General features: G+C 36.9%; 11 protein-coding genes across 15 annotated transcripts; 7 read left to right on the top strand and 4 right to left on the bottom strand.

Annotated features, from left to right (window-relative positions):
- The first annotated feature begins 33398 nt into the window (after positions 1–33398).
- LOC137386906 (condensin-2 complex subunit D3-L-like) lies at positions 33399–44712 on the top strand. Its single transcript, XM_068073129.1, has 6 exons — positions 33399–33550; positions 33795–33880; positions 34839–35001; positions 43657–43841; positions 44324–44497; positions 44659–44712. The coding sequence occupies exons 2-6, from the start codon at positions 33809–33811 to the stop codon at positions 44710–44712; spliced, it is 648 nt and encodes a 215-aa protein (XP_067929230.1). The 5' UTR covers positions 33399–33550; positions 33795–33808.
- A 901-nt stretch (positions 44713–45613) lies between these two features.
- On the bottom strand, positions 45614–47394 carry LOC137386904 (PAX-interacting protein 1-like). The gene is made up of 2 exons (XM_068073114.1): positions 47338–47394; positions 45614–46681 (listed from the first exon to the last, which is right to left on the bottom strand). The coding sequence occupies exons 1-2, from the start codon at positions 47392–47394 to the stop codon at positions 45614–45616; spliced, it is 1125 nt and encodes a 374-aa protein (XP_067929215.1).
- Positions 47395–48924: 1530 nt separating this feature from the next.
- On the top strand, positions 48925–122802 carry LOC137404834 (condensin-2 complex subunit D3-L-like). Of its 3 annotated transcripts, XM_068091072.1 has the most exons (30): positions 48925–48949; positions 50086–50201; positions 52033–52144; positions 52895–52981; positions 56988–57060; positions 59791–59884; positions 60406–60557; positions 61259–61444; positions 61679–61812; positions 63504–63619; positions 63991–64098; positions 65891–66059; positions 67295–67561; positions 71342–71438; positions 76637–76771; positions 77191–77196; positions 81079–81177; positions 86836–86965; positions 87815–88008; positions 90144–90248; positions 90752–90999; positions 93803–93970; positions 95067–95151; positions 98484–98606; positions 98801–98984; positions 108440–108542; positions 112272–112416; positions 115388–115465; positions 119474–119568; positions 122583–122802. In XM_068091072.1, the coding sequence occupies exons 1-30, from the start codon at positions 48938–48940 to the stop codon at positions 122727–122729; spliced, it is 3768 nt and encodes a 1255-aa protein (XP_067947173.1). In that variant the 5' UTR covers positions 48925–48937; the 3' UTR covers positions 122730–122802. The 3 variants fall into 3 exon arrangements, with proteins under 3 accessions (XP_067947173.1, XP_067947168.1, XP_067947164.1); XM_068091067.1 differs by lacking the exon at positions 77191–77196 and having other exon boundaries at positions 63513–63619; positions 76637–76768; positions 81091–81177; XM_068091063.1 differs by lacking the exon at positions 77191–77196 and having other exon boundaries at positions 76637–76768; positions 81091–81177.
- Positions 122803–123217: 415 nt separating this feature from the next.
- On the top strand, positions 123218–131012 carry LOC137386884 (centromere-associated protein E-like). Its single transcript, XM_068073078.1, has 4 exons — positions 123218–123233; positions 123983–124271; positions 124817–125501; positions 127065–131012. The coding sequence occupies exons 1-4, from the start codon at positions 123218–123220 to the stop codon at positions 131010–131012; spliced, it is 4938 nt and encodes a 1645-aa protein (XP_067929179.1).
- Positions 131013–131020: 8 nt separating this feature from the next.
- LOC137409387 (peroxisomal leader peptide-processing protease-like) lies at positions 131021–142964 on the bottom strand. The gene is made up of 2 exons (XM_068095559.1): positions 142876–142964; positions 131021–132561 (listed from the first exon to the last, which is right to left on the bottom strand). The coding sequence occupies exon 2, from the start codon at positions 132548–132550 to the stop codon at positions 131096–131098; it is 1455 nt and encodes a 484-aa protein (XP_067951660.1). The 5' UTR covers positions 132551–132561; positions 142876–142964; the 3' UTR covers positions 131021–131095.
- Positions 142965–154267: 11303 nt separating this feature from the next.
- LOC137392100 (palmitoyl-protein thioesterase 1-like) lies at positions 154268–167366 on the bottom strand. Its single transcript, XM_068078728.1, has 7 exons — positions 167242–167366; positions 166239–166348; positions 164719–164917; positions 164108–164210; positions 162839–162929; positions 161360–161458; positions 154268–154792 (listed from the first exon to the last, which is right to left on the bottom strand). Exons 1-7 carry the CDS (start codon positions 167336–167338, stop codon positions 154595–154597), a joined length of 897 nt encoding a protein of 298 aa, XP_067934829.1. The 5' UTR covers positions 167339–167366; the 3' UTR covers positions 154268–154594.
- A 291-nt stretch (positions 167367–167657) lies between these two features.
- Positions 167658–236200, top strand: LOC137385349 (adhesion G protein-coupled receptor L3-like). 2 transcript variants are annotated; one of them, XM_068071799.1, is made up of 20 exons: positions 167658–167710; positions 180680–180780; positions 189466–189667; positions 190372–190496; positions 190822–190938; positions 194494–194958; positions 210051–210268; positions 215712–215882; positions 218658–218823; positions 220661–220786; positions 225790–226012; positions 226921–227127; positions 227647–227755; positions 230527–230747; positions 231225–231291; positions 231844–231947; positions 232292–232460; positions 232723–232845; positions 234556–234727; positions 236065–236200. In XM_068071799.1, exons 2-20 carry the CDS (start codon positions 180723–180725, stop codon positions 236124–236126), a joined length of 3105 nt encoding a protein of 1034 aa, XP_067927900.1. In that variant the 5' UTR covers positions 167658–167710; positions 180680–180722; the 3' UTR covers positions 236127–236200. The 2 variants fall into 2 exon arrangements, with proteins under 2 accessions (XP_067927900.1, XP_067927901.1); XM_068071800.1 differs by lacking the exon at positions 194494–194958.
- Positions 236201–236317: 117 nt separating this feature from the next.
- Positions 236318–252357, bottom strand: LOC137385350 (V-type proton ATPase catalytic subunit A-like). The gene is made up of 13 exons (XM_068071801.1): positions 252218–252357; positions 251190–251283; positions 248900–249028; positions 247002–247213; positions 245623–245760; positions 245121–245272; positions 244205–244367; positions 243420–243528; positions 240198–240435; positions 239609–239816; positions 238085–238239; positions 237604–237775; positions 236318–236833 (listed from the first exon to the last, which is right to left on the bottom strand). Exons 1-13 carry the CDS (start codon positions 252218–252220, stop codon positions 236741–236743), a joined length of 1866 nt encoding a protein of 621 aa, XP_067927902.1. The 5' UTR covers positions 252221–252357; the 3' UTR covers positions 236318–236740.
- A 361-nt stretch (positions 252358–252718) lies between these two features.
- LOC137392025 (ribonucleoside-diphosphate reductase subunit M2 B-like) lies at positions 252719–264391 on the top strand. The gene is made up of 7 exons (XM_068078614.1): positions 252719–252981; positions 253085–253138; positions 256122–256385; positions 257282–257415; positions 257515–257743; positions 259356–259574; positions 263909–264391. The coding sequence occupies exons 1-7, from the start codon at positions 252892–252894 to the stop codon at positions 264071–264073; spliced, it is 1155 nt and encodes a 384-aa protein (XP_067934715.1). The 5' UTR covers positions 252719–252891; the 3' UTR covers positions 264074–264391.
- A 158-nt stretch (positions 264392–264549) lies between these two features.
- On the top strand, positions 264550–277594 carry LOC137409985 (CD151 antigen-like). 2 transcript variants are annotated; one of them, XM_068095614.1, is made up of 8 exons: positions 264550–264576; positions 267806–267929; positions 269773–269997; positions 270439–270513; positions 271754–271861; positions 272688–272870; positions 275359–275442; positions 277283–277594. In XM_068095614.1, exons 2-8 carry the CDS (start codon positions 267864–267866, stop codon positions 277349–277351), a joined length of 810 nt encoding a protein of 269 aa, XP_067951715.1. In that variant the 5' UTR covers positions 264550–264576; positions 267806–267863; the 3' UTR covers positions 277352–277594. The 2 variants fall into 2 exon arrangements, with proteins under 2 accessions (XP_067951715.1, XP_067951721.1); XM_068095620.1 differs by lacking the exon at positions 264550–264576.
- A 5433-nt stretch (positions 277595–283027) lies between these two features.
- LOC137386873 (uncharacterized) lies at positions 283028–283957 on the top strand. The gene has a single exon (XM_068073066.1). It carries the CDS (start codon positions 283028–283030, stop codon positions 283955–283957), a length of 930 nt encoding a protein of 309 aa, XP_067929167.1.
- Positions 283958–288358: the final 4401 nt, after the last annotated feature.

Genomic DNA, 288358 nt, shown 5'->3' with positions numbered 1-288358 from the left:
TCATACATTGGGTGACTGTTCATACATTGGGTCACTGTTTATCTATTGGGTGACTGTTCATCTATTGGGTGACTGTTCATCTATTGGGTGACTGTTCATCTATTGGGTGACTGTTCATCCATTGGGTGACTGTTCATCTATTGGGCGACTGTTCATCTATTGGGTGACTGTTCATACATTGGGTGACTGTTCATACATTGGGTGACTGTTCATCTATTGGGTGACCGTTCATCTATTGGGTGACTGTTCATCTATTGGGTGACTGTTCATCCATTGGGTGACTGTTCATCTATTGGGTGACTGTTCATCCATTGGGTGACTGTTCATCTATTGGGTGACTGTTCATACATTGGGTGACTGTTCATACATTGGGTGACTGTTCATACATTGGGTGACTGTTCATCTATTGGGTGACTGTTCATCTATTGGGTGACTGTTCATCCATTGGGTGACTGTTCATCTATTGGGTGACTGTTTATCTATTGGGTGACTGCTCATCCATTGGGTGACTGTTCATCTATTGGGTGACTGATCATCCATTGGGTGACTGTTCATCCATTGGGTGACTGTTCATCTATTGGGTGACTGCTCATCCATTGGGTGACTGTTCATACATTGGGTGACTGTTCATACATTGGGTGACTGTTCATACATTGGGTGACTGTTCATCTATTGGGTGACTATTCATCTATTGGGTGACTGTTCATCTATTGGGTGACTGTTCATCCATTGGGTGACTGTTCATCTATTGGGTGACTGTTCATACATTGGGTGACTGTTCATCTATTGGGTGATTGGTCGTCCATTGGGAGACTGTTCATCCATTGGGTGACTGTTCATCCATTGAGTGACTGTTCATCTATTGGGTGACTGTTCATACATTGGGTGACTGTTCATCTATTGGGTCATTGTTCATCCATTGGGAGACTGTTCATCCATTGGGTGACTGTTCATCCATTGGGTGACTGTTCATACATTGGGTGACTGTTCATCTATTGGGTTACTGTTCATACATTGGGTGACTGTTCATCTATTGGGTGACTGTTCATCTATTGGGTGACTGTTCATCTATTGGGTGACTGTTCATCCATTGGGTGACTGTTCATCTATTGGGTGACTGTTCATACATTGGGTGACTGTTCATACATTGGGTGACTGTTCATACATTGGGTGACTGTTCATCTATTGGGTGACTGTTCATCTATTGGGTGACTGTTCATCTATTGGGTGACTGTTCATCCATTGGGTGACTGTTCATCTATTGGGTGACTGTTCATCCATTGGGTAACTGTTCATCTATTGGGTGAGTGTTCATACATTGGGAGACTGTTCATACATTGGGTGACTGTTCATCCATTGGGTGACTGTTCATCCATTGGGTGACTGTTCATACATTGGGTGACTGTTCATCTATTGGGTTACTGTTCATCCATTGGGTGACTGTTCATCTATTGGGTGACTGTTCATACATTGGGTGACTGTTCATACATTGGGTGACTGTTCATACATTGGGTGACTGTTCATCTATTGGGTGACTGCTCATCCATGGGGTGACTGTTCATCCATTGGGTGACTGTTCATCCATTGGGTGACTGTTCATCTATTGGGTGACTGTTCATCCATTGGGTGACTGTTCATCTATTGGGTGACTGTTCATCCATTGGGTGACTGTTCATCTATTGGGTGACTGTTCATACATTGGGTGACTGTTCATACATTGGGGGACTGTTCATACATTGTGTGACTGTTCATCTATTGGGTGACTGTTCATCTATTGGGTGACTGTTCACCCATTGGGTGACTGTTCATCTATTGGGTGACTGTTCATACATTGGGTGACTGTTCATACATTGGGTGACTGTTCATACATTGGGTGACTGTTCATCTATTGGGTGACTGTTCATCTATTGGGTGACTGTTCTTCTATTGGGTGACTGTTCATCCATTGGGTGACTGTTCATCCATTGGGTGACTGTTCATCTATTGGGTGACTGCTCATCCATTGGGTGACTGTTCATCAATTGGGTTACTGTTCATCCATTGGGTGACTGTTCATCTATTGGGTGACTGTTCATACATTGGGTGACTGTTCATACACTGGGTGACTGTTCATACATTGGGTGACTGTTCATCTATTGGGTGACTGTTCATCTATTGGGTGACTGTTCATCCATTGGGTGACTGTTCATCTATTGGGTGACTGTTCATACATTGGGTGACTGTTCATACATTGGGTGACTGTTCATACATTGGGTGACTGTTCATCTATTGGGTGACTGTTCATCTATTGGGTGACTGTTCTTCTATTGGGTGACTGTTCATCCATTGGGTGACTGTTCATCCATTGGGTGACTGTTCATCTATTGGGTGACTGTTCATACATTGGGTGACTGTTCATACATTGGGTGACTGTTCATCTATTGGGTGATTGTTCATCCATTGGGAGACTGTTCATCCATTGGGTGACTGTTCATCCATTGGGTGACTGTTCATCCATTGGGTGACTATTCAAACATTAGGTGACTGTTCATACATTGGGTGACTGTTCATACATTGGGTCACTGTTTATCTATTGGGTGACTGTTCATCTATTGGGTGACTGTTCATCTATTGGGTGACTGTTCATCTATTGGGTGACTGTTCATCCATTGGGTGACTGTTCATCTATTGGGCGACTGTTCATCTATTGGGTGACTGTTCATACATTGGGTGACTGTTCATACATTGGGTGACTGTTCATCTATTGGGTGACCGTTCATCTATTGGGTGACTGTTCATCTATTGGGTGACTGTTCATCCATTGGGTGACTGTTCATCTATTGGGTGACTGTTCATCCATTGGGTGACTGTTCATCTATTGGGTGACTGTTCATACATTGGGTGACTGTTCATACATTGGGTGACTGTTCATACATTGGGTGACTGTTCATCTATTGGGTGACTGTTCATCTATTGGGTGACTGTTCATCCATTGGGTGACTGTTCATCTATTGGGTGACTGTTTATCTATTGGGTGACTGCTCATCCATTGGGTGACTGTTCATCTATTGGGTGACTGATCATCCATTGGGTGACTGTTCATCCATTGGGTGACTGTTCATCTATTGGGTGACTGCTCATCCATTGGGTGACTGTTCATACATTGGGTGACTGTTCATACATTGGGTGACTGTTCATACATTGGGTGACTGTTCATCTATTGGGTGACTATTCATCTATTGGGTGACTGTTCATCTATTGGGTGACTGTTCATCCATTGGGTGACTGTTCATCTATTGGGTGACTGTTCATACATTGGGTGACTGTTCATCTATTGGGTGATTGGTCGTCCATTGGGAGACTGTTCATCCATTGGGTGACTGTTCATCCATTGAGTGACTGTTCATCTATTGGGTGACTGTTCATACATTGGGTGACTGTTCATCTATTGGGTCATTGTTCATCCATTGGGAGACTGTTCATCCATTGGGTGACTGTTCATCCATTGGGTGACTGTTCATACATTGGGTGACTGTTCATCTATTGGGTTACTGTTCATACATTGGGTGACTGTTCATCTATTGGGTGACTGTTCATCTATTGGGTGACTGTTCATCTATTGGGTGACTGTTCATCCATTGGGTGACTGTTCATCTATTGGGTGACTGTTCATACATTGGGTGACTGTTCATACATTGGGTGACTGTTCATACATTGGGTGACTGTTCATCTATTGGGTGACTGTTCATCTATTGGGTGACTGTTCATCTATTGGGTGACTGTTCATCCATTGGGTGACTGTTCATCTATTGGGTGACTGTTCATCCATTGGGTAACTGTTCATCTATTGGGTGAGTGTTCATACATTGGGAGACTGTTCATACATTGGGTGACTGTTCATCCATTGGGTGACTGTTCATCCATTGGGTGACTGTTCATACATTGGGTGACTGTTCATCTATTGGGTTACTGTTCATCCATTGGGTGACTGTTCATCTATTGGGTGACTGTTCATACATTGGGTGACTGTTCATACATTGGGTGACTGTTCATACATTGGGTGACTGTTCATCTATTGGGTGACTGCTCATCCATGGGGTGACTGTTCATCCATTGGGTGACTGTTCATCCATTGGGTGACTGTTCATCTATTGGGTGACTGTTCATCCATTGGGTGACTGTTCATCTATTGGGTGACTGTTCATCCATTGGGTGACTGTTCATCTATTGGGTGACTGTTCATACATTGGGTGACTGTTCATACATTGGGGGACTGTTCATACATTGTGTGACTGTTCATCTATTGGGTGACTGTTCATCTATTGGGTGACTGTTCACCCATTGGGTGACTGTTCATCTATTGGGTGACTGTTCATACATTGGGTGACTGTTCATACATTGGGTGACTGTTCATACATTGGGTGACTGTTCATCTATTGGGTGACTGTTCATCTATTGGGTGACTGTTCTTCTATTGGGTGACTGTTCATCCATTGGGTGACTGTTCATCCATTGGGTGACTGTTCATCTATTGGGTGACTGCTCATCCATTGGGTGACTGTTCATCAATTGGGTTACTGTTCATCCATTGGGTGACTGTTCATCTATTGGGTGACTGTTCATACATTGGGTGACTGTTCATACACTGGGTGACTGTTCATACATTGGGTGACTGTTCATCTATTGGGTGACTGTTCATCTATTGGGTGACTGTTCATCCATTGGGTGACTGTTCATCTATTGGGTGACTGTTCATACATTGGGTGACTGTTCATACATTGGGTGACTGTTCATACATTGGGTGACTGTTCATCTATTGGGTGACTGTTCATCTATTGGGTGACTGTTCTTCTATTGGGTGACTGTTCATCCATTGGGTGACTGTTCATCCATTGGGTGACTGTTCATCTATTGGGTGACTGTTCATACATTGGGTGACTGTTCATACATTGGGTGACTGTTCATACATTGGGTGACTGTTCATCTATTGGGTGACTGTTCATCTATTGGGTGACTGTTCATCCATTGGGTGACTGTTCATCTATTGGGTGACTGTTCATACATTGGGTGACTGTTCATACATTGGGTGACTGTTCATACATTGGGTGACTGTTCATCTATTGGGTGACTGTTCATCTATTGGGTGACTGTTCTTCTATTGGGTGACTGTTCATCCATAGGGTGACTGTTCATCCATTGGGTGACTGTTCATCTATTGGGTGACTGCTCATCCATTGGGTGACTGTTCATCTATTGGGTGACTGTTCATCTATTGGGTGACTGTTCATCCATTGGGTGACTGTTCATCTATTGGGTGACTGTTCATACATTGGGTGACTGTTCATACATTGGGTGACTGTTCATCCATTGGGTGACTGTTCATCTATTGGGTGACTGTTCATACATTGGGTGACTGTTCATACATTGGGTGACTGTTCATACATTGGGTGACTGTTCATCTATTGGGTGACTGTTCATCTATTGGGTGACTGTTCATCTATTGGGTGACTGTTCATCCATTGGGTGACTGTTCATCTATTGGGTGATTGTTCATCCATTGGGAGACTGTTCATACATTGGGTGATTGTTCATCCATTGGGAGACTGTTCATACATTGGGTGACTGTTCATCCATTGGGAGACTGTTCATCCATTGGGTGAATGTTCATCTATTGGGTGACTGTTCATCCATTGGGTGACTGTTCATCTATTGGGTGATTGTTCATCCATTGGGTCACTGTTCATCCATTGGGTGACTGTTCATCTATTGGGTGACTGTTCATCCATTGAGTGACTGTTCATCTATTGGGTGATTGTTCATCCATTGGGAGACTGTTCATCCATTGGGTGACTGTTTATCTATTGGGTGACTGTTCATCTATTGGGTGACTGTTCATCTATTGGGTGACTGTTCATCCATTGGGTGACTGTTCATCTATTGGGTGACTGTTCATCCATTGGGTGACTGTTCATCTATTGGGTGACTGTTCATACATTGGGAGACTGTTCATACATTGGGTGACTGTTCATCCATTGGGTGACTGTTCATCCATTGGGTGACTGTTCATACATTGGGTGACTGTTCATCTATTGGGTTACTGTTCATCCATTGGGTGACTGTTCATCTATTGGGTGACTGTTCATACATTGGGTGACTGTTCATACATTGGGTGACTGTTCATACATTGGGTGACTGTTCATCTATTGGGTGACTGCTCATCCATGGGGTGACTGTTCATCCATTGGGTGACTGTTCATCCATTGGGTGACTGTTCATCTATTGGGTGACTGTTCATCCATTGGGTGACTGTTCATCTATTGGGTGACTGTTCATCCATTGGGTGACTGTTCATCTATTGGGTGACTGTTCATACATTGGGTGACTGTTCATACATTGGGTGACTGTTCATACATTGGGTGACTGTTCATCTATTGGGTGACTGTTCATCTATTGGGTGACTGTTCATCCATTGGGTGACTGTTCATCTATTGGGTGACTGTTCATACATTGGGTGACTGTTCATACATTGGGTGACTGTTCATACATTGGGTGACTGTTCATCTATTGGGTGACTGTTCATCTATTGGGTGACTGTTCTTCTATTGGGTGACTGTTCATCCATTGGGTGACTGTTCATCCATTGGGTGACTGTTTATCTATTGGGTGACTGCTCATCCATTGGGTGACTGTTCATCAATTGGGTTACTGTTCATCCATTGGGTGACTGTTCATCTATTGGGTGACTGTTCATACATTGGGTGACTGTTCATACATTGGGTGACTGTTCATACATTGGGTGACTGTTCATCTATTGGGTGACTGTTCATCTATTGGGTGACTGTTCATCCATTGGGTGACTGTTCATCTATTGGGTGACTGTTCATACATTGGGTGACTGTTCATACATTGGGTGACTGTTCATACATTGGGTGACTGTTCATCTATTCGGTGACTGTTCATCCATTGGGAGACTGTTCATCCATTGGGTGACTGTTTATCTATTGGGTGACTGTGGTCTAGACGTTTCAAGGGATTGTTGGTATCAAAAAGTCATCTGGTTTCAGATCTACCCTAAATATACAGCTATTATTATCAACTTGGCAAATACTCGTAGATCATCTATTATACAAAGAATTTTATGCATTCGAAACATGTTTTGTTTCATAGCACTTTGAGCATTGGAACTGCTCACAACGCTATAAAACAAAACATGTTGCAAATGCTGCTAAGCCTGACAAAGCTGTGACGCTACTAATTGACCTATGGGGGGGGGGGGCAATAATTACACAACTACAAATGATTAATGGCTTAGCTTTGGAACTCTATTTCTTTAGTTATTCCTATGTAACATGAGTTCCATTCTCTTGTGGTATACGCGCTTTGGGACACATAATTGTATTCTTTTTTGCTAAAAATATGTTGCAAAGCATGAAGAACTTTGGTAAAGCGTCCACTATTACTTATTGACAGTAATATTTTTATTAATGCATCATAAATAGTTTGCAATATGACGCTACTGCTAGACTATGATTCTCGCTTTACCTTTGGCATTAGACTTTTGCCCTACTATTAGCCTGCGGTGCTCACCTTATTCTTAGCCTGCATCTCTCGCTTTCCTCTTAGATTGTGATTCTCACTCTTTTTCAAGTGAGAATCACATATGTTTAAAACTGACAGAAGCATTAACACTTGTCTATAATAGTAAGTATTACTAGAGGGTACAATCTTATCTAGCCTAGTAAAAACATGTTCACAGGCTTTATGTTGTCTGAAATCTATTACTGTTTCGGTCAAAAATTCTTGGGAACTATCGATAAGAAAGTAACTGTACAGACATGAATGAGATGTTTCGGATGAAATATGTTTTAACAGTCTGTAACAGCTCAGCTTAGCCTTTAGCTCTCACAATCGATGAACAGCAAAGGCGTTTGACCAAAGATTTAGCTGTAGGATTTTCATCCTGGAGGTTGGTTATGTAAATCACGGATGGAAAATTAACCAATCAGATGCATTATATAGTGTTCTTTATTTTTTATTGGTCAATTGTTTTATAATAATCACACTGTTATGGTTATTCTATGCCCTATACTTTACGACATGTAATAGCAAAAACATTAGCAGACAAATATCTCACCATTGCACAGCTCATCTATTATTATTTACAACCACAACATCCTTAAATTCCTAAAGTCATTAAATCCAAATTAATTAAATGATAGCATTCATGGAGCTAGTAAGACATAAAGATAGCATTCATAGAGCTACCATATACAGTAGAGCTAGCATTCCTAGAACTAGCAGTTCATAGAGCTAGCATTCATAGAGCTAGCATATATAGTAGAACTAGCATTCATAGAGCTAGCATTTCGTAGAGCTAGCATTAGTAGAGCTAGCATTTATAGTGGAGCTAGGATTCATAGAGCTAGCGTATATAGTAGAGCTAGCATTCATAGAGCTAGCATATATAATAGAGCTAGCATTCATAGAGCTGGCAATTCATAGAGCTAGCATTCATAGTGCTAGCATATATAGTAGAGCTTGCATTCATAGAGCTAGCGTTCGTAGAGCTAAGTTGAATGGTAAAGAAGTTAGAAGGTTAAATTGTAATGCAAGTCCTTGCAAGCAAAACACTCTAAGACATACTTTCAGTGAAGTTCTCTCTGGCTTAGGAAGGATGAGAAATTATCTGTAATTAAGATAATATCAAGATAATTTTCATATGCTGGTTTTGTAATATAACAATGAACACCTTCTCAATGCATATAATAATGTCTTATGTGACTATTTAGGTCTTTAACAGCTTTCATCAATAGATAAAAATGTGAGGAGAAAGTTTGTTATAACAAAAAATGAGGAAAATTTGTCATAAAGCCCAATGGTTTTCTAATTGTCCCAGTTATTGCCCTTTAAGCGTCTAGTCAAGCATGATTATATATGAGACTATTTCACTCAGTTTCAGTATGCATGATTCACCATATTGGAACTCTCTGTATTTATTGATTTAAGATGACATTGTTATTGCTTTTGGAGTTATCAGCCCATGCTTCTTTTTAAGGATAAATACCCGTATTTCACTCCAGCATATCCTACTACATCATTATTCTACATGTCCTACTACCACATACTTCACTACCACATACTGTAAATACATTTTACCTGTAAAAATTAATGCTGCAGGTTGAACTGAAGATTTATATACTTATAAAGAATAAACAACTGTAACTCCTAAATACTATTGAGAGTATAAATGATGAGGTTGTATTGTCTGTATGAGACAACATTTCTCATTCTCATAGATTCTCTATGCTGAACAACGCGTTGATAAATGCAAACACTGAAAAAATAAGTGTGAACCAGGCAACTCTTTAATGCGTCTTTCTTTGATGACGCTTTTACAATTCTTTACAATAATTTTATGTAATTATTAGCTAAATTCCCGGCGTTGCACGGGCAATAAAAGACTCCTTATAAACAGTGGCAGGTGATGAAGCTGCCATTGTATAAAATTCTTTACCAATGAATTTGCGTAACTTAAGCTAGTAACTTAAGCTAGTCTAAAGCTTTACTATAGTAAGAGTCGTTTCAGAAGTCAGCTTAATAAACGTTGTACTACGCATAATGATCTCTCACCCAATCATGATCTTCAAGAGTGTTAGTAGTAACCATTAGTATTTTTGCAAGCGCTGTAAGCACATGTATTATACCTGGTGCAATACGTATGTAAACAATTATTCCATAGTATGGCAGTGGCAGCAAAGTGTAGTAGTTAGCTCGCTGGTTTGCAAAACTGGAGGTTCCGAGTTCAACTTCAGTGCAGAGAAGAAATTTTGTTCCTAAATGTTAATCGCTATAACTGGGCACAGGAATGACAGATGACAGACAAACACTGGAACCTACCTATATAGAAGAAATATGGCTAGTTTCTTATGTACTAAGACTATTAATGGCCTGTACTATCAAACACTTACATACAAAGTTCATTCATTTTGAGATCTGCTTCGAATGCTGAAACCATCATATGTTGAAGCCGATATTCTTATGAGAATAGATCATATTATTAATATGCTACACGCTACAAAACTCTACGATAACTCTCTAGTATATATACTACAGGAAATAAATTACACATAGTATTAAAGCAAATGCTTTATATAAAACAATGTAAACGATAAATAGGAAAAGACTAAATTGTGTGTACCTTAAATAGAATAAATAAATAATTATTAAAAAGAGTTTTTTCTTGTTACTTCAGAGACACGCGGGTAGAAGTTTAGACTAGACAAGGTGAAGGACGAAAGGCAGATATGATGAGAGAGGTGAGCAGCGTAACTTATCCTTAGACGAAGTAAGACTACTTTTTAACATAGTTTGGCATTTTGCATTTCATATTCAATTTTTACCAGTCTCTTCGTTTACGAAATTGAAGTTTTTTGAAACTCTTTAAATGCCATATTGTCGGCAAATATGTTGATAATAATAATAATAATAATGTTGATAATAATAATGTTGATCAAATATGAGTATTTGTTCTCAGAGTTTACACGCCATGTCAGACTATTGGTTTGTTCAAGTGATTAGAAGTAGTGTATTGACTGTGTTACACCAGCAGAGCCATCGCACCTGCGCAGTACAATGACGCGGAGTGCAAATAGTACAGAAATAGACTCCAACTCACACGAACTCTCACAACAACACTTGTGAAACTAAAAGATCATCTGAATACGTGTTGATAAGAGGATTATGGAGTGGAGGCTTACTGATCACAGCAAGAAATGCTGCAATCACACGACTAGCCTCCGCTTTTGTTCCGTCAATTGTAATCCTTAACTGATGGATGACAGCTTTTGAATGAGGTTCAGGAAATCACTATACCTTATAATTGAAATAAGAATACATCCGGCAAAACAATGTCTATGTTATTGAAGGATTTAATTGCATCGAAATGCATGATATCTCAGTAGCTGATGAACTAATATTAAGTGCTTCGTCTAAAACGTCACATACACACATCAAAATCTTTGTTTCATATTTTATCTAAAGTCACTCTCTATTTACTTGTTCAACTGACAGCATCTGTCCCCCTCGTCATATTGTAAGGAAGTTATTTATTAGTCTTACTCCATCTTGGATAGAAGACATGGTGACAACTGCTTTCGCTGCTGCTCGCTCCGCTGCTGTGGCGGCTGTTGTCGCTCATCTCATGTTGCGCTCTAGCTCATGTTGTGCTCATCTCATCGCTACTCCTATTATCCCTTATATAAACTATGCCCATTTATGTTTACCACATAATAGAATACACGCTTACGTCTTTTTATCATTCCTAATGATTAGTTCTACAAGTTTCACATGCCAACCTCAAAGTAGACCAGCTGTTATGATTTCATATTATTAAATCGCTGTGTTGAATCAAACAATTGTATATTTTAATAGATTTGAAGTGTGACACTGTGAGTAAGATATCTGCAGCAATAACTGTGAGTAAGATATCTGCAGCAATAACTGTGAGTAAGATATCTGCAGCAATAACTGTGAGTAAGATATCTGCAGCAATAACTGTGAGTAAGATATCTGCAGCAATAACTGTGAGTAAGATATCTGCAGCAATAACTGTGAGTAAGATATCTGCAGCAATAACTGTGAGTAAGATATCTGCAGCAATAACTGTGAGTAAGATATCTGCAGCAATAACTGTGAGTAAGATATCTGCAGCAATAACTGTGAGTAAGATATCTGCAGCAATAACTGTGAGTAAGATATCTGCAGCAATAAAAGTTCGGTCATCATTTTAATTTGTGGATATGCTTCTTTGGCTCAGTTTCATAGATGTGCTAAAGCATGTTCATCCCTGAAGCACAACTGTACGCCACAAGGAAATAATGGATGTATGTTATATGATAGAAGTACATGTATGTTATATGATGTATGTATGTTATACGATGGATGTACATGTATGTTATATAATGTATGTTATATGATGGAGGTACATGTATGTTATACGATGTATGTATGTTATATGATGAATGTACATGTATGTTATATGATGTATGTATGTTATACGATGAATGCATGTTATATGATAGATGTATGTTATATGATGGATATATGTTATATGATGGATGTATGTTATATGATAGATGTACATGTATGTTATATGATGTATGCATGTTATACGATAGGTGTACATATATGTATATGATGTATGTATGTTATACGATGAATGCATGTTATATGATGGATGTATGCTATATGATGGATGTATGTTATATGATGGATGTATGTTATATGATGGATGTATGTTATATGATGGATATATGTTACACGCTGGATGTATGTTATATGATGGATGTATGTTATATGATGGATATATGTTATACGCTGGATGCATGTTATATGATGGATGTATGTTATATGATGGATGTATGTTATATGATGGATATATGTTATACGCTGGATGCATGTTATATGATGGATGTATGTTATATGATGGATGTATGTTATATGATGGAGATATGTTATACGCTGGATGTATGTTATATGATGGATGATGGGATTATATGGTAATTATTATGATTTGTTTTGACGGTTAACTGGAAAAAGCCAAAAACTAGTTCTGATAATTAAAAAGCATTTTGCTTTGTATCTCCACAAGGTTACATTCAGAACACGACTACTAATATAAAAATTTTATGGTTGGTTTTTACTTCGAATTTTTTTGCTTGAACGATTCAAGTGCATGTAGATAGATATTCAGACTTTGAATACAAGCTTGTACAAACGCATCAAAATAATAGCCTGATCTATGCTTGTTATGACGGAGATTCGCTTAGATAAGCTAAGAATAAATGCATAAATGATTGCACTGGTTCACCTTCCATGAATTGCTGTTATGAAATTGATGGACTCAAGTATTATAGCATTGAACCCGTTACACAGATTTACGGATAATAGTATGTTATACTATGAGACTCCATCAAACAACCTCTATAGTTGTCTAGTATTTAAGACAATTATCACAATTAAAGCAAAAATATAGGTAGTTGATTCTAAACTAGAGGCAAATAAAATAGGATGGATGGTAAGTACTTCAACTTATCAGATACTACCGTATAGAGAGTAAGTCACCATCATTAGATAGAGAGTAAGTCACCATCATTAGATAGAGAGTAAGTCACCATCATTAGATAGAGAGTAAGTCACCATCATTAGATAGAGAGTAAGTCACCATCATTAGATAGAGAGTAAGTCACCATCATTAGATAGAGAGTAAGTCACCATCATTAGATAGAGAGTAAGTCACCATCATTAGATAGAGAGTAAGTCACCATCATTAGATAAAGAGTAAGTCACCATCATTAGATAGAGAGTAAGTCACCTTCATTAGATAGAGAGTAAGTCACCATCATTAGATAGAGAGTAAGTCACCATCATTAGATAGAGAGTAAGTCACCATCATTAGATAGAGAGTAAGTCACCATCATTAGATAGAGAGTAAGTCACCATCATTAGATAGAGAGTAAGTCACCATCAAGGTATTGAGCTTAGTACTCTCTTCTTTTTCTAAACAGGCCTGAATGCAATGCAAAGCAAACTGAATAAACAATCCTTCTGGCTTTTTTCAATGACACATTTACAACCTTTTCAATAGTTTTATGAAATTATTAGCTAAATGCCCACATTTACACGGGTAATGAAAACAGCTTCCCTAGTAAGAATATATTCACTCAGTTTATCTATTGAGAATATATTTAGTAAGGCTGTTTAATATGTTATATTCAGTAAGGTTATTTAATATGTTATATTTAGTAAGGTTATTTGATATGTTATATTCAGTAAGGTTATTTAATATGTTATATTCGGTAAGGTTATTTAATATGTTATATTGTGAGGGCAATGCATCGGGAGCAGAGCCAGTGCTGGCGTGACGGCCAAGTGACAGGCCGGGTCAGGCCTTCCCCTTTTGCCCGGAGGCTGAGCTGGCGATAAGGCCGAGTGACGTGGGTCACGTAGCCACCAAACATACGGCGAGAAGCGAAACCACAAGTGGGCGGAGCCAACAAGAATTAAGCAGATAAAAGAACAGACGCGATGAAGCGGCAGGCAGAGTAGCGCAGCTCCCTGCATACGAGAGAAACTTTATCCTTATACTGTGTAATATTTATGTATGCATGACGTTGTTATATTAATGCAACTATATTTATTATGTAAATGTACATTGTATGCTCAGATAACAACTCGGTCTTCGTGATTACTGGGCTTGTGGGAAACCGTGAGAGTGGCATGGTAAAATCTACCACACTGGCGGCAGCAGTGGGATACTACCGGCAGTACGTGCCCGACTTCGCTGACACAGCCCGTCCGTTGAACCGACTCACCAGCAAGGGGGAGGCCTGGTCTTGGGGCCAAAAGGAACACGAGGCCTTCGACAAGCTCAAGGAGGAGCTGTTCTCAGCTCTCGTATTGGGTTACCCATACCCAACGCAGCCGTATATACTGGACACGGACGCTAGTAATTGCGGAGTCGGTGCAGTGTTGTCCCAGGTACAAGGGGGAGTTGAGACACTGAATCCAGCGGCGCGAAGTTACTGTGTGACTCGAAGGGAACTGCTCGTCGTGGTGAGGGCCGTAAAGCACTTCCCGCCTTACCTTTATGGGCACCAGTTCCTCCTCTGTACAGATCACCTACCCCTCCAATGCCTGTGTCAACACAAGGAGCCTTCCAACCAGGTGGCCAGATGGTTGGAGATCCTTGCCGAATTCCAGTTTATCATGGAACACAGGGCCGGCCTCCAACACAGCAACGCAGATTGGCTCAGCCGACAGACCTGCGAAGATTTTCGACAGTGCGAGCTGATTGAGAAATGAGATGGAGGACCGACCCACAGGGAGTTGGCCCTGGAGAACCAACCAGGAAAGAACCCGAGTCTTGACCCGAGATATGCCGGGACCGCGCGCAAGACAGTCGGTCGTTCGAGCCCACCTCTGCCCCTAAAAGCATCAACGTCCAGCTCGAGGCCGGCCGAGGCCACCCCGGGACTATGTAGGACGGCTCGGATAAGCACCAGAGAAACCGCCACAGGAGTGTTGGCATGCATGCAGGCTGCTGAACGTGGACCAGTGGCCTCCATGTATCTCTCTATACAGCAGGCGACGGAATTAACCCCCAAGCAATTGGAATTGGAGGGATTCGAGCTGCAGCAGCTACACCACATTTGCCCATTCCTCCGGCTGCAGAACGGGGTACTGGAGGCACATACTGCTCCACACGGCTAGCCAAGGTGGTGCTCGGTCTGCCCCCTACCGTTCCGAGAAACAGCCGTTTGGCAGACTCTCGCCCTGGTCCACTCTGGGGTGGGAAGAATGGTCAGCCGGCTCCGATTGACCTGGTATTGGCCAGGTATAATGGACATGGTGAGAAGAATCGTCAGGTGCTGTGAGGTCTGCCAGGCGACTAAGCACGGTGGCAACAAGGGAGCAGGTAGTCGGCATAAGTTATATACAGGTCGCCCCTGGCAAAAGGTGGCAGTGGACCTGGTTGGACCAATGCCGAAGACACCGAGAGGAAACCAGGGGATCCTGGTGCTAACAGACTATTTCATTCGGTGGCAAAATGTACTGGCTCTCCTGGATGCCACAGCGCCTGTAGTTGCCAATGCATGGAACAAGTGAGTATTTTGCTACATGGGCTTGTTGGAGCAAATACATACGTACCAGGGGGGCACAGTTTGAGAGCCAACTGATGGAAAAACTGTGTCTGCTATGGCGAGTGGAAAAAATGTGCACTGCACCATACCACCCTCAGGCTAATGACATTGTGGAGAGAAACAACCGGCAACTGGGAGACTCGCTACGGGCGCTTCTGCTAACACAAGGACAAGAGGAGTGGGACAGACTGCTACCCCAGCTGATGCGGGCCTACAGGGGTACGCCATACTCTATTACTTGCGAAACAGCAAACCTGCTGATGTCGAGAGTTACGCCTCCCTGACCTGTTGGAAATCAGCATACCTCCGCTAGAGGAGCGGCCTTCTCACCAGTACGTACAGGAAACACAGAAAAGGTTAGAAGCAGCTCACGAGATACTGAGGGAGAACCAACAGGTGGTGAGACAGGAGGACCAGGAAGAGCTACCCCTATATGCGCCAGAAGAGTGGGTGTGGCTTTGGAACAAGCGCCGGCAAAGGTGAGAAAACCCCAAATTACAGGCAAAATGTGTGGGCCCTTTTAAAATCATAAAGGCTTGGGCAAGCCATACCTATTTGATTAAGAGACAGGGCCAGTCCTCTATCCAAAATGAGGGCTGACTCAAGCCTTACTATGTCTGCGAGGAAAAGCTAGGCCAAGCACCAGCTACACTAGAGCCGCGAAGCGGCCCAAACATCAAAGGGGCCCACACAAAAAGGCAGGAAAGGGACTGCCAGCTTGAGTTGGAGCTGGCAAGAAAGCAAGCAGAAGAAATCGCACAGCGAAGGACAATAGGCAGTGAAAAGGAAAGCCAGTCAGAGTTGGCTCGGAAGCAGGCGGAGCGGCTACTCCAATCCAATCAAGGGATAATAGCTGATGCTAACTCAGAACAAAGGGAGTCGACCACAAAAGAGTCGATTAGTGAGGAGTTAGCAGATCTGCCAATCAACCCAGCTTGGACTGTGAGCCCTTTCCCAGCTCACCATGAGGAGGAGTCTAGGGAGCCCGTACGATATAACCCCCAGCCGGCATGAGCTACTGGGCCACCGGACAGGTATGGCGAGTTAGCGTGGAGGCAACGATTAGTAGCCAATCTGAGTCTACCTTCAGACAGCAAACAGGTGTGTAGAGGAGCCGGGAAGGGGGTAAAACAGGAGTCACTTACGCTTACACCCTGCAGCTACACAGACAGTCTCCAAGATCTCTGCACTGCTACTACTACGAACACTCTTATCGACATGATTAAAACAGGCGAGCTCGCTAGTTTGCTATTTACCGAGCCTTACCTGTCCGAACCCATGGAAAGTGACAAGGAAGCGAGGCTGGCGAAATTGCTGGACCCAGAGGAGGACGAGTTTGTACTCTCGAGCCAAACTGCCTCTGACAAGCTGGTAGGTGTCACCAGTGACCGAGTGACAGCGTGCTCTGGCCAGGCTGCCTCCTTTAGTTCTGCTCGAGTTGAGTCGCGGCTGGTTGACACTCTGTCAGTCATCAGCCAGTCTCAACTTGCAGAAATAATTAGTTTCAAATCTATCTCCAATGGTTGGGATGACACCGGTAACTCGGCCACGACCGACTCGACAGAATCTACTAAGGAAGTGCTAGAGATACACGAGAGGCTGGATTGGGTGGCCGAGATTGAGGCGGCCAAGACGGCTGAGGCGGCTCGGGTCTCTTACATTTTAAAGACCAAGTCTAATCAGTCGCCAGCATCTCCCAAGCCCAGCAAGAAGCCAATCATAAAGACCAAACGTTTCGTGGACGGGACCACTTAGGAGAAGACACAGGCCGCTATGTCGGCACCCAGGACCTGTAACCTCTGCCAGGTTGAGACAAGCACGCGGAGGATCCGGCAGCATGTCATGCAACACTTCACTGTCTTTGTGTGCCCCTGCCCATGTCAGCACGTGTCACGCGACCAGCTGATGTCACACAGGAGGACCTTCGGAGGCAGTGAATGCGGAAGCACCATCTACCTGGTGGACCGACCACGCTGGCAGTCTTTCTTGCGCCTCCGGGGATAGCCGGCAGACCTGCCCATGCGGGAGTGTTAGCCCACACTCACCCCACTCGAGAGGTCGACCAGGGCTTTGACCATTCGAGCAGAAAACAACCACCTCCGGCAGGAGCCACGACGAGAGAAGCCAAGACGAAAGCGGCTCGCACGTAGGGAAGAGCACATAGGGAAGAGAAGGTTGGACCCGCAGACAGACGGCCTTCTTGCCCCTATAAAAAAAAGGAGAACTCTCCGCCGGTGCCAACTCACTCATCAGAGCGGACCGACTTCGGAACCTGTTGGGAGAGCAGTTCGGGGAGGAGGAGCTCCGCGACTGCGAGAGGGCCACTGCGACCGGTTACAAGTGGATGGTCGCCGTTGGCATCGGATGGCCATCCGGGCTCGAGGATTCGTCGTAGGGGAGCCCGACATCGAGGCCAGGATGCACTGTTCCTGGAGGACACGATCTCTCAGTGGGAAAAGGAGGCTCGACAGCACCGGCCCTGGACCCAAATGTTCTCTCTCCCCGACGTCGGTCGGATGGCCCCCATGGCCAGTCCAGGGGGGAGAGTGTGAGGGAAACGCATCACGAGCAGAGCCGGTGACGGCCGAGTGACAGGCCAGACCAAACCTTCCCCTCTTGCCTGGAGGCTGGGCCGGCGATAAGGCAGAGTGTCGCAGGTCACGTAGCCACCAAACATACGGCGAGAAGCGAAACCACAAGTGGGCGGAGCCAACAAGAACAAAGCAAATAAAAGAACAGACGCGATGGAGAGGCAGGCAGAGCAGCGCAGCTCCCTGCATACGAGAGACACTTTATCCTTATACTGTCTAATCTTTATGTATGCATGATGTTGTTATATTAATACAACTATATTTATCATGTAAATATACATCGTATGCTCAGATAACAACTCGGTCTTTGTGATTACTCGGCTTGTGGGAAACCGTGAAAGTGGCATGGTAAAATCCACCACAATATTCAGTAAGGTTTTTTAATATGTTATATTCAGTAAGGCTATTTAATACGTTATATTCAGTAAGTCTATTTAATACGTTATATTTAGTAAAGTTATTTAATGTTATATTCGGTAAGGTTATTTAATATGCTATATTCAGTAAGGTTATTTAATATGCTATATTCAGTAAGGTTGTTTAATATGCTATATTCAGTAAGGTTATTTAATATGCTATATTCAGTAAGGTTATTTAATATGTTATATTCAGTAAGGTTATTTAATACGTTATATTCAGTAAGTCTATTTAATACGTTATATTTAGTAAAGTTATTTAATGTTATATTCAGTAAGGTTGTTTAATATGTTATATTCAGTAAGGTTGTTTAATATGTTATATTCAGTAAGGTTGTTTAATATGTTATATTCAGTAAGGTTATTTAATATGTTATATTCGGTAAGGTTATTTAATATGTTATATTCAGTAAGGTTATTTAATATGTTATATTCAGTAAGGTTATTTAATATGTTATATTCAGTAAGGTTATTTAATATGTTATATTCAGTAAGGTTGTTTAATATGTTATATTCAGTAAGGTTGTTTAATATGTTATATTCAGTAAGGTTATTTAATATGTTATATTCAGTAAGGTTGTTTAATATGTTATATTCAGTAAGGTTGTTTAATATGTTATATTCAGTAAGGTTGTTTAATATGTTATATTCAGTAAGGTTATTTAATATGTTATATTCGGTAAGGTTATTTAATATGTTATATTCAGTAAGGTTATTTAATATGTTATATTCAGTAAGGTTATTTAATATGTTATATTCAGTAAGGTTATTTAATATGTTATATTCAGTAAGGTTGTTTAATATGTTATATTCAGTAAGGTTGTTTAATATGTTATATTCAGTAAGGTTGTTTAATATGTTATATTCAGTAAGGTTGTTTAATATGTTATATTCAGTAAGGTTGTTTAATATGTTATATTCGGTAAGGTTATTTAATATGTTATATTCGGTAAGGTTATTTAATATGTTATATTCGGTAAGGTTATTTAATATGTTATATTCAGTAAGGTTATTTAATATGTTATATTCAGTAAGGTTGTTTAATATGTTATATTCAGTAAGGTTGTTTAATATGTTATATTCAGTAAGGTTGTTTAATATGTTATATTCAGTAAGGTTGTTTAATATGTTATATTCAGTAAGGTTGTTTAATATGTTATATTCGGTAAGGTTATTTAATATGTTATATTCGGTAAGGTTATTTAATATGTTATATTCGGTAAGGTTATTTAATATGTTATATTCGGTAAGGTTATTTAATATGTTATATTCAGTAAGGTTATTTAATATGTTATATTCAGTAAGGTTGTTTAATATGTTATATTCAGTAAGGTTATTTAATATGTTATATTCAGTAAGGTTGTTTAATATGTTATATTCAGTAAGGTTGTTTAATATGTTATATTCAGTAAGGTTATTTAATATGTTATATTCGGTAAGGTTATTTAATATGTTATATTCAGTAAGGTTATTTAATATGTTATATTCAGTAAGGTTATTTAATATGTTATATTCGGTAAGGTTATTTAATATGTTATATTCAGTAAGGTTATTTAATATGTTATATTCAGTAAGGTTATTTAATATGTTATATTCAGTAAGGTTATTTAATATGTTATATTCAGTAAGGTTGTTTAATATGTTATATTCAGTAAGGTTGTTTAATATGTTATATTCAGTAAGGTTATTTAATATGTTATATTCAGTAAGGTTGTTTAATATGTTATATTCAGTAAGGTTGTTTAATATGTTATATTCAGTAAGGTTGTTTAATATGTTATATTCAGTAAGGTTATTTAATATGTTATATTCGGTAAGGTTATTTAATATGTTATATTCAGTAAGGTTATTTAATATGTTATATTCAGTAAGGTTGTTTAATATGTTATATTCAGTAAGGTTATTTAATATGTTATATTCAGTAAGGTTGTTTAATATGTTATATTCAGTAAGGTTGTTTAATATGTTATATTCAGTAAGGTTGTTTAATATGTTATATTCAGTAAGGTTGTTTAATATGTTATATTTAGTAAGGTTATTTAATATGTTATATTCAGTAAGGTTGTTTAATATGTTATATTCAGTAAGGTTGTTTAATATGTTATATTCAGTAAGGTTATTTAATATGTTATATTCAGTAAGGTTATTTAATATGTTATATTCAGTAAGGTTGTTTAATATGTTATATTCAGTAAGGTTGTTTAATATGTTATATTCAGTAAGGTTGTTTAATATGTTATATTCAGTAAGGTTGTTTAATATGTTATATTTAGTAAGGTTATTTAATATGTTATATTCAGTAAGGTTGTTTAATATGTTATATTCAGTAAGGTTGTTTAATATGTTATATTCAGTAAGGTTATTTAATATGTTATATTCAGTAAGGTTATTTAATATGTTATATTCAGTAAGGTTATTTAATATGTTATATTCAGTAAGGTTATTTAATATGTTATATTCAGTAAGGTTATTTAATATGTTATATTCAGTAAGGTTATTTAATATGTTATATTCAGTAAGGTTATTTAATATGTTATATTCAGTAAGGTTGTTTAATATGTTATATTCAGTAAACCGTTAAGTTTTCTAATAATCATAGCTAAACCAATCATTCAACTTATCCATCAGCAACTGGAGTAAAATGAAATTACATTTTGTTGCCCAGCTTTTTACATATTACTGTGGCTATTGCTTGTAATAGCCACAGTAATATGGCCATAGCCAATTTAATGTGGTTTTTCTATTACTAGCGCAACTATACCAGGCTTCGACGATACACCTGATTTACTAAATATTCATCATAGCGCTTTGATCAAACCTAATGCATTGAAGAGCATAGTACTAAAAAACTCTATAAACATTCTGCATATAAACATTCGCAGCATTCATAACAAGTTTTCTGAATTTGAACTTTTTTTGGCTCATCTGAATGTTAACTTTTCTCTTATCGTTATATCAGAATCTTGGCTTGGTGAACATTCATATATTAACAAATTTATTTTAAAAAATTATCGATTGCTTTGCAGTTCACGGCCAAATGAAGGAGGTGGAGGAGTTTGCGTGTATGTGGCAGATGGTTTTGAGGCTAGAGTTTTGGCGGCTACACTGGCTGGGGCGGAAGCGGTGTTCGCGTCGGTGCATTCTTCGGGGCGCCGGATTTTCTCGGTGTTGGCAGTCTACAGGGCGCCCTCGGGCGCTCTGCCGTCTTTTCTGGAGGATCTCGGAGCTTTGATCCCCACATTACCACCGGACACAATAATTGTAGGTGACATTAATATCGATCTCGGTCCCGAAAATATTCTTGACATAAACTCATTCAATTATGAAAACTTGTTAACATCATATGGTTTTTGCAACACAATTTTAACTGCGACAAGACTAGGTAGTACCAAAAATAGCCTTATAGACCACATAGCAACTAACCGGGTTGACTCTAACATAAACTCTGCAACAATAGATTTTAATATTTCTGACCATCAACCAGTTTTTGCATCAATTGAGTTTAAAATCAAAATTCCCAAGCGTTCAAATTTATCCATTTTCATTATTGACTATGATCAGCTAGCAATCAAGCTTGCTGAACAAGATTGGCGGGCGATAATGGATTGCTCTGATGTTAACAAAAGCTTTGAATCCTTTTCTTTGTCGTTCCAAAATTTAATAAAAATAGCTGGGAAGAAAAAATTAATTTCCACAAATCAGAAAAAGCTCAACTTTTTAAAACCTTGGATGAATCACCATCTACTTAAACAGATAAACAAGCGAAGAAAATTGCACATTAAATGCAAAAAAGAACCTTTCAATACTTCGCTCCACACCTCTTACCACAGTTTCAGAAATTTAGTCACAAATGAAATTAAAACTGCGAAGACTAAATTCTATAAAAAAGAATTTGATAAATGTAAAAATAATCAAAACGAAAAGTGGAAATTCATAAACAGATTGTTAAATAGAGACTCTAAAAATTCAGATAGCCCAACGAGCATAAACAAAGATGGAAAACTCCTAACAGACTCGCAAGATATAGCTGAGACCTTAAATGATCATTTCGTAAATGTTGGTAATAAACTGGCCAATGAGTTGCCACTTTCCGATATTCACTTTTCTAAATTTATGGACAACTGTGTAAATGATATTGATTTTAGCTTCCAGATAATTGACCCCTACCAAACACTGCAAATAATTGATTCTTTCAGTCTTCCTAAAGCAACCGGCTATGATAGGATTTCTCTCCGTGCAATAAAAGAAAATAAACTAGTCCTAATTCCAGTTTTAACACATCTTATAAATCTTGTTATACAACAATCTAATTTCCCAAATTGTTTAAAAATAGCTCGCGTGACTCCATTATTTAAAAAAGGAAATAGAACAGATCCATTTAATTACCGGCCCATTTCCATTCTTCCTGCTTTATCAAAAATTTTAGAGAAATGTTTGTCTTTGCAAATACGGGATTTTTTAGAAACCAATAACATCTTGTCGCCTAAACAATTTGGTTTTAGAAAAGGTAAAAGCACCACTACAGCAATAAACAGTCTAATGGAATTTTTATATACTAATTTAGATCAAAGTAATATAACTCAGGGCGTATTTTTGGATTTTTCAAAGGCATTCGATACGATTAATCACAAAATTTTAATTGACAAACTTTTTTACTACAATTTTAGTGTAAAGTCTTCCTCTCTTATTCAAAGTTATCTCCAAAATAGATTTCAATTTACCAAAACAGATACTGATTGTTCGCAAATGAGGGCAATTACGATTGGTGTCCCACAAGGATCAATTTTAGGACCCCTCTTATTTTTAATTTTTATAAATGACTTAGTAAATGCTGCACCTGCTTTGGATTGTATTTTATTCGCAGATGACACCAATATATTTTCAACAGATAATTCTAAACTCCAAGAGGAATTAAATATTATTAATGAATGGTGCCTATCAAACAGACTCATTTTAAACAACAGTAAAACATTTCAAGTAGTTTTCAAAAATCCGTTTAAAAACACTCAAAATTATAATCTAAGCCTTTCTTTAAACAATTCTCAACTACAAATCAAAGATTCGACTCAATTTTTAGGTATCACGTTAGACAACAACTTGACTTTTAAAAAACACATCCAAAGTCTCATCAAAAATCTTAATTACATATTACTAATATTTCGTTTCATTCGCCCCTACCTAGACAAATCAACCATGATCAATTTGTACTACAGTTTTTTCTATTCTCTTTTAATTTATGGAATCGAGTTTTGGGGCCACGGCAACAAAACTGATTTAAACAAACTTTTAATCATGCAAAAAAAGGCAATCAGAATAATACTCAATTTTAAACCAAATCAAACAGTTTCCAAAAATTTTAAAATTTTAAAAATAATGCCAATTGAAATTTTATTCCAGTATCGCCTGCTAATGTTTTTAACAAATTCTTTCCCCATGGAAGAGTTGCAAGATTTTATGATAGATCATTGTCAAGATACCCGTTTAAAAAGTAAAAATCAATTAAAGTTGAAAAAGTGTTTGTCTTCTAAGGGACAGAGATCGATATTTTTTAGTGCAATGAAATTATATAATAAATTTTTGAGTGATTGTGCGGGCTCTGCTCCGGGTCAGCTGAAGGCGAAGTTGGTAGAGCGCCTGTGGGCGTCCTGGGACTGTCCTTCCTGACTCTGGTGCTCCGGAGTGTGCGCTTATCGCTGATTCTGTTTCTTTTCCTACTGCTTGCTGGGGCTGCCTTGACTCTAGCCTCTGGCTATCTGGCATGTCCTATTGCTACTCTGTGTATTTTTTTACTCATATTGTCATGTTATTATTACGCAATAAAAATCAAATCAAAATCAAATCAAATATAGCAGTTTTTACATAGGTCTTGATAGTTTAATGATAGTATGGGGTAAACACTTACTCGCAACTACATTTATTGCATTTGTAAAGCAGGCAAGTTCCTAGTCATGGACTGGCAAGTACGAAATATTGCTGAAGTTATGATTGATGATACTTTAAACATTCTATGGAGCACTTCCCAGGATAATTCTACTTCGGCGGCTTGGTTAATCTCCTCGCTAAGTATTTTTACAAAGAGATGGTAGCTGGATGAAATGGATTGCCAAGCTTTCATGTGGCACTGACGAGCTTTCTAGTTATCTATTGTTCTCGCTGACAGGTGGCCCTCACACTCGCAAACAAAGGTTTTTGCATAATTTCTAGTTTATTTGTCCGTCGATATCTTAACACGCCAATTTATCTATCAGTTATTATTGCAAAATTATTGTATATTTCAAGTCAAACTGGTCATTTTTATCCAAAGTCATTACTGACGTGTTGAATATATAGAATAAAGGTATTCACCATCGGACGAAGTGTTTTCGACAGTATTAGTGTGCTCTTGTTAGGTTAGAGGCTAGCGATCTTAGCGCGTGATCAGTTTTCAAAAAAACCTTTCGGGTGTCACTAAAAGTGTCCAAACCTAAATGCTAAGGAGGTATAGCTCTTCCGAGCAGAAATTTGCACCTATGTATGTAAAACTTTAGTGTCATATTTTTCCTAGTTGCCGGTTCATCTCTTCTTCGGTATTAATATTTTGCAAATTAATTAAAGAGATATTTTAATGGAGGATACTTTCTCATTTCATACACGAGTTCAGAACTCTTCAAAATATTTAAAGACATCATGTTGGATGGGTCTTTGTCTTTTGCAATACCTCAACTCTACTTTGCAGCGGAATACAACCAAAACTTTAGTGCCTTCCCATGCCATACACACTACACAGCTAATCTAGACTTTTCTCTACCATTGTCAGCCTAGTTCTCAAGACATCTATTATTCCTAAAAGTTTCCTCCTGTTTTGCCGTCAGAAGAAAAAGTACCTCAAATGAATTATAGAACTCAAGAAGGATGCTTTTATGATAATAATTAAACTTCGCCTGTGACAAAAATGTCACAGGTTATGATATTACAAAATGTCTCGGGTCATGTCACAAAACGTCAACTGCATTTCTTGGAACCCGCAATAGGCTTGGCGGTCACACCTAAAAACTTCTTGCCAATATTTTATGACTACTTTAAAAGTTACAACCTGTTTAAAGAAGATATCGCATAAACACCAGCACAAGAATAAATAATGGCAGGATTTTTGTTTTAAGAGCATTCCGGTTACTCAATTAATATTAGATTTATTGTGCATATCCACTTTTAACCTGAGTTTCTGAACCACTTGTTGTTGGTAGTAACCGTAACTAATATAGCTTTTGTTTCAAAGAGAAGTTATCTTTTTTGGATAGGAGAGCAAAGTTACTATGAGCCAAGACATACCTAAGTGATATAAATCAGGCTTAAAATTATGGGAGAAAGTACTTAAACTAAGTAAGCCATTTCACAAGATCTTGAGTTACTCTGCGATCCTGATGATAGAATTTCATTCTTCTGATTACAGTGTGTCATCCTGAAGATTATCTCTACCGGATATATTCTAGATTATCTCTACCGGATATTGGCAAATTGATTCTTTCATAAAAATGCATCAACTAAACCAACAAGCAAATAATAAATATGAGTAAATATTCCATAGCTGTCCTAACCGGCAATACTTGTCTTGGTCAACGTTTTTTTTGTCATGAAACTAACTCTTTTTACATATCCTGAAAAAGAGAAAGGTACAATGTTTCTAATATTACATATGCTTCATGAATAAGTTTCAGACAAACCTCAATTAAAAACGCAACATAGTTGCTTATGACATCATCATGAATAAAACACGTAAAGCAGCACCAATTCCTAGGATTAATAATAATGGTTGCTAGTTAGAGTAGCTGAGCGCATTGAACTGGTATGGCGCCATCATCCTTGAGTTTATTAATTGATCCAATCTACAGTATGTTGTCTCAAAAAACTTCACTCACCACACTTATAAAAGCCTTTTCTGTTATCTTCATTTTTTTTAATTACTCCTGGTTTTGTTTTCCATTCTTAGAAATTGTCGGCTCTTCTTCCACTCCTCACATTCATGTATGACTGACTTATTACACAACTTCCATATGATAATGGCTGTAAATTAGTCCTTTGTTATAGAAGTGCGCAACTATGACATCTTATTCCCAAAGGTTTGACACCATTGTGGATTTCTAACTTTGTGGATATTTCTGCTATTAAATATTACAAAGTTGTTTATCCTTCGCCGCTTCACAGCTTTCTCACCTCTATTCATTATTAATGCTAAATGAGTGGTTTACTGTCATGGTACAGCTCCTTCAAGTTGTTAGAGCGGACAACTTACACATCCTTCCGCGCTACCAAATATCTATTTCCAATTTGGCACTATTGAAAACAATGTCATGTAACAAGATGCAACCTAACAATTGTTATGAACTTGGAGTGTGCCAAAAAACTTTGAACATAGAATGCAAAGAGTTGTATAACGGATTATGTATCTGCATACCTGCATAATTTAAGCCAAACACATCATAGTTTTGATAATTGAAGAGGATGCCAGACTTATAGACATGAGTTGGTCGTTTTGTTCATGGATGTTTGGAATTGTTCCAACAGGGCACCAGGGCTTAACCAAAAGCTTCGCGTGAGAGACTTTCACATGCCTATTGCGCTAGTATGCTAATCTGTCAAATAGTGATTAAAAATTAATGTTTGGACACCTGTAGAGCTTGCCAGCACCCATGACATATGCAAACCACCTTTTGCATTCAGACACTGATGAAACGCAGCTCTACTTCACTATTCATTTATAAAAGCACAAGTGCAATGCACAGCTCTTTCATCAAGTAATTACAGCTGTATCCAACAGCTGCTTCACACAGGAAGTACATAAATATTTTAAAAACTTAAGAGAGATAACCGTATGCCCAACAACTGGTCTTAGTTTTTATGTAACATCTTTAAATTAAGTTTTCTTTTGAAAACAACTGAATAATACATTTGTTAGAAGTAAATGTTTAAACTGACAACTAATGAAAATGAAATTAGTTATAATCAGAATTGATGATTTGTTATTTTCCTAAAGTTATGTTGAAAAGCAGTTGATAATAATAGAACTAGCAATGTGCATGTAGTTATTAAAGGGGTTTTGTTGGCTCTGGTGGAATCACTATTTGATATTTGAATTGCTTTTACCAATCAATAATTTGAGTCTTGCAGACAATTCCTTTGTGAAAAATGATCCCTTAAGAAATGTTGCCATGCAAACTCTAGCCGATTGGAAACGTTGCTAAGTAATTTTGCTTACTCAAAATGTGCTAATGTGCCAACCTTTGCTGACTCATTCAATCAGAGCTTTAGGATATTTTGCATAAAATCTATGGGAAGAGTAAATTCAATCAATTTTTTTTCTAAATCTTAGTGACCTCATTTACAAGTCACCTTCATTAGCTGCAGCCTTGTTTACGAGTCACCATGGTTATCTGTAGCCTGTTTACAAGTCACCATAATTATCTGTAGCTTTGTTTACGAGTCACCATGGTTATCTGTAGCCTGTTTACAAGTCACCATAATTATCTGTAGCTGTGTTTACAAGTCACCATAATTATCTGTAGCTTCGTTTACCAGTCACCATGGTTATCTGTAGCTGTGTTTACAAGTCACCATAATTATCTGTAGCTTCGTTTACCAGTCACCATGGTTATCTGTAGCTTTGTGTACGAGTCACCATGGTCATATGTCACCTTGTTTACTTGTACCTGACCCCTTCATTTTTAAAAGTGTTCACAAAGTTTACTGATGATGTATCTATGTTTGTCTACATTAAATACGTGTTTCAATTGCTGTCAGCATTGATAGCCTGAACAAGATTCTCCTCAATGAATGCAGTCATCTATATAAGCACAAAACCAGAAATATATTTTATATCTCTGAGATCTACTAGTCTATTGATTTTTAAAGAAGGAACAGAGTGTGCATAGAGTGTGCATAGAGAACATATCCTAGTTCATCAACATGAAGAGTAGAGCAATGTCAGTGTGAACAGATAGCGATGTCAGTGTGAACAGATAGCGATGTCAGTGTGAACAGATAGCGATGTCAGAGTGAACAGATAGCAATGTCAGTGTGAACAGATAGCAATGTCAGTGTGAACAGATAGCAGTGTCAGTGTGAACAGATAGCAGTGTCAGTGTGAACAGATAGCAATATCAGTGTGAACAGATAGCAATGTCAGTGTGAACTGGTTACAAACAGCTAACACAGCAATAAAACATACACTAAAGAAAAAGCTAGATTTTTTGGCTACAAGTATCCATGATATTGCCTTGGCCTAATAAATAAAGCCGTTATACTTGAATTGCACTAGCATATGAAAGTGAGTGAGACCATCAGCATAAGGATGTAAATGGTTCCGCAAATGGCCCAGTGCATTTACTTATCAGAAGGTGATTAACTTAATTTCAGTTTAAGAATTTTTATCTGACAGTAAAATTATGTGTTATTACCAGCCCAGCCCTCACCAGTCAGCTATAACCTATTTAATGGAAATATTGGCTCCTTATACCTGTATTTAATGCGCAATCATTGCGATTTATTATATATTTATATATTTATTATATATATTGCTTGGCACCTGGTTGTAAAAATTTTAAAATATGTTTTACCTAATTATGTATAAAAATGTTAAAAATTGACTTATGTTCTCATAAGCATTTTAATAAGAGGTTGCTGGAACATGTGGGAGAAATGTGGGTCAAGGATGAGTAGATATTACAGTTGAGCCGTTTGGTGTCACTGACTTCATGTCTCTTATATTGCATTAAGCGATGGAGACAAACAGACCGGTAAAGATTCAATTTACTTAGAGAAGCTAAAAATTACTTTGTGAGTCTTGAGATAAAAAGAATGGATCAGTTGCAATTTGATAAGTAACTTGAAAAGTCTGACACCGCAGATAAAAAACAAGGAATATTTATGAGAGGCTGATACAAATATTAGTTGGCATATTTACCTGAAGGCATATTTCATTTAAATATTTTGATTCTGTAATAGCGCATTATTTCAACTCCGCTATTCTAAGGGAGGCTTTTCCTAGTAGCCCCCTTTGTTGTATTGATTTGCTGCTGTAGTAATACGAGACAAGGTTCAAACTCACAGAGTCTATTTGCTATAATGTCACACACAGACGAGGCAAGTAAAAAAACTGACTGAAATGACTGACACATATGAAAGAGTATCATTTTCTTATATAGGCAAGCTATGTATGACATGAGCCAAACACAAGATACAAAAAGAAACAATAACATTACAAAACTAATTTTTGTTCCAGACACACAGAGACAAAGGCAACGAGCAAGCAAAGATAAATGTCTTTTGTATAAACAGGTTTTGCTATTAGAGCTGACATGTTATGATGTCAAATGTGTTGTTGGCATCAAATAATTATATATTTAGTGTTTGTCAATGTTGTCTAATGTGATTCGTATATATAAAATAATAAAGTTCACTAGAATTAATGTAGGTTGGAATTACTGTCATTTAGCTTTGACGTGAGAGCGGAAGGATGCTGGTATGCACAATGTAGAGGTCATGGTTTGGTAGGGATGGCGTGACTATCGGTTGTCGCCGAGATATACTTGTCTCACAATTCTGTTAAAACTTAAGATTCTCAACGCAGCCACGAATACATTGGCATCACTTCAACAGTCATCGGTGTTATCCATGGCGCAAAACAATTGTTAAGTTTTCACTAATTTGCATACGGAGAAGCATTGGCATGAGATTTAACTGATTTTTGTGGCCTTTATAGATAGACTGTAAACAAAACATATGCAGTTGATGTATTGTCTCTGAATTAATTTGCATTAATTTTGTCAAACTGCATGGTTTTGCTGAATATAAAGCGTGCATGACATTATTTGGAAAAAGCGGGCACAAATGTTTAGTGTTTAATGTGCTCAAAGATAACCTTCTAAAGATATATTAAACGTATATCAGCTTTTCTCAACACCTAGTTGGAGTCTTTGTGTTTTCATTGCAGCTGGAAATTACTACATATACCGGTATTTTAATCTTGAATATAGGCTAGGGTTGAAGTACTGCTAAACAAACTGTAAGTTTGCTTTAATTTTATTTTAAATGTTTAGAAAAAAACATTTACCACAATTAGTTAACAGTTAAATGTTTACACAAAGGTCATTGTCAGCAGTTCAAACAGTGGTATAACCAGTGTTCGAAATGGGGGGATACGCAGGGGTACGGCGTACCCCTAAGAAGAATTAGTGGGGGTACTCCCTAGGACGCGTACCCCCTCATATAAGGTTGCTCATCTACTATATATTTCTCAAAGTATGTTGTCGGGAAAACAGTCCCAACATCGACAAGTCCGAACCTAGACAAGTCCCAATCTCGACAGAGGTTGGTCCGAATCTAGACAAAGGTTGGTCCGAACATCGACAAAAGCTGATGCAGTTTTACAATAATTTAATCTTCAACAAATAATAAATGTCTTTTTGCAGTTCTATCCTCACTTCAAAAAATAACAATCAAAGCTACTCACTGAAGTTTAGATTTCAAATAAAACATTTTGCTAGCATAACAGTCAACCATATTTATGATTGTTACTTGTTTTAGCATCCGTTCTATATTTAGGTTGGGCAAAATATTGTTAGGCCTACAAAAGCTAGGGAGTGCTGCATCAAATGGATCACAAGATATTTTTGGGCAAATAAATCTTTTACATATAAATCGCTCATTTATTATGAAAATAGTAGATGGTAAAATAGTAAAACTGCTGTCAAGATTGGACCAACCGTTGTCGATATTCAAACTCGTCGAGTTTCAAACCAGTCGAGGTTCGGACTATAAACCATGTTGTCGTATCGTATACCGGTATATGTTGGTTATTCAGCTAAAGATCTTAAAATCTTGAAGCTCATTTTCCGTACCGAAGTGGATTCGATCTCGGACCAAGCCATTCACAAGTCCTACACCTAGCCCACTGGAACATGGAAGCTAAATTGCTGGCTTACCAATATAAGACATTATATCAGAGCTATACCTAACTGCTTTACGTGTGACGCGGGTTATAGCATAACGTCACGATAAGCTGTTCGTTCACCTGTTCGCTCGCTGCCTAATAGCAAAACTCTCACTACTTCTCATTGTTTATAAGACAAAAAACTTTTCTCGTGATATGTACCACTGTATCAAAAACTTCTCATGATATGGTAGTTTGAAAGTTAGAATGGCAAATGTTGTAATATGTTAAATACAAATCAATTTTCTGTCCAAACACTCTTCTAATACACGGGCAACACCAGGTGGCACAGCTAGTATCTTATTAAATGCGGTAAAACCCGGAATGAAGTGAAATATTCACTTTTTTTGTCCTTTTCTTCCTGAATTTATATTAGCTCGAGTTCGTTACACTGAAAACAGTGCGCGTGTTTGGGATGAGAGAATTACGCTACTGATCTTAAATTTCTTCAGTCAGTTTTTTGCTATTATAGCCGATCAACTAGATTGTTTTATTAAAAACCTGAGAACCGATCAGTTTTCTATCAATTCATAATGAAACAGCATGGGCCAATAGATAACTTCTTTAAAGGTGAGTAAGAATTAGTGACTGTCATGAATTTAGAGTCTGTATTTAAAAAAATTGTGAGTGACTGAGCTTATCATATAATAATATTCATGGTGGCTTGGAGATGGAACTGTCTTGTGTCTGGGGTCTGTGTAGACTGTCCATAGGGTTTTTTGACTCACTCACATCACAACCTGGAGTCTCCATAGTCATAGAGCACACGGGTTGTGCAGCTAAGCCCACTTTTAAGACAGAGAGTACCCCCAAGAATCTCTCTCCACTTCAGACACTGGGTATAACCAAATCACAAACACTGATAAAATGTTCTTAAATTACTGAAAGTTTAAGTTTCTGAATTGGTTGCCTTTGTGAAGTAGCTTTCTTAACATAAGTTTTATTTGTAGAGTCTTGCAAAAGTTTGTTCTAAAGCATTTCATTTTAATTTTTGGATTTATCCTCAGTACGTAAACTTTGCATGCTGAGGGTAACTTGGAAAAATGGAGTTGTCTGTCCCTGAAGTTTCGTATTTCCGTCGCAAGCGTATACAATACAACACGTGTACTGTACCGTACTTTAGCGCCCGTGTCACTAGCGCTTATGCTAGCCTCGCTACAATAGATCGATAACTTTCGGAAGTGCGATGCTCGCGTAGTTGTGAGGCCCGTACAGAATTTAGGAAACTTGTGGCGCACAAATTAGATTTATTTGTAAATGCGAGTGCAGTGTTATTAATTAAAGAAATGGTTACAGAGCCTATTTGTATTAATGTAGACTTTTTCACAAGTGCAACATTTAATGAAGGTAAGCCTACATTATGATTAGTTTATTGTGCAACACTTTCCGTTTCTGTAACATTTTTGTAACAAAATATTGCAATAACACGCTGATATTTTTAATACTCGGAGCCCTGTTTACCTTATTAAAGCGATCGATGCTTTGCATTGTATATAGATGGTGTGGTTTGGCGGCTGTAGCATATGCTAAAATGTTGCAAGAGTTCATAGCCCATCTGAATTTGAAGCTACTTCAAAGCATATATTAAAAATGTGTGTTCTAGTTGCTATTTACGATGTTGTAGTTTGACGAAACCTGAATATTCCATGAAAAGCTTTTAATATTTTTAGAATACTGGTCATAAAAAGAACAATGTTTTCATACACCATTAATGCATTTTATAATGTGTTTTATTAGAGCTGTTAGAAGCAATCTGGCAAGGAGGATTCTTTGACTACGATGTGGAGCAAGAAACAGTTGATCTATTGAACGACAATTTGTTCTACGTTGATTCTCTCCTTCATTTGAGAAATCAGTTAATATTACAGAGTCAAACGTTGCCTGCTGAACAATGGAATCGTAAGAGTAAAACTTATTGAACATCACTATGTCTGCTATACTAGGCTTCTCCAATCACAGCATAGGCCTATTTTGTGTTTCTCAATAATTGTAGATGCCTTTTTCTCAAGGTTATCAGATTGCTGTTTATATTTTATGTTTTATATCTGATTTTCAGTGTTAAGCTGTTACCACAAAGAGTCTTGAACAGTTACTACGATTAGTGTTTATTTTTGATATGTCATTTACATACACCATTTTTTAGCATTTTGGAAAGCAATGGCAGCTACAGAAGAGGCTGGCCGAAGAATCTTAGCCATTCTGACATGCTTAGTTGAGAGTTCAAAGCATGTGAGTCAGAAAATTTTAGTCTGCGAACTCATCCTATAGAAATAGAGAATATTCTAACTTCTCAAAGGCACATCTGAATTTTTGTTTACATACTTGGCAATAACGGCTTTACTTAGGTCATCCTTTTCAGGCATTTTGTAACAAAACATTGAATTTATGTGAAACACAGTAAAGAGGCTGTTGAATTTATATTTAAATACGCCAAAAACTACTTGTTGGTTAATTTATGAATGAAATTGGTGATCAAGTTTGTTATTCTCTAGAACATCCAAATAAAATTCAATTGAAAACTATTTATTCTCATTTAAGTCTTTAGATGATAAGTGTTACATGTGACATTGCGGAAAATTTTGAATATCCTTTTATTGAATCCACTCACAGTCTGTAGTTTGTGTTCTTTCATGGTTATTAAAACAATTGGAGATAATATTATTTTGGTTTTAGATGGCTTAAACAGCTTTAGCTGTGAAAAACAGACTGGTGTTTAATTACTAGAAAAAGCACTGTTGGTGGCAGGAGAGCCTCGATCTGCTTAAACATGCTCCATCTGCCAAACCAAAAATTCAAATTTAGTTTGTAGTCTGACACCTAACTGAAATTTGGTAACAAATCAACAAAACTGGACTGGTTTTTAGCAAATGAGCTGTCATAACCTTTACTCTACCAACAGTCTCCAACTAGCAGTCTATATATAAAGATATCATACCTCTTCAACTAGTAGTCTATATATAAAGATATTATACTTCTTCAACTAGTAGTCTATATATAAATATATTATACCTCTTCAACTAGTAGTCTATATATAAAGATATTATACCTTTTCAACTAGTAGTCTATATATAAAGATATTATACCTCTTCAACTCAAGTGCGATGATTTGCCCTAACTACATGTAGTGACATTTAGTATGCTGTCTCTATTATTATGTTTTTGTTTCTTCATTTATTATTTTTGGTAGACTGAATCCTCCATTCATGCAACACACGCTTCCATACTCTCAGCAACTGTTTACCTAACATTAGCAAGAATCCCAGGTTGTTCGGCTTTTCAATTCTTCCATCCAGTCATTTTCCAGAAGTCCATTGACGTACTTAAGAAGTTTGAGAGTCTTTGTCGAGCGGGTAGGTCATGCTAAAGGTGGAAAAATTTCCAGTAATTTCCAATTCACAGCATTTTATGTCTCTCAAAACTGTCCAGTTTAAGAAAACTTGTGAAGTTTTGTTGGTGAAAATGAAGAAGCCCAACGGGCAAATTGCGGATTAAACATTTAACAAACCTCGAAAGTAATATCAAATAGGTAAGAATACATCTGTACCTAATCTTGTAGTGGTCTCCTGCTGCTGGATTCAGAATCATGTCGTCACCTGATTATTGACAGTTAGATATTTTAGAAACCTACAGTAGTAGACAACTACAAGAATGTCAGATACAAACAGTCGTACTCTGAACTACCTGATAATGCTCAGTAGAATATAGAGCACTATATTGTAGTATGTTAAGAATAATAAAAATATATAAGTTAGATTTAGATAGTTCAAACTATATATAGTGTTAGTGTCAGATAGGCTGCTTGTTCGGCTATTTTTACTCGGTATCCATTGCTGACCTTAAATTTTTATTCATGTCTCTAAAGGCTGGCTCAGTGTCGGAATTGTCCTCTCGGTATCCATTGTTGACGATATGCACTGTGAACTGATAGCATCAACGAAACAATGCTGATCCATTGGGAATGTTTGCAGCTGTCAAACTTTTTAAATATTTCACCGAGCATCGATGATAGCCTGTATAATGTGCACCATTTCAGCGATGGTAATTCGCTGTTGCGGATAGCGTGATTTATTTACCTTTGTTTATGCTAGTTGCTGTAGGACTAGTATTTGATTTGAGCGAGTGTAAACAAAGAGGTTCCTTTGAGAAAAGTTGAAAAGCAAAATAAAACGCTATGTCACGGAGTATTCACTGATGTGAATGCCGATAGGTTTGTGATAGTGTGAACATTGTTATCATCGACAATAACCGAAGTATTGTGGCATCAACGCCGAAATACGGTGATATAGTCTGAACCAGTCTTGAAGATGTGATTGTACCATTGAAGTCATTCAAATGAAATTAAGACCAATATAAGGCTAAAACCTCAGCTAAAATTTGATGTCATTTTTGTTTTTGTAGACTGGCCCTGTCCAGAGATATATCTCTGGACAGGGCCATTTGAGTATCATTTTTTTGAAACGCTCAGATTCAAGCGGGTGTTTTATTCGTGACATTTATATTGAGTGTATAAAAAGAATCCATGAGAGATAAAAATGCAATCTCTTCTTTAGCCAATCAACAGCACAAAATTTTTATTTAGGTCATAATAAATGTTATCACTAGTAAAACGCATTGTTCGTGATACCGAAGATTCTCGTCGTTCGGAATTTAATTGAATTACTAGATCGCTCATGCTGCGCCAACTCGTTTTATTGATGGACAACGAATTTTAACAATGCTTCCAGTTCCATCGAAGGTGACTCAGAGTTTTTTCAGCATCAGGTGGTTAAAGATTGGGGCAGACAGCCTATGGTTGGAGCTGGACAGGCGTCAGCAACGTTATGCTGCAGAGGAAGATAGGAGAATGGAGGTAACTCTATCTTAAACTTTGTGTCTCCTATATATATACCAAACTAAAGGTAATAATTTAACTACTCATGAATATATTTACTAGTTAATAAAATTATAACTATTTGGTATCCCCAATCATCACTTCACAACTTTTAATCATTTCGCCTACATGTAGCTATAATATTTGCTTTAAATTTTATTTGGCAGTTTTAACTAGTAAATTAGATTTATGATTAGAATTTATGTTCACATGTAGAAAGTGAGGAAAATGGATTATCAATGCTAATCTAATGTGGCAATCAGTTTTTCAGACCAGTCTCAAATGTGTTGCAGAAGTGCAGAAGATTGCAGACCTTATAAAACCAGGTCCATTGAGAGTGGCCTTTCATAACTACCTACACTAACATGGTAAGTATTGTAGCTTATTGTATTTTTATTGCTGATAATTTTACTAGATGTTCATATCCCTTCCAAGCGACATTCAATATGTTATCCAAAGATAATAGATGTTTAATATTTTGTTAGTACCCAAGTATCCAGATGAGGAGTGTCTGAAACCATCTGAAAGGCTTACTGAGAAAATCATGCCCCTACATACATGTATCATTGGTATTTTAGACATACCCAGGACTTATAAGAGCAAAGTTGTAATCACTACCAACCTGCGCATACGACATAGTGAGAGCTACATATCTTAGGACTAAAGATGAAGAGGAATATCCAGATATAATACATAGTTTGAGTTTACTGCAGTAGAGTAATTTGTCCTATTTTATGAACTGAAACTATGTGAGTGGCCATGGCTTGGATGGATGTTTTTAATGAAAACTTTTTGCTGAAATGAAATCTTTTGGCTTGTAAAATGATATAATAAAATAATAATGTTAAAGATAATGCAAAACTTGATTTGCAGAACATATTGAATACATCACAGCCACGTTGCCACCTGTGCCAAAATCTTGTCTGGTAGTTAGATTTATGAAGTGTAATCAGAGCTGTATTGATAGGTACTTTTGCATAGCTCGAGACTCAATTCTAACGGACCCAATATTAAGAGCTGCTCAAGAAGTTTCATGCGCCACACTGCTAAGTGCAAACAGGTGAGTTCACTCCACAAACCACCAACCAGGTGAAAGAATGGCTTTATTAATCCTTTGCCAGAACCGGTGGATTAATTTATTTCAAAGAAATTGACATTGTTTTGCATTCACTACTTGGGTCAACTCAAAAAACCATTTTTTTGTACTTGAGTCAAATGTGATCAGTAAATTTTTTTTTATTAGTTGACACTAATAATGACTAAATAGTGTAGACTATACATGACTTTTTAGGTAGGCAGTTGGTTTCGCCACATGTTCGAACGTATTCTTTTCAAAAATGCGGCTTGCTTATTCTATCTAGTAGTTAGTTTCCGGTGTGGGTAGCAACTGAGAATTTTGCTGATACAGAGGCCGTGATGAAATAAGTTAACTCGACAACCTATTTACCGTAGACTGGCAGAATCGTAGTCAGTACTCACATGTTTACACAGCATTTAGTAGTCAGTACTCACATGTTTACACAGCATTTAGTAGTCAGTACTCACATGTTTACACAGCATTTAGTAGTCAGTACTCACATGTTTACACAGCATTTAGAAGAAACTAATGTGACAAATTTTTTCTTACTCTTATTTTAGGCGTTTCAGACATTTATAATAATGTATCTGTAGTTAAATTAAAAATTTAATTCTAGCAATGATGAGCAAATACAAAATAAAATATATGCCAATAGAGCCATGTAGGACTAAACTTTTATTGCAACAGCCGAAATAAACACGAGAGATAAAGACAGGCTGTCTTTATCTCTTATTAAAAAAAGATGGAACATCTTTTTTTAATAAGCGTTTTTACCGCGATCAATTTTGTCGATTTTAAGCTTCAAATATCTTGACAGTGAGATCGCCTAAAACAGCAAGCAACATCTCAAATGATAAAAAACATCGATAATTTCTCCTAAAATCAACTACAATTTGGTGCAATCACATCTTTATTGTAAAGTATAATAAAAATCTCTTTCCATTGAGTATGATCAGTTGATTCTTGTGTTGAAACTGTTGTATGTTGAAGCAAATGTTTTTATAAGAATATATTGTATTACACATAATTTTTTTCCACCATGCAAAAACTTTATATAAGTAAATCAGGTAATAGCACATTGCTTTATACCAGATGTGTTATATAAAATAATGTTGATAAATCAATATGAATCCTAACTTATTTCCCCAAAAAACTACATTAGTAGAATACTAGTTAATAGAAAGAGGTTTTTATCGCTACTCTACTTCAGAGACATATTAATGGAAGTGTAGTGAGCAATCAGTATGTTCAAAGGTAGAGTGAGTTATAGGGTTGTTATAGGGTTATATAACATAACTTTATCTTAGACAAGACAAACTTTAAATTAACATGAAACATCGATGTTTTAATGGTTTTACAATGTTTTTTAGTAATTTTCACAAGCTTCTTTACTTTTGCAAAATTATGTTTTAAAAAATTGTTGGGCATCAAGTGTTGGCAATTACTTCTCATGTCATAACACATACTTACACATTCATATTTTAATGGATCGCAATTCTTGGTCAAGAAAGGGATTATAGAAAATTAAGCCTGAAATGAGTGAAGGTAGAGTGGCTAGCCGTGATAATTAGAACAATATCAAATATAAAAACAAAAATATATGAAAAAGTTTAGTCAATTTACAATTGAATTAGTCTAACATTAACATGTTTCTATGGCGACCTCTTTCTATGTTCTATTTGCTCCTTGTATTGCCAAGGCTTCACCTGAATGACTATTTTTAATCTAAATGCAGTAATATCACAATAAAAACCTTTTTATTGATTATTGCTTCATTTATCTATCTTTTTACTTGTAATTAAGTTTTTACTTGGTGCTATAGAATACATTTATTCTAACGTTATGTGGAACTACCCAAAATATTTATCATCAAGTTTTGACCTCTCAAACAAATTAAGCAAAGCACTATGTATCCTTAAAAGAATACTTGCTCCACCATTTAATGGTTTCAACCATAGAGTTATCTCCCCCTAGAGTGATAACTACCCTAACGTTTCCGGTGCCATCAAGGAGCGTTTAGGCCACGCCCATTTTTTGTGCTAGTCACTCGTGGTGATTGACAGAACAATAACATCAGCCATGAGAATGATCATTAATTTGCACAGTTAAGATAGTAATTAATGCTCATATTAAAGAAATGATGATTATAGTTTATTACTCTGATATATGCTTATTATTTAAAGCAATTCAATATCTACCAGGGATCGCTAAACATATTATGGAAATGTTTACTTTTTCCTATCCATTTCCATCAATGATATGCGACCCCCCCCACAGCCCCATACAGCAATGATATACAGCCAATGATATACAGCCCCCTGTATATCATTGTTTCCATAAACATAAATATTTCCATAATTTTAAGGAGATGGATATGGAAATTTTATTTAAGAAATATGGAAATTTTATTTTAGAAATATGGAAATTTTATTTTAGAAATATGGAAATGTTATTGAAATGGAAATAATATGGAAATGTTATTGAAATGGAAGTAATATGGAAATGGAAATAATATAGAAATGAAGTAGGGAAATGTTATGGAAATGGAAATAATATGGAAATGAATAATGGAAATGTTATGGAAATGGAATTATATGGAAATGAATTATGGAAATTTTATGGAAATGGAAATAATATGAAAATAAATTATGGAAATTTTATGAAAATGGCAATACTATGGAAATGAAATAGGGAAATCTTAAGGAAATGGAAATAATAAGTAAATGAATTATGAAAATGTTATGGAAATGGAAATAATATGGAAATGAATTAAATGAATTATGGAAATGGAAATTGTAACATACACGTAATCCCTGATATCTACTAGACTTGCAAAGGCACTGAATAGATAGTGTTAAGAAAGTGAGTTAATGCAATCAGTTACTCATAGATGAGATAGATAGCCATACTGAGGTTGTATTGCATTGGTGTGATGGGAAGCTAATCGACTGCCATCAACTATGAGCTGTACTACCCGAGTTGCCCGAGTAATAAAAAAGTCTGGACAGAAAATTTATTTTTATATAACATTTACCATTCTAACTTTTAAATTTCATATCATGAGAAAATATTTTTAAGCAGTTCAAATGAATTAAGAGTAAAAAGAAAACAACTGTAAAGGTTTTCAAGCTTTTTCAAACAACTACAACTTTTAAATTTCATATCATGAAAGAAGTGTTTTGTTGAAATAAATTAGGAAAAAAACTGTAAATGTGTTTAAATGTAAAATAATTAGCAAGTAATGGCTAAATATAATCTGTTTAGCTATGATTACAATGAAAAATTATTTAATAAATAAGGTAATAAAAAAGTCTATTTTATTTTTATATAATTATAATTTAGTATAATTAAGTACGTTATAATTTATTTTTATTTAACATATAACAACATTTGCCACTTTAACTTTCAAACTACATATTATGAGAAGTGTTTTGTGTAGTTGAAATAAATGAAGAGAAAAGACGGAATAAGAACAACTGTAAATGTTTTCAAGCTTTTTCAAACAACTACAACTTTTAAATTTCATATCATGAAAGAAGTTATTTGTTGACATGAATTAGGAAGAAAAATGAAACTGCAAATGTGTTTAAATGTAAATGTGAAATAATTAGCAAGTGATGGCTAAATATAATCTGTTTAGCTATGATTACAATAAAAAATTATTTAATAAATAAAGTAATAAAAAGTCTTTTTTATTTTTAAATAATTACAATTTAGTATGATTAGGTATAATTTATTTTTATTTAACATATAGCAACATTTGCCATTCTAACTTTCAAACTTTTTGCTTGCTTACATCAAGCAAAGATGTCCACTAACTAGTGGACATCTTTGCTTTAAGCTAGTCTATGTATTTGATTGATGATATGTATTGAAATCTAATCTTACATGCAAGGGCTGTTTGTGAACTGTGGTGTCAATGAATCACTCTATCACCATACAATGTCAATACTTTCAGTTGATGGCAGTTGATTAGCTTCCCATCACACCCATGTAATACAACCCCAGTATGATTATCTATCTTATCTATGAGTAACCAATGATATACAGCCCCCCATGTGGGGGGGGGGCTGTATATCATTGGAGTAACTGATTGCATTAACTCACTTAACACTATCTATTCAGTGCCTTTGCAATGCATGTAGGTATTGAATTGCTTTAAATAATAAGCATATATTAGAGTAATAAACTATAATCAACATTTCTTTAATAAGAGCAATAATTACTATCTTAACTGTGGAAATTCATGATCATTCTCATGGCTGATGTTATCGTTTTGTCAATCACTGCGAGTGACTAGCACAAAAAAGGGGCGTGGCCTAAACGCTCCTTGTTGGCACCGGAAACGCTCGTGTTGTTGATGGCACAGTTATCACTCTAGGGGGAGATAACTCTATGGTTTCAACATACAAAGCAAATATCTAAACTGATTAATGTTGTTTGTCAAAAATTGACCCTGGTCATGTTCCTCGCACAATGAGATAGAGTCATAATGTAAAGGTCTCATAGGTCCATGTGGTTTATATCTGGAGGTCTTTTGAAAGCACACTTTTGCCACAATAGGGCTAAATGTGGCCTTTTGCTACATTTGAATATTGTAGCAATAAATAAATGAACACTGTTTTGATTACATAACATAATCTATATAAATCTCATAGTTTGAGTGCCTTCGAATCAGTATGTTCAGTTATTATAATGAAGCGAGCTTTTCAATCTAAGATTATAATAGCTATTAAAGTCTTAGATTGAAAAGCTCGCTTCGTGCTGAATTTGAACTCACGGTGAACAACCACAAGTTTCTAACCACGCATTTAACCACTGAGCTACACAGTCTTTAGAATTCTATTGCTCTTTTCATATACCCTCTTCTCGATTGCACACGCTAAATGACATTAATTGATACATTGCCCCCATGGGTTACGATGCCCCTGTTATAAAATATATTTCGCTTGCTTCTATGAAACACGGTGCTTTTTCGTCTTCGCCATACTAGGGCGAATTTGTTTTCCGCCATACGATATTAACAATAATTTCTCTTGAAATCAAACTTTGGCGATTGTTATGCATTATCTGTTTGCGAATCTGTTATGGTAAAATCGGATTCGCAAACAGATAAGTGATGAAATTTTAGTTAAAAGTTCACTAAAATACATTCTCAAAAGTATGTTTGTAGAAAGCTAAATTCATTTAAAATAGATTCAACGTTTATGTTACACATTTGTCTCAAAGGTCAGAACTCTCCACGTTGTACATTGTAATGTTACATTTTTTTGCAGTCATAATCACAAAATGCACTAAAGTTATTGTAGGCAACTATAGTTACTAAGGTTAACATATTGTTTTGTTACTATTTTTTAATGATGATGATTTTGATGACTTTTACTAGGAGGCGATTGCATGAGATAATTATATGGGTTTCTATATGTCTATACGATATTTTCACCTTATGATGCCTGAACACTGAAACGAACTAGAATCTTATATGAATGTATTTATTATTCTACGAAATAATTTTCTTTTGTAACCATAGTAACCGTAATAAAGTTTTAAAAAGTTTCAAACCTTTGTAATTAATTTCTTTTTTCTTATAATTCATTTGAACTGCATAAAAAAGAATTTTCTCACGATAGGAAGTTCAAAAGTTAAAATGGCAAATGTTGTATATGTTAAATTAAAATTAATTTTCTGTCCAAAGACTTTTTTATTACCCGGGGAACGCCGGGCATTCACCTAGTACACACTATATATGTATTTTACATTGTTTTTGAAGCATAAAATATCTCCTTTTTTGGCTCAAACTTCTTTCCTTGAACACTATTTGATGAGTTAATAACTATTTCCTAGAACACTATTTGATAAGTTAATAACTATTTCCCAGAACACATGTTTGATCAAATCTTTCATCCTACAAGCTCATTTTATAATTATGTTAGCTGTTCTTTGTCCTTGAGGTAAACCTATGCTTGACTTTATTTCTCACTATAAACTTTTTTCTAAAACAGTTTCTTTCATGCAGAAGCACTGCCTACGTTTGAAGGTTTTGTCTGACTCTCTTAGGGGGAAAACGGAGGGTGAGGAGCAAAGGCTCAGTCGGTTCAACAACATCTCAAAAAAGTCAAAGTCAACGTCGAAGGAAAATCAGCCAGGAATCGGAGTGCCTTTTTGAAGAGAGTAATGCTGGTCTGGAGTTATCTGATCATGACTGTCTCAGATTACAGCAGCACCTAACAGTTTTATTACAGGTTAATAGTCAGTGAATAATCTAACCAGTCAGAAGGTTTTCGATGTCTTGTTGTTTTGATTAATAAGTTTTAGAATGCTGTAACTACCGTTATAAAATTTTCAGTTAGTCTCGGATTGTACTTTAGTCATAAAGATTTCAAAGGATCTTGTTATACAAGAGCTTAGCGATGAATGGTTTGTTGCTGCAGTCTTCGTGGCAAGAAGAGATTTTCAATCCTATCGCTATTCTTGCATTATGACTGGTATTTATTGCTCCTATTTACATAGTTACAAATGTTTGTCGACCCTTGCGTATATGTTAGTCCATGATCGTCTGTCTGGATTTTAGTCCAAGACCATCTGTCTAGATGTTTATTAATTTACAGAGTTCAGTATATATGATTACCTATAGTCCATATCTTTATGACTTTCACCATAAACGCTTGCAATGCATGTTTCTGTGACATGCGGAACATCACTTTCTGTTGTTGGTCTCCTTCAGTCACTGGTTGCATACCTAGAATATGACTCTCTTAAGAAGGATCCACATCTCTCCGAAACAGTCATGAACTTGCTCGCTTGGTTGACCCGCATTGATCCAACATCTTTTGCTGCTGGATTTAACAAAGAGGAACAGCCGTGGAACGTCAAGAGCACTTGCCATCTATCCTATATGGTAAGTTTTGTGTTCGGAATACTTCATGCTTTGATACAGACAAATGTTGACATACGCAGTTAATCCATTTCGTTCCGAGATTTGCTTCGTACATAAAAAACCCATATGTTGGAGCATATATTCCTATATGAGTATATTGTATTTTGTTTAATTTGTTCCAGAGCTCGAAAAACAATGATCAATACTTTGACGAAGTTAATATACATGTACAATAGAACAAAGGCATTATATAAAGTTATGTAAAATCTCAAATTTGTGGTTTAAATTGTATGTAAAAGCTAAATCAATAAATTAATAATCAATAAAAAGAGGTTTTTGTTATATTACCTCAGAGACACGTGAACTAAAATGTAGATTTGGCGATAGAGTGATATTGCCTCAGAGACACGTGAACTAAAGTGTAGATTTGGCGATAGAGTGATATTACCTCAGAGACACGTGAACTAAAGTGTAGATTTGGCGATAGAGTGATATTGCCTCAGAGACACGTGAACTAAAGTGTAGATTTGGCGATAGAGTTATATTACCTCAGAGACACGTGAACTAAAGTGTAGATTTGGCGGTAGAGTGATATTACCTCAGAGACACTCGAACTAAAGTGTAGATTTGGCGATAGAGTGATATTGCCTTAGAGCGATATAGTGATAGAAATACGCAGCGTAACTTTCTCTAACTTACACTAGATATAGTTTAAATTAATTTATACTTTAAAAAAAATATGTTAGCAGTTTGCCTTTGATTTTTACCAGTTTATTTTCACTTTCTTAAAAAAATGCAATGTTTCATAACATTTAAGACATCACATGTCGAAAGATTCAGATATAGGTTTTTTATAGATATATTCGGATATAGGTGTGAAGGATATATATGGATATTCAGATATGGGGTCCCAACTGAAAATTTAACTGATGTCTGCTATCCAGAGTATTTCATCTAGTAACACGAGTTAATGATGAAAACATACCAGTACATCGTCTTGTTGGAATCTGATGCTCTATTATTAGTCCCAAACGAATTCATCATTCATAATTTACTCATAAAGCCATAAAATCTACACTCAGACTGCAGCTGCATATATATTAAAGGAGACGTATGTGCTTCTGAATAGTTCACCTGTTAGGATTGTTGGTAGCTCCGAGGATGTATACTCTGAGGGTGTATACACTGAGGATATATACTCTGAGGGTGTATACTCTGAGGGTGTATACTCTGAGGGTGTATGCTCTGAGGATGTATACTCTGAGGATGTATACTCTGAGGGTGTATACTCTGAGGATGTATACTCTGGGGATATATACTCTGAGGATGTATATTCTGAGGATGTATACTCTGAGGGTGTATACTCTGAGGATGTATACTCTGAGGGTGTATACTCTGAGGATATATACTCTGAGGATGTATACTCTGAGGATGTATACTCTGAGGATGTATACTCTGAGGATGTATACTCTGAGGATGTATACTCTGAGGATGTATACTCGGAGGGCGTATACTCTGAGGATGTATACTCTGAGGGTGTATATTCCGAGTGTGTATACTCTGAGGGTGTATACTCTGAGGATGTATACTCTGAGGATGTATACTCTGAGGGTGTATATTCCGAGTGTGTATACTCTGAGGGTGTATACTCTGAGGATGTATACTCTGAGGATGTATACTCTGAGGGTGTATACTCGGAGGGCGTATACTCTGAGGATGTATACTCTGAGGGTGTATATTCCCAGTGTGTATACTCTGAGGGTGTATACTCTGAGGATGTATACTCTGAGGATGTATACTCTGAGGGTGTATACTCTGAGGATATATACTCTGAGGATGTATACTCTGAGGATGTATACTCTCAGGATGTATACTCTGAGGATGTATACTCTGAGCGTGTATACTCTGAGGATGTATACTCTGAGGATGTATACTCGGAGGGCGTATACTCTGAGGATGTATACTCTGAGGGTGTATATTCCGAGTGTGTATACTCTGAGGGTGTATACTCTGAGGATGTATACTCTGAGGATGTATACTCTGAGGGTGTATATTCCGAGTGTGTATACTCTGAGGGTGTATACTCTGAGGATGTATTCTCTGAGGGTGTATACTCTGAGGATGTATACTCTGGGGATATATACTCTGAGGATGTATATTCTGAGGATGTATACTCTGAGGGTGTATACTCTGAGGATGTATACTCTGAGGGTGTATACTCTGAGGATATATACTCTGAGGATGTATACTCTGAGGATGTATACTCTCAGGATGTATACTCTGAGGGCGTATACTCTGAGGATGTATACTCTGAGGGTGTATATTCCGAGTGTGTATACTCTGAGGGTGTATACTCTGAGGATGTATACTCTGAGGATGTATACTCTGAGGGTGTATATTCCGAGTGTGTATACTCTGAGGGTGTATACTCTGAGGATGTATACTCTGAGGATGTATACTCTGAGGGTGTATACTCGGAGGGCGTATACTCTGAGGATGTATACTCTGAGGGTGTATATTCCGAGTGTGTATACTCTGAGGGTGTATACTCTGAGGATGTATACTCTGAGGATGTATACTCTGAGGGTGTATATTCCGAGTGTGTTTACTCTGAGGGTGTATACTCTGAGGATGTATACTCTGAGGATGTATACTCTGAGGATGTATACTCTGAGGGTGTATACTCTGAGGATGTATACTCTGAGGGTGTATACTCTGAGGATGTATACTCTGAGGATGTATACACTGAGGGTGTATACTCTGAGGGTGTATACTCTGAGGGTGTATACTCTGAGGGTGTATACTGCATGACAATCTAGCTATTTTCAAAGGTTTTGATTATAAACAAATTACAGTCATACCTCAATATACCGACCTCGTATGTCAATTTTCTTGTATCTCAAATCAATTTTTTCCATATAAAATAACTAAACACAAATTAATCTGTTTCCACCTCTTAAAAAGGCATCTAAAACAGGATATGACAATGAAAAATTGTGTTTTTAGTTGTACTAATTCACCACTTACACTCACACTCACAAAGTAACGAATACCTATCTAATGGTTATGGTTAGAGATGCCCCGATTCTAAATTCACCAGCCGATTTAGATACCGATCCGATATACCGATCCTAATTGAAAAATAATCCGATTCAGATACCGATTCAGATCTTTTGTGTTGCATAGATAGTAGCTCAATTTATTATGCAAATACAAACATAATGCAAAGAAAACATGAATATTATTGTATTTAATTGTTTGCATTTATGGAAAAAATATATACATATTCACATACTGACATACCGTGCATGTAGTAACAAAACAGTCCATGTTTCTTGTAATTTGTAAATAAAGGTAATTACTGTTAGTGGTACAGTTCTATCTGTGATAACGAAGTCCCTCTTCTATTGTTGGATGAACTGCTGTGCCTGTACAAGTTTAGAGCAAATTAATGTTTCTTTTAAAAACCGTTAGTGATTCAATTATCTCAGTAAGACGTCTCTTTTCTTCCATCATTATCAATGTAGCCAAGCGTACTGAAGGGGGGATTCCCTTGCAACAGATGTTGGAGGACAGGCTACATACCGATACGCCACTGGGGTTACCGTTTTTTGTACAATACAAACGATTCATTGTATCGTCAGGATCAAGAGAGTAATAGATAACTTTATGCGTTGAATGTTTAAATTACTTTCGTAATGCTAGTAAATAGAAATATTACACTGCGTTCTTGTTTCCCATTTTTGTGATCTTGTTCGTGATTGCTTGCAATAAAACCTATCGCTGTAATTGGGAAATACCACACTTTTTGTTTACGTTCTGGCTAAAAGGTTTCCTTCGCTGTGTTGATCAGGCTATAGACATGAAATAAATTGTGTGGCAGGCCTGAAATTCATTAAGTAAAAGTAAGAAGCTTACAGCTGATGATTTTTTATTAGTATAGCAGGCTAAAATACAGTTTTCTGCTAAATGGTTGATCTGTAAAAAGTATCGAAAGGTTCAGATTTTTTAAGAAAAGAACGGCCGATACCGATTCAGATACTTGACACTCATATCGATACCGATACCATAAATAAGTTTTAATCCACCAAACTTATTTATGTCTTCGTTTTCTTTTTATTATCTTCTTCCGGCGCTTTTTGCCCGGCTTTCACCTTCACTTTTCACCGACTTTTTAAAAACTCTTTCAAACTTATCCAATGAAAAAGACCGAATGATGCTGTTCACGTAAGCAGCCTCTCGCATACTCGGCCACCTAGCAGCCGCATCACCAGCAGTCTCGTATGCTCATATCTCAAATTTGTCTCATATTTTAAGAGAAAGTTTTGCTTGGAATTTTCCTCGTATGCTGAGGTATGGCTGTATTACAATTTGTTTTGTAATGCAGTTTACATCCGTGTCTGCGATCTGTTTTAGGGAATTGCTATACTTTGTAAGCGGCGGGAAGGCATATCTGTGGCTATGATCAAGGAGGTAAATCGTTACTATTGTAAATAATATGTATATGCATATATGTTTGCTTATAAGTATGTAATCTACTGAAAAAGTGAATTTATGAAGGCAATGATAAGGTTACCATATAAACATCCCTTTCAATTTTTGGAAATGATTTGAGTATGTAATTATGTAGACGAGAATGTTTCCAGCTAGTTGTTTGAGTGTAAGTGTTGAGAGATGCTTGTGATTGTTCACATCTCAAAGCGCAGCTTGAGTGTGGTGTTGGGTTAATATAGGCCTTTCTCCCTCGTAACCTCATCTCCTAGTAGTCAATCTATCACTACTAGTTTGTATATTAATTGTTGGTGAAATGGAGGGGATACACTATTTTGGTGTGCTAATCTTTGCAGTTTAGTATTTTCAAATCCAAGAACTTCTATTTTAATCTTGCTAGACATTGAAGTCCAATTATTAGTAATGAGTCGCAACTTATCTCAGACAACATGATTCATTCGCGGGCTATACATGTAGGTTCCTTACTAGAGGGTTCAGTTTCCTTCACATTCGTGATTGTCTGATTAGATTATGTCTAGTAAACTGTTTTACACGAGTTGGAGAATGCATATAGATTCTTTGCCTTGGCTCATGCTACATTAATTCCCATTTTTGGAAACATGAAAATATTATTTAGTAATTTTTGAAAATCAGTCTCTCGATACTGCAGGAATGTCTGTTTTTATTAATATATATTCTTAATAATGGTTCTCTTTTTCTATCTCTCCGCGTCCTCACAACTCTTTTGTTAGTACTCCTTGCCAATACATCCTCTCCAGATCTCACTTGACGCCCCTGCTGAATCGTGTCAAGGTCACAACCTTTATTTGCCGCACGCTAGGCCTATGTAGCATTATTAAAATTCACTTTTGGATTCCAAATGATCGCCATCATCGCATCACTTTGGTTGAGTCGTTTGCTACGTATTTCGACACCATCAGCAGTTGCGCTGTCTTTAAAGCTGTATATTGTAAAGAAGACACCATCAGCAGTTGCGCTGTCTTTAAAGCTGTATATTGTAAAGAAGACACCATCAGCAGTTGCGCTGTCTTTAAAGCTGTATATTGTAAAGAAATATACAGTCTTCAACTCATCACCACTTTTTTTATTGCCTGTAGGCTTTCTCAAGTCTTCAACAGAATCTCCTCATGCTTGTTGGCTTGAGGAAAGAAAGTCTCTCTACAATCCCGCGAGAAACAGTCATGGTTAAAGACCAAGCTCTGGATTTTGTTTTGTAAGAGCCTTTAATAACATTCTTCTCCTTGCCTGCTAAAAAGGTTATGGCCATAACGTCACCACTCATACCTCTGCACCTCTCATCACCACTCATACCTCTGCACCTCTCATCACTACTCATACCTCTGCACCTCTCATCACCACTCATACCTCTGCACCTCTCATCACCACTCATACCTCTGCACCTCTCATCACCACTCATACCTCTGCACCTCTCATCACTACTCATACCTCTGCACCTCTCATGACTACTCAAACCTCTGCACCTCTCATCACTACTCATACCTCTGCACCTCTCATCACTACTCATACCTCTGCACCTCTCATCACTACTCATACCTCTGCACCTCTCATCACCACTCCTACCTCTGCACCTCTCATCACCACTCCTACCTCTGCACCTCCTCCATGCAACTAACTACATATTTCATCACCACTCCTACCTCTGTACTTCCTCCATATAACTAACTACATATCTCATCACCACTCCTACCTCTGCACCTCCTCCATACAACTAACTACATATCTCATCACCACTCCTACCTCTGCACCTCCTCCCTACAACTAACTACATATCTCATCACCACTCCTACCTCTGCACCTCCTCCATGCAACTAACTACATATCTCATCACCACTCCTACCTCTGCACTTCCTTCATACAACTAACTACATATCTCATCACCACTCATACCTCTGCACTTCCTCCATGCAACTAACTACATATCTCATCACCACTCCTACCTCTGCACCTCCTCCATACAACTAACTACATATCTCATCACCACTCCTACCTCTGCACCTCCTCCCTACAACTAACTACATATCTCATCACCACTCCTACCTCTGCACTTCCTCCATACAACTAATTACATATCTCATCACCACTCCTACCTCTACACTTCCTCCATACAACTAACTACATATCTCATCACCACTCCTACCTCTGCACCTCCTCCATGCAACTAACTACATATCTCATCACCACTCCTACCTCTGCACCTCCTCCATACAACTAACTACATATCTCATCACCACTCCTACCTCTGCACCTCCTCCCTACAACTAACTACATATCTCATCACCACTCCTACCTCTGCACTTCCTTCATACAACTAACTACATATCTCATCACCACTCCTACCTCTGCACCTCCTCCATACAACTAACTACATATCTCATCACCACTCCTACCTCTGCACCTCCTCCATACAACTAACTACATATCTCATCACCACTCATACCTCTGCACCTCCTCCATGCAACTAACTACATATCTCATCACCACTCCTACCTCTGCACCTCCTCCATACAACTAACTACATACATGTATCTCATCACCACTCCTACCTCTGCACCTCCTCCATGCAACTAACTACATATCTCATCACCACTCCTACCTCTGCACCTCCTCCATACAACTAACTACATATCTCATCACCACTCCTACCTCTGCACTTCCTCCATACAACTAACTACATATCTCATCACCACTCATACCTCTGCACTTCCTCCATACAACTAACTACATATCTCATCACCACTCCTACCTCTGCACCTCCTCCATACAACTAACTACATATCTCATCACCATTCCTACCTCTGCACCTCCTCCATGCAACTAACTACATATATCATCACCACTCCTACCTCTGCACTTCCTCCATACAACTAACTACATATCTCATCACCACTCTTACCTCTGCACCTCCTCCCTAACGATTGTTGATGGATTGTTGAAAATTCATCAAGCCCCTATTGTGCACTTCCTTACGATACTTTTATTAGAAGATCTTTGCAACCTAGCCTCTTTTTACTCTGTGACTGCAGACACATGATGCAGGCAGGAGGAGATAACATCAGAATCCCGTTGCACAGGCTCGTCAGATCTACCATATTGTCTACTCCTGATCGTAGCGAGTACAGGGTGAAGGTCTCTCAGGTAAAGCTTATAGCCTCTGTTCCTATAGTTATTGTCAATCGTTGATGTTTCGCTATTATCGTGTTCCTCAATCAACATTTCAAGGCCTAGTCATTTCCAAGGAAAAATAGTAGGCTACTTCAATTACGCATAGTCCATTTTGTTAGACTATCTGAGCGAGGAAATTACCTTCTTTCGTCACGATGACACAATATTTTTGTGCGTTAGTTCCATATTATAGAAATAACATATGATGTGATGATTTGTAACCCACAACTCTAACCTTGGCCACAAAGTAGGATTTTACTGTACCGCCCACGGTACAACACGTTGTTCATTTAAAGAGGCTCAGGCTTATCGACGAAAATACAGAGATATTGAGGATCGTCACCTTCTCATTGTGTGTGTTTGATTGCCTTTCAATGTGTTTGACAAGAGTTTTTGTTAATAGTTTGATAAATTGTTCAATCAGATTGCTCAATGATAAACTGATATGCTTTGCAATGCTGTAGAAATATAGATAAAAGCACTCATAATATTCTTCAGTAATGTTTGTTCTCCTACAAACTATTTAAGGTTACTACTTTGCTGGTTTAAAGGTTATCGACGCTAGTGGGCTGTTAGTCGTCTAAGCTGGTTGTGTTAGTCTCTAAATCTCACAAGGAGTCACCCGCTTCAAGCGTTTGATGTCAGCATCCACGCGTGTAGTTATTGCGGTCCACATGAGTTGAGTTGATGGTAGGAAATGCAATATCTATGTCTTTTTGCTAGGCTGTGTTACGCATCATGGAAAAAATGAGCTCTCTTCTATATTCTGAAACGTGTAAATGGATCTTTGAGCTCTCCAAGTACAAAAAGGTATGGTTATGGTATGGTTATGGCATGGTATGGTTATGGTATGGTTATGGTATGGTTATGGCATGGTATGGTTATGGCATGATTCAGAGGGCACACTAATTGGTCTAAAAATAAAGTTGCTAATAATAGTGGTATCTAACAAATTGTTGAGGTCTTCCAATTCAATCGCACCCAGACAACTAAATGCAAGCACACAATAATATTAAGTCAATTTCAAATAGTTTTCTAATATGCATAATTTAACTGGTGCACTAACAAAGATATATAAAACGATTTCTGAAGTTATTGTAATATTACAAAAATTTCATGCCAACTCAACTAGAGTTTGTACTTACCATCACTGACTCTCTCCTCTATACTTACCATCACTGACTGTCTCAATACTTACCATCACTGACTGTCTCAATGCTTACCATCACTGACTGTTTTTATACATACCATCACTGACTGTCTCCTCTACACTTACCATCACTGACTCTCTCCTCTATACTTACCATTACTGGCTGTCTCTACACTTACCATCACTGACTGTCTCCTCTACACTTACCATCACTGACTCTCTCCTCTACACTTACCATCACTGACTGTCTCTACACTTACCATCACTGACTGTCTCCTCTACACTTACCATCACTGACTCTCTCCTGTATACTTACCATCACTGACTGTCTCAATACTTACCATCACTGACTGTCTCAATACTTACCATCACTGACTGTCTTTATACTTACCATCACTGACTGTCTCCTCTACACTTACCATCACTGACTCTCTCCTCTATACTTACCATTACTGGCTGTCTCTACACTTACCATCACTGACTGTCTCCTCTACACTTACCATCACTGACTCTCTCCTCTACACTTACCATCACTGACTGTCTCAATACTTACCATCACTGACTGTCTCAATACTTACCATCACTGACTGTCTTTATACTTACCATCACTGACTGTCTCCTCTATACTTACCATCACTGACTGTCTCAATACTTACCATCACTGACTGTCTTTATACTTACCATCACTGACTGTCTTTATACTTACCATCACTGACTGTCTCCTCTACACTTACCAACACTGACTGTCTCCTCTATACTTACCGTCACTGACTGTTTCCTCTATACTTACCATCACTGACTCTCTCCTCTACACTTACCATCACTGTTTTCTCTATACTTACCATCACTGACTGTTTCCTCTACATTTACCATCTCTGACTGTTTCCTCTATACTTACCAGCACTGACTGTTTCCTCTTTTCTTACCATCACTGACTGTCGTTATACTTACCATCACTGACTGTCTCCTTTATACTTACCATCACTGACTGTCTCAATACTTACCATTACTGACTGTCTCTACACTTACCATCACTGACTGTCTCCCCTACACTTACCAACACTGACTGTCTCCTCTATACTTACCATCACTGACTGTCTCCTCTATACTTACCATCACTGACTGTCTCTATACTTACCATCACTGACTGTCTGCTCTATACTTACCATCACTGACTGTCTCCTCTATACTTACCATCACTGACTGTTTCCTTTATACTTACCAGCACTGACTGTCTTCTCTATACTTACCATTTCTGACTGTTTCCTTTATACTTACCATTACTGACTGTCTCCTCTATACTTACCATCACTGACTGTCTCCCCTACACTTACCAACACTGACTGTCTCCTCTATACTTACCATCACTGACTGTCTCCTCTATACTTACCATCACTGACTGTCTCCTCTATACTTACCATCACTGATTGTCTCTATACTTACCATCACTGACTGTCTGCTCTATACTTACCATCACTGACTGTCTCCTCTATACTTACCATCACTGACTGTTTCCTTTATACTTACCAGCACTGACTGTCTTCTCTATACTTACCATTTCTGACTGTTTCCTTTATACTTACCATTACTGACTGTCTCCTCTATACTTACCATCACTGACTGTCTCCCCTACATTTACCAACACTGACTGTCTCCTCTATACTTACCATCACTGACTGTCTCCTCTATACTTACCATCACTGACTGTCTCTATACTTACCATCACTGACTGTCTGCTCTCTACTTACCATCACTGACTGTCTCCTCTATACTTACCATCACTGACTGTTTCCTTTATACTTAGCAGCACTGACTGTCTTCTCTATACTTACCATTTCTGACTGTTTCCTTTATACTTACCATTACTGACTGTCTTCTCTATACCTACCATTTCTGACTGTTTCCTTTATACTTACCATTACTGACTGTCTCCTCTATACTTACCATCACTGACTGTCTCCCCTACACTTACCAACACTGACTGTCTCCTCTATACTTACCATCACTGACTGTCTTCTCTATACTTACCATTTCTGACTGTTTCCTTTATACTTACCATTACTGACTGTCTCCTCTATACTTACCATCACTGACTGTCTGCTCTATACTATTTTGGTTGTTCCTATCTTTTCACACGAGAACTCATAAGATTATTACTGACAGGAATAGAGGTTTTTAACTGTTTTTTTAATGAAATTATTTTGGTAATTATTTTAAAGATGTTTCACTCTCATGTTCTTCATCTATGGAAATATGTTTATGTATTTTCATTAAAAGTTGGTTTTTAAAAACCTATCAAATTATCTAATGGTGAATATCTAACGCAAACACCTAATAAAAATCATTAAAATTTTATATATGTACTGTACATATTAAAATTTAGTAACAAAATAATATGTTAACCTTAGTAACTATAGTTATCTACAGTAACTTTATTGTATTCAGTGGTTATGATTTGCAATAAAATGTAACATTACGATGTACTATGTGCAGTATGTACTATAGGGAGCTCTTACTTCCGAGGCAGATGCATAAAATAAGTATTGAATTTAACTTACCGTAAAACCTCTATTTGAACACCATGGCGCTCTATTATGCAATTCTTTCTCTATAGTAGTGGTCAAATAGAAGCTGGCGTTGTATTTTTCAAATGGCTTGCCAGAATTTCGAGAAGATAACTTTAACCCTTTTACCGGTGAAGCGAATGTCACTTATATTTTGCCCTCTTCGTCAGGTGGAGTGACATTATATACCCCGCTTTGAGTTACAATGTCCTTATTATACAGTTTTTGCTTTACGATGTGAAACACGATGTTTTTTTCTCCCTGCCATACCACATCAACAAAAATTTCTCTCAGATAGGTGATAAAATCTTAGACATTGACAAAGTTGAAGTTCAGTAAAATACATACTAATAACATAGCTTCAAGTGTGTGTTTAATTACATGAAGTCATTCAAGTTAAATTCTAAGTTTGTTTCATACGTCTGTCTCCAAGGTAAGAACTCCTCGCGGTATGTACTGTGCATAGTGCATTGTAACATACATTTGCTGCAGATCATAACCACTGAATACACTAAAGTTACTGTAGGTAACTATAGATACCAAGGTAAAAATACTATTTTGTTACTAATCTTTAATATGTACAATACATATATAAAACTTTGATGTTTTCTACCAGGGGGTGTTTGCATTAGATAGTTGCTATAGGTTTCTATAACCCTCTATAATATTTTTTCGCCTTACGATGCCAACACCAGAACGAATTAATATCGTATGATGGGGGTCCACTGTACTAGGCTCTTACAACTAACCTCGTATAAAGAGTTTAACTCTTTTTATATTCCTACTGCTGTGGACGCTCAGGTAACTCTCATGCAATCAAATACTTCGAATGATCCACAATGATTAGAGCAAACATCTAACTGCCTGTAGAAACAGAAGAACAAGCAAAATGCTGTTTTTCTGATATCAGAATTTTAAAGTTTACAGACATTCGAGTTGCCCTCTTCATTTAATGGCAAACACAAAAATAGCCAAAAAAACATAAGATCGGTTTGACCTAGCAGTTGCTAAAGCTGAGCCCTTGTCGTACTCTAAAGCTATTCTGTCTTAAAGGAGCTCACCGTTTCTCTTATATTGCAGCTATGTCTATTTGTATACTCAGGTAGCCGGAAGAATGTTGGCTGTCGAAATAATTGGGCCCCTGCTGATCTCCTCAGATTTCAGAATAATAGAAGGTAGTTGGTCCGCTATCATACCTACTCCTTTTTACTTTAAGAATATTGTCACATGATCTACTGTTTTATTTGCACGAGCTCTTTCACACCAGTTCTCTATGCTTATTAGGCTAGTGAATAAAATTGTTTTTGGACAACTTTATTAGAAGTCCTAGTTTCAGGTTGATTACTAGAGGCTTTGTGACTAGGTGCTTGATAGAGTACTAAAATTGTGGTGACTGATTTCTATAGTCTTGTTGAGAGAGTACTAGAGTTGTGGTGACTGATTTCTATAGTCTTGTTGAGAGAGTACTAGAGTTGTGGTGACTGATTTCTAGAGTCTTGGTGAGAGAGTACTAGAGTTGTGGTGACTGATTTCTAGAGTCCTGTTGAGAGAGTACTAGAGTTGTGGTGACTGATTTCTAGAGTCCTGTTGAGAGAGTACTAAAGTTGTGGTGACTGATTTCTATAGTCTTGTCGAGAGAGTACTAGAGTTGTGGTGACTGATTTCTATAGTCTTGTTGAGAGAGTACTAGAGTTGTGGTGACTGATTTCTAGAGTCTTGGTGAGAGAGTACTAGAGTTGTGGTGACTGATTTCTAGAGTCCTGTTGAGAGAGTACTAGAGTTGTGGTGACTGATTTCTAGAGTCCTGTTGAGAGAGTACTAAAGTTGTGGTGACTGATTTCTATAGTCTTGTCGAGAGAGTACTAGAGTTGTGGTGACTGATTTCTATAGTCTTGTTGAGAGAGTACTAGAGTTGTGGTGACTGATTTCTAGAGTCTTTGTGAGAGAGTACTAGAGTTGTGGTGACTGATTTCTAGAGTCCTGTTGAGAGAGTACTAGAGTTGTGGTGACTGATTTCTAGAGTCCTGTTGAGAGAGTACTAAAGTTGTGGTGACTGATTTCTATAGTCTTGTCGAGAGAGTACTAGAGTTGTGGTGACTGATTTCTAGAGTCCTGTTGAGAGAGTACTAGAGTTGTGGTGACTGATTTCTAGAGTCTTGTTGAGAGAGTACTAGAGTTGTGGTGACTGATTTCTATAGTCTTGTTGAGAGAGTACTAGAGTTGTGGTGAGTGATTTCTATAGTCTTGTCGAGAGAGTACTAGAGTTGTGGTGAGTGATTTCTATAGTCTTGTCGAGAGAGTACTAGAGTTGTGGGGACTGATTTCTATAGTCTTGTTGAGAGAGTACTAGAGTTGTGGTGAGTGATTTCTATAGTCTTGTCGAGAGAGTACTAGAGTTGTGGTGAGTGATTTCTATAGTCTTGTCGAGAGAGTACTAGAGTTGTGGTGAGTGATTTCTATAGTCTTGTCGAGAGAGTACTAGAGTTGTGGTGAGTGATTTCTATAGTCTTGTCGAGAGAGTACTAGAGTTGTGGTGACTGATTTCTATAGTCTTGTTGAGAGAGTACTAGAGTTGTGGTGACTGATTTCTATAGTCTTGTTGAGAGAGTACTAGAGTTGTGGTGAGTGATTTCTATAGTCTTGTCGAGAGAGTACTAGAGTTGTGGTGAGTGATTTCTATAGTCTTGTCGAGAGAGTACTAGAGTTGTGGGGACTGATTTCTATAGTCTTGTTGAGAGAGTACTAGAGTTGTGGGGACTGATTTCTATAGTCTTGTTGAGAGAGTACTAGAGTTGTAGTGACTGATTTCTATAGTCTTGTTGAGAGAGTACTAGAGTTGTGGTGACTGATTTCTATAGTCTTGTTGAGAGAGTACTAGAGTTGTGGTGAGTGATTTCTATAGTCTTGTCGAGAGAGTACTAGAGTTGTGGTGAGTGATTTCTATAGTCTTGTCGAGAGAGTACTAGAGTTGTGGTGAGTGATTTCTATAGTCTTGTCGAGAGAGTACTAGAGTTGTGGTGAGTGATTTCTATAGTCTTGTCGAGAGAGTACTAGAGTTGTGGTGACTGATTTCTATAGTCTTGTTGAGAGAGTACTAGAGTTGTGGTGACTGATTTCTATAGTCTTGTTGAGAGAGTACTAGAGTTGTGGTGAGTGATTTCTATAGTCTTGTCGAGAGAGTACTAGAGTTGTGGTGAGTGATTTCTATAGTCTTGTTGAGAGAGTACTAGAGTTGTAGTGACTGATTTCTATAGTCTTGTTGAGAGAGTACTAGAGTTGTGGTGAGTGATTTCTATAGTCTTGTTGAGAGAGTACTAGAGTTGTGGTGAGTGATTTCTATAGTCTTGTCGAGAGAGTACTAGAGTTGTGGTGAGTGATTTCTATAGTCTTGTCGAGAGAGTACTAGAGTTGTGGTGAGTGATTTCTATAGTCTTGTCGAGAGAGTACTAGAGTTGTGGTGAGTGATTTCTATAGTCTTGTCGAGAGAGTACTAGAGTTGTGGGGACTGATTTCTATAGTCTTGTTGAGAGAGTACTAGAGTTGTGGTGACTGATTTCTATAGTCTTGTTGAGAGAGTACTAGAGTTGTGGTGAGTGATTTCTATAGTCTTGTCGAGAGAGTACTAGAGTTGTGGTGAGTGATTTCTATAGTCTTGTCGAGAGAGTACTAGAGTTGTGGGGACTGATTTCTATAGTCTTGTTGAGAGAGTACTAGAGTTGTGGGGACTGATTTCTATAGTCTTGTTGAGAGAGTACTAGAGTTGTAGTGACTGATTTCTAGAGTCTTGTCGAGAGAGTACTAGAGTTGTGGTGACTGATTTCTAGAGCAAGTGTGGCGGAGTGCTAGGGTCTTGGTGACAGTGATATTTAGTAGATATGTGATGTTCCCTGTTTTCTATAACGCAGAGACACCAGCCTTAGGCACAGAACTCATCCATTACACCAGCAGACCTGTTCTTCTACAGGCCTTGCTCATGCGCTGCTCTGATAAGGCTGTCAGGTAAATATCTGCCGTCGTTAGCCCTTTCTTATCCTCATATCTCAGGAGTTCTCCAACTAGGCATGGCAAATCACTTTTTTAATTATTGTAAATATAATATCATAACAGCCATCTTTTCTCATCTCTGTTCATAACTGTCATACTCGCCTTAGTATTGCGCTATTAACTCTAGTGCTTGACATTGTCTTAACGCTATTGCGCTACCATCTGTTCTGCTTAATGTAGTTGTATGTTAGTGGCTTTAACATGCAATTACATGTAAGCAGCTATCGTGCTGTTAACTCGATTATGTGTTTGTGTTAGCAACTCTCGTGTGCTGTTAACTCGATTATACATGTATATTTGCTTTAAGAATTCTACTGCATTGGAAATTTTATTGTACAACAGTTTCTTAATAACTTTATTGGCTTGCTAACTCTATTGTCCTGCTAACTCTACTTTCCTGCTAACTCTATTGTCCTGCCAACTCTATTGTCCTGCTAACTATGATATAATAAACAAGTTTCCATCTTTAATGGCAGTGTGATGGCTAAAGCTCTCTCAATGGTCGCTCTCTGTTTAAATTGTAATGATGGACCAGCCAGCAATGAAATACGGTGTTTCATCACTCGCTATTCAAGTAATCCACTGATTGGTGTAAGAAGAATTCAGTCTAATATTACTGCAGTTACAGGTAAATAAAAATAAGGTTTTTGCATATATCTTAACCTAGTCGTGGCATCCACACACAGTCTCCATATCATGTCCACTTGACCAAAAAACTGATGTCCACCTCTGACCTCTATCGGCTGATAAACCTGACTATTATTATTATTATTATAACTATTGTTACGTAGTAAGCTGCTATTCGGCCAAAGTGCTGTTTTGGTTTAGGCAAATAATTGCTTCACCATTTTTAAATTTTGAATGACCTAATCAGAGAGATATTGTGTTCTGGAATCTATTTTAAGCGTGGTGTTGTTGTCTTGATTTACAAGCGATACTTGTGATGTAATAAGGTGCCATATTATACTTTATGCTTTTCTAAATAAAATACTGTTAGCGTTGTAATTATCGTAAGTGTTGTCAAGAACGTAGCACGGTGTGAAGAGTCAATAAAAAAGGCAAATCTAAGTTGAATTTTGAGATGAATCAAAATATGAAAATATCGTTACTGTTAAGTTTGGGAACCTGTCACAACCTGTCACATAGCATTTTCTTTATTTAATCAGGCCGGAGTTTTAGTCAATCATTACGTGGAGATTATCCGCTATTGAATTCAGAATGCCTGTCGAATATCCATGTCTAAAAGTAATGGCTATGTTGGTGTGTCATGAGTTAAAAGTATCTTTTGAGAGATAATACAAACGCTAACTCAAGGTTTGCTTGCTCTAGAAAACCCTGAGCGAGCCTCAATTGACAGTCGTAATGCGAGAGGAGAGTCTAACAATACTATAGAAACAGTAGCCACAGCGAGCTGTTCAGAAGTGCGAGTATCCAACTTTACTCGCTACGAGTTCGCTCGCAGCAGTAATCCAACTTCCTGTGCGACATTTTATTTGACCCGAGGCTTTGATATCAGTAAGTTACAGCTTATAGCAATGCTAACACTATAGAGATTTTTGAACAATTATTACTTGTATGTATGTTTATAAAATCGATGGCAATCTTTTATAGTTACTCAGTGATTGCATCAGTTTATATCTTTCTGAGCTGAATAGGGTCACAACCAATCTCTTGGAATGGGTTCATCTTTTATCGGTAACTATACCAAGATAAGATGTGAGTTCTGTATTGCCATATTTTCTCCTTTAGCCTTGACGGATAGCGAAGGTCTCATCTCCCTTATTAAAAGACGACTACATCTCCCAAAGGCTATAGTTAGGAAAGCTGCCCTGCAAGCATTGGAGAATGTTATCATATATAACGAAGGCATTGGCATGTCAAAGGTCGGTCTTTAAACCTTGTTAACTTTTTTAAAAATCCAGGAGAACCCAGCACAGGTTAAAGGTTAAAGCAAGCTAAATTTAAAGTTTTGCTGTAGTTGTTGAATGATTTGGTGTTTCGTTGTTGAGTTTAGGCGTCTGATTTGGGCGTACGATTTTGCATAAAGTTTTGACAGTCGTATTTATGTTGGTCATTCGCTTTTATACGTCTTATTGCTGTCTCTGCTGCTAATTGGTCATTAGTTTTAAGCTTGTTGATAAATCCAACAGTTGAACTGTTCAGCCTAGAGAAGTTAGTGAACAGGATAGTTTGGGTAAGAGATAGAAGCAAACTAAAATTGTTTTGGATACTCATGTACCGCAATCAAAGGTGATTATCAATGATTATTCAAGGTAATCATGAGATACCATGACCCTGAAAGCACTGCGCTTGCGCATTCAGAAGGTAATCATGAGATACCATGAACTTGGAAGCACTGCGCTTGCGCATTCAGAAGGTAATCATGAGATACCATGAACTTGGAAGCACTGCGCTTGCGCATTCAGTAGGCAATCATGAGATACCATGAACCTGGAAGCACTGCGCTTGCGCATTCAGAAGGTAATCATGAGATACCATGAACTTGGAAGCACTGCGCTTGCGCATTCAGAAAGTAATCATGAGATACCATGAACTTGGAAGCACTGCGTTTGCGCATTCAGAAGGTAATCATGAGATACCATGAACATGGAAGCACTGCGCTTGCGCATTCAGAAGGTAATCATGAGATACCATGAACCTGGAAGCACTGCGCTTGCGCATTCAGAAGGTAATCATGAGATACCATGAACCTGGAAGCACTGCGCTTGCGCATTCAGAAGGTAATCATGAGATACCATGAACCTGGAAGCACTGCGCTTGCGAATTCAGCTGTTTGTGGCGTCTTCACTAGGTTCACAATAGAAGAAATTTTAGTAGAGTTTTGGGCTCTATGGATATTAATTGACAATTTAGCTGAAAATTTGGTATCTATGGTTAAATGGTATTTTTATATTTTAGGTTGTGTCCAAAATAACACATACTGTATATATGAATATATATATATATGAAGATATATATACATATATATATATATTCTTATTAATCGTTTGCATTATTATAGCTTATTTTCTCATGTTGAATAGCTCTTCTCCTTTTATTTTTCTCAAACATGCCTGGAAAAGGCATTAGGAAACATGGTTTATTATTATTGTTTATCAGTGTTGTTTATTAATATTGTTTATGTGTTAGTGTTAAATATCTCTCTAACAATTATGCTGTGAAGTACCATAATTCTCTGTTGATACTAGTCGGGAGGCTATAAAAATGTTTGGCAAAGTCAGTAAATATAACACTTTGCTCTTCAATTCATAAAAAAAAACAATTGTGTACTTCAAACAGTTTTTTTTAAAAAGCGATAGAAATTGTCAAAAAATAATCTGGCCCCTCTGGAGTCTCTTTTAGATCTGAGGCAGTGTTTACTTACTCGCAGCTAAACTTATGAATTATAATAACTTCTTAATGATTCACTTTTAAAGTTCCCTAAGTTTTCTCTGTTTGTTACACTCTTGCAAGAGAAGTAGAAAAAGGCGCTGTGATGGCAGATCCTTTGTAACCGCATGCTCTCATATCGAACAAAAACAAAAATTTCATGAGTAACATCTGTGTTTGAAAGGAATTGCAGGTGCTGCAGGAACACTGCAGAGATGTGGCTGTACCAAACCGGAAGCAGGCTATGCAGTCTCTTACCAGAATCTTGCAGTTATATCCTGCCAATCCTGATGCTCAAATGTAAGCATTTACATGGCTCTATCACTAGATTTCTATGAAATGATATTACGTTGACAGATAGTTTAATCGGCACTTGGAAGAGCTAGTCGGACGAAATCTTGAGGTGCATCAAATAACTAGGTTGACCAACGCGTCGTCAAAGATAGCGTAACAAAATGATCTCCACAGGCTTAGCTCTATATGATCATTATTTCCTGCTGCTAAATAAGGAATGAAATTAATTACGATGTACTTTATTTCAGGCTATGCAGCATATGCTCTTAGGCTAGTCTTCAAGGGCACTAGTCTACATTTTCTAGGTAGTTTTTCCGGTGTGTCGAATATTTTAATTTTGCTTTAGCTTCTTCTACTGTACTTCATAATAATTTTAGGGCTTGGCTTACGGGGATCCTGTCAGCTCATGATGACAGCGAAGCATCAGTGCAGGAGAAATGCTGTGATTTTGTCAAGTCTATTGTGTGGGATCCTATACATTTAGGGTAGGGAAACTGACTCCTTACTTCTCTAGACGTATTTGCTTCTCTTCACGTTATTTGTTCAACCAATAAAAATTGTTTATACCTAGCTGCAAGATTAGAGTTGTTTTCTCTTCCATCTAAAGGAATTATAAAAAAGAGCTAACAACTTTCAGTATCACAAAGTTGCATGTCTTAGTGTTCGCCAAACTTGTGGAACTTTTGTATAATTACTTATGCTCTCACTCTGTGAAAGTAAATAGCGATCTAACTAATGAAATCATCTAAATTGAGGAAGGGTGGTAAGGCAGACATTTGATTGCTTGTGTTAACTGCTGCTAGGGCTACAAATGGGCCACAATCTATGACCTTGTTGGCCGGTGAAGCATTTTAACAAACTCAGTATAATATCATTAAAACCTGGTTTGCATGCCATTACAGTCATCCTTCGACTTACGAGCTTAATGCGTTCCGAAACTGAGCTCATATGTCAATTTACTCGCATGTTGGTACAATCTATATATATATATATATATATATAGAACAATTAAATATATATTGATTGGTTTCCATACTCTAAAAAATGCAAATAAAACACTCAAAACAAGATTATGTAACAGGAAGAATATGTTGGTTATTGTCCTAACTTACCACATGCTTTTAAAAAGCAACTAATAAAAAATAATGCAAGGAAATGTGATTAATTAAAATGTAAAATTAAATAAATACAATAGCAGCTGAAGCTAGCATTTGCCAGAGAGAGGGAGAGAGATATATATGTAAGTTATCCTTCATTACAACAGTTGACTTTGATAAATTTGGATTTTATCAAAGCCTTAAAAGACAAACTTAAAAGCCAACCTAAAAGCAAACTTTCGTTTTCAATTTGACGTAATTGAAATTTCTTCGGCGTTCATAGTTTGAAGTTTCTCGCTGGCTAGTTAATTTTTCCTTTGTTTCGCTTTCACGACTAGCCGGCCGTTTTAAGATAAACGGCCCGGTAATCGTGAAAGGTGCTATCTAAGGACGTTTGCCTTTGGCACCATTTCAACATGTTGCGATTAGGACGAACACTGACAGGTGTCATCACAAAGGGTTAATGCACGACCACTAGCCAACTTGTCCGAATGTCTATTTTTATAGTTTTGATAGATGGCACCGGCTTTTTCACATAGCATCGTTTCAGTTACGCTGTCACTGGCCAATTGTTTATCTTTTATCCAATGCCTGAGCGGTCTCTCCATCAGCGGTCGTAAAGATCGCTGCGCCGTTTAAAAACTATGGTTAGTCTTTTTTGCGAGCTAAATGCCCTGAATATAATCCTTCTGTTTGATAATTGTGGATGTATTTATCCTATTGCTGAGCTAGCTCAATCATGCATACACATTTCGCATATTTTTCAATAATTTTCCGTTTAATATCAATTGTTATAATTTGCTATTTTTTGCATTGTCTTTTATTTCACTGGCAAACTTTCGGTCTACGCACAGTACTTTCAATTCACATAATTCTGCACTGAAAATCACGCACAAAACACGGTTCAAAAGTATAACCGAGCAGTTGAAAAATACAGAGTGATGCTGTTCTCATAAAACACCTCCGGCATACTTGGCAGCTGACTCACGTGCTCGTATCTCAAACATGGCTCGTATGCTAGTGCTAAAACTTGCTTAAAAGGTGGCTCGTACCTCAAGTTTCTCGTACGTTGGAGCACTCGTAAGTTGAAGTATTACTGTACAAGCTTACCAGCTAGATTTGCACGTTATTCCCCCATGACGTGTGTCACACATTCTTGTGAGACTATTTTACATATTAGAAAGGATATGGAACTGGCGTGGCAGCTCTGCAGCAATATGCTGAAGGAGAAGAGGTTATTTCCACCTCGAATGCTGCACTCCATATGCGTGCAGCTTCATAAGAGGGAAGACCTTCCAGATGAGCTCATTGACATTCTTACTAGGTTCATATCTTCAGAATATGGCAAGGTACTCGATTCCTTGCTCTCCTCACTGCGCTGTGCTTAGATTATCTTATCTTGATGTTAGTAGAACTTTTAGTGTTTCCTGTGTCTCATTTGAACATAAAATTATTTAGAAGAATTGCTTATCTTTGGGCAAAGCTTGGCAGTTTGTCATTGGTGACTGTTACATTCATAGAGTACATATATTTTACTTGGTACAAGGGGCTGGAGATCATATAAGCTTTTTGTTAACATCATAACATGATTGTTAAACGGCCAAATTCAACATTACAGTTATTTGGTATCAAAAGATTCACCATGTCTTACTCTGCTGTGTTGTAAGTGCAAAATATGTGGAAATGTGATTACAAGCTTTTAAAAGCTAAAAAACGAACAGGTAATTGCAGCCATCACGATAACGCTGTAGATTAGAATCTCTTTATTTCGACGACGTCGTCAAACATTGTGGTTATTGTTTTTGATCACGTGAAATTAAAGGACAATAAAAAGCTCAATCCACAACGTCTTGTAGCACTAGTTTATGACAAAGACTGGGTTCTACCAAAAATTCCGTATCAAGTATAGATGCTCGCTACGTTACAGTTTTGTTTCGGCTTGTTATGGTCTAATCATCTAGTTGTAATTTGTTCATGTGACCCATACTTCCTGCCAAATAGCGCAAACAATTTCTGCAGTATTTTTTGACTATTACAGGTGACCAACATGCTTGTCATGTTTATCAGATGATGATATGCACTGCTTCGAGTTGAGGTTAAAAAATTGAACAAATTTTCGCGGTAGGTTTTGAGATATCAGTGCTCAAAGGGACAGCATTACAATGATGATGAAATAGACACATAAAGACAATAGACATGGTTTTATTGAATGCGTGGAGTATATGTGTTAAAATATTTCGAGGAATGATGTTGCATGAAAGTGTAAACAGAAGCCGTTCTGTTCAACTACGTCTCATTTGAGCCGTTTTGGAAAGGGATTCCAGTCTACGGCGTCTTCATGATGGCTGCGATTAACTGTTGGTTTTTAGCTTTTAAGAGCGTGTAATCACATTTCCACATATTTTGCACCTATGACACAGCAGAGTAAGACGGGGTGAATCCTTTGATACCAAATAATTGTAATGTGAATTTTGTTGCAAATCAACCTTTAACATCATAACTAGTTAGTTTTTGTGTCAATTAGGCTATTATCTGCATGACTGCGCACTAATTATTTTCCATGTTTGCTTTCTTACTCTGACAGGAAGCTTGGCTTTTGCTCTCCATTGTTTGCTCCATCACCTCTATTAAGCACGGGAAGATGGCTGATTTTCTGGCCAATCAGTGGTTGGAAGGCTTCAGCGCTATGAGCGAGTCAGTTGTACAACACGCTCTGACGACGTTGTCTGTTCTGGCAGCGCAAATTTGCTCACTCAAAAGACAGCGCCTAATTGCAGACCTGCTCTGCAGACTGAAGAGTTTTTCTTCGCCCATAAAGTTCATCAAGCCCATGGTGGTGGCTCTGTCTCAGGTGGTTTACCTATTCGTGTTTACAGGTTCAAGTGGTTATGCATCTATAATCGGAACATGGCAGGCATTTGTGTGAAATGTCTGTAAATACTCATGAAGTATTGGCAGAGAGAGCGGGCAATACATTTTAAACAGGTTTTCCTGAATGGTGCTATAGCAAATGCTTGGGGCGCCAATCATAATCTGGCTCCAAATTTCGTTCCAGAAAGTTTCAAAGTTGAACTCATTATTAGAATACTAGGCGACGTGATTGGCCTTTTGTTTCTTCGGTTATAGTACATTTTAAAAAACCCATGAGAATTATGAGGTCTCATATGGTCTCATCTGTTGTCAAATGACTCTAGTGATGTATAATGTTATTAAATTTCCTACAGGACAATATGTATAGTTAACAAAGTTATATTCCGTGATGGTTGTCTTTTCATGCACTTTCTTGGCCTATTTTATTCGCGGAGGACCACATATGTGGATAAATTAATCTGTTAACCCAGCTAGCAATAGAGTGAAAGACCTTCACACGCTTATAGCATGTGTTTAACTTTCTATTTGGCTTTTTTATTTAATATGTAAACGTATCGGCAAATCATCTACATACCTCAATGTTTAAATCAAAATCATCAACTACAGTATAAGAAGTTGTTGAAGGTTATTTCACAGAAAAAAATTGCAAGAGCGGCTTTTGATGGTGACATGCTGAATTCTGAAGAAATTGTGACAACTTTGAATGGTTTGGTGAAGAATTGCGATGCATTGGCAATGGGCACAACTTTACCCACGACGATAAATACCAAAAATTTGAAACTCAATTATGTTTACTGACTAAGCCTGGCGTGTAGTTTGTAATTTCGTGTAGTAGTTATTCTCCCTTTTTCTTTTTAAAGGTTGACATGCAACAAAATTCACATTACAGGTATTTGGTATCATAAGATTCGCTATGTCTTACTCTGTTGTGTTGTAGGTGCAAAATATATGGAAATGTGATTACAAGCTCTTAAAAGCTCAAAAAGGAACAGTTAATCGCAGCAACAAGAGACCGCCCGTAGCTTGGATTCGCTTTTCAATACGGCTCAAATGGGACGTAGTTGTTACAGGATGGTTTTTGTTTACACTTTCATGCAACCTCATTCGTCGGAATATTTTCACAAACATACTTCACGCACTCAATAAAACCATGTCTATTGTTTTTACGCGTCTGCTTTATCGTCATTGTAATGCTGTCACTTTTAGCACTGATATCTTATAACTTAACATAAAAAATCATTAAACTTTTTAATCTTACCTCGAAGGAGTATATATCATTTTCTGATAATCATGACGAGCCTGTTGGTTACCTGTGATAATCGAAAAGAGCTGCAAAAATTATTTGCGAAGTATTGGGTCACGTGATCAGATTACGACTTGACGATTGAATAATGCCGAAAGAAAACTGTAACGTAGCGAGCATCAATATTTGATACGGGCTCTTCGGTAAAACCCGAAGTGTTTGTCATAAACTAGTGCTACGATAAGTTTTATATTGAGCTTTTTATTGGCCTTTCAATTCACGTGAGAACATACATGACAAGACAATAACCAAACTGGAATGACTACGTCAGATAAATAAAGAGATTCCAATCTACGGCGGCTTTTCGTTTTTGAGCTTTTAAGAGCTGGTAATCACATTTCTACGTATTTGGCATCTACAACACAACAGAGTAAGACATGGTGAATCTTTTGATACCAAATAATTGTAATGTGAATTTTGTTGCAAGTCAACCTTTAAGACAAGAGCCAGCAACTCTATTCGCTGGTTTTAATCATTTGTGGAATTGTCTGTCATCAATTTTTTAAATTCAACGAATAATATAATCTTGTAGGGTATCAGGCTTGTTAAATCCATCGAATGATATCATCCTGTAGGGTATCATGTCTGTTGAATCCATCGAATGATATCATCCTGTAGGGTATCATGTCTGTTGAATCTGTCGAATGATATCATCCTTATAGGGTATCATGTTTATAATATCATCCTTATAGGGTATCATGTTTATAATATCATCCTGTAAGGTATCATGTTTATAATATCATCATGTAGGGTATCATGTTTATAATATCATCCTGTAAGGTATCATCTTTATAATATCATTATTATAGGGTATCATGTTTATAATATCATCCTGTAGGGTATCATGTTTATAATATCATCATGTAGGGTATCATGTTTATAATATCATCCTTATAGGGTATCATGTTTATAATATCATCCTGTAGGGTATCATGTTTATAATATCATCCTTATAGGGTATCATGTTTATAATATCATCCTGTAAGGTATCATGTTTATAATATCATCATGTAGGGTATCATGTTTATAATATCATCCTGTAAGGTATCATCTTTATAATATCATCCTGTAGGGTATCATGTTTATAATATCATCATGTAGGGTATCATGTTTATAATATCATCCTTATAGGGTATCATGTTTATAATATCATCCTGTAGGGTATCATGTTTATAATATCATCCTTATAGGGTATCATGTTTATAATGTCATCATGTAGGGTATCATGTTTATAATATCATCATGTAGGGTATCATGTTTATAATATCATCCTGTAGGGTATCATGTTTATAATATCATCCTGTAAGGTATCATCTTTATAATATCATCATGTAGGGTATCATGTTTATAATATCATCCTGTAGGGTATCATGTTTATAATATCATCCTTATAGGGTATCATGTTTATAATATCATCCTGTAGGGTATCATGTTTATAATATCATCATGTAGGGTATCATGTTTATAATATCATCCTTATAGGGTATCATGTTTATAATATCATCCTGTAGGGTATCATGTTTATAATATCATCCTTATAGGGTATCATGTTTATAATATCATCCTGTAGGGTATCATGTTTATAATATCATCATGTAGGGTATCATGTTTATAATATCATCATGTAGGGTATAATGTTTGTTAAATTTACAGTCAAACTTCGCTTACAAGTAGGTATGTGAAAACCAGTATACAAGTAGATATATAAAACAAAAAATACTTAAAAATGTTATGTTAATTTAAGTTCAATTATCTTACGAAACCCGGTTCTATTTTCATCACCTCTCCCTATTCGCCTCTCCCTTTTCGCCTCTACCTACTCACCTCTACCTACACACCTCTACCTACTCACCTCTACCTACTCACCTCTATCTACTCACCTCCACCTACTCAACTCTACCTACTCACCTCTACCTACTCGCCTCTACCTACTCGCCTCTACCTACTCGCCTTTACCTACTCACTTCTACCTACCCTACTCTACCGACTCAACTCTACCTACTCACCTCTACCTACTCACCTCTACCTACTCACCTCTACCTACACACCTCTACCTACTCACCTCTACCTACTCACCTCTACCTACTCACCTCTACCTACACACCTCTACCTACTCGCCTCTACCTACTCGCCTCTACTTACTCGCCTCTACCTACTCGCCTTTACCTACTCACCTCTACCTACTCACCTCTCCTTACTCGCCTTTACCTACTCGCCTCTACCTACTCACCTCTACCTACTTGCCTCTACCTACTCGCCTCTACCTACTCACGTCTACCTACTCGCGTCTGCCTACTCGCCTCTACCTACTCGCCTCTACCTACTCGCCTCTACCTACTCGCCTCTACCTACTCACGTCTACCTACTCACGTCTACCTACTCACCACTACCTACTCACCTCTACCTACTCACTACTACCTACTCATTTGTACTTTTGCACAAGTGTCAATCTTGCAGCTGGTAAAGGCTGATGGAGCAGGGAATGACTGGGTAAAAGAGATAGTAGACCTCACAGAGCACTTTCTATCTGGAATAATATATGCTGACGGATATGGTATGTCATTGCATACCCTCTGTCACACCGTATCTCATCAATGTATAGTAGAGTGTAATACACGAGCTATTATAGAATACAACAATTGATAAAATGAATATGGCTTTTTTGAGCCAAAATGAATAACTAATTGGTAGAAACTTTTTTAATGGGTTAATTTCCTTGCCCTATTAAAATGATGTTTTAAACAGGTATTTGGCTCTGCACTCAAAGTAATTTCCAGCGTATGATCCTCGAAGTTTCTCGAAACTTTTTAGTTTTTAAAATGTTCATAAAAAGACTTAAAAAATTTTAAAATGTAGCTTGAAAAATATGAAAGTAATTGAAAAACTAAATGAAAAGAAAACAAAATTTTATTTTACGTAAACTAAATTAATAAAAATAATGCTCAGTAAAACGAGTTTTTTTTATTGCGGCTTTACCTTAGAGACGAGCTTAACTGTAGGGTTCTTGATGCATTTGCTGTGAGGCAGAGAAGCTAGAGATGTGTATTGTAACTTTAAGGTAACTTGGACTTGGTGTTGAACTTACTCAGCTTAGTTTGAAACTCGCCTAGCCTAAGTTAAAGCTTGTTTACAGAAATTAATAGTAAATTTGGAAAAATACAAAACAATTGAAGTCTGGTATGCTAATTTAATTTACACTTTTCAACTTTAACTTTTTTAATTTTAAGTTAGTGAGTTATCCTACGCTATGTTTAAGACCAGAAATGTTTACAAGGCTTTGAAAAATGACTGGATTCGTTTCAATTCTCATCAAAAAATTGACAATTCAATTCCCAATTCCTTTGCATCATTTGTCGTGTAAGAATTGATACCACGCACGATTCATTGCAAAAGCATCACAATTCATTTCCCAATTCCTTTGCATCATTTGTCGTGTAAGAATTAATACCACGCACGATTCATTGCAAAAGCATCACAATTCAATTCTCAATTTTTTAGCTATTCTAACTTCAATGACTCAATTCAATTCAGTTCTCTCAAATAAATAAAATTCTCTATCGATTATTAAAATAGTTGACCTATAACAGAATATCAAAGTAATGATAACCCACAATCGCTTATTTAGCTACATGCATTAGCTCAGTCTATTGACTGTTTGCATAGTGAATATCAACTGCGTATTTCACTGGGGACTTCATTGTTTTTTCAGGTGGAATTAAGACATGCCGACCATTTGTTGCTAACATACACTCAGTATTTTTGCTGTAAAAGCAGAGTTTCTTCCATACAACTTCAATTTGAAGTTTTTAGAATCGGCAAAAAAATTTGCTCTTTAAAAAAAATCTTAAAAAAAAGAATCTTTAATATTTTGGTAGTTTAGTGAAACAGGCTGCAAAAAGAAAATGCTATCGTTTCCGCAGTTTGACCAAAATGCAAACACACATTATTTAATATAAAATGTAGTAGTCAAAAATATCATTCGTCCAGTGTTGAAGGATTTACTAGCAGAAATATGTTTCGGTCGCTATTTACAATATTTCATTCATCCTTAACCGGAAATTAAAAAAATTAAAACTACGATTCTATGCTGTGTTTCATGAGTAAAGGAAAAACTGCAACTGATTCATTTTTGGCACAATAATAACCTAACTTCCTAAATTTATTGTGGCAAAGTTTTGGGTAGATCTAATAACACTGCGATCCGTGATCGTTTTTTTTGTATAGGTACAAAGGCAAGTCGTTAAAAAGGTTTTTCCGTAGAATGAACAATATTCATGAGCAGCTATAAAGCCTATAAATAATCTTATTGTCACTGCGCAGGTAAACCATAAATCTCGTGTGTAGTACATATTATTTACTAAGAAAATAGATGCAGTGATATCAAAGTATTTAAAAAATGTGTGCGGGTGGCAACATGGGACTGCACCGACATCTTCGCCTTGGCGTACATCAAGTAACAGATTGTGTCACTTAGTACATCACTGTCCATGGTGGATTTTCCGTCAACGCAGTAATTATAATAGAAAGAATTGGTGCATTCTGACTTGAGTCGTTTTGCTGATTAAAAATAGAGATCAAGTAAATTTCTCTATGGTGACAGTAAAGTCTCAATTTAATGCTTACTGAAGTCAATACAATTCTACAGTAAGCAAAAGATACCAGAGAATCGATTCTTTAAAATTAATTTGTGAAGTGAGCCTTAAAACTTGCTCTAGCAAGCGTGTTAACTCGAGTGCCTATTTCTGTCTATGACCTCTATCTCTACCTTTAACATATATGTGTACAAATATTTGAACACACTTAGGGGCTTGTTTGAAGTTCAAGGATGACTAAATCTCGAAATTGTAGTTATCTATAACAGTGCCAATAGTGCTTCGTCATTCTTCTACAATTAATTTGTTACTGATAAAATGGCAAACTTAATTTGGATACAAAATATTTTGTGAAGAAAGCGCTGTACTCTGATACATGTGGAAATTTTTAGGGCAAAATTGCACTACATTTGGCTGGCATATACATGGGCAGATGATAGATATAGCTTCTGATGATCACCTGTTTTATTGCCGTATGACACGTTCACAAGCCAATTCCTCCTTTATGTAAAAAACAGCCACTCATGAAACTCGTTTGTTTCCACCACTCTAATACTTACATGTAAATAGCGCTGCTGTTTCCAGCTGGTATTTTAAAAACACTGTGAATTTCAGTTAATTTTTCCGACTTTCAAATCTTGCCCTTCAAATAGGAACAAACTAAATTTAACTTGTTAATTTAATGACTGCACAGTACCTGCGGTACACAGTACCTGCGGTATTATTGGTTTGTATCGACAACTTGTCTCTTTTTTCCTTATCACTTTCGTTTGGTTTAGAACTCATGATTAAGGTTTATTTCACATTAAGGGAACACACATTCAATGTCGATGCACATCGATTATATTCTTACTTTTCATTAGACAGCAAGGTTTATAGTGAAGAGAAAAAAGAAATTATATATGTCTAATGTAAAACGAAAAAGATTTTGCACAAAAAATAATGGCTAGATAAAGTCGGTTTTGTTACAATGATAACAATAAAAAGTGATACCGATACAATCAATACGAAATGAGAAAACAGAATAAAACCATGAATATGTGAAATTAATAGTAATGAGCACAGGACTGTGCTCATTACTATATACACTGGTATAAAACCAGGTTACTGTTCCAGTTATCCATCAAAATTTTGGTATTTCTCAATACTTGGACTAACATAAAAATGAGGTATAGAAATTAAATACATCAGTGAAGCAGACAAGTACTTTGTCTGCCCGAACAAAGAGAGAATGCAGAGGCAATTCCGACTCGAAAATGTCCATTTGAATGTTTTTTAGTTTTGCAATGTCTAGCGATTGCCCTTTCTAAGAACCTGGAATTGAAGAATGAAAATGTGCCATTGCAGTTGCACTTTAATGGAACATTTTAAGTTGAAACAGCACATTTAAAAATTACAAATTCACAAAATAGTCGATGGATTTTGAAATGATTTTTAAAACGAAAAACAAACGCAAAAGGTAATATTAGTTGATAATAAAAAGTACATATCATTTAGCTTAATGCAATCGCAATAAGAATACCGTAGATAACATAGTTACGACGATGAGAATGGCTTAGCCTTGTGGCTAGGTGCGCGTGTTTGCAAACTTGCGATTGCAATCGTCGCGAATTCAATAAACATAAGACAAACTTTAAATATTTATGAATAATTATGCAGTTATTTATTCTCTTTGCTTTATCGACACTCCTGACAATCTCTCATAGCATGCTAGACTGAGGGTATGAACACATATTTATAATAGATATACCCATATTCGTCATTTTCTCTTCCAAGTGCAGCGAAGGAAAAAATGATATTTTTAAGGATATGGGACTCTTGTTATTCAAATCAAGTTGGAGAACATGCACCGTATTGGCACTTTACCTTATAGAATTTACTACATTATAGAAAAAAACTACATCAATTCTTTACGTTATATGTTTACATTATAGGAGTGTCTACTGTACCTTGGATATAAAGATTTAGAATGTAGCAGTACATCACTGATTACATTTGTCATTAGCATATGTCCCAGCTCATGTTCATACACAAACAGTAATTCTGCAAGAAAATGACTTCTAATTTAAACAAAGTTGTCTGTCCGCAATTGTCTGCAGTTTGATAAACAATTGGTAGCTACCATATAAGAGGTAGTTAACATATAGCTGGTAGTTAACATATAGCTGGTAATTAATATATCATTGATAGTTAATATATAACTGGTAGTTAACATATACCAAGTAGTTAATATCTAACAGATAGTTAACATATAAATGGTAGTTAACATATAACTGGTAGTTAACATATAGCTTGTAGTCAATATTATCATATAGCTGGTAGTTAATATATAACTGATAGTTAACATATAACAGGTAGTTAACATATTACTGTTAGATAACATATATCTGGCAATTTAAGCTCTGTAGTTTTAAATATTCACTTGTTTGAGCAGTAATTCTTTTGCTGCCATCAATCATAATATGCTGTCATGTCTGCTGCTTCGCTGACTTTGGACTGGTTCACAACATACTTATAGATTTTAGATTTTTTCAATCAAGCAAGTGCCTTCTTTGATTTTTTGACTAACCTTATAGTTTTTCTGATAATAGACATGGTGGAGAGTTTTTAATAGTCATAACTCACTGAGTTATTGCCAATTGTGACTATAGATAAGGGGGGTATAGTAGCCTTATTGGCATCCTCCGCATATCACCATTTGAGTTTTCTTTGCTGAGGCATAGCAAGGATAAATTGAGGAATTAATGAACTGTTCATGAGAAGATTGGTAGAATTATTATCTCGGGCTAGCAATTGAATAAGACTGGCAAGTGGTAGTAGAATATGACTGTGCAATATCCAAAGTTGTCTGCTCTTTTTTAATGTTGGATCAGATAAAAGAGAAGATGATTTTAAAATACATAGATAGTCATAGGCATTGTTTAGTACACAGTATATCTATGTTCCACTCACCAATTACCTGAATTTATTACAAAGGTGATTACTAAGTGTTATATGACCCGCTTGGGAATTTCTATCGTATTGCTGCAGGTAATTTGGCACCATTTTTAGGTCTCTTACCGAATGCTTATCTTCTTAGACCATGACTCTTACGACATTTGCTGCTCGACCGACATTGCTGCATTTGTTCTGTTGTGCTGCAGTTTACGCGTTATTTCAGACTCGAAGGCTGTTGAGCGCATGCCCTGCTACCTCATCACCCTTGGAGAGGCTTGTTTATACTGCCCACAGATTCTCTCTCAATCAATCATCCAGCTTGTTCAGAGTCTACTAGTACTTCCTAAGATCTCAGGTAGTACATATGCTCTTATCATAGATATAGTAAACCCTGGATATGCCAATAATCAAAATAAGTGAGGCCTATAAATAGCATGATGCAACGTCATGGTGATGTGTAGAGTGAATCAGCTGATCTATGAATTCCTATTGACTTGACACTAAAACTGCTCAATTATTCCATATTTTGTGCATCTGAGACTGCATATTTTATTGATAATGTATAAAACTGACTTTGGATGAGAAAGGCAAGAATCTTACGCACATGGTAATGGATAATAACAATGATTTAGAAGCTTCTATATCATTGATAATACAAAGAGTGACCAAATAGAATTTAAACTAATGTAAAGGAATGTGCCGGCCTTCACTTAGCACGATCTAGATTATTACATAAAGAGAAGAGAATGTGTGTAGTTTCTTTCAATTTTATTATAGAAGGAAATTACACTAGCCAAGGAGCGTACGGCTATTTGCTCTACCTAACTGAGTGAGCGCGCTCGTTTATATACAATAAACTCACCCGTTCCAGCTAACGGAGCCGAGTAAAAACCGTATTACATTAGCAATAAACTTAATTGTTAATCCGTTGGCATGGTTATAATACAGCGATAAACTAAGACATAATAGTGATATAGTATATGGACAACTTAATAACGATATAATAAAAAAACACCACGGCATGCAAGATATAACATATAAAAATATTTACATGAATTGCTGAGTCATGGCTCGGCGTCCACCACACTAATAACAAACTAATGAATCAAATGAGATTTAGAAGCAGTTAAGCGGGATCACTGTATTAAACACCCATTAGACATGACTGAAAATAACTAGACGAGATAGTTTTTGTCTAAGGTTGGTTGAACTAGATTCATGCTTTGAAGCGGCATAGTGTATTCAGATTTTAATATAGCAATTACATCCAGATCAATACAGTTAGCATTAGGACTCAGTGTGATATCTGCTTTTATGAGCAGTGCTCGAAGTGCAGATCTAAAGCACTGCACGTCCGAGTTATTGTTATAGCCATCCTTAGATGTATCTCGGAAAACAGAGTCTCAATGTGATCCTGTTTGATCTTAAAGGTTAGGAAGTAGTTGATGTGAGGGTCGTTGCTGAAAAGATATTGAGCAATGCCATGTACAGATTTGGCTGCTGACTCAAAACCAATGAAGCAGCTTTTCACTTGGTGTCTTTAATTGGCATAGATAGCTTATGAAATTGTTGAGAACTTCTTGTTTTGAGTTCAAGTTCTGTCCTGTTATGGGCAATTTAGGATATACCTGGGGTGTTGTAGTCTCCCCTGATGACATTTCACTAAAAATTTGGTCTTATTGTTACGTTTATGACTTAAAAACTAGCATGATAAGCATGCTTTCACTACTAAACTTATTGCTCAGCTGAAGGCTCTGTTGTCGTGATGCACATCACAGCGACGTAACGTCGTGAAAACAACAGCCAATTATGTGCCTCACTTTTGCTCCATTGTAATGATAGCTATTCGCCAATCTAGGGTTTACTCTATGGGTGTTATGGAGTATTTAAGATAGTGCGCCGTGTTATGGGGTATTTACAGTAGTGCGCTATGTTATGGAGTATTTAAGGTAGTGCACCGTGTTATGGAGTATTTAAGGTAGTGCACCATGTTATGGGGTATTTAAGGCAGTGCACCGTGTTATGGAGTATTTAAGGTAGTACGCCGTGTTATGGAGTATTCAAGGTAGTACGCCGTGTTATGGAGTATTTAAGGTAGTGCACCGTGTTATGGAATATTTAAGGTAGTGCACCGTGTTATAGAGTATTTAAGGTAGTGCACCGTGTTATGGGGTATTTAAGGTAGTGCACCGTGTTATGGGGTATTTAAGGTAGTGCACCGTGTTATGGAGTATTTAAGGTAGTACGCCGTGTTATAGAGTATTTAAGGTAGTGCACCGTGTTATGGAGTATTTAAGGTAGTGCACCGTGTTATGGGGTATTTAAGGTAGTGCACCGTGTTATAGAGTATTTAAGGTAGTACGCCGTGTTATGGAGTATTTAAGGTAGTGCACCGTGTTATGGAGTATTTAAGGTAGTGCACTGTGTTATGGAGTATTTAAGGTAGTGCACCGTGTTATGGAGTATTTAAGGTAGTGCGCCGTGTTATAGAGTATTTAAGGTACATCCAAGCCTGGTCATAGACCTTTTATTTTATAATAGATGCTAACTGAGATGTGGAATACATATGAGATACATAAACATGCTGCTGTCTGTTTTGGATGAGCTGAGCAGTTTATGGTGTGCTGACGGTTGTCAGGAAAAACTTGAGTCATAAAGTACTTTTCTGTTTTGAAGCCACATAGTATAAATAGCGAGTTCTTTTTATCCTATGGTTCTGAGGCTTTTTTGTTTTGACCAAGCTGCTGAATCACTTATTTTCTCTTTGTGATGGCGATGAAAATTATTTGCAGATTTTAGTTTTCAGTCGAACTTCTGGTGACCTGTAAACTTACACTACTGTTGCACTAATGGTCTTTAAGGTTTCAACAGATGATATTGCACAGTTTTAGTGGTTTTTGGTGTAAGATGTTTTAACATAAACAAGGGTGCATCTCACATACCCATAAACAAGGGTGCATCTCACATACCCATAAACAAGGGTGCATCTCACATACCCATAAACAAGGGTGTAACTCACATACCCATAAACAAGGGTGTATCTCACATACCCATAAGCAAGGGTGCATCTCACATACCCATAAACAAGGGTGCATCTCACATACCTATAAACAAGGGTGCATCTCACATACCTATAAACAAGGGTGCATCTCACATACCCATAAACAAGGGTGTATCTCACATACCCATAAGCAAGGGTGCATCTCACATACCCATAAACAAGGGTGCATCTCACATACCTATAAACAAGGGTGCATCTCACATACCTATAAACAAGGGTGCATCTCACATACCCATAAACAAGGGTGCATCTCACATACCCATAAACAAGGGTGTATCTCACATACCCATAAACAAGGGTGCATTTCACATACCCATAAACAAGGGTGCATCTCGCATACCCATAAACAGATACCTTTATAAAAGTTTACCCAGGCTACATTGCAGGGCTGCAGTGGTAATGTTACTCTCAATTTTGTTAAAAGTGGTAAAAGAAGCCAGCAAAAGATTTTAGTGTGCAATTGACTGTTGGAAGTGCAATTGACTGTTGAAAAGAGTGTTATAGTCTTATCATTTTATTTTATCGTAAAGGAGAGACAATCTTGGTTGGCAATATCTTTAAATATCTTTAAAAAAATGTTGGTTGTAGAATTGGATGGAAATATTGCTTAAAGGTTGACTTGCAACAAAATTCACATTACAGTTATTTGGTATCAAAAGATTCACCATGTCTTACTCTGCTGTGTTGTAGGTGCCAATTATGTGGAAATGTGATTACAAGCTCTTAAAAGCTCAAAAACGAAAAGCCGCTGTAGATTGGAATCCATTTATTTTTCTGACGTAGTCATTACATTTGTTTATTGTCTTGTCACGTGTTGTTCTCACATGAATTGGAAGGCCAATAAAAAGCTCAATATAAAACTTCTCGTAGCACTAGTTTATGATAAACACTTCAGGTTTTACAGAAGACCCCGTATCAAATATAGATGCTCGCTACTTTACAGTTTTGTTTCAGCTTGATCTAATCGTCAAGTCGTAATTTGATCATGTGACCCAATGCTTTGCAAATAATTTCTGCAGCACTTTTCGATTATCACAAGTGACCAACAGGCTCGTCATTATTATCAGACAATGATATGTACTCCTTCAAGGTAAGGTTAAAAAATTAAATGAATTTTTACGGTAAGTTATAAGATATCAATGCTAAAAGTGACAGCATTACAATGACGATAAAACAGACGCGTAAGAACAATAGACATGGTTTTATTGAATGCGTGAAGTATGTTTGTGAAAATATTTTGACGAATGAGGTTGCATGAAAGTGTAAACAGAAACCATTTTGTAACAACTACGTTCCATTTGAGCCGTTTTGGAAAGAGAATCCAAACTACGGCAGTCTCGTGTGGCTGCGATTAACTGTTCGTTTTTTAGCTTTTAAGAGCTTGTAATCACATTTCCACATATTTTGCACCTACAACACAACAGAGTAAGACATGGTGAATATTTTGATACCAAATAACTGTAATGTGAATTTTGTTGCAAGTCAATCTTTAAGGCTCTTAAAAGTCATCTGCATAACTTGGTCAAGTCATTAGTGGCAGGCGAGCATTAGTATTGTTATTAACATTGTTATTAACATTGTTATTAATGTTGTTATGAATATTGCTGGTATTGTAGGGGAGCAGAAAAGGCTGGGCTTGCTAGCTGATATGGCGAGTGGACTGCTTCCCTCCTCCATTAGATCTGCTGCGCTTTTGTGTCTTGGTAAGAGATGTTCTGTTTATCTAGTTGGGGTCACCATTATTTTCGATCAAAATTTGTTTTTTTTAGAACATTCTTACTGCATTCTTATATGAAATAGCGCATTTCAATTACAAAGCTATTCTCTTGTAATCTGTTCATTGATTTTTTTCCATCGCTAGGAACTTTTAGAGATACTCATAACAAAAGAGAAGTCTTCTCTTTGTTTTATGTCAGTCATCACGACTCCTTGACCATACAGTAATGTAGTAGTTGCGAACACGAATAATATACATATTCGTGGCAGTCAACTGGCTCTAGTCTTTCTTAAGCTTTATCTCCCTTTTTATCCAAAACTGTGAGCCAATCTCTTTTGACTTTAGGTCAAGTCTGTATGATTTACTGCTTACCGCTTGATAGTAATAATACACAGTGCACTCTCAAGATACGATTTTAATCCATTCCAAGGTTGGCACCGTATGGAGAAAAAATCGTATAGAGCGATATAGAAACCATAGTAATTATACAATGCATACATCCCCCGGTGAAATCACCAAAGTTTAATATAAGTACTGTACATGCATGTTAAAGATTAGTAATAAAATAGTATGTTAACCTCAGTAACTATAGTTACCTACAGTAACTTTAGTGTATTTATTGGTTATGATCTGCAGCAAATGTATGTTACAATGTGCTATGTGCAGTACGTAATTAAGGGAGTTCTTAGCTTCGAGACAGACAAAGATGTATGTTTGTATGTATAACATAAACTTTGAATTTAACTTAAATGAATGTAGCTTACTAAACACATACTTGAACCTAAGTTTTAGTATGTATTTTCAATTATTTTACTGAAATTCAACTTTTTATCATTAAAATTTTATCACCTATCGGTTTCCAGCTTCATTTTCACTATAGTTTTTAGCCGACCTCATTAAAACCTCTTTCACCCTAATTTGCTAAAAAAGCCCGAGCGGTGCTGTTGTCGGAAATGTTTTGTTTCATACGTAATGAAATGGATTTTTTGTTAGCAAGTTAAAAGAAGTTGTTTGACCACTGACATTCTGTTTGAAGAGATGCAACTCCAACTTTGCTACTGGCTTTATAAGAAAATAATACTGTTTTTCACCTGGGTAATGCTAAACTGAGAGAAATCCATAGATATAGTAAACCCTGGATATGCGAATAATCAAAACAAGTGAGGCCTATAATTAGCTTGACGCAACGTCATGGTGATGTGCAAAGCGAATCAGCTGATCTATTAACTCCTATTGACTTAGCACAAAAAACTGCTCAATTTTTCTATAGTTTGTGCATCTGAGACTGCATATTTTATTGAAAATATGTAAAACTTATATCCAGTAATATTTCAACTTACGAGTGCCCTAACGTACGAGAAACTTGAGGTACGAGCCAGCTTTTAAGCAAGTTTTAGCACTAACATATGAGCCATGTTTGAGATACGAGCACATGAGTCAGTTGCCAAGTATGTCGGGGGTGTTTTATGAGAACAGCATCACTCTGTATTTTTCAACTGCTCAGATTATACTTTTGTACCATGTTTTTTGTGCGCGATTTTCAGTGCTGAATTATGTGAATTAAAAGTACCGTGCGTAGACCGAAAGTTTGCCAGTAAAAGGATAGGTAATGCAGAGAAAAAGCGAATGATAACAATTGATATTAAACGGAAAATTATTAAAAAATATGCAAAATATGTATGCGTGATTGAGCTAGCTTAGCAAAATGACAGAAATACATCCACAATTATCAAACACAAGGATTATATTCAAGGCATTTAGTTTACAAAAGGACTAACCATAGTTTCTAAACGGCGTAGCGATCTTCACGACCACTGATGGAGAGACTGCTCAGGCTTTAGATAAAAGACAAACACTTGGCCGGTGACTGCGTAACTGAAACGATGCTACGTAAAAAGGCCGGTGCTATCTATCAAGACTATAAAAAATAGACATTCGGACAAGTTGGCTAGTGGTCGTGCATTAACCCTTGGTGACGACACCTGTGTTCGTCCTGATTGCAACATGTTGAAAGGGCGACAAAGACAAACGTCCTTAGATAGGTTTCTCTTAAAACGGCCGGCTGGTCGTGAGAGCGAAACAAAAGAAACATTAGCTAACGAGCGAGAAACTTAAAACTATGAACACCGAAAAAACTTTAATTACGTTAAGTTAAAGATTAAAGTTTGCTTTTAGGTTTGCTTTTAAGTTTGTCTTTTAAGACTTGGATAAAATCCAAACTTATTAAAGTCAACTGTTGTAATGAAGGATAACTTATCTCTCCCTCTCTGGCAAATGCTAGAGTTAGCTGCTATTGTATGCATTTAATTTTACATTTTAATTAATCACATTTCCTTGCATTCTTTTTTATTTGTTGCTTTTTGAAAGCATGTGGTAAGTTAGGACAATAACCAACATATTCTTCCTGTTACATAATCTTGTTTTGAGTGTTTTATTTGCATTTTTTAGAGTATGGAAACCAATCAATATATATTTAATTGTTCTATATATAAATAAATTGCACCAACATGCGAGTAAATTGACATACGAGCTCAGTCTCTGAACGCATTAAGCTCGTAAGTCGAAGTATGACTGTAATGACTTTGGATGAGAAAGGCAAGAATCTTACACACATGGTAATGAATAATACCAATGATTTAGAAGCTTCTATATCATTGATAATACAAAGAGTGACCAAATAGAAATTAAACTAATAACAAACTAATGAATCAAATGAGATTTAGAAGCAAATACGCTGGACCACTGTATTAAACACCCATTAGACATGACTGAAAATAACTAGACGAGATAGTTTTTGTCTAAGGTTGGTTGAACTAGATTCCTGCTTTGAAGCGGCATAGTGTATTCTGATTTTAGTATAGTGATTTACTATAGTTTTGAGTAGACTGTTGGCATGGACTGTACATGTAAAACCTTGATTGAGGTTATGTAATAAGACATATATGTTATTGTCTGTGATGTTACTTGTTTAAAAGCTATCTGTGTGATACCATAGCTCTCCATGCGTGAACGTAGGCACTTTTCTGCAGCAATACATATTCGGCCTATCAATCTGGTCACCAATCCTCCTCTGGTTTTAATTGAGATTAGGGTTATGTCATCACTAGTTCTACTTCCCACTACTTCTACATCAGTCAAGAACCTGATACACTCATCACATTTCAGTTAGAAAACAATCCTCATCACCAAACTCCTCATCTTCACCTTCTTCAGCTTTTTTCTCTTCCTTTTTCTTTCTAGCCAGAGAGTGTAGCAGGAGTTGGCCAGTTTTTTAGCCCTGCTCACATCCAGATCAATACAGTTAACATTGGGACTCGATGTGATATCTGCTTTTATGAGCAGTGCTCGAATTGCAGATCTAAAGCACTGCACATCCAGATTATTGTTATAGCCACCCTTAGATCGTATTGTGGAAAACAGAATCTCAATGTGATCCTGGTTGATCTTAAAGGTTAGGAAGTAGTTGATGTAAGGGTAGTTGCTGAAAAGATATTGAGCAATGCCATGTACAGATTTGGCTGCTGACTCAAAACCAATGACGAAATGAGGATGATTTTCCTATTATTTTCCACTAGCAGCTTTCAGCTTGGTGTCTTTAATCGGCATAGATAGCTTATGATATTGTTGAGAACTTCTTGTTTTGAGTTGAAGTTCTGTCTTGTTATGGGCAATTTAGGATATACCTGGGGTGTTGTGATCTCTTCTGATGACATTTCACTAAGAATTTGGTCTTATTGTTACGTTTATGACTTAAAAACTAGCATGCCAAGCGTGCTTCCACTACTAAACTTATTGCGCAATTGAAGGCTTTGATGCTGTGATGCACATCGACGTAACGTCGTAAAAACAACAGCCAATTATAGGCCTCGCTTTTGCTCCATTGTAATAATAGCTATTCGCCAATCTAGGGTTTACTATATCTATGGAGAAATCAGTCATCGTGTTTCTTTTAGACGTTGTGATAATGTTGTGATAGTGATAATACCCTTATAGCAATAAGTGTACTAATAGTACTCATGGGGTAGTAATAATACTGCTATATATAGGGTAGGAAGGGCGTTATACCTCAATATGCTCTCTCCGCCTAATCAGATAAAGTACCAGGAATGTAGAATTATACTAGACATCTCTGTTCAATGATGTTTTACTTACTGTAGGTCTAATTAGACGCTACTTTTCTTAGGATAGGTATGTATACGTATGGGACATATCTGTATTTGACCCGCTGTACATAGGCAGATTTGGATACAGTCCAGCTACTATATATGAAGTGGATCAGTTCTGTGATCTGTTTCGTATGTTGAAAGCATTGCATGTTCGAGCCAATATTCTAATGAGAATACAGCAGTTTGTTGATAAGCTACACAGTTCAAAATTCTACAGTTACTCCTTAGTATACACTGCAGGAAATTAATTACACATAATATTAAAACATGTATTATATAAAACTATCATAAAACATTGTAAAACAAAATTAATTGTAAGAAAAGTCAAGAAGCAATAATCCTTGGAACATTCTAACACGTGCACCAATAGTTTCAGCAACAGAGTTGATGGTAGAGATACACAGCGTAGCTTGCTCTACCTTGAACTTTACCTTGAACTGGGTAAATATTAGATGGATTTTATATTTCTTTACTTTGTTCTATCACGATCTTCATATTTGCTTGCGAAAATTCACTGCTTACGCAAACTTTGAATGTTGTATGTTAAAAATCACTTCCCGTGTATTTTCAATTATTTACTTGAACTTTTTTTGTGTGTAGAAAAAATTGTATGCGAAGGCAACTCACTGATGATAAGTCTGATATGTATACATGACTAAATTTAGGGCAGGTCTGTATTTATTACTATATAACACAGATCTGTGTACATGGCTACATACCCTACAGGATGAAACTATTCGATGGATTTAATAATTTGAGGGTTTGCGTACAGTCAAATCCGCGAATTATTAAAATCTGCGACTAATTAGTTTTATTGTTAACACAGGGGAGAATAACTACTAACTCAAATTAAAAACTAGTCGCTGGGCAGAGTTAATAAACGTAGCTGAGTTCCAAACTCTTTGAAAATAATCATCCGGGCCTTGAGTAAAGCCCATTGCAAATGCATCACACTTCTTTACACAAATTTTCTTCAAGGTTGTCATAAGATATTCGAAATTCGGCACGGCATCGAAAAAATCTTACTTGCAGTTCTTTACGTTGAAAAAACTCATAACTTACCACAAGTTGTGGTTCACCAAAGGCCTCCAAATCGATGAACATTCATGAAAACCTCGAGATGCAGTCCAAAATTTATAGCTTAGCATGATCGACATTAATTTCTCAGCTAAATAGAAACCTAAACAAGTGGTATACGCATGTAAAGGTTTTACTCTATTGCTAGCTGCTTTCATGGATTAATTTATTCGCGGATGTGTTAATCCGCGAATATGTATGAAAAGACAATTTTCGCGAACTTCAACTCCACGAATAATTTCATCCTGTAGAGTATAGGGCAGGTCTGTATTCAACACTATAATACAGATCTGCACACACAACTACATATACGGCAAGCCTGCTTTCAACGCTATGTAGGACTGGTCCATACAGCATTATGGCATATAGGACAGGTCTGTATTCAACTCTATTGCGTACAGGGCAGATCTCCATACAACACGAGGCTGTTGCTAAGCGGAATATTCCCACGCTGGCTGCAGAGCTTGAAACTTCAAATGATGCTGCATTTAGTAAAGCTGTTGTCATCATCCTCTGTGACCTCTGCAGGCTGTGAGTCGCTGACTATCTAGAATACAGTCAATATCTGTGATTGGTTATTTTATGTATCTATTAATGACCAGCCAAGTTCTATTATTGGCTGATTTATCTTTGTTACCGACACCTTTTGTTCTATTATTTCTTAACTTATATGGCTACTAGCTCGGGTTAATTTTTTATTTATATGTATTTTTTTATATTTATGTTGGGTATATTTACACACGCATACATGCATTTGCAAATTACTATCGTCTCACGTTTTTTTATTTAATAACAATAACAATTATTTAATAACAATATAACCGACACAAAGATTAAAAATTTATGTTCAAGAATAATGCTGAAGCATGAATACTTTAGTCGAATTTAGTTTGGGACTCGTTTAGAACTGTCACTTCAATGATTATTTGCTGGGCATAGATTTGTGGCTACACTCCTATTCTCTACCTAATATACTTCAATGGTTAACTCTATGTTGTTGGTGACTTTCTATCTAGTAAGACTAGTAGTGGTTTTTTTTGCTTATTTTAGAATTTTTTGTTCATGAAGTAATTGGTTTACTGCGCTTACAAGTGTCTCTAACATTGCTTTAGAGGAGTACTTTATCACTGATATAAAATATGGCTCTATGACATAATCACATTAATGTAATTAAGGGTTATTTAAGACAGGGTGTGTCTAAGAATTAATTTGTATATTCATGCTTATTTCTAAAGGATAACTATTAACGTTCATTTACCTACTACTGCCTTTTACCTCCTTATACTGCGACACCTTAGAGGAACGTGTGTAGGTACAACTGTATGTGGGTTGATAACCTGTCACTCAACATAAAATGTAATGCTTCAACTTATTCCACAGGTACACCAATGCTGTCGGCCCATACACGAGCAGCATTTCATCATCGTTGCGGCATCGCGATGCTGAGGTGAGACAGAACACATTCGTAAGCATGACAAGGTTGCTTCAAGAGGACTTTCTCAAGTGGAGCGGACCTCTTTTCTATCGGTTTATTTCCTGTATTGTTGATGATAACGCAGCCATAGCCGAGCTAGGTAAGATCCATCGCCATTCTCAGTGGTCTTATCATCGCATCTCGGCTGTATGGCTGTAACATTTCCAATTACTTTCTAAGCTGTTGAGTTTTTGACTATTGAGTAAGTTTGTCTGAAGGTGTGCTTACTGTGTACACAACTAATACTCTGCAAGTATACTTATTGTGTACACAACTAATACTCTGCAAGTATACTTATTGTGTACACAACTAATACTCTGCAGGTATACTTATTGTGTACACAACTAATACTCGGCAGGTATACTTATTGTGTACACAACTAATACTCTGCAGGTGTACTTATTGTGTGCTCAACTAATACTCTGCAGGTATACTTATTGTGTACACAACTAATACTCTGCAGGTGTACTTATTGTGTACACAACTAATACTCTGCAGGTATACTTATTGTGTACACAATTAATACTCTGCAGGTACACTTATTGTGTACACAACTAATACTCTGCAGGTATACTTATTGTATACACAACTAATACTCTGTATGTATACTTATTGTGTACACAACTCATACTCTGCAGGTACACTTACTGTGTACACAACTAATACTCTGCAAGTATACTTATTGTGTACACAACTAATACTCTGCAGGTATACTTATTGTGTACACAACTAATACTCTGCAGGTGTACTTATTGTGTACACAACTAATGCTCTGCAGGTATACTTATTGTGTACACAACTAATACTCTGCAGGTATACTTATTGTGTACACAACTAATACTCTGCAGGTATAATTATTGTGTACACAACTAATACTCTGCAGGTATACTTATTGTGTACACAACTAATACTCTGCAGGTATACTTATTGTGTACACAACTAATACTCTGCAGGTATACTTATTGTGTACACAACTAATACTCTGCAGGTATACTTATTGTGTACACAACTAATACTCTGCAGGTATACTTATTGTGTACACAACTAATACTCTGCCGGTGTACTTATTGTGTGCTCAACTAATACTCTGCAGGTATACTTATTGTGTACACAACTGATACTCTGCAGGTATACTTATTGTGTACACAATTAATACTCTGCAGGTACACTTATTGTGTACACAACTAATACTCTGCAAGTATACTTATTGTGTACACAACTAATACTCTGCAGGTGTACTTATTGTGTACACAACTAATACTCTGCAGGTATACTTATTGTGTACACAACTAATACTCTGCAGGTATATTTATTGTGTACACAACTAATACTCTGCAGGTATACTTATTATGTACACAACTAATACTCTGCAGGTATACTTATTGTATACACAACTAATATTCTGTATGTATACTTATTGTGTACACAACTAATACTCTGCAGGTATACTTATTGTGTACACAACTAATACTCTGCAAGTATACTTATTGTGTACACAACTAATACTCTGCAGGTATACTTATTGTATACACAACTAATACTCTGCAGGTATACTTATTGTGTACACAACTAATACTTTGTATGTATACTTATTGTGTACACAACTAATACTCTGCAGGTATACTTATTGTGTACACAACTAATACTCTGCAGGTATACTTATTATGTACACAACTAATACTCTGCAGGTATACTTATTGTGTACACAACTAATACTCTGCAGGTATGCTTATTGTGTACACAACTAATACTCTGCAGGTATACTTATTGTGTACACAATTAATACTCTGCAGGTACACTTATTGTGCACACAACTAATACTCTGCAGGTATACTTATTGTGTGCACAACTAATATGCAGGTATATTTATTATGTACACTACTAATACTATGCAGGCATACTTATTGTGTACACAACTAATACTCTGCAGATAAGCTTATTCTGTACACAACTAGTCTTCTGAAAGTGAACTTCAGAAGATGACAGTACATGTACATAATGACATTATGTACATAATGACAGTACATATTGGTAGTGCATAATGGCAGTGCATAATGGCAGTGCATAATCACAGGACACAATCACAGTACATAATCACAGTACATAATTACAGTACATAATCACAGTACATAATCACAGTACATAATTGCAGTTGATCATCTAGGGGGACTAATGATTCTCATCTGACAGTAAACAATTGTCAGACTTTGTCATTAAAATTATTTCCTGTTACAGCCAAACAGACATTTATCTATGAGCTCTCCAAGCGAAACAAGTCCATGTACTTGCAACACTTTGTTGAGTGCCTCTTCTTTTTCAACAATTACACTACCCATGAAAGTAAGTGATTTCTTACCTTTATTTCTCAGGTCTTTTAGCGCAGGTATTTATGCAATCGCTATTGCAGTGTTTTGCTATGCTTGTGAATTTGTGTTGGAAACAGCTGTTTCTGTTTCAAGGTTCCTGTACACACTGCGTGTACTGTACAATGTACTCTGTGTTTCAACTGAGTAGATTTACAATCCATTCAAACCCCTACTTTCGCTCAAATTAAATTTTCCAATGTTTTCACAATGGACCTTGACCAAAATTGTTTGGCCATTCTTGGCTTTGAATTTCACTCAACTTGTAACTCATCACAGTAAATATATGTATTTTTTGTAAATATAGTTTCGTTGTAGTCTAAAAAAATCTTCATTTTAGTAACTTTGGTTTTATGCGTCTATTGTCTTATCATGTGACTTTAGTATTCTGAGCCAACCGACATAACAAATTATTTCTTACTTTCTACTCTATTCATCACATAGTTAACCTACATGTATATAACCCTCCAATCTTGACAGGGTATAACAAGTTTCCACAAACGAATGCGGAGAGGGCGTTGTTCTCATTGTCACAAGAGGCCAATGCATCTAAGAGGCAGCGAATATATAACTTCATGCTTGATCACATGAGCGATTTGCATAAGTTTAACGCGACACAGCGACTCTGCCAAGACATAGTCTCAGCAACTATCGAAAAGGAGTTGGCTCTGAAGACGAATGAAGGAGCAGCGGTGCTTGTTGATGCCTTGTCCATACTACAAGGAAAGGTAAAGGATTTTGTTCAAGCACTCCTATTGCTGGCATATGTAAGTATTTATCATTGCTATCAGCAGCAGGACAGTCCAGAGTATATTTACTTGCAGGTAACTAAAGACTTTATTAAGTAGAGTAGTCGTGGCCGGTGAGCAGTGAAACACTTCTACTCAATGAAAATTTTACAAACTGTTTCTGAAGAAAACACACATTTTTTTTCTGGTTTGAACTCACTTTTTTACAATGCCTAGTTTTTTTAATTTGTCAGCGTTATCTTACGCTGCCGCGCGAGTTTGCACTGTTATGAATGGGGACAGTGATGTATCGTATTTCCACATTAAATACAAATATTTTGGTTTTTAAGATATTAGTGTGTCGACTTGTGTAAGTTCCTCTGATCAGGTCTGCTGTATTCTATTTTTTTATATTCCATTTTTTTTATCAATTTGGTTGGAGTGTTAGTTAATGAATGGCTGTCCGCGAATATATATACTCTCGTTTATCAGATAGTCTGCTGTTAGTAGATGAATAACTACTAGCTTAGCGCTGTAAATATAAATTTGTAGATCTTATGACCTGCTTTAGAGTTTTGTGCTCATTAACAAAGGCTGATTATTCGAAATCAAATTGTTTTCATTGAGTTCATATTTTTAACAGGTTCTACAGTACAATCATATAACACTTTGTTAAAATAATAAATTGATATGATATGCACAAGTCAATATACAGCGTGTCTTCTGTGCTCACAATATAAGGAGCATAGACAACCTCTTACCTTAGAATAATATACAGTGAGACATGGATAACTCGCCCACGAATAGCTCGAACACATGGTTAATTCGAAAGGTTTCTTTGGTCCGTTCCAACGTAATGATAAATTGCTATAGATAACTCGAACCCAACACTGTTAACTCGAACTGCTTTTTCCCAACGGCTACCGAAACGGTTGTTATCGCTTTAGAAAATCACTTTATTCCAAGCCATAGAGGTAAACCTCAACTTTTCGTAATTCATAAGCGTCGTTATTACCACCATCGGCAAAATATTTTTGTCTACGACTTTTTTAAAGGTTTGGTGAAATTTGATTTATACCAAACATCCGCTTATATTAGCGATATTATATTAGCGATCGCCCTTCGAAAGCAAGGTAAAGCGAGGTAATCTTTGCATAAACTTCAAGAAAAATCGGCAAAATTGATTGTTGGTAAAACGCTCAAAAAAAAAGATATCTTTTCTTTTGAGCATTTCAACAACGATCAAGTTTTGCCAATGTCAATCTAAAAAATGTCCCGGCAATAACATCACCTCAAACAACAAACCAATCTCAAGTGATAAAAAAATCTGTATACTTTTTGATAAAAATGTTTTAAACTTTACATTAGAAGCATTTAATTTGAAACAAGCAATTTGTGCTTTTGATTTATATTATAGTTTGTATATGTACATGTATTTACTAATAAATAAGTAAATACATGGACTTGTGACAGTGCTCTGATAACTTGAGCACTCTGATAATTCAAACACTTTCGCTCGGTCCCATCAAGTTCGAGTTATTCATGTTTGACTGTATATATATTTCTCAAAGTTTGTCATCTGTCCTTCGGTATGTCCAGCTATAGTTATTAAAATCTTGGAATTAAAATTCCGAGTTCTGATGGATTTGAACTCACGAAGATTGCAATTGCAAGTTTTCATTCATGTGCTCTACCACTGAGCTATGCGAGGGGTATTGGGTATGGGTATTGATTACAGACATTATATACCGTATAGCGTTTTCACAGACTCAATGACGCATTGTTTGAAATTCTATGAATTCTAATAACTCTATCAAACACTATGTTTTTTCACTTTTATGTGAACTTTTATTTCCTGTTTTTCGTAAGGTTCAATTGCTACATCCGAGGTCAAGGTCAATACTTTTCACGCCGACAGTTGTATTATATCGAGTAGGAATAGCCTCTACATTCACTCTCTATTCGGTCAGACAAAGAAAGTCCGATATCCCATTTTTACATTTGTACCAGTATCGAGAGGTACCAGTATCGAGAGGTACCAGTATCGAGAGGTACCAGTATCGAGAGGTACCAGTATCGAGAGGTACCAGTATCGAGAGCTACCAGTATCGAGAGGTACCAGTATCAAGAGGTACCAGTATCGAGAGGTACCTGTTTCGAGAGGTACCACTATCGTCGTATTCAATGTTAGGATGGATAGCTTTTGCTGGAACATTAACCTTTCTTATACACACACTTCTATGCAAGAATTGTTATTATTAGTTCTACATATTCAGGATTTTTATTTTGTTTTATCAGTTCGTATTAATTGTATCATTACCAAATCATCTTTTATTGTAATCGTAGCAAAACAGACTTAATTTATCTATTACTTGACAATTGTTTCACATTTACATTTGAACCCTTTTATAACTGTTTTATTTTTTAAACTGTTTAAACTGTTTAAACTGTTTATTTATTAAACCTGCACAAAACATCGTCTTCATGATATGAAGTTGGAAAGTTAAGTTGTTTGCCAAAGTTTGAAAATCTTCACAGTTGTTTTCATTTTCTTTCTTAAATTATTTCAACTACGCAAAACACGTTTCTCATGATATGTACTTTGAAAGTTAGAATGGCAAGTGTTATGTTAAATACAAATCAATTTTTTGTCCAACGACTTTTTTATTACCCGGGCAACGCCGGGTAGTACAGTTAGTATCATTTAAAAAGCTACTTGCATGAAATATTTGCTAGGAGTGGACAACTTTACAGAGATTTGTAATCCGCATAAAATGTTTGGCTAATGTTTCGCTTGTTACAGAACATAAAGTTGTCCGTAACCAGAGCACCCTCCTCAGGTGCCCCTATGGACGAGGATTTGACACCTAGTCAAGGCTCCTCTAAGGCTACAGTCGCTGTTGTTACCAAAATCGTAAGGAAGAACTTTGTGGAGAACATCATTCCTGATATAATATCATTGAAGGCTGTGGTAAGGAAAGTGTTGTAAACTTGAAGACTAGATCCGGCTTGGTCCGTTGGTACCCGCATTATTGGGGAAACATGATGGCATTAGTCTGTGCGAATAAATGTGAGAATTGCTAAACAAATCGTCCATATGGAGCCTTTTGTTTTGCATATGGATACCGTATATAAATGTACCATTTTGTACTTTATTTTGTTTATTTATTTTATTTGTTTCAGCTGCTGGCAGTTTCGTTCAGGCATTTTCAGCAGGCTGTAGTGTTGAGTTGAACCATCTTGAGAAACCTAATGAGCGCGAATGTATGAAACTGCCAGCTAACAAACTACTTTCGTTCATCTTCATTCCTCAGGCTGTGGTGTTGTACTTAACTAGTGCTTGCGTGCTCATATGCTTATATGTGAGGTGTGTGCATATGTTCATATGTTTACGTGTGCGGTGTGTACTTAAGTTCAAATGTTTACGCGTGTGGTGTGTGCATATTTTTGTATGCATATGTGTGTGTATGCATATAAACGTGTGTGTATGTACATTTGTGTGTGTATGCACATGTGTACGCGTGCTTGTGTCTGTGAGTGCGTGTACGCGTGCATGTGCTTGTGTGGGTGTGTGCATGTGCATTTGTGTGTGTGTTTATGTGTGTGTTTGTGTTTGGGCGAGTTAGATTGTAATATAAAGCTATAATGTCGAAAAAAAGGAGTTCTTTCACAAACTGAATCATAAATAAGCAGGCAGTTATCTTATCACTCTCAGATGTTTGATTATAATGATTTGGTGTCAGATCTTTTTAACAAAAGCTTCTCATGTAATTCTTTCTGACTATCAACCGAGTAAAAAGAAAACAATATGTCTGCTCTCACTAGATACTTGCTATCACTACTGTATTTGCTGTATGACTGACTTGGAGACTCCTATTGCCCTGTTTCCTATATGACTGACTTGGAGACTCCTATTGCCCTGTTTCCTATAGGACCGACTTGGAGACTCATATTACCCTGTTTCCTATATGACTGGTTTGGAGTCTCCTCTTGCCCTGTTTCCTATATGACTGGCTTGGAAACTCATACTGCCCTGTTTGTGTAGATTGTGTCTCTGTGTATTTTAGCTGGAGGCAAATCACTCTCCCATCATGAAACATCTTATGCTGTTTCTCATAGAAATCACCAAGGATTACAAAGCGGAGTTAGCGGGTGAGTGTGATTGCTAATTTTACTAATGTATGGATTGCTTGTTCAGCAGTGATGCAATTTGTAAATGGTCTTCATGCAAACTGCTGGGTATGGGCTTTTGGCCTTTGTGAGCCAACAGTGAAGGTTAAAATTTTCTTTGGCTACGAAGCAAATAACAAAAATTGACACTGGATATTCTGCTAACTCGGTGTGCGAGTCAAACTCCTATTAACAATCATCTTGGTGTACAAGTCAAGCTTCTAACAGCAATCACCTAGTGTACAAGTCAAACTTCTAACAGCAATCACCTTAGTGTACAAGTCAAACTTCTAACAGCAATCACCTTAGTGTACGAGTCAACCTTTTAACAGCAATCACCTTAGTGTACAAGTCAAACTTCTAACAGCAATCACCTTAGTGTACAAGTCAAACTTCTAACAGCAAACACCTTAGTGTACAAGTCAAACTTCTAACAGCAATCACCTTAGTGTACAAGTCAAACTTCTAACAGCAAACACCTTAGTGTACAAGTCAAACTTCTAACAGCAAACACCTTAGTGTACAAGCCAAACTTCTAACAGCAATCACCTTAGTGTACATGTCAAACTTCTCACAGCAATCACCTTAGTGTACGAGTCAACCTTCTAACAGCAAACACCTTAGTGTACAAGCCAAACTTCTAACAGCAAACACCTTAGTGTACATGTCAAACTTCTCACAGCAATCACCTTAGTGTATGAGTCAACCTTCTAACAGCAATCACCTTAGTGTACAAGTCAAACCTTTAACAGCAATCACCTTAGTGTACAAGTCAAACTTCTAACAGCAATCACCTTAGTGTACAAGTCAAACTTCTAACAGCAAACACCTTAGTGTACAAGTCAAACTTCTAACAGCAATCACCTTAGTGTACAATTCAAACTTCTAACAGCAAACACCTTAGTGTACAAGTCAAACTTCTAACAGCAAACACCTTAGTGTACAAGCCAAACTTCTAACAGCAATCACCTTAGTGTACATGTCAAACTTCTCACAGCAATCACCTTAGTGTACGAGTCAACCTTCTAACAGCAAACACCTTAGTGTACAAGTCAAACTTCTAACAGCAATCACCTTAGTGTACAAATCAAACTTCTAACAGCAATCACCTTAGTGTACAAGTCAAACTTCTACTAACAGCAATCACCTAGTGTACTAGTCAAACTTCTAACAGCAATCATCTTAGTGTTCAAGTTTTTTTAATGAATGATGTAAATTTTAACAAATAGTTGACGCTGCGTGTAAAGTATGTTGCAACATGCCAAGCGTGAAACATTGTGCTGTCATTAGAGAACATGAATAAAAGGGGATATGGGAAAGGAGATATGTATGTGAAAGGGGATATGGGAAAGGGGATATGGGAAAGGAGATATGTGAAAGGGGTTATGTGAAAGGGATATGTGAAGGGGGATATGGGAAAGGAGATATGTGAAGGGGATATGGGGAAGGAGATATGTGAAAGGGGATGTGTGAAAGGAGGTATGGGAAAGGAAATATTTGAAAGGGGATATGGGAAAGGAGATATGTGAAAGAGGATATGGGAAAGGAGATATGTGAAAGGGGATATGGGAAAGGAGATATTGGAAAGGGGATATGGGAAAGGAGATATGTGAAAAGGGATATGGGAAAGGAGATATGTGAAAGGGTATATGGGAAAGGAGATATGTGAAAGGGTATATGGGAAAGGGGATATGTGAAAGGAGATATGGGAAAAGGGATATGGGAAAGGAGATATGTGAAAGGGGATATGGGAAAGGAGATATGTGAAAGGGGATATGGGAAAGGAGATATGGGAAAGGAGATGTGTGAAAAGGGATATGGGAAAGGAGATATGTGAAAGGGTATATGGGAAAGGGGATATGTGAAAGGGTATATGGGAAAAGGGATATGGGAAAGGGGATATATGAAGGGGGATATGGGAAAGAGGATATAGGAAAGGAGGATGATATCACAAGTTAGGTAAGCTAATTCAGTTTAAACTTGACCTAGTGTAAGTTAGAATATTTTGAGCCTAATATCTCTCTCTGCGTCATGTGCTATGCATTACCCAACCTATGCTTCTCTTGGTGTGCTCTGAGCTAAAATACCAAGTAACAATAATGTAGTGATCAATATTCTTTTATCAATTATAATTTGTCTTTGTTCCACTTGTTTCAGTTTTTACACTTAAATTTTGAAATAGTTCTATATAATGCATTTGTTTGTAGTATTATGTGTAATTAATTTACTGCCATATACATTAAAGAGGTTTGGCATTGCGGGTTGCTGCACGAATTACACACATTACATCTTATCGCTCTCACGATATCTGCTCAAACATGCAACAATTTTAACATGCACGCAGATTTCATAATAAATTAACTTTGTATTAAATTAGGAGAGTTAATTTTAACTTTGCGTGTAGAGTTTTCACTGTAATTTTGTACGTTTAGTTTATATATAACCTTATATGTTTTACTGAAATTTGAAGAGCGTCAGCCAATAAAATTTTATATCGATTGCTGTCAACACGCTTTCATTTTGCTGACAACATATATACGGCATACTGCTATGCTTTACAGCAAATCATAGACACATTACAACATATCTACTGTAAACCATAGACACATTACAACATATCTACTGTAAACCATAGACACATTACAACATATCTACTATAAATCATAGACACATTACAACATATCTACTGTAAACCATAGACACATTACATCATATCTACTGTAAACCATAGACACATTACAACATATCTACTGTGAACCATAGACACATTACAACGTATCTACTGTAAACCATAGACACATTACAACATATCTACTGTTAACCATAGACACATTACAACATGTCTACTGTAAACCATAGACACATTACAACATATCTACTGTAAACCATAGACGCATTACAACATATCTACTGTAAACCATAGACACATTACAACATATCTACTGTAAACCATAGACACATTACAACATGTCTACTGTAAACCATAGACACATTACAACATATCTACTGTAAACCATAGACACATTACAACATATCTACTGTTAACCATAGACACATTACAACATATCTACTGTAAACCATAGACACATTACAACATATCTACTGTTAACCATAGACACATTACAACATATCTACTGTAAACCATAGACACATTACAACATATCTACTATAAACCATAGACATGTCACTATATAGAGTATTTATGGCTTGCTTGCTGCCTATCCACATGCAGACTATGCCATTAAGTGCCCTCGACTCTAATGTAACTTTAATGTGTCGATGGTAGATACAAAACACACCTTCACTATCTGTAGATGCACTGGCAGGAAATGAGCAACTGGCTGCTGAGCTCGCTTTTGACATAAGGAAGTTTGAGGAGAAAGCACTTCTAGAGGAGGAGGAAGCATCCGAGGAGCCCATAGAAGCTCAGGCTACAGGTTTGTGTTAATATCATATAGTATACATTAGTACATTTGATACCACCAATTGTTCATGTTGATTAATATTATCTCTGCCTCAGTATACATTAGTTTATCTGATACAGCCAATTGTCCATATTGATTTCATACTGCACGCTGACTCTCATTGTCATCGCGTGCTTCAGTTGTTTTTTGTTTTTATTACCACGCAGTTGTAAACACTCCAGCTATGAGGACACCAGTAATGCCAGCAACAGTCAGCGACAAGAGAACACCTTTGAATTGTTCGCTCAGCACCCCCACTAATCAAGTAGCACGAAGCATCCCCAGGCCTCAGTCAGCCAGTGTAACGCCTGCCATGCCTCCTCCTCCTCCACTCAGATCTGCTCTTAAAAAGTGAGCCTCGTTGATTATTGTGCTTCTAAGATAGTACATAGATAGCTACAGTGATTGCACAGCAGCGCAGTATTAGAGAAAATCTTGTCATCCTTAAAGTTCCTTGAATAATTAATTTGTGCTTCAGGCCTTCTAGAAATGCAAAGTTTGTAATCAAACTTTGACATATGATTGTCTCAAGATACAACTTTTTCAGCAAACCACATAAATATTAGTCTTGGCACACTACGTCATTTCCAGTACACAACATTCATATTTTTTCAAAACATTGCAGTGTTTTAAATAAGTACATATGTATGCACATGGTTTAGTTCTACGGGTTTAGTTTACGTAATGTGAGTTGGACTTGTTTCCTATACCAAACACCACCTCTAGCAACACTTTCATTTTCTGTAACCGTAAAGTTAAAGTGACAACAACATCCTGTGATAATTGATTACTTGCAGTAACCCTGACGATGCCCGAGATTTTCATTTTGAATCAGATCCTCCGCAGAAACTCCAAGTGTTTACACGTGTTAACATACACGTGTTAACATACACGTGTTAACATACACGAGAATAATAACAATATGAGATTTATTAACATAGTTTATTATTATTTTGCAAAGCTGGAAGGCTGTCGATTATTTATGCTTATAAAACTCTGATTGTTTTGTACTCTTGCTTGAAAAGTAGTAATATCTAATTATAACATGGAAAGAAGTAATCTCTCTCCTCTCTTCTCGCTCTCCTCCCCCCCCCCCCTCCCTCTTTCCCCCACCCCCCTCTCTCTCCTCCACTATCTCTCTCTCCCATTCTCTCTCTTTCCCCTCTTTCTCTCCCCCTCTCTCTCCCCCTTCCCTCTCCTCCCTCGCTCTCCCCCTTCTTTCTTCCTCCCTTTCCCCCTCTCTCTCACCCTCTTCCGCTTTTCAGCTCTCTCTCTTGAGGTGATGATAGCAGATCTCCAATCAGCTCGATTACGAGCAGTTGTCTGCCATGAGTTTGTATTGATATGCTTCTGTTTTATATTCCTCTTATTTACATCTTTGCAGAGGAGCCTAAACCTTCTTTGATTCCGCTTATCATCACATAGTAGTGAGTATAATAGTTGATGTAGAAGCCGGTCTTGTTCTATTCTCTGTACATGGCCAAACCTGATATCTTAAACTTTTTTCAATCAGATTATCAGCCAATGATGATAGACCTGCCCATTTCAAAATTTGTATGTTTCTGTCACTTGATATTCATGATATCCCACGAGTATCTCGTCATCACAGCATGTAGTTTTTTTATTTAAGCTTGATTAACCATCCAGGTTTTTTCACTGCATAAGAGAGTCGACAAAACCACTGCTCGATACTCTTTACACTTAACCCTGACTGTGACATGCTTGTTCTTCCAGATTCTCGGCTGAAGTTTGCCGAAGGTAGCAATGGCATTGCCAATCCTTGTTCGGAGATTCATTTCAATTCTTTAGTGTTATACGCAGTGTTTCCAAGGTAGGCGAAGTGTACCGTTTTACCCAGTGGTTTTTGGTTGAAGATGTTTTCGGCTTCAGCAGGGTGAAAGAGGAGTTTGGTTGGTACATACACTTGTGTATTTTGGATATTAATCTTTAAGTTGCATAGAGATGCAGCACTGGCGAAGATGTCTAGGAGCAGCTGCATGTCAGAGGCAGATTGAGCTACTAATCTGCTGTCATCAGCAAATAGCATCTTTTGAACCAAGTGTTTGGTGGTACGAGATTTGGCTTTAAAATGAGAGATGTTGAAAAGGTCTGTGTTATGTTTTGTCTGTATGTACATCTTCAAAGTCTATCCCTGATGTACATTTTTGAAGGCTACATGAAGCATAGCAGTCAGGTAGAGGAGTGCTTATTGGAGTGTCTCTGCCTTTTTTTCCCACTCCTAAGATTTCATTTTACTGGTGTACTGTTGCAACCAGTTTCTCACTTTTGCTAGAACGACGGTGTTCGGGTAGGTTTTACGTTGTAGTCCATGGGCTATCACGGTGTCAAGTTTACTATCATATTCATCAAACTAATCCTAATGTTCTCGCATCGGTTCACCCAAAAGCTTGTATGCTGTTTCATAGGCTACTGTCTTCAACATCTCCCATCTCTCTTCTATGTTGATCTTTTCACTGCAAGAGTAATCTAGCTTCTCATCCATTTTATGAATATCCTGACAGCACTCTGGGCTTGTCAACTTGTTCACATTTATTTTAGTCATTGGCTTTCCTTTGTTTTTTCTCTCTTCAGGATCGTACATTGACCACACAAGCTTTGTACGCCTCATGTTGTGATCTGTGGTACAATCAGCACCTGTCATGACTTCGGTGTCAAACACATCATTTACATGCAGATCTGATTGTCTGATAATAATGTAGTCAAGGAGGTGTCAGTGCTTTGACCTTGGGTACGTTCAGGTAGTTCAATAATGTTCTTAATGCTTGAAAACAGTGTTTGTTGTAGTTCCCATCGTATTATGTAATGTATTATGGTAACACCCCCTTTGTCATGTAGCTAGAACTAATCCTTCAAGCCAGCATTGGTAAAAATACATGCATAGTGTCAAGTTGTGAATTTGTGATTGCTCTAATAAACCACAAGCTATTTTGGCTCTAAACTACAGTAGAAATGTCAGTGAAAGTAACCGAGCTCATCAAGGCATATGAGGATGATGAAAGTGGGGACTTCAATGTCTGGGGGGACAAGCTAGAGTTGGTGGCCAAGCTTCAAAAAGTGGACGATCTCACAACATTCTTACCACTATTCTTGTCAGGAGCAGCATTTGCCGTTTATAAACATTTAGAAGATCATATCAAGAAAGACTATCCTAAACAAAAGGCAGCTTTGTTGACAGCTTATAGTGTAGACAGGTTCAGTGCTTATATTCAGCTGCAAAACTGAGCTTTAAGAGATGGTGAAGCTGTAGATGTATATCTGGCAAATCTCAAACATTTAACAACTTTGATGGGACAATCAGAACCTGACCCATTGCTTAAATGTGCATTCATGGCAGGATTACCTACAGAGTGGCTACACAACTAAAATCTATTGCTTCTGTAGAAGACATGGCTCTCTCGGAATTAGTGAACAGGACCCGCGTGATGATAACTGCGGGAAATGGCGAAACTACCTCATGTGCTGCTGGGAAAAGGAGGCAGGATTGGCAGCGCCGTGAGGTCAGGTGCTACCAGTGTAATAAACTTGGTCACATCCAGAGAAACTGTTTTCAGATGCAGGGAAATGCCGGTGGGGAAGTGTATGCACCGGCTCTTCCCCCAATGTAAAAAACTCGGTGCTACCATTTGTTTATGTATGGGTAAAAGGCACAAAGATAAAAGCATTGGTGGATAGCGGTTGTGAGCAATCAATTATACAACAACGGTGGGCACAGCGGTTAGGATTGCTGCCGAAAGGTCCTCAGCCACAAATAATGATGTTAAATGGACATATCACTACGTGCAAGGGTGAGGCAACTCTTGACATAGAACTGGATCACTCTTGTAAAATTACGGTTCAGTGTATGATTGCTCCGAAGCTAGTAAGTGGTTGCCAGATAATACTGGGAATGGATGGCATTGCAAAGCTAGGCAGGGCATCTATAGATAAAAATAGAGGTGTACTCTTTGGAGCAAGACAGTTAAGAACAGTTGGCGTGATTCTATGTAACAAAGCTAGTCCTGTCAGTCATAATGATGACCAGCAGCCGCCGATAATTATAGATAATAGAGACTTTAAAGCACAATTTGATGGTCACAAGTGGGCAGTTGCTTGGAAATGGTTAAATAGAGAGCCTATATTGTCTAATACATGTGGAGAATACGCTATAAATGATATCGTCAGAGAAGAATATAAAAAACAGGTTATGCAATGGATAGACAATGGATGGCTGCAGTCACACCGAGAAGCGCTTCATGGACCTGTAACTGGCATTATTCCATTGTTGGCAGCTACACAACTTAACAAAGAGACAAAGGTTCGACCTGTAATGGATTATAGCAGAGAACTGAATGGGTATTTCAGCAGTCATCCTGGTTTGAACACTGCAGTATGCCAAGACAAACTCCGCAAGTGGCGCAAGTTATTCAGGGATGCTTGCATGTTAGACTTACAAAAAGCATATTTACAACTGCATGTTGATGCTAGTTTACAGAGATTTCAAGCTGTTATGTTCAATGGAACATTGTATGTCATGACTAGACTAGGTTTTGGTTTCAATGTAGCACCTAAGATTATGTCAAAAATATTATCAACAGTGTTGTCACTTGATCCTATGGTTGCTGCTGGTACTGATCATTATATTGATGATATTTCGGTAAAAAATGTCAGTAGTGCCAGTCGAAGTTGTGTGCAGCCATTTGTTAAAGTTTGGTCTAGTCACAAAAGAGCCTGTCGATTTACGTGAAGCGCATGTTCTCGGGCTTCACGTGACAATCAGTAAAAAAGGAATATGTACATGGCAACGCGACTCAGCTGTGCCAACAGTAGAAAGCATTCGTACAAAAAGAGTTTTGTTTTCTGTGTGTGGTAAACTGATTGGTCACTACCCAGTAGCTGGCTGGCTACGAGTCGCATATAGCTACATGAAGCGGTGTGCTGCTGATGGCAAGTGGGATGATGCAATAGCAAAAGAAGTGCTGCAGATGATAGATGAAACACTAAATAGAGTAACGAGACATGACCCAGTGCAAGGCAAATGATCTGTGAATAGAGATGATTGTTGCAAGGTCTGGTGTTATGCGAGTTCTATAGCTATTGGTGTGTGCATAGAAATGGAAGGTAGCATTGTAGAAGATGCATCATGGCTAAGGAAAATTGATGACAGTATGCATATAAATGTAGCTGAACTTAAGCAGTACTTAAAGGATTAAATCTTGCAATAAAGTGGGGAGTAAAACAAGCTACGATTGTCACAGACTCATTATCAGTGTATAACTGGGTTAATTCCATTATCACAGAAAGCCATCGCCCCAAAGTCAGTGGATTTTCAGAAATAATAGTCAGAAGGCGGCTTGGGATTATTGCGCAATTAGTAGAAGAATATGGTATCACTCTACAAATGTCCTTGGTCAAGTCAGCGGACAATCGTGCTGATGTTTTAACGGGGGTGAACCAAAGGTGGCTGAAACCACTAGTATTGTGTGTGTAGCAGCAGAGAAAGTTTCAAGCATTGATGAAGAAATATTTAGCATGCATCAAGTTCACCATTTAGGAGTTGACAAGATGAGTTACTTAGCTAATCAGAGGTTTGGTGACAGAGCCTCAAAAGATATGATTGAAAAGGTTGTGAAAGAGTGTCAAATCTGCAAACAAATCGATCCTTCACCTGTGAAATGGGAGAGAGGAAATTTGGAAGTCGGAAAGGTGTGGCATAGACTTGCTGTTGACATCACATATGTGGGCCGAACACCTTATTTGACCATCTTGGATTGCTGTCCTAGCAGATTTGCAATATGGTTAAGACTGAGAGATGACACAGCCAACTCTGTAATAGCACATTTGGTACGCATATTTGAGATGTGGGGTCCCCCACAAGAGTTGCTTTCTGACAACAGTCCATGCTTCAAAAGTGCGCAGTTGTCTAGCATCCTAAAGACATGGAACGTAAATCATTTGATAAGTTGCGCTTACAGGCCATCCGGTAATGGCATTGTCGAACGTAACCATAGGACAATTAAAAGAATGGCTGCACGTTCAGGCAACGATGTTAACAGGATGGTGTTTTGGTACAACAATACCCCAAACAGGCAAAGTATTGTACCTTCGCAAATGCTATACTCCCACGCAGTAAGAAATCCTGACATTGTTGCAGAGCCACAAAAATTTTTACGTGGAGTTTTATGAAACCCGTACAAAGTTGGTGACACAGTATGTGTTAAGCCAGTGCATGCTAAATGTACTACTGCATGGGCAAAAGGTAACTGCGTTGGTATCTGATGTAGTCTTAGAGGTTGATAGCACAAACAGGCACATTGCAGAAATACGCTTAGCTGATTGTAATAGCGAGGATACCAGCAGTGATAGGGTGTCGAGTGACAATGCTGTGGAGGTTGAATTTGATTTTGATAATCTCAACATCTGTAAAAATGACAATAGTTCTGCAGACTCAGATACTAAGAGTGACAGTGATAATGACAATGAAAATACTGCAGTGGGCAATACCAGGCCAATTAGAGACAGGTGACCTCCAGAGAGATATGGAGAATTTTATGAACGCTAGAGCCGTGTTTGTGTTGGGACGATTTATATTTTTAGTTCAGATATACATGTCTGTTATGCTAGTATGTAATCTATTAATATTTTCTGATTACCCTGGTTGTGATTTATAAATCAAGGGGTGATGTAGTTTGCATCGTATTATGTAATGTATTATGTAACACCCCTTTGTCATGTAGCTAGAACTAATCCTTCAAGCCAGCATTGGTGAAAATACATGCATAGTGTCAAGTTGTGAATTTGTGATCGCTCTAATAAACCACATTTGTGATGACCAGTCCATATTCTGGTATTCGTATTCCTGCCTTCCACTTTCAAAGATAGTGTATCTATTGTCTACCGTACTTTCATGCTTAAACAGATGGGTTTCACATGTCTATGTTGTATCAACCGAGCTCCTTCGCAATGAGTGCTGTCTGGCATATGGGTCTTTTTGAGCGCTCTTTTCTGTTAATGTCTTGACATTCTACTCAGCTAGATTCAGTAATTTCTGGTTTGTAAATTTCTGCTTACCATTCTTTTCACGGAGTGCCGGAGAGGGAGTGACCCAGCGCGAACCCTGTTAGCTTGGGCAATGTTTGAGTCAATATTAGAAATTGTTACATTTGCCATTTATTCCATAGAGCTGCACGTGAATGCTTAAGTAATTTCTGGTTTTCACTTGACCAAAGTCACTCACTCAGCAAGAAAGAAATTGTATCCAGTAATGTAGGCAATAATTCAAGTGCTTCAAAAAGATTGCTTTGTACAAAACACAGATTGACACACTATTACCTTCACTAAACACCCTTCTCTCCTCCAGTTTACTTTTGGGATAGCAGTAAGTTGGGCAGTGCCCGGGTTTGTTTTCATTATCAATCAGATAGTCTGCAGGTCGGTGTTTAAGTTGGCTGGTTCTCAGGATCCAGATGGAGTTTTAGGTCAAATATTTTTATCGACCTGGCAGAAGGTGTGGAGTATATGCGCGTGAAGTCTGGATGAGATCGACTAAAGTGTGGAAATGCATAGCGGTTACACAGACTAACACATGCACACTATGCATAGCGGTTACACAGACTAACACATGCACACTGCATAGCGGTTACACAGACTAACACATGCACACTATGCATAGCGGTTACACAGGCTAACACATGAACACTATGCATAGCGGTTACACAGACTAACACATGCACACTACGCATAGCGGTTACACAGACTAACACGTGCACACTATGCATAGCGGTTACACAGACTAACACATGCACACCATGCATGGCGGTTACACAGACTAACACATGCACACTATGCATAGCGGTTACACAGACTAACACATGCACACCATGTATGGCGGTTACACAGACTAACACATGCACACTATGCATAGCGGTTACACAGACTAACACGTGCACACTATGCATAGCGGTTACACAGACTAACACATGCACACCATGCATGGCGGTTACACAGACTAACACATGCACACTATGCATAGCGGTTACACAGACTAACACATGCACACTACGCATAGCGGTTACACAGACTAACATGTGCACACTATGCTTAGCGGTTACACAGACTAACACATGCACACTATGCATGGCGGTTACACAGACTAACACATGCACACTATGCATAGCGGTTACACAGACTAACACATGCACACTATGCATGGCGGTTACACAGACTAACACATGCACACTATGCATGGCGGTTACACAGACTAACACATGCACACTATGCATGGTGGTTACACAGACTAACACTTGCACACTATGCATAGCGGTGACACAGACTAACACATGCACACTACCATGACTATTATTGATTTGCATCGACAACTTTTTCCTTTTTTGTGATCAATTTCACTGGATTTATAGACCGTAGTTGCGGTAATTTTACAATTATCACAATCATAGTAGGTTGATGAGAGCACACATCTTCGATGTTCATTTACAATGATTTGTTTATTTTGTTTAAACAGCAAAGTCTATCCTCCAAAATAAAACTAATAACAAATATTTTACAAAAAAAGTATTTTTACTATAAAAAGAGCGGTTCTACCTGATCATCGTTTATCTGTATCCAGAAGGGGTCATGGTTAGGATAGAAGATCACTTTTGACGATACTCTAACTCGTGACATTCAGATTGGTAGACAGACACTGTAACACCTGCACCAATCGATCATCTTCAAGTATTTATTAACATTTGCGCAGCCACATGTTCTCTGTTTTGTTGATACATTTGATGATCTATCACGGCAAACTAGAATGCCATGGAAATTGTATATATAATAGATATAACGGCTATACGCGTGTCATTTTTTTCTTGCATTAGCGGCGAGATATGTTACCATTTGAATCGATTTTGAGAACTTGCCCTTACTCGACACTTTACGTTATATGGATTTTTTATGTTGTACGAAGCAAGGCTTCGTATAAATTCTTTATGTTATCTGGAATTGAAATCATAGGAGGTATACGTTATAGGAGCGCCTACTGTAACTTGATAGAAGACATGTGTATTCTTTACAAGTAAAACATTCACTGTCAGACCATTACTTATGAAGTTGCTTCATACATTAATAGCATTGAATTTTGGATCAAGTCTGTGAGAGTTTACTCTATTTCATTTTATTCATTTTGTAGCTAGAAAGCTTTATAATAAAAGCTTCAGAGAATGAATTATATATAGCATTTTAGAAATACAAATATTATATATTTTATAAAATATATGCAAACGGCTAAATCGTGTGCAAAATAAAAACCTTGAAGAGAAAGAGGCTCCTATTGCTGCTTTTATCACAAAAAGTACAATTGTATAAGCTCTGCAATGTATGGTTTAGGAGGAAGAAGTGGGAAGTAAGGTACAGTGGCTAATTGTCGCTACGTTAAATCTATTGCACTTTGAACTAACTTAGCTTCTGTATGTGTGTTAATTCTATGTTGTGTTAGGAATTATTGTTCAACAGTTTTTGCTTTCATCTCCAAAACTGCTGTTTCAAGATGGTTCGAAAGTCATATTTTGGAAATTAATCAAGTCCTGTATAAAGTCAAATACTGGGGGAAGTTTCACATGGTTTGTTGAAAAATTCTTATGTGGGGTAATCATAGGTAACTCCATCCAGTTGATTAATTATTTCATTGATTGCTTCTATTTTTATCATAATCTATACCTTTGAATTGGTGTTTGCTCATAGTACAACTACAATTTAGTTATAATTTAGCATGTTCAGTTGGTGCTCCATAAAGCAGTATTGGTTATGCGTAGGCCGACATCCACAGTCCGACAACTGAGTGTCTCTGTAAAGAAATTGGCACAAGTTGCTAGTCAGTCAACATCTTCTGGCTCCGGAGGGCATCTAGCCAAACGCGTGAGTATTTACCAAAGCAACCCGTTTCTACTCATTTCCTTCTGGTTTCCCTCGTTAAGTTGGTAGTTTAACAAATGCACTCAATAATAGCCCATAGTTTTGAGTGTGAGTTTAAAAGGTTGCTTTTGCACCATATTTAGCAAAAGTACAAAGAGCGCATACATATCTTCTACCGGTAAGCGAGTGGACATGTGTACCGCATGTGTACAGTTAGCATACACAAGCGAGTCGGTTATTGCCTGTTCATGTTTCGAGATGCGAGTTTTAGAAAATTTTCATAAAAACCAAGCGGTGTCTCTTTTGGTGATTCCATCGAGTTACAGTATTCAGAGGACCTTACTAATTAATCAATACACCCACGGAGAGCAAAAATCAATGAAACATCAACTAATTTTACCGGTCTGTGTGTTTTGTTAGCAAGTACCATGTAATCTATTAGCAAGTACCATGTAATCTGTTAGCAAGTACCGTGTAATCTGTTAGCAGGTACCATGTAGTCTATTAGCAAGTACCATGTAATCTATTAGCAAGTACCATGTAATCTGTTAGCAAGTACCATGTAATCTGTTAGCAAGCACCGTGTAATGTAATTATAGAATACTCACATTTTATAGACTACTAGCTGTGCTACCCGGCGTTGCCCGGGTAGTAAAAAAGTCTTTGGACAGAAAATTGATTTGTATTCAACATATAACAACATTTGCCATTCTAGCTTTCAAACTACATATCATGAGAGAAGTGTTTTGTGTAGTTGAAATAAATTAAGAGAGAAAATAAAACAACTGTAAAGGTTTTCAAACAACTATAACTTTCAAACTTCATATCATGAGGAAAAGGTTTTGTGCAGGACAACTGATTTAAAAATAAATAAAACAGCTGTAAAGGTTTTTAAACCAATGTAAATTTAAAATTTCATAACTTTCAGCGACCTATATCTTTTCATAACGTATAGTGGACCCTCGTTTCTTGAACATATTCCGTTTCATAAGGTTGTTCGAAAACCAAGTTGTTCGAGATCCGAAATAATTTTTCCCATTAAAATAAAATTTCGTAAATTTAATCTGCTCTAAGGCGAGAAAACAACTTCGGTAAAGTATTTCTTCAACATTTTACACCATAAGCTGTACTTACTAAGCCTGTAGTTGCTATTTTACACCATTAGCTGCACTTGTAGCCAGGCGTTGCCCGGGTAATAAAAAAGTTTATACACAGAAAATTTATTTGTATTTAACATATATAACAACATTTGCCATTCTAACTTTCAAACTACCTATCATGAGAGAAGTGTTTTGTGTAGTTGAAATCAATTAAGAGAAAAAATAATACAACTGTAAAGGTTTTCAAACTTTGTCAAACAACTTTTAAACTTCATATCATGAGAAAAATGTTTTGTGCAGGATAAATATATTAAAAAAATAAAACAACTAAAAAAAGGTTTAGATGTAACAGTGAAATAATTAGCAAGTAATAGCTAAATTGAGTCGGTTTTGCTACGATTACAATAAGAGATGATTCGGTAATGATACAATTAATACGAACTGTTTAAAACAAATTAAAAATTCTGAATATGTTGAATTAATAATATCAATTCTTGCATAGAAGTGTGTGTATAAAAAGGTTACTGTTCCACCAGCAGCTATCCATCAAAACTCTGAATACCACAATACTGGTACGACGATATGTAATGTAAAAATGAGATATTGCAGTGTCTTTGTCTGATCGAAGGTGAGATAATCTAGATTCTAGAAGCTATTCCTACTTGAGATAATACAATTGTTCGTGTGAAAAGTACTAACTTTCACGGCGATTTAGCAATTGAATCTTTAAAAAAGCCGGAAATATAGGTTCACAAAAATGCAAAAAGGCATCGTGTTTCATAGAGTTGATAGAATTTCATCGCCAAATTCTAATATCGAGAGAGTCTATTGTCGATATCGTTTGCCGAAAACAAATTAGCCCTAATACGGCAAGGACAAAAAAGCGTCGCGTGTCATAGAGCTAAAATAGTTCATATAGTTGTAATTATGTTAACGATGAATAGGCTATGTATATAGGGGCACTAACCGGAGAGTCCTGTGAATAGGCTATGTATATAAGGGCACTAACCGGAGATTCCTGTTAATAGGCTATGTATATAGGGGCACTAACCGGAGAGTCCTGTGAATAGGCTATGTATATAGGGGCACTAACCGGAGAGTCCTGTGAATAGGCTATGTATATAGGGGCACTAACCGGAGAGTCCTGTGAATAGGCTATGTATATAGGGGCACTAACCGGAGAGTCCTGTGAATAGGCTATGTATATAGGGGCACTAACCGGAGAGTCCTGTGAATAGGCTATGTATATAGGGGCACTAACCGGAAATTCCTGTTAATAGGCCATGTATATAGGGGCACTAACCGGAGATTCCTGTTAATAGGCTATGTATATAGGGGCACTAACCAGAGATTCCTGTTAATAGGCTATGTATATAGGGGCACTAACCGGAGATTCCTGTTAATAGGCTATGTATATAGGGGCACTAACCAGAGATTCCTGTTAATAGGCTATGTATATAGGGGCACTAACCGGAGATTCCTGTTAATAGGCTATGTATATAGGGGCACTAACCAGAGATTCCTGTTAATAGGCTATGTATATAGGGGCACTAACCGGAGATTCAGGTTAATAGGCTATGTATATAGGGGCACTAACCGGAGATTCAGGTTAATAGGCTATGTATATAGGGGCACTAACCGGAGATTCAGGTTAATAGGCTATGTATATAGGGGCACTAACCGGAGATTCAGGTTAATAGGCTATGTATATAGGGGCACTAACCGGAGATTCCTGTTAATAGGCTATGTATATAGGGGCACTAACCGGAGATTCCGGTTAATAAGCTATGTATATAGGGGCATTAACCGGAGATTCCTGTTAATAGGCTATGTATATAGGGGCATTAACCGGAGATTCCTGTTAATAGGCTATGTATATAGGGGCATTAACCAGAGATTCCTGTTAATAGGCTATGTATATAGGGGCACTAACCGGAGATTCCTGTTAATAGGCTATGTATATAGGGGCACTAACCGGAGATTCCTGTTAATAGGCTATGTATATAGGGGCACTAACCGGAGATTCAGGTTAATAGGCTATGTATATAGGGGCACTAACCGGAGATTCCTGTTAATAGGCTATGTATATAGGGGCACTAACCAGAGATTCCTGTTAATAGGCTATGTATATAGGGGCACTAACCAGAGATTCAGGTTAATAGGCTATGTATATAGGGGCACTAACCGGAGATTCCGGTTAATAGGCTATGTATATAGGGGCACTAACCGGAGATTCCTGTTAATAGGCTATGTATATAGGGGCACTAACCGGAGATTCCGGTTAATAGGCTATGTATATAGGCGCATTAACCGGAGATTCCGGTTAATGCGCCCTAGCGGTGAAAGAAAAGACCACAGAATAGCCGCACCCTTATATAAGCCGCATAGCTCAAACAATCAGAAAAAAGTAGCGGCTAATAGTCCGAAAAGTACGGTGCTCATATTAATTCAGTTCGCTTCGTACGACCGAAATTCGTACGACAAAAAAAGGAAAGACTACTCTATAAGGTGGACAAACATGCATACACACACACACACCACACACACACACACCACACACACACAAATATACAGACAGATTTTTTGCCGTTTATATAGTAGATTTAGCTGATTGGTTGCCTTATTACTGCAGGTCAATTTTGATGATGACGGCGAAAATGAAGCGAATCAGCCAGAAGTTACAAGCACTCGTGATTTGCCAAACCGGTTGTCACGAACACCACTGCGAGTTATAGTATCAGCTGCTGTTGGAGCTCGAGCCATCAGCACTCCAGATGGTTAGCTATATCACTCTTCATGGGCATTCAATAATTCTACTTGTTGTTTTGTTCGCTGTTGTCTTCACTTCAGTAATAATAGTTTTAAATAGGAATTCGCATGTCATACACAGGTGATTTTGGTATTGTTACACTATAAGTAAGTGAACTCAATATTGTTACAATTTTCATGTAGATAGGCTTATTATTGCGACTACTACATTGACAGTCTGTATGCAGGTAGACTTAGTACTTTGCCAGTTTATATGCAGGTAGACTTAGTACTTTGACAGTTTATATGCAAACAGACTTAGTAATTTGGCAGTTTATATGCAGGCAGACTTAGTAATTTGACAGTTTATATGCAGGTAGACTTAGTACTTTGACAGTTTATATGCAGGTAGACTTAGTACTTTGACAGTTTATATTCAGGTAGACTTAGTACTTTGACAGTTTATATGCAGGTAGACTTAGTAATTTGACAGTTTATATGCAGGTAGACTTAGTAATTTGATAGTTTATATGCAGGTAGACTTAGTACTTTGGCAGTTTATATGTAGGTAGACTTAGTACTTTGACAGTTTATATGCAGGTAGACTTAGTACTTTGACAGTTTATATGCAGGTAGGCTTAGTACTTTGGCAGTTTATATGTAGGTAGATTTAGTACTTTGACAGTTTATATGTAGAAAGACATAGTTTGACATGCTCTTGGTTTAACTAGTAGATGACTAATTGAATCCATGTGTCTTATCTATTTACCTTATGTGCATGCTTACTTGTATATTTATGGTGGCTAATATATATACTCCTTTATATTGCTTTCCAATTCTGTTTCTCTTAGAGTCTTTAGAGTTTCTTTTCTCTTTCAGTCTAAAATTTCCAGATTTCAATCTCCATGTAATTTAAACCATAACTGTCACGTACAACTTTTATCGTAGTTTCTAGGTAAATCAGCCACGCTGATTCCGATTTTGTACTCAAAATAAAGATTGGTCCACTAACCTTCAAAGTCATTTAAGCATTTTTAAAGCGTTTTAATATCCGTTTCGAAAACAACACAATCGGCATTACAAGCTCCGCCCATAAATATGTGACGAAACCTAGCTTTTTCAGGAATGGAAATTAGGAATGTTTAGTCCAATTTAGAAGAATAGAGATGGGTGTCTTAAAACTCATTATTATCTAAATCCAGCCTGTAAAATAATCGCAGTCATTTATGAAAGGTATATAAACTGTTTAAAATTGCTCGTAGCTTGTTACATGATGTTTAAATAGGCTGGATGCCGAGAAACATGAGCTCAAAAAGCGCGGTTTTATCACAAGCTGACGTTGTTATCACGCTTTTTTAAATATGCAATGTTAAATACTCTAGGACACTTTTATTTCGCTAGTATTTAGTTTCGTGAGTAGCACACAGAGTAAAATTTTGCTGCAACTTAATTTCGCGGCTCTGATGAGTGCGAAAATATATTGATGTGAAAATAAATGCAGTGGAAAAAACAGATTACATTCCTCAGGTCCAGTTTGCTAATAAGAAACAAAATTGAATTTGGGACTAGTTCGTATATGTAAACCGCAGGTTGAAATGTGTGGGTGAGATCGATAATTCAATTTGATCACTTGCTGCCATTTGTTTCTTGGACTATCAATGACGTCTAGGTCCCTCCCGCCGTGACTTTCACACTCGAATTCCAAGAAGAAGAAAATAGATAGGTAACAACCAACTTCACAATCAAAACTGTATAACCCTTTCGCTGCCATAAACGCATTTATGCGTTTTCTAGGGGTCACTGCCATAAACGGATTTTGGGACTTTCAGCAATTGCGTGGTAACCTGATTTTACTATTCATTGATTACATAACCCACGGTCTTTGAGAGTTTTATGAAATTGACTGTGTTGTCCGAAGATTTCTCTATAATATCAGCCTATAACAACGAAGCAATTTCAAATTTTTGTTTGAGAATTTCTAATCTAAAAACGAACATTTTTCCGTGAGTTCATTAACTACCACGCGCAAGTCATAAAACAGGTAATTAGTTGTTGATGACATTATAGCCAACCAATATTTAGATTTTTGTGATTATACAGATAATTAAAGTAGCAGCACTGTCTTTAATGTGTCTGTTCACAACCAAAACTGTATAATGTAGTTGGACCTGGTGAGGGTTGATATTTTTTTTGGTTGGTAATAAAATTCATCACTACAATAATTATTCTTCAATTTTATGACTTCACCTACCAGACTTTCATCCTCATCAGTTACAAATTCGGTGACTAAACTGATATCTTAATTTGCTTTGCCATGCTGCTCAGTCGATGTATTAGCTATAATGAGTTTACCAGAAATTTCCCATTGAGTCCAACCACAGACGAAAATTGCCTGCATTTCTAATATGAAGATTTCATTGTGGATATCAATGAACAAAGCTATTTAATTTCGCGTTTTCGCTCGTTCGTTATGATAGTTTAGTTTCGCTCATGAAATTTTCGCGAGAGGATGACACCGCGAAAGTTAGATTACGCGAATACATAAGTGTCCTAGGGTAGCTAATCAACCTTTCAGAAAAGACTGAGATTATTTTTAAGGCTGAATTTAGATATTAATGGATTTTAAAACACCCATCTCTATTATTTTAAATTGGTCTAAACATCCCTACGTAACTTCTGTTCCTAAAAAGCTAGGTTACATCACGTATTTATGGGCGGAGCTTGTTGTGCCGATCGTGTTGTTTCCGAGACCGACATTAAAATGCTGTAAAAAAGCCTTCATTACTCTGAAAGTTAGTGGACTAATCTTTATTTTGAGTACAAAATCGGAATCACCGTGTCTGACTTACCTAGTAAATACAATAAAAGTTGTATGTGACAGTTATGGTTTTAAAAGTTTGCTAGTTACACTACTCGTAGACTCCAAAGTATTCATGACTTAAACGGATGCAGTAGTAGCGCTTAATCAAGGAGCCCGCTAGTTCTCATGTTCTATTGTAGGTAATTTGGCTGATCTAACATTCGCCGGCAACACATCTAAATTCCTGACACCGATCATGGCTGTCAGCAGACTTGAAGGTAATTCAAATATTTTTTTAATTATGTGAATCACAAAAAGGAGTTATCCGTTCCCATTTATACAAACCTCTGTCGTTCATCTGTCTAGTTTTAACGACAAAGCCATTAGTAACGAAAAATATGCTACTTCGTTCCTTCGAAATCGAAATCCGTTTTTTAACTTCAAAGCTTGTTGGTTTTTTGGTTAAAAATTGAAAAGCAGCACCATAGAAATAATAAATAACTGTATCAGGCTAATAGTAGTTCCTTGTTTAACACGGTCTTGATACTTCTACGTATGTGAAAAGCGGTTTACATTTATGATGGTATACAGTGCACATTCGGGATACGATTTTAATCCGCTTCAGCGTTGGCATCGTATGGTGAAAAAAATCATATGAAGGAGTATAGAAGCCATAGTAATTTTATAATGCAAACATTCCTTGGTGAAAATCATCAAAATTTTATATAAGTACTGTACATATTAAAAATTAGTCACAAAATAATATGTTAACCTTACTAACTATAGTTACCTACAGTAACTTTGGTGTGTTTGGTGTATTTATTGGTTATGATCTGCATTAAAATGCAACGTTACGATGTGCTATGTGCAGTACGTACCGTAGAGAGTAGTTATCTTCAAGATAGACATGCGTATAACATAAACTTTGAATTCACCTTAAATAGGTTTAGCTTACTGAACACACACTTGAAGCTAAGTTTTAGTATGTATTTTTAACTGTTTTACTGAATTTTAACTTTATATCACTAAAATTTTATCACTTTTCAGTTTTTGGCTTCGTTTTTACCATAATTTAAGCTGACATCTTAAAACCTTTTTCAACCTAATTCGGCAAAATATCCCAAATGATGCTGTTTTCGTAATGAAAGGGTATTTTATTAGCAGGGTAAAAAAAGTTATCTGATCTCTGACCCTCTGTTCAAAGGGATCATAACTTTGCAAATAGTTTCGAAGGGAAGTACTACGCACCACGTTTCACATAAAGAATACCATACTGAGAAAAATCAGTCGTCGTCTCCCTTTCAAGCATTTTGAGAAAGTTTTTGGCGGACAGAATATCGGCATCTTTGTTATTTCGGTGTACGTAATAAGCACACCGACTGCCAAATGTGAACATGTGCGAAAATTTTATTAAACTCATATGGTGAAATAAGATTCGTATGGCGAGGTGAAAAATCATCATCGTAAGGTGACAAAATCATAAAACAGGGTCATCGTACCCCAAGGGGGCACTGTATAAATGACTAACTTAAGGCTAAAAGTTGTCCTTAGCGCCCATCCAGCTACAACTCTATCATTATTGGTGTGAAACGCAACGTGTAAAAGTTTTGCTCTGCAAAACACATTGTTTGGACGATAATATCAACTAGTTCAGCAGTGCAGAAGAAAGGTTGAGGCCAGAAGACATTGTGAAAGGTATTGAACAGTTGAGGTCAGAAGACATTGTGAAAGGTATTGAACAGTTGAGGTCAGAAGACATTGTAGAAGGTATTGAACAGTTGAGGTGAGAAGACATTGTGAAAGGTATTGAACGGTTGAGGTCAGAAGACATTGTGAAATGTATCGAACAGTTGAGGTGAGAAGACATTGGGGAATGTATTGAACAGTTGAGGTCAGAAGACATTGTGAAAGGTATTGAACAGCCAGAAGATGTTCGATAGAATGCAACAATCAGGACGCATCTAGCCGAGCAGACGATGCAAATATTTTTGTTGGAAATTTGTTGTTTTTATTCTGCATGTAATATATAGTATCGGTAGTATGGTTCGTTTATGTAACTTGTTCTTGAATATATATTAATAGCATTTGATAGATTATTATTATGCAGCAGGCGCTCCTACAATGTAAATACGTATAATATGTTCCAGGAACGTTTATGTTACAGGGATTTTACATTATAAGAACATTGAAATACATATAAATTGCCTAATTCATTCCAAGATTTGTCCAAACTCACCCCTTTGGCCATAAAAAATGGAAAAACTGGACTTAGCTTTTTCAATGTTGTAAACTGTACTGTAACTATACTATTATTGGTCTGTATAGACAACTTTTCTTCTTTTTCTGATAAATCTCACTGGTGTTATAGACCATGTTTTATAGGTAAATTTAAAATGAGTAAATGAGGACTGCACATCTTCGACATTCATTTACAATGATTTGCTTCATTTCTAAATGGCAGAGTCTATTCCGGATAGTAAACTAATAAGAAATTTTTTACATTTCTACAATAAAGCAAAACAACGGTATTTTTATTGTAAAAAACGGTACGACCTGTTCGTTGTTATCTATATCCAGGGGTCAAGGTTAGGATAAAAGAAAACTTTTGACTATACTCGTAATATTAAAATTGGTGAACCAACACTGTACGACCTGCACCATTCGATCGCCTTGAGGTATTTATCAACAATTGCGCAGCTATCTATAAATAGCTATACCAGCTATCGTCACAGCTATCATAAATATAATTCTATACGCATGTCGCTTTTTCTCTCGCAAGTGCTACGAGATAGATTACCATTCAAATCGATATTGAAAACTCACCCGACTTGGCACTTGACTTTATATGGAATCTTTTACGTAGTACAAAGCAAAACTTCACAAAAATTCTTTACATTATCTGGAATTTACGTTATAGCTCTTTGTTATGGGAGCTCTTCGTTATAGGAGTGTCTACTGTATAACTCATAAATTTGCAGATTTATAGCATATTACTTGATAGCATCTTTGCATTTATCTTAACTCGATTTACAATGGATCGACACTCATAACTCCTCTTCTATTGCACATGAAAATTCAGTTTTGAAAAACTATTAAAGATATCGTTAAGTGCAATGAGTTTTTATGCAACGTTGTTAAATATAGTTGAACAATAAAAATACACCTTCAAAATAAAAATGAAATAAAAGATTCGAAGCTCTGACAAATAGCAAAGCAGGGCACAGGCTATAATGTCATTGCACAGTAATTGAAAGCAATTATAGATATCAACTGATATTTCTCAGCTTCCCAACGCATATTTGTTTAAAGAATCTTTGACAAGTTGGAGGTAAGTTATCAGATTTATTGCATCCAGAAGGTTTAATGTCACTGATGGAGAGTGTAAAATATAAGCAACATTCTCTTCGTCCGTAAAAGGGTTAAATTCAGCTTCTAAAAATTCTGACGAGTTATGTGAAAAATACAACGCCAGCCTCTATTTGAATGTCACCTCCATATGACCGCCCATTATAGGGAAAGAGCTGAAAAATAGAGTGCCATGGCGTTCAAATAGAGCTTTTATGGTAAGTGCGCGAATATCGTTATGCCGAACATCAATTTATTGTTTATTGATGGCTTCGACATCATCAAGTATTATATGTGTGATAGGATTTTCTCAGTTTGCAACAAAATACTGCAAGATATGCTTTAGCAATACTTGTAGGTGAAGTGTTGCGATGCAAATGTTATTGCTACAATTTAGCAATGCATTTCTCATATAATGGCATACCATACAGAATATACACATGGCTGCGTATCATAAAATTTTCATGCGATTGTATTGCCATTTATTCACTTTCCTTATTGTAATGTATCAGCAATACGGTGCAGTAATGCTGCAATGTCGGTGTATTTCAATGTAACTAAATTGTAACGTGTCTGTTTTATAGAACAGTAATATTGCAATTCTGCTGTATTTAAATACAATTTAATTGCATTGCTGCATTATAATGCAGCAATTGTGCAATCATGCAGTACTGTCATGTAATTAATTTGCATTGCATCAGCACTAGAGTACAGTAATTACCCAATACCACTGCATTGCAATTCAGTTAAATGTAATCTATCAGCATTGTATGTTGTACACTAGTGGTGCAATGTTTCGGTATTGCAATGTAATTAACTTGTAATGTATCTGCATTATAATGCATTAATCCTTCTGTATTGCAATGTAATCAATTGCAAAGCATCTTTTGTAATTCTCTATTATTGTAATGGAATTGTAATATAATAAATTATCTTTAAAGATGAGAGAAAAAGTGGTCATTTGCAAAATAAGTTCAACTCAAACCTCCCATTGGATCCATTAGTGCAGATGTGGAACATAAAGTCTCCTTTGCAGGTTAGTAGGGACTTGTCACATGCTGTGGCAGACGCTGAGAGATAGGCTGCTGTATTTTTCTGTTCTATAATGATCTAGTTCTTTACAGCCTTTATGTTTATCTATGTGCCCCTAGCGGGTGTTGATCTAATTTTTGAGCTGCTTCCAGATATTGTTATGGTATATAGGTTTAGAGATATGCTTTGTGTGACATATATATATACATATATAATTAACTAGAGTGTGGAATAGGTTAATTTTACTTATCTTTATTCCAGATTGATGTTTTATTCTGGGGTCACGACAGGTCTGTTTCGTGCTGGTGCACTCTTCAGGTGACTTGTGTTGAATGGCGGGTGGAATTGCCTCTCCTGATGTTGTTGGTGGTGTCTGTAGCTACAGACACCACCAACAACATCAGGAGAGGCAATTCCACCCGCCATTCAACACAAGTCACCTGAAGAGTGCACCAGCACGAAACAGACCTGTCGTGACCCCAGAATAAAACATCAATCTGGAATAAAGATAAGTAAAATTAACCTATTCCACACTCTAGTTAGTTATAACACTTCGCACTTTTTAGAGCGTAGAGTGCTGTTAGCAGTAGGCCTGACCACTTATCTATTATATACATATATATGTATATGCTAGCTGTGCTACCCGGCATTGCCCGAGTATTAAAAATCGGCTTATAAACAATGAGAAGTAATGAGAGTTGCCTGCCACTTGCTATTAGCCTAGCAGATTGCCAATAAAAAAATTTTAGTAAGTTTACTAATGACAATCACTTACTTATGCAATCACCCTGCATGGTATGCAAAGCCATTGAGTATGTGCTCTCATATAGTGACTTATATCGGTAAGCTAACAACTCATTCTCTGTGGCCTATTGGGTAGGGCGTCGGACTGGCGAATGGCAGGGTCTGCGATCAAATCTTCTTTGGTATAGATTCTTTATTCCAAGATTTTAGCTATAGCTAAGACAATAGCTATAGCCGGAATGCATACATACGGACATACTTTGAGAAATATATAGACTAGCTATACTACCCGGCATTGCCCGTGTAATGAAAAAGTCTTCGGACAGAAAATGGATTTGTATTTAACATATAACAACATTTGCCATTCTAACTTTCAAACTACAAATCATGAGAGAAGTGTTTCGTGTAGTAGAAATACATTAAGAGAAAAAATAAAGACGACTGTAAAGGTTTTCAAATTTTGTCAAACAACTGTAACTTTCAAACTTCATATCATGAGGAAAGAAGTTTTGTGCAGGACAACTGAACTAAAAATAAATAAAATAACTGTAAAGGTTTTTTAAACAACTGTAAATTTAACATTTCATAACTTGAAAGAATTGTTTCGTTAAAATAAATTAGAAGGCAAAATGTAAAGGTTTTTTCAAATGGAATTGTGAATGTGAAATCATTAGCTAGTAATAGCAGAATATAGTCTATTTTGCTACGAATACAATCCAAAATTATTTCGTATACAATTATATGATTTCAGTTCATTTTAGTGTTGGCATGCAAAAATTGACAAGTAGGCTAATATCGTAGGCTATAGGTACAAATCATCATCATTAAAAATAGTGCCAACATACTATGTTAACCTTAGTAACTATAGGTACCTACAATGACTTTAGTGAATTTTGTGGTTATGATCTGCGTGCCCAAGATAATATAACATTGCAATGTACTATGTGGAGTTTTTACCTTCAAGACAGACATGTAACATAAACGCTGAATCTAACTTAAATGAATTTAGTTTACTAAGCACATACTTGAAAGAAGTTTTAGTATTGATTTTAGTGAACTTTAAACTTTTAACATTAGTTTTATCATTGCGAAACATTTTTATTTTAACGGATACCGGATATACTGTATAACGGATACAAATAATTTGCAATGGCAAGTTCAGCGACATATATCTTTTAATAACGTATATAATCAGTACACAAATCGCCAAATTTTAAGTTCAAGATAAATTATTGTCGATATCGTGAGGCCGAATAAATCAGCCTTAACAAAAAAAGACGAATAAGCATCGCATTGCACATACTTATGTAGGTACCAAAATATTTCTGAATAGAAGCATCATAACTCGTCGAGGCTAAAGGCTAAAATAATTAGCACGCGCATGTGTCCGTTATATTAAAATGTCTCTGACTACTATGGCGTTCTAGCTCAGTGGTAGAGTCTCCGGAGTAAGCAATCTGTCAATGAATTCGTCGTAAGTTCAAATCCATCAAAATGCAGAATTTAAATGTCAAGATTTTAAGATCTATAACCGGAATGCAGACAGATGACATACTTTGAGAAATATGCTCCTCAGTATAGTATAAGTAATGCCTCAGTGTTGCATAAGTAATGCCTCAGTGTTGTATAAGTAATGCCTCAGTGCTGTAAAAGTAATGCCTCAGTGCTGTATAAGTAATGCCTCTGTGTTGTATAAGTAATGCCTCAGTGTTGTATAAGTAATGCCTCAGTGTTGTATAAGTAATGCCTCAGTGTTGTGTAAGTAATGCCTCAGTGTTGTATAAGTAATGCCTCAGTGTTGTATAAGTAATGCCCCAGTGTCGTATAAGTAATGCCTCAGTGTTGTATAAGTAATGCCTCAGTGTTGTATAAGTAATGCCTCAGTGCTGTATAAGTAATGCCTCAGTGTTGTATAAGTAATGCCTCTCTGTTGTATAAGTAATGCCTCAGTGCTGTATAAGTAATGCCTCAGTGTCGTATAAGTAATGCCTCAGTGTCGTATAAGTAATGCCTCAGTGTTGTGTAAGTAATGCCTCAGTGTCGTATAAGTAATGCCTCAGTGTTGTATAAGTAATGCCTAAAGATATGCTTTTAGTGATTATCAAATTGAATGTTGAGGCTTAAGACTGACATGTATAATTCATCAACTATGAAATGTCTAGCATCAGACTTTACAGTGAATCAGCATGCTGAGAGCCAGTTGCTGAGAGCCAGTTGTGTAAACATTTTGATTTGTTTAAGAAAATTAGTTTTAAAAAAGTTTTTTTTGTTTAGAAAAAGAAACGTCCAAAATCCAAGGCTCTAATTTCTCGGGATAGCACAAGTGAACTTGAACTCACGTCCGATCCTCTGATAACCTTGAATCTGGATGGAAAGAACAAGTCACGGCGAAGAAAAGCCGGCAAGAAGTTCAAGAAATAGACGATTTCTATGAATAAACGTCTATCTATCCATTAGCTACTAAATCTTGATTGCTCTCCAAATATGTATTGTTTTGATACTATGAGTATTATTATTGCTTTCAGCAATAATCTCTTATCAATATTGAGAATAAATTGATACTATTTAGATTGCCTCCCCATTGTTAGACACCACGCTGGTCGCTAGGCTAGTATAACAAAGCCTTCTACCTTCTGCTAGTATCATCTCTGTGCAAGGTTATCTCCTTGCAGTCAATCTTCTGATGTAGTGCCCAGAAATGCAACCATGTAAGCAACACAGTTGATGGCTACCGACCAAGGTAAGCACATGGCCTAAGTAGTTACTAGCTACCAAGCAAGGTAAGTACATGGCCTAGTAGTTACTAGCTACTAACAAAGGTATGTACATGACCTTATAATTACTGGCTACCAACCATGGTATATACATGACCTAGTAGCTACTAGCCAAGGTAAGTACATAACCTAGTAATGACTACCAACCAAGGTAAGTACATGGCCAAATAGTTACTGGCTACCAACCAATGTAAGCACATGACCTAGTAGTTCATGGCTACCAACCAAGGTAAGTACATGACCTAGCAGTTACTGGCTACTAACCAAAGTAAGCCCATGATCTAGTACTTCTATTTCATGATAGAAAAAATTAAGAAAAATATTTATTATCGAATCATATTATGTCAGAAATCACTATATTCGTCCTGGCTTCATTTCTGTATAACATGCTTAGTTTACTATTGGTTGGATGACGTTATAGACCAGCAGTACTGAGCCTTTTCAGTTGAAGTAAAAGCAAGTTTTTATTGTTTAGCAGTGAAATTCTACTGTTTTTACATTCAACACAAACGTAACATTGCTGTAGCATTTCACTCGGTGCCTTAAATGTAACAACTGTCCTAGTTTGAAAGACTCTTGAACCGATAGCTGAGTGTCATGCGGGTTGTAGAAAATAGAAACTTAATTGAGTGGAATTCATAATAACAAATTTTTCATCGGTTTTTCAGCCTGTTGGATTTATTAGCTTCGAAGGTATATCTGCTTCCCTATAAGCTCGCTTACATACAGCTTTGTATAATATAATTGTAATGAAGAGTTTGGTCGGGATTTTTTGTTTTCGAAACTCTTAATAATACCAATAATTATAAAAAAATTATCTCAAACTAATACATGTTTTTGAAAGTTATGCCCAGCATCTATGTTCTGTGCCTTCGTCATACCACATTGACTACTTGACAGATTTATGGAAAACTGAATGCAGACATGATGATGCGTGCAGCAGCGACAGTGATTCCAATGTCAAGGCTACTCAAATCACCAGCACTGACTTGTCAGATGCAGCGAGTAGCGCAGACTTGGTATCAGATGAAGACTTAGACCAAGCCAATGCTCAAAAAAATGATCCTCATCGGCAGCGAATGCTGTCAACTTTATCTATTGATGGATTTGGCCGCATTTTACCCCAAAACCGCCAAGGGGTAGCTTGTCAATCAACTGCAATGTCCTTCTCAGCACCCACCCGCCATAGGTACGACAACTCCAAGGCTTCCATCACTAATATTTTAGTTAATAAAACTAAAAGGTGATATCTTAAATTTGCACGATATTTATCTGATGAATCTGATATGCTATTGAACGAGAATGGTAAAACTAAACAATGGTCGTATTTATGAACAATTGCTATATAATAGCAGGCAAGCAATTCTATGTGTGATGAGCATGATGGAACTAATAACCGTGCTCTCTCTAACTTAATGTTTGCCAAACATGCTATAAAATTATCTAAGCACTATCAGCAAGTAGGCCTACATGTATGTGTAATATTAAATGCTCATTTTGCACCTGGTATGAACTGGGATGCCAGTTGCTACCAAAATAGTTACCTACAGAAAGGTGTTACAAATCCTGCTGGCAGTCACAGGTAATAATTAAGTTTTCCAAATTTCTTTTGTCATGCTGAAAATTCTGACATACAAACTGATAATGTGGATTTTGAGATGCTGTGGATTTCTAACATATTATTTAAACATGTTACCCGTTACTTTTCATGTTTACAGGTATTTATGCTTACAGGTACATGGTTGATACATCGGTGTCCCAGACTCCAAACAGCTATAGATTCTCAAGAACGAGTAACCCCGACACAACTATTAGCATTGTACCAAAAGTCATTTTCAACCCTCATAAGAATGCGATTGATAAGGAAGCAATTGAATCATTATTAAACGATGTACAAGAAAGGTGTCAGAACAGTAATGAAATCAATCAACAACTTGAACGAAAGCTGCATCAAAAAAATCAGCAACTTTCTCAAAATTGTTTACTATTAGCCCAATCAAACGAGAGTATTAGCAAGCTTCAAAGCCAATTGGATGATGAAAGACGAGAGAAAAATGATTTGAGAGTAAAGTTGAAGGTCATCATGCAGGAAAAAAATGAGCTGGAAGTGGTGCGAGAAGAGACAAGAGCTGAACAAGAAAACCTACAATGTGAGATAAAACGGATACAGGAGCAGCTAAGTGAGAAGAGATTGCTGACAACTTCACTGCAACAAGATATAGAAGAGCTGAAATCCAATAAACATATGGCTCTAGAGGAGTCTGAACTTACGATAAAACAACTTCAAAGCGAAGCGAAAACCTCAAATGAGGTGATTGATAATCTAAAAGCTGAGCTCTCAGGGAAAAGCGAACTTATAAAAAAGCTACAGGAAGCCTGCGGAAAGGAAGAGAAATCGAGGAAGCAGATTGAAAAAGAAGTGAGTAATATAAGACTATGCATACGTATTGCAGTCACACTGCAACACGTATGATTTATATTGTAACTTATGTTGCCAGATAACCTCTTCACTATGGCTACAAATAAATATTTTGTACCAATGAATGTGGTGACTACATTAAACAGAACACTCATCAATTTTGTTTCCCCTTCAGTCTCGGCATCACATTTGTGTTGATTGGAATTCATATTGTTACTGAACAACCTCAGTGTTGTGTTGCGAGATTTATTATACTAGAAAATAACTTTATCATTAACACATTTTGGATTGTCAGTAAAAAACTGTAATTTAAATTCAATCGCAATAAGCGGAAGCCTTCGAGATGCATGGCTTAACCCAAATAGTGAGTAAATGTGAAGAGGCTGGTAAGATTCAAAAATATAATGTATGAAAATAATAAACTATGTAATATGTCAAGTCATTGTAAAGTTCACCTGGTTTATGTTGGAGTAAGTTACACTGAGCATTTTTATCAACATCATTTCTAACCTTCAATCTAATGAGGCTACAAATTTTTTTCGTGTGTCTAATTTAAAAAAGCAAAAAAACTCTTTTTAATAATGAGTACTTTATTAACTTGGATTTACAGATATAATTTAGTTGTTTATATATTGTTTTATGTAATGAATTTGTTTCAATACTGTGTGTGATTACTCAGAGTATTTACTAGGAATTATCCTAGCAATTTGGGCTGTAAAATAAATGAAATAAATTACAGGTTATTTTCTTGGCGGAATATCTGTTTAAACAGCAATGGCTTTAATGTACATATGTACATAGCATATTAAGCTTGTGCAAGTTTCATATGTACAAGTTTGACTGTTTAGTGTATTTGAACATTTTTTCTTTACATGTCAATAGATTTTACAGTTATTTTTTACGTTTTTCAGGGAAATGGTCTTTTTACGGCAAGGGAGAATGAAAATAGAATTCTTTAGGTCAGATATAATTAATCAGTGGAAATAATCAAACATTTTGCAACTGAGATGTACCATAAATTGCTTCTCATATTTAATTTGCGAATAATTTCCTTCAGCAAAATATAATAATACTGTAGTTACATACTATGATCTAATAGATTCAATTTTACAAAAAAGTGATATACGAGAAGTAGACCTATTCATCAGTTGTTGTTATCTTTGAATGTTTACTATTGCTGCATCAAATGAAGACATGCTCTTAAAGATATTTGTTTTAGTGCAATTGCAAGTCTCAGTTCAAAATACAGTATAGGTGCTAAATGCCTATTTTCTGAATGTATTATTGCAGGATATCAGCCGCAACGGTTTACTGTGAAACCTAAATATTTACTACTAAAAGTCATCAGTGAAGTTATGTAATTTGATTGGTCAATTGTGATTCCCTAACGTTACATCATTATAAATAGGTTGCAAGATTAACCACCCCTCATTTTTTAGCCTTTGTTCTCATAGTTTTGTTAATACCAAAAGTGTTGCTTACAGGTTTTTACATGAATATTTTGTACAGGGGTAAAGGTTTTTTAGCAAAAATGCCTAACCGAAAAATAACTTCTATGTTTAGGTTGAACTAGTGACACAACAAGGCCAAAGTTTACTGGAACAGCAATCTGTAATGAGAACTCAGTACCAAGAAGATCTGGTGGCACATCAGACTAGGATAACAGTCTTAGAAGAACTATTGACAAACAATGAGATCCAGCGCAAAGGTGCCAAAGAAGAGCTTCATTCGCAAGAACAGAACACTCTCAGAATAGAAAGTCTCTTGAAGGAAAATGAAAAGCTCCATGAACAGCAAATCAACAAAATGCATAGTGAGCTACAAGAAGTCCAACAACAAGTCGAGGAAGAAAAATTCAAAAATCAAAAATTGCAACAACAAGTTCAGCTGTTAAAAGAAGAAAGTTGCAAGACTGAGCAAGAGTTGATGCTGGAGAAAAGAAGGCTTACATCAGCGAGTGAGCAGCACGCAGAGCAGATCACAACCTTACAAAAGGAGCATGCTCATGACATCAATGAAAAGCAGCAAAAGATAGATGAAGCCATTGAATCCGAGAAAAAGTCATTTGATATGTTAAAGAACAGTTTTGATAAAGAGAGCATAAATCTTAAATGCAGAATAGCAGAGTTGGAAGACAAGCTTGAACAGCGAACAAAGGCATTATCTAAAGTAAAGGACAAACTAAACGAGCATGCAAAATCTGAGGAAGAGGCTCACTCACAAGTAACAAAACTTCAGTTAACCCTTGAAGAGTTAAAAGCGACGAACGAAGTGAAGATTAAACTAAAAGAGCAAGAAATAAAAAGGCTAGAAGAACAAATAAGCGATTTGCGAAAAAACATTGCTGAACAAGAAAATGAGATGATTACAGAAGAACAGCTGAGATGCACTATCAACCAGCTGACAAAGGAGAACAGTGAGCTAAATCAGCAGGTCTTAGCAGGACGAGAAATAATTTCCTCTCTTCAAAACGAATATGCTGCTACACGACAATCTGCTAACGAGATATCCGGCATCATGAGAGCCAAGATATCGAAGAAGGAAAGTAGTAAAGCCATACTAGTAGCGGAACATCAACGATTAGAGCGACAGTACTCACTGGCTCTTTCTCAGAAGGCTGAAGAACTCCTAGATTTGGAGCATGAGGTAAAAACATTGCAACAGCAAAATGCGGCTTTGATGCAAATGAGAGAAAGCACTGTGAGTACAGGCAATGAATCAGTATTGAAAAGTCTAGCGCTCATAGCAAAAAAGCACAGCAGTAACCAAATACTAGCTGCGGAGAATGCAAAAATAAAAGATGACTTGAGATCTGCAAATACTTGGTGGAATCGAGATGTTCATGAGCTACAGAGGCGACATGCAGCACAAACAAATGTGTTAGGAGAGATAGAGAGAAAAATGACAGCTTTGGAAATAGAAAATAGTCAACTCAAACAGTGCACAAACAATGTGGATGAGCAAGCAAGCTCGATTTTAACAGAAACCTCCAGAGAAAGTTTCAAGGATCAACACTTACCGAAATGTGAAAACTTGCTAGATCATTGTAAATATGAGCTGAACAACAAGGAAAGCACGATCAACAAATTGGAAGCATCTATGCTATCTGCTAAAGGTGAAACTAATGCTGCTTTGTCGAAATTAGAAGCTGCATCAGAGCGAGAACAAATAATGAAGAATGGATTAGAAGGAAAACTAAGTCAAAATGAGATGGATGTTGAAAAAATTCATTTAGATCTAACTGCAGCTGAGGTGTTACTTGCCAAAAATGACCAAGAGGGAGCGGAGAGTATTATTAAAAGATCCAATGTCGAAATGCAAGTGTTACTAGAAAACATTAAGAGTGCTAATCAATCAGCAACAGGTACTATGAGATTGGCTTCTGAAACGCATTCAAGCCTTATTGAGTTACATAACCAGTTTTCTGTCACCCTTGACTGTGTACGTCGTGATGCAGAATCTGCAAGTTTACGCCAAAAACATGATATAGAGGCGATGGAAAAAAAGCATGAGCAGCAACTCGACAAGCTCTATGATAACATACAAAAACAAGCAACTGAGTACACTTTGCAGTCTCAAAAATTGTTAAGTATCGAAACGGAAAAAATAAAAGCAGAGGCTAAGTTGCAGAGAGCAGAAGAGAATTTACGGGCTATAAATATTGAGGTAGCCAATGTAAAACAAGCGTTGGAGGTGGCGGAAGCGAGGAAAGATATGGCCGACAACTATGTGAGTGAATTAGAAGAAAAACTGGAGAAATCTCGCGCAAGGATAAGCAAATTGGAGGGGAGTGTTCGAGTAATGAAAACAGATGATAGCATTATCAAAGAGCGGGAGCTCGCAGAACTTAGAGCTAAACATGAAGGTAGTATGGCAACAGTTGAAGACATTCACAGGCAGACAATAGATGAGCTCAATGCACGACTCAGAAATTCAGAAAAAGAGAACATCAAACATCTTACTGAAATAAATTCATTGCATGAGAAGTTTGATAAAGAGTCAAAAAATAGAGAAGAAATCTACGCGCTACATGCTGAAATCCAGAAACTCACAATAGAAAAAACAGAATTGCAAGATCGTTTTAAAGAGGGGTTGTCGACATTAAGATCAGACCAAGAACTCCTTTTGCAAGAGTGTAGGAATGAGAAGGAATGTCTTCAATGTCAATTATCAGAGCTTAAAGCCAAGTATGAGGCAATATATGAGCAATACGAGAAATACAAAGCACAAGCCTTGACTCTAGAGGCTGACCTTCAGTCTATAAAAGCCCAAAATGCAGAAGAAGTTCATAAATTAAAATTATTACTTCAAAACAGTGAGCAAAAAGTTGCTAATTTAACAGAATCAGCCGAAATGGAAAAACAACATTTAGCAAAAACTCTTGAAAACACAACAAGATTGGAAATAGAAGCAGTAAAACTCAAGAATACTATTGAAAAAGAGGTTCGACAACGACAAGAATTATCAACTGCGCACAACAGTGAGAAGCAACAGATTCAGCAGTCACTCAAGGAAAAAGCGTCAGAGAACAAGCAGTTGCTTGCTGATAAAAAGTGCCTCAGACTATCTATAAAGTCACTGGGAGCTGAAATACAGCTGTTGGAAGAGCAAGGAGCTATGGCTAAACAAGATCTAGAGCATGCGAAGTCTGTTTGCCAACTTTACAGAAATAAGATTGAGGCGGTACGCAGAGATTCTGAACCACTTTTAAATAACGAAAATATATCAAAGTTGAGTCAAGCTAGCATATCGCCCGTGAGGCATTCTGTCTCTAGTTACACCAAACATACAAGTCGAATGTTGGAGACTGACGGCGACCTGGGTGTTAGAACAGCCGAGCTTACAAACAAAGTTGGTGAACTAGAACATGCAAACAAACTTTTGCGAAGGAAACTTGAGTTAGCTGAAGAACAACAAATAGAAAGCGCCAAAATAAGTATAAAGCATAAATCATCACTGAACACAGTTGTAAGCCAGCGGGATTTTCACATGAACGCTTACAATGCGCTTAACCAGGAACACATGCGACTTCAGTTAGACCTTAAAGCCCAGCAGATGGAGCAAGAATCAACAGAGGAACAATTGTTTAGACTTAAATCGGCCAAAGATTCCATACAAAAAGAAAATGATGTTTTAACAAGGCAAATAAAAGAACAGAAATTGAAAGACCTCGAGAATGACAATAAAACTTCAAAGGAGACAGAGCAACTAAGGAACTATAACAAACTAATCACCAAGATGAGTGAAGAAAGGAAAGCTTCTCTTGAGCTGGAAGAAACTCAGCATTTACAGGCAATGAAACTTCAAAAGGAGATTAACATTATGAAGGAACAGCTTGAAGAAGCATATGATGCAAATAGAAGCCTAGAAAAATATATTAAGAACCTCAAAAAATCTTTCATTCAACTCTTTGAATACGAGGAAGCAACAGTTGTGAGCAGACAAAACAGTAGAACGCTAAGACGCAGCACATGTATGACTTCAAGTAAAGTAAAACCAGATAAAGAATAACAACCTGATTTGTATTTACAATTTCATGGACAATATATCATAAGTTACAACAGTGTTTTTGTAAACCACTTGGTAAGATAAGATTATAGCTTTGATTGCAGTGCACCATTTACAACTAACTTGTCGAATCCCTTCTCAAGGCACTTGAAATAGCTTGCACTGTCAGTTTTGTACAATTTGCTGATAGCGGGATACAAAGTATAGAATGAAATCGCTAGACTAATATTGTTATATTCTGTTTGATTAGTATAATCATACATGTTTGCTATGATCATAGCTACAATTCTACCATACTTGTCCATTACTGGTCCACCACTTGCGCCGGCATGTACCCTGCATGTAGTGACCAGATTGCATGAGTAAGCCTCGACAGTGTAGACTTTAGCGATGACTCCAGAAGAAATAATAGGTGTGGTTCCACAGGAAAACAGACCATAACCTTCAGCAACTACTGCCATACCTGCAGTAGCCTGTTGAACAGAAGATATGACTTTGATTCCATCTAAGCAAGTAGAAAGTTTTAGGATAGCAACATCAAAATTCTCAATATTATCACTTTTATAAACTAGAGTAGCGGTTAGTTGTTTGTTGTGGCATTCGACCAGTAGAATATTCATAGAGATGTCATTTACAACATGGCTGCACGTTAGAACATAGGCATTTGAGAGCAAGATGCCAGATCCCCAAAGGTTGTTAGTTCGGATTCTTACTGTCCTTGAATGCGCGTTGCTGGGTGCCACCAAAGAGGAAACTGTGTTAGTAACTAGATTGGTGATTTGTGGATAGGTGATATTCACTTCTATAAGGTGAGCTTGTAGAGAGTTTACAACTGCTGATAGGCCTGCAATTATGGAAAGGCCAGTCGATGAGCCAAGCCTCCATACAGCTGGGTATATAACGATACCCACAGGTACCATCATGTCCTCTAGATATGCTAAACCTCCCTGTCCTCCGGGTACACAGGCTACATCTGATAGAAATGCTACACCTTGCCCTATATCTTTTGACACGATGCCACAATTCCAAGAGTTGTAAAAGCATTTTATATTGCCATGGCTACCAAATGGTGTAGAACAGGTCAGCAGCTGTGCGTAAGAACGCACTTTACCAACTTCCTTGAGGCATAAAAAACGTGGTGACCTATATTTCTCAGGAACTTGCAACAGCAGGAACTTAGAAATAAGATCTATGGCCAATGTTTCTTCGCTCGGTGTATCAAAAAGATCAAGCTGTATGTCATTCGAAAATAGCTTGTCAACAACAGTAGCGAGCTCCAAACACTTCCATGATGTAATGTGGTCTGCTTCAGCGGTGATCAGAGTTCCTTCATCGCTGCATATGAGAAGTTGAAACTTGAAATGCGATCCTATATCTGAAGCAAGAATCTCTGAATCTGATGTTTGTAGAATACAGGCAGGTGCTAGGACTAACAGTGGAGATATGAATATAGCTGAACTAGTCCAAACATCCGCAGACGCTTTGTGTTGACATGACACGACGCAAGTTACTTCATATTCACAGAGGCTTTTGTGAGGCATATCGCACAACTCTGCAACAGAGAAAGTCTTTGCTAACATATAGATAAATAGAAAGCATTAAGACTACATACATGAAAATGCTTTGCATTCAAATCCTATTCCATCAAACATGAAGAATATTTGCTGGAATAGGAGCTTTGTTTGAGAAGTCCAAATCAACTTATCAAACAAGAGCAAATCATTCTGCGTAATATCAAAAACTGGGCTCAACAAAGCTTTGGTAAAAGCGGATACAGAGTCTAATCTTTTAGGGCTAAGATTGGCCTGTAGTTGTACCGATCAATTGCCTCATGCACTCATCAGTGGCTAAAAAAGGATTGGCTTGTGATAGAACAATGATACACCATAAAAGCCTGAAAAAGATTTAGCTTTAGACTTTAAACTATGTGTTGTATGGCATATTCCATTATGTTCCTAATCCTTCTATGACAATGTTCAGCAAGTGAATGACAGTTTATTTTTTTAAATACTTAATGAATTATGCATGGTTTTCACTTGTTAATGTGAACACTGAGAAATACAAGGAAACTCAACTTCACGAAAATGTGACTTTCATTAGGTGTCATGTTAAAATAAACCATAAACAATGTGTTCAACATCATACCCAGTACAAGCCTTGAAATTAAGTGCTGGTCCCATCTGCAATCTACTTACATTACTTTGACCTGAGTTGATGACCTTTGCATTATCAAATACATCAGCAAAATCGTTACAAGAAATTTTTATGAAGGCTTTTTCAAGTTGTTACACTTCATATAAAAAGTAATTATTATAGTTCTTGTTATTTCACATTAAATATTCATTCAGCTATATATATCTGTAATTACATATTTTGAAATGCTTAGTTGTATTCACATAATTATAAAACCAGCCAGAGCATTTTGTTATTCACATGTCATGAATGAGAACTTCCTAATATAATTTAGGCTGCTTACTCAAGGAGTGCATAGTTTTTCATTTCTTGATATGTGAATTCACTTACTCTTCTCGTGTTCTCATAAGTTTTACCCATTATATCTGAAGTGTAGGTTTAAACCAGCTTTATAACATCACTGTGAAGCAAGCGCAACTAATCAAATATCAGCACACCAGATAAAGGAACCAACAGTAATAAGACGATTTAAAAGACCAATAAATATCATATATATATATAATCTATAAGCAGTTGATATGGGCAAAAATAGAGCGCCATCCTTCAATTCAACGCCCCCTCAACTTGACTACCACTTTGACATTCTTTGATCATTACGAACCCATAATAGCAAATGATTGGTGGAAAGGTGTCTACAAAATGGTGCTAGTAATGACTTGGTGACAAAATTAACAATTAATTCTTTCATGGTTGCTGTTTGTATCGCAGTCCATTTTCTAACTCCAAAACTTTACAAGCAACACCATAGAAAGCAACACCATAGAAAGCAACACCATAGAAAGCAACACCATAGAAAGCAACACCATAAAAAGCAACACCATAAAAAGCAACACCATAGAAAGCAACACCATAGAAAGCAACACCATAGAAAGCAACACCATAGAAAGCAACACCATAGAAAGCAACACCACAGAAAGGAACACCATAGAAAACAACACCATAGAAAACAATACCATAGAAAACAATACCATAGAAATAATAAATAACTGTATCAAGATAATTGTTCCTTGTAGTTCCTTGTTTATGCGGTCTTGATACATCGACGTTTATAAAAAATGCTTTACAATCACGATGGAATTTGTACTAATATTTACAAACTATAACTTGTGATTAGCCCGCATGCGGCTAAAAGTTTATCATTATTTGTGGGAAAGGTTTTTCAAATAGCAAAAAAAATATAAAATAGACTAAAAAAATTTTGGTGGCTGATATCGACCATTCAAAATTGCAGAAAAAAGGTTAAGGTCCGCAAACACTATGGACAGTAATGAACAGCCAAAAGACGAAAGGGTTCCATACAAAAGCAACAATCAGAACGCAACCTGCCGTCAAACAATGCAAACACTTCCGTTTCAAAAATTTTAATTTTTGTTTCTGCATGTATTACAATTATGGGTTGTTTAAGTTATTTGTTTTTGAATATATATTTGTAAAATTTAATAGATTATCATTACACAACTTAAAAATTTTCAGGTTTATAGCATATTATTTGATAGCATCATTACGATTATTTTAAGTCGGCTTACTATGAAACGGCGCTCATAATTCTTCTTTCGCACATAAAAAGCTGGTTTGGGCTGCAAACTATAGCAGCCAAAACCGGATTGGTCAATTCAAATGAGTGCAATGAGCTTTTATGCAACATTGTTAAATCTATATATATATATAAATCTCAAAGTTTGCCGTCGTCTGTTGTCATTCGGTCTGTCCAGCTATAGCAGTTAGTATCTAGCAATGAAGAATATGTATCACAGAAGATTTGATCTCGGAATCTCCCACTCACGAGGTGATAAACTAACCCATTGAACCACGCGAGATGCAACAGATTCATTGGGTGATATGCGTCGTTTCCTAGGTTAAAATACGCATAGCACTTTGCAGTACGCAACGTCACTAAAGCTTGCTCTCACGGCTGTTATTGGTAAGTTTAGCAATACAGATAGTAGCGTACACAAATTAGTCATTGCCAACGTGCCAGGCTAATAGCAACTACATTACCTGCCACTGTTTATGAGCTATTTTGAATACCCATGCAACACCGAGCATTCGGCTAGTATAGTTATAAAATAAGAATACACGTATGCCTTCAAATTGAGAATAAAATGGAAAATTGGAACCTCAATTGTAACTCAGACTATAAGATCGTCATAGGTGAGTCGCAAGCAATAGATATGAACTGGTAGAGATACACTGTATTTCTCAGCTTCCCAACGCATACTTATTTAGAGATCGTTGACGAGTTTGAAGTGAATTACAGCAAATTTATTGCATCCGCAAGGATTAATGTCGTTCTGCCCACAAGAGAAAGAAAAATATAGGCGACGTTCGGTTCCCCTGTGAAAGGGTTAAATTTAGCTTTCAATAATTCTCGAATTCCAATAATTCCAACGTCACCTTTAATAAAATGCCACTACAGGGAAACGATTGAAAAATAGAGCGCCATGGCGTTCAAATGGAGGCTTTTTGGTGTATGTAGACTTGGTTGCAGCGAGTACAACAATACGTTTTACAAGTTCTGCCGAAACTGATTTCAACTCATTTTCACATCTGAGACAGGGGGCCTCTTAACTCATAAGACTGAGAAAGTGCCATGAAATTTATGACTTCTGAGTGTTGAATGTAACTAAGGATTCACTGATAAGAAACCTAGATTAATCATACCACAACAGCAGGAAGTCGTTGAGACACTATTGAGTGTATTGGAGTGTGTGCCTTGCTGAAGGCTATTACAAGTGATAAAAATAGACAACTTTAGTACTGCAACTATTCTCTTGATTGAGCTAAAAAATACTATATCCGACCCTTGGGTGACGGATCCAAAAGCAATTTGAGTCTATTCAAAATCTATTTAACACTACAAAATAATAGATATTCTACATAAAAAGCTCAGCAGTACGTTCCAACAGCACTGTCCTACGCGGTGTGACGTAAACCTACAAAATTGCGAATATTAACTCTAGCAAGTAAACTCGTAAACAAGTGATGGTTTTGACAAGGGTCACGGGGGCGCAACACCACGGGCATTCATTTTCAATAGACTGCTGAGGGAATGAGGCGGCCGAGTCGCTATATCTATATATGTAAATCTCAAAGCTGGCGTGTGATTATTTGTTTGCAGCTATAGCTATTAAAATCTTGGAATGAAGAACCCGTATAGACGGATATTTCATCGCGAAACCTCCTGTTTCCCAAAACGACATGCTAAACCATTGAGCTACGTGAGATTGATAATATCATTGGGCGATATATGTCTCTAATGTGGGTGAAAATACGCGTACCGCGCTGTGTTACCAAGTCATTAAAGCTTGCTCTCACGGCTTTTATTAGTAGGTTTACTAATAAGTTTACTAACTAGCTTACTCAAATTAGCCTTTGGCAATGTGCCAGGCTAATGGCAAGTGGCAGGCAACGATATTACCTGTCATTGTTTATAAGCTGATTTTTAATACCTGTGCAACGCCGAACATCCCGCAAGTACAATATATATATATACATATATATATATATATATTGTACTTGCGGGATGTTCGGCAAGTACAATAAAATAGTGGATTAATCTTCAAAATAGTGGACAATCTTCAACAATAAAATTGTTGAAGATTGTCAATTGTGTAAAAGTGTCTATAAATTACAGCAAATGGCATCCCTTAGCTTTTCTATTTAAATTTTGATCCCTAAAGTCTTTCGTATATATATACATATATATATATGTATATATATACATATATATATATACATATATATATGTATATATATACGAAAGACTTTAGGGATCAAAATTTAAATAGAAAAGCTAAGGGATGCCATTTGCTGTAATTTATAGACACTTTTACACAATTGACAATCTTCAACAATTTTATTTCTACTGGTCACATGTTAGTAAAGTTTATTTATGTTCATGGTTGCATGTCAGAATAGACTAAGTAGCTGTTCCAATTAGTAACTAGTAATTAAAATTCTTCTAAGTAGTACGTTTCCATTTTGTTTATACTTTTCCTCGCGACTGCATTTTGTATTTATTGCTTTGTATCCGCAGAATTTGTCTTTCTATTACGTGAGAGTGCTGTTCACAACAGGTTGTATGTAATTTCTCATGAGATTTTTGTTAGTTCCCAGGTTATTTCACCATAGTGGTTAGTTGCAGCACAATAATGTTTTATTGTTTCGTATGTGGAAATTTTGCAAAGATAGCTTATAGCAAAGTAACGTGATTGGTCAGTTTGAACAATAATTGTTAAGCTCTAGTCCGCTTTCTTACGCAATAAAAATACCGCTGCAATTTTTTAAGCAGCTCAGCTTGTGTTTTGTTCCTGAGAGACACATGGATATGTTACGTCAATAAAATTGTGTAATAAAAAAAGTTGGCGATAATTATGATGCGGAGTTCCAACCATTGTCATCACGAAACAGAACTTTTGAGGCGGAAATGGTGGCCCTGAAAAGGCCTGAGATGGGAAAGGGAAATGAATTAAGTGACTATCAGTTCGCACCCGTATTTATAGGCTATAAGCGTGCGTAGTAAAGTTGGTGATGTGTTCTCTAGATAAGTCTATAACTTGACAGCTCCAAATTGCTGACACAGGCAATCACATCACATTGCTCCAATCACATCCCATACAATGTACCTATATTACGTTGTATGTGATGTGGTTTATCGCTGTTTACTCAAATTTGAATAGTTAATTACAACGCGCTCGCTTAACACATGTCTGGTGAAGTATAGATGTACGTTTTATAATAGCAAATTTTTATGTTAACCATTTATTACCATACTGTTTTAAGACTGGCGCGCTACTGTATAAATACTCAAAATATTGTTAATACTCGTATTACATGATTAGTTAGCGACAAATATTACCGTTTTTGTGTGCAAAATATTTTACTAGGGCAACAGTTAGCCTAACTATTGTGACGCCAATCAACTGTGGATTCTCCCTTAGTTTGCTATTACCCTTGAGTTTTTCCATTGCTGACTGTGCTACATCAATTTATTCTGCTATAACTTATTGCAGAAGTAAGTAGACTAACAGTAGGTCGAGCTCAATTCAGCATTCATAAATAATTGTTGAATTATTAGCGAACGCATTATCTTGTTGTATGGAAGTATGAACGAATCCAGATAGCAAGCAATAAAGAACATGACACCTAATACATTAGAGAACAAGCAATGAAGACAGTCATCATATATTCATTTACAAACAGCTATAGTACCAATAAAAATACTACCCAAGGAATAGTAATCAAATTCTTGTCACCCTTTCTGACTGTACCATTGTGATAACAGTCAGCGAATCATAGCTGCATTCACTATAAGTTTTATCGATTAAACATCAACAATTATTGCGATTGGCTTACCGATTGGCACCCAAGAGCTGATTTATCACTCATTATCGAGTCTGTTTATCGGCTCGCCTTCGAGTCTGTTTATCGGCTCACCCTCAAGTCCTTTTATTGGCTCGCCCTTGACTGTCTATCGGTTAGTCCTCGAGTCTGTTGTCAGCTCGCCCTTGAGTTCGAAATTGTCTACCCTGGCCTAGCAGGGTTCACTTCAATTGTTCATTTGTTGGAGAAACGTTATCAAGTTTATTGATTGATTATTGATTGTCAGTTAAATAACTGACAGCGAGCTCGAAGAAGTTGTAATGATGATAAGACTGAAGAGTTATTGTTTTTAGAGAGTTTAGTTCCTTACTATTGGTTTCAGCGGGTTAGATTTTAGGTAGCGTTGAGTTCAGTGCACTGTTTGGTTGCATTTTAGAAAGCGTCGGGTTCAGCTCATTCTGTCGGTTTCAGCAGAGCACAAGTGTGTTAGTCTCAAGAACGTATTATACATTCACAAGTGAGAGTTGTCTCCACCCCACTCCAACGAGTTTGCTTCATGTGTCACAGCCTTATACAATCGGCCTTCATAAACAATAATCAATTTATTCTGCTATAACTTATTGCAGAAGTAAGTAGACTAACGGTAGGTCGAGCTCAATTCAGCATTCGTAAATAATTGTTGAATTATTAGCGAACGCATTATCTTGTTGTATGGAAGTATGAACGAATCCAGATAGCAAGCAATAAAGAACATGACACCTAATACATTAGAGAACAAGCAATAAAGACGGTCATCATATATTCATTTACAAACAGCTTAGAAACCTCTCGTAGAAGTAGCTCATGAGGAAAAAGCCATCAATCGATATGACAGAAAACCATTAAAAGATATCAGACTTGTACCAGATACGACCAGGGTAAAGTCACAGTATTTCCGTTATCATACAAGGGACATCCTGAAGCACTTAAACTAGAATTGTGCTTTGAGTTTTTGGATTTTGGTAAACAATTTTCTCATGCTGAAGCAGTTCAGTAGGATGAACAGTTTAAGACAAAAAACTTTAAAATTGCTTAAGTCAATCCATAATTATAAGGTAATTAAGGCCCATCATACAAGGGACGCAGAAAAATCGCTAAAAACGAAACTTCAATTTTAGGCTGAAAACTCTGTGAAGTATATGATCACATTTTAAATTCCTTTTAGCTGATGTTTGCTATGTATGTTTCAATGTTCAGTGTGAAAGAACTAACAGATTCCATTAATGGTTCTCATTAAACCACAGATTATTTACCACTAAGTTTGATCATACAAGGGACATCATACAAGGGACATTTCGGATCACTTGATTTTTCCACATATTTTATTGATAGACAGTAAAGTATCTAGCTAAAAGAAACTACAACCATTTTAATGGAATACTACATCTAAAACTAGCATGCACTGAAACCAAAACTAAAACTATAGAGCTAAAAAATGTTGAGTTTACAGTAAGTGACCAGACATGTCAAAAAACGATAAATAATTAATATCTTAGATAAATATTGGAAATTAGATAAAGAAATGACAAATAAGATCACAAGGACATGCACCTTGCAAATTTACATGTATTTACGTTTATATTGACTGTAAGCAGCTTTGACTGCCTCAGCATTCAGCAGCCAATAGGCTCGACAATTGTCGTCGCATGGAATGAGCTCTGGGTTAATATCGAGGATAAAGTTAGAGTGGGTGACTTCGATATTTCTTGGGGTGGGCCACATCCATTTCTCTCCATTTCTATTTCTACAGAACTATTGCTCGCTTAGTAGGGGATTTTGGCAATGTCTTCTGTACCTTCCGTGATGCTTTTCCTGTAAAAAATTAGAGCACTTGGTTATTAACCTTTGATACTTGTACTTGCTACAAAGTGATCGAAGTCAAAATTTTATAACACAATTCTTATTAATTAACACCAATGCAATTGAACTGATTGATTTTGTTATAACTTACCAAATGCTTGAGTAGTTGTGTATCCTGGTGTTGACTGATTACTGGTGCTTGCTTTCAGCTCACGAGCCTTCTGACACTGAGCAGCCTTCTTGAGCCGTTCCTTCTCTCTTCGAGTAGCCCTTTGCTCCTCTGTAAGGCTGGCTGTTACTTTTGCCCATGCCTCGCGTACTTGTTGCGAATGCTTAGCCTTGTACAGCTCTGGATTTTCCGATTTCTTTTTAGCTATATATTTCCTTTGCGCGGCACAATGAGTTGCAGGCCTGTCTTTGACAACCTTTACCGTCGACATTCTGGTTGAGACTGGCAGCTTGTGAAAAGTAATTGTTCTATTGCATTGACCAGCAGCAGTGTCTTGACGGGATTATTTATTAAGGTAGCCAGTCAGGCAATCACAAGCCGACAATGCTTTGAGAAAATATTTAGAGACAGCCACATTATTATGTCATGAATATTCATGACATAATAGTAGCATTGCAAAGATGGCCATGTTATTTTAGACAATTTTCATGAGGTATAGTAAGGGAATGAAAGAGTAGATGCCCCTTGTATGATAAAATTGTCCCTTGTTTGATAATTTATTTTCTTAATTTTTCTCAAGTAATTAAATTATTTTAAAAAACTAAACATGCCATCATGAACCTCTCATGGTACTATCGGAAAATCCTAACTAGAAATTTTTTCACATGATTTGTTTTCAAAAAAACCAAAAAATGGTGCCCAAATTATCATACAAGGGACACGCATGTATTTGGAACGCCTCTTAAGCAAGATTTATTAAGGTTAGAACTTTGGAAACTTTTCCAGTCATAGAAACTTAATTGGATTAAGAGGTTCCTGGTGACACAATTTGCAATTTAAAATATGCATCTAAAAAAATCCAAAAAAATCAATGTCCCCTGTATGATCACATAATCGTCTCTTGCTGCTTAATTTTCTCAATTTCATAGAAATCGTTCATTATTTTTAAAAATCATTATTAATTATGGAAAGTTTGGACTTTTAGTTTTCCAATGATGTGTAAAACTTGGTTCTATGATAAAATTTAAAAATCACATCTTTGGTTTCACAATACTGTGATTTGACCCACCAAGACAATTGGAGTTAATCATCATTTCCAATCATTACAACCCCATGACGTACTTAAGACAAGTTTACTCAACTGCTAACCCTGTGCAACATAATTGAACACAACCTGAGCTCCTAAACACCTTCTCACAGGCTAACATGACATCTATAAAAGAGAACAGCTCCAATGACTCTCTCTCGTTCTCTATCTGCAGTTGATCTATTTCTCCTTCCTGAAGGACCAGCTGAGGCTCCTTCAGCCTGCTGAGGCACGTTCCTTTTCTACCTGGAGCCTCCGTCTCTCTTCCCTCTGTCTCTGGAGCCTCTATCCTGTCTCCACCTATGGAGCTTCCTTCCCCATCATCAGTTGATCCGCTTCTACTTCCCTATCTCATTTACCGAGCCTCTATACATAAGAACTGCTATGACTTTCGTCTGACTATCGTCTGACTATCGAAACTCACAGCCGTACAGGACCAAGCAAGCAAACATGGACGACTGTTTGAGTAATGGGAAACTTTTAATAGCTATTTTACCTTTTGTCATTAATATTATTGTTTAGAATTTTCTTAAGTTGTGTATTTTAGTTGTTGAACTTATAAATTCTTTATAAGAATAAAGAATTAACTTTTACTGGTAAATATCAGTATTGCTTACAACAACTTAACACCTTCACTTGTACCCAAACCAGTAATAATCAAATTAGTTTCCACATGACAAAGCAAAGTTCACAAACTGAACATAGTCAAAATAGAATGAAATGACAAAGCAAATTCAACACTGATCAGACCTGCCAACCCAAGAGTGGGGCAATGCGTGAGATTTGGTTTTGGGGCAATTGATGTATCAATGATTATTTATATAAAATTGTGGAAATTAGGGCAAAAATCTCACGCATTTCCATTTTTTCTTTAGGGTAATTGCATGTGTCTCACGCCCAATGAGTGAGAGTTGGCAGGTATGACACTGATGTTGTGTGTGTGGGTTTAGACAATGATATACAGCCCCCATGGGGGCTGTATATCATTGGTTTAAATTAGTTATGCATAACATGATTTCTCCACATTCACCCATAACAATCTCATGACTTTCGAAAAATAATAAAGTTGCCTTTGGAAAAATTGCATAATCTGGAGCCTTTGCAGATTCCTAATTTTTGCTTTTATACTAGCCACTACTTCTTTTATACATTACAACCAAAGTTCTACCAAGCCTAATCGACCTTATGCTCGTTTCTTTATAGCTAACTTGCCGTCTGGAAGCTCTATACGTCTTTATTTTTATTCATACACTGACCTTTATTACAACCAAAGCGTTATCAAACTTATTAGGAGTGTACCGATGTACCTACAACGAAGCTTACGGAAGACGGAAGGCTACCCATCTCATGACAACTGATGTATGAAAGTCGCGTGACTGAAACCGGAAACAGATTTGCCAGTGCCCGAATCAGAAGGCAACGCTCACTACTTGCATAAAATCTCAAATAGAGAGACCATAATTATAGTCTGGTAACCACAGGGCATTATCATGTCAACAGGTGGCAGAATATGGGGTCTGCAGTAGCCTAATACTTTTTAGCATTTTTCTAACCTAGTCGTTAATAATCTGGTCTACTACCGCTATTTTAGTTAATAAGCTAAAAGCAGGGCCGTATCCTCCTATACTGCAGCTACTGTCATGGCAGTACCATTTTTTGAGGCTTAAAATTTTGGAATTCACGTCATTTTTGCTTGATTTTAACACTTGGGCTGGGTAAATGACCATAATGTCGTTTATCGGTTGCGTGGGAAACGGCATTTATGCCGCTCTAGGTAGACGTTTATAAACGCTGCCCTCTCACAACGTTAAACAAAGGATATAAATGCTAGTAAGTTTTAAATAACATCAACAAAATATTAGTCGATAAATTAATATATGAAACGATTGTCCAAAAGGCGTTGCTTTGTGCTAAAGAAATCGCGCCTCCTTGGAAAAGAATAAAAACTGGAAATACCAGTCAACATCGGCTCGACTTTCAAAACGGTAAAATAAAATATTATTTGATCCTCCGACCGTAAATGATTTTTTTGTGTAGTTAGAATAACAATAATTCAGATGATAGAAGTGATTTAAACTTTTTAGACTTTTATTATACTTGAAATATACAGAGAAAAACGATCGTTATGGTAGCTCGCACAGCAACGTTATAGCGTTGGACTCTACCGTAAGGAATGCTTCCAAGCATTTCATACAGAGACAATTGTACATGGTTGTATTTTTTTGTAGTAGTAGTAGTAGATATGTAAATGAATGCTTATGCACAAAAGATTTTGTTCATAGAAATAAATTTAAGTTTGAGCTATGCATAGCTCCAACTTAAATCTACTACCAATGATATAGAGCCCCCCGGGGCTGTATATCATTGCTACTACTACTTGCTCAGTATTATAGACTATAGTATAAGTGCATTATTTTTAACATGGTGCTCTAATAGTTTTACTTTTTAACTTATTTTAACAATATTATTTAATTAAATTATTTCATAGGAGACTACTCGTTTCCTACACCGGATACAATGAGCATTGTACCCGGTGATAATTCTACCTCATGCTAGCTGTGGCCAACCCCTTTAGCAGCTCTCATTCACATTATATTTTTAATAAGCGCTGTTAAAGACAATCTCAATAAACAGTTTTATATTTAGAAAACTGGATTATAATGTCAAATTTGCTGTTAGAACATGTGCCCCATCAGGCGCCAAGTGTGCTAGATTTGCACCATTTTGACTAGTTATACTAAAAATTTTTTCGATGGAGAACCCCCGGACCACACAAGTCTTTTGCACAAGTCCATGTGGCTGTGTAGACTGCAGTAATAAAACGACCGGCGAGATTGAGGATGGTAATCAAATAGACAGTGATGATGAGCTTAAAGATTATAATGATGTAATAGTTTTATTAAATACTTTGCAATATGCTTTCTAGAATCAATTGAAAGTTTTTGATGTATCATGATAAACAGACTGTGTACTTTGTAAACATGCTATATAATATAATAAATACAATGTACCAAGATACACATACAAAGTCCTCTGATATTAATTAATCATCCAAAAAGTTAGTTGTCATCGAACATACTGGACCAATATTGTTTTAACACGCTACCAGTACAATAAATCTAAAACTAAGCAAGAGATTTCGCATATAAATGTCAGTTAAATAAAAAAGAAACAGCATGTACCAATGGAAAGTACTAAGAGAAGCATAATAAATACTTTATGCTTGTCACGTGTTGCCCAGCAATATAATAATTTCATTTAAAAGTTTAAGCATTAGATTCGTTAGTTAGTCTGTGTCACAACTAGTGTACCCGATAAGGTATACAGTTTAGCTTGTCAATCAGTAGTTGTACCAGTCCCTTTTTAAACAGTATGACGAGGGTTTCTGGCAGACCAGTGGGTAAGATGATGGTGAGAAATATCTGTCATATTGAGTACCTGGCGGACAAATACAAAGTAAAGAACTACATCCATTGCAGACAATGGGTTCAAAATACGAAATGGTCATATAGACATATAAGAGCTTACGTTTATGGGGCAATAGTTATTGATCATAACCTATCAGAAAAGAAGATCTTTCAAATCTTGTAGCTATAAATTTAAAACTTGAAAATAGGAAGAGGTACAGGACTGATTTGAATGTGTACGCAATGTGCATAACCCTACTTGAAAGAAATAGATGTACACCCTGTAGCTCTTGCCACAACAATACTTAGTTGACTCATACATCGCATACTTCTGTAAGGTTTTAAAACCTTACAATTATCTCACACCATACTCCAGAAGGTTTAAGATAATTGATATGTGAGCACTATAGCAATATAACTCAGTAGATTTAAAATTTAATGAAATATGTATTAATATATAATATCGCACAACATAAGGCAACATATAAATCCTATAACGCAATTCAATACAACGCGGTTCAATACAACGCGGTTCAATACAATACAACATAATACAGTTATTATAATACAATACTTTAAAATATAGTGTAATAGCACAATAATACAGTACTTATAAGTTCTGCCTGACACAATATAATAACTTAAAACTAACCAAGCCATCCTGGTAAATGATAACCATACAGTTGCTTGAAGGTACTACACTTTGTGTTGATATTGGTTTGACGTTTTAAAGAGCAATACAGTCTCCAATTTTGCAAATAGGCGAGCTAAGTCTTAATAATGATCAGCGGAGGCATGCTTTATACCAAATGGTCCAATATTACTGGTTAATAAAAAAAATACACAATAGGTATTCTATTTATGAAGCCCAATAATATAAGTAGCTAATAATGTGATGTAGTGCTACCATTTTAGCCTAAAAAATTAAACAAATTGAATTGAGCCATTGAGTGTATGAAACACTGATTGTCTAAAGACACAGCAACAATACCTGTGACAGAAAGTAGTTTATTGTATAGTTTATAATCAATATGTAAATTATGGATTGAGAAGTTTGACAATGTTTCATTATAATCAACACCTATCACTCATTGATCCAGCTGACTACAGTAAAGAAATGAAGGAAACACAAGATTTTCAATGAAGCAATGCATTTAATATTTGATTGATAAACCGTTTGATTATTTATCGAAGTAATAAGTAAATCACTATGTTTCCATGGTGCGCAGTACTGCGATGCAGCCCCCTTTGAAGTCGAGCGGATTGTACGCTTCCATGCTGCACAGTGGTTTTCAGCAAATTAGCCAGAGAAGAGAAATTGTATAAATCGAATCGCCTGATGCAGAAATTGAATCGATCATGGATACCGAATGTCAGAAACGGCCTTTTTATGCTTCTGTCATCATTTTACTTTTATTTACAATACACATTCACAAGGTTTTACAAACCTTAACGCAATTTTGACAAAGTAATATATTTTTAATAAGTATTTTTAAGTAATATATTATTTAAACGTTAATTTAGGACTTGCCACCTATTTTTCGAAAAGTGTTGGCATCGATAACAAAGTCTAGGAAAGTAATTACCTCATCATCCTCGAGGGTGCAGACCATAATTAAATTTAGGTGAAAGAAGATCGGAAGAATAGAAAAAACAAGATTAGCAGGATAACATTTGCACTAGTTTATGGCCCTCAAAAAATCCGTCTCCATGGCATGAGAGCTATGTTTGATCAGACTTGAGTTTATGAAAAAGTTTTAGAAGCTGTAGGAGGTGAACATAAAGGAAACTTTGGACGCTCCTGGCAGAGCAGGTAAAACTTTTTTGCTTAATCTTTTGCTTGCTAAAATCTGATCTAACGGACAGGTTGCTTTGGCAGTCGCACCTTCAGGTATAGCTTCTAGGTTGCTGAAAGGTAGAAAAACACCTAATTTCATGTTTAAATTACCATTGGATATAGGACGCTTGGAGACTCCTGTTTGCAACATCCGTAAAGGTACTGTATTAGTTAATTATTACAGACCATTAAAGAGACAAAGACCTTTATAACACTGACAAACCTATGGGTGGTGTATGTGTACTTCTTGCTGGTGATTTTCGTCAAACTCTTTTGGTCATACCTAAAGGGACTCGAGCTGATGAACTTGCTTAAAGGATCCTTATATGTAGCAGGGATTACGTGTTTGTCACAATTTCCATTTCCATAATTCATTTCCATATTATTTCCATAGCATTTCCATAATTTATTTCCATAACATTACCATAATTCATTTCCATATTATTTCCATTTCCATAATTCATTTCCATATTATTTCCATTTCCATAACATTTCCATAATTTATTTCCATATTATTTCCAGAACATTTCCATAATTCATTTCCATAGTTTTTCCATTTCCATAATTTATTTCCATATTATTTCCATTTCTATAACATTGCCATAATTTATTTTTATATTATTTCCATTTCCATAATATTTCCGTAATTCATTTCCATATTATTTCCATTTCCATAACATTTCCATAATTCATTTCCATATTTTTTCCATTTCCATAACATTTCCATAATTCACTTCCATATTATTTCCATTTTCATAACATTTCCATATTTCTAAAATAAAATTTCCATTTCCATAAAATTATGGAAATATTTATGTTTATGGAAATGGATATGGAAAAGTAAACATTTCCATAATATGTTTAGCGATCCCTGGTGTGTACGTATGTGTGCCCGCTTGCGTGTCAAAAGAGCGTGTGTGTGCAATCGTCAACTCTTTCCAAACATGTGATTAAATTATACATAATATGAATATGATATTTGCTTGCTAATATACTTTATTTAGGGTCCAGGCAACATCAAAGCTGTATGCTACTATTGCCTATAACTAAGCCAGAGACGATTTGAGATAGTTTCTTTCAGACTCCCTTAATAGTTTCTGTAATACCACTGATGTTAGCTGGGTTTGTGAGTTACCATTGTCTGTACATGAGCCAAGTCCAGGGACAATTTGAGTTAATTTCTTCCAGACCCCTTTAATAGTTTCTGTAATACCACGAATGTTAGCTGGGTTTGTGTGTTACCATTGTCTATACATGTAGCCGAGCAAAAGACAATTTGAGTTATTTTCTTCTAGACCCCTTTAAAAGTTTCTGTAATACCACTGATGTTAGCTGTTTGTGTATTACCATTGTCAATTCATGTAGCCTAGTCTATACAATATAACTCCCCTTTGTTTATATCTTGGATTACGTGTATGTTACAATTTCCATAATTCATTTCTATAATATTTCCATTTCCATAAAATTTCCATAATTCATTTCCATAGTTTCCATATTATTTCCATTTCCATGCCCTTTCCATAATTTATTTCCATATTATTTCCATTTCCATAATTCATTTCCATTTCCATAATTCATTTCCATATTATTTCCATTTCCATAATTCATTTCCATATTTTTTTCCATTTCCATAACATTTCCATAATTTGTTTCCATATTATTTCCATAACATTTCCATAATTCATTTTCATAGTTTTTTCTATTTCCATAACATTTCCATAATTTATTTCCATATTATTTCCATTTCCATAATTTATTTCCATATTATTTCCATTTCCATAATTCATTTCCATATTTTTTCCATTTCCATAAATCATTTCCATATTATTTACATTTCCATAACATTTCCATATTTTTAAAATAAAATTTCCATATCCATTTCCATAAAATTATGGAAAGATTTATGTTCATGGAAATGGATATGGAAAAATAAACATTTCCATAATATGTTTAGCGATCCCTGATATGTAGCACTGTGTAGCGGTGTGTAAACTAACAACAAATATGGGAGTGCATTTGCAAGGGAATGATGCTTCAGAAGAGTTTTCTGCACAACTGCACACAGTGATGGAAAGGGACCAGTGAATAATGAGCTAACCTGTCTTCGAGAAAATTGTTAATTTTTTGTAAGCACAGAAGACGATTTACTACAAAAGTCTACCCCAATATTTGGGAAAACCATCTTCAGCACCAATGGTTGAAAGAAAGGGTAATTCTAGCACCTAAAAATGATACTGTGGATCACGTAGATCAACTACTTGAAAAAATTCTCGAGACTACGATTTCCTCCTCAGTATAGACAGTATTTTTAAAGAAAATGACTGTCAACTATCCTAAATAAATTTTTAAACTCTTCATAGCCTGCCAGTATGCCTCCTCATAATCTTCAATTACGCGTTGGTGCCCCAGTTATGCTTCTTCGAAATGTGGATTTACCTAGACTTAGTAATGGATCAAAAATGATGATCAAAAATCTATCATCAATTATTATTTGTGCTACAGCGCTTACTGGGGCCGCAATGGGTGAAAAGGTTTTTATTCCTAGAATACTGCTAGTTTTCACAATGTGACGTTTCAATTTATATGCATTCAATTTCCTGTTCGATTTTCATTTGTATTGACTATCAACAAATCCCAAGGTCAATCACTTAAAACTATCGGCATTTACCTCCTAACACCTTGCTTTTCCCATATACAGCTGTAGGCCTATGTTGGGCTATAACAATTATCCCAATTTTTTGTGATATTAGTGTTTTTTTAAATAATAAAATGAAGCATTTCCCCATGACTCCAGACAGTAACTAATTTTCAAGTTAATACACGCGTTGTATATTAGTTTCATAACACTTCTGGGTAAAAATTTAGAACATGTACTAATCAGGCCTGACATAGATCCTACCTGCATGTTCAGCTTATTGATGTGTGTTCCCATATCAGGTGACTGTCCAAATGAATTCCTAAGAATTTGATCGAAAAGGTCTCCTTTAGCTCCAAATCACGCAATTTATTGATTTTTTAAAATTTAGTTTTCCTTTGAGGATTTTTTATTACAATGTACATTATTTTGTCCATGTTTATAGTTAATTTATTTGTATTACACTATTGTTCAATGTTGTGAAGTTCACTATTAACTATATCAATGTCATTATTTAAATAGTAAAACTCAAAAAATAAATTTGTATCGTTAGCATATGCATGTAGCGTAGGTTTTAAATGATTAGTAGATGACACAAGATCATTAATATATATTAAGAATAAGGTTGGACTCAGGATAGAACCTTGAGAAACGCCACAATTTATACTTGAAAATTTAGATTTATAGTTTTCTATAAAAATTACCTGTCTTTTATATTCCAAGTAGTTTTTTATCCAGTGAATAGAAGACGATGAAAAGTGCATTTATTTTAATTTGTGAATGAGTATGTTGTAGTCAATATTGTCAAAAGTCTTACTAAAATCAAGAAATATCCCTAATACTGCTCTGCCATGGTTCATTGCAGATAAAACTTTATTTGTGAGCTCAATTAATGCTTGGCTAGTGTTTCAATTTTTTCTGAAACCAAATTGTTGGGTGGTAAGAATGCTGTTACATTATAAATATTTGCGTATCAGCAACTTTCTCAATAGATATATATATATTTATATATCTAAGCTTTCCATCTCATTCTCATCTCATATGGATATTTATATATCTATATAGATATTGGTCTATAATTTAATAAAAGCTTTGGTGAACCTTTCGTAAACAAAGGTTTAGCTTTTGCTATTTTAAGGCTATCAGGAACTATACCTAACTAGCTGCATTACCCGTCTACAGGAATAGATTCACGCGCAGCATAAGGTTTATTGAGAGTTGTCTTTCATACAGTAAAACAACTCCAAATATGCAGTTACATCTCCCTCTCTCCATCTCTCCCTCTTTCCCCTCTCTCCCCTCTCTCTCCCTCCCTCTTTCTCTCCTTTTTGCTCCCCCCCCCCCTCTCCTCCTCGCTCTCCCTCTCTCTCTCCTTCTCTCCCTCTTTCCCCTCTCTCCGTCTCTCCCCTCTCCCTCCCTCTTCCCCCTCTCCCTCTCTCTCCCCCCTCTCTCCGTCTCTCCCCTCTCTCTCTCTCCCCTCTCTCTCCCCCCCCCTCCTCCTCGCTCTCCCTCTCTCTCTCCTTATCTCCCTCTCTCCATCTCTCCCTCTCTCCCCTCTCCCTCCCTCTTCCCCCTCTCTCCCTCTTTCTCTCCCTCTCTCTCTCCCCCTCTCTTCTCCTCGCTCTCCCTCTCCCCCCTCTCTCTCTCCCCCCTCTCCTCCTCGCTCTCCTTCTCTCTCTCTCCCTTTCTCTCTCTCTCTCCCTTAGTTCAACGCAACACATGCAGATAGACAACATTTTTGGTTTTTCTGTCGGGCGTATGAAGAAACAGTTTTCGGCGTGTGCCTACTTTTGAGCAGGCGACGTATAGCTGGTCATGGCTGATGCAGGGTGACAGTAAGTCGATAGCAGCTGCTCTCTTTCTTTTCACAATAGCGTATCACAACGCTCGGAGTACTCGTGAAAGCTCTGTAATAGTAAGTTACAGTAGGCCTACTCGTAGCTGGAAAAAAATTAGTAACTCGGCTGCTGAAGGAAATGAACATGACCCACTATCACGAACAGCGGCAAATCCAACGTTATTAAGTAGTGGAGATGTGGCAATGCAGTTTTTGATGTGGAAATTTAGTAGGTGAGAAATGCGTTTTTCCAGTGGCTCCAAGAAACAAATGTTTATGTGACCTTCTCGGTACACGTTGGCAGTAAATATTAATTGCATGTAAATAACTACTCGTTAATTTATTTTATTTAATGAATAGTACAGTTGTATAGCTGTATAGACACCTTTGTATAGGCCGCAGAACTCAGGAAAGGTGCTTTTAAACACGGCAGAAAATTTGCCGTTTAAAAAGCGTGCTAACCGGGGATTTCGGTTAATGCGCTCGAGCGGTGAAAGAAAAACAACAGAATCGCCACACCTTTATATAGGTAAGCCGCTTGGCTCAAATCGTCAAAGAAAAGTAGCGGCTAATAGTCCATATTACGAAATTATGATATTACGATAATTAGTACTCATATTAACTCGGTTGGCTTCGTTCGACCGGATGGAAAAAGAAAGACCGCTCTATAATTTATTTACCGTTACTACACATATTACCTAATTCAGTTTGCTTCGTACGACTGAAATTCGTACGACGATAAAAGGAAAGACCGCTCTATAAGGCGGACAATCAATCAGATAGACAACGATTGCCGTTTATATAGTAGATAGAGAACAGCGTTTTTCTAGTGGTTGCAAGAAACAAATGTTCACATGACCTTTCCGGTACACGTTGGCAGTAAATATTAATTAGATGTAATTTACTACTCATTAATTTATTTAAAGAGTAGTAAATTTTATTTAATTCACTACTAATATTTACTACTAATTTAATTTTACTACTTACTCATATTAATTAAGTTTGCTTCGTACGATCGAATCTGTTACAATCTTGCCACAATCAATACTCATAGAGGATCTATTCTTCAGCCCTGAACCCTTGTATATAGTACATATCAATCAATTTATCTTTGTATAAGCTATCCTGCATTATTTATTAGAAGTCATCCTCTCATGTAAATTTTCTTTTAACTTTTACACAAATAATCTCAAACTAAATATGAATTGTTCACTACTATCTTGCATTCAGGATTCTTCTACAGTTTCCGTTTTATTGGATAATATGTCTGCAAATAGAGGCTTTTTGTTATTTTGTTATCAGCAAAATAAAAGATTACTAACTAACGATCGAATCGAAAAAAAAGACCGCCATATACGGTAATTTATTTATACTGCTCATATTTGGGAGTTATCGGTGACTCAATATATCGAAAAGACAACTCATACTATTAGCATATCAGTATTTATCGTCCATCCCCACGATGATTAGCAGGTTACGCATTATAATAGAGGCGTGTACTAACCGGAGATTCCCGTTAATGCGCCCTAACGGTGAAAAAAAACACAGAATAGACACGCCCTTATATAAAAGTAGCGGCTAATAGTCCGAAAAGTACGGTACTCTCTAAAGCGGACAGACAGATACACAGATAGATAGATAGACAGACAGACAACGATTGCCGTTTATATAGTAGATTGTAAGGCTGTCAGGGAATATACCTAATTGTAAGCTAGTATTTATAATTTGAGCTAGAGGAAAAGCTGAAGCAGGTGCTGCAATTTTCACAAGCTTTGCTGGAATTGAATCTAATCCTGTAGCTTTATTTACATTTAGCTCCTGCAGCAAATCCTCAACATAGTCCTCACCAACATTGCTGCTAGTGTGGAAATGATGTAAGTAGGTGCCAGCCAGCTCACACACATTAGCCAAATATAAAAACAAGCAAATATATATAGAAACAAACACTTTGATTTAAGTGCTAAAATAGTAAATGTCTCATAGGTTAAATAAAAATGAATTTTCTGTTCAAAACCTTTTTATTAGTCGAGCAACGCTAGGTATTCAACCAGTTTATATATACAAATCTCAGTGTGAGTTTGTCCAGTGTATAGCGATAAAAATCTGCTTCACAGAGGATTTCATCTTACAAACTCGAGGTCTAAGAACCAGCGATCTAAACCACTAGAATCCATTCAGTTTACTGTGGTGATAAATGATTGAGCTCACATTTGGGGTAATTGACTAGCGCAGTTGATCATTAAGCGTAAATGACGATTATGAACCTGGCTCCAAACACGGTTAGATCACTTAGCTTACTAGGTGAGTTAGTGAGTTGCTCAAATTCAGTTGGTATTCATTGATAGCAAAACTGCCTCATTCACAGCCCAACCTTCACTAAATGCTCAAGCTAAATCATAGCAAGTTGCATAAGCCTTGGTTCTAGACAAATCAAGTATCAATGAAAAGGGAGTAGCAATGCCACTCCGTTATCCTATTGCAAAGGTTCTGAAATTAGTAACTATTATTCCAATGACTGACAATATAAATCCCATGAGAACTAAAATTACACATGCACAACTTGTCACAACAAAAATATTAGCAAGTGCGCTTTTTAAATTGATATTGTGCATTCATTTGGTCTGCTTGCAAGAGTAAAAGAGGCTGGAATATTTTAACTTTTCGGCAAATTAATCTATAAGACAATGTACAGATCTTTCAAAGAAACATTGAGCATTATGGTGAGAACATTTAAACTGCATTTATGTTTTTTACATAAAATTCAAACTTATAAAATGACTGTAATGTATAACTTATGTGGCACACATGTACACGCATATATACACACATGTACACGCATATATACACACATGTACACGCATATATACACACATGTACACGCATATATACACACATGTACACGCATATGTGCATCAGTGAAACTACTGGAGACTAAAGAACAAATAAATGAAGTTGTATTTTGATTATCACATGACAACATTAAAACACCCTGATGAAAAACAGTGAATGATGGAAATACAAATAAATAAGTAAGATATCATTTTAGGCTGTGAACTAACTAACACGCTAATAAGAGTTTTATTGACAAAATATTCTGAATCATATAAACAGCGTAAGAATCAAACATGAATTGGTATAAAGGAATCATATATTAATTTGAGTAAGTATAAAATCATGAAATAGAGATGACGAGGTGATTACAAGCCTCATAGGCATGATAACACCAGAACTCGGTGCATCAGCGAATGACGGTCTGATGTTACTTCAAGAAAACATTGATGACATTCTTGATGAGCCAAGCCTCATCGACCTGCAGATGATCTCCAACTGTGGCAAGGAAATGCAGACGCCCTGTCTCATTCATACTCTTCAGCCCAAGTCGGTCTTCAGTGTAAAGCTTGGTCTCAAATAGCGAAAGAACCTTGTCTGTAGACCCGTCTTCATATTTTCCAAACCACTGCAAGTGCAAAAAACAAGTGTTTGAACAACAGCAAGCTGCTATTGACAGTGAATGATAACATGCTTCGACAGTTGGCAGCATATAACAAAAATGTACTGATAGCTTTCACTGAACAACATCTAGAAGGCTGGAGGCTAAATGCTACTGAAAAGATATAGCAGGATGTAAGGTTTTATAGAAGGCTGGAGCCTATATGCTACTAAAAAGATATAGCAAGATGTAAGGTTTTATAGAAGGCTAGAGGCTAAATGCTACTGAAAAGATATAGCAGGATGTAAGGTTTTATAGAAGGCTGAAGGCTAAATGCTGCTGATAAGATATAGCAGGGTGTAAGGTTTTATAGACGGCTGGAGGCTAAATGCTACTGATAAGATATAGCAGGATGTAAGGTTTTATAGAAGGCTGGAGGCTAAATGCTACTGATAAGATATAGCAGGATGTAAGGTTTTATAGAAGGCTGGAGCCTAAATGCTACTAAAAAGATATAGCAGGGTGTAAGGTTTTATAGAAGGCTGGAGGCTAAATGCTACTGATAAGATATAGCAGGATGTAAGGTTTTATTGCTTTGGTAGATTGAAGGATCATTAAAGATGTAGTTGCGTCAAAAATGAAATTAGGACCCATAAAAGGTTAAAACATCAGCTACAAATTGATGCCATTTTTGTCTTTGTAGACCAACCCTGTCCAGAGATATATGCGTTTGAATGAGGCCCTCTTTTAAAAAGCTCACGTTCCAGCGGGTGGCTATTTCGTGATGTCACAAGCTTGTTATCTGAAACGAAACCACAAGCGATAAATATGAGGTCGCTTCGTTAGCCAATCACGAGCGCGAAATTTTTATATAGGCCGTAATAAATGTTATCACTCGTAAAACGCGTTGTCTGTGATCTCGAAGATTCTCATCGCTAGAGAATTCATTCTCATCGTTACTGATTCAATGCGTTTCAACAATTACTAAGTTATACATAGTTTTAGAATGGCTTCAAGTTCGAGCGACCGCTACTCAGAGTTATCTGAGCAACTTTTAGTAAAAGATTAGAGTAGACAGCCTATGGCCAAAGCTGACAGGCGTCAGCAGCGTTTTGCTGCAGAAGAAGACAGAATGGAGGTAAATTAACTTAGAGTCTTCTATACTTTAGTAAATGTAATATTTTTTATAGTCATAAATACATATACTAATTAATAAAATGATAATTATTTGCTATCTCCAATCATCGTTTCATAGCTTATCTGCCGTTTTACCTAGCTATAATATTTTTTTCGAATTTTCTTTGGTAAATTAGAGTCATGATTACAAATTATTTTCACTCGTAGGAAGTGGGTAAAATCGATTGATCATTGCATATCTTTAATTTCCAGAACCAAAGCTTCGAATCGTTGGCTTGGCGTACTTGTGCCTTTATTAAATGTTTATTCGTTTTTAAAATTACACTCGCAATCTATTTAACTCCCAATTTGGAAGCTGTCAATAGATACGCTTTAGAATGACATATCTATGAATGAAATATATAATGCATCTACTTTGTTTACATTTACTTGTTTTACTGATTACAGAATGTTTATGTCGTCCCACCAGCCGAAGAAGCTTTGTCATTGTGTGGAAACTGCCATAAAGGAGAAAGCGAGACTTGAATGCGTGCTGGATGATGTTTTGTTTGAGTTTGTTGCAGTAGATGAATTTGTCTTATTGTATCAGCTAATACTATGTGAGTGACCACGACTTGATGAATATTTTTAATAAAAGCTTTATGCCGAGATGAAAATATTTTTGCTTGTAAAAAATATATAATAAAATAATATTGTTGAAGATAATGCAAAACATGATTTGCAGAATATTGTAGTGAATCGGATATGGTATATGGGTGTCCGCAGAACTGGAGAATGTGAGTTCAAATCCAGTTTGCAGCAGACTTCTCATCCTTAAAACTCTATCCCTGTCTATATTCTTTTCAAAAAGGTGGCTTGCTTATTTCAATTATTTAGCATTCGGTAAGAATACTAGTAAGAAACTAGTACGTAGGCAATAGGTAATAGGCGACATAATGTGGGCGGGGCTTATGGGAGGCTGTATATCGTTTATATGGGTAGCTGCAGAACTGTGCTGATACAAAGACCGCGTTCTACATAAAGTGACTAGACAGAATTACCGTAGACCGGTAGAATTGGTAGTCGGTACCCAAATGTTTACACAACATTTGGAGAAAGTGAGTAGAACAAACTTTCAATTTTCGTTATTTGAGGCCTTTTAAACATTCATAATAATGCATCTGTAGCAGGATTTAAAATTTTATTCTAGCCAACACGAGCAAATACAAAATAAGATATATGCCAATAGAGCCGCGTAAGACTAGACTTTTATCGCAAATAGCCGATGTGAATACGAGAGATAGAGAGAGGTTGCCTAACGCGTGACATCATTTTTGGCGAGGCTGGGCACGTTTTTGTGGCCTGAGCGTTTTTACGGTGATCAGATTTTTTCGGTTTTAATCTTCAAATATCTTGGCAATGCGATCGCGTAACACAACAAACAACATATCAACTGATTGAGAAAAAAAAATGCTTTCTTTTAAGATCAACTTAAATTTTGACGCAACTACATCTTTAAGAATGATTGAGAAATGATATAGACAATATCCACTGAAGAAATATAAACTTTAATAGGCCTGGCTACTAGTTGAAAATACTGTTGAGAGCTAATTGAGGAAGAATGCTGGCATCCATTCACAAATAACTCGGACATACTGCTTTTAAAATAATATAAGAACATTTGAAACCTTGAGTAAAACGGGCACACAAACAACAATCTCACAATCTCTAAATGGATGCATTTGAGAGAGCATGATGACGCCAGATCACTAGTATACTGTCTGCTAGTATACTGTCTGCTAGTATACTGTCTGCTAGTATACTGTCTGCTAGTATACTGTCTGCTAGTATACTGTCTGCTAGTATACTGTCTGCTAGTATACTGTCTGCTAGTATACTGTCTGCTAGTATACTGTCTGCTAGTATACTGTCTGCTAGTATACTGTCTGCTAGTATACTGTCTGCTAGTATACTGTCTGCTAGTATACTGTCTGCTAGTATACTGTCTGCTAGTAGACTGTCTGCTAGTATACTGTCTGCTAGTATACTGTCTGCTAGTATACTGTCTGCTAGTATACTGTCTGCTAGTATACTGTCTGCTAGTATACTGTCTGCTAGTATACTGTCGGCTAGTATACTGTCGGCTAGTATACTGTCTGCTAGTATACTGTCTGCTAGGCCTTCAGCCAATATAAAATGACTAATGTTAGAATAATGGATTATCAGGTTTAAGAAACCCAGTCAACGAGAGAAAGCAATTACAGTGCACCCTCAAGATACGTGTTTGATCCGTTTCAGGATTGGCATCGTATGGTGAAAAATCGTATGTAGGGGTATAGAAACCATAGTAATTATATAATGCAAACATCCCCCAGTAAAAATCGTCAAAATTTTATATAAGTACTGTACATATTAAAAACTAGTAACAACATATAAAGTTAATCTTGGTAACTATAGTTACCTACAGTAACTTTATTATATTTAGTGAACTAATTGGCTAAGATCTGCATAAAAAAGTTGAAATTACGATGTGCTATGTGCAGTACGTACAAGTAGAAGTTCTTACTTTTGAGACAGACATATAACATAAGCGTTGAATTTTATTTAAATGACTTTGGCTCACTAAACACACGCATACACACTACACCACACCCACCCACTATGAGAGAAGGGTTGAAAAAAAGAGCGCCACCCTCCATTTGAACACCACTTTGACTATCTTTGATCTTTATAAACCCATAATATCAAGTGATCAGTAGAAGTGTCTGTAAAATCGTATTAGTAATGAATCGTTTACATTAATAACAATCGATTCTCTCGTTGTCCAACTCCAAAGCTCTTTCGCTCTTGTCATTAAAACTTTGAAAGCAACACCATAGAAATAATAAATTTCGGTCTCAGGCTAATAGTAGTTTTTGTTCAACGCTGTCGTGATACTTTGAAGTACATATATAAAAAACGGTTCAAATTTACGATGGTAGCTGAGTTTTGAAAGCAACACCATAGAAATAATTACTAACTGTCTCAGGCTGATAGTAGTTCCTTGTTTAACGTGGTTTTAATACAGTAGACGATTCTATAACGTAAATAATCCGTTCCAGGAACGTTTACGTTATAGGGAATTTACGTTATAGGAACAGTAAAATACATGTAAATTGCCTAATCCGTTCAAAGATCTTTCCAAACTCACCTCTTTGGCCATGCAAAAAGGAAACACTTTACGTAACTCTTTCAATTTGTGGGCTGTACTGTAACTGCAGAATTATTGGTTTGCATCAACAACCTTTCTCCCTTTTATGATCAATTTCACTAGTTTTATAGACCATGATTGCGGTAAATTTACAGCAAGTTGATAAGGACTGCACATTGTCGACGTTCATTTACAACAATTTGCTTATTTTTCTAAACAGCAGTCTATTTTGCAAAGTCAAGATAATAACAAATATTTTGTACTCCTACAATAAAACAAAACAACAAAATATTTTTACAATAAAAAGCAGTTCTACCTGTTCATCGTCTATTATTATCCAGGGGTCAAGGTTAGGATTAAGATCATTTTCGACGATACTCCAACTCGTGACATTAAGACTGGTAGACCGACGCTGTAACACCTGCACCAATCGATTACTTTTGTATTTATGAACAATTGCGCAGCTATCCTATTTGTCTTTTTGTCGACACATTTAACAATCTATTATGACGAACAACAATGTCGCGAAAGTTATATATAATAGATATAACGCTAAACGCACGGCATTTTTTCTTCCGCAATCGCGGCAAAATAGACTAACATTCAAATCGAGTTAAGATTCACCCGACGTAATACTTTACGTTATATAGAATTTTTTACATAGTAGGAAGCAAAAACCTCCCATAAATTTTTTTAATTATCTGGAATTTACGTTACAGGGGGTAAGGTATTCGTTATAGAAGCGTCTACTGTACTTCGATATACATACACATATAAAAAACGGATTGCAAGTTTTGGGCCCAAGGTTATATTTATCGAGCAAAACTTTTACGCGATGCATTTGTGCTAAATGCAGCGCGTACAAGTTCTGCTCTGCCAAAAAATTGTTCGGATGCTAATATTGACTAGTTCAGAAGTGCAGAAGAACAGTTCAGGTTAAAAGACATCATGGAAGGTATTGGACAACTAGCAGATGTTCGTCCCAACGAAAGCAACAATCAGAATGCAGCTATCCGAGCAAGCAATGGAAATATTTGTTTTAAAAGATTTAATTTTTGTTTCTTCATGTAATATAAGTATGGTTCGTTTATGTCACTTGTTCATGAATACATATTTGTGATATTTGATAAAAATTATAAAATTAAAATGTCGGCAAATTTAGAATGAATTAAAACCTGAATATACCATCTATAATAAGCCTGGTTTCCATATACGTATATAATAAGCCTGTTTTCCATATACGTCGCAAGGCACCGGCAACAGCACCACAGGCTATTAGCGATGAAATGGGAACATATGCGCCGGGTACCGCCGAGGACCGCCGGTCGTTGCCGGCGGCATCGCAATAGTTTCGCGCTGCTCAAATTTCGCAAACGGCCGCAGGCAAAACCTTCCCAAATGCACTGTACGGGTAAAGGTCACCATTATAGGAACGGCATGGCGAGCGAACATTTTATTGGATTACGCAATTATGTTTACGATATTATTAACGATGTGGCTTTTATGTGAACAGATCCCGCCGAGCGTCGCAAGCGTTTTGCTGCGCATGTTACCGCCGAAGTCTCGCGATCGATATGGGAACCAGGCCATATCATCACAAGTCAATTGCAAGCAATAGATATCAACTGGTAGAGATATTTCTCGGTTTCTCAATTCATATTTATTTAGAGATCTCTGACAAGTTGGAGGTAAGTTTGCAGATATATTGCATCCAAAAGGTTTAATATCGCTGCACAGGAAATAGAGAACAAAATATAGGTGACATTCGCTGCTCGAAATAGGGCTAGATTTACCTTCCCAAAATTCTGACGAGCCAATTGAAAAATACACCGCCAGCCTCTATTCAAATGCCGCCTCCAGTTGACCACCACTATAGAGGAAGGGTTGGAAAATAGAGCACCATGGCGATCAATTAAAAGTTTTACGGTATTACCGTTTTAAACACGAGAATGGCTGAACTGAGAAAAATCGGTTATCATATAACCGATTTTTCTCAGTTCAGCCATTCTCAATAAATCACATCTCTTTTAGACGATGTGAAAATATTTTAGGCGAACAGAATTTTAGTGTCTTTGTTATTTTGACGTAAATAATAAGCACACCGACAGCCAATTTTTGAACTCGGGCGAAAAATTTGTTGAATTCGTATGGTGAAACAAAATTCGTATGGTGAGGTGAAAAAGTCATCATGTTCCACTTTAAAAGGTAGAAAAATCATATATCAAGGTAATCACATATCAGAATAATCGTATCCTGAGGGTGCACTGTATATTGAAAGTAGGTCATACCTCGCTATCCTTTGGCTGCACCATTGTGTCTTCAGTAAACTTGATCATCACTAGGTTCTTCAGCTTTTGTAAGTTAGTTATATAGGTCTGGTTCTTCATCTGCAACAAAAATCCTTGTCACTCCCAGCCAGAATGCCTTTAAGAGTGAACTTAATACAGAGAGGTTCAGTTTAAGTTTTCGTTTGACTGTGTATGAAACATCTGTACTGCAGCATGCCTTGTTGCTAGCTAGCTATATTATAATAGCTAGTTGTCAGACTCACTATATTCTAATAGCTAGTTGTCATAGACTCACTATATTCTAATAGTTAGTTGTCATAGACTCACTATATTCTAATAGTTAGTTGACATAGACTCACTATATTCTAATAGTTAGTTGACATACACTCACTATATTCTAATAGTTAGTTGTCATAGATGAGCACTATATTCTAATAGTTAGTTGTCATAGACTCACTATATTCTAATAGTTAGTTGACATAGACTCACTATATTCTAGTAGCTAGTTGTCATAGACTCACTATATTCTAATAGTTAGTTGTCATAGACTCACTATATTCTAATAGCTAGTTGTCATAGACTCACTATATTCTAATAGTTAGTTGACATAGACTCACTATATTTTAATAGTTAGTTGTCATAGACTCACTATATTCTCATAGCTAGTTGTCATAGACTCACTATATTCTAATAGTTAGTTGACATAGACTCACTATATTCTAATAGTTAGTTGTCATAGACTCACTATATTCTAATAGTTAGTTGTCATAGACTCACTATATTCTAATAGCTAGTTGTCATAGACTCACTATATTCTAATAGTTAGTTGACATAGACTCACTATATTCTAATAGTTAGTTGTCATAGACTCACTATATTCTAATAGTTAGTTGTCATAGACTCACTATATTCTAATAGTTAGTTGTCATAGACTCACTATATTCTAATAGCTAGTTGTCATAGACTCACTATATTCTAATAGTTAGTTGACATACACTCACTATATTCTAATAGCTAGTTGTCATAGACTCACTATATTCTAATAGTTAGTTGACATACACTCACTATATTCTAATAGCTAGTTGTCATAGACTCACTATATTCTAATAGTTAGTTGACATACACTCACTATATTCTATTAGCTAGTTGTCATAGACTCACTATATTCTAATAGTTAGTTGACATACACTCACTATATTCTAATATCCAGTTGTCATAAACTCACTATATTCTAATAGTTAGTTGTCATAGACTCACTATATTCTAATAGTTAGTTGTCATAGACTCACTATATTCTAATAGTTAGTTGTCATACACTCACTATATTCTAATAGTTAGTTGTCATAGACTCACTATATCCTAATAGCTAGTTGACATAGACTCGCTATATTCTAATAGTTAGTTGTCATAGACTCACTATATTCTAATAGCTAGTTGTCATAGACTCACTATATTCTAATAGCAACTTGCGGGACTCACGTTCTCGTTATTGATGTCCGCAAGAAATAGACTAGCTTTCTTGTACTCCTCTTGGTTCAGTGGATCATTCCAATACTCTGCCTGAACCAAGCTGCATATCAAACAAACAATATCACTGCATTTACAAAACCTTCTTCTTGATTGATACAAGTCTTTCTAAAATTATTTGTACACAATTTGTCTGCGAATATCCATAATTAACGCACATTACACACAACAACCAATAATCTAATTTTGCCATGTTTTATGAGATGATAGCAGTTTCTACCCTATCAACTCTGTATCATAAATTTAAAAGGCTTCATTATAATATTTTTTATGAATATGAGTAGTGAAAAATAGAATATTTACTAGCTGTGCCACCCGGCGTTGCCCGTGTAATAGAAGAGTATTTGAACAGAAAATTGATTTGTATTTAACATATAACAATATTTGCCATTCTAACTTTCAAACTAAATATCATGAGAAAAGTTTTTTGTCTTATAAACAATGAGAAGTAGTGAGAGTTTTGCTATTAGCCAGTTTAATGTGAGCGAACAGCTTCTCGTGATGTTATGCTATGACCCGCGTCATACGTAAAGCAGTTAGGTATTGCTGTGATATAATGACTTATATTGGCTGGCTAGCAATTTGACTTCCATAGTCTAGTGGGCTAGGCGTAAGACTTGTGAATGGCTTGGCCTGAGATCAAATCCTTTTCGGAACGGAATATTTAATCCAAGATTTTAAGATCTATAGTTGGATTTCCATTTCCGACAAACTTTGAGAAATATATATAGATAAAGGCAACATATCCATCCACCAGTCAAAAGACTCAAAACTGTCAGTTTGAATATCTTCATGATTTTTGAAAAACAATCTCTATGTTAGGATCAAGTTTAATGATTTCTCAGATGACTCAAGTATGCTACCATATTTGGACTGTTTATCAGATGACTCAAGTATGCTACCATATTTGGACTGTTTATCAGAAGACTCAAGTGTGCTACCATATTTGGACTGCTTATCAGAGGACTCAAGTATGCTACCATATTTGGACTGTTTATCAGAAGACTCAAGTGTGCTACCATATTTGGACTGTTTATCAGGAGACTCGAGTATGCTACCATATTTTGACTGCTTATCAAAGGACTCAAGTATGCTACCATATTTGGGCTTGGCTGCTCTCTTCTCTCAATGAGAGAAATTAACGCAACATGACATAATTATGCATCAATACCAGTTCAATCTATTTGAAACCTGAATTCTTTCAAGATAACAAATACTTACTGCTCCTGAACAAAGCTGACATAAGCTCCAAGGTTGAGTAATTTCCTGGCCAGGTCACAGAGTGTGGCATTGTCTCCCGGACATCGGGGGAAGCCATACACGCCTGTAACAAGAGAAAAAAATTGTTACAAAGCCAAACTATATCTTATCAAATAGTGTTATAACACAGAATTTAGTAAAAATTGCAAATCTAACATCATTTTTGCTACAGAGTTATGTGGAAACAGTAAAGGGAACACCAACTGTTTCGATAATTTGATGAATCTACATGGTCTGAGTTGCTTTGTGGCATTTCTCATGGCATCAGCTAATGTAAAGTTTTATGATGATCAATTTGGTATAAAAGTAATTTTTATAGAAAGTTACAACGATATATGCGCGGCATCTGACAATTATTAGGTTTTATCAAATTAGAGAAAAGCGTTAGAAAAAATATTACCTCGCACGGGAATCAAACCCGGGCACCCAATTGAAATGCAAGCGTGCTACTATTCCACCTCTCAGAAGACCTAATGACTCACTGGATAATTATCCATATACTGATTACTCATGACGATCTCTCGCAGCGGGCGGGACCAGCAAGTGTGCTAGTACTGATAATGCATCCCTACCTTGATGTTGACCCCCAACTGAAATGAGGTTGAACATGGGTGGGTCTGGACACCGCTGGGCTAGGGCTCGAAGAAATTGACCACCCTGAGAGAAACCCACGGAGTTGTAGCCATTCTTCAGCTTGGGATCCGACTTCACCTGGTCACAGACCATGCTAATCTGGTCATTGGCATTCATAAAGAATCCGTTGGTCGTATCCTACAATTAACTCACATTCTATAAACTTTTATAGCAAAGTTGGGACTAAGATAATTAAATGATTTAAACCGTTAAATTAAATCACGATTTTATTCAGTAAAATCATGATTTTATTGCTTTTATCGATATTTTCATAACTTTGCAAAAATCGTGACAAACAATCATTTTGATGTGTGTAAGAAATCTGTAAAGACCCCCTCAGTCATGAATTAGCAAGTGTGATGGAGGTGATTGACTGCGTGTTTAGTACAATGATACAGATGAACCTTTCAAGTTAGACCCTATGAGTTTATGTAGTAAACCTCAAATCAGGATTAATTGTGAGGTAGCAACCGTAAACGGTACAGTTTTCCCTGAGTAGTCGGGTTTAATAAATGACATTATGCCATCGAACTCTTTATTGCAATCGGCTCAAGTGAAAGCGCTGAAAAAGCTAGCAATTAAAATAATCTGGCAAACTAGTATTGATATTTGGCATGATCCACCGCACCGATCCCACCAAAACGAATGCGCTTAAATATTTCATAGTGCCTTTTTATGTGAAACTGCTAGTAGCTCAACTCTACTAACTTACATGTAGTTCGTAAACCAGGCTTTTATATATAATATTGACTGTTAAATGCAAGAAATACAAGCTGTCAAACTAAAGTAGGCCTATGCAAGTCAGTAATAATGAAAAGTGGGTCCACCAGGATTCTGATGTGCATTGCAATTCGCAGCCAATTTGCATGAGCAAAAAAATGAAATTTATTAAAAATAGGTATATCATAAAAATCTATTGAAACTGAAACAATCAGGTTTTTTGACAAAAAGTCCAAATTTTCTCCAGCCCTTTATAGAAACCCTATATTGGTTTCAAAGAGAACTTTTCTACAGTCATACTGCTAGCAAAAATTCACTTTATTATGAGAATGGCGCTGTTTGGGCTTTCTTGTTGAATTATGTTGAAAAAAGTTTTAATGAGGCCGGCTACAAGTTATGGTAAACAGGAGCCAGAAACCGATACGTAATAAAACTTTAGCAATGAAAAAGTTGAAGTTCAGTAAAATAGATAAAAATATGTACAAACATGTACTAAAACTTACCTTTAGGTGTGTTTAGTAAGCTAAATTCACTTAAGTTACTAACTTTTAATATGTATAGTAATTATATAAAATCTTGACGATTTTTACCAGGGGATGTTTACCTTATATAATTACTATGAGTTTATATACCGTTACATGCGACATTTTCGCTACACAATGTCAGCCGTGGACGGAGTTAAATCGCATGGCGAGGGTGCACTGTACTCTATAAATTGGAATACTTTATATGCACTAACCTCAGCAACATTGCTGCCAATCATGAGTGACTTGACATAGACACCGCTGATTTGCTGCTCGAACAGCTTCTTTATGCTGCCCATGCTCAAAGGATTGCAGCAGCTATCCCCTGCAGATATCAAGTCTAAGGTGTTACACCAGGAAATAAAGATCAGGTATATGATGTTACAAAATGAAATAAAATATATAAAGACAGAATCTTAGCTATTTTCAAAATAAACTCCATCAACTTAATTTCTTCCTACTACTGTTGAACTATTTTTATATTCAATGATTCTCTGAGCCCTGGTTGTTAGGTGCTCCGAGTGCTGAAAATATACAGTGGTGTGGAAAAATAAATGGATTACCCTAGTATTTTGACCAATTTCAATAAATAAAGTGTCGTAGTTGCTAGCCCATTCTCTGAAGTTGCACTTATTATATATCAAAATGAAGCGCTGAGTCTCTATTCAGATATATTCTTGAAAGCATATCTGAAGTAGTTAACCATTTAAAATGCAGATTTGTCCTACGTGCTAGCACAAAAACTGAAAATCAGTAATTTTAATTATTAGCAACTTCAAAGGCCAAGTTTTCTATTCAGCAAAACATCAGGACATGAGGATTGTTTTAGACAACTTCTGTGATCTGAGTGACATATCTGCTTTAAGTTTGAATGCAAATAAAATACAGGTGCAACTTTAGTCAGAATGAGTGAAAAATGTTAAAACTAATTGCTAAATTTGACTCTCTAAAACTCAGCTAGCATTGTCGTTTCAAGCTAAATTTAGTTTTATTAAGTTCTACTCATTTTAAGCTTTTTTGATGTATACTTTGTAACTTAACAACAAGAGTTTAATGAAAGATTTAATCGCCTTGAGTGCTGAACAGTCGCTATGATAATAAAGTTTTATAGGGTGGTCTGTTTATTTTTCACACCACTGCATATGTTAATATTTTCACCTAAACCTCTAAAAGTTACAAAGCTGCAACGTTACAAACTTGTTTGTAAAATTAACTTACCCATTCCATGCCAAATGACAATAGGTGCAGGGCCATCGCATATTACACTACTAAAACTAACAGCAGCAAGTATTTGCACAAATACTACAGCCTTCATGGTCAAGCCGCCATGAAACGATCATGTGACTAGTGGGTGTTTCATCACGTGCTGTTGTATAAATATTTTACGATAACTTTCCGAAAGATATTAACGATAAGCTTTTAGTCTACTCATCCCTGAATGGTCATTTAATGATATTAAAAGATTAGCTTGTGTTACTTAAGTTGCGTACTCAGAGTATTGCCAGACTGCAATTTCGCGCGTGTTTAAAAAACGTGTATAGCATACAACTTGACAGGATGCCATGTGCGCACTTTCGCACATGCCAGCTTAGTTTACTAATATCTACAATATATTTTCACAATTGCGCTATTTCAACCAAGTCTTGTGTCTTGATGGATTATTGTATGCTACTGCATTCCTCATGTGGTAAGCTTGTTGCCGTATTTACTTTTGGTAATTTTGCGTTTGGCTGCGTTTTTTTTGTACATTAGGAGTACACAATACATATATTATAATAGAGTGTTGGAATAGGTTAAGGCTACTTATCTAAGTTATCTTTATTCCAGATTGGTGTTTTTTTCTGGGGTCACGCCAGGTTTGTTTTGTGTTTCTGCACTCGTCAGGTGACATCCGTAAGTCAATTTTAACGCAAATCACCTGACGAGTGCAGAAGCACGAAACAGAACTTTCGTGAACCCAGAGAAAAAATCAGTCTGGATTAAAGATCAATAACCTTAACCTAGTCCAGCACTCTAGTTAGTTATACCACTCCTCACGTTATAGAGCGTAGAGCGCTGTTAGCAGTAGGCCTGACCACCAATCTACTATATATATGTACGTATATATTTACATGTGGAGATTTTTATTTTTTGCAGAACTAACACACACCCAAAAACAGTGAAAAAGTGAAGAAGTTTTAGAAGCTTGTTTTTTTAATGCTTTCAAAAGAATTATTGTATGCAGTTTTGATTTTACTGACCAGTACTCACAATTTCGCATATATAGATATACACAACTCTTCCGACCAGTTCTACATCAACATTTGAGAAGCTGTTGTGCAATTCATAGATTTGAGCATTTTATAAATTTGAGATATAAACGGTTTATTTCTTCATTTTATAGTATTTTTAAAGTATTCTGAGATGTTCAGTCTTAAATATGTTCAATAGCCTGTGTTCCATAGCCTGTGTTGCATCGACTGTGATTCTCGCATCATCTATATTTACATAATTGTATGCAAACACTGGTTTAATGGAGTCACCTTGAAGTGAAAAATCTGTACCATGCCATTTCAAACGCTTTGCTGAGAAATACAGCTACATGTTCAGGCGTATATTGCGTGTATGAAAAGCACTGATTTTCTATTAAATCTTTCACAGAGATTATCATTGGTAAGGATGGCCTCATCTTTAATACTAGCCACATTAAACAAGGGATGTTGATCATGAGCAGGATTTTACATATTTCCACCCTTTCTTTACATCAATAAGCATTTCGCTTGCCTAGACTTTTAGACAGAATAGTAGAGTCTGCACGGTATCCATGTTACATGTATGGCATGTTTCTTCATTGCACCTTCAATCTATAACCTAAAGCTGCTCAAATGATACATACCGTAAAACCTCTAATTGAACCCCATGGCGCTCTATTTTTAACCCTTCCTCTATTATAGTAGCGGTCAGTTGGAGGCGGCATTGAAATAAAGGCTGGCAGTGTATTTTTGAAAAAGCTCGTCAGAATTTCCGGAAGAAAATTTAGCCTTATTATCGGCGAAGCAACTGTCACCTATATTTTGCTCTCTTTTTCCAGTTAAGCGATATTAAACCTTTTGGATGCAATAAATCTGCTAAGTTACCTCTAACTCGTCAAAGAGATCTTAATAAATGTGCATCGAGAAACAGAGAAATAGCTCTACCAGTTGATATCTATTGTTTGCAATTGACCTGCGATGATATTATAGCCTGTGTCCTTCTTTGCAATTTGTTGGCATTTTCAATTTTTATTCCATTCTAAATTTGAAGACATATTTCTATTTTATATCTGTATTTAACAATGTTGCATAAAAGCTCATTGCACTCATTGATATGTTTGCTACAGTTTGCAGCCAAAAACTAGCTTTTTATGTGCAATAGAAGTGGAGTTAGTTATGAGCATCAATCCATTGTAAGCCGTGTTGAGATAGCCGCAAGGATGCTATTAAATAACATGCTATAAATCTGCATATATTTATAAGTTATACAAAAATAATCTATCAAATTTTATTAATATATATATATTCATGAACAAGTGACATAAGCGAACCATACTTACAGTATATTACATGCGGAAACAAAAATTAAGATTTTTAAAACAAAAATATTTCTATCGTTTGCTCGATTGTTGCTTTCGATGAAACGAACATCTTCTAATTGTCTAATACCTTCCACAATATCTACATGCGTCAAACTCTTCTTCTGAACTGCTGAGCTAGTCGATATTAGCATCCAAACAATTTCTGGCAGAGCAAAACTTTTACACGCTGCATTTAGCACAAAGGTTTACTCGCTAAACGTAACCTTTGGTCTAAAACTTGCTGTTTTACATGCATGTTCTTCGAAGTATTAAGACCGCGCTAAACAAGGAACTATTTGTAGCCTGAGACAGTTGGTAATTATTTCTATGACGTTGCTTGCAAAGTTCATCTACTATCGTAAATTTAAACTGTTTTGTATATATGTAGGCTATTTTGAAGTAGAAAGACCGTATTAAACAAGGGACTACTATTAGCCTGAGACCGTTATTAATTATTTCTATGGTGCTGCTGTCAGAGTTTTAATGGAAAAAAGCGAAAAGCTGTGAAGTTGAACAACGAGAGAATTGATTGTTATTAATGTAAAAGATTCATTATTAATACAATTTTGTGGACATTTTTCTACTGATCACTTGATATTATGGGTTCATAAAGGTCAAAGATAGTCAAAGTGGCGGTCAATGGAGGTGGCGTTCAAATAGAGGGTGGCGATCTATTTTTCAACTCTTCTCTCATAGTAGCGGTCAAATAGAGGTGGCATTCAAATAGAAGTGGCACTCAAATAGAGGTGGTGTTCAATTGAAGGTTTTACGGTATATTAAAACAGAATGTTGAAGTATAAGCTAAGAATACAGTACCTAACCTTAGCAGTCACAGTAACTGACTTTAGTAGTCACAGTACCTAACATTAGCAGTCACAGTACCTGACTTTAGCAGTCATAGTACTTGACCTTAGCAGTCACGGTACCTGACCTTAGCAGCAGTACCTTTTAATCTCTTATATTTGTATTTCACTAATATGTGACAGTTTATCATTTGGTAAAGTATTTTTAAATTTGACATCTGAAGCAAAGATATTCATAATAACCAACATTTCACACATTAAGTCCATTTGTCATTGTGATGTAATTAGAAGAGTGTGGAGGAGGGATGGTGAAAGTGGGTTTGTGAAAGTGGGTTGGTAGAAGTGGGTTGGTGAAAGTGGGTTCATGTCTAAGCTTCATTCATTGGATTGTCAGCATTGAAATCTTGATCCTAAATTCCAATTATTGGAGGCGAAGTTAGCCAAATAGCGCATAATAAAGACATTCTGTTGTTTACAATTGCTGATAAACCGACTACCAACATATAGATCTAGCCAATATGTATAATTATTACACTCAGATTTTTCACGTTGGTGCCGAGACTAGCTCAGTGATTGGCTCGGTGAGTATTCTTCATGGCGTATCAACCATTGTGTTAGAATGTAGAGCAACGCTTGGGTTTGCTCATTGAAGGAATGAATGCTCTTTCTTTTGGCAGCTGGCTTAAATTTATTACTGGCTTTTAATCCAATTTAGGATGCAAATCTATTGATCCCACGCAAGCTCATTTGGATTTGATTTGTCAGTTTTTTGCTGTTCCATTGTGGTGCTGGGGGCAATGAGTCATTGTATACAGCTGTGGAAATTGATAGCTCAAATGTCAGAGGTCTTATTTTGTATACAGTAGTTGTAACAACACCGTATATAGTAGTTGTATACAGTAGTTGTATACCGTATATATAATGCCCTGCAGTCTGAGCTTTAAAGATGTGATTGTACCAAATTTTAGTTGATTTTGACAGAAAGTATCGATTTTTTTTCTATCAGTTGGGTTGTTGTTTTAGGCGATTTCATTGTCAAAATATTTGAAGATTAAAATCGACAAAAATTGCTCGCGGTAAAAATGCTCAGAAAAAATATGTGCCCCGACTTGCCCAAAATGAGGTATATAGTGAAACAGCCTGTCTCTATCTCTCATATTCACATCGGCTATTGAGATGAAAGCCTAGTCCTATGCCGCTCTATTGGCGTATATTTTAATTTGTATTTGCTCAAGATTTCTAGAATAAAATGTTAAATCTCACTACAGATACATTGTGATAAACGTTTCAGACGCCTCAATAAAGGATAATTTAAAATTTGTCATACCGTACAGGATGAAAATATTCGTTGTTCATAAAAATTCGCGATTTCGCGAACAGTCAATTCCGCGAATTATTTAATTCCGTGAATAATTAGTTCTATTTTTAATCACAAGGGAGAATAACTACTGCATCAAATTGAAAACTAGTCGCTAGGTTAGTTTTTAATATAAATACTAAACGTAGTTGAGTTCCAAAACATTTTTAAAATCATTGCCTGGGCTTTGAGCTAACAACATTGCCAATGCATCACATTTTTTTACAAAATTATTCAAGGTTGTCACAAGATATGCAGAATGGTGTCATAGCGAAAATAGCCACTAGGCAGAAGTACTAACCGTAGCCGAGTTCCAAAACTTCTTTAAAATCATCGCCGGGCATCGAGTTTTATTGCCATTGCAGCAACCTTTACAAAATTATTCAAGGTTTTCACAAGTTGTTCGGCATGGCTTCATCATCGCAAAAAAGCTCTCCTAATCTTTTTACATTGAAATCAACTCCATCAATCTCTAATACCGAAGTTGAGGACGATCATGATTCTGATCTGGACATTATGGTATGTAATTGATTTGCAGTGCAGATACGTTTTTCCATAATTAACTGCATTAATTAATTATTTTGTTTAAAAACTGATCGCTTTCATTAAATACTTCAGCTATTGTTTTTGTACTTCCTTGACACTTGTTAATATTTTTTTCTTTTTTGTGTTTACTGCAGATTGAGAATGAAACAACCTACTCTGATTACGAAAACCAGAGACAAGCAGTAATATTCATCAAGGCAGGAATATTAGCAGAGAAGCAACCAGTCAACTTAGACCCCTTCATCGACAACAACTCCTTGATATCGCTGCAGCAAACACGATTAAATTATATATTTTATTTCATGTATAGATATATTATAATTTATTACAAACTTGAGTGTACAAATAAAATATTTCAAATACAAATAAAATTTTACAAATGATGAATGGAGTAAATATAAACAGTTTAGTCATTATGGCGGTTATCTAGTAATAAAATTAAACTGGTACTCTTTATAAGTGAATACTAGCGTGTAATGGTGCTCTCTGACTAGTTATTTTGGTTATAGCAGCTCTGTCACTGTCTTGGGTAGATGTCAAAGGCAATTCTCTCGCTACTACATGACTGGTAAGGAAGTTATCATCAGAACTCTCCTCGTGGCTCACTATTGTAAAGTTCTGCCGGTTGGCCAAAGATTTGTGCTCGTAAAGGCGTTTTTGTTCCTTTTTTAAAACATATATTCTCCTCGTTAGCAGCTGCGGCCACTTCTACCTCAATTTCAAGACCTCCCTGAATGATTGGTGATCTTCTAAGAATGACATCTACCACCCTTGCAATCATTGTTCTTCCGTGTATGATGAAAAATTTCTCTCTCACACTAAAACAAATAATGAAGCATTAGGGATGGAAAAAATAAACATTACGTTTTACCGAAGAACCAAAGTAAAATTCAACTAATTTAGTAAATGTGAAAAACTCATTACTTACCACAAGTTGTTGGTTCATCAAAGGCCTCCAAATCCATGAATATTCGTGAAAACCTCTGAACGCAGCAAAGAATTTATAGCTTAGCACGATCCACTCGTAGTTGTAAGCTAAATAGAAAACAAAACGCACAAAACAAACGCGCGGCTACGCATGCGCGTAGCCGCCCATGCGTAAAGTTAACTCTATTGCTAGACGTAATAGAGTTAACTTTTCCAAGAGAGTGGCAGTTTTCAGCCGCGAATAAATTCATCCGCGAATATGCATGAAAAGACAATTTTCATGAAATATAACTCCGCGAATAAATTCATCCTGTACGGTATTAGTTTCCTCTAAATGCTGTATAAACATCTGAGTACCGACTAGGATTCTGCCAGTCTACGGTAATTAGGTCGTCGAGTTAGCTTATTTCATCGTGGCTTTTGTATTAGCAAAGTTCTCATTTGTTACCCACACCGGAAACTAGTTACTATATAAAATAAACATGCCGCATCTTTGAAAAGAATATATTCAAATATATGGCGAAACCAACTGCATCCCAAAAAGTCATGTACACGTATAGTCAACGTTGTCTAGTCATTATTAGCATCAATATGTAGAACAAATTTACTGGTCACATTTGATTAGTTGATTCAAGTACAAAACAAATGGTTTTTTGAGTTGCCCAAAATAGTGAACGCAAAACAACATCAATTTCTTTGAAATCAATCAACTCACTGATTCTGGCAAAGGGTGAATAAAGCCATTTTTGCACCTGGTTGGCGGTGTGGACTCACCTGTTTTCACTTAGTAGTGTGGAGCATGAAATATTTTGAGTGGCTCTCAATTTTGGGTCCCTTGCAATTGAGTCTTGTGCTATGCAAAAGTACCTGTCATTACAGCTCTGATTTCACTTCATAAATCGACCTATCAAACAAGGTTTTGGCACAAGTGGCAACGGGGCTATGATGTATTCAATATGTTCTACAAATCATGTTTTGCATTATCTTCAACATTATTATTTTATGTTGAAGATTTTTACATACCAAAAAATTTTCATTTCAGCAAAATGTTTTTGTTAAAAACATCCATCAAAGTCGTGACCACTCACATAGTTTCAGCTCATATAATAGGACAAATTACTCTACTGCAGTAAACTCAAACTCTATGTATTTGAGAAACAGAATGCCACATATCATGGTTTGTGCAGCGCACATTCATGTCTCTCCTTCGCGTGTATGACAGTTTCCAGACTGACACAACTGCTCCGCTGGTGGCTCCACATAAACATCCTGTAAACAATAAAACAAATGTAATAAATAAATGTCCTTCATAGCTATGTCATTTTAATGTGTATCCACTGAATGCTTTCACTTTGGGAGCAAATAGTTTGCGAGTGTAATTTTCCAAATGAATAAATGTTTAGCAAAAGCGTAAGTACATCTATAGCCAACAACTCGAAGTTTCATTTCTGGGAGTTGAAGATGAGCATTGATCAATCCATTTTCCTCACTTTCTACAAGTGAGAAATGAACATAAATTCTAATCATAAATCTAATTTACCAGCTAAAACTGCCAAAAAACATTTGCAACAAATATTATAGCTACATGTAGGTCGAACAATAAGTTATGAAACCACGATTGGTGATAGCAAAAAATTATAATTGTATTGATTAGTAAATGTATTCATGAGTAATAAAATTATTACCCTTAGTTTAGTATATATAAAGGAGACTCAAAGTTAAACATAGATTTACCTCCATTCTCCTATCTTTCTCTGCAGCATAACGCTGCTGAGGCCTGTCTGCTCTAACCATAAGCTGTCTGCTTCAGTCTTTAACCACCTGATCCTCAGGAAACTCTTAGTCACCTCCGCTGGAACTGGAAGCATTTTTTACGATTCTGTTGTTCATCAATAAAATGTGTCGATGCAGGAATTCAGTAATAATGTCCTTGAATTCAGTAAGTTATATAACGATGTTAATGTGTGATCTAGTAATTGAGTAAACACCCTATCGACGAGAATCTTCGAGATCACAAACAACGCATTTTACTAGTGATAACATTCATTATGACGTATATAAAATTTCGTGCTGATGATTGGCTAAAGAAGAGATCTTATATTTATTGCTCGCGGACTCTTTTTATATACGTTCACTATTATATTGTCACATAATAATTAATTTATTGTAAAACATATCACAAATAAAGCACCCGCTCGAATCTGAGCGTTTCAAAACATGATCTTATGAAAACATGACAGGGTTAGTCTACAAAGACAAAAATGACATCAAATTGTAGCTGATATTTTAGCCTTTTAGACTTGTTTGACATAATCACACCTTTAAAGGTATGAAGGCTTCCGGAAATAGAGTTATAAGAAAGCATCATTTGCAATGAATAGTTTATACATGAGATTTTAGCTAAGTCTGTTTTTATGATATTTACTGTGAAAGTGACCATAGTCAGTATGGCATAAGAAACACCGCAAAGTAAGTTATATTAGGATGAGCTGAAACCGGTTTTATCTTTACACAGTTGCCTCTCATGAAGTATTTTGCATCACCACCATACTATACTGAGCAGCGGTGCGAACAAGGTAAAGCTTCAGATGATGTTGATCATATTTTAGCTGGTTGAAAAGCTTCTTTCTGCTGAACGTGATACGTAAGTTAAAAGGATAGTTTTCCCAATGCTGATGCTGACAACATGCTGATGCTGACAACATGGTGATGCTGACAACATGCTGATGCTGACAAAACACACAAATCAAACAGAGTTCCCATCTTGTTAATGGATGCGCCTAGAAAATGTACAAATCTGACATGAACACAATATAATTCTCAACTCTTTCGCTACCTAAAGCCTATAAATCGGCTCGCGTATAAATCATCTTGCCAGAAAGGAAAGCCTTTATAATGGCCTTACTACATCTATACAAAAAACATTGATCGCGGATCACAAAGTTAACAGAGCAACTTAAAATTTTGCCACGATAAATTTAGGACATCGGGTTATCATTTCGCCAAAAAATTGGTCCAGTTTTCGTTTTACTCAGATTTCACAACATAATATCATGGTTTCCATTTTTTTTTCAGTTTAGAATGGATGAAAAGAAAAATTGTAAACATCGATCTTAAAGTTTTTTGCTAGTAAAATTCTCTACCATTCGGGCACAGATATTTCTGGTAACTAGATTTTTATATTAGAGAATGAGGGTCAGCGTTTTGGGCAAACTGCGAAGACGACAGCGTTTTTCTGTTGTATCTGGTTTCACTAAACTAAAAAAATATTAAACATGGCGTTTGTTTCTCAAATGTATTGATTCTTGTGTAGAATATTATTCTGTTGATTTCAATAACACTGTAGCTAAAGCCTTATGAAAGAAACTTTAGCTTTTACAGCAAAAATACGAGTATATGTCAGCAAAAATATGAGTATATGTCAGTAAAAATATGAGTATATGTCAGTAAAAATGCGAGTATATGTCAGTGAAAATACGATTATATGTCAGCAAAAATACGAGTATATGTCAGCGAAAATACGAGTATACGTCAGCAAAAATATGAGTATATGTCAGCAAAAATACGAGTATATGTCAGCAAAAATTTTTAGGCATGAATTAATTCTATCAGAAGAAGAAACCTTTGTAGTGAAAGAGTTAATATGCCCGTGTTTTAGATATCTGTAACTTGTTTGAATACTTTTCTATAAAATACTTTTTTATCGAATTGCTTAAAGAAAAGTAAACAACCATTTTTATAAAAGATTTTTCATTAAATATAGGCACAGTGTTATTAAAACTGTTCAAGAACCTAATCAAACAAATTTCATTAAGTTTTGAAAGTTTCATTTTTCTTTTATATCCAAATCATAATTTTCAGGTAAGAGTAATCTTTTTCCCATTTTTAATATTTGAACAAATTAAACTTGGATTTCGGCGCAGATCATGTTTTCTGTTATATTTATTTCCATAAAGACGAGAATAGTTCAAAATTTCCATGTTTGCTGGGAGTGATTTTTTTCAGTCCCATTAATTGTAGTAGTTGGTGTAGTATTGTAGCAAATGGTACTTACTGTAACAACAAATGCCACTTACTGTAATAACGAATGTACTTGCTGTAATAACAAATGGTACTTACTGTAACAACAATAGCAACTCTCAAGTTTAGTTTATTGCAATAACTACTTTGATAGTTATTGTAACAAACAAAAGTTAATTATATTCTTGAACAGTCAGTTGATCATATTGTAACATCAATAATACAATGCTTCTTTGTTCAAGCCCAAGAGATAATTCTACTATTGGTTGAATCCAGTAACCATGATGGCTACCCGCTATAGAATATAACAAAATTGAGTTAAGAAGCATGATCCTGGGACTTCATTGCTTCTGTCATCCTCATTCATTGTAATAAAAATTGCATTTTCTCATATATGGGTTTCATCAAAAACATATTTTGGTGTTTATTTTGTTTGGTTATGATGAAGTTTTTACTGTTATAATGAGTTTAAAATTGGATTAGGGAAACCTAATCAGTTTGTTACGTTTGGCAAGTGTTTTAAATGGAGCAGTGGTATTAGTGGCCTTGGTGTCTATTCTATAAAGAATGACGCAGTGAAATTTGTGTAAATTCCTTGTCTAGAGTTTTGTGCTGCTTCAACAGATGACAGTTTGCCGAAACCCAAGAGCGCTGTGACTCTGTGATCAGTCACGGTTTACCTCATTCTTTGACTGACCTTGGCTGAAGAACTATAAATCGGTTAAGCCTAGTCGGTCGAGTTCATAATGCCGATGAATACAATCTTCATAGAAATTTAATAGTATGCTGCCTGAACTCAGCTCATCGGGTGTGGCATCCTAGAAAGTCTAAACATAGCAGTCTAATACTGTTCCGGGTTTCAGACTTCACACACACAGGTAGTCATTTAACGACAGTGATTATTTTAGGAAACCCACCTATAAACGAGTTGGTCGTTAAATAGGTTATTCCATTTCATCATCATTCATCAATATAAATTTTACTTTTTTTCAACTTTTATACATTAAAGTCTTATTTACTGTTTGGTATTATATTATAGTCTTATTTAATAATTTTGTCATAAATTTCAAAATATTAAAAACCTAGGCTAGACTAAAATATCAGATATGAACGGACCTAGGCATTTCATCATCATTCTACAATACGTGCAGTAGTGTACCGCAATACGTACAGCAGGGATCCCTAAACATATTATGGAAATGTTTATTTTTCCATATCCATAAACATAAATATTTCCATAATTTTATGGAAATGGATATGGAAATTTTATTTTAGAAATATGGAAATGTTATGGAAATGGAAATGATTTATAGAAATGTTATGGAAATGTTATGGAAATGGAAAAAATATGGAAATGAATTATGGAAATGTTATGGAAATGGAAATAATATGAAAATGAATTATGGAAAAATTATGGAAATGGAAATAATATGGAAATAAATTATGGAAATGTTTTGGAAATGGAAAAAACTATGGATATGAATTATAGAAATGTTATGGAAATGGAAAAAATATGGAAATGAATTATGGAAATGGAAATAATATAAAAATAAATTATGGAAATGTTATGAAAATGGAAATAATATGGAAATAAATTATGGAAATGGAAATAATATGGAAATGAATTATGGAAATGTTATGGAAATGGAAATAATATGGAAATAAATTATGGAAATGTTATGGAAATGGAAATAATATGGAAATAAATTATGGAAATGTTATGGAAATGGAAATAATATGGAAATGAATTATGGAAATGTTATGGAAATGGAAATAGTATGGAAATAAATTATGGAAATGTTATGGAAATAATGTGGAAATGAATTATGGAAATGTTATGGAAATGGAAATTCCATAATTTACTTACATCTTGGTGCAATTTATATATATAGAACAATTAAATATATATTGATTGGTTTCCATACTCTAAAAAATGCAAATAAAACACTCAAAACAAGATATTGTAACAGAAAGAACATGTTGGTTATTGTCCTAACTTACCACATGCTTTCAAAAAGCAACAAATAAAAAATAATGCAAGGAAATGTGATAAATTAAAATGTAAAATTAAATACATACAATAGCCGCTAACGCTAGCATCTGCCAGAGAGGGAGATATAAGTTATCCTTCATTACAACAGTTGACTTTGATAAATTTGGATTTTATCAAAGTCTTAAAAGACAAACTTGGAAGCAAATCTAAATGCAAACTTTCATTTTTAACTTAACGTAATTAAAATTTCTTCGGCGTTCATAGTTTGAAGTTTCTCGCTAATTTTTCCTTTGTTTCGCTTTCACGACTAGCTGGCTGTTTTAAGATGAACCTATCTAAGGACGTTTGCCTTTGTCGCCCTTTCAACATGTTGCGATTAGGATGAACACAGGTGTCGTCACAAAAGTCAGTGCACGACCACTAGCGAACTTGTCCGAATGTTTATTTTTATAGTCTTGATAGATAGCACCGGCCTTTTTCAAATAGCGTCGTTTCAGTTATGCTGTCACCGGCCAATTGTTTATCTTTTATCCAATGCCTGAGCGGTCTCTCCGTCAGCGATCGTGAAGATCGCTGCGCCGTTTAAAAACTATGGTTAGTCTTTTTTGCGAGCTAAATGCCCTGAATATAATCCTTCTGTTTGATAATTGTGGATGTATTTCTGTCATATTGCTGAGCTAGCTCAATCACGCATACACAATTCGCATATTTTTCAATAATTTTCCATTTAATATCAATTGTTATCATTTGCTTTTTCTTTACATTATTTTTTCATTTTACTGGCAAACTTTTGGTCTACGCACAGTACTTTTAATTCACATAATTCTGCACTGAAATCGCGCACAAAACGCGGTACAAAGTATAACCTAAGCAGTTGAAAAATACAGAGTGATGCTGTTCTCATAAAACACCTCCGGCATACTTGGCAGCTGACTCACGTGCTCGTATCTCAAACATGGCTCGTATGTTAGTGCTAAAACTTGCTTAAAAGCTGGCTCGTATCTCAAGTTTCTCGTACGTTGGAGCACTCGTAAGTTGAAGTATTACTGTATATGTTTATTTATCCTTGAAGAGAAGTACTTTTTCTTTTTTCCGACATTCTGAGAGGATGAAACAGGATTGAGTTTGAAAATGGATGTTACGTACAGATATAATCATAGAAAGCGTATGACTAACGCGGGAAGACACTGAGCGAGAGATTGGGGGACGGTAGCTGCATTGCTTTAGCCAAAATATTATACGTATGCGACGGCATAAAGTTACGCTCACACATGCACTGCTATCGCACCGTCGTAATTAAACTGGGTTTGAGTTAACGAATATTGGAGCAGTTTTAAAGTCCTTCATAGGTCTACCATAGGACTAGTACTACCTGTATCAACATTGCTTGTGTGAAAGAACTGCATTGCTTTTCATAGATCGGCTTACTGAAGAGATAGGAAACTGCTAGAAGTTGAGAGTATGTATCTGACGCTGATTGTTGTTGCCATAGCGATTTCTGAGGTTACTCCGCAGACAGGTAAGCATTTCAACAGTTGCTTGTCCTGTTAGCCCTCTCCAAGCTGTATAATCAGTCGATCATTTAACCCTTTTTATGCCACACATGATTGAAATTATGATATCTCCTCACATTCCCATAGGTGGTTTTGGTTAACCTTACGCCGCCACTTGAATCAATTAAATTATATACTACAGTGGGTTAGAGTTTACCTTACCAGTATCTTCATTAAACATTGACCATGCATACAAATTGCCTAGAAATTCCCATTTTAAAAGTTCTGTTGTATTAGTAATAGTTAAACTTATGATACTCTTATAAAAATAACCCTAGGATTCTATGAAATGAGCTTCATGAAGTTTGAGATATATGTTCATTTTATAAAATTAAGATTTTAGGGTAGATAAACTTTTTACCAGTCTTCAATGACGAGGGTAAATGGCTCATTGATTCCTGTAGCTATCAGTAGACTAGGGCTCTCATTTTTCTCACATAGTCCAGGAAGAGTTAAGATCTTGTATCTTTGTATCACGTATTAAGAAGTTTGTTTATTCAACCACTTTCAAAATATGTCAGCTAACAAAATGAGAAGGTACGTTACCTTAGGTACGTTAGGTACGTTACCATTTACCAGAAGCGTTTCAAATATTGTTTCGCTGGTTTTCTAGAAGTCATATTTGGTGACAAAAGCTGTAATCCAAATACACCCGCATTTATGAATTCTAAGTGCATTTTAGATCAACACTCGAAATACAAAACATTTTTGTCTTGCAGCCATTTTTATAAATTATTCTCAATTGTGAAATGTGTTTTTCAATCAGATCCTTGATGCGCTACTCGACATCTATGATTGTGAATTTTAGACTTTTATAGGGTTTAAACAGCTTTTGAATTTAAATAGTTTGAAATAGTAAATTGTATGATATATGCAGTAAAGTAATATGATGATTGCGAAAGTTGTAATAGCCAAAGCCAGTGGAAGCAACAACTGACTATCTAGCGGAGAAGCTCTACATCAATGCTCAGAGATAAACTTGTATATTTCATAACAACATTGAAATGTTAGATATATGCGCTATAAATTTAATGGTTTGCTTCCAGCAACACCGTATTCCATCATGTAATAAAATTGTACTTTCACCTTCTAGTTAGTCACCTAAACAACCTTGAGTAAGTTTGGAGCATTACGGAGATGCCGCTGTATCGTCTATTCTTATTCTACTCCTTTGCTTTGTTTGTTAATTTCAAGTCATGTTAAAAATTGAAATCTATTTTCCAAATTTAATTCAAAGCATCGTCGATGTTTCTGTATACCTGTATCTATGTTTTGACTGGTTGTCAAAGATGTGCCTCAATAGAACTCGGCTCACTAGTAGTGTATTAGAGTGTGGACTACTAGCTGACAGCGTGTAAACTCCTCTAGTATATTATGTTACTAGCTACATAACTCTCTTGTCTTTCTCAGGTATGATATGGACAGCAGCTAATTTGATTAGAATGCAATGAACAGCGGCTCACTATCTTCTTAATATTTTTATGGTTCAATTTGTATCATGCTGAGGCTTTGTTACAAGGACCCAATGACATGTCTTGGCCGCCAACGGATGCTCTCTCTCTCATTACCTTAAACCATAACTGTCACGTACAACTTTTATTGTATTTACTAGGTAAATCAGACACTCCGATTTTGTACTCAAAATCAAGATTGGTATACTAACTTTCAGAGTAATGGAAGCGTTTTAACAGTGTTTTAATATCGGTCTCGAAAACAACACGTCCTGCACAACAAGCTCCTCCCATAAATACGTGACGTAACCTAGCTTTTTAGGAACGGAAGTTAGGGATGTTTAGTCTGATTTAGAATAATAGAGATTAGTGTCTTAAAACCCATTATTATCTAAATCCAGCCTTCAAAATAATTTCAGTCTTTTCTGAAAGGGAGATAAGCTATTTAACATTGCATATTTAAAAATGAGCTCAAAAAAGCGCGATAACAACGCTAGCTTGTGATAAAATCGTGCTTTTTTGAGCCTATTAAACATCATGTAACAAGCTGCGAGCTATTTTAAATAGTTTATATCCCTTTCATAAAATACAGAGATTATTTTGAAGGCTGGATTTAGATAATAATGGGTTTTAAGACACTAATCTCTATTATTCTAAATTGGACTAAACATCCCTAACTTCCGTTTCTAAAAAGCTAGGTTATGTCACGTATTTATGGGAGGAGCTTGTTGTGCCGATTGTGTTGTTTTCGAGACGGATATTGAAATGCTTTAAAAAAGCCTTAATTACTTTGAAGGTTAGTGGACTAATCTTTATTTTGAGTACTAAATCGGAATCAGCGTGTCTGATTTACCTACAAAATACGATAAAAGTTGTATGTGACAGTTATGGTTTAAGTATCCAACAGCAGCATGAAGGTGTGTTCGCTGTGGTTCATCATATAGACATGATATTATAGTGTTATATTTTATCAGATTCTAGCCACACAGGCTATTTTATTTCACACAGAGACTAAGGAGACATGCAGGGCTAAGGTTCATGCTTCAGGCTAGGGTTCATGCTTCAGTAGCATGCTTGAACTACTAGAAGGAAAATACGTGCCCAGACTTCCCCAAATGTTTATAAATATGTGTATATATATAGCATAAACTTAATTAAACTTAAAGCTCACACAGAAATAAACAAACATCTCTATTTAAAAGTTAGAATAATAACTGTTGAATAAAAATAAATTTTGTTTGTAAAAGATTTTTATTACTCGTGCAATGCCAGGCATTCACCAGTATATACAGTATCACCAGTTATCTACAGTATATATATATATATATATATATATATATATATATATATATATATATATATATATATATATATATATATGAAGACCTCAACAAAAGAATGATCAATGTTACAATTGTTCACAATTGAGATATTTTAAAGTTTACAAACTTTTTATGGAAAGAATTACAACTTATATCATAGAAACCTTTTAGCTATTGGTTAATAAGGATGTTACTTGGGAATGTGATCAACAAAGAAGCGGTAGACATAATTCGGGGTGGCACAACATGGCCTAAGTTAAAACCACTACACAGACATTGATCGATTTACTTTGGAAATCATTGACAGGTCTCCACGCATTATGTTTTAGTAGGTGATAATGTTACAATGTTATAATATTCTAATTTTAAACGCTATATTGCAGTAAAATATGGGGTTTCTACCATCCAAGTTTCAACCAAACAAAAATGAACATGTCACAATACTACAACAACAACTTTTTTTAATGTGTCCTAGAAAAACTGCAATGTTTTGTTTTGCATCACACTACACGCTTTTGCACACACTTCTTTTTTGCTTATTGGTACTCGTCGGATATTTCCCTTCACTCTCACTGTCTCTGTCCATTGTATCAAGTTATTAACCCTTTCACTGCCATCCATGTGTAAATTTAGCTATCGCCCCACTGGCAGCCATTCTGCTGAAAATTGCAGATGTTGCTTCATGATATGTATACAAATTTTTTCAACTGGAACCTCTACCTAGAACGTTTTTGTTATATATTTTATTTTTGCACACTTGTTAACAAATAGTGCTATGAAAAAATTCAATGTATCTACACTTTGTGCATTTTTAAAGCTATGTGAAGCTACGATCACCACGAAGCTAAAGCAATACTCAACAATGTTCTTTATTCTTACACAACTATTAATTTCACGGCCATTAAAGTCAGTGCTGCTACTTAAATTGTCTGTGTAATCACGAAAATCTGAATCTGAATTAGCAATAATGTCATCAACATAAGTAGTTATCTGTTTGGCAACACGGGCGGCACTTAAAAAAACTTACACAGAAAATGTTAGTTTTCAGGTTGTAAAATCTCAAATAAAAATTTGAAATTGTTTTAGAGTAATTTTATAGAGAAATCTGACATAATCAGCATGAGCAACTCTCTGTTTTTTAACTTGAGAGTTACTTAAGAATAACACTAAATAGTTCGAGCGTCCGAAAGAGAAAACGATCGTCCCAAGTTGGAAATTCTCAAACAAGTGTGCGTTGCTATTGGCTGAAAGTGATCACATGACTGGAAAATGCTCGTTGTTGCTGTGTAGCCCTTGGACATTGATCATTTTTGCAAAGAGCTAGTTTATTTTAAAGAATAGAGAAAGCATAATATTATTATGCTTTATTAGTTATTTTGAGGTGTTGACTGATGTTCTAAAAAAAGAATCAAGGAGATTGACCCACTAGAACAGTGGTTCCCAACTACCTTCGAGCCATGGACCCCCTGAGCTCCTTATCTAAAAGTCACGGACCCCTTTATAAACATCATAATATATAGTGTTTATAACAATGTATTGTAAATTGAAATGTTTCATTTGCCATGAATCTTAGTATATCGCTAAAATTGAAAAGGGAGCGAGAATTACGTGTTTGCTGGTTAGAGGTTTTGTTGTTTTGTACTACTAACTGGAAATCAGGTACTATCCAGTGATTTATGCACATAGGTGATAAAAGTCTGCACCCAAAAACCTAACAAGACAACACGACCACCCCGCGGGAATTGCATTAGCCCTGAAACCCAGGCTAGCACAATCCCAACAGAGCTTGATCATTAAACTCCGCCCATATGATAGCCGTCGCCTATTCTTTTAGGGTTTTATATCAGTGATCCAATCACTACAAGACAGAAATAGCTGTAAATAACTAGCTAGAAAAACCAATACTGGCACCAGTCTGTGGACCCCCTCAAAACCTCCTGTGGACCCCTAGGGGGTCCATGGACCACCAGTTGGGAACCACTGCACTAGAAGCTGAGATATAGCCAGCCAAACACAGGTCTACCTAATAACGAATCAGAGGAAAACTCTCCGAAAATCCCAAGAATTGTGACGTATGAAATCGACTTGTTGGTCATGTGCCGGAGTTGCGCTCCCTTACCGCCGTTACGTATAATGATTGTTTTAGGCTACGAGATGTGAAACGCTTCTCGCGATAGTAAAGAATTTACAGACTAGCTCTGGTTTCGCAGGAAAATCAAGCAAACATTGTGTGGTAAAGGCATTTGCCCACAACCCCTCGCCATGATTTTTCAAAACAGAAGAGCAGATTTTGACCATTGTGCTTCAAATTTTAACTCGATCTCCACGGATATGCTCCGAAGATCCTCTGTTCAACGAACGGCGCGTGTATAGTCTATATGCGACATCCGCGATTTGCAGTTTGTTTAGAATAAGAAATGGGAATGTGAATTTTTGTTCATTCATCATTTTTCTACTGTGTACCTACTGCAGCATTCAGTTGATTTTCATGATTATCGTCACTATTAACAGACTGTAAGTTCACTACAGCCGTAATTTTAAAAAGAATAACTTGACCGTGCTGCTCTTGCTGTAAGAAAAGAAAACGATAACTTTTGATTTGATTGTTCTATTTATCTATTATCTTATCTATGATTATTTTTTATGATTAATATAATAATCATAATGCATATTATACAAAATAATAATATAATTGCGTATAGAATAAATGATGTAACTAATATAATTTGTAGAAAATTCCAAATGATAACCGAGATTGATGATTGATTTAATTGATTCCATTTATTAGCTATAGTTAAAAAAATCTGAACAGCGTTAAAGATGAGTCTGAATAGGGAAGCTGAGTGGGAGAACAACAAAACTGAGCTGAACTAGCAAGATAGCGAAATGTTGCGAAATAATAGATGCATGTAATTATTTTATGCTAAAACTAATCTACACGTCAGAGGGACTGGTTCGGAATTCTCAGAGCAATGATTGTTAGGCCCAATTTGATTGTTCTATACTTCCAGGGATTAAACCAATTAAAACGCCGTGATTGTTATAGGAGAGCCCATTAGTTGGCTTAATTGACCAATGGCACACAAGTCGATTTCATACGGCATATATTGATGATTACCAAAACACTTATGTTTTTTGGTAGACCAGTGTTTCGCTGGCTATATCTCAGCTTCTGGTTGGTCAATCTCCTTGATTCTTTTTTTAGAACATCATTCAACACCTCATGATAAATAATAAAGCATAATAATATTATGCTTGCTCTATTCTTTAAGCAAGAATATCTCTCGACCTTGATCATTTTTGCTGAAACTTTGTCACAGAGACTAAACGTTGTGGCCAGAACTATTGAAGAGAAGATAAATCTAGTATTTTGAGAAAATGTGACATTGATCGTTCTTCCATTGAGGTCTTCATATATAGACTGGCACTCGGATAGTCTTGTGCACTGGTGAAAAATTGTCAGGTGTGCCGATCAGGTTACAGAGAGGTACAGAAAAGTTTCACAAAGAGATCACTGCATGGCTGATTTTACCTCCTGTTAAAAGTTTGTCTTTTTAGAGTAGAACGACATCTAAGTGAAGATATATTTTCAAAATATGGCCATAAGTAGTAACACACATCAGCGTCAGCAGTCTTCCCAGATTAGAACCATTTAATAAACCTTGCAGTTGTGACATCTGCAAAGTATTATCCATAATAGTACTCAACCATTGTATACAGACTTGTTATTATAATAATTATAATGCTAAGGCTAAGTATCGGGTCAGCTGTTAAATGTTGACTTGCAACGAAATTCACATTACAGTTATTTGGTATCATAAGATTCACCATGTCTTACTCTGTTGTGTTGTAGGTGCAAAATATGTGGAAATGTGATTACAAGCTCTTAAAAGCTCAAAAACGAACAGTTAATCGCAGCCACACGAGACCGCCGTAGTTTGGATTCGCTTTCCAAAATGGCTCAAATGGGGCGTAGTTGTTACAGGATGGTTTCCTGTAACAACTACGTCCCATAGGTTCTTACATGCTATAGTTTTAGAAAAAATACAGTAGTTTTTCTGAATTTGGTGGTACACCATTGTACATGATAACGGAGTCGGCTGAATTAACAGTAGCAAAAACATAACCTCCCAAAAGTATAACCACCGATGTTTAAAAATATTTGAATGGTTTTTGGGCTAAGATAAACTTGGCTTACTATGGCTACGATAAAATTTTTGGTTTGATTTGTTGTAGTGAAGGTATCTTGATGCTAACATAAACATATTTTAGCATAATAGCATAATTATAATAAATTGCATTGTATAGTAAATTTGGTGGGCATTTATTTACTCACCTAAGTTAACGAGAAAGTTAAATTCCTACAGCACTTCTTGCTGTAACTCAAGGGACGATAATTCTACAGATTAATTAGCTAATTCTTTTGCACTACAAGTTTTACAGATGACCCAGCTATATACATGTACTATATCATGTTCATGTCAGTTGTTGCTCAGCGTTTATGGTGCTATAATGAAGGAAATGCTATATTATGGTGCTATAATGAAGGTAATGCTATATTATGGTGCTATAATGAAGGCAATGCTATATTATGGTGCTATAATGAAGGCAATGCTATATTATGGTGCTATAATGAAGGCAATGCTATATTATGGTGCTATGAGGAAGGCAATGCTATATTATGGTGCTATAATGAAGGTAATGCTGTATTATAGTGCTATAATGAAGGTAATGCTATATTATGGTGCTATAATGAAGGCAATGCTATATTATGGTGCTATAATGAAGGCAATGCTATATTATGGTGCTATAATGAAGGCAATGCTATATTATGGTGCTATGAGGAAGGCAATGCTATATTATGGTGCTATAAAAAAGGCAATGCTATATTATGGTGCTATAAGGAAGGCAATGCTATATTATGGTGCTATAAGGAAGGCAATGCTATATTATGGTGCTATAAGGAAGGCAATGCTATATTATGGTGCTATAATGCTATATGCATAATCGGATGTGCTGAAGATTGTGGGGTTGTTACCAGTGTGTTCATTGCAGGTCATCCCTCTAGCTTCTAGAATATTATAACATACAAATAATTACGATTATGTTATTATTAAGTAGATGTAATTTTGATTGCTGGTGGTTAACCTTGATGGATTTAATGTTTATTACCAATGGTTGTTCAATTTTTGATTCCATTGGTTAATGACCCAATTGAAAAACTTGAAAATTACAATTTGTGTTCCCACTTTTGAGGTCAATTTCTACAAAATGCTCAGTAATAAAGTTTGTAGCTCTATTTGTCTGGTGTAATTTTGTCATTAAGGAAGTTTGTTGAGGTTGTGGTCTAGGCACAGGGACTAGGCACAGGGACTAGGCACAGGGACTAGGCACAGGGTCTAGGCACAGGGTCTAGGCACAGGGTCTAGGCACAGGGACTAGGCACAGGGACTAGGCACAGGGTCTAGGCACAGGGACTAGGCACAGGGTCTAGGCACAGGGTCTAGGCACAGGGTCTAGGCACAGGGTCTAGGCACAGGGTCTAGGCACAGGGTCTAGGCACATGGTCTAGGCACAGGGTCTAGGCACAGGGTCTAGGCACAAAGTCTAGGCACAGGGTCTAGGCACAGGGTCTAGGCACAAGGTCTAGGCACAAGATCTAGGCACTGGGTCTAGGCACAGGGTCTAGGGACAGGGTCTAAGCACATGGTCTAGGCACTGGGTCTAGGCACAGGGTCTAGGCACAAGGTCTAGGCACAGGGTCTAGGCACATGGTCTAAGCACAAGGTTTAGGCACAGGGTCTAGGCACAGGGTCTAGCCATAGAGTCTAGGCACTGGGTCAACAGGCCTCAACAGTTGTCCACTATTTCATTTCAGGTCATAAAACAGATAACTTTTGTGAACAACAGAATGTGGTGATAGCTTGCCTAAAGACTGAGGTGTTGTCCATAGTAAACACCTCAGCAGCCTCTTATGGACCCGTCGCTGGCTGGTGTTCCGTAGTGGCAGCGGACATTATCAACATTGACCAGAACTGCTTTGCTTCACCCGAGACTATTTACAAAGTCATCTCAAAAGAGTGAGTTTCTCTTGTGTGTTTTTCAATCGCTCTTAAACAAACAGAGTCAAGGTTCTTACCTGTTTACCAGACTCTAGCTTGAGCTCAAGTCCAGACAATTGTTGTCAGCCAACACTGTGTATGGAAATACAGAACATTTGTCATACAACAAAATTGTTGACATATCACCACCTCATGGAAACCTTTCGATTAATTGATTGATCTTAGGAACAGTCTGCACCAGGTTTTGTTGTAGTCAGTGATGGGGGTGTACAGTAGCCCTTGACTTGTTCCCAAAGTGTATTGACCTTGCAGTTACTTCTGGTGATAACAGATTTTGTTTACAATGAATTGTGTACTCTATAAAGGCCAATGTTAAAGCATACGGGAAGATTTAGTAATGTATTCTCTATATGAATGGCTATGAAACTGCTCAAGTCTTGGCACAACATTATCTGTTCTATTTTATGTGTGCACATGTTTGTATGAGTGTGTGGGTGCCTGTGTGAGTGTGGGGTGTCGCTGTGGTGTGTCTGTGCAGTGTGTGGGTGTCTGCGGGGGTGTATGGGGTGTGCGCGCGGGGGTGTATAGGGTGCGCGCGCGGCTGTGTACGCGCGACTATGTGCGTGCGTTGTGTGCGTGTGGGACCATTGTCATTGCATTTCACTTGGAATGTTGTACTTGAGCAGTTTTTATTGTGCAAGGTGCAAGTTATTTTATTTTAGGTGTGATAAGAAGTCAATCTGCTACTTCTGGGCCACAGATGATTTGTTCAAATTGAACGCAAGCCTTTGTAAAGAAATCGAGACATCCGACAGTCAACTGAAGGTCGTATACGAGTGCCTACCCAGTAAGAGATTAATCTTGCTCTCTCAAAGCATTGAGGCACAAATAATAATAATAATGCACACCAACATTTTATTTTATTTTCTCGGCTATCTTTGTTAGTCTAATGCCTTTTCTGTGCGTTGTTCGTATATCTTCTGGTGCTAGCATTGGAGCAAAATTATGTAAGAATTAGGCTTCAGTAACATACAACGAAGTTTTAACTTGCCAGTGAGCTAGGGTTATTGCAAATATTTGCAGCTTACAGCTCATTATTAGACTAGAGACTGACCTCGCATACCTCTTGTTGACCTCTTATTGACCTTGCTCTAAACTTGTTATCTCTTTAGAGACAGATACTACGACTACAGGTGCATCAAGCGTCTCTTCTACTGTTCCTACTCAGACTACTCTAGCTGAAGCTGCCACTGTCATGGATGACTCACAAGCTCTCACCTCTCTTCAGGGTAACATGTGTACACAAGCCTGATTGATATGTACACACGCCTGATTGATATGGCCTAACAGTCAGACATGTACACACGCCTGATTAATATGGCCTAACAGTAAGACATGTACACATGCCTGATTGATATGGCCTAACAGTCAGACCAGACCGTATAAAGTCAGACCAGACTGCATAAAGTCAGACCGGACTGTATAAAGTCAGACCGGACTGTATAAAGTCAGACCAGACTGTATAAAGTCAGACCGGACTGTATAAAGTCAGACCGGACTGTATAAAGTCAGACCAGACTGTATAAAGGGAGTGTTTCTGTACACCAGTATATGACATTACATCTGCATAGTTCTAAGAAAAAAGCCGCACTTTCAACATTTTTGTTAGTTTGAGTGAAAACAGACAGACAGACCTACACTGTGTTGCCCCTAGACAAGGAAATGTTTACTTGCTTTATGACAGGCCAACTGCCAACTTGCCAAAACTTTTTGGTAGAGATGTTTACACGTGCTGTTCTAATACCAAGCAAAGGCCAGTAAACGTATCATGTATGGTCAAGATTCAGTAATCGATTTTTAATTTTTGTAAGGAACCTCTAGCAGCATGGCTAGTTAAACAGAAAGACAGGGATTTTGTCATCTTTGGCTTCAACCCTAAGCCTGTCAGTCGAGCAACTAAACTATGGATAACCCATTATGATTATTCACACAATCTCACTTGGATCATAAAATACAACCTTTGGTATGTTTCTTTGACATCTTGGGCAATTCATAATTGTATAAAATTGAAAAATCATTTATATAAAGTGGTATGATCCTTAAAAGGAGATTATCGCAATACATTACCACAAGTAGACAGCCTGTTAGTAAACTGAGATTACCTCCTCCGCCACACCTACATACACACACACAGCCTTCTCTCGCATGCGTATCGCACCATACCAACCGCCCTCCTTCGTCAGGTAAAGCCCACTCACCACCCAACTCCGTATGCTTGTAGAGCATAGCTAGTCTGCCAGTTGCACGCTTCTTAGCCAGCACTGTATTGTATCAATTCACTTGGTGACTGTAAGAGAATTAAGGAAGGGATGAGGCTCTGCTTTTTCACTTCATGAGCTGTTACATAAGACCATAAACATAACATGCACGCATTGCATTCTTCATTCCTAGCTATTTCACCTCATATCTTAAAGGTTGACTGGCAACAAAATTCACACTACAGTTATTTGGTATCAAAAGATACACCATGTCTTACTCTGTTGTGTTGTAGGTGCCAAATATGTGGAAACGTGATTACAAGCTCTTAAAAGCTCAAAAACGAAAAGCCACCGTAGAATGGAATCTCTTTATTTCGATGATGTAACCACGAAATTTGGTTATCGTCTTGTAACGTATGTTCTCACGTGAATTGAAAGGCCAATACAAAGCTCAATATAAAACTTATCGTAGTACTAGTTTATGACAAACACTTCGGGTTTTACCGAAGACCCCGTATCAAATATAGATGCTCGCTACTTTACAGTTTTGTTTCGGTTAGGTCTAATCGGCAAGTCGTAATCTGATAATGTGACCCAATACCTCGCAAATAATATCTGCAGCACTTTTCGATTATCACAAGTGACCAACAGGCTCGTCATGATTATCAGACAATGATATGTACTCCTTCAAGCTAAGGCTAAAAAATTAAACGAATTTTTATGGTAAGTTGTAAGATATCAGTGCTAAAAGTGACAGCATCACAATGACGATAAAACAGACGCGTAAGAACAATAGACATAGTTTTATTGAATGCGTGAAGTATATTTGTGAAAATATTTCGACGAATAAGGTTGCAAGAAAGTGTAAACAGAAACCATCTCTCACAACTACATCACATTTGAGCCGTTTTAAAAAGGGAATCCAAACTACAGCGGTCTCGTGTGGCTGCGATTTTCTGTTCATTTTTGAGCTTTTAAGAGCTTGTAATCACCTTTCCACATATTTTGCACTTACAACACAACAGAGTAAGACATGGTGAATCTTTTCATATCAAATAACTGTAATGTGAATTTTGTTGCAAGTCAACCTTTAAATAAGTTCTTTTATTGGTGTTGGTAAGAGCATATTTCTCCTTTAGGATTTAGAATGATGGCTAGAGAGAAATTAATACACTAAAGTATGTGGATCTACAAGCCCTAGTTTTCTAAAACAAGAATTCACACTATGTCATTTAGAGTAAATTCATGTTATAAGAAGTTACCACCTCTATGTACTGCCTGGTACAGCCCTGCTATGGATCAGCAAAAGTCTGTCCAAAGAAGAGCAGGGCTTGCTTTGATTGCAGCTGTGAAATTTTAGAATTGATTGGTATACCGTCCGAGGGGTAGGGGGGAGGCTACATAGCTAGTAACCGTCAATGGCAAAATGAGACACTGGAAGCTGCTAGATTTTGGCATGTTGGCTGTTACTTATAGAGTAGTTCTATGGAATGATGCTTCTTTATGGCAAAGCTGTCAAAGAAAGGGCCGATCTGTTCAGTACATACCTTTTATAGGAGCAGTACCAAATCAGTCATGTTGTTGTTTGTTCAAAGCATTTTGGGCATTCATGCCTCATTGGTTATTACTCTTAGTGCCAAATACAATTTTTAAATTTTTGCAATTTATAAGAAATGATGTTCGCGTTATTTGAACGAATTCCTTCGCATTTACTAAAAATAAGTGATCGTTAAAAATGACCTTGCCCGTATAACCTTGTTGTCTAATTTACAACCTGTACAAATATTGTTGAAACATCACAAGTTTATTTGAGAATTTAAAATTATGACGCGACTGGAAGAGTTATCATACCCTGTACATAACCAGAGATGCGAACACGATTTGTTTTATATTTATTCATCAGCTGTTAGCTCAATGCATGCTTTCCGTTTTTTCTCACCCGCTTTGCTCTCTTCTACTACTATTTCTGTTTTTTTACGGCACCGTTAAATGTAACAAAAAAGCAGCTGCGAACTTTAAGTTGCTTTTGTAAATGTTGTTTGTTTTGCATCCAGTTTATATGTTAAAGGAAACTTTGTTCAACTGATTATGATCATTGCTAAGAAAGAAGATATATCTATAAACTGGCATAAGTTGCGGTGCGGCTAACATCGCTGGAGAAATACGCTTAGCTTTGCGCAATTCACCCATAGTTTTTTATATTCTTTTGTTATGTCGATAAATTTGTGTTCTAAGATCATTAAGTTCTTGTTCCAGTCAATTAAAAGTTACGGTCAATTCTTTTTGGCAGAGGTAAGCTATGAGCTGAATGGGATGCTTTTATCTTAGTATTGATTCAAATTGAAAGCATAGTTTATTTAATATACTGTTAAGGTGACTCGTTCGCAACATTAAAGTTGTTTTTATTTCTTTTTGATCTTTAAATCCTTTCCGGATGATTCAACAGAAGATCAATTTCAGGTTCTTACATTCGCTTACCCATATCAGCCTATGTCACACCCCCAACTCTGACAAATGCACCTGCCGTACATACTATACAAGCGTCGCAGCGAGTAGTAACATCTGACGCTGTATTAAACCTTTCAGCTCCAACAACTGCGGAGCCACCAAGTGCAACTATGACTACCACAGACATTTCAAGAACCGCGGTTGTATTTGCTCAAACTAGTAAACAAACAATATCAGAACTAACAACTACTACAGGAGCACTACACGTGTCAACAGACATACCAACAACACCAAAGAGCGTTACAACTACAGATATTTCTTCTCTGACTAGTGAACGAGCAATGTTGACAACTACTGGAGGGCTGCTACAGGTGTCACCAGGTGCTTGTCAGAATGGAGAGCGTAAGGTGATAGACTGTAATGTGCAGCTATGTATGGCAGGGCACTGGTCGATTGTGTCTATAGCTTACAATGACACTAACTGCTGCGGCAGGTGGGGTGGTTGCAAGACGTCAGCAAATGCTTCTAACAGCGTTTCCCCAGCAGGGAGTCTTAATAGTTCTTCTTCAACATTGCCAACATCCACAGTGACCAATCTGACAGGTGGGCTGTCCTTTTATTAGCTACTCATGGGGATAATTAAAACAGTTTTGACAAAAAGCTTCTCATAGTGGGATGTATAAGTGAATGGGCAAAAATTGTCTTATGCAGGTCCTTTCCTGCACATACATTTTAGTTTTTGCTTTATATCATTCTTGTTGCGCCACAACCCTGATTGTCAATGTCTATATTCTCTCTGCTACCCTTTTCACTAACCTCTATGATACATAGTTGTCATATAACCGTTGTAAAATGCTTTCCTGAGATTCCTCCTAGGTGACAAATAGGGGCATCGTTACATAGCTTAGAGCCATGGAATTTCAAGTACTTGTTAATGTCTGTCAATTTGTTGAGCCTCTGGTTTATTTCATCTATCCACTAGCATAGCGATCATGTGAGGATTAATTAGGTTCCAGTTCATTAGCTGCTCTCTCCTTCAGGGGCAGCATTATAATAGAGAGGGACAGTAGTGTTCCAGTTTCAAAGGTCGTAAAGACTGCTATAAACCAGACAGCAACTATGACTCATTTTACTTTTAAATCTGACAGCATTTAGGTTATCAGTTATATAATATAAACATCAGCGGTGTCAGATTTTCTTGAAAGCTCTGGCAATTATGTGTGTGGGCTGTTTGAGCCATAAAAGACCTACACCTTTGCCTTATTTCAGCCTCGACTAGCGATTCATTTAGCAGCAGCTCCTTATCTTACAACATATGAGGTGGTTGGGCTCGGTTAGCAGCTCCTTATCTTACAACATATGAGGTGGTTGGGCTCGGTTAGCAGCTCCTTATCTTACAACATATGAAGTGGTTGGGCTTGGTTAGCAGCTCCTTATCTTACAACATATGAAGTGGTTGGGCTTGGTTAGCAGCTCCTTATCTTACAACATATGAAGTGGTTGGGCTCGGTTAGCAGCTCCTTATCTTACAACATATGAGGTGGTTGGGCTCGGTTAGCAGCTCCTTATCTTACAACATATGAAGTGATTGGGCTTGGTTAGCAGCAGCTCCTTATCTTACAACATATGAGGTGGTTGGGCTCGGTTAGCAGCTCCTTATCTTACAACATATGAAGTGGTTGGGCTCGGTTAGCAGCAGCTCCTTATCTTACAACATATGAGGTGGTTGGGCTCGGTTAGCAGCTCCTTATCTTACAACATATGAGGTGGTTGGGCTCGGTTAGCAGCTCCTTATCTTACAACATATGAGGTGGTTGGGCTCGGTTAGCAGCAGCTCCTTATCTTACAACATATGAGGTGGTTAGGCTCGGTTAGCAGCAGCTCCTTATCTTACAACATATGAAGTGGTTGGGCTTGGTTAGCAGCAGCTCCTTATCTTACAACATATGAAGTGGTTGGGCTCGGTTAGCAGCAGCTCCTTATCTTACAACATATGAAGTGATTGGGCTCGGTTAGCAGCAGCTCCTTATCTTACAACATATGAAGTGGTTGGGCTTGGTTAGCAGCAGCTCCTTATCTTACAACATATGAAGTGGTTGGGCTCGGTTTAGAGAGTATTTAATAAATTTCAAATAACCATCATTTGTGCTCAGAAGCTTCTCTCAAAGAAGTTGTTCAAAAATTAACTTTCCTTTCACTTTTCTGTTTCCCTATTTCATTGTGTCAAGTTTTTTGCTTGCAACTTTTCATTGCTGAGGCATTGAAGTATGGCTGGAGTAATCTAAAATTGTAATTATGCTATATTGAGGTATGGAAAATTTGAATATAAGCCAAGTAGGCAAGGTCTTTAATTGAGGTGGCGCTTGCGACTCGCTTCAGGGATGCCAAGTTTCTTTGGTCTGCTCTCCAAAATCAATGTTTTCACCCTTGGTTATGTTTGACCGTTTTATTTAAACCATAACTGTCACGAACAACTTTTATCGTTTTTACTAGGTAAATCAGACACGCTGATTCCGATTTTGTACTCAAAATAAAGATTAGTCCACTAACCTTCAAAGTCATTTAGGCTTTTTTAAAGCGTTTCAATATCCGTTTTGAAAACAACACAATCGGCATTACAAGCTCCGCCTATAAATATGTGCCGAAACCTAGCTTTTTCAGAAACGGAAGTTAGGAATGTTTAGTCCGATTTAGAATAATAGAGATGGGTGTCTTAAAACCCATTATGATCTAAATCCAGCCTGTAAAATATTTTCAGTTTTTTATGAAAGGGATATAAACTATTTAAAATTGCTCGCAGCTTGTTACATGACGTTTAAATGGGCTGGACGCCGAGAAAAATGAGCTCAAAAAGCGCGGTTTTATCACAAGCTAGCGTTGTTATCGCACTTTTTAAATATGCAATGCTAAATAGATTATCTACCTTTCAGAAAAGACTGATATTATTTTTAAGGCTGAATTTAGATATTAATAGATTTTAAAACACCCATCTCTATTATTCTAAATCGGTCTAAACATCCCTACGTAACTTCTGTTCCTAAAAAGCTAGGTTACGTCATGTATTTATGGGCGGAGCTTGTTATGCCGATCGTGTTGTTTTCGAGACCGATATTAAAACGCTATAAAAAGTTCTTCATTACTCTGAAAGTTAGTGGTCTAATCTTTATTTTGATTACAAAACCGGAATCAGCGTGTCTGATTTACCTAGTAATTACGATAAGAGTTGTTCGAGGCAGTTATGGTTTAAAGATGATTGGTTCGCCGTAATAGCTATAGAGTTTTTGGTAAAACTCTAGGCTTTATTCAAGATTGTGACAGACATATAACGTGTTGAGGTTTGATTTCACTGGTCCTTTATAGTTTATTAAGCATCATGACCGTGAAGCCTAGCATAAAAGAAACATACAAATATAAAATAGAGAATGTAGTAATCAAATTATGCCAAGTTAAAATTATATGAGTGACACATTTACAAGCTCTGATACACAATAAAAGGTTCTAGCAATGGCAGCGTATTAAAAGTTATATAATTCACAATAATTCACAATTAAAACAGTGTTATAATTAATTACCTTTGCCTCCGTAGGCTGTCAAAATCTTGCTTTAGTGTTTGCTGTACAATATAGTAGGTGTGTGCTTATGGCTGGGTTACTACTGAGAAACTAAATCATAAGGCTGCTGAAATGACCTGGTTGCAAAAAATACCTTTTTTAATTGTTCTGTCGGCGCTGCGATTGGTGACCACATATCGGGCCATACTGCTATGAGTGGCAATTACCCTCATTCACGGCTGACAGTAGGGGGTCATACATTCTTGGTCAGTGCAAAAATCAATAATGCATATTTGGCAGCAAACAAGACTGTGTATTCCTTTACACTCCCACCTAACATTTAAGTGGTAACTTAAATTTATTTTATCCAAATTAAATTTTCTTTAAAAAAAAAGGACAATATCTGGCATAAAGTGAATACTGCATTACAACTACTCCATTTATGTTACGGTAAATATACTGATTAACACATACGCACAGCTACCACTACAGTCTACAAAAACTATGAGATTGAGTAAACTACGTTTCTACATTATTGACAACAAAGAGTAATAAGTCTGATTATATAGGCATGAATCACGAGTAGTAAGATTTGCTGTGTTAAGCTCTAAGTAATAAAACTAATTTCTGTACTGGTCGCTGGACGATTGTGGTTGGTGAAACTGGCTTGCCCTTGTGGTTCAGGTTCTTATTTGCCAAGCGAAGAGTTACTTTTCGTACTTTGCCATCATCACCAATTTGGGTGGCGTCCACTATGCCTGTACTCCAAAGGTTCCGATGTAGGTTGTCATCTTTAAGTAGCACTACGTCTCCTTTCTTGATGTTATCTTTAGCGCTTGTCCATTTCTGTCTTTGACTGATGTGAGAGATGTATTCTGATCTCCAGATCTTCCAGAATTCGTCCGCTATCTGTTGTGCTTTCTTCCAGCGAATATTTCCATATATCTCACCATTTGAGAATTCTCCAGGGGGTGGAGCAGGAGTATGTCCTGTCTTTCCAGTTAGCAGGTGGTTTGGAGTAATTAAAGGATCCTCGGGGTTTCCTATTTCTGTGGCTGTAAGAGGTTGACTGTTAAGAATACTGGCAACTTCACAAAAGGCTGTTCTCAATGTTTGCGAGTCTAGCCTTCCTTTATATTTCAGTGCCATTCCATTTAAGACAGCTCTGGTAGAACGTATGAGCCTTTCCCATACTCCTCCTTGGTGACTGGAGCTGGGTGTGTTCATCTTAAACTCTATGCGATTGTTCAGGAGATATGCTTTCAGTTCCTTGTCCTTTACACTTTCTAGCTCTTTCTGTAACAAATTCTTTGCTCCAATGAAATTTGTACCTTGATCACTGTAAAGTGTTGTTACCTGTCCTCTGAGATATATGAGACAGCGGAGAGCATTTATGAAGCTGTCAGAAGAGAGATCCTCTATCATTTCTATATGAACTCCTCTGCTATAGAGACAAGTAAACAAGACGCCCCATCTCTTCAGGACAGTTCTTCGGTCTTTTACCTCAAATGGACCGAATACATCCATGCCTACATGGCTAAAAGGCGCTGTTCTTTCAAGTCTTTCAGCTGGTAGTTCACCCATTCTTTGTGTTTCCAATGGTTTGCGCAATCTTGCACATGTGACACACTTACCAATCTCTGTTTTTACCATAGATGTGCCGTTAGTTATCCAGAACCCAGCCTCTCTAATCGCTGCCAGTGTGCTTCTTTGGCCTAAGTGATGTATTTTGTCATGTAAATTACGAATGATCAGTTTTGCTATATGCGTGCGTTTTGCTATGATGATTGGGAACTTCTCATCTTGACTTAATTCGCTCGCCCTTCTTATCCTCCCACCAACTCGGAGTAAGCCGTCCTTATCCATATATGGGTTCAACTTGGCAATAACGCTAGATTTGTTTACTTCTTCAGAACATTCTAGTGCCTTTACTTCTTCAGAGTATGTCTCCGCTTGTAGCGTTTTGATGACGAACACTTCAGCTTCATGAATTTCTTTAGTCGTGGGAGCCTTTGTTTTCCAGATATTTGATGTTTGTTTACTTCTTGCCGTTCTTGCTATTTGCTTAAGAATCGCAACACTGTGTAGCAGAGATCTGTATGAGCTGAATCTATCAAATCTTTCGGCAATTGTGGGAGCTACACTTGTTGAGAAGACTTTGATGCTTCTTACTTCTGGGTCATTTTCTTGTAAGGTTCTGTCAACTGAATTTGATTTCAGATATGTGTCTAAGCTTGGTTTCTTTAGGAACTCGGGTCCATCCAGCCATGATGACCCTTTCAACTCACTAATACTTGCTCCTCGAGAAGCAGTATCTGCTGGGTTATCTTTTGAGCATACGTAAGCCCACTGCTCAGATGTCGTTGTTTCTTTGATTTCTTGAACTCGATTTGCCACATACATGTGAAACCTTTTAGTGTCATTCGATAGATATCCTAGCACTATTCTGGAGTCTGTCCAAAAACATTCTCGGTCGATGGGCATTTTTAATTCTTTTCTGAGGAGAATGCTCTGACGAGTGGCAATCACAGCTGCTTGGAGTTCCATTCTTGGGACAGTAACACTTTTCATTGGGCTAACCCTAGCTTTTCCAAATATAAGTGCGCAATGTACTTTACTGTCTGTATCTATATATCTTAGATAGGAACAAGCTCCATAGCCTGATAGGCTAGCATCACTGAAATGATGAATTTCTGTTCTCTGAATCGTAGTGTGTGGCTTTACACATCTTGGAATACGCACCATCACCAATCCTTGCAATTCTTGTAGCCATGCGTCCCACTTTACTTTTAGTTCTGGGCTGATAGGTTCATCCCATGGTTGTTTGTCAGATGTACAGATCTGCAGAAGTTGCTTGCCTTTTAATATGAAGGGTGCCAATAAGCCAAGTGGATCGTAGATTTGAGCGACACTGGATAGGAGTCCACGCTTTGTGGCATCTTTAGCTTGCACGTTGTTGGTGAAATGAAACTCATCTGTGTTTACATCCCATTCTAAGCCAAGTGTTCTTTCGTTTGGCAGTTTATCTGTGAACAAATCTATACTTTTTACACCTTCACTTCTTTCGCTGGTTGGAACTGAAGCAAGCACTTCTCTTTCATTGCACACAAATTTGTGTAGTCGAATGTTTCCTTTTGAACAAATGTCTCTTGAGTCTTTTATAAGTTCTATAGCCTCTGTTCGGTTTGCAACACTGGTGATTCCATCATCTACATAAAAGTCTTCTAGTAGAAACTGTGCAGCACTCTTAGATATATCACTGTAGTCCGTGGCCAGTTTCCTTAGTCCAAAGGTTGCTACACCAGGCGATGACGTGGCGCCAAAAGTATGAACCTTCATTCTTAATTCTTTAGTTTGAGTGAAGTCTTCGTTTGTCCAGAGGAACTTGAGGAAATTACGGTGTTTGACTGGCACATGAAAGTTGTAAAACATTTGCTGTATGTCACAGCATATAGCAATGCTCTCCTTTCTAAAACGACATAGTATCCCCACTAAACTATTTATGTGGTCAGGTCCTTGCAGCAAGGTGTCGTTTAAAGATATCCCCCTATATTTAGCACTTGCATCAAAAACTACCCTGAGCTTTTTCTTCTTTGGGTGTCTTACTCCGAAATGGGGTATGTACCAGCCTTTAGTGGTTTCATCTTGAGTGGTTGCTGGGCATTCTTCTGCATGACCAGCTTGCAGAAGGTCCTCCATGAATTTGACGTATTCTTCTTTGTACGCTTTATCCTCCTTCAGTTTCTTTATGAGCTGTGCCAGGCGCTTCTCTGCTTGAGGTCGATTGTCTGGGAGCGTGGGTGCTCCGTTTTTGAATGGAAGTGGGAGAACATAGGTGCCCTTTTCATTTTGAGCAGTTTCTTCTGTAAGCATTTTTGTAAATAGAATGTCCTCTTGGGATGCGATACCATGTTCTGCATCTTTAAAGTCCCTTTCTAGCATGTTCAGTATTTCGCTATCTTTCTTTGTATCTGTTTTATATGATGAGACGTTCTTCAACGGGATTTTCTTGTTTGTTCCTCCACAGAGCGTCCAACCAAATATGGTTTCCATCGCAAAGGTCTCTCCAGGGCCTCCTGCCACTGAGCTGAGAGGTGTAAGTGCTTGTGGGCAGTCAGACCCTATCAATAACCCGACGGGTATGTCGAGGTAAGATGGTATCTCTTTTCCTAAGTGTGAGAGATGATCCAGTCGGCTAGCTTTTTCTTTAGTTGGGATTTGCTCTTTCTTGCATGTTATATAGTCTTGTTCGTATGCGCTTACAGTTACATGTGCATCTGTCATATAGCCTCGTATGGTTATATTGTCGTACTTCTTTATTCTTTTAGTCGTTTCGCCGTTTAATGTGCATACAACGACATCTTCACTTTCGCCTTTAGACTCGATGATGTTTGCAACTGTCTTAGTGACAAAACAGGAATCTGACTGAGTATCTAATAGAGCGTAAACAAGCAGTTCCTTGTTTCCAGAAGATACATAAACTGGTACAGCCATGCTGAGAATCTCTGATTTGAGTTGAGTTTTTCTTACATTTACTTCGGTGTTTGGGCCAGTATTTGACTTTGCTTTGCTTTCTCCTTTCTCTTTTGTTTCCCTATTTGGTGGTGAAGATTTTGAGTTGTCTTTATGTTCATCTGATCTTTTGCCTCTTGGCTTCCAATTGTCGTCGTGAAGAACTGTAGGGTGCGCTCTGTTACATCTTTTACAGGTGTCCTTTTTTCTACAGGTTTTTGAACGATGTCCTGTGGTTAAGCAGGTAAAACACAGGTTGTGTTCTTTTACGAACGTCACTCTTTCCTCATAGGGTTTAGCTTGTAATGTATAGCAGACATTTACTTTGTGTCTTCTCTTGCAGAAGAGACAAGTGTTTTCTTCTTCAGCTGATGTTTGGTAGTTCCGGACTCTTTGTCTTGTGCTTCTGTCTTTATCATCTTTGTTTTCTTTAGTTGAAATTAGTGATATTGGTAATGTCATTACATGTGCTTCTTCTTGTATGAAATCTGTGAACTCGCAAAAGTCTGGATATCTCTTTTCTGACACTTGTATCCTTGCGATCTTTCTAGCCCAACGGTTTCGTAGCCAGTCTGGGAGTCTCTGTATCATCTTTTCATTCTCATTGCAATCATTTAAGATTTCGAGTGAGGGTATGGTGCTCATCGCACTACGTATGTGACACAAGAAGTCGCCTAACTCTCTTAAGCCTTGGCCGTCTCTTGCACTTATCCGGGGCCATTCTGCAAGTCTCTGTCTAAATGATCTAGAAATGCTTTGCTGATTTCCATACCGTTCTCTAAGCTTTTCCCTTGCCAATTCATATGCGTCTGCAGTAGCCACTAGGAAGTATCCATCTATGCATTTCCTAGCTTCTGCTTTTACATATTTCTTCAAGTGTCTCAAACGATCGGATCCTTCAATGTTCTCTGCCTTAAGATAGGCGTCTAAATCAACTTGCCAATCCATAAAGTCTAACGTATTACCGGCGAAAACTTCGGGTTCAACTGACTTCTTTGTGGAACTTCTGCTCAAACTTGCAGTTATGGTTTCACCCAACTGTTTCATGCATTCTTGCTGGCTACTGATAAGACCTTGCTGCGCATTACTGTTAATTTTATGACTGGCTAATAGGCTATCTTGTTGCGTGTGTTGTTGCTGCATAGATTCGTCTCTCCTGTTTCTCTGGTGTGTTTGATGCATGGTGCTGCTTGATGGTTGACTTGTAGGTACACTTCCGTGTGGATGTTGATAATGCATGGCATTGACTTCGTTAACATCTTCTCCCACTTGTTGTGTATGGTCTGTTGATTGGTCAAGGAGGTCAACCTGCCGGAGTTGCTGCTGTATCGACCCAGCCTCAACAAGGGCCTTCTTCGCTCTTCGTCTTTTCATCAGGTCTTCAAAGATTCTCTGCTGTTCTGCCATTTCCTGTTTTGTTCTTTCTATTGCAGCTTGAGCTTCTATGAGTTCTTCTTCTTCTTGCCTTTCTGTGTCCAGATTATAGAGTTTTTTGTGACAATGCTCTTTGGTGGAGTCAACTTCGCTTTTATACATAGCAAACATAGTCTCAGTTTGTTCATCAACTTTATTTTGAGTAAGATCAACAAGTTCATTGTATAAATCTGACACACTACAAAATTGAGTATCTACTGATTTCAACATTTCAACAACATTCTCAGCGGACTCAGCATCAATTGTATCTGACAAGAAATCAATTGCCTTAACCTGCACATTTATCTCTTTCAACACCTTTATGTTCAGTTGATATACCTTACTTTCTTGACCTATTAAAGAAAGAGCTGCCTTTCTTTGAGGCCTTTTATCTGTATTTCCGGTAGAACTGACGCTGGGTTTATCCAAGTGTCCGGAATTTTGCTCACTTTGCACACAGCCTGGCTCACTACTGACAGATTCCGAATCAGTGTCGCCCATCGCAGCGCGCAAAGCCCAACTGTGGCAACGCGAAAGGCAGCACAGACAGACAACCAAAAATTGTACGGTTAAAAATGTGGGATTTACTACTCAGCAGCTTTATGGCTTAGTTTTTACAATCTATTGACAAAATGTCTTAAAATTATACATACAAATTATATAACTCAAAGGTACACTTTTAGTAACTGATATGCTGCGAAAGGTAACTGATCAGTGATTATCGCCCAAGGGCAGTTGCAAAATTAATATCTATTAAAATTATCTAATTAAAACAGGCTTCTGATAATAGCAATAATACTACTATGTTATTGCTAGTCTATGATAATTGCTGACCTATATACTGATAGCAGCTCTAACTGAGGGCTGTGTACTAATGTTAATAGCGCTAATTGTCTGTAGTAACAAATGTAATACCTGTCAATGCTGTATGCGTATACTTGTGGCAGTTTACACTCACTATAGTTCTTTGGTCCGCTTGGGCTAATGTTTGTATATGTATTTGAACTTAGCTTGGCTGGCTGATAATTTCTTTATGACAATATAGTCACTCTGTATCTGTAGGCACTGTATTGTGGGCTTGTATAGGTTCTGTGCAGCTGTAGCTCTGTGGGTAGCTATAGCTCTGTGGGTAGCTATAGCTCTGTGGGTAGCTGTAGCTCTGTGGGTAGCTGTAGCTCTGTGGGTAGCTATAGCTCTGTGGGTAGCTGTAGCTCTATGGGTAGCTATAGCTCTGTGGGTAGCTGTAGCTCTGTGGGTAGCTGTAGCTCTGTGGGTAGCTATAGCTCTGTGGGTAGCTATAGCTCTGTGGGTAGCTGTAGCTCTATGGGTAGCTATAGCTCTGTGGGTAGCTGTAGCTCTATGGGTAGCTATGGCTCTGTGGGTAGCTATAGCTCTGTGGGTAGCTATAGCTCTGTGGGTAGCTTTTCTAACCACTTTGGGTAGTTCTGACCTTTTCAACACTCCGGATGTGGAGGCTTCACTATAGAGTTTTTGGTAAAACTCTAGGCTTTATTCAAGATTGTGACAGACATATAACGTGTTGAGGTTTGATTTCACTGGTCCTTTATAGTTTATTAAGCATCATGACCGTGAAGCCTAGCATAAAAGAAACATACAAATATAAAATAGAGAATGTAGTAATCAAATTATGCCAAGTTAAAATTATATGAGTGACACATTTACAAGCTCTGATACACAATAAAAGGTTCTAGCAATGGCAGCGTATTAAAAGTTATATAATTCACAATAATTCACAATTAAAACAGTGTTATAATTAATTACCTTTGCCTCCGTAGGCTGTCAAAATCTTGCTTTAGTGTTTGCTGTACAATATAGTAGGTGTGTGCTTATGGCTGGGTTACTACTGAGAAACTAAATCATAAGGCTGCTGAAATGACCTGGTTGCAAAAAATACCTTTTTTAATTGTTCTGTCGGCGCTGCGATTGGTGACCACATATCGGGCCATACTGCTATGAGTGGCAATTACCCTCATTCACGGCTGACAGTAGGGGGTCATACATTCTTGGTCAGTGCAAAAATCAATAATGCATATTTGGCAGCAAACAAGACTGTGTATTCCTTTACAATAGCTCTAATTTGGAAATCAAGTATTTGGATTAGTAACGGCATGTACTTTCAACTAATCTACTAGTGACTACTACTAGTGACTACTACTACTAGTGACTACTACTAGTGACTACTACTAGTGACAACAGAAATAATACCTTCAATCACAGTATTAATGGATATGATAAACTGCAAGTTTACACTCACATGTATCTATCACTCACATGTATCTATCGCTCACATGTATCTATCGCTCACATGTATCTATCGCTCACATGTATCTATCGCTCACATGTATCTATCGCTCACACGTATCTATCGCTCACACGTATCTATCGCTCACACGTATCTATCGCTCACACGTATCTATCGCTCACACGTATTTATCGCTCACACGTATCTATCGCTCACACGTATCTCTCGCTCACACGTATCTATCGCTCACACGTATCTATCGCTCACACGTATCTATCGCTCACACATATCTATCGCTCACACGTATCTATCGCTCACACGTATCTATCGCTCACACGTATCTATCGCTCACACGTATTTATCGCTCACACGTATCTATCGCTCACACGTATCTATCGCTCACACGTATCTATCGCTCACACGTATCTATCGCTCACACGTATCTATCGCTCACACGTATCTATCGCTCACACGTATCTATCGCTCACACGTATCTATCGCTCACACGTATCTATCGCTCACACGTATCTATCGCTCACACGTATCTATCGCTCACACGTATCTATCGCTCACACGTATCTATCGCTCACACGTATCTATCGCCCACATGTATCCATCGCTCACTTGTATCTATCACTCACATGTATCTATCACTCACATGTATCTATCGCTCACATGTATCTATCACTCACATGTATCTATCACTCACATGTATCTATCGCTCACATGTATCTATCACTCACATGTATCTATCACTCACATGTATCTATCTAATGAGTTCTTATTTTGGCAAATCAATTTTGTCCGTACTTGGGAAACATAGCAAGTAGATTCAGTTAACAATTTTCTTGTTTGGACCAGGTTTGTCAATAAGCCACTACATCTTATTTCTCATTTACTATAATTAAATTTTGGCAACCAAATGCATGCTATAAATACTGTGTAACGCTTCCATTTATGAGCATTGAAAAATTAAAATTATTCAGGTATTTTTCTTCCATTAATATTAATAAATACAACGTTCATGTATATTTTATCTATATTTTCTATAACATAATCGCTCAACTATCTGCATGTTAGTCATCGAAGTGCTAGATTGCATTGTGTATCTCAGTTGGTTTGTACGTTAAGGATTGGGATCCCTAGTCTTAAGCACTGGGTTTCATACATCTAAGATATCTTCTGTTGAAAAAATATTTGTAGATAGTTTTCATACGTAGCTAAATTTCTTGAATTTTACATTGTTGTATTGCTTTGACCAATGTATGAATGTAAGCTCTTGGACTAAAAAATTGCCAAGCGCATTTTGAACATGTATTAATTTTTTTGACTTATTTTTATTTTCGCTCTCAATTTACAAAATAAGCAACACTTTTAAGGTTGTATTTATTTGTGTTGTAGAAATATTTTTTGCAATCTCACTTTAAATTACTGTTATGGTTAATTTTTATTATAACTAATCAACAGAGATAGCAGCATTAGAAATTATATTATGAAGTTTTGAATATTTCTTATAGTGATGAAACCTTAGAAGGACGTTATGTCTACTTGTTGACGGCCCCTTTTAGGATCTAATCTTTTACGTATATAACGTCTCTTCAATGGTAAAATATTGCTAGTGCTGCGCATGTCAGTGCCTCAAAGGAGATAGCTTTGAGATTTACCCTAAAAGCTAAAGAAAGGGTGTGTCTAAGCATAACAGTGGTTAGGTATCCAAGAGGGGTGTGTCTGAGTATAACAGTGGTTTGGTATCCAGGAGGGCTGTGTCTGAGTATAAGTGGTTAGGTATCCATGAGGGGTGTGTCTGAGTATAACAGTGGTTGGGTATCCAGGAGGAGTGGTCTGAGTATAACAGTGGTTTGGTATCCAGGAGGGGTGTGTCTGAGTATAACAGTGGTTGGGTATCTAGGAGGGGTGTGTCTGAGTATAACAGTGGTTAGGTATCCAGGAGGGGTGTGTCTGAGTATAACATTGGTTGGGTATCCAGGAGAGGTGTGTCTGAGTATAACAGTGGTTGGGTATCCAGGAGGGGTGTGTCTGAGTATAACAGTGGTTAGGTATCCAGGAGGAGTGTGTCTGAGTATAACAGTGGTTAGGTATCCAGGAGGGGTGTGTCTGAGTATAACAGTGGTTAGGTATCCAGGAGGGGTGTGTCTGAGTATAACAGTGGTTAGGTATCCAGGAGGGGTGTGTCTGAGTATAACAGTGGTTGGGTATCCAGGAGAGGTGTGTCTGTGTATAACAGTGGTTTGGTATCCAGGAGGGGTGTGTCCTGAGTATAACAGTGGTTAGGTATCCAGGAGGGGTGTGTCCTGAGTATAACAGTGGTTAGGTATCTAGGAGGGGTGTGTCCTGAGTATAACAGTGGTCGGGTATCCAGGAGGAGTGTAAAAGTCACAAAATCGGAATAATAAATAAAATGGGTAGCTAAGCTAAGCATAGATGATAGTTTTATTGATATTTTAAAGTTTTGATCAGAGTATTAGCATCTGGTTGACTGTTGGAGCGAGCAATCTGTGTCTGTGTTAGGAATATTTGTGAAATTAAGGGAATTTTTGGACTCAGTAATATAATATGTGTCTAGTTTCTACCCGCTATATCTTTTTGTTTAAATTGGAAGATAGTATATGGAGGACTAAACCATGCCAGCCCGATATGCATCTCTTTTATTCTGTTTGTTCTTTTTTCTTCCTAAACCTTACCCCAATCATGGCTTCTTTTCCAATACTATAAGTTTAGGTTTAACATGAACACGAGCAATTAACATGAACATTTTTATTCATGTTCATTCCTTTTGCATCAGAGAGTTTGTGAATGCATATGTAAAATGCAGCCAATTTCATCTTCATACACAATTTTGTCTCCATCACTTAGCAGTGCAGAATGAATTTTTTTGTTTGTCGGTCTGGTCACTCGCTCACTCATAACGTATGACGGTGATAGCCAAACAGTCTTTAACGGTGTTACAGACTGTTTGGATATTCAGAGATTCAGAGAGTGCTCAAACTATCCTTAACGGTGATTTCGGATTTTCCACAAGTAGAGTGCACGATTGCGCTAAGTTTGCAGTGCTACGCGTCTCTATCGACATATTTTGTATTTGCTTATAATTGTTGGAGTAAAATTTCAAAAATAGCCACAGGTACATTGCTATATGTCTCATATGATTTAACGATAGCTTGGTTAGAATTTATCCCGATATTTTTATCTAAATGCTCTGTAAACATACAGTCCCCGGTGCTTATTATTGGCTAAAACGGAGACCCTTATATTAATCACTTGTAATTAAACAGGAAGCGCGACTATTGACGTAATTTTGGGGTAAGTTTGGACACGCCTTTTTCTTGTGAGCAGCATTTTAACTGCGATCAACTTTAGTCAATTTTAATCTTTAAACATCCTGGCAGTCAGATCACCTCAAACAGCAAAAAACAGCAAATAAAATCTCAAATGATAGAAAAATATCAATACTGTTTGATAAAATCCACAAGAGTTTCATGTCATCACATCTTTAACGAAAACAAGTACTTGAGCTATCGAGCAATCACTGAACATGAATGCTATGACAAACATCTTCCATCTCACGATTTCCAGTTTCTATCAGGCGACGGAGTGAATCATGTACATGTATAGTCAAATCTACTATAGACAGCTCCCCGGATAGGCTTGAGATGCAAATGAGGTGTTCGCTCCTCAACCCAGTCTCTTAGGCCCTCATCCTGTTCTATGTTCAGCCATTCAAGAGGGGGTGACCATGTTTTTCTCAACATCTTTTTATGATGTATACATGTTGCTATAGTTCAGCCGATTTCCATTGCAATGCCAGCCTACCAAAGACATACATTATTGCATACTTGCTTTTCAACAACAGGCATAGTTTTGTTAGCTTTAATATACCTGTATGCATTTATTAAACTGTCAGAATTGGTGTAACATGGCTGTGAGCTGCCTTGTAGTGCCAATTGAATGCCCGATGGAAACTAGCAACTACCGAGACACGGTTCTGGTTTGGCCGATAACGTCTGCAGGGCTGATGCGAACCGCTACATGTCCAGGAGACACCAGAGTCTTACCATCCGCTGCTCGGAGGCAATGTAGAGATTCTGGCATATGGGCAAACGATATTGACACAAGCCGCTGTATCATTCCTAGTCTGATAGTTACTACTGGGAAGGTAGGTAACTCCTCACACCTGAGATTCATCCATTGAACAAATAGTCTCTTCGCCTAGGTGTCATCAGCAGGTGATGACCTTAGCTTAAGATTCGTCTACTGAACTGATAGTATTTTATAGCTTCAGAGGCATTCCAAAATGTGCAATGCCTCCTAGCTTGAGATTCCTTACTGAAGAGGTAATATATGCGAGACTCTGAGACTCCAGTCGCTGCCCAGATAACTTGTATCGATGAGCCTTGATCAAACGCAGATGAAAATGTTGTTTTTCAGGGTTGGTCATTGGTTATCAATGGGGTGGCAGCTTAGTTCTTACCATTCATGTCACAAATTTGTTAATTGCAGTATTGCTAGGTTACAATGATCAACTGCAAAGTTTTCAGTATTTTAAACTTTGTACTGTCATTTGCTTACTGTCTGGCTAGTCGAGAATGGGAATGTAAAACATCGCAAGACAGATACCGTAAAACCTCTATTTGAATGTCACCTCTATTTGAATGTCACCTCTATTTGACTGCCAAGTGCTATAAGTGAACAGTTGAAAAATAGAGCGCCGCCTTTTAATCGAACACCACCTCCATTTGGCCGCCACATTGACATTCTTTGATTTTTGCGAACCCATACTAGAAAGTGATCAGTAGAACAGTGTCCACAAAATACTACTAATAATGACTCGGTTACATCAATAACAATAAATTCTTTCATGGTTGCTGTTCATACCGAAGTCCGTTTTCTAACTCCAAAGCTTACGGTTTTTTTTAAAACATTGAAAGGAGCTCCATAGAAATAATTAATAACTTTAGTAGGCTAATAGTAGGTACTTGTTTAAAGATGTGGTTGCGTCAAAAAATTCAATTTAATGAAATGGAGACCCATAAAAGGCTAAAACATCAGCTACAAATTGATGCCATTTTTGTCTTTGTAGACCAACCCTGTCCAGAGATATATGCGTTTGAATGAGGTCTTCTTTTAAAAAGCTCACGTTCCAGCGGGTGCTTCTTTCGTGACGTCACAAGCAAGATATCTGAAACGAAACCACGAGCAATAAATTTGAGGTCGCTTCGTTAGCCAATCATGAGCGCGAAATTTTTATATAGGCCGTAATATATGTTATCACTCGTAAAACGCGTTGTCTGTGATCTCGAAGATTCTCATCGTTAGATAATTCATTCTCATCGTTACTGATTCAACGCGTTTCAACAATTACTAAGTTATACATAGTTTTAAAATGGCTTCAAGTTCGAGCGACTGTGACTCAGAGTTATCTGAGCAACTTTTAGTAAAAGATTAGAGTAGACAGCCTATGGTCAAAGCTGAAAGGCGTCAGCAGCGTTTTGCTGCAGAGGAAGACAGAATGGAGGTAAATTAACTTAGAGTCTTCTATACTTAAGTAAATGTAATATTTTTATAGTCATAAATACATATACTAATTAATAAAATAATAATTATTTGCTATCCCCAATCATCGTTTCATAGCTTATCTGCCGTTTTACCTAGCTATAATATTTTTTCCGAATTTTCTTTGGTAAATTAGAGTCATGATTACAAATTATTTTCACTCATAGGAAGTGGGTAAAATCGATTGATCATTGCAAATCTTTAATTTCCAGAACCAAAGCTTCGAATCGTTGGCTTGGCGTACTTGTGCTTTTACTAAATGTTTATTCGTTTTTAAAATTACACTCGCAATCTATTTAACTCCCAATTTGGAAGCTGGCAATAGATACGCTTTAGAATGACATATCTATGAATGACATATTTATTGCATTTGTTTTACTGACTACAGAATGTTTATGTCATCCCACCAGCCGAAGAAGCTTTGTCAGTGTGGAAACTGCCATAAAGGGGAAAGAGAGACTTGAATGCGTGCTGCATAAGCCATGATGTTTTGTTTGAGTTTGTTGCAGTAGATGAATTTGTCTTATTGTATCAGCTAATACTATGTGAGTGGCCACGACTTGATGAATATTTTTAATAAAAGCTTTATGCCGAGATGAAAATATTTTTGCTTGTAAAAATTATATAATAAAATAATATTGTTGAAGATAATGCAAAACATGATTTGCAGAATATTGTAGTGTATCGGATATGGTATATGGATGTCCGCAGAACTGGAGAATGTGAGTTCAAATCCAGTTTGCAGCAGACTTCTCATCCTTAAAACTCTATCCCTGTCTATATTCTTTTCAAAGACGTGGCTTGCTTATTTCACTTCGGTAGTATTCGGTAAGAATACTACCGAATAAATTGTAGTATTCGGTAAGAATACTACTAGTAAGAAACTAGTACGTAGACGGTGTAGGCAATGATATACAGCCCCGCCCCAAAGATAGGCGACAGACATAATGTGGGCGGGGCTTATGGGAGGCTGTATATCGTTAGTATGGGTAGCTGCAGAACTGTGCTGATACAAAGACCTTGTTCTACATAGTTAGCTTGACAGAATTACCGTAGACCGGTAGAATTGGTAGTCGGTACCCAAATGTTTACACAACATTTGGAGAAAGTGAGTAGAACAAATTTTCAATTTTCGTTATTTGAGGCCTTTGAAACATTCATAATAATGCATCTGTAGCAGGATTTAAAATTTTATTCTAGCCAACATGAGCAAATACAAAATAAGATATATGCCAATAGAGCCGCGTAAGACTAGACTTTTATCGCAAATAGCCGATGTGAATACGGGAGATAGAGACAGGTTGCCTAACGCGTGACATCATTTTGGGCGAGTCTGGGCACGTTTTTGTGACCTGAGCGTTTTTACGGCGATCAGATTTTTTCGGTTTTAATCTTCAAATATTTTGGCAATGCGATCGCGTAACACAACAAACAACATATCAACTGATAGAGAAAGAAAAATGCTTTCTTTTAAGATCAACTTAAATTTGACGCAACCACATCTTTAATGTGGTCTTGATACTTTGACGTATGTGCAAAAACGGTTTACAATTACGATGGAATCTGTACTACTATTTTGTACTACTACTGTAGGCTATAACTTGTGCTAAGCGTGCATGCGTCTAAAGGTTTATCGTTATTTCCACGAAAAGTTTTTTAAATGGCAATGCGTAAAATGTTTACTCTGCTAAAAAATTGTTGTCACGCTAATATCGACTAGTTCAGCAGTGCATGAGAAGAGTTGAAGTCAGCAGACACTGTGGAAGGTCTTCGACAACTAAAAGAAGATGAAAGGGTTCCATATGAGAGCAACAATCAGAACGCAATCTGCCAAGCAAACGATGCAAATATTTTTGTTTCAAAATGTAAATTTTTGTTTCTGAATGTATTCCCATGACCAAACACGAGCGAAGCGATTGTTTGGGAGCTTTATGATAAATGCATATGCGCACACAACTCCCGAAAAATTATCCATCAACGGTCGTTACCAAACCCTTGTACCGAAATCCCATCAAAGAATTTAACCATTTTTGTGTAGAGCCGTTTAAGTATAATAATGATACAAAACACATATAAACATATTAACATGTGTTACTATGTCTTTGAAAAGTTGACGCAATATCCTAAAACTAACCCATCTGATCAGATTATACATAAATAGACAGATTAATTTGGCCTAAAATCGCCATTAAAACTTGACAAGCCTTTTTTAATCAAAATTAAGACCGGCCAACGAAACGCCGATAAGGCCGTGCGACAGAGAGTAGAGCCATCAAGTCGTGCGCATTTCACGAGAAAAACGTGCACATTTCACTAGCCTATGGCATTGTCCTACTGCCGAAGGTTTCAGTAATTAACGTAGAAGTACTGAAAAGTAATCGTTTCTTTTTTGCTGATTTTACTGGACTCTGACATTTTGGACACTTATAATGAGTACATTGGTATTCCAACTGATGTCCAAAGCAGTGAAAGTAAAGGAAATGATGATGATATTTTTTTAATAATTCTTATAAGATTATTACAATATTTAATTGTTAGAATAATTATTCGATTTTATAAGATTATTATAAGATTTAGTTATAAGAATAATCATTCGAATTTGCAAGATCGAAGTATATAATGACCGATGGTGTGCAATATTTTACTGTTATTATTTTTCTAAAGATTTTGTTGATGATACTACGGGTGTGCCCAATATCGCGGTACTGTCAAGCCGTTTTTAATATCTGCAACATTAAGTGATAGGCCTACATTGTCTTATAGATATACATCTATTTCTATGACAACCAGCTAAAATCTGTTTAGATTTTTAAATTCAGCATATTTTTTTTAGATATAAATACCGAAATCTAGATAAATATCACAACTTCTTGATATTGGTTGCTATGACCAATGATATACAGCCCCCAGCCTGTGTATATTACACAGCAGCTTGCCATTTTACCTCTAATATTGCATTTCTCCTATTACAGGGGAAAGATATAAACATATTATCTTTTCCTTTCATTATTGCTGTTTGTTGTACATAATAACACCCAGTACATTACAGCTACCATTGCAGTTCTCCTATTGCACTGCAGTGCCATTTGACTGCTAATATTGCATTTCTTAACGGGCAGTACCCTTTCTTTTTCCATTATCACTTTGGTTGTGGGCTGTATGAAGGGGGAATTTCTAGTATATTGATGGTTTGTTTATGTCTCTTGTTCTTGAATATATGTTTGTAGCATTTGTTAGATTATTATTATATAATTTATAAAATTTTCAGGTTTATAGCATATTATTTGATAGCATCATAGCTGTTATCTCAACTCGGCTTGCAATGGATCGACGCTCATAACTCTTCTTCTATTGCAGTATTAAAAGCCAGTTTTGGTTGCAAACTGTAGCAAACATACCGATGAATGCAATGAGTTTTCTTGCAACATTGTTAAATATAGATATGAAATAAAAATATACCTGCAAATTTAGAATGAAATAAAAATTGAAAGCTTCAGCAAATTGCAACACAAGCTATAAGATCGTCATAGGTTAATTGCAAGCAATAAATATCAACTGATAGAAATATTTTTCTCTTTCTCAAATGCATATTTATTTAGAGATCTCTGACAGGTTGGAGGTAAGTTATAGCATATTTATCGCACTGAAAAAAGTTAATGACGCTGTGTGAAGAAGAGTGCAAATTATAGGCGACATTCGCTTTCCCCGTAAAAGGATTAAATTTGGCCTCCCAAAATTCTGATTAGCCATTTGAAAAGTACAGCGCCACCTTCTATTTAAACATCACCTCTAATAAAACGCCACTACAGGGAAAATGTTGAAAAATAGAGCGTCATGGCATTCAAATAGATTCTATAGTAGTTCATAAATATCTGTTCAATATTTTTATTTGCTTTAACAAAAATATTCTTACATGGAATCAGTTTGGCTAGATTTACAGTAAAATTTTGATAGGCTGTTAGCTATCATGAGAGGTCCTTTGTTTGTGTTGCCTTTTGACAAAATATATACAGAATGTGACCAAGGATGTGATCTATTTATATTAGGAAGTTAAGACTGAGGAAGACTTGGCTAACCTCACTGATAGTCTGGTGAATGTTACGAAAACAGAGAAGCTGACCTTAAGTGATGTCAATTATGTCATAGCCACACTAGACGATATTGTGGCAAATAAAATTGAGCAGTTGGGATCAACAGATGTACTCAACATAACTCAGGTGAGGCTATGCTAAGCAGATCTGCTATTATCCTGATAATGCGCAGTTCACATGATCTAGCGTCTATAAAAAATGTATTATCTGAATAAAATTGACCATCTGGATCTGTTTTATAAGAAAATATTATAGAATGTATTAATCCGTGTTGTTTTAAATTTTTTTAAATATATAGTTTCAGCTCTGAGTCGTATAGCCTACTATACTTACACTACACTAAAGGCGTGGTCATACGAGCACCGAACCGACTTAGGTTGGGTTTGGTTCGGAAGTTGTTTTACTTTGGGTCAGCTAAGCCACATGTCACATGGCATCCGAAGTCACTTGCCTCCTAGAGACCATACGTATGGAGACAGGACACTGTTTCATTGGTAGTTTTTATGTATTTGAGCTAAGAAGCTAACAAAGATTTTGCCAACCCTTCCCATCAACATAATTATATTTTTATTAACATATGAATGTTTTTCTATGCTGAGTACATATCAAACAAAACCAGTCTTAATCATAGTACTGTAGTTTTACATAAATAAATCAGTCAACGATAGTTCATCAGGATGAGTATGACACACTACTTATATTCTACACGAAAGAAAATCACAACCATTCTCTTAAATTTATGCAAAACTTAAATGCAACATCTTACATTTATGCAACAAATCACCAGTCCGGGTGAGCCTTGTCATAAATTGCTTCATGTTGTTTATTTAACGAAATAAAAGTATCGTCCCATTTCTTTTTTAATTTTGCTCACATGTACTTAAAGGAGAAATGTGACACGCTCGCTAGAATTTTAACCAGCCAATAAGAGCAAGGGTTCGGCCACGAAATTTCGAGCAGGACCAAAATGGTTCGTTTCGGCCAGAAATGTCTTTGGCCGAACAGTTTACAACTGACAGCGACGTCGATTTGCGTCGTTTAGTTCGTTTCAGCTCTCGTGTGATCACCCCTTTAGGCTATACATATACGGTAGACCATTGTATTTGAACTATTCTAAGCCTACCCAGAGTTTTCATCCTAAGTTATGTCTGTAAGAGAGGTGCCTACTTCTAATGCTAGTCACTGGGAACATCATGTTAGAGTTCTCATCTAAATCCTTCCTATTCATTTACATTACTATTTCTGTGTAAGGAGTTCACTGCACTGATTGTCTCTCCTTTAACTATCTTGTCATGGGAATTATTTTTATTGGTGTGTTTATCTTTTTTTCACAGTTTTTATTTCTTCCAAACATGCCTGACTTTTTCGTCATAGCGGGTAGCATTTCAAAGATGCTTTTGACACTTCCAAATTTATCCGAAGCTGCAGTCCTTTTTGTTGCATAAGAATGCAATTCAAAGCTTGACTGCAATATTCAATACAACTACTAGTAGTTCTATTCCAACAGTCCACTGAGCTGGACTCAGTTTGTACTGTTATGGTACTAGTTGATTGTTTACTGCTCATACGCTATGGTGCTAGTTGATTGTTTACTGATCATATGTGGTAGATTTGCACGGTGGTTTTTCAAAACTGCTCTTGCCTCACTCAGCTTGGGAGAAACCGAGACCCACAGAAGAGTTCTGCTGCTTCTGAGTCTCATCATGGCTTCTATGCTAATATGTATAGATGGAGTTGTGCAAGCTTTGCGGAACAGGGAGTGGGCTCCAGCGGGTCGGGTGGAATTCGTTTCAAATCGCTCTACCAGTAATCATGAATCTATCTTTGGAATTTATGACATTCCTGTCACTTTACTCAGGGATAGCTGTGGCGGCATCAGGTGGTCTCGTATTGTATTTGTAATACTTGTACCCTCTCAAAGACATATGAACATGTGGTTTATATCAAACATAAGACATGATACAATGCACTCAGTGTCTACCAGTGGCTGCACTTGATTTATGTATGAAAACCTAATGACACGAACATAAACCGCATTGCAATTCGGCGACCCCCATTCTTGTACATCGGCTGCTTAATTGATATAGCGGCTAAACGCTTCACTGTTGCTAACCTGTATTGGCTGCGAGATGGCACCAGGAATTGAGCTTGAATAAATAAATATAGACCCATTTGTTGCCTTTTCCTAGTGAGAATAATTTACATGGATAATAGAGGTGATGGTAGGAAGTCAAGCCATCGGTGGATGACATTAAATTTTCACAAGGAACGTTGTAGGCGACTCATCACATTTAGGGTGAAGTGATAAATCTTGTGGCACCCTTGTTGTCCCGATGATAATATTTTTGGTGCTGTGACATCTTGATAGCGTGTGATAAGCTCAGCTGACATTATATCACTTACTCTCCATTATCATGTGCGAAACAGCCGACCACCGGGTTTCCAAGACACAAGACACAATGCTATGTTGGATATTTGATCATGTATTGGTTGACTAAACAAGGAATGAATTGCCAAACGCAAGCGTTTATGGAAACATGGTAGAAGTATGACCAACAATATATGCCAGAATGGTTATAGCATCAAGGGTGTATTTGTAGAGCTAGGGCTATTCTGTGAGAGGCAATCTATTCCTAGTGTTGTCATCCTTGTCTCGCCATTTAATGCGGGTTCACTAGGGATGGTTTCGTTACACAGAGTACAGCGCTACAAGAAGCTATACTACCTCGGCGGACTGTTATTTGAAAAACTAACTCGTTTTCAGAAGTCACAAAATCAATCTCCACCATACCATCACCCCGTGAACACTTTGTAATAGATGCCTGTGCTTTGTTATGTTATTACCAGACTGCTATAATTGTTGTTAGCTCAATGTGTGTTTCTATGTCTTTGGCTCCATAGGATGTCCTACAAGTGGGAGACAGCTTACTGAGCGCTATCCGTGACCAAGGAAGGACTGATAAGGAGTCAACCAAGAGCATGGAAGTGGTGGCAGCAGTAGAGAAAGTGTCTCGTGGAACTGCTGGAGCAACAGATAGCAGCATACATGTCAAGTCTCAGTCTATAGGTATGGAGTCACATAGCAGCTTACATGTCAAGTCTCAGTCTATAGGTATGGAGTTACATAGCAGCATACATGTCAAGTCTCAGTCTATAGGTATAGCAGCATAAATGTCAAGTCTCAGCCTATAGGTATAGCAGCATACATGTCAAGTTTCAGTTTATAGGTATAGCAGCATACATGTCAAGTCTCAGTCTATAGGTATGACGTCACAAGGAGACTCGTAGCGCTTCAAATTCTGTCAAGTACAACTCCAACACCTTCTTTCCTCTCTTTGACCTTATTTAAATTTGTTAGTTTTAGTAGCCTTTGTTAATACAGAGCCAATGATAGCCCTAGTACATGTATATAGCATACCAACAAAGTATATTGAGCTTGCTAGCTGGTGATAGTGCTAGTATGTGGCATACCAACAAAGTATATTGAGCTTGCTAGCTGTTGATAGTCCTAGTATATAGCATACCAGCACAGTATATTGAGCTTGCTAGCTGGTGATAGTGCTAGTATGTGGCATACCAACAAAGTATATTAAGCTTGCTAGCTGTTGATAGTCCTAGTATATAGCATACCAGCACAGTATATAGAGCTTGCTAGCTGTTGATAGTGCTGGTATATAGCATACCAACACAGTATGTAGAGCTTGCTAGCTGGTGATAGTGCTAGTATGTGGCATACCAACACAGTAAATAGAGCTTGCTAGCTGGTGATAGTGCTAGTATGTAGCATACCAACACAGTATATTGAGCTTGCTAGCTGGTGATAGTCCTAGTATGTAGCATACCAACACAGTAAATAGACCTTGCTAGCTGGTGATAGTGCTAGTATGTAGCATACCAACACAGTATATTGAGCTTGCTAGCTGGTGATAGTGCTAGTATGTAGCATACCAACACAGTAAATAGAGCTTGCTAGCTGGTGATAGTGCTAGTATGTAGCATACCAACACAGTAAATAGACCTTGCTAGCTGGTGATAGTCCTAGTATGTAGCATACCAACACAGTATATTGAGCTGGCTAGCTGTTCATAGTATCATTATAACAGGGCATCACACAAACAGCATGTATATATTGTTTGCATATGTAAACAAAGCTATTTTCGTTTGCCACAGAAATTTTTAAGGCCCTTCGTGCCACTTGATCTTCCATATAACTTTTTAGATAATTCTTAAGGTAAATAAAAATGTTAAAGCCTGAAGTTTATCTTCACTCAGATTCATGTAATGAACCCAGACTATTCTGTATTTAGCTTTATTTTGCTTTAACTTTTATTTCGTCTCTGAGCAGAAAATAGCAATAGAAAAGGCGGCACGAAGGGTCATTGCTATCATAAATTGTTGATGATCTCTATGATTTATTCAAAATGCAGACGATACTCCTATAACAGTAAACCCAGCAAGGACATTAATGACTTTCACAGAACTGGGGCCAATTCTCAGTCATCAATCTACTCTACTTCTCATGTGTGCGATGTTTAGTAGCAGTTGATTGCTTTTTAGTAGCAGTTAATCGGTGTGTATAGCCAGGCCTCGGTTGACACAATTGAAAAATTTTAATTGTTGCTCGTTTGGCTTTGGCTGTATTGTTCAAAACCCTCTTTCCATTTACAAGTGGTATATAAATTTGTGTTCGCATTTTCTTCCATTTAGATTTTTTTATCGTTTGCAATTCAAAGTGAAGTCACCCAGTAGTAAACATCTGTTAATTTATAAGGAAAAGTGAGAGGAGTCTTCAGCGTCTATTATTGTTGCTCAGTTGTTGCTCGCTAACCTCGGGGCTCCTGTTCTATTTCTCATGCCTTATCTTCTATCTCATCCTCTCATGTTGTTCCTATGTTCTATTGTAGAGCTGTTCATCGAAGTAGTTGACCTTGGAAAAGAAGACAATTTGGACGGGTCAATCTCGATCGAGTCTACAGGAGGTTCTCTCAGCTTTCCTGTCACAAACCTGCCGCAGGAAAATGAAGGTTCAGGTAGGTTATTCTACAGTCAAACCTCTACATATAAAGGTTCAGGTAGGTTATTCTACAGTCAAACCTCTACATATAAAGGTTCAGGTAGGTTATTCTACAGTCAAACCTCTACATATAAAGGTTCAGGTAGGTTAGTCTACCATTATTATACTGCCATCATAAATGTGAAAGAGAGGAAAACTGCAGATTATACTCGCACATTTAAGATTTGCTAGAGACCTGACAGCTGTCTCTATTTAATCAATTATTATTTCCCACCACCCAGTCAGCTAAAATCATCAGTCAGACATCTTGGAATGATTCCCTAAGTTATAAGGAAGATGATGTCACCAGCATTCTCTGCTGATTGAGCTCTAGGCTTCCTGTGTTAGTGTTTGGTTACTGGAGTAATGCGTAGGTAGATTTCTTTGTGGGCGCTTAAGTTTTAGTAAACGCAGTTCTGTACTAATATCAGTCAGTCCAATCAGAGGAGAGTGGTAGCGTCTAATATCAGTCAGTCCAATCAGAGGAGAGTGGTAGCGTCTAATATCAGTCAGTCCAATCAGAGGAGAGTGGTAGCGTTCAGGGTTTAATAATATTAGCAAACTATTTCTGAGTAGCAAAAAGTCTATTAGATAATTTGGAGACGTAAGTTTGTGTGTGCTTTTGATTAGGTGATTGATTACGATTTCTTTTGAAGGATTCAAAATAAGAACTGTTAAGATCAAACCCGTTGCTGAACAAGACGATTCGTAATGTAGGCATTGCAAAAACAACGATGTATTGCTCATGGATTCGTCTATTTCCACCGCTGATGTCTTCAACACATCTTCTCTTGGTGGCGACTTTAGAGCCTTCGTCCTTGGATTTTTTAGAACGATTATGTAATCTCATATCTAATTTGTTTCTTTGGTAACTGATATGCGTACTGTTTGGGTTTTAATAAGGTTCTTGAAACAGATAGGCTTGCAATTATGGTAATTGTTTTTGCTATTAAAAAAGAAAATCGGCTTAAGCATCTGGCTCCACCCGCTGATACAGACAAAACTCTGTATAAAATGGGATTCGATCTGGCATTTACTTTGTATGTTGAAACTTCCGTATGTTGAAGCAAGTATTTCCATAGCAATACACGGTAATTTCTTTATTGTTTAGCTCAAAAACATATGATAATTCCTGTATAAATTTCTATATACCAACTTTTATTCTGTAGCATGTTAAACAAATTGCTATATTCTCATAAGATTTTTGACTCCAACATTCAAACATAAATACAGTCTACGGCTTCAACATAACAACAGTACAGGCTGTTTGTAGAGGTTTGTCTATATTTGACTCATCTTGTTTATAATTACTGCTGAGTATTTGTGGCTGATAGATAACCTTCTCACACCAGCAATTATTGTCATCGCTGCCAGCACCTGTCATGGAAACTACCATCTCTTGGATTTGCTTGAACTATTACCTAAATGAACTAATAATTTTCCTCAGAGATTACATTTTATCCTAGAACTGTTTAGGTTAGCAAAAGAACCTGTATTGGGATACAGTTTCAACGCTTTGAACGTTTTTGGATTGTTAAAAATTTATAAAGCTTCTGATGCCTGCCATAAGTTTCAAGTTTAGCTAGTCTATTTCATTATTTCCCTCTCAGCCTCCCCCCCCCCCCCTCTCAGCCTCACCCCCCAGCCTCTCAGCCTCTTCCCCCCCTCTCAGCCTCTTCCCCCCCTCTCAGCCTCCCCCCTCTCAGCCTCTTCTCCCCTCAGCCTCTTCCCCCTCTCAGCCTCCCCCCCCTCTCAGCCTCTTCTCCCCTCAGCCTCTTCCCCCTCTCAGCCTCCCCCCCCCCCCCTCTCAGCCTCTTCTCCCCTCAGCCTCTTCCCCCTCTCAGCCTCACCCCCCCCCCCTCTCAGCCTCTTCCCCCCCTCTCAGCCTCCCCCCTCTCAGCCTCTTCTCCCCTCAGCCTCTTCCCCCTCTCAGCCTCCCCCCCCCCTCTCAGCCTCTTCTCCCCTCAGCCTCTTCCCCCTCTCAGCCTCCCCCCCCCCCTCTCAGCCTCTTCTCCCCTCAGCCTCTTCCCCCTCTCAGCCTCACCCCCCCCCTCTCAGCCTCTCACCCCCCCCTCTCAGCCTCTCAGCCTCTTCCCCCTCTCAGCCTCTTCATTTTTACTTCGACAAATCTTTGGCTATCAAAAATTCGTGCAGAGTTTGTTAGAAAATTCGCTAAGTAGAGGTTTGGCTGTACACAACCTGGTCAGCTATTGGATGAGAAACGGTCAGGGATGGGTATTATTAAAGATGAAGCGCCTATGAAGCGCTGAAATAAACATCTTCCTGTGTAACCTTAGGAGTCGCAGCGTGCTGTCTCTTTCCAAGCATTCGTGCCTTAAAGTATCACTAGTTAGGACAAAGGTTGATTGACTTCATGTTTGCTGGTATAAAATATGCTTGCTATTCTAGTATTTACAGAAATAAGAGTTAGTCAAGAAATGAACAATAAACTCCACAGTTAAACTGGATAACGCAAAGAGTATTGAGTTCTTTTGCATCAGTTAAATGGTTCAGATCTCTTGCTTTCTTAAATGTTATGTTTGGCTCCGAGCATGAGCTTAATAGTCAGAATATAAAATATGATTGTGCCAGGTTCGGAGCTTAAATATTTAGTCTTCCAGATGTTTCTAAAACATGCAGTTGGCTGTGTGAGCAGGGTTGGCTCGGTTTAAACTAATGGTTTAAACCAGCCCAAAAAACGGTTTCTATGGTTTTTTTCGGTTTTTTCATTATTTTTTGTGAAAAACATAATATTTTAAGCTCCTAGTGGCTCATGCACAGTAAAAATGCAATTATATGTAATTATCAGCTGTGGAAGTTCATTTAGGACACAGTAGTAAATTGATGGCAGAGTTCAAGTTGAAACTACATGAAATCCTAGCACAACAATAAATTAGTGAATTTCATTTTTAATTGGTTTTATCAAGTGATATGATGATCTCTTTACTGATGAAATATAAAAACCATGTGAAATATACTAATCCAATCATCATCTCTAATAATGGATAAATACTTTCTCAAGTCTGGCCAGTGAGAAAGGATTACTTATAATTAGAAATTAAAACAATAAAATCTATTTGGGCGAAAGCTTTGCAAACTGATATTTTATTTATTGGGCTCAAGCCAAAGTAGTTGGATTGTTAGAATTCAGTTTATCAAGTTTGTTGTGTTTTGAAAAGTTTTGAAAAGCAAAGGTTTTAAGGCAAAGCGTAATAGGTGTGCTGTCGTAACGCGAGGTCACGCAGATAGGCTTAAAGTTCACGTAGCAAAATGTCAAGCTGAAAACACCAATTCAGACAGTGATGCTAATATTCAGGTGATAGAAGTTGAGTCATCTGCCACAGCTCCAAACACTAGCAATGCATCTGCATTATGCTCTGCTCTACACTACCACACGACTAATCACTGGGATTAAAGTTCCTACTTATACATAGAGCTGTATGTAAAATATTCACTTTATGTGATAAGATTTCTGCTCTGTATTTCATTGATCATGTTTGATTTAAGACTCATTCTGAAATTTCCATGTTTTCTCTTTTTTTTCCCCATAACAACTCCCACAGTACCATCTTTAACGGATTATTCCACATATGTATGTTCAATACTCAATCATGCAGCTATAGTAAGTGATGTTAATTAGACTTAAAATTGCAAAAACCTTGATCAAATTATATAAACCATCAAAACCGGTTTAAACCATAAAAACCGGTTTAAACCGAAAAAAAGGGTTTTTTCGGTTTTTTCATAAAAACCGTGGTTTTTTCATAAAAACCGTGGTTTTTTCATAAAAACCGTGGTTTTTTCCAACCCTGTGTGTGAGCAATCTTGTAGACATGTATGAACATCTATGAAGGATGTTATCATTATTATCATAATTCGTATTATTATTAAAGGTTGACTTGCAACAAAATTCACATTACAGTTATTTGATATAAAAAGATTCATCATGTCTTACTCTGTTGTGTTGTAGGTGCAAAATATGTGGAAATGTGATTACAAGCTCTTAAAAGCTCAAAAACGAAAAGCCGCCGTAGATTGGAATCTCTTTATTTCTCTGACGTAGCCATGAAATTTGGTTATCGTCTTGCCACGTGATGTTCTCCCTAAATTGAAAAGGCAATAAAAAACTCAATATAAAACTTATCGTAGCACTAGTTTATGACAAACACTTCGGGTTTTTACCGAAGACCCCGTATCAAATATAGATGCTCGCTACTTTACAGTTTTGTTTCGGTTTGGTCTAATCGGCAAGTCGTAATCTGATCTGTGACTCAATACTTCGCAAATAATTTCTGCAGCACTTTTCGATTATCACAAATGACCAACAGGCTTGATCATAATTATCAGACAATGATATGCACTACTTCGAGCTAAGGTTAAAAAGTTTAACGAATTTTTATGGTAAGTTGTAAGATATCAGTGCTAAAAGTGACAGCATTACAATGACGATAAAACAGGCGCATAAGAACAATAGACATGGTTTTATTGAATGTGTGGAGTATAGCCTATTTGTTAAAATATTTCAACGAATGAGGTTGCATGAAAGTTTAAACAGAAGCCTGCTGTTCAACTACGTCTCATTCAAGCCGTTTTGGAAAGGGATTCCAGTCTACGGCGTCTTCGTGATGGCTGTGATTAACTGTTCATTTTTGAGCTTTCAAGGGCTTGTAATCACCTTTCCACATATTTTGCACCTACAACACAACAGAGTAAGACATGGTGAATCTTTTCATATCAAATAACTGTAATTTGAATTTTGTTGCAAGTCAACCTTAACATTATTATTATTCTACTAGATGAAACAGTTGGAACTCGATAGAACAAAATTCTCCACCACACAGATTAATTGTTGCTGTTTGATTTTTTATTGCAGAATATTCCATAGATTTCCATGCTAAAATTACATTTCGAGATGCTGAGATATTGAAGGCTTTAGAATGTTTTTGCATCTTGCCGAATCAGTAACTATTTCTGTTGCAGAATTGGGAAAACTTGTGATGCTGTTTTACACAAACCAGAGTGATTTATGGAATGCTGGCAGTAACCTTACTGTTGGTAGCGCATTGCTGTCGGTTTCCATGCTAGACACAAATCAAAGCACTGCTAGACGTCAGCTCAATACTCCTTTCTCTTTCTCTCTCGATCACCAAGAGGATGAGCCCAAGACTTACTGCATGTTTTGGGATGATGAGAAGATTCCTAGGTGACAGTTTGGTGAAGCTTTCTCTATTTTGCTTTAAGCTTCTTGCTTAGGGTTTGTTGAAGTCCAAATTGTTGGTCAAAGTATTTTAGTTTAATGAACTGAACTTTGCAACATTTCGTTGATATTGTGCAGGATTCCGTAAAACCACTAGGATAATAATGTCATTACATTTCCATGACATGGCCTCCTCAGTTCGCTCCGATCTGTACTCAGTGCACTCGATTGATTATAACCAGATGTAAAGACAATGCTAGTGGGCTTATCACATCTACTCGTTGTTTAGGTTTGACATTCTACTTAATTGTCAGAGCTCGTCGTTGCCCCCGTATCGCTTTGTGATTCACCGGCTCATGTTACTCCGTTTTCTCAGACAGTTTTTAAGTTTGTTAAAATGATTCGTGTCGATTATTAAGAGAGCCGCCTGCTTGTGAGGAGTTATCTCATCACAAATTATAAGCTTTTAAATCGCGATGTTATGCTATATGCTCGATTGCTTAAATGTTTTAAATTCTTAAATAATTAAATCTAATTTTGAATAATGAATTTGTTTAGTCGAGTACTTAACACTGTCCACAGCCTCTGCTAATAAATACTTGGTGACTGTCAGGACAATGGTAAGTTGGTGTATATCATTATCAACTCTAAGTCTCTGAGTGAAGTAAAAATGATTTTTATCCTCTTTTAGCAACAGGCAGTTTTATGACTTACCATCCTAAGGCTAAGCGTTGAATGTTTACTATATTTTTATATAAGATGATCGTACGTCAAAATTTCAGTTCATTGACGTATGACAATGTGCCGATACATTAAGAAATAATTATCAACATACTGTAGTTTTTTCAATCGAGGTGTGCTGAAAAACAGTCACCATAGAAAAAACTCACCATAGTTAATTTTCCTCCTTTCAGGTGGTCGCAGGAAGGATGCAGGCGTGTTAAAAGAAGTGATGGCAAGACCATATGCGAGTGTAGCCACCTGACCAACTTTGCTGTGCTTTTGGATAGAACTGGGGAGCTCTCAGAAGGCCCCCTCGCACTGACTGTCATAACCTATGTTGGCTGTAGTATCTCCATTGTCTGCCTCTTTTTGGCATGGCTGACATTTCAATGTCTCAAGTAAGTTGTCCTCTCTCTTGGTTAGACTACTTCAACTAACTGTCAAAAGGTCTGATATTTATCTATGAGTTTTTATTGAAGCAGCAGCATTGCTTCAAAGGCATCGCTGACTCATTAGATAAATGCTCAAGATTTGCCAGAATTTATCAACAACCTCTCATGCGTTTGATATTGCCACATACAATATTTGACCTGAAAAAATTGATAAAATAGTTCAAAACATGTTTGTCAAGAATGCATTGGCGTTTATAATATTATTTATTAGGTTTTAAAGTTTTTATTCAAAATATCTATTACTACATTTTTTGTTAGTTCATACAACAAATTCTATCACACAGCTCAACAGCTTTTAATATGCCAACCATAATCAGTTTAATTCTAAATAATTAAACTGCATCAGCTTTCGGTATGAGAGATTTCTTCTGCGGCTGTCACCCTGTTGCAGATATCAAGATTATTAAAGCACTATAGCCCTGATAGCAAGGCTATCATAATCTCTATTAATCTTTCTCCTTTTAGGAACCTGAGCAATGACAGAAATACAATTCACAAGCATCTCGTTTTCAACTTGATGTTGGCTGAGATTTTTTTCTTGGTCGCCATTTCTCCGTACGCCAGCCCTCACAAGGTTAGCTCTCTTCCAAGCTCCAGTCTTCATGCGCCATTTTTCACCAAGTCAGCTCTGGTTTTTCCTGTTTTTTTGCTGCATTCTTTCAGCCACTGTCATAAATTCTAGAGTTATATTGAGAAGTAAGGTATTTTACTTAGAGAGGTCTTGAATATGGCTATACGTTTTTAAAAGCAGTGCAGTAGACTCTCCTGTATTGTAAATCTATAACGCAAATTCCACATAATCATCGTAAAAAATTTATATAAATGTTTTGCTTCGTACTCCATGAAAAATTTCATATTACATCACGTGTCAAGCTGGTGCGAGTTCTCCAATTCGATGCAAATAAGAATCTCGTATTAGCCTTATAAATATCACTGTCTTTATAGCGGTACGAGGGAGAGGATACGATGTACCTTAAGTATTCATATGTCTTACCTTGACTTATGAGTGTCCGATGTACGAGATACGAGACAAATTTGAGATGCGATGCGGGTTCTCGATACTGTGGCTGGGTGGCTAAGCATGCGAGAGGAGCTTACAAGAACAGTATCGCTTTGTCTTGCTCACCACATCAGTTTGAAAAAGGCCGGCTGAAAGTTATAGTGAAAACGAGGCAAAAAGCGCCGGAAGAAGATAATAAAAATGAAAACGAAGGCAAAATTAAAATTAATTTTGGTGTAAAATTAAAATTTAATTTTAATTGAATGTGAACTGAATGTGTTGCTGTCAAGTTTCTCTCACACTGCGGCTAGCCACTACATCTGTCTCGATGATAAGAATTCCATACAGTACTGTACATAGTAATGTTACATTTTATTGTAGATCATAACCATTAGATAAGTATTCGTGATATTGTGAGTGTAGGTGGTGAATTAGAGCAGTTAAAACTAGTGCTGGGCACGGGTAGTAATACTCGTTGAACTCGCGGGTTTATCTTCTCTCGAGTATCGGGTAATAGAGATTTCGGGTATTCCGGTCCTTCGGGTTCGGGTTTTGACTTTCAAGTTCGGGTTTTGGTACACGGATCCGTCGGGTAGTGTTAACAAAAACTCGGTCTATTGCACCCTGCGCTCTTAGTCTGGGACCACAAGGCATTTCTGTGTCATTTTTGCTAAGGAGGCATGACAATGGGGTTTCACGAGTTTTTAATTTAATAGATAGAATAAAATATATCATACCTTATTTACTATGCCTACTAGAAATATTGTAGTCAAGCAGTGATTACTTGTCATTAAAAGGTGAGAAGAAATACTTACATCAAATTTTATTTGCGCAATTAGCCAAATCGGTTTCGTAAACAAATCTATGCCATTTTTAATACGGCGCGTGTTCGCTATCACCGATAACACATAGGTCCTTAGTCTGTTTCCGCTATCGCCTTGTGAGAAAAAGCTATCAGCGTTGATAGTAGCAGTGAAAATTTAATAACTCTGTTTAAATTGATTACTACAGTTAGCTATTATGGATTACATAATTCATTATAACCAAGTTTCACTAAGCCAACAAGCCTTACTAACGGAAAAGCCGATAATGTAAAGTTTTTTATGAGATTTGGAGCACCATCTACAAAAAGTCAGAGAGGTACATAGAACATGCTCAAGTATTAAGCTACCATAGACCCTATCTTCTGCCACCTGTTGACATGAAAATGGCCTGTAGCCCCAGACTATCTTGACTGTTTAACAATTCACCTGTTAATGCTGCGAGTACGAATGTCAGTCAATGAAAACTGAAAAATGATAAATAAATAGAAAAGAAATATAATTGCTTTGTAAATTTGAAGATATATCTGTTTAGAAAATTTAAACATAAAATCCATATCAACAAACCCGATACCCGAAAAACCCGTAGGCAAAGGAATACCCGAGCCTAGCACTACTAGCTACCCGATACTCGAAAAACCCGAACAGAAGGGGGCGGGTCTAAACCCGTTGACCAAGAAGTACTCGTGCCCAGCACTAGTTAAAACACATTTTTCCCTCGTAATATCCTGTTTTTAAGTGGTTTCTTTTCGGAATGAGAACGGCTTAATTTATATTTACTTATTTTATGGAGGAAATTTGCTTCGCGGTATGAGAAAATTGACATACGAGCTCAGTCTTGCAGCGCATATGTTGAGGTATGACTGTATAGGGTCATCTATTATACCCCTATATATACAGTAAATGCTCTTACAGCATAAATAATCCGTTGCAGGAACGTTTATACTATAGGGATGTTATGTTATACTACCAGTAAAATACATGCAAAATGCCTAACCCACCCTATAATCTTCCCAAACTCACTCTTCTGGCTTTTCCAAAAGAGAAAAAACTAGAATTAACTTTTTTAATTCAACAACTGTAGAGTCATTGATTGAACAACTGCAGTATTATTACTACTATTATTTATGCAGTATTATTACTTATTATTATTATGACAAGTTTTTACTTATTCTTTTCAATTTCACTCAGTTTATGGTTCATGATTATAGTAACTTTACAATAAGTTAACTTATTGTAAAATTACTATAATCATGAACCATAAACTGAGTGAAATTGAAAAGAATAAATAAAAAAAACTCGTCGATATAAAGCAATAATACTGCAGTTGCTGTACAGCTGTTCAATGGAAATGTTAAGTCTAGCTTTGTTCGTTCTGAAGGCCCTGAAAGGGGTGAGTTTGGGAAGATCATAGAACAGATTAGGCAATTTACATGTATGTTAGTGTTATTGCTTGAGGACTCCCAGAATCAAGTCCACTTCCTGTTGTCATTTAGGTTTAATATTCACTCTCACTTCTTGTAGATATTTTGCTCTGTTTTGGCTGGAGTTTTGCATTTCCTATTTCTTTGCGTCTTCGCTTGGACTTGCCTGGAAGGAGTGCAACTCTATATAATGCTCATAGAGGTGTTTGAAGCTGAAAGGTCAAGGAATCTTTACTATTATTTAGCAGGCTATGGCATTCCTGCTGTAGTTGTGGGTGTCTCCGCAGCTATACAACACAAAGGCTATGGAGGACAGCAAGTGTAAGTAATATCTATGGATATCATAGACTTATAACTCGTACTGTTATAATAGACTGGGTAGGGGAATATCCATGGCTATCATAGACTTATAACTCTTACTTATATTAGGCTGAGTAAGGGAATATCTATGGCTACCATAGACCTTTAACAGTTACCGCTGTCATAGGCTATCATTCCTCCAGCTTAATTTATTACGATTATTACTGATAGCTCTAGTAGAAGGCTTCAATAGACATGTAGAACTCCTACATGTAGAATAGGATGTAGGTATAGAAACCTACATGTAGAATAGGATGTAGGTATAGAAACCTAAACGTAGAATAGACATGTAGGTATAGAAACTCTAGCTTGTCTTCTGGTGTATAGTTTTGTTGTTTAAAATTGAAAAAGGTTTCAGCCTATTAATGTTGGTTTATTATACTGCATGGCTCTGGAGCAATACCTGACTTTTGGCAATTTTGATGTTTTCCAATGCAGTTGCTGGCTTGACACTCAGTCAGGTTTTATCTGGAGCTTTGCTGGTCCGGTTGCTGCGGTCATGCTGGTAAGTGTATGCCTACATGTTTTGCTAGAAACTTCGCCGATTTGAGTTCACCTGCCTCAAACGTTTTATAATAATAATAATCGCCACACAACAGATGAATGTTAGCAGAGTTTTTAGGAAACAGTGATTATCCAATATCATCTTTGAAAAAGTCTTTGGGCTATTAAGGTCAATTGTCAACTCCATGTTACCACTGTTTTATAAGCGGCACTACGCGCATGAGGGTATGCAGTCAACTGGCTGTTGCATTGGAGAGAAGACAATTCTGATTTTCTGCATTTACTGTTTTGCAACTGTCTGTTGTGAAGGTCCATTAAAACTTGTACTTTTAGATTTTATTCAATGCATCTTTGGTTCAAATTGTTAAATGTTTACATTTTTGTTATCAATTGGGTCATCACTTAGTTCAGCCTATAGCTTGTAGCAATGAGTAGTGCTGTCAATCTTTCCACAAGCCTATATTTTTGGCTCCGAGAAAATTAATGCTTGTCGAGATCATGAAAAACCCTCTTTAAGTGTTGCAACGTTTTAACATACGTGATATTGTTATAGACAAATATCATAATGCTTGGAGTCGCTATATATATGATGTACAGGCATGCCAAGATGGTGGCCAACATGAAGCATAAAGAGACGGGTAAACTCGACAGCGTCAGGTATGCTGCTTTTCACACAACTTATTCTTAGAAACATATTTTTATGTGTGGTTTAGTCTGTTAAGAATAGATAAGATTATTGAAAGCTTAAAAACACATTTTTGTTGATATGATATTAGCCTCTGGTTGGTTTATTGTAAATAGGTCACAAAAGGTTCAACCATTCTTCGGTTTATCATAAACTGTGGCCTTCACTATCAACTTCTTTATAGACTTCTTACAAATGTTAGGTTATGCTTCAAGCTGTTCATTTGTAATTTGCTAGTAGATTTGTAGGAGTGATAATAGTAGTAATTAATAGTACTAGTAGTACCCTCATGTAACTTCTGTATCTCTTCCCACAGGGCGTGGATAAAAGGTGCTATTGTTCTACTTGTGCTACTCGGACTCACCTGGGTTTTTGGTTTCATGTATGTTAACAAGGATACAATGGTGATAGCGTATGTCTTCACCGTTCTCAACAGCTTCCAGGGTCTCTTTATATTCACATTTCACTGCTTAAAAAATGAAAAGGTAAGATTTATGTCACAATTGAAAAAATATTTAAGTAAAATCCTTCCTAGTTGTGAAATTCGTTCAATTGATTGGAGCCCTGCTATTAGCTTAATATTATGTTTTGTAAGACTGTTTAGCGTTACATTCTATTACACGCAAATATTGGCTTAGAACTGGTCTAATAATTCAGAAGCAGCAGAACTAAAATTGTTTATCCGTGTACACGAAACAATGTGGGAAAACAACTCCGAGGATGTATAACGAAACATCGGAATTACAGGTGCAAAAGGAGTACAAAAGATATGTAAGAAGAGCTCAATGGCTGCCAACTTGTATAAGGGTGAGCTATGGAGAGCACAAAGGGCTCACCAATGTTCCATCTCACTCAAGTTCCTCCAGTGGGGTAAGTTTACTCGTGACTAGATAAGGATTACATCGCTAGCGATGCAGAAAGTTCTCTCTCTCTCATGACAATAGAGTTATTTTCACCAAGATGGTGCAGTATGTTTACTCACAACAAGTATGCTGACATCCACAATGCACTGCGTACTCTGATATTCTGCAATATTCTACTCACCTTCAATGTCCACATAATAACTAGGTCCATGACATGCTCTGATGAAGCTAACATGTTTGCAATCTTTTACTAAGTGTCAATATATAGTAACTCTATCTAGCTTACTGCGTTAGTGATTAGTAGACGTTGTATAGCCCTTTAATTCAGGCCCTCTGCTGCTAGACATCTGTAATAGATAAATTAATACACACGGTTACAAAAGAGGTTACAATAGAGGTTACAATCAATAGCTATAACTTATAGGTGTTGTTCACCCAGAAAGTACTGAATGGTGAAAGATTTTTAGTGATGAATAGCAGAACAATTGAGTAATATTACTAATATTGCTTTTTCAGATGAAAAAACCTCTGAACTTTTTGTGACTTTGCTGGGAAATGTATACAATAGTCTATAATTACATGGTTATGATGCCCTCTACTTTGGATGAAACCATAGTTCCTACCAAATCTCGTAAATATTGGTCAGAAGTCTAATCATTTCTTTTTTTTGGCAGCATCAAAATAAATAATAATATTAATAAAAAATGGTAAGCTGGAGTTCAAACATTGAAAAGAATCTCTGAAAAAATCATTTTGAAAAGGAAATCGCTGAAAACTACTCATTAGAACGAGTTATGCTTGTGAGCAGTTGTTATTGGAATTGAATTAAAAGAAATCTTTCGTGTGTAATATTTATGAATTTAGCATCAGATGCCTGCCTCGCCAATAGAACGAACTTGTTTAAAAGAAAAGCAAAATCGCAAGGCAGCTTCCGCTAGAAATCGTCATTCATGTACAAGGAAAGGATAGACAATAGTGGATGTGTCAAATGAATGACCTAAGTATGGGCTTGAAGGCAGATACTACTAAAAAGTGTTAAATTCGAAAAAAAGGTTATTTCAGAAGAGGATCCTAGCGAGGACTATTTGAATGGTAAAGAATGGGATTTTGTGTTTGATCTATCTCATGTTGAGTAGGATTATTGGTAATTTACTATTATATATAAATAAACTCCTATACGTCATATTATGTTACTTTTACTTGCGATAGTTTTCTTGAGTTTGAATTTACTAGGATTTGTGGCATAAAAACGTGACAGCCGTCCGTATAAGTAGAGGATGAACTTTTAAGCTTGAAATTTTAGTCAAATTTTCAACTTGTTTGCCAGAACGTATGGTAATCACTATTTTTTGAGTGTATTAAGATATAGTAAAGGATAACAGCATTTTGACGGCTGACAGGATATTAATGTATATAGCTTCAGAAATTTAAAAAATCAGTTTTGAAAATTGTCTGTTTTTAAATTGTTGTCTATCTATTATAATAGAATCATGTAGTGAAGGTTTGACAAAGGCATTTTAGAATTCAATGTATATTCTGCATATTTCTACCAGTATTTGCGATGGAGACATAAAGCTCACACTACTTCAACAACAAAAAATTGTTAAGCGCTTTTAATTTTATCTTCAAACATTAATTTTTGCTGAAAACCTTTTCTTTCGGCTAAATAATGGATAAGTTTTTTTTTTAGCCACACAAGTTTATCTATGGTTTGTAGCATCTATCAAAGTATTTCTCACGAAGACGCAAATCTTCATCAGATCTGACCAGTGGCTCTGTTCGTCTCAAGAAACAGATTAGTAACCTTACGTCTGTAAACAGCCATTTAGAGGAGACCTTTGAGAGCAAAGAGCCTCTTACTGGTCAACATAAAATTAGTTTTGATGCTGGTAAGTAGAGAGAGTCCAATTTTGGGCAGGTATACTTGTATCAGTTCTTTAATAATTAGGCTAGTCCATCTCGGATGTGACTAGATTTTTATTTATTCGTGGCATGAGTTTACAAGCCTATAAAATGGGAAATATCTGATGTGTAAAAAGCTCATGGTTCACCATTACTCTGAAAAAAGATCATCCACCCTACTGATAAACAAACAGTAAGTTTCAGCCACTTTTTGTATTTATCAAATTCCCCACATTCTACCTAGATTTCCTCATGTTTTACAAATTGTTGTTAGTCATTTTTGCTGATAAACCCATTTATGTTTGTGTGAGAAAAAGGGTTTTGCTGCCCTCGTCAAAGCCCTTGTAATCTCATGTTATTTCGAATAGAAATTTTAGAATTGCATACAATTCCGACTATGGGTGCTTCGCTACACGATGTTTGCAAACTAAGCTATTATTTTTAGACACCAAATTTGTACACATATTATATCTTTAGGTTTCATCAGGACTGTCTTTGTAGATTTCTTTTATCTCAAATGTACAAAAAATTTATTTCTGGTTAAAGTATTTGATGAGTTTCAATGGAGAACTCGTAGAAATATAAGTTGCTGCATTGGTTCTTGGATGTTATAGAAATACTATACTTTTTTAATATTAACCTTTGCAAAGTAATCCATGCGCAGCCCACCAGACTGCCTTCTAAAACTTCAAGCTAATCAAACAATAACAATTGATCTATGTTCTACCATAGACTACACAGATGGCATTAATTACTTCAGAGATATTATGGCCATCAGAGCTCATTTTACCAAATAGTAGCGTTTTTCCAAAATACATGTAGGTGATATTCTGCACCCTCTTGCTTCACCACGTTCTTTAGCTTGTACTGTATGTATTTTCCCAACTACTGCTCAAAATCACCTTTGTTGTATATTTTTGTCATCATTTTCTTTGTATATTATTGCATGGCTTGTCGTAATGCGCGTGAAAATGGTTTTGCAACAGTCTCTGCCACTACCATACAAATTTTTGCGAATTTGATTCACAACCTTATAACTTGGTAATGGCAACACGTTTATAAGTCATGGTTAGTCTGCTGAACAGTCCTCACCCAGACCCTCATTGGCTAACTTCATACACCCAGTCCCTCATTGGCTAACATCAAACACACAGGCCCTCGAGGATTGGCTAACATCAAACACACAGGCCCTCATTGGCTAACATCAAACACACAGGCCCTCATTGGCTAACATCAAACACCCAGTCCCTCATTGGCTAACTTCAAACACCCAGTCTCTCATTGGCTAACTTCGTACACCCAGTGCTTTTGTCATTCATTTCAGGTTACAGTGAAGAGCAGACCCCGCTGAATGCTCCCACTGCTATCCCTGGAACACTATGTTAATATCAACATAATTTTGGAGTTTTTTGCTATGCATATTTTATATCATTTTGTATGACCTGCAGTTTGCATGCTCATAACTATCTTACGGTGCTCCAGTTGAGAATACGGGAATTGTTCATTTTTCTCAACATTTTTGTTCTAGTCCTGGCTATTGCTAGCCACCAACGACCATCATACACTGTTTAGCCAAAGCAGGTTAGCTATATATCTATCTTTATGTATATATATATATAAATATTAAACTTTAATGAAGAAAATATGCTAGCTTCCTCTTTGACATCCATCACTTAATAGAATGATATGTAAACAATAGAAAAGTTGTTGACCACTAGGCGATCAAGAGTGTTCATGATCAATAATAGTTCAACAACCCAGCATCAGCTATAGATGGCAGATGAGCACCAGCTATAGATGGCAGATGAGCGCCTTGTGACTAGAACCAGTCTCTGACAAGCTTAGGTTCAGGTAAAATCAGAACAGCAAAGTTTGCTCGGTGCTTGATTAATGCAGCTGATTGCATGAGAAAAGATAGGTCGAGTCACTCCAATTGCACAGTTTGTCATTTGGGCCATTGCAGACGTAGTCAGATAATGCTCATCGCGCTCTTGTAAGCTTTAATCTTCTAACTCGCGGAATGCATTCTGCATTTCTTCCGCTAGTTCATCAAAATCTGCTTTAATTTTTGCCTCACCATCGACTTTTGGGTCCTACAATACAAATGCGATAAATTACAGCAATGACAAATTGATAAAAATCAAAGAATTTAAGACCACTCTCATCTACCAACAATCTTCATTCACGTTAATGTTCACTGGGAAGACTCAGCAGTGATGATAACATCCTCTCACCGCTGTCTGAAGCCATTTTAATGTTGTGCGTTGCTGTCTTACCAGACCATGGAGATTCAAAGGAATGGTCATCAACAAACACGAGACAGCATAAATGTATCACAGAGCAACAAACAAACAGAGATAGCCGGCATTATGCTGCGTGTAACTTCTTCAAAAAAACTTGCATAAAATACGCCATACCGGATGATGTGATAAAAACAGAGCTACCTGTGGTTTAGAGCAGTCTATAACGAGAGAGTACATGTATTATTACGAGAGAGTACATGTATTATTACGAGACTACATGTATTATTACGATAGACTACATGTATTATTACGAGAGACTACATGTATTATTACGAGAGACTACATGAATTATTACGAGAGAGTACATGTATTATTACGAGACTACATGTATTATTACGAGAGACATGTATTATTACGAGACTACATGTATTATAACGAGAGACTACATGTATTATTACGAGAGAATACATGTATGTAAGACATGGTGAATCTTTTGATACCAAACAACTGTAATGAGAATTTTGTTGCAAGTCAACCTTTAATTAAGGGAAATAAGCCATGAAACATCCTTAACATAGGGCAAGCATTGACCAGCAAACTTGACGATGTCATGAACACACCTTGAATTTCATACTGGATAGCTTGTACATAGTGTCACCTAGCCTCTCTCTAATCACAGCCCATGTGACCTTGTGTTCAGTTTGGGCTGTTGATTCTACGGCATGCCTTGCCAAGTCGTAGAACATAATCATATTCCTCATCATACCTACAGTCTTATAGAATGGACAGTATCTACAAGACAACAACATAACGTATACTACACATGATGGGCAGGGAGATTCTCGACTCATAGTATTAGACAAGAAACCGTTAAATCTAAGCATTCATCCAAATATCTAAAATGTGCCGAAATCTGCTAGCAAAAACCAACCAAATTATGCAATGCCACCAACTAACACTCAATATATATTTGTAGTTCTAAATTACCGGAAATAAGATGTCAAGTTGGTCTTCAACTCCAAACAGCTGTATCAACAGTATTACTCCCATTTCTTACAATTTATAAAATTAAATGTAGTTCATGTGGGCAATTGAACCCACCTGTCATACGGAGTGTAGCCATTCTGCTGGAGGAAGTCGTCCTTGAGTAGCCTCGCCACCTCAAGTGTTATTTTATCCGCTTCAGCGAGAGAGCCTTTGCCTACCAACTGCACTACTTCAAATAGATCTTCCTCTTCTTGCAGAATCTCCTTGGTCTGGTAAGACAGCGAAGCGCAACATTAAAATAGGTTCAGACAGCGGTGAGAAGACAAAATCTCATCACTGCTGAGTCTTTCTAGTAAACATTAAAGGTCCAAACACACCAGGCGATTTTATCGCGAGCGTCATGAGGGCGGAGATATCACTGGCGTGTGCATAAACACACTTGAACGATTCACTAGTAAACGATATAATGGGCATGCTCACAAACTGCCAATAAAATTCCGTATCATTAGTTTCTTCGGAGTTGTTAATAAGTTTAGGAAAGTCAAAATGGCGACAACATAAACAACTTCCGCATTTGTTATTAAACCTATCTCACTTTCACGGATTGTACACTACCTACACTACAAGAAGACATATGAAAAACAATTATTGTATTTTTAACTAATATTTTTACAAATTTTATACATATTTTATTTGGTAGTAATTTGTTATATTTAATATATTAAATATTTACCGTTCTAAAGATGGTCAACCTGCGCAACGATTGACTTCAAATGTTGGTACTCAACTCGGATTTTTTGTAATTTCTGTTTGTTATGGTGTACATGACTGGGAGTGCTATTATTAAATTTATGAACAATTCAGTGTTCGTTCTGAAGATGTTTCAATCGTAACAAAATAGCAAATTGTCGCTGCTGTACGTTGGTGAACATCGATAAGAAATAATTACCCGCCATAAAACTGCATTCTGGTAAAATCCAACCAATCGAAATGCATCTCGCTAGCGATGAAGTTGTGTAGAGAAAGTCTAGCGTTATCGCTCTGCATGACCGCGCTGAGTGAATTCTAGTGCAGATTGGCGTCACGCAGCCCGATATCGCTCTAAATATCGCCTAGTGTGTTTTCACCTTAACGCGAATGAAGATTGTAGATAGATGAGAGTGACAAGCTATGACAAGGTTAATTCTTATTAAATACTGAACTGCAGCAATCGATCAAGGCCTCAGATAATATGGAAATGCTGCTGAATCGCTGCATTTAGTACAAGAGAGCAAAACTCTAAAACTCGCAAATGGTTATATCCATATCGAGTGAAAACAACAAATATTAATAGCTTTTTAACAAACAAATTACTTGGAGATTTCTTCATGACCATTTATAGAACATTTCGATTTTATGATGACACTAAAATTTGATCATTTAAAAGAGCAATGATCTTTCATCATCAGAACCACTATATTTTGAAAAATGATCTGTTCATACAGAAAAAGCATATTAGTGATAGCATCAAAAGTCCCATATATTAGTATCTGCGGCAAAGAAGGCTGTTACACAACCAGACACCAGTAACAGTTAATAGCGGATCATTCCACCAAATCAGGCTATAATCACCAAATCAGATAATAAAGGCTAACTAACCTTTGTTCTAAGAGGTACAAACTCTGGGAAAACCTTGTCATAATACTCATCAAGTGCCTTGGTATAGTTGCTGTAGGAGATCAGCCAGTTGATTGAGGGGAAATGTTTTCTCTGAGCCAGCTTCTTGTCGAGTCCCCAGAACACCTGCACTATGCCAAGTGTCTTTGAGGTGACAGGGTCTGAAAAATCTCCACCCGGAGGTGACACGCTACAACAGGTCAACACACATTGTCTGTTAGTGTTATTTTATGACAAACAATGAGTAGCGGTCTAGCAAGCTTGATTCAAGCTAAAGCTCTATTCTCAACATGCGTAAGAAAAAATGTATGGTATCGTTAGTGTCGCTAAAAAGTAAGATAATTCTGAACAAGTGAACCTTTCACAAAACACTCAAGGTTTGAGACTCCTGCATGATAATAGGGTAATGCTGAGAGCTTGCCATCCAATATAGTTGAGCGAGATAAACTTCTACATTAGTCTTTATAAGACTAAAAGGCTCAACTGAAGCAAGCCACAAAACTGCTTGAGCGTGTGCTGCACTAGCAAGTCATCCTTATCTAGCCTCATCAATCATAAAAAAGAAACTTACGCCCCAACGATGGAAACGCTGCCCTCTCTGGCAGGGTTACCCAAGCACTTGACACGACCAGCTCTCTCATAAAACGAGGCAAGACGAGCACCAAGATGGGCGGGGTAGCCCGAGTCGGCAGGCATCTCAGCGAGACGACCAGAGATTTCACGGAGAGCTTCGGCCCATCGAGAGGTTGAGTCAGCCATCATGGAAACGTTGTATCCCATGTCACGGAAATATTCAGAGAGGGTGATACCTGTTGAGAGCAAAGGAGGAAACTTTGACATTAGGGATGGGTTATATATCTGAATAAAAGCAACAGGTGCTCGACAGGGTTCTGTTTTAACAGCCATGTATGAACACGCTGAGAAGTTAGCACTGGCCAGTCTGACAGCAGGTATACTCGCCTTGACTAGCCCCTCTGAGCGGCCTATGAAAAGGATACTTGGGGCGGATCACATGATCAAATTGAACAATTCTAAGTGGCTGAAAATCTTTAAATAATTAACTTTATGTAATAGTCAAACCTCAGCTTCTTATTTTAGTTAAAATCTCATGGTAAGATGCAGGCTCAGATACAAGCAAAAACTGAAGCTACATACCTATAAAAATGAAAATTCCAGCTAGCTGATATTGGCGAGTATCTCAGCACATTTTAGAAGACAATAAACATGTAATTGATGATTTAGTTTATGGCTCAACAAGTTAATTAGATGATAACGAATGCATGCTTACTAATGTTTCTCAAAATAGGACAATGTAGCGATTGAATAGTAAACAAAATGAAAACTATAAAACTATGTGATAGAAGTTAGCAGCGGGTAGTAGGTAATTAGTAGTAGTTGTAGGTAGTAGGTAATTAGTAGTAGTTGTAGGTAGTAGGTAATTAGTAGTAGTTGTAGGTAGTAGGTAATTAGTAGTAGTTGTAGGTAGTAGGTAATTAGTAGTAGTTGTAGGTAGTAGGTAATTAGTAGTAGTTGTAGGTAGTAGGTAATTAGTAGTAGTTGTAGGTAGTAGGTAATTAGGATGCTAAACATAAATGTGCTAATAGAGATTATTGACTTGTTACATATACATGTGTGTTCAAAATGTGTTTCCTTTTGCTTCGTGCAAGAGAGTCTCATCAATGATTCACTTCTCATGAGCTCATGTGGTTAAATATGATATTATTATCATTCAACAAAATTCAACTTTCTTTCTCAATTCTACATGTATAGCATTGTAATAATTTTGTATGCTTTAAATTGCTTGCAACTTTTGCAAAATTACGAAAAATTGAAGAAATCATAGGTCTTGATTTTGCCTAAAAAATTCATGACTTAACTCAACCAATTAAATCAATTTGATTTTTTCACAACAAATCTGATGCATTCTGCTCTCGAAAATTACAAGAAAAAAAGGTTTGAGTTGAAGTAGTGAACCAATGCGGTCATTTGGCATGAGGTGTAGCGAAAGATCATAATGAGTCTTGTCTCGATGTAACTTAAAGTTGACATCAAAAACTTTTCAATGATGCGTGAACTTTGACTGTTCAGCTCACAACTAACTTATAAATAAACTAGAAATTCCCCTGTCATACAGCCCACGACCAAAGTGATATTGGAAAAAAGAAAGGGTACTGATGGTTGAGAAATGCAATATTAGCAGTCAAATGGCACTGCAGTGCAATAGGAGAACTGCAATGGTAGCTGTAATGTACTGGGTGTGGGTGTTATTATATACAACAAACAGCAATAATGAAAGGAAAAGATTATATGTTTATATCTCTCCCCCAGCAATAGGAGAATTGCAATATTGGCCAATATTAGAGGTGAAATGCACTGATATTATTAGAATAACCAATATTATTAATATAGTAATAGTATAAAACCAATGCACAATTTTGTTTACATTTCAAAACGTCATAGCTAACAATATCAAGAAGTGATATTTATATAGATTTTTAGAAAATCTATTTAAAAAAGTGTTTGGTCATGACAAACAGCAATAATGAAAGGAAAAGATTATATGTTTATGTCTCTCCCGCTGCAATAGGAGAAATGCAATATTAGAAGTAAAATGCACTGAAATTATTAGAATAACCAATATTATTAATATAGTAATACAGTAATAATAGAAAACCAATGAACAATTTTGTTTACATTTAAAAACGTCATAGCTAACAATATCAAAAAGTATCAAAAAGAATAGTCAAACTTAGTAATAGTAATACAGTAATAATAGAAAACCAATGCACAATTTTGTTTACATTTCAAAACGTCATAGCTAACAATATCAAGAAGTATCAAGAATAATATCCAAACTTATAATTAAATATCGTAATCTCATAAGAATCGTTAGAAAAAAATATCATCGTCATTTCCTATACTTACACTGCGTTGGACATCAGTTAGAATACAAAAGTACTCGAAAGTTTCTAAAAAGTCAGATACTTTGAAATCGGCAAAAATGAAACGATTTCAGTGCTCCTACGTTAATTACAGAAACCTTCAGCAATTCGACAATGCTATAGACTGGTGAAATGTGCACGTTTTTTTTTCGTGAACTGCGCACGACTTAATCGTTCTATTCCCTTTCGCTCGGCGTTTCAATTTCGGGTCTTAACTTTGATAAAAGTGAGGCTTAGCAAGTTTTAATAACGATTTTCGGCCAAATTAATCTGTCTATTTGTGTATAATCCGACCAGATGGGTAAGTTTTAAGAGAATTTCGATAATTTACAAAGACTTGGTAACATATTTAAATAGGCTTGTATGTGTTTTGTATCGTTATTATACTTTACCTAATCTAAAAAACGATGGTTAAATTTGTTGATGAAATTTTGATACAAGGGTTCGTCTCAATGTTGATGAATAATTTTCGTAAGTTGTGTGCACATGCATTTATCAAAAAAACTCTCAAACTTCGCTTCCGCTCGTTTGGTCGTGGGAAAACTATGAAAAGCTACCAGCTACAGGAAACACAGCAACTAATTAGCAATCAAACCGCGAAGCGTTAGATAACTAAATTTAAATCTATGTATTTTTTTGCACAACTTCAACAGTACTGAAAATTCCAAAACCTCAATGCAACAAAAAACTTGCCAGTCAATCCCGAAAACTCTATTACGGAGTTTCTCCACATAAATCTGATGATCGAATTAACAATATTTTTTGCTATAACCTAAAAATAATACTTCCATATTTTTAGAAGTAAACCAGCATTAGCCTGAACAAGAAGCTAAGCTGACGCAACTACTCACCGGTGTAAATGGAAGCCTCTCTGGCAGCAACAGGCATGTTGGAAGTATTCGCTACTAAAGTTGTTCTGTCCATAATTGACACCGTCTTGCCATCCTTCTCTGTAGTTAGCTGCAAAGAGAAAGTAGATATACATTGTATGTACATGAGATTTAATATCACCAATCAACAGCACCATTCGAGGGTCAATTAAAGGGTCAATTTAAGGATGATGTTTACTAGAGATTCGAAGATAAACAAGAAAAGCTTCACAAACAGAGAATCTAATGAACCACGCAGTCTATGATTTACTAAATTTATATTCAGCCAGTAAAGGCCATGAAAGCGCACGCACGCATACAGGCACTCATTTTTAAGTGGGACTGAAAAACTGCTAGTTATAAGAAAGATACAATGATTTAGAAGCAGACAGAGTCTGTCAATAAGTTGCTATTGAACTAACTAAAGTCAGCCCAGAACAAGCAGTCCTATCAAATTAGGAACCTCACATAGACATTGACAGTTTAAACTTATAATCCTAACAGAATATTTACTTGTGCAAAATCAATGAGTCTCCAGAAGAAATATAGCATGTTTCAGCTTCCAAAGCTTTGCGTAATACAATCAGATTTAACAAACTTGACTATATACCCTTTCTCCGCCACACAAATAATTAGTTTACCAACAAAAGGAAGAAATAAACCACTTTTACTCCACCTAGCCTTTGCGCACAGACAAGGGCAGTAAACAGCATATCATACACCATAAGCATTCTCAACTGAATGGTATCACTGGAAATCGGACTCACCTCTGGGAAGTCACGGAGTACCTCAGACATCTCATTTCCTCTCTCGCCGCAGCCAACATATATGATGACATCGCTGTTTGAGTACTTTGACAGTGACTGAGAGATAACGGTTTTACCACAACCGAAAGCTCCAGGAATAGCAGTTGTACCTCCTTGCACACATCTAGCAAGGTTAAACAGGTGTATTAAAATCTTTTGCCGTGTTAGCAGTAAAAATCATTTGTCATAATAACATATACGAGTTAACAGTTGTTGCTCGCAGCAGTTAACGTTATAATGCAAAGGGCATCAGCATTACAAGAGAAAGCTGCCGATGAGCTATAATTTAAACCAACCATCTTACAAAATATCTCTACTCATCACTGATGGCTTGTTCTTCTTAGCATACGTGTTTACTTAAATTCTAGTGCTAAAGTAGAAGCGCAGCAACTGTGGAAGCCTTTGTCTATTGTGGGAACCAGCAGCTATTGCTCTTGCTATAGAGACAATGGGCATACAACTAGAGCCTATACGCGAGATGCGAGGTCATGTGACAGGAAAGAGTGTGATAGATCACGCAACCACAACTAGCAATACAGCCACATATAATAGATAGGACGTTTAGTCATAGCAACCTTCACTCACATCACCGGCTCATCAATTCACTCAGACAGCTCTACGAGACCTCTTCCCTCCCAACCATTTATAAATGGAGAAGATCGCGAAGAGGCAAAGTTGTAATAAGTTTGCTGATATCGAGTAATAATAACAATATTTTCCCTTGGCTATTGCCAAGACTAACGGATACACTCAAATACACAGAGAACATAGCTTTTAATAATATCGGAAACACATCTAAAAGCGCTCAACATGAAGCATTCCATAATGATATCAACGACAATCTGTTCAATGTACAAAACGCAGAAGAGAAACTTACGGGAAAAGAGCGTCGAGGACTCGCTGGCCTGTGAGTAGTGGATGATTGGCTCTCAGTTTATCAGCTACAGGTCTCATCTGCCTCACAGGCCATATCTGCATCATTGAGTAGCTTTGCCTCTCTCCATCGAACTCTACTTCCAGAAGTTTCTCCTGCACACAAACACGAGACACAACGATACAAAACGACAATTCAGCTCTATGCAAACACTTGCGAGTTGTGGAATAGCTGCCAAGTGTAGAATCGCAACCGTGTAACAAATTAAGTGCATGTCTGCCGCAGCACGCGACAAACTGGTAACTACTGTTACAGAGTGATGCTCAAACAGAATTGTAATCAGTATCTGGTTAAGAGCATAACGAAGGTCAAACAACTCCTAAGAAACAACATAAATTGTATCAGACATTAATTAGACTAGCCAATTTGATGAGCATTCCTGAGACCTGCAAGCATGAAAAAGTTTCCCATAAAGCCATAAAAACATACCAGAAAGCTAACTTACGGTCACATCGTAGCTGCCTGGCTCTGCTATATAAGTGACAGTGCCGAGAGCCTTTGGAGGTAGCATTATCTTGTGGTTGACCATAGCATTCTCATAGACAGTTCCAAACAGGTCACCTCCGGTCAGGTGAGATCCAACCTTCAGCACAAAAATTTGCAAACGTGTTAACAACAATAACCCAAAAGAGCAATGAGACCAAATCACGATACACCTCCACCCGGCACCACTACGGAAAGATATTGAAGCATGAGCAAGCGAGACAGCGGCCAGCCAGAAGGGCGGTAGACGCTGGAATACGTGATGAGACAAACACTATTATTGCATGGCATAAAATAAATCACACCAGTATCGTTGAAGGGAAGAAAGAAGCCATGTTAACTGTAACACTTCAATAAAGAGTTTTCTAAAAAAAACTACAGCAATTTTAGCGCAATGGCTTTTAGCAAGGACTAAATGTGAAATCAAGTAAGGTGTAATTTAAAACAGCCAAGTTATGAATGCATAAATTGCTCTGTCTGTTTTGTTAACTAGCTTTGTTTTTAGGCAAAGATATACCCCTTAATTTTATGACCATCCTCATGTCAAGACGAACTATATGAACAAAAATGAGGGAGCTATGTATTGCGCCCAACCACATAGAATGTCTATTAGCAAAATGGTTGTTTTTAAACCTCTGATTATACTCTATCAAAAATAGAATTTAGTGGCTAGAAAGAAAATTATTAATATTCTTATAGCTCCAGTGTCATCTTCAAATGTTTTCTAAGGTTTATCAAGTCAACTTTGTATTGTCGAGCCAACTTTGTATTATCAAGTCAACTCTGTATTATCAAGTCAGCTCTGTATTATCGAGTCAGCTCTGTAATATCGAGTCAGCTCTGTATTATCGAGTCAGCTCTGTATTATCGAGTCAGCTCTGTATTATCGAGTCAGCTCTGTATTATCGAGTCAGCTCTGTATTATCGAGTCAGCTCTGTATTATCGAGTCAACTCTGTATTATCGAGTCAGCTCTGTATTATCGAGTCAGCTCTGTATTATCGAGTCAGCTCTGTATTATCGAGTCAACTCTGTATTATCGAGTCAGCTCTGTATTATCAAGTCTGCTCTGTATTATCAAGTCTGCTCTGTATTATCAAGTCAGCTCTGTATTATCAAGTCAGCTTTGTATTATCAAGTCAGCTCTGTAATATCAAGTCAGCTCTGTATTATCAAGTCAGCTCTGTATTATAAAAACATAACAAACCAAGCATCAATGCGTAAGCTATTGCACAAGACAATATTACAGTTACTTTGGTAAGGAGAAACAAATCTGCAAGGACCTTATCAAAAAATAAACAATATTGGAATGTAGGAAAGGAGGGGACAGTCTGCAATGTACCTTGATGCTCTCTGGTTGAAAGTCCCATTGTCTGTCTCTCTCCAATGCCGGAGTGTTTATACCTTTTGGAATGTAGATGCTCTGTGTAATCTCATTAATGTCCTTGAGAGGTCGCTGAATACCGTCAAATATTCTGTTCATAATTCCCGGGCCGAGTTCTACGGAGAGAGGCTTACCCGTGCGAATGATTGGATCTCCGACAGTAACTCCGGCTGAAAACTCCATTGTCAAGAAAATAAACATGCAGAGAACTATCTACAACTGCCAAGTGGTTAGTCTTTGTGTTATCCAAACTGGATGTACTTATCCACTAAACTATGAAGCAGGATTGATTTGTATCACTTGCTAAGAAGACACGGGCATAGCCAGTAAAGTTGAATGAATACGAGGTCTGATCAATAAGTTCCCGGAATTGTGTTATCATGACTAGTAGTCTATGTCGGAGTTACTTTTTCATGGTTGCAAACGAAAGAACAACTCCTAATTAGTGAGTACAGAAAGTTTTAGGCCAAAATTTTTAGTCGTTGCTAAGCAATATTAATACAATCACGGACTAGTTTGGATCTTTCGGCGAATTTTTCAAAATGGCCGATCAAAACGAACAACGCATCTGTATAAAATGTGTTAAACTTGGTAAATCACCATCAGATACCCTTCAAATGTTGCATACAGCCTTCGGGGATGAGTCCCTAAAGAAAACACAAGTCTATGAATGGCACAAACGGTTTAGAAAAGGAAGAGGTTGAAGACGATAAACGCTGTGGAGCTCCAACATCACGAAGGACTGTCACTGCTATTGACACTGTAAAGGCTATAGTCAACGCTGATCGCCGTGTTACTATACGAGAAGTAAGCCAACAAACTGGGCTTTCTTTTAGTACCATTCATAAAATATTAAAAGATGATCTTAACATGCATAGGGTAGCTGCAAAGTTTGTTCCACATTTGCTGAATGATGATCAAAAGCAGAGAAGAATTGACATTTGTAACGAACTTAAGACAGCAGTACTGCATGATCCCGACTTCCTAAAAACTGTAATAACAGCTGATGAAAGCTGGGTGTATGGGTACGACCCTGAAACCAAAATGCAGAGTTCACAGTGGAAGTCACCTGAGTCTCCTAGACCAAAGAAGGCGAGGATGTCACGGTCAGCGATCAAAACGCTTTTGGTTGTTTTCTTTGACATTGATGGAATTGTACACAAAGAATTCTTACCTCCAGGAACTACTGTTAATCAGTATGTTTACAGAGATATCTTAAGGTGCTTGAAAGAAAGTATCAGGCGCAAAAGACCAGCTTTAGCGAAGCCAGGTGGTTGGAGGTTACATCATGATAACGCCTCAGCACACACATCTTTGACTGTGAATGAATTCTGTGCCAAACACTCCATCTCTATTGTGCCTCATCCTCCGTACTCACCAGACCTTGCTCCCTGTGACTTCTGGTTGTTTCCAAAGTTAAAATTTTCCCTTAAAGGTGAACGATTTAAAGACATCGAATCAATTAAAAGAAATACAACTTCGGAGTTGCGGGCCCTGAAGAAAGCGGACTTCTGTCACTGCTTTGAGCAATGGCAGCGGCGTTGGACTAAATGTATAGACTCTCAAGGAATGTATTTAGAAGGAGATTAATTTAGTTTGTTTGTACAACTATCTATATTGCAACAATACAGCCATTCCTGGAACTTGTTGAACAGACCTCGTACTCCATTAAGTGTTTAGAATGCTGCGCCAAAATTAATTGATAAGATTTTGCTATATTAGTTGAAGACTGGGTATTTTTAATCACCGTCGCTTGATGGCATTTGTAGGTCAGACAACTTCTGAGTTTGCATTTTTTCCAGATCTCTTCGAGACTGGTAAAACCCCTGCAAGTTTTGCACAAAATGAAAGGATACAAGTCTCCTCATAGACTTGGACAGTGGCCATGTCACCTTCCAGCTTAATGATTTCTCCGACTAGTTCGGAATGGCCGACACGCACCAACTCGTACATAGCAGAACCAGCCATATGTTGGGCCGTCACCACTGTAATATAACATAAGCTTATGAGAGGTTCACTGTAATAAATATGAGTATAAGATGATTTGTATAATATGATCTGTACGGACTTACAATTGAGACCAATAAGCAACCAAATAATATTACTAGATTCCACTATACAAGTGTCAAAGGATATTCTGTTGAGACGCTTTGCCGTCAATCATACTGAACTTTTGTATACTATTATACAATGCAGAAATAGAGCGGAATTTGAAGTTTTTAATAAGTTTCAACTGTTTTTAATCCAAACCTTAACTACCAATGTCACAATTAATGATTGCAACGGATGAGTATTGCTAAAAATTGTCAAGAAATAACTGCGTGCAAGTTGGTACAAACTGTATTATGTTTGTATTATTGTATTATATTATTACTGCATTATTTTTTCAGCACAGGTTGATAGAGCACAAAATGGAATAATAGCAGTAATGACAAATCATTGCTTTGCATATATGTTTCCTTCAACAAATTAATTTTCATTAAGCCAACATAATGAGTGAACGAAATGGTCATGCTAAAATGCTAACAGACATGAAAGGTAATTTGTAACAAATCTTGTAACAAAGCACCTAAACCTAGCGCGAATAGACTGCGAGTGACTGTTCCTGATGCAACCCATAATTTTCAACTTACACATGCAATTTCTATTATAGGCAAATATAAACTGCGAAGCTGTTCACCAAATCAGCTATTGTAAATCCATCTTTACAAGCATCCAAATGTTAAAAAATGCTGAAGAGAATCATTCAGACTACGTAATTCCACATCGTCTTTGATAATCTTGCAGAGTTAATTGGAGATTATCAGACAAGACATACATTGGCAAACTTGAGAATAATACAATGTTGTTTTGCAGCCTGTGCGCTATAGAATGGTGCTAGACAAGTCTTAAATATTATGGTGTATGTCTCTTGACATCATGGCTAGGTTGTTTACCCCATGTGATTCTTGCTTCACAAATGTCCATAGACTATATAAATAAATATATTATTTATCTGTCTTACCGCTATTGCTTATACCTGAAGAGACAAATGAAAACACAACTCGTGCCTTAAACATTTATTGAAGAATGACAAAGGTGATTTGACTGCACGGTAAGTTAGCCATATTTATAGAAATGTTGTAAATTTCTGCAGAAACTTATACCAATACAAAAACTTATGTGAACATAGGTTCGGCTGTCTTTCCATACACACGTTTGTCTTGGTTCATTATTTTGTAGCTTCATCATGTGCATGAAATAAAAAAATTATTTTATCACAGGTACACAAGTGTACTAAAATTTTTACTATTCATCGCCTCCATAAACCTTCCAAAGTATCCAAGTTGAATATTTCATGCAATCGACTACATTCACATTGAGTATGCTACAGGCGTCATGCTACACATCGGCACTTTACTCTATACCCCAGGCGCTGACAACACGCGCTGACAACACGTCATAACAATAGACGCTAGCAACACACTGACAACATGCATGAAGACCAGTAGTGTCACTTGAATCTGCTCACCAAATATTTCAGATTAATTCCTGAGCTGATAAGATCTATTAAAAACAGAGGCTTTTTCAATGGTTTAATTGGGTATTGGTAATTGGGTATTGGTAATTGGGTATTGGTAATTGGGTATTGGTAATTGGGTATTGGTAATTGGGTATTGGTAATTGGGTATTGGTAATTGGGTATTGGTAATTGGGTATTGGTAATTGGGTATTGGTAATTGGGTATTGGTAATTGGGTTTTAGAAACAAAAATATTGAAGTGCAAATATGTTACAAAAGCTACGGAATTGGTGTTTATTTGTAATGGATAATCAATACGCTCATGAAATTTGAATAAAAATATTGGAAAATCGAGCAGAGATGTCACAGCTTCCACACGACCATGGCCAATAATTCTCATAGGTCAACATAATTATTTATCGATGCAATGCGTTGTTTAATAGCACCAGTGTGTATAACCATAGCAGATGTTCATGCTGTGTCGATCATGCATTTTGTCAACATGTGTGGCCATGCATGAAATTAGAAAAAAACTACAACTACTATAAAGCTGGGGACCTGTTAATAACAGATATCAATGCTCAAAGCTTTGTGTATTTCAGTAAAAACAACAAATAACCTAAAAATTGTCATCTAAACACTCACCAGGCCCAGAAACTGCAAACACGTAACCTAACAGATACTCTGATTCATTGTCCCGTAATTTGGACAGGTTCTTCGCTCTGTCCATAGCTCCTGCCTAAAAAATGAGACTTGCTTCTAAGGTAGTGTTATAACACCTCAGTTTTGCTGCAACACATGACTTCAGGATCTGACAATATTCTCAATCTCATTCATTTACATTTTCTTAATGCTAACAATTATTTGGTGTTTGATCAAATTGTATAATATTAGGATGCATTCAAAAGGATCCAGACTCGGAGAGCATTTTTTGTATGTACATACATATGTTACCTGATAATTAATTTGAAAGCTTTGATTGTGACGCAGTACTTTGATGCCGTGTTTGTGCCATCTGATAAAATTAACTAGTCAACTCGGACACTAAATGCACAGGCAACCAGATTGAACTAGACAAGCTTGGCAAGGCTACAGATGTCAATTAGAATGCTCATCCCAAGACCTCTTCCGTCTCCTATAATCTCTATATCAAAGATTTATCATGACATTGCTAAAATGTAATAGATCCAAAAATGATGATGTTAAAAGAGATTAAGAGAAAATAAATGAATTATGACATCAGAGCAATTCGAACAACAAAGTTCGGTTTTTGTAGTAATTAACAGCTGTGCTAAACTCTAGGACTTTTTTATTTGAATAGACAGACTAAAGTCTGTCTATTCAAATAAAAAAAGACTAATTACGGTAGTCAGTAACTGTATTAAGCTACCAGTAAAAAAGAGCGTTCAACAAAATGTTTAGCAGAATAAAGAGGATAAAATATGAATGTACCACTAAAGGAAGAGTTACACAACAAAAACTAACTTCCTGCAAGTTATACACACACTTCAATCACTATCAATTGTACTGTATTGATACGAAGTGGCTAACACACATTGACTACAAATTGTTGAAGAAGTCCGTTTGTATTGCTATTAAATTTAATCACTCAAATAGGAGAAACATTTATAACATTAATGTGTAGCTAAAGAAAATGTGGCACTTTATCTCACCATTTTTGCAAAAGCCGTCTAGTGTTATAGTATGTAAAAAAGAATGTGACTTCAAAGTTCTTGTTCTCAGTAGCTGACGTTCCGGCTTGAAGGGTCTTGACCGTACTATTCCAAACAAAACTTTTTACACAAAGTCATGTGATACAGCGGAAATGTAACCACCGGTGTTTTTCATAAGTGCCTTTTCGGCATTGAGTCTTTAAATTTGTTAGTCTATAATTTGATATTTTGAAATGTTTGTTAAAAAAATTACATAATGTTTAAATTTTACCATAATAATAAATAAAAACATATATATCTCGTAAAGTATGTTTGCCGAGATAAATAAAAAACTATCGAACGAAGTGCGCACAAAACAAGTCTGAACACGCAAATTGTTTTCAGTTCTCTGATTGGATATTATTTGAGCCATCTAGCGATATCAAGGTTTGGTTACACAACCGCGTTGGCTCGTAGGTCGCGAAGGCAAGGCTGAGCCAATCCGAAGCGATAGAGCGATTAAAACTAGACTGCTACGGAAAATTCCTTCACCGATTGGCTCTGATTCTCCAATAGTTATTAAATATGATTCATTGATCTCTGTGGCGGGAAAAACAGCGCGCTGAAATTCTCACTACCAACAAAGACAGTAATTTAACAGGTTGCTAAATAACCACTCAATTTTATATGTAAACATGTTACAGTCTAGGTCTTTAAATACCTCAGAAGATACAGTGAGCCTCGTGAAGAAAGCTGCAACAATCGCTGTGAACGATGAAAACTTGGTAGGTGGTAAAGATTTATTAAAAACTGCACCAAAACACCATTGTCTATCTCTTGCTTCAATATTGTATACCGTTACAAGGTGAGTATTAATTCATTTTGTAGGACCCTAAAGCATCTTCATATCAGAGTATCAAGCCTTCACCTGCAGAAAAATTGGTAAGCCATAACCCATTACCCTTATACGTGGCTTGCACTGTCATTAGTGTTATATAAGCTTTAGGTTATATAAGTGTTTTTCTCTCGGTGCAATGCTTTGGTCTTAAGGTCGTAGCCTTTCTTTCACACATTAGAAATTTCTTTGGCGAATGCGTTTTGTCATTCAATCTGTTATACGGAATTATGGACGGTTAGGCGACAGTCAATAGGGCGACAGACACTTAGGCGACACTTTCGGTTCGAAAGGCGACAACTTCAGACGGAAGGGCGACACAGCGGACAAACAGGCGACAATTCTGGACATTGAGGCGACAATTCTGAGGGCAGGATTAATTCAAAATATTAAGTCCTGCTATGGCCTGTTATATTGTTGTGAATTAGTTGTGAACACTAACAAGACACCAACTTTATTGATGCCCAGATCCGAAATCTTGCATTAGCATACTTTTTACGCAATGCTCCACCTTGTTTCCTTGGCATCTATTACCTGCTTATATCCTCATTAATGCCGTTAATCTGATTACATTATTCTTTTACACACAGTAGAATTTCATATTGTATTAATGAATGTACCAAATATTTATTTAATTGAGATAGTTGTTATTTAAAAAAACTGCTGAGATTAATCTGTCTTTAATCGCCCAACTATTCTTCTGTTCATCCTTTTCCACAAATTTAACTTTAGAGTCTGTCAACACGCTCAGAAGTCATTTAGCCAGTCACTATTTTTTTTTCACTTCCTTCCTCGAATGCTTAGAAAAACTGGCAAGTTGCTTATCAGTGTGGCAAGAGTCTGAGATTCCTTACAACCTAATTTATGACATCATAGAGGTACCAACTTTTTCAACCCCTTTGAAGCGATGCATTCTTGAGTCACTAGCATACCGCTGTTGATGAGTCATTATACTACCTTTGGCTCATGTATCATGTATTAGGACCCTCAGTAGTAGATCTCAAATTAATGTATATTCTTGTTCTGATTGCAGTATGAAAACAAATACATACATATGAGTTTAGCTTTATAAATTTTAATAAATTTGCTTTTTGGTATATTTATACAAATAGTAAAGCTGATTTTTATCATATATAACTTTCAAAAATACGTATATCAATAGTTTGCAGCATTAATTTTTTTACAATGACTTCATACTGATTGATAATATGTAGATAAACCCATCTAGCGATAGAACTTCTCTTTCCTATCTAGAATGACGAGATCAGGTTCACGGTTATAAATTGGCAACTGAATATTACTTTCTACTAATTCTAAAACTTACATGAAAAGATAATTTGAATTACAGGAGTATAATTGTACACAGCGACTCGCAGGTGCTCGAATGCACTTGCACTTCCAATCATACACAAAAATAATTGCAGGAAATTCCCTACACCACTATTTAATAAAGTTGTTATTAAAGTTCAAGCCAATGGCTGTCTATGTAATATCTTCCCATCTTTTCTGTAGTCTGTCCTTTGTTAACATAGTCGCATAAAAAAAAGATTCATAGTGTGTATTAAAATGCAAAATATAGTATATGATGTGGTACATGGCAGCATTAACCTGCAACTGAGTATATATCACAAAGGTCTTTGAGGTGTTAATCACTCCTCATTGTCTCAAACTACAGGTTGTGTGTGCCATTGGGATCTGTGACAAGGGTAATTGGTCAAATATCTCAAGTGACTCTAGGGTAACATGGCATCAGGACCAGTTGATTTCTATGCTTTGGAATGGATCATTTCTCCATAAGCTTTCTGTGATGCTGTTTAGTCTTCTTGCAACAAGCTGCAGAAGTTAGTAAAATATGGATATATCTTAGACACCTATGTCAGAAAAAGCCTTCACTCTTCATACTCAAATAAAATCTCAACAAACATAGATCAGTGTGAACCGCAATTTAGCCTATTGAGTCTGCATTATAATGACATTGAATTATTATCATAATTGTAAAGAAACAAGGATAAGGAAATCATTATTTCCACAAGTAAGTGAGAAGTTACAATAATAGGGAATTGTCTTTTCATCTCACACAAAGAGAAAACTCTTCTCCCAGCTACTGTGACTTTTGACGATCGAAACCATAAAACTATTTCTTCTCGAGGTAAGATAACTCTAAAGTTTCAACAATCAGAAAAGGGATAACTCTAAAGTTTCAATAATCAGACTAGATTGTCGACAATTTAGCCGAGAACGTGACTTTTCGAACAGTTTTGAACAAACATGCTGATACAAAAACAAGTTTTGGTGTTTTAATTGAATAAGCTAGATGCATTTTTAGAAAAAAACCTTCATATTTTGTTAATTGTCTGGGCTAGCATAATTAGAGAAATCTCAATCCCACCAATGGCGTTTAAAAATACATGTTGCAATTTCGATTTATAAAAAAGTCTGTAAAAAACAATAACACTTTCAAGGCTATGTTTCAAAAATATACGTAAGCATAGCACACAACGACAGCATCTCATAGTTTGTCAGTACATTGCCTTGCCTTCAACCAAACAACAAACCAATTTGTCGCCTTTTAGTCTAGAATTGTCGCCGGTTTGTCTGCCGTGTCGCCTTTCCGTCTGAAGTTGTCGCCTTTTGAACCAAAAGTGTCGCCTAAGTGTCTGTCGCCCTAGTGACTGTCGCCCAAAAGTCCAGTTACCGTTATACGAAATGTGCCATCTATGTCAATAATCCGGTTTATTGTGTTCGCGACAAAGACGTTTCACTGTATTCAATTAAGCCGAATCAATTGTAAGTGCCGAAGTCAGTCAGTCAATAACTATACTTTTGGCACCAACACTAATAATAGATGATGATCCGATGAAAAACATCTATTTCAATAAGCTGCTATTGCAGAAAAGTGCCAAAAACACTTGTCAGTTTTTACTTTTGGTTCAACACCAAGTAATTTATCGTTGCATTAAACTGCTAGTCTCGTGTGCCGTGTGAACTACACTACGGTGTTTGGGTCGAATGGCATTCTTTCTTTTGTAGAGCAACGGTTCATCCAAAAAGCAATATGTGGCCGATGAGCCATTATTAAGGGAAAATCCTAACAGGTTTGTGGTTTTGCCCATACAATACCCAGATATCTGGCAATACTACAAAAAGGCAGAAGCTTCCTTTTGGACAGCAGAGGAGATAGATCTTTCCAAAGATGTAACTCACTGGGAGAAACTCAAAAATGATGAGCGACATTTCATATCTCATGTTCTCGCTTTCTTTGCCGCTAGTGATGGAATAGTTAATGAAAATCTGGTAAGATGTCATTAAGTGACTTTCTCTGGATATAACCTAATACATATATAAGTATGTATGCTTACTTTCTAAGGGTAACATTGACGGCAAGTCAACCTTATTAGTGCAAAGTAGGAGTTGTCTTTTCATCAGTAGTTAACTTGAACTTTTATTAGTCAAACTTCAGTTTTCAATCATAGTCTGTTCCAGAAAGCGATTGGTTCAAAATCTGGAACTATTTGTTCCATTATAATTAAAGTAAATGCTTTTTAATCTGTTTCAAGTCTGGAAAACTTTTGACAGCACCTTTTATGATGTAGCACCATAATAAGATAACAGGTATTATGTAAAGTTGTTTCAACAAATCTATAAATAGATTAAGTTGGGAAATGTGCTATACCACTGTACCTGTAGCAACACAAACCACAACTTCGTTTACTGTATACCATAAATATAAGTGTAGAAACACATCGCATTTTATTATAATAAAGTTATGATCTAGACAAATTGTAATGAAAAAAGTTCAGAAACATCAAGAAAAGATCTGATAAAATGAAAAAAGCTTGGTAGAAAAGTTTTTGTTTTTCATTCTGGCCATAAACTGATTTAGTCGATATCAGAGATGTTTGAAAGCTGAGGTATGACATAATACATCTAATATAGAGGTTATATTTTTGCTTAAGGCTGGCTCCTCTTTTCAAATAGCACGTTAGACATGAGATGATATTTGTAACACTTAAGGTTGAGAGGTCGTTAGACATGAGATGATATTTGTAACACTTCAGGTTGAGAGGTCGTTAGACATGAGATGATATTTGTAACACTTCAGGTTGAGAGGTCATTAGACATGAGATGATATTTGTAACACTTCAGGTTGAGAGGTCATTAGACATGAGATGATATTTGTAACACTTTAGGTTGAGAGATTTTGTCAAGAAGTTCAAGTCACAGAAGCGAGGTTTTTTTATGGATTCCAAATTGCGATGGAGAACGTTCATTCGGAGACTTACAGTTTGCTCATAGACACTCTTATCAAAGACCCTGCTGAGCGGTAAGTCATGTGCACCACTATTTAGTTTGTCCTACTATCTTTACACATTCTCTGTTTTCTGTAGTCGATTAGTGCTCACAACTTGATATTACATTTTAGTGACTACCTGTTCAATGCCATTGAGACGATGCCCGCTGTGAAGAGAAAGGCTGATTGGGCCCTCATGTGGATAAACGATGAGAAATCCACATTTGGTACGCGAGTCGTCGCTTTCGCTGCTGTTGAGGGAATTTTCTTCTCCGGTTCATTTGCTGCCATATTCTGGTTGAAGAAGCGCGGAATCATGCCTGGTCTCACCTTCAGTAATGAGCTTATTAGTCGTGATGAGGTAGGCATACTTGAGAGCTGCTATTAATATCAGGTTTGCTTTTGGAGTTGCAAAAATGGGGAAAAGCTATTATTCAACCGTATATCCATAATAGGTAAAACTGACATGTGGTTCTGCTAGCACAGTAATCTCTCCCATTTAGTGCAGGTTTTTTGGTGGCTTTCATTTGGATATTTATAACAATACACTGTCTCATCGCTAAGGCATATTGAAATGAAAGTTGCTTTGCAAGGAGCTGGTTGATGTCAGCGATTAAAATAAAAACGCTTTCAAGTATACCGCGAAACCTCTATTTAATGGCATGGCGCTGTATTGTTCAACCCTCCCCTACAGTGACATTTAATAGAGGTGACATTCAAATGTAAGGTATAAACGCTTTATTTTTGGTAGAGATGCCCCGATTCTAAATTCACCAGCCGATTCAGATACCGATCCTAATTGAAAAAATAATCTGATTCAGATCTTTTGTGTTGCATAAATAGTTGTTCATTTTATTATGCAAATACAAACATAATGCAAAGAAAGCATGAATATTGTTGTATTTATTTGTCTGCATTTATGGAAAAAATATATATACATATTCACATACTGACATACCGTGCATGTAGTAACAAAACAGTCCATGTTTCTTGTAATTTGTAAATAAAGGGAATTACTGTTAGTGGAACAGTTCTCTCTGTGATAACGAAGTCCCTCTTCTATTGCTGGATGAACTGCTGTGCCTGTACAAGTTTAAAGCAAATCAATGTTTCTTTAATTACCGTTAGTGATTCAATTATCTCAGTAAGGCGTCTCTTTCTTCCATCATTATGAATGTAGCCAAGCATACTGAAGGGGGGATTGACTTGCCACAGATGTTGAAGGACAGGCTACATACCGATACGCCACTGGGGTTACCATTTTTTGTACAATACAAACGATCCATTGTATTGTCAGGATCAAGAGGGTGATAGATAACTTTATGCATCGACTGTTTAAAATACTTTTGTAATGCTAGTAAATAGAAATATTACACTGCATTCTTGTCTCCCATTTTTGTTATCTTGTTCGTGATTAGCTGCAATAAATCCTATCGCTGTAATTGGGAAATATCACACTTTTTGTTTACGTTCTGGCTAAAAAGTTTCCTTCGCTGTGTTGATCAGGCCATAGACATGAAATAAATTGTGTGTCAGGCCTGAAATTCATTAAGTAAAAGTCAGAAGCTTACAGCTGATGATTTTTTATTAGTATAGCAGGCTAAAATACAGTTTTCTGCTAATTGGTTGATCTGTAAAAAGTATTGGAAGGTTCAGATTTTTTAAGGAAAGATCGGCCGATTCAGATACTTGACACCCATATCGGCACCGATTCCGATACTAAAATCTGGGCAACTCTAATTTTTGGACCAGCTCCTTGGAATTTTGGGAAAATATATTGAACCCTTTACGGGCAAGGTGATACTAATGTTGGCTATATTTTGCACTCTCCTTCAGACGGAGTAAAATTAATGCCATCTGTCTCAGCATTTTTGCAAACTGCTTTTCATATGCGTCGAAGTAAACAAGAAACTATATTATTGTGTCCGGTTTTACTTGCAATCTCGCATTATCTGTCGTCACATCTGACCTAGGGCCTGCACTGCGATTTTGCCTGCCTCATGTTCAAGCATGTGGTGAACAAACCAAGCAAGGAGACGGTTACTGCTATAATCAAGGATGCTGTCAATATAGAAGTGGAGTTCCTGACTGATGCGCTGCCGGTTTCTCTCATCGGCATGAACAAAGCTCTGATGAAACAATACATTGAATTTGTAGCCGACCGACTTCTGTCGGAGCTTGGTTGTGATAAGGTGAGAAACTATTTGCTGCATGTTTTAAGACTTTGAATAGTACTGTTTGTGTTTCATAGCGCATACGTAAACAGATGAAATTTATAATTATGTAAAGGCAAGTTTTACTGCGGTATTTTCTGCAGGGCAGCATTTTGATGACCATAGCTGTAATTTCTAACGATTTAGTCTTGTCATTATCGACACAAAAGCCATATTCCATGTCTTAAAGTTTGTTTACTGTGATTTTTGTCCATAGGACACAAAATAATAGTTGTCTTCTCAATCAACCTTAGTAAGTCTGAGACAGTTCTGAATGCTATTAGTTGCACAATACTTTCAAAACCAAAATATACCTACATACCTTATGTAAGTACAGTGAACCTTCGCTATGCGATTTTAATTGGTTCCCGTGTTGGCATCATGAAGCAAAAATTTCGTAGTGGTATAGAAGCCCCCATAGTAATTATCTAATGCAATTGCACTCTGGTACAAATCAACAAAATTTCATATGCATACATAAAAATTGGCATATTAAAAATTAGTAACAAAATAATAATACATTAGCTTTAGTAATTATATTTACCTACAGTAACTTTAGTGTACTTAGTGGTTATGATCTGCAATAAAATTTAATGTGACAATGTGCTCTGTGCGGTGCGTGCTTTAGGTGGTGTACCTTCAAGGCAAACGTATAACTTATTTGTTGGAGTTACCTTCCTAAACACATACATACTTAAAACTAAGTTTTAGTATGTTAACTATTTTACTCGACCTAATTTTTTTCATCCGCTAAAATCTGTTTTCGGTTTTGTTTTCACATTAACTGTGGGACCTTGATTCTCGAGTATAATCCGTTCCGGAAGGTTGTTCTAGATGCGAAACAATTTTTCCATTAGAGTTAATGTATGTAAATTTTATTCCGTTCCAAGTCGAGAAAAAACTGTTCTGCTCTTAAAACATCGAAACATTAAAGGTTATGGTACAATACCAAAAATTGCAGAAATTTATAATGAAACGGCAAAAAATACAACAGATCAATTACATCAAAAATTGTGTGAAAAAGAAAATATGAACAGCAAAAGGACGATTACCCTAGGACACTTATGTATTTGCGTCGTCTAATTTCCGCGGAGTCATCCTCTCGCGAAAATTTCATGAGCTATACTATCGTAAAGAACAACCGAAAACGCGAAGTTAAATAGCTTTATTCATTGATATCCACAATAAAATCGTCATAATAGAAATGCAGGCAATTTTCATGTGTGGTTGGGCTCAATGGGCACTTTCTGGTAAACTCATTATAGCTAATACACCGACTGAGCAGCATGGCAAAGCAAATTAAGATGATATCAGTTTAGTCACCGAATTTGTAGCTGATGAGAATGAAAGTTTGGTAGGTGGAAGTCATAAAATTGAATAATAATTATTGTAGTGATGAATTTTATTACCAACCAAAATCAATATTAACCCTCACCAGGTCCAACCATGTTATACAGTTTTGGTTGTAAAGTTGGTTGTTACCTATCTATTTTCTTCTTCTTGGACTTGAGTGTGAAAGTCACGGCGGGAGGGACCTAGACGTCAGTGATAGTCCAAGGAACAAATGGCAGCAAGTGATCAAATTGAATAATCGATCTCACCCACACATTTCAACCTGCGGTTTACAAATATGAACTAGTCCCAAATTGAAAAAAAATTTTTATTAGCGAACTGGACCTGAGGAATGTAATCTGTTTGTTCCACTGCATTTATTTTCACATCACTATATTTTCGCAATCATAAGAGCCGCGAAATTAAGTTGCAGCAAAGTTTTACTCTGCGCTACTCACGAAACTAAATACTAGCGAAATAAAAGTGTCCTAGGGTTGAAGGCGAATCCTCCTCCAAAACAATTTAGAGTAGCTCGATTGGAGGAGTTGTCTCCCTAGCAAATCTCTTCAATATAAGAGACGCCATTCCAGATGGTTCCTTCCTTTTTGTAAAGACTTTATAAAGCTATCGATCCTTTTTAAATTCAATATATTTGTAAACTACTTTTCCTTGGCGTCCTTCTCTGTTTTTGGAGCCACAATAATGAATGTTTCCATTCTGTTTCCAGAGCTGTTCCAAACATTTGTGCGGGGAATAGCATATCAGCATATTTGTTATTCCGATATATTCAGCACACCTACTGACAAATTTGAATTTGGAGAGTACTTTTTGTTAATATCAAATGGCGAAAAATATTTCGAATGGAAAGAGCGAAACGTCATCATGTTCTATATTGTAGGGCGAAAAAATCATTGAACGGTCATTGCAGCCTGAGGGTATACTGTACAAATGTAATTTGTAGTTTGCATTTGAAAGGATGCAGTCTCGATGGTTAAATCGTTGCATGTATTTAACAAATCAGAATCGAATAATGAGTCTGGTGTTTGTTACCTGGTACTATTAGCTTAGATCAACAATCACCTACTATTACACCAGTTATACTCTATTTTCAGTTCTAGTGTGATGGCACTAGCACAGGCTCATTGGCTTTTAAATAAAACCTGCCAAAGTTAACGTTGTGATGTTCATAGAAAAGTGAAGTAAAACCTCTTGGAGTGAAACTATTATATACTGATAGTCTTGATTGCTCCTGGCTTTTTGAGTGTGTTAGCTCTCCAGCCAGTCTCCAATGTTCTACAGCTGGTAACAGTCTCTAGTATCCTATAGCTGGAAACAGTCTAGTATCCTATAGTTGGTAACAGTCTCTAGTATCCTATAGCTGGTAACAGACTCCAGTATCCTATAGCTGGTAACAGTCTCCAGTGTTCTACAGCTGGTGACAGTCTCTAGTATCCTATTGCTGGTAGCAGTCTCCAGTGTTCTACAGCTGGTAACAGTCTCTAGTATCCTATAGCTGGTAGCAGTCTCCAGTGTTCTACAGCTGGTAACAGTCTCTAGTATCCTATAGCTGGAAACAGTCTAGTATCCTATAGTTGGTAACAGTCTCTAGTATCCTATAGCTGGTAACAGTCTCCAGTGTTCTACAGCTGGTAACAGTCTCCAGTGTTCTACAGCTGGTAACAGTCTCCAGTGTTCTACAGCTGGTAACAGTCTCTAGTATCCTATAGCTGGTAACAGACTCCAGTATCCTAGAGCTGGTAACAGTCTCCAGTGTTCTACAGCTGGTAACAGTCTCTAGTATCCTATTGCTGGTAGCAGTCTCCAGTGTTCTACAGCTGGTAACAGTCTCTAGTATCCTAAAGCTGGTAACAGTCTCGAGTATCCTATAGTTGGTAACAGTCTCGAGTATCCTATAGCTGGTAACAGTCTCTAGTATCCTATATCTTGTAACAGTCGCTAGTATCCTATAGTTGGTAACAGTCTCTAGTATCCTATAGTTGGTAACAGACTCGAGTATCCTATAGCTGGTAACAGTCTCCAGTGATCTACAGCTGGTAACAGTCTCTAGTATCCTCTATCTTGTAACAGTCACTAGTATCCTATAGCTGGTAAACAGTCTCTAGTTTCCTATAGCTGGTAACAGTCTTTAGTATCTTACAGTTGGTAACAGTCTCTAGCATCATCATATAGTTAGTAACAAGTGTTTCTACACTTCCCTTACCCTAGCCTGTCTTGACAAACTGTTGTTTTTGCGGAGTTGTCCCCTCGTCGAGGGGGTGAGCAACAACAGCTTGTCACAAGATGTACTGCACCTGATGCATCAGCTGCACTTATAGGGAGTTGTTCTCTTCCGTCTCTGCGGCTTGGTTGCGATGTTATGACGGTTGCTCCATTGGTGATCATAACGGATTTCGCGCAAAACTTTAAGTAGAAAAAAACGCAGAGACTGGTTGCTGCAGTAAACTTTAGTAGAACTTAGGCAACAACAGTGACTAAACATGTCGTTATTTGTGAGCTCAGTCAGTTTTATTTCTATTTTTGTATCAGTCGGTTTTATTTGTTCTTATGGATTTTATTTTCAATTTATTTTATTCTTAAGTTCTATTAGTTTGCATTAAGTTGCATTACTCTGCATTGCATAGTTCTATTAAGTTTACAACCGAGACTGGTCTTTGGTTAAATGATGCGATCTTATTTTTTTCTACATAAATTTTTGCGCGAAATTCGTTAGGATTACCAATGAAGCGACTGCCATAAAATCGCAACCAAGCCGCATAGACGGAAGAGAACAACTCCCTATAAGTGCAACTGATGCATCAGGTGCAGTACGTCTTGTGACAAGCTGTTGATTGCCAGCTCGGCGGGGGTACAACTCCGCAAAAACAAGTTTGTCAAGACAGGCTCCCTTACCCAAACACTTTGAATAATTAGTAAATAATTCAGTTTTGTGTTATACGTTGCTTTTATTTGTGTTTTTTCAGGTCTGGAATGTAGAAAATCCATTTGACTTCATGGAAAACTTATCACTTGAAGGCAAAACCAACTTCTTTGAGAAGAGAGTCGCGGAGTATCAAAAGCTTGGCGTTACGTCCCCAGCCACTGCTAGCAATTCAGGCCATAATTTCTCATTAGATGAGGACTTCTAAACTTGTTGCCGTTTATATAGTAAACAGATATATTTAGTCCCATTATATCTCCATAAATCGCAGTTGTAAATGTCGTTTTATTGTAAGTAAATAGTTAGGAATGATATTGTTTTTGTCTGATAAGCTATAATTGTGTAGGCCATTTTATCTAATTTATAAGCTTTTGTAATTTCTGTACTTGAATTAGTTTTGTTCTATTATCATCTCATACATAATTTAGCAAACTCAGACTTGTTTTTAACTACTCCGTTATCGCAGTATTTTTATGCTATTACTATTTTATTGTAAACGTTCATTATATTGTCCCTTTTATGAACAAACAAAAAATTACTTACATGTGTAAGTGGTGGTGGTTTTATTCAATTGCGTCATCGCCAAATCACACGTTTGGAGTTACCTTTCCATGAATTAATCGCGTAGGTAGGTCATAAACGCAGATCTCACTCAACTACTCGGTATATGTCAAGGACGTAATTCATTAAGTACTGTTTTACAGTATGTACGTATGACCAAGTATTCTGATTGTTTTTAATTAATAGGCATCGGCTTCTTGAATGTCCAGCTCGTTATATTAGCTATAATTAAATGTTTGAGTAGTTTTCATTGCTGGTCATTAAACCCTCAATCTTTGTTGCAAATTGCAGCAGTTGTATTTATAAATTTTGTAGCATGCTTTTATGTTGGATGCATTTGTAATTATTAAATCTCAATGGTAAATAGAACGGGCATCTTGACAAAATGAAATATTATTGTTAAATGTGGTGTTAAACTTTATACACAGATTGTGGTAATTTCAAGTCTAATTCATATCTTTTGTTATATTATGATCATGCAGGTCTGTCGCGGTTCCGTCGTTCAAATGCCTTTGCGCCTAAATTGTACCAGATATTTCAATTTTCTCTTCCCAATTTTCCAGCATTGCTTAAATAATCTGACCATATTTTCCAGAGAATATGGAGTCAACGCTCAGCTATTTATTTAGTACTGATACTCTTGTTTTCTAATATCGTCAAGTAGCCTAATGTGCAGCTCGGGTTTTGGTACAATCCAGACTAAACAGTTGACCTTGGTGGGCCTTCAAATGTTACAAACTATTCATTGCTTTTCTGTAATTTGTTATAGTAGATTTTAGATTGATATGTATCGGCCTTTTATTAAGCCCACACTTAATTGATTTTATAATGCTGGTGTTCATTGTTTTCAAGGCTTCACTATTAATTTTGAGTAGTCAGCTTTTTAATAGTTATGCATTAATATGCCGTTGAATGCTTAATTTTAGGATTCTCTTTACATCAAAGCTCTAATACTCTGTTGCCATAATTGTGTACTGCAAGCCTGATTGAAATTTTTTTTAAATTTTCGTATAGGGTTACAAAACGGTGTCTTCTAGCCAAACTGGTCGTTCCCTTAAATAATTATAAAGAAAATACACCGGTTACATACCTGCCAACTCTCACGCAATCACCCCAAAGAGAAAATGAAAATGCGTGAGAAAACATGAAAAATGAAAACAAGTGAAAATGAAAACATGCATTGCCTCACTCTTGGGTTGGCAGGCCTGAGTCCGGTTACTTTTATGTTTGTGGAAACCTTTAGCATTTTGTGTAGGCAGTTCTGTCATAGCTTTAGAATTATGAATACTGCAAACAATGTACCTGCCAGTTTATGATATATGAAGAGATTCAAAGTTTACTCTTAGCACCATCAGCCCTTTCGGCGCATGCGCAAATGGCAAAGATTTCAAGTAACAAAAAGTTACAACATCAATTATCATATTTAGCATGCTTAATTGACACTCTCATAGACCTCTGCATGTATAAAAAAGCTAAGGCTTTAATCAAGTCCTTAATCATTATTGCATCTCAGAAACACAATCTTTCTTGTCAGCTTTTACTTCTACATAAACATATGTCCATGCTAGTAAGCAAATAATTTTTCCAATTCATGTGCATGCATTACCACTGCAGAGGCTTTGCTACGCTATTCAGTATGTCACTTTTTACTACAAATGGTTTTTGTATATTAATGTGCTTGGAAATGTTACTCTATATCAGCTGTTTGATGTCAGCTTTTATGGTACAGTCACCGAATATTGTGCGTTGTTACAAATTCTCCTATACAAATATATTTTGTTTAAAAAGCTGTGAATCATGTCGCCAGTGTAGTTTTTAAAACTAAAATTTAGAAATTTGTTTTTCAAAGCCTTTGGTTAGAAACTGAAAAGTACCTTTCAATCTAGCACACTGTCTTACTCACTGAATTGCCAGGATTGGTGAGTGTTTTAGATCACTGGCTGTGAAGGTTTTTATGTTTAAATGTAGTGGTTAAAGCCTGGTTCACCCTATATCGCCGAAGCTTTGCATTTTCTATTGGGCATTTATTATCGATTATGTGAATTGTTAACCGATGGCATCGACGAAGCAACGCAGACACGTTGGGAAAGTTTGCAGCTGTCAAACTTTCCCGATATTTCGCCGAGCTTCGACGACCGCCCTTCAAATGTGAACCATTCCGGCGATGGTAATTTGCAGTCGCCGATCGGGCGATTTATTTCCTTTTAAGACTGTTGCTGCGAGACTAGTATTTGATTTCAGTCATGCAAAAACAAAGAAGTTCCTTCACGAAAATTTTAAAAAAATGAGAACACTACGTCACTGATGCAAACGCGGATGGTTTTGTGATAGTGTGAACATTGTTATCATCGACAATCACCGAAGTATTGTGGAATCATCACACTATACAGCCGTATGCCAAGATACGCGATATAGTGTGAAACGGCCTTTACGAGGCTTATTAGATGTCCAACTGTGACGGTTTTTATTGTTAAAATCTGGCTGCATCAATCAACCTGTAATTACCCAACTAGCTGCAGGCTTGAGCAATGATATTACTTCAAAATACTAATTATAAACAACATTCATGTTTAGATGTATAGAGTTTTAGATGTCCGATCGTGAAAGTTTTTATATCACGGATGCGTTTGTGACTAAATGCGTTCTATTCGTGTTTCGGGTCAGTTCATTGTTGCTTATCTGTCATGCTCCTGTGATGAAGTTGTTCATACTTAAGTTTGTTCGCAGATTGAGCTGTTTGTAACTAAAGCTAGAATTAACTAGCTAGTTTAGTAATCCGTACAATTTGATTTGCTTACTTACTGCACCAGCTGTGAAAAGTTCCTGTAGCCAGCCATTCACCAGCCATCCTCAGTAGCTGACAACCAGTGATGCTTTTTAGATGTACGCGAATTGTTATTTTTACTTAAAATGCATTTGTACAACTATGGCGCAGTTATGCAACATTTTCAGTTTTGAGAATTTGCTGCACAAAGCTATCCAAGAATTGGTGATGCACAATTGATTTTTATTTTTTATGCTGAATTTATAAATAGGAAAGGTTTAGCGCTAGCAAATGCTATTGAAAAAATCATGACATCTCTCAAGTTCTAATCACGATCGATCATTCCAACTCTAACCAAAGCTATGAATTGCAACTACAATAATTGATCGAAACCAATCTTAAGGTTACTTATGAGTACTTATGCGTTATGTAATAGCAGCAGCAATGCATCTACATACTCCCATTGCTAACTAGTCATAATCTGTCTGACCACTGATGATTTGGGTATCTGTGATTTGCTAGTGCTTATCATAAATTTCATAGGTATATTTACTCTTGAACATTTGTATTTGATAATTATTTTATATATTATATTCACTTCATGTTTTGTTGCAGTGAAAATAAATATGGCAGTTGTATAAATACCGATCGCTACTCATGGGACGCTGACAGCATGCCTGATCGAGATGGCATTGTGATTCTAAGACGCTGCCTAATTGCTGGAAATGCTTTCATATGGGTATGTACTACCCTATTCCTAAGACCTCTTGTGCAGTAAGCCTGTTGGCCTGAACATTTTAAGCCAACAGTGTAGATGCATGAATATATATTCCTCAATTTATCCTCATCTCAAGCTCATACTGTTTTTTTATGGTGTCATAAGAATGCAAGTGCAAATTTGATAATCATGATGATTATTAATTTAATATATTACTGTATGCTATCTCAGCTCGTTACTTTAGTACTTATATAATTCTAGGGTTGATCCAAAGTTTTCATATCATATATGACGACAACATTTTTGTTGCGCCGAATGACAATCATATTTTGTTGTTTTTTTCGAATGAATGTTATCAAGACAATGGTTTTTGTTGTATCTAAACAAGTTATGTAAACCATTCGAACTCATCACAATAACATGCATCTTTTTGCTTTTTCAAACAGTATGTTTTCATCTTTACTATCTGTTTCTCTCTTTCCTATTTAACTCAATTGTTTTCTTTCTTCCCATACTTGCAACTTCTGTAAGTTATTTCTCTTATGATACTCTTGTTGTTCGTGATGTCTTCCTATAGCTTGATGTTAACTGAGTTATCTTGTGATGGCATCTTAAGTGACCACCATAAAACTGCTAGTACTATATCTAGTTTCTGTAATTCACTGGCTCCTACTTATCATCTCATATCCAGGCTTGGAAAAAAACATAGTTTTTATGAATAAACCGAAAAAACCAGGTTTTTTTGTTTAAACCGGTTTTCATGGTTTAAGCCAGCTTTTATGGTTTATATAATTTTACCAAGGTTTTTGCAATATTAAGTCTAATTAACATCACTTACTATAGCTGAATGATTGAGTATCGAACATACATATGTGGAATCATCTGTTAAAGATGGTACTGTGGGAGTTGTTATGAGAAAAAGGAGAGAAAACATGGAAATTTCAGAACGAACCTTTAATCAAACATGAATTAAGAAATACAGAGCAGAAATTTTATCACATAAAGTGAATATATTACGTACAGCTGTATAAGTATGAATTTCAATCCCAGTGATTAATTGTCTGGTAGTGAAGAGCAGAGCATAATGATCTACAATTGCTAAAATTGAAGTAAAAGATGTGAAAATCCATAAGGGTAGTAGATACGATATGTGACTGAATGTGTACTTAGGTATTGGTCATATGATAAATAAATTATACAAGTTTCCCAGCTTTCTCTGTGCCCGGTCAATTTCTGACTTTTGAATGGTCAAACCCAAAAGCTAATAATATTCACTCAATGCTAGCACTAAAGTTGATTTTTCGAAACACAAAACACTTGATAAACTGAATTCTAACAATCCGACTACATTTATTTTGGTTTGTGCCCAATAAATGAAATATTAGTTTGCAAACCTAAAGCTTTTGCCTAAAAGGATTTTATTGTTTTAATTTCTAATTATAAGTAATCCTTTCTCACTGGCCAGACTTGAGAAAGTTCTCATTTATTATTAGAGACGATGATTGGATTAGTATATTTCACATGGTTTTTATATTTCATCAGTAAAGAGATCATCATATCACTTGATAAAACCAATTGCAAATGAAATTCACTAATTCATTGTTGTGCTAGGATTTCATGTAGTTCCAACTTGAGCTCTACCACCACCTTACTAATATGTGGTAAATAAACATCTACAGCTGATAATTGCATTTGTATCACACATGAACCACTAAAAGTTAAAAATATTATGCTTTTCACAAAATATAATGAAAAAAACCATAAAAACCGGTTTTTGTGGCTGGTTTAAACCGCTTGGATTAAACTAGCCAAAACCCTCGGTTTAAACCGAGCCGATCCGGTTCATATCACTTGTTTATTTTAGCTTTTTGGCATCGGCGTGCTTGTCTTCGCTATGTGGCTGTTCTTTGATACCGGAAATGCCGATGCTCCAGAAAAATTAGACCAGCATCTGCGTTACCTCCACACAGATCTAAACTATTACTACGCAGCTGTCTACCTCCTCATAGGGACTGGGGTTATCATTCTGTTCATAGGAGTCTTTGGCTGGCTGGGAGCTTACCGAGAGTCCATCAACTTACTAACAGCGGTGAGTCACTTCCAGTATTTAAATTGTCTGCCTCCATAGACCCGCTTACCATGGCTTCGCTCGCTAGATGGTTCTTCTTCAGCTCTAACCAAAGGGCAACTTTTTATGAGAAAAAAACTTTAACGCCTGAGGCTGTAACTAATACTTTTGTATTGTAGCCAGTAGCTGATATCCGCTGGCAAATACGTGTAACTTGTGTCACTAATTCAAGTGATAGCTTAAACCCCTCCCATGCTTCGCTCTTGCCATTTCCATAGGTGAATGTCTGTTTGAGTCGGTTTGATAAGCTTAAGTTTTGTACAGTTTTATGGGAGTTGAATTGTTCAAAATTGAAATAGTTAACTTTCTGCAGAAATCTTATAGGCCACGTTAGGGTTTTCTCACAATATGCTTTTATGTAAAATGTCTGATACCGTATGAGCATCTGTGAATATCTTGTAGTACTCAGCGATAATGTTGCTGGTTGTTGCTGGTCATCTGGCTGCCGCATCAGTTTCTATAGCCAACAGAGACACGGTAAGCCCACAATCGGCTTGTTTTTATCATATCGGATGCCTAGCAGTTAGATCGTTTGATCAATGTAGAGCAAATGTGTGTGTTAGTACAGGTCTGCGCTTTGGTAATGGACACTACCAATGCAATCTACATCAGTAATGGACACTACCAATGTAATATACATTAGTAATGGACACTACCAATACAATGTACATTAGTAATGGACACTACCGATGCAATGTACATCAGTAATGTGCACTACCAATACCAATTAGTAATGGACACTACCAATACAATCTATGTCAGTAATGTGCACTACCAATGTCATGTACATTAGTAATTGGCACTACCAATGCAATGTACATTAGTAATGTGCACTACCGATGCCATGTACATTAGTAATGTGCACTACCATTGCAATGTACATTAGTAATATGCACTACCAATGCAATGTACATCAGTAATGTGCTCTACCATTGCAATGTACATTAGTAATGTGCACTACCAATGCATTGTACATTAGTAATGTGCACTACCAATGCAATGTACATTAGTAATGTGCATTAAGATAATAACTACTACTATTTTTATTGAATAACTTCATAAAAATAACTGGTCAAGTGACCAATGCGTATTTTATACAGCCTTGTGCATATGTAAGTGTGCCAACTCTGTATAAGCCATACACGTTCAGCCATATTTTAGGCACTGTTTCTGGTTTTAAGTTATCATGCGTGATATACTTGCTGCGTATTAATTGTGATCAGAACAGCAACTAAGTGCAATTTGTACAAATGTATAGAAGTGTAACCGTTTGATATTTGTCATTTGTTAAATACTTGTACAACTGTTGATTTTGAGGTTGCCCATAGAGTTAAACTTATTACTAACTGTTCTATTATGTACCATAGTTATCTATAGAGTTATACTTATTACTAACTGTTCTATTAAGTACCATAGTTATCTATAGAGTTGAACTTATTACTAACTGTTCTATTAAGTACCATAGTTATCCATAGAGTTGAACTTATTACCAACAGTTCTGTTAAATACCATAGTTATCTATAGAGTTATACTTATTACTAACTGTTCTATTATGTACAATAGTTATCCATAGAATTATACTTATTACTAGCTGTTCTGTTAAGTGCCATAGTTATCCATAGAGTTATACTTATTACTAACTGTTTTGTTCTGACTTATGCTTAGCCTTAGAGTCAAAGTGCCATAGAGTGCTCTTCACTTCTGTCTTGTCACACAGATTCAGGTAGCCATATCACAAGGTATTAAGAGTGCAGTGGAGCAGCAGTATGGCGATTTGCGAGAGCATTACAGAGCCACCCAAATAATAGACTACATTCAAAGAAGGGTGAGTCATTTTTAAATAGCCTTTGGATTATTGAATAGGCAATAGATAGGAAATTGGGCTCATCGCGCTAGTGCAGTCAGGCTAACTTGAATTCTTTGCTAATCTGACATTTTCAGCTGCCACAGCAATAAGTGTTTCGCGCTAGAAATTCTACAGCTAATAAGTTTTGCACTAAGATTATGAGCGAGAAGAACAAGTGCCAACATCATATATGCGTTTTGGGCTATCAAAGTGACTCATACTTGCCTTACACTACTGGCTAATTTCTCATGATTGCTCATCAATAGAAACCTTCAAGTTATTTTCCATTTCAAAGCTAGAATATATGTGTACTCGCATTTGCATAGTTAGCATTGTGTTTGCAGTTGTAAACTGGGATTTAGTATTTCAAGTTTTTGGGAGAGAGCTACAAAGCTCTCTCCCAAAAGTGATAAGTTGCGAGTTCCGCTTTCATTCTCCTATAAATACGGCACATACTCGCTCTAAAAGGTGTGGCCTTATTTAGTACGAAGTTTTATATAAAAACTGATATGCCAAACAAATTCCTCATGACCAATGGTTATTTCACATTAGATTGCTACAGTCAACACCCAAATTAAACAAACCGTATGTACAAATGTGTCTTCACATGCTAACGACTTATGTTGCAATTTTTTTTTCAGATGTTTCCATATAGGCCAATCTTTTATAACATTTTTATGGACTTAACTTACACTGAGGTTGTATGAAGAGGTTGCCACACATTTGCAGCAGGATATTTATATCATCCGTTATTCCTACTATGTATTTATCTATAAGCATCTATCTACAAGTATTTCTCATGCAGTTCAACTGCTGCGGTGGATTAGAGTACGAAGACTGGAGTAACTCGAAATGGAAAGAGGAACCAGCCTATGCCGAGGACGAGGTTGTTCCAGCCTCTTGCTGCTTTGGCTCAAGTGAACTTGATTTCATATGCCCTACCTACTCTTCGATATTAGGAGGGAAAAATCCCTACCTCCATCAAACTGTGAGTTGATACCATCTGGCTCCTACATTCTTTTTTACTACCCTATATATTTCTTCATAATCGATATCGCTTGAGTCATTGTAAGCACATCTAATTCTACTAGTATTTCTAGACATGCTCTTTGTATGGTTTGATTTGGAGCTATAGCTGTTTACTCTCTTACTCATATCCTAGTATAGCTGTTTACTCTCTTACTCATATCCTAGTATAGCTGTTTACTCTCTTACTCATATCCTAGTATAGCTGTTTACTCTCTTACTCATATCCTAGTATAGCTGTTTACTCTCTTACTCATATCCTAGTATAGCTGTTTACTCTCTTACTCATATCCTAGTATAGCTGTTTACTCTCTTACTCATATCCTAGTATAGCTGTTTACTCTCTTACTCATATCCTAGTATAGCTGTTTACTCTCTTACTCATATCCTAGTATAGCTGTTTACTCTCTTACTCATATCCTAGTATAGCTGTTTACTCTCTTACTCATATCCTAGTATAGCTGTTTACTCTCTTACTCATATCCTAGTATAGCTGTTTACTCTCTTACTCATATCCTAGTATAGCTGTTTACTCTCTTACTCATATCCTAGTATAGCTGTTTACTCTCTTACTCATATCCTAGTATAGCTGTTTACTCTCTTACTCATATCCTAGTATAGCTGTTTACTCTCTTACTCATATCCTAGTATAGCTGTTTACTCTCTTACTCATATCCTAGTATAGCTGTTTACTCTCTTACTCATATCCTAGTATAGCTGTTTACTCTCTTACTCATATCCTAGTATAGCTGTTTACTCTCTTACTCATATCCTAGTATAGCTGTTTACTCTCTTACTCATATCCTAGTATAGCTGTTTACTCTCTTACTCATATCCTAGTATAGCTGTTTACTCTCTTACTCATATCCTAGTATAGCTGTTTACTCTCTTACTCATATCCTAGTATAGCTGTTTACTCTCTTACTCATATCCTAGTATAGCTGTTTACTCTCTTACTCATATCCTAGTATAGATATTTACCCTGTTACTCATATATATCCTAGTATAGATATTTACCCTGTTACACATATATATCCTAGTATAGATATTTACCTTGTTACTCATGTATATCCTAGTACAGATATTTATCCTGTTACACATATATATCCTAGTATAGATATTTACCCTGTTACTCATGTATATCCTAGTATAGATATTTACCTTGTTACTCATGTATATCCTAGTACAGATATTTATCCTGTTACACATATATATCCTAGTATAGATATTTACCCTGTTACTCATGTATATCCTAGTATAGATATTTACCCTGTTACTTATGTATATCCTAGTATAGATATTTACCCTGTTACTCATATATATCCTAGTATAGATATTTACCCTGTTACACATATATATCCTAGTATAGATATTTATCCTGTTACTCATATATATCCTAGTATAGATATTTATCCTGTTACTCATATATATCCTAGTATAGATATTTACCCTGTTACACATATATATCCTAGTATAGATATTTATCCTGTTACTCATATATATCCTAGTATAGATATTTACCCTGTTACTCATATATATCCTAGTATAGATATTTACCCTGTTACTCATATATATCCTAGTATAGATATTTATCCTGTTACTCATATATATCCTAGTATAGATATTTACCCTGTTACACATATATATCCTAGTATAGATATTTATCCTGTTACTCATATATATCCTAGTATAGATATTTACCTTGTTACTCATGTATATCCTAGTACAGATATTTATCCTGTTACACATATATATCCTAGTATAGATATTTACCCTGTTACTCATGTATATCCTAGTATAGATATTTACCCTGTTACTTATGTATATCCTAGTATAGATATTTACCCTGTTACTCATATATATCCTAGTACAGATATTTATCCTGTTACACATATATATCCTAGTATAGATATTTACCCTGTTACTCATATATATCCTAGTATAGATATTTACCCTGTTACTCATATATATCCTAGTATAGATATTTACCCTGTTACATATATATATATTCTATAATATATTTATTGCATTCAAGTTTAAACGAATGCTTACAAGTTTTTCACTCCAAGAAAATCTGTTACTAATCTGTTTCAAAGACATGGCTAGACATTCTGGTCGCGAATCCAAGATTTTATGCGTTTTTAGTTACAATCTGGACAAAACATACGCTTTGTTTTACTTGAGTTTTGTCATAGTTTAAAACTTTGGAGGAATTTGCCTTAACATATTTCCATTAACGGCAATCTAATTAGCTCCCAGCGCAGAGAATTGTGTATCGTCCTTCATAAACGGGCAAACTTGAAGCATTTTTAAGTATCTAAGGAGTGTCTGCAGGTAATACATCAACTACTTCACAATTTTGAAACTTCCTCAGTTGGTAGTATTGTGAAATAGATTGTTTCATGGTTAGTCTATGGTTAGCACACACCTTCTCATTCAAATTCTTGCAGGGTTGTGGCACCAAAATAAAGAGGCGTATAATGGATTCCATCACAGGTATAACAGCAGGAGGTTTCAGTATAGTGTTCTTAGAGGTGAGTACTCTCTGCTGTATTTTCCTTTGTCAGCTGTTACATCAACTCTATGGCTGAAGGAAAAAATGTCTTTTTGCAAACCCTGAGAATTGTTTTTAGTCAGCAATGGATGCGGTATTTTGTAGCTACATATAAAATATTGGACATCATAATAAACGTTGTTTTCTCTGGCCGTATGTAATACTGATGTCTGCAGTTGCAAGCGGCTTAAAATATCTTAAGGTCATGCTGTAGGAAGTACTTTTCACTGTTTCTAACAATAATATGTTTTAATATCACAACAGGTGTTACTGGATGAAATTCTTTTTAGACTAATCAATTTAATTCTCCAGTGCCTTTATTTAGATTGTATACAGACACAACCTAACACTAGATTTATAGCCAGTTCCTTCACTTAGATTGTAAACAGACACAACCTAACACTAGATTGTATACAGACACAACCTAACACTAGATTGTATACAGACACAACCTAACACTAGATTGTATACAGACACAACCTAACACTAGAATGTATACAGACACAACCTAACACTAGATTGTATACAGACACAACCTAACACTAGATTGTATACAGACACAACCTAACACTAGATCGTATACAGACACAACCTAACACTAGATTGTATACAGACACAACCTAACACTAGATTGTATACAGACACAACCTAACACTAGATTGTATACAGACACAACCTAACACTAGATTGTATACAGACACAACCTAACACTAGATCGTATACAGACACAACCTAACACTAGATTGTATACAGACACAACCTAACACTAGATTGTATACAGACACAACCTAACACTAGATTGTATACAGACACAACCTAACACTAGATTGTATACAGACACAACCTAACACTAGATTGTATACAGACACAACCTAACACAAGATTGTATACAGACACAACCTAACACTAGATTGTATACAGACACAACCTAACACTAGATTGTATACAGACACAACCTAACACTAGATTGTAAACAGACACAACCTAACATTAGATTGTATACAGACACAACCTAACACTAGATTGTATACAGACACAACCTAACACTAGATTGTATACAGACACAACCTAACACCAGATTCATAGATTCAAAATATTTTGGTTTTAGTGGGATAACTGCAACTAGTTCTTAAGCATTGTAGAATAGTTTTGCATAACTTGATATTAATGTTAGGAATGTTCAATTTTACACTTACATTAAAACTTTCTAATTTTAATTCTGACAGAAGTTTTACCCCACATCAGTAACTTGATGATAAAAGTCTAACGGTACAGTCATAAGGTCAAAGTAGCCTGCTTGTCACCAGCCAGTTCTTATAGCTCATGGTTGGTTTCCTCTATTGTAGGTACTCGCTATTGTTTTGTTCTTATAGCTCATGGTTGGTTTCCTCTATTGTAGGTACTCGCTATTGTTTTGTTCTTATAGCTCATGGTTGGTTTCCTCTATTGTAGGTACTCGCCATCGTTTTGTTCTTATAGCTCATGGTTGGTGTCCTCTATTGTAGGTACTCGCTATTGTTTTGTTCTTATAGCTCATGGTTGGTTTCCTCTATTGTAGGTACTCGCTATTGTTTTGTTCTTATAGCTCATGGTTGGTTTCCTCTATTGTAGGTACTCGCTATAGTTTTGTTATAGCTCATGGTTGGTTTCCTCTATTGTAGGTACTCGCTATCGTTTTGTTCTTATAGCTCATGGTTGGTTTCCTCTATTGTAGGTACTCGCTATTGTTTTGTTCTAATAGCTCATGGTTGGTTTCCTCTATTGTAGGTACTCGCTATAGTTTTGTTCTTATAGCTCATGGTTGGTTTCCTCTGTTGTAGGTACTTGCCATTGCTTTGACAGTTCTCATGATCAACAAATTAAACGCGGAAGACAAAAGAATTTATTAATTATTTTTTAGACTCCTTCCATATTTTTGTTATTTTATCTGTCACATTCCAGAGCAGGGCGTTTATCCTTGTTAACCAAAACCCTGCTTATCTTCATACAAACACTTTAACATTCCATTATTCTATGCGCACATCGTTTACCATTCATGTTAAATAATTTTAGTTTCCCATTTCATATATTTTGTAATCTAATCAAATAAATCATTTTACATTAATGCAACATAAAAGAAAAAGTATAGCGCTATCAGCTGCTGTGCTCCTTGAGTCAGGCTTGTTTATTTGACTGTTTACTATCCCCTAATTAATATCATGCTATCTCAGAGTCAATCGCCGGGATACATTTAAGTGGCTGGGAATAATCGAGAGGTATATACGTATATACATGTATATCTGCGGTTGGAGGTAATGGTAGGCATGATGTATGTTAGTAATAAGTGTACAGCATGGTCAGAAGGTAAGTGGACGTCAAGAGGTAGCTGGCGACTAAAAAGTGCACTGATGGTCTGGAAGCACTCTTCTGGTCAGGAGGTACCCTGGTGGTAATGAGGTACATCGGTGTTAGACTAACTTAATAACGTTTGTATTAGTTGATAATGTCGGCGTGTAACAAGAAGTAATTATTCATAGTTATCTGAGTAGTAAAACCTAAATGATATTCAATGATTATTTTGTTCCGGAGATATCTCTTGGCCCAGCTGCTATGTTGAACCAATCTCCACCTTGCTAAATTAGTTTTGGTATTGCCTATATCACACTCTCCTTAGCTCTGTTTTTTAATTGGTTATGCATCTAAATATTGATTTATAACAGACAGTAGTAGTATTAGGGGAGGGCAGTTTGTGACCAAATAGGCTTCACCAATCAAAAAGCCATATTTCAAGAATTTGCCAATCAGCATCGACTGGCTTCTGATAGGTCATTTTTGTCTCGAGTTTTGTGATTTGCTGAATAGTAAATAGTTTTCTGTTCTTTCATGAGACTATCTTTCTGAGCATTTTTCCTGATTGGTCAATGCTTTAAAATGAAACTATTTCCGCTTCAATTGGTTCATCCCTAAAACTGCAAGTACTTTCGCGTTGGAATAATTCTCATTTTTAATAGATGTTTTAAGGTAGGCTAATCCTAATCTATGCTTCAGGGTGGGCAGAACAACTCAGTATTAGAAAATAATGCATGTGAGGTCAGTTGCCGAGTCAATGAAATAAAAAGATGCGTTCTTGTAAAACTATTTTCCATTTTAATAAATACATAGGCAGAAACATAACATGGAACTACAGAAATAGTCTGATCATTGATGATCCAATAGTCACCACTTGAAACTGCTAAGTCTCATGGACAGAGCAGACATTTGGAAACTCTTTCGCGAAGCAAGCGGCAACATTGCCTCCCCACGTGCTAGGTAACCAGGTTAGAAAGGCAGCGTACCTGCAAAGATCTACCAACAGTTTGAACCCCTATTCTTATCTTTTCTCATGTATCACCATTTCGACAGTAGCTGGTAAGCGTCTATACTCAGAAAACAGGTGTCACAAAAACAAAATAAAACAACAAAATGTGTTTGCTCATCGCTGGCTTTAGTGCTGTGACTAACACGAATGTTATCACGGTCAAACAACTGCCTGTGCGTGCCTTCTGATACATACATGCATTGTTCAGGGTAAGGGTGAACAGTATGGCCCAACATGCAAAAGTATGGTGAGCTACAATCAACTAACGTGATAGTGAACTGCTAGGCTAATGCAAACTCGGATGTCCAAGATCAACATCAATCAACACAAAACCAAATAGAAGCGATTTTAATTACCTCATAGCAGCAGGGTCATAGTTTCCCACGACGCTTCCACTGTCATTGGTAATCAAAATTTCCCTACCTGGCCTCCACTTCCTCCTCCTATGACGAGTCACTTCCTCCAAACTGATCACCAGATGATCAGCTGTAGAAAGGGAAAATGGAAAAGCACAAGACAAAATGTGTGCGAAAAATACTAACGTAAAATCTACTATATAAACGGCAATCGTTGTGTGTGTGTCTACCTTATAAAGCGGTCTTTCCTTTTTTCGTTGTACAAATTTCGGTCGTACGAAGCCAACTGAATTAATATGAGTAAGTAGTTAAATTAAATTAGTAGTAAATATTGGTAGTGAATTAAATAAAATTTACTACTCATTAAATAATTTAATGAGTAAATTACATCTAATTAATATTTACTGCCAACGTGTACCGGGAAGGTCATGTGAACGTTTGTTTCTTGCGGCCACTGGAAAAAACGTTGTTCTCACTTACTAAACTTCTACATCGAAAAGGTTAGTACTTCTTATTCAATGTTGTATTGTCTATGAATTGCCACACATCCACTACTTAAAAACATTGGATTTGCCACTGTTCGTGATAGTAAACATGTTCATTTCCTTCCGCAGCTGACTTCCTTTTACTGTTTTTCCAGCTACAAGTACTACAGAACTACAGCTACTACAGAACTTGCACGGGCACTCGGAGAGTTGCGATAGGCGACGGTGAGAAGAAAGCGAGCAGCGTATATTACAAAAAAGCACACCATCTCATTCACTTTTAGAAACGCTTGAAGCAGTACAATGCCTCCCTAAAAGCCTACTGCCCAAACGCAAGAACAGATTGATTCTCGTAGAAAAAGAGACCGAATTCGCAAAGCAGCAGCTAGACGAGCAGAAACTGCAGAGCAATCACAGCTACACCTACAACGAAACAGAACTGCTACTGCAGCTGCTAGAAGTGCAGAAACTGCAAAGCAAACACAGCTACGCTTACAACGAAACAGAATAGTTACTGCATCTGCTAGAAGTGCAGTAACTGCAGAGCAAACACAGCTACACCTACAACGAAACAGAATAGCAGCTGCTAGAAGAGCAGAAACCGCTGAACAAACACATGTATATCGAGAGCAGACCAGAATAGATGCTGCAGCTGTTAGAAATGCAGAGAAGACTGCTGAGCCGACCCAGCAGTGACTCCCACGGCAAGATGCACTAACTACAGCAGCTGCTTGGCCGCCACAACCTACCAGGCGCCGTGCATGGGCAGAAAACTTCACACTTGACTACAATCCTGCAACACAGTATAGGCTCATCAGAAATTTTTTATGGGACTAATGTCTAAAAAATGTTCCAGATGTAATGCCTTACGTTGGAAAGACGAGAGGCCAGGCCTATTGTTGCAACAATGGGAAAGTTCGCCTACGACCACTCTCTGAGAATAGTCCACCTGTATTGACTCACTTATTCCAAGGCGAAAATCCTGATTCTGAACATCTTTTGGGGAAGATACAAAAGTATAACAGCTGTTTTCAAATGACATCATTTAGAGCTAAAACCATTGATGAGCCTATATTTAACCCAAATTTCATAGTTCAGAGTCAAGTCTACCATTTGATTGGATCCTTGCTTCTGATACCCGGGTGAGCAACCACAGTTCCTGCAAATCTATTTCATGGGTGACCAGCAGGCAGAGGCAGAACGTCGGTGTGGTATTGTTGAAGAAGTGCGATTAATCGTAATCCGTGAGCTGCAGGATGTTCTACACGAGCAAAATAAATATGTGCGTGATTTCAAAACTGCTCGGGAGAGGCTGCTTGAAAATACGGATGACTTGCGAATTGTCATTCATGCTGACAAACACCCTGTTGGAGAGCATGAAAGGAGATTCAATGCTCCTGTCATCGATGAAGTTGCCATTCAAATAGTTGGACACCAGTTTGAAAGGCGGGATATTGTTCTGCAGTTACGTAGCAATGAACTGCAGAGGATATCTGAGACGTACAGAGCATATGACGCCCTGCAGTATTCACTCATTTTTTGACGAGGTGATGATGGCTACAACTTTCAGCTGCAACAGACCGACATTCGCACAGGAGAGCCAGGTATACGAAAGGTTTCTGCTATGGATTTTTATGCTAGCAGACTGATGGTTCGTGATGGTAGCTTCAACTACATTCACAGGTGCCAAAAGGTGTTTTTGCAGTTTGCAGTTGACATGTACGCTAAAAGTGAAACTAAAAGACTTAGCTTTATCCACCACAATCAGACACAGCTAAGAGCTGATGACTACATCCACCTGCGTGATGCAGAGGCTGATGATCGCAATGCAAACTAACTAGGTCACATGGTGATTTTGCCTTAGTCTTTTACTGGTAGCCCGGGCTACATGCATGAGCGTACACAGGATGCCATGACATATGTGCGACATTACGGCAGACCAGACCTCTTCATCACATTTACCTGCAACAGCAAACGGGATGAGATTTCCAATGAATTGCTGCCTGGTCAGCAAAGCTATGACAGGCGTGATGTGGTTGCAAGAGTGTTTCACCTAAAACTAAAGCAACTAATGGATTACATTACCACAGGTGCAATATTTGGCGCTGTGCGATGCCATATGTACACCATTGAATGGCAAAAACGTGGACCCCCTCATGCACACATTCTAATTTGGTTATGCAATCGCATCAGGCCAGAACAGGTTGATTGTGTCATTTCTGCAGAAATACCAAATCGAGTGGAAGACCCTGAGCTATTCGAAATTGTCACTAAGCACATGGTACATGGTCCACGTGGCCAGATAAACTCCGGTTACCCTGCAAGAAAGACGGCACATGTACAAAGAAGTACCCTAAGGCTCTCATTAAAGACACAGTTACTGGCATAGATGGGTATTCATTGTATCGTCGTCGCTCCGCTGATGATGGAGGTTTCACCAAACAACACACATTGCGAGCTGCTGGAGAGGCCTACGACATCACTTTGGACAATAGATGGATAGTGCCTTACTGCCCTTTGCTGTGTAAAGTATTCAATGCACACATTAATGTGGAATTTTGCAACTCAGTGAAGTCCATCAAATACATTTGCAAATATGTCAATAAGGGTAGTGATCAAGTAGTGTTTGGTTTGGAAAGAGATGGAGCACAGGTTGATGAAATAGCTCGCTATGAGAGTGGAAAGTACATCAGTGCAAATGAAGCAATGTGGTGCATCTTCAGTCTCCCCATTCATGCACGACACCTGACTGTCCAGCATCTGAGTGTCCATCTCGAGAATGGCCAGAGAGTGTATTTCACTGAAGCAAATCTTCAGCAACAACTTCAAGAACCACGTGACACTACCCTTACAGCCTTTTTCAAGCTTTGTACGCTTGATGATTTTGCCAGGATACTTCTCTACTGCCAATTTCCAGTCTATTACACCTTTGAGGCATACACAAAATGCTGGAAGAGACGAGTTCAAGGAGCTGCAGTGCCTTATCATCCTGGCATATATCGAACTGGTACCCTAGCATGGGTATACACTGTTCACCCCAACAATCGTGAATGTTTCTTTCTTCAAATCATGCTGCATCACGTGATTGGCCCAGTGTCCTTTCAGCATTTAAGAACTGTTGAAGGCCATGTCTGTGTCACTTTCCATGAAGCATGCAGGCGTTAGGGGCTATTGGAAGATGATGCACAGTGGAGGGAGGCCTTGGAAAAAGCTGCAACTGTACAGTCAGCTGCCCAACTGCGCATGTTGTTTGCTATTATATTGAGCACCTGCCAGCTTTCTTACCCTCTTCAGCTGTAGCAAGAGTTTAAGGAACATTTGGCTGAAGATATCCTGTTTCATGAGCGACAACTGCTTCAGGATCAACAACTGCAGCTCACAGATAGAATGTTCAATATTGCTCTTATATTTATTGAGGACCAAGTGCTTGAGGTCACAAACAACAACCTCTCAGTTTATGGACTTCCCAGGCCTGTTAGAGTGAAGCAACCTGTTGTGTGCAAGGAAATATTATGCGAAATGGCATATGCCCATGGAGAGCTCCGTCGCCATGTTGAAATCAATGAACCGCTGCTGCTGGAAAAGCAAAGAGCTGCATATCAAACCATTTTGGAGAAAATTGAACAAAGCAGTGACGGTATGGTGTTTCTTCACGCACCAGGTGGGACTGGCAAAACCTTCGTCACTAATCTTGTATTGGCAAAAGTACGAGAGTCTGGAAAAATTGCTTTGGCTGTAGCTTCATCTGGCATTGCAGCTACCTTACTCCCTGGTGGCCGCACTGCGCATGCAGCACTGAAACTGCCTTTTAATTTGGCCAGAACTGAGAATCCTGTGTGCAATATCAAAAAGAACAGCGGAACTGCCCAACTTCTGCAACGATATGTTCTTATTGTGTGGGATGAGTGCACGATGTCACATAAGCTCACATTTGAAGCTCTAAACCTTACACTGAAGGACTTGCATGAAAATAATAGACTTTTCGGTGAGGTAACTCTTTTGCTTTCTGAAGATTTCCGCCAAACATTGCCTGTCATACAAAGAAGCACACCCGCTGATGAGATAAATGCATGTATCAAATCATTATTTTTGTGGCTGTCTGTTGTGCAGCTGCATTTGACACGAAACATGCGTGCCGTTATTCTTGGCAACAAAACAAGTGCACATTTTGCTGCTGGACTGCTGCGTATTGGTGAAGGGCGTTTGCCAGTCAGTGCTGAGGATGGCTTGGTGTCACTTGATGGCTACGCCACTTTTGTGGATTCAACTGAGGAACTTCAGGAGAAGGTTTACCCTAATCTGCGACAGAGGGTCTAAGATGTTGATTGGTTATCTGAGCGAGCTATTCTTTGCTCTTAGAATGATGCAGCTGCTACCATAAACTCACAGCTTTTAGCCCAACTACCTGGCAATTCAAAAACCTTCACTTCCGTTGATACGTCGTTGACTGATGAAGCTGCTGTAGAATACACTGTGGATTTCTTAAACTCACTGGACTTGCCCAGACTTTCTGCTCAAAAATTGCAGCTAAAGATAGGAACACCAATCATGCTTCTTCGCAACCCCAATCCTCCAAAGTTGTGTAATGGCACTAGGCTAATTGTTATGCAAATGTTTTCACACGTAATTTAGGTCAAAATCATTTCAGCATCTAATAGAGGAGAATCTGTTTTTATTCCAAGGATCCCAATTATTCCAGCGGATCTACCATTTGAATTTAAAAGGATTCAGTTTCCCATCAGAGTCTGCTTCGCTATAACCATCAACAAGTCGCAAGGTTAGTCCCTCAAAGTAGCTGGTATCGACTTACTGTCACCTTGCTTTAGCTATGGCCATCTGTACGTTGCCTGCTCAAGAGTAGGCACAAGATGAAAACTGTTTGTTCATACACCCGACAGAAAAACAAAAAATGTTGTCTATCCACAAGTTTTGCGTTAATTAACATTGTATTATTGTTATGTCATGCTTGCATTAAATTAACATTATGTTATTGTTGTGCCATGCTATGTTCTTCATGTACTGCTATACCTACATATTATCCACATACAGCATTTTCTAACATATTTTTCAGTATATATATATATATATATTTTCATGCATTTGTTTTCCTTATTGTGTCTCATAAAAAGGCTATCATGTTGGCGTTACGTTTTATTATTGTAAGGTGCTAATGCTGTATCTGCCTTGACATCATTGTGTCTGTGCTGTTATACATGTAAATTTTACTGATAATAAATTTTATTAACACAACCACATTACTGCAGCACTGTTTGTACATACCATGCCAATACACAGGCTATAGACAACGAACTGGTGAGCCATGATTAGTGTTAGAAGTCTCCATTCGACGTAGAGGTGTAAAAGTCATGTATAGTGCATGTAGATGTTTCCATTCAATAAATGCTAGCGATAGCTCAGCAGTGCAATAGCAAAATATTTTGTAGAATTTCTTAAAACGTGCAAAATTTTTCAATACTGCCAGTTTGAACAACTTCAGTTTGTCTAGCAATGTCAATTTCATTATCAGTTTTCTGTACAAAAATAGGACAACTCCAATTTTAGTGGTTTGAGACTGATGCATTGTAGACTAGCTGTAAAACACATTGCAGATCTCCATTGTTCTCTCCAAAATGATTGACATGTATAACTGCATATGTGTATGCAGTCTGATCAGCCCAACAATTTCAGTAGACTGCATATTTGGAGTTGTTTTACAGTATGTAAGACAACTCTCAATACACCTCTTGCTGTACGTGAATTTGTTCCTGTTGATGGGTAATGTAGCTAGTAAAAAGTAAAACTACAATATATCAAAGTGAAGTCACTATTATGAATTCCACTGGTCTTGAATTTTGCTAGTCGACATTCGCAACTGACCGGATAACTCTGCGTTAGTAGTATAGAAGAGGGTAATTGGTGCAAACATTCCTAAGACCAATGAGGAGTAGCGGAATTGTAAGCAAGTGCGATTTGCTTTCCGGGAATGCAGAACCGCATTCTAAAAACTTTTTTCCTTCATTCTTAATAGTATTGGAGGTCCCCTATTGTACACGCATACTCAGTGGTATAGTTCGAGCGTTTTTTTGTACTTAGTACTAATTTTCATTCGTAATAAAACCTCCACAGTTTGAGTAGAGTAACCAGAGTTCCTTTTTTCACCATTGCAACAGAGCCAATTTTTCTCTGCAAGCTCTTTTTTATTGTTACTTCTTATCTTTTCCACTATAAAAACTTATGAATAGGAAGTAAATGTCACGGTGGATGAAGGATATCAAGAGTTGTCAAGGAAGCAAATGCTGGAATAATTTATTATAAAATAGGAGTAAAAGAGGAGGAGAGGGTTTGGAAGAAAATGAAGAAGAGAAAAAGAAAAAGGAGGAATTCGTGATAATTGTTGACTTCCAGAAAAAAGATGATGACAGCCAAACAGAAGCGAAAGAAACCAGTACGATCTCAGCAAAGACAATAAAATCGAAGATAGAAAAAATGTATCACATGATAGAGCTTGCCGAGGAGGACACCTGGAAGAGAATAGTTCATGCACAATGGCGGTGCGTAGGCAGAGACTTACTGCAGTACAAGGACACGTACAAGGACACCACAGGCAAAGTTCAGTTGCGAAACTCTGTGGAAATGGCAAAGAGGTCTGTCTCACGTACTGACTGCGGCACGGATTCTATTCATTTTTTCAGTTTGGTAATTACTCTCACCGCTCTTGCACTGAAAGGCAAGACAAAAACGGCTGTTGGTATTTTGAAAACTCTTGCCTTCGCCTTTTCCTCCTTCGCCTCCGATGTAAGCGGCTACAACCCCGTAACTGCCGCAGAGGGAATCTACGAAGTAAACATTTAAGAATGTACGGACAGTGGCACTTTTGAACGATAGTCGATATTTTAATACAGTTATCAGCAACCATAATGATTGAAGCTCCAACGAGCATGGGTAAGACAAATTGCTTTTTGATCTGATTTTTCTTTCCAAGACCATAGCGAATATATCACCTATCAAAATTATGTATTTTGACGATGTCTGGCAGGACGTTTTCAAGCGGCTTGCCAGCCAGGTACACTTCTACCATTGAGGGTGATCAGCATAGGGGAAGAAGAGTTCAAATCACATAAATTCAAGAACGCGCTCATGCTGTTGCTACAATGGCAATGCACCCTCAACATGGAAAGAACCACCTTGAAGAACCATCACTGCTAAAACCAAATGATACGTAAAGACAAAAGCACTAGAGAGCATTTAAGACTACCATTGAAAATCTGGTTGACGATGCATTTCGGTCTTATAAATTATTAATTCTATTAAAACAATCATTGACAGCAAATAATTTATATGACTATTTGAAAAGATTAGCCACTGTAAAGACACACCGAAAGTAATATAATTTTAAAAGACTGAAGACATGATCTGTAATAATAGTAAAATGTCAAAAACCTTCAACTAGCAGCAGAATCATTAGACTTTGTGCCAGAAGCTTGGATTGGATCAGCTTTCGCCTAGCTTTTACACAACTTTAACTGTCAAATATGGTTGATCATCATGCAATACTGTACCGTTAAAACTACAGTAAACTTTTTCATTTACTCACAAGACCAAACTAAGAATACAGTTGACATGTGTTTATTGCAAGTTGGTGACACTCTAATGGTCCAAAAAACAATCTGGGTCTGTTTCAGAATTTGCATAAACTGTTTAAAAATCGAGCCTCTAAAATTTTAGGTTTTGAGTCATCCACCCGTTTTTAATTTACTAGCGGTGATTAATGGACTGCTTTTCATAATACAAAAATGTAACAATGTGTTTTGCTATTATAAAAACTATTATAAAAATTATAAACTTTTTTCACAGTAACAGCTCCTGCTATCCTAGGAGCTCATAAATTATTACCTAAAATACTATATTTCACTTGATGTCTGTTTGAAAACAAACTAATTCTGAAACTATATGATTTAAGGTACTTGGATAAACTAATTGTACTTTCAAATATTCACTGTTTTGACAATTAAATATGTGTAATTGAACCATGAATTCAAGGAAGATAGACCATAAGAGCTTTGAGATATAGTTGTTACAGCATAATATGCGTTATTCACCATTTTACTCCTTATATTTACACACATAGCTCTCAATTTGAATATAGTGTAATATAACAACATCATTTATTGATAAGAACATTTTGGTGTCCAACATTTATTAATTAAAAAAATAGTTTTTTGATAAAATCAGAAATTATATTTCTATCAGAATTAAAATAGAAAGCTCAAATAAAATGACTATTTAATTCGTATAAACAAGCTTTAAACAAAAAATTAACAATTTGTTTCGCATTGCAGTGTTGTTAATCATTCATAATTCATAAGTTTATGACATTGATTGTAACATTTAAATGGTAGACTCCTACCACACAAACAAGTACATTTTAGCTAGTAGTAGCAGTCTGCTTTAATAGTGAAGTTCAACTTTCCTTGTAGGGAAGTCGTATTCCCATGTCTAGAATTCTCAAGTCATTTTTAGCCACATATGAGTACATATTACTATGGAAGATAAACATGTGCATGATTGCATAGCAGTGATATGACTCACTAGAACATTTGTATGCTGCTAGTGTCCTAGTAAATATCTGCTTATATCCTAATATAGCTCCTAGTATAGATCCTAGTATAGATGCTAGTATAGATGCTAGCATATATCCTACTATAGATCCTAGTATAG

Source organism: Watersipora subatra, chromosome 1 (assembly GCF_963576615.1).
Source record: "Watersipora subatra chromosome 1, tzWatSuba1.1, whole genome shotgun sequence".
Lineage (NCBI taxonomy): Eukaryota > Metazoa > Bryozoa > Gymnolaemata > Cheilostomatida > Watersiporidae > Watersipora > Watersipora subatra.
The sequence above is the reverse complement of the archived record's forward strand: the minus strand, read 5'-3'. Positions and strand labels throughout refer to the sequence as shown.

Bases quoted from the DNA above. Each gene is read 5' to 3' on its own strand.
- LOC137386906 (XM_068073129.1), top strand. From the start codon at position 33,809: ATGGCAGCTACAGAAGAGGCTGGCCGAAGAATCTTAGCCATTCTGACA. The intron at 35,002-43,656 runs GTAGGTCATGCT...TGACTCTCTTAG, and splicing joins TGAGAGTCTTTGTCGAGCGG to GGGGAAAACGGAGGGTGAGG. The intron at 44,498-44,658 runs GTAAGTTTTGTG...AATTTGTTCCAG, and splicing joins CTTGCCATCTATCCTATATG to AGCTCGAAAAACAATGATCA.
- LOC137386904 (XM_068073114.1), bottom strand. From the start codon at position 47,394: ATGGAAAAAATTGATTTGAGATACAAGAAAATTGACATACGAGGTCGG. The intron at 46,682-47,337 runs GTATGACTGTAA...ATACACCCTCAG, and splicing joins TACGAGGTCGGTATATTGAG to AGTATACATCCTCAGAGTAT.
- LOC137404834 (XM_068091072.1), top strand. The intron at 95,152-98,483 runs GTGAGTGTGATT...CACTATCTGTAG, and splicing joins TTACAAAGCGGAGTTAGCGG to ATGCACTGGCAGGAAATGAG. The intron at 115,466-119,473 runs GTAATTCAAATA...TTATCTTTAAAG, and splicing joins GGCTGTCAGCAGACTTGAAG to ATGAGAGAAAAAGTGGTCAT.
- LOC137386884 (XM_068073078.1), top strand. The intron at 124,272-124,816 runs GTACGACAACTC...TTATGCTTACAG, and splicing joins TCAGCACCCACCCGCCATAG to GTACATGGTTGATACATCGG. The intron at 125,502-127,064 runs GTGAGTAATATA...TTCTATGTTTAG, and splicing joins GGAAGCAGATTGAAAAAGAA to GTTGAACTAGTGACACAACA.
- LOC137409387 (XM_068095559.1), bottom strand. From the start codon at position 132,550: ATGCCTCACAAAAGCCTCTGTGAATATGAAGTAACTTGCGTCGTGTCA.
- LOC137392100 (XM_068078728.1), bottom strand. From the start codon at position 167,338: ATGAAGGCTGTAGTATTTGTGCAAATACTTGCTGCTGTTAGTTTTAGT. The intron at 161,459-162,838 runs GTGAGTCCCGCA...TTTTTGTTGCAG, and splicing joins CGGACATCAATAACGAGAAC to ATGAAGAACCAGACCTATAT. The intron at 154,793-161,359 runs GTATGACCTACT...TTGCACTTGCAG, and splicing joins TGCAGCCAAAGGATAGCGAG to TGGTTTGGAAAATATGAAGA.
- LOC137385349 (XM_068071799.1), top strand. From the start codon at position 180,723: ATGTATCTGACGCTGATTGTTGTTGCCATAGCGATTTCTGAGGTTACT. The intron at 190,497-190,821 runs GTAAGAGATTAA...TTATCTCTTTAG, and splicing joins CGTATACGAGTGCCTACCCA to AGACAGATACTACGACTACA. The intron at 227,128-227,646 runs GTAAGTTGTCCT...TTCTCCTTTTAG, and splicing joins CTGACATTTCAATGTCTCAA to GAACCTGAGCAATGACAGAA.
- LOC137385350 (XM_068071801.1), bottom strand. The intron at 247,214-248,899 runs GTATCCTTTCAT...TGGAGTTTTCAG, and splicing joins CCAAGTCTATGAGGAGACTT to CCGGAGTTACTGTCGGAGAT. The intron at 240,436-243,419 runs GTGAGTAGTTGC...TGCTCTCAACAG, and splicing joins AGAGGCTTCCATTTACACCG to GTATCACCCTCTCTGAATAT.
- LOC137392025 (XM_068078614.1), top strand. From the start codon at position 252,892: ATGTTACAGTCTAGGTCTTTAAATACCTCAGAAGATACAGTGAGCCTC. The intron at 256,386-257,281 runs GTAAGATGTCAT...GTAACACTTTAG, and splicing joins GAATAGTTAATGAAAATCTG to GTTGAGAGATTTTGTCAAGA. The intron at 259,575-263,908 runs GTGAGAAACTAT...GTGTTTTTTCAG, and splicing joins CGGAGCTTGGTTGTGATAAG to GTCTGGAATGTAGAAAATCC.
- LOC137409985 (XM_068095614.1), top strand. From the start codon at position 267,864: ATGCCTGATCGAGATGGCATTGTGATTCTAAGACGCTGCCTAATTGCT. The intron at 267,930-269,772 runs GTATGTACTACC...TGTTTATTTTAG, and splicing joins CTGGAAATGCTTTCATATGG to CTTTTTGGCATCGGCGTGCT. The intron at 272,871-275,358 runs GTGAGTTGATAC...AAATTCTTGCAG, and splicing joins ATCCCTACCTCCATCAAACT to GGTTGTGGCACCAAAATAAA.
- LOC137386873 (XM_068073066.1), top strand. From the start codon at position 283,028: ATGTTCAATATTGCTCTTATATTTATTGAGGACCAAGTGCTTGAGGTC.